Source organism: Lissotriton helveticus, chromosome 6 (genome assembly GCF_964261635.1).
Source record: "Lissotriton helveticus chromosome 6, aLisHel1.1, whole genome shotgun sequence".
Taxonomy (NCBI): domain Eukaryota; kingdom Metazoa; phylum Chordata; class Amphibia; order Caudata; family Salamandridae; genus Lissotriton; species Lissotriton helveticus.
In genome coordinates, this window is record NC_136067.1 from 929,351,170 (window position 1) to 929,639,527 (window position 288,358).

Below are 288,358 nucleotides of genomic sequence, written 5' to 3' on the forward strand. Positions count from 1 at the left end.
TGAGAACATGACCAACAATGGCTAGAGTCTAGGACTTTGAACGTAAAAAGGTCATGTGGGGTAAGAAAAAGTCTGTTATAAAAGAAATAAAGAGTCTGAGTGGTGCTAGCTGAACGGGAAACAGTGTGAATTTTAGACCAGATGGATTCCCAAATTGGAAAGGAAAAATCCTGTGATAGATCCTTTTCCCATGCAAGTTCAGGTTTGGATTTGGGGCGATCAGGAATAGGACGGGAGAGGATCTTATAAATGGCAGCCGCTTTGTGTGGGGAGTTAAAAGCTAAAGGAGTGGAATCAGGTGGGACAATATCTGATAGGGTAGCGTGGAATGAGGAGAGGGTAGATAGGGCTATTTTGAAATCAGGAAACTGGGTAGAATGTGTATTGGATATTTGGAACGTGGAGCAAATGGTAGGGAAATCCAATAAGGAACCATCAACAAAGAGATCATCTATATACAAAATGCCTTTGTCAATCCATACCTTCCAAAAGAGAGCCTTGTTGTTAATCTTCAGAGAATGATTGTACCATAACGGGATAAGAGAGTGTAAGTGCGCTTGAGAAAAAGAGGAGCGAAACAAAGAAAGGGAAAGTGCCCTAGAGAGCTTAAAAATGGGAGAAAGAAATCGTTTAGGAGGCTGAGATAAATGGATAGCAGCGAGAAAAGGAAAAGGCAAAAGCTGAGCTTGCTCTAAAGCCCTCCATGCAGTGGGACGGGGGGAACGAGTCAGCAAGGAAAGGCCAGATTTGCTTCAAAGTAAAGGAAGAATGAAAACGGACAGGATTGGGAAAATTTACACCACCTAGATGTTTTGGTTGTTGAAGGCGAGATATGGATATCCTGGATTTACGAATATTCCTGAGGAAACGAATAGGAATACGATTAATCTGAGTAAAAAAATAGGCAGGAAGAGAAATAGGTAACTTAGAAAGGTAAAAATTGATGATAGGGAGAAGCATAATTTTGACAGGTGCCAGTCAACCCCACCAAGAAAGGAACAAGGGGGACCAACGCTCTATTAGGGCAGAAAGCTTGGAGAGAATATCTTTGTGATTTATTTTAACAGTATCTTTAATAGATGAATAATATAGGATACCCAAGCATTTAATACTGGTAGGATTTCATGCAAAACCGGAAACATGAAACATATGGGCAAGACAAAACTTGTTAAGAGGTAAGACTTCAAATTTATCAATATTTAACTTATAACCATAGACTGAGGAATATTCAGTAAGTAAAGAAAAAAGTGCCGGTAAGGAGATAGCAGGGTTGGAAATATAAAGTAAAATATCATCAGCATATGCCGTGAATTTGATGTCCAATGATTTGTACACAAAGCCAGAATAGGAAGTGGAAAGACGGATTTTCTCAAGGAAAGGTTCTAATGCTAAGATGAAAAGGAGGGGAGATAGGGGCAACCTTGTCTGGTGCCTCTACGTAGAGGAAAATAAGATGACTGAGCACCATTAACCCAAATAGATGTAGAGGGAGACGAATAAAATAATTGAATAAGTTTGATGATATGCAGACTAAAACCATGCCAGCGAAGGGCACCAAACATGAAATCCCAGTTAACCCTATCAAAAGCTTTCTCAGCATCGAGGGTGATAACAGCGAGAGGAGTGGTCATTTTGGTAGCGAGGTGAATAATGTTAAGAAGAGCTCTGGAATTATCTGTGATAGATCTGCCCTTAACGAAGCCTGACTGATAAATATTAACGATGTCTGGAACAAAAGAAGATAAACGGGAAGCTAAAATTTTGGCATAGATTTTACAATCGGTATTGATTAAGGAAATGGGCCGATAATTTTTACAAAGGGAAGGATCTTTATCTTTTTTGGGGAGTAAACAAAGCATGGCTTGGGTAAAAGAGCCTTTAGATTCGCCAGCAGAAAGAAAAGAAGATATCAAAGAAGATAGGTGAGGTATCAGATGATTTTTGAAATGAAAATAAAAACGAACAGTAAAGCCGTCAGGACTGGGCGATTTGTCTTTGGGTAAAGGAGTAATTGCTTGTAGTATCTCTTTCTCAGAAATGGGGACATCCAGAGAAGAGAAATCGATATTAGCGGAAGAGGATTTGGGTATATTGAGAAAAAGGGAATCTAATTGAGAAGGAGTCGGGGTAGATTCATGAGTGTATAAAGAGGAGTAATACTGTATGAAACAATCAAGAATCATATCATCCGTGCAGTGGCGAGTCCCAGAGGGTCAGATATAACAGCTATTTTGGATTTCTGTTTTTTAATTTTAAGGTAATTTGCAAGAGACCGCGCCCACCATACACCTTGGAATTACATTTTAGGAGATGGTTGCAAGCAGAGTCGCAAGAGAATTTATTAAATTGGAGTTTAGCTTTAATAAGGGAAGAGAGAGCTTCAGGAGAATTGGATGTATAAAAAAGGTGTTCTAAATCTTTAATTTGTTTTAGAATAAGAGAGGATTTGGAAAGGGCTAATTTCTTTTTGCGCGAAACAAAATCAATAATAAAGCCTCTGGCCGAAGCTTTAAAAGCATCCCAAAAAAAATGGAATTGAGAAGTGGAATTAAGATTGGTACGAAAGAAATCATCCATAAAAAGAGTGAATTGATCGACAAACTGAGGGTCCAAAAGAAGAGAATTATTAAAGCGCCAATGGCGAGAACTGGGAGTAGGTGAGGGTAAATCAATATCAAGGATAACCAGGGCATGATCAGAAATGAGAATAGAGCCAATTTCAACATTTGTCATGAATTGAAAAGTGTGTTGGGTGAGAAAGATATAATCAATCCGGGAGTGAAAAGCATTAACAGGGGAAAAAAAGGAAAATTCCAAAGTATCAGGGTGAGAAAGGCACCAGGAGTCAAGTAAACCTCTAGAGGAAATTGCTCGGTAAAAGGACTTTTGCATTTTATTAGGAATATATCTGGTCTGAGATTTACGATGCAAAAAAGGGTCCATTAGCTGATTACAATCACATCCAACAATTAAATCAACATTAGTATGAGAGTAGAGGAGCGTGGAGAAGTCAGTCCAAAAAGTAGGGTCAACACCATTTGGACCGTAAACATTACGGAAGGATAAATCAGTATCATTAACTTTTACATCTAAGTACAACAGTCTACCATCACAGTCAGAAAACTCATTTTTTAACTGAATTGACAACGATTTATGAAACAAAATAAGAACACCATTTTTATTATGAACTGACGGTGAACAGAAAACATCACCCACCCATTGTTTACGCAAATAGGAAAGATCTTTTTGGGAGAGGTGGGTTTCTTGCAACAAAGCAACTTGGCATTTCAATCTGGCTAGATGGGATAAAACCCGTTGCTTTTTAATTGGGTTATGAAGACCTTTAACATTCCAAGAAATAACACGAAGATCATTCATTTAAAAATAAAAAAAAAGAAAGATGAGCAGAAAGGTAGAAAAAATTGAGGAGAGAGAAGGTAAACAAGAGCAGGAAAGAGAATGTCTAGAACGGAGAAAGAAGGAAAAGAATCTGAAAGGAGAAAGAGAAGCCAAAAGGGAGATAATAAGCCAGTACCACAGTGTATGAAGAGAGAACAGATGAAAAAAAAGTGAGAGGGAAAAGAGAAGCAGAAGTACACGAAAGATGCCATGAAAAAAGAGAAAGAAAAGGAGAGAGGGACGTTAGAGGAAAAGAGGAGTGGGAGATTACAGCTCCCCTGAGAAAGAGATAAGAGAGAAGGATTGCAAAAGAACAAAAGGGTCTCAGCCATACAGAACAGCTAACGTGAGGATCAGTAGAGTGAGAGCGGGAGCAACAGGAGAAGACGACTGCACACAAAAAAAAAATTACAACGTCAAATGCATGGTCAAAAAAACTTGAAATATAAGAATAAAAAGGAAGATACATATAAAATGAGAGACCAAACATGACGCTAATAAACAAATGAAGGAGACTTACCAAACAGTAGTGAAGGGAAGGCAGCGAACTGGGGCGACTAAAACAAACAACAGCACAGTACAGTGCTCTCCACACCACTGGAGTCAAGCTATCCTGGCTGATGACGGCTGATAGCCAGAAACAGGTCCTAGGATGCTTGATTCCGTTCCAGGGAAGACATGGCTAGACAGTTCGGGCTGGATTGTTCACATGAGGCAAAGGGTCAAGGCTGATTTGCATATGGCCATGTCTGAACTGGGGTGGTGTGGAGTGCAAAACAATGATGGATTTAGGCCCAGATCTCTGTACTGAGGTGAATGTATGACATTGTTCTGCATTCTGTCCATCAACTGTTATTTTTGCAATTGTCACCCCGAGTGGGACGGGTATGCTCAGACGTGAGTCCCGTGCTCTCCACACCACTGGAGTCAAGCTATCCTGGCTGATGACGGCTGATAGCCAGAAACCGGTCCAAGGATGCTTGATTCCAGTCCTGGGAACACATGGCTTGGCAGTTCGGACTGGACTGTTCCCATGAGGCACAGGGTCAAGGCTGATTTGCATATGGCCATGTCTAAACTGGGGTGGTGTGGAGTGCAAAAAAACGATGGATTTAGGCCCAGATCTCTGTACTGGGGTGAATGTATGACATTGTTCTGCATTCTGTCCATCAACTGTTATTTTTGCAATTGTCACCCCGAGTGGGACTGGTATGCTCAGAAGTGAGTCCTGTGCTCTCCACACCACTGGAGTCAAGCTATCCTGGCTGATGACGGATGATAGCCAGAAACCGGTCCTAGGATGCTGGATTCCGGTCCAGGGAAGACATGGCTTGGCAGTTCGGGCTAGACTGTTCCCATGAGGCATAGGGTCAAGGCTGATTTGCATATGGCCATGTCTGAACTGGGGTGGTGTGGAGTGCAAAAAAACAATGGATTTAGGCCCAGGTCTCTGTACTGGGGTGAATGTATGACATTGTTCTGCATTCTGTCCATCAACTGTTATTTTCGCAATTGTCACCCCGAGTGGGACGGGTATGCTCATACGTGAGTCCCGGGCTCGCCACACCACTGGAGTCAAGCTATCCTGGCTGATGACGGCTGATAGTTAGAAACCGGTCCTAGGATGCTTGATTCCGGGCCAGGGAAGACATGGCTTGGCAGTTCGGGCTGTACTGTTCCCATGAGGCACAAGGTCAAGGCTGATTTGCATATGGCCATGTCTGAACTGGGGTGGTGTGGAGTGCAAAAAAACGATGGATTTAGGCTCAGATCTCTGTACTGGGGTGAATGTATAACATTGTTCTGCATTCTGTCCATCAACTGTTATTTTTGCAATACATTTCACCATGACGCACATTTTGTTTACACTGAAGGTCAGAAACAAAAGACCTATCAAGTCGATATTGTTCCGGCAATATGAAAAAACTTTCATATCTGGTTATCCCTGTTTTTTTTGTTGCAAAAAAACACATCAGAAATAACAGTGTCAGCTAGACCTATAGTTGGCCCTTTGTCAACAAAAATCTCACACTGAGAAGGAACATAAGGTTCCAAATCAATATTTATCGCAAAATCCAAATTGCATTAAATCACAGAAATGTTTTCGAAGTACTGTGGTTTTGAAACAAGTGTCCTGTCTGAGGCTCTTTTTCCTATGCATCTTTGTGATCACCAATGGTGAGTATCATATTGGCAGACATCTCTTTATCTTTATTCTCAACATGTTCAATTGCATTTTTTTTAACCATTGTTACAAACAGATGCAAAATGACCAATCTTCTTGTACCCTATGAATTCCTTACACAGATACCTGAGAAAAGTTTAGAGTTAGCCAAATGAGTGTATGATCTACATCTGTAACATTTGTGTAGAGAACCAGAAGCTTTTTCAGATTTTTCATTTAGTCTATTTACACCATTTTCGATTTGTCTTTTGACTTATCTCGCTTTTTATGAAGTGAGTTCTTGTGTTTGGATACACATGCTTCTTCATTTTTATCTGTGTTTTCAGGCATCGCTTTGATATAAAGGAAGGCAACCTCAGCACTTTTCACAATATCAATGGTTTCTCTTAAGGAGGGATTACAATATCTCAAAGGTTTCTCTTGTATTTTTCTGTTGTTGCACTTACAACAATTTGATCTCTAATGTACAGTTCAAGAGTTCTATCAAATTTACATTGAGAAGCTAAAATCCACTAATCTGCAACAAAAGTATTGGTTAATTAGATAGTATCCAATGAACCATATGTATTGGTTAATTAGATAATTGATGACGTGTATAGAATGTGTGCCTTTCCGTTACAATGTGTAGCTCTTGCATGAACTGTTATGTCAGTCTATCAATTGCATCTAAATATTCATTGTAATCATCAGAAGATGACCCAGGGGGAGACTGGCACAGTGGAAAATGCTCAAATATCTTTTGAGCTTCTTTCCCAAGTACGTCTAATAATAATGCTTTTTTTCTTTCCACACCAACATTTTTACGTCCATTGCAATTAAGTAATTGTCAAACAATGTTATCCAAGAGGTCCATCTAAATGAGAGTTCACGAGGAATATCCACAAATGCAGTTGCACTGCACATCAGGTGGAAAGAGATGAAAAAGCGAATAAAAGGACAGGATTAAGCAGTTTAGTACTACAGAAGTGTTTGAACTGGCTGTAAGAATGTGTAGGTTAACCAATAAAATAAAGGAACCCACTACACAACATTGTTGTTCAGGTGGGAGAATATGCTGAGCAAAACGACAAAAGATTAAATCCTTTCTCCGTCATAATATTTGTCTAACAGGTGGCACTGCACACAAGATTAAAGTTGCTCAGAGATTAACAATTGCAGATTCTTTAATGTTTATACTATCAATCCAGTCTTTTACAGACAACTGATATTTTATAGTACTGGCTCTGTCCTAATTAGAAAACTATATATGTTATTTTATAAAGTTCCAGGATGGCAAGCTTACCAGGAATGAGGCTGTAGTAACAGTTCCTGGCGATGCAGTGCTGAATGAAACCGGTGCAAGAGCTGAAAGCCAAGAAGACTGTAAGAAGCACTAGCTGAAGTGTTGGAGAGGTAAATGAGGACAAAACATAAGGCAGCTGAATGTCCGAAGGATTATTGCCAAAATGTGGAAGCAAATTAATTCACAAGCAGTGAAACAAGAACAGGTGTTTATGGACAGTCACAGTTCCAATCCAACATCCAAGATCAAATCTAAACGATATACTGTAGAACCTATACAAAAGTAAACAAGGTCATGGGGGCATATTATCAAGTAAGGGCGTTACATTATCGCCGCTTTTATCGACAGGAAACTCATGTTAGATGTCTTCACATCTAACATGGGCTTCGATTGGAATTCATGGAGCATATTATCAAGCCCATTATTGCCGCTTTATCTGCAGTTTCCTGGCGATAAAAGCGGCGATAATGTCAAGTCAAGTCAAGTCAGAGAATTTATATAGCGCACTACATACCCAGAGGGTCTCAAGGCGCTTAGGGGGGGGAGGAGGATTACTTGTCAAATATCCACGTTTTAAGTTGCTTTCTGAATGCTAGGTGGTTCTGGGTAAGGCGAAGGTAAGTGGGGAGTGAGTTCCATGTTTTAGCAGCCAGGTAAGAGAAGGATCTGCCTCCCATGGTGGTCTTGTTGATGCGAGGTACAGTGGCGAGGGCTTGGCTGGAAGAACGTAGTTGGCGGGGGGGGTGTAGAAGGACAGTCGTGAGTTGAGGCATTCTGGTCCGATGTCGTAGAGTGATTTGTGTGCGTGGGTTAGCAGTCGGAAAGTGATCCTCTTATTGACGGGTAGCCAGTGGAGGTCTTTCAGGTGACCAGAGATGTGTTCGTTGCGCGGGATGTCTAATATGATCCTGGCTGAGGCGTTTTGGATTCGTTGGAGTTTCTTCTGGAGTTTAGCGGTAGTACCTGCGTAGAGGGTGTTTCCGTAGTCCAGTCGGCTCGTGACCAGAGCATGGGTGACTGTTTTTCTGGTTTCGGTGGGGATCCAGCGAAATGTTTTTTTGAGCATGCGAAGAATGTTGAAGCAGGATGAGGATACGGCGCTGACTTGTCTGTTCATTGAAAGTGAAGAATCCAGGATAACGCCTAGGTTCCGTGCGTGGTCTGTCGGGATGGGTGCTTTTCCAAGGGCTTCCGGCCACCAAGAGTCGTCCCATGCAGAGGGGGATGTACCTAAGATGAGGACTTCTGTTTTATCTGAGTTCAGTTTCAGACGGCTGTGTTTCATCCATTCGGCAACTTCTTTCATTCCTTCGTGTAGGTTAGTTTTGGCGGTGCTGGGGTCATTGGTGAGAGAAAGGATCAGTTGAGTGTCATCCGCGTAAGAGATGATGTTGAGGTTGTGTTGGCGGGCGATGGCCGCGAGGGGGCTCATGTATACGTTGAAGAGGGTGGGACTGAGTGAGGATCCTTGTGGTACGCCACAAATGACTTCAGTGGCCTCGGACTTGAATGGTGGAAGGCGGACTCTCTGGGTTCTTCCGGTGAGGAACGAGGTGATCCATTCAAGTGCTTTTCCTTGTATTCCGATGTTTCTGAGGCGTTGTAAAAGGGTGCTGTGGCAGACTGTGTCGAAGGCTGCAGAGAGGTCGAGGAGGATGAGGGCGACTGTGTCTCCATTGTCCAGTAGAGTTCGAATGTCGTCTGTTGCTGCGATGAGGGCGGTCTCAGTGCTGTGTTTTGCTCGGAAGCCAGATTGTGAGGAGTCGAGGGATTTGTTGGCTTCGAGGAAAGCGGCGAGCTGGTTGTTGACAGCTTTCTCGATTACTTTGGCCGGGAATGGAAGGAGCGAAATGGGGCGGTAATTTTTGAGTTCGGTGGGGTCCACTGTGGGTTTTTTCAGAAGGGCGGTGAGTTCAGCGTGTTTCCAGCTTTCCGGGAAGGTGGCAGAGTTGAAGGAGCAGTTGATGACGTCTCGGAGGTGCGGTGCTATGACGGAGTCTGCTTTGTTGAAGATGTGGTGAGGACATGGGTCTGTGGGGGATCCTGAGTGGATGGAGTTCATCAGGCGGATGGTGTCCTCAGTGGAGATTGGGTTCCAGTCGTTAAGGGTGTTCAAGGGGGGAGAATGTTCAGCATATGGTTGGGTGGGTTGGTCTCCGGGTTGGTTGTCGAAGCTGTTGTGGATGTCTGCGATTTTGTTGTGGAAGAATGAGGCTAGGGAGTCGCAGAGGGCTTGAGAGGGGGTGATGTCGTTGGAGTTGGCCGAGGGATTGGTAAATTCCTTGACGATGTTGAAAAGTTCCTTGCTGTTGTGGGCGTTGTTGTCAAGTCGATCCTTGAATGCTGTTTTCTTGGCCTTTCGGATTAGTTGGTGGTGTGTGCGGGTGGCGTTTTTGAAGGCGTCCTTGGTGCTAGTGGTTGGGTCTTTTTTCCAGGCCTTTTCAAGGGAGCGGCAGAGTTTCTTGGACTTCTTAAGATAATCGTTGAACCATGAGGCCTTCTTGCTGCCAGGTTTGCTTTGGCGTTTTTTCAGTGGTGCTAAGGTGATGGCGGTGTTGGATAACCATAGGGTGAAGTTGGCGGCGGCTTGGTCTGGGTTAGAAGAGTGGGCTGGGGTGTTTACAAGGAGCGATGAGGAGATCTGGTCGATGGTGATTTTGTTCCAGTTTCTTTGCAGAGTTGGATGGAGGTGGTTGATGGGTTTTGGCTTGTTGTAGGTGAAGTGAACGCAGCTGTGGTCAGTCCAGAGGAGATCCGTAGTGTGGCTGAAGGAGATATGATTGCTGGAGGTGAAGATGGGGTCGAGTGTATGGCCTGCGATGTGGGTGGGGGAAGTGACCAGTTGTTTAAGTCCGAGGTTGGCGAGGTTGTCCAAGAGGGTGGTGGTGTTGCGGTCGTTGGTCTTTTCAAGGTGAAAGTTGAGGTCTCCCAGAAGGATGTAGTCTTTGGAGGGGAGCGCGTGTGGAGTGATGAAGTCCGTGATGTCTTCACTGAATTTTGCGCGGGGTCCTGGTGGTCTGTAGAGGAGGGTGCCTCTGAGTGTGGTCTTGGGGTCGATGTGGATCTGGAAGTGAAGGTGTTCGGAGTTGGCGAGGTTGGCGTCGGAGCTGGTTGAGATGCGGATTGATTTTTTATGGACGATAGCGATTCCTCCTCCTGTGTGGCCGGTGCGGTCCTTGCGTGCGATCTTATAATCTTCAGGGATGGCAATGGTGATGTCTGGGGCGGAGGAGGCGTTCATCCATGTTTCTGTTAGGAAGGCGACGTCTGGAGAGATGGTGTCTAGTAGATTCCATAGGTCAATGGCGTGCCTGTGGACCGATCGGGTGTTGAGCAGGATGCATTGTAGGTGGTTGGGGTCGGGAATCAGAGGTGTGAGCGTAGCGGAGTTGGTGACGGTACCGATGAATTTGCAGGAAATGCAGGAGAAGGGTCCATGGGTGTGTCCAGGAGCGGCTTGGACGCAGTTGGGGGAGCGACCGGGGTTAAGGGCTAGGAGGGTGGCGGCATCGTAGGTAATGCGGGAGGGATGGGCAGCGCGAGGGGCAGGGGGTCTGGCGCTGGGCGCGGTACAGGCGCGGACGGGCGTAGACGGGCTTACCTTTGGCGCACCATCGGCGTGGCCGTAGCGCGTGGACGCTGCGCGTTGGTACATCTGACATAAATGGAGAGTGGAGGGGGCGGAGCATGGGAGGGGCAGCAGGGAGGCGGTAGTGTGGGTGAGGGGCGGGTCAGGGGATACCAATAACAAAATGGAGGGTCAAAGGGAAAGCCAGACAGGGACAACAAATGTAGAAATGCGTCGAGTGAGCAGTTCTCTGAAATTATTAAATAAGTACTGGATAAGCGAGCGCAGCAGCCTGAGCGAAGTCGCGCTAAAGAAATCAATCAAAGCAGCGGCGCTACGATGGAATGCTAAACAGCGCTACAATTCTGTGCACAACAGCGCTATAATTGAATGCACAACAGCGCTACAATCCTATGCACAACAGCGCTACAATTGAATGCACAACAGCGCTACAAGTCTATGCACAACAGCGCTATAATTCTATGCACAACAGCGCTATAATTGGATGCTTCACAGCGCTACAATTCTAAGCCTAACAGCGCTACAATTGAATGCTAGACAGAACACGAAATTGACGGTACCAGAAGCACGAGCGTGGAGTAATGCAGCTGTAAGTGAGGAGGAGCGAGGGTGAGCGACCGTTCTGGAGAGAGTCCAGGTGGTCACAGTTTGGCCGGGGCAATGGAAGGCTCGGTAAACGTGGGTGGGAGGGGCAGCAGGGAGGCGGTAGTGTGGGTGAGGGGCGGGTCAGGGGATACCAATAACAAAATGGAGGGTCAAAGGGAAAGCCAGACAGGGACAACAAATGTAGAAATGCGTCGAGTGAGCAGTTCTCTGAAATTATTAAATAAGTACTGGATAAGCGAGCGCAGCAGCCTGAGCGAAGTCGCGCTAAAGAAATCAATCAAAGCAGCGGCGCTACGATGGAATGCTAAACAGCGCTACAATTCTGTGCACAACAGCGCTATAATTGAATGCACAACAGCGCTACAATCCTATGCACAACAGCGCTACAATTGAATGCACAACAGCGCTACAAGTCTATGCACAACAGCGCTATAATTCTATGCACAACAGCGCTATAATTGGATGCTTCACAGCGCTACAATTCTAAGCCCAACAGCGCTACAATTGAATGCTAGACAGAACACGAAATTGACGGTACCAGAAGCACGAGCGTGGAGTAATGCAGCTGTAAGTGAGGAGGAGCGAGGGTGAGCGACCGTTCTGGAGAGAGTCCAGGTGGTCACAGTTTGGCCGGGGCAATGGAAGGCTCGGTAAACGTGGGTGGGAGGGGCAGCAGGGAGGCGGTAGTGTGGGTGAGGGGCGGGTCAGGGGATACCAATAACAAAATGGAGGGTCAAAGGGAAAGCCAGACAGGGACAACAAATGTAGAAATGCGTCGAGTGAGCAGTTCTCTGAAATTATTAAATAAGTACTGGATAAGCGAGCGCAGCAGCCTGAGCGAAGTCGCGCTAAAGAAATCAATCAAAGCAGCGGCGCTACGATGGAATGCTAAACAGCGCTACAATTCTGTGCACAACAGCGCTATAATTGAATGCACAACAGCGCTACAATCCTATGCACAACAGCGCTACAATTGAATGCACAACAGCGCTACAAGTCTATGCACAACAGCGCTATAATTCTATGCACAACAGCGCTATAATTGGATGCTTCACAGCGCTACAATTCTAAGCCCAACAGCGCTACAATTGAATGCTAGACAGAACACGAAATTGACGGTACCAGAAGCACGAGCGTGGAGTAATGCAGCTGTAAGTGAGGAGGAGCGAGGGTGAGCGACCGTTCTGGAGAGAGTCCAGGTGGTCATGTAACGCCCTTACTTGATAATATGCCCCATGGTTTCCAAGGAAAAGCAGTGAACACAGGGACCAAAGGGAGAAAAACAGTGATGAAACACACAATACAAGAAACACTAGAAACAAAATAAGGAATCACTACATGCAACACATTCCTGCTCACAAGACATTCAAGGTCTCAGAAAAAACTGCAATGCAACAAAATAAAATCACATTCCAATAAAGCAGCACCAAAATACATCAGTACAAAAAATAATAGTACATCACCAGCGCATCAAACATGGCCAAACATTCTTGTTGCACATTACCATTGCCAGAATTCTGTTTTCATAATACTGTGGTAAAAGGCGACTAGACCAAGCACTACCTTAATAATGGCAGTTAAAAATGTTTTGCAATTTGGCCTAGAATGCAATTTCAATCAACCGCCATGACTTTCTTTGCAGGTGTGACCAACTTGCCTTTACATAAACCTCATTTTTAATAAAGGGTGAAGTCAATGACTGCACCCACCTGCAGTAAGGCTTGGGTGAGCACCCTTACAGTGTGCTGCTTCCTGGGTAGAGCACAGTTTGTGGGCCTCCTAGTAACGCATTAGAGCTAAGGCAACTGTATTGCCTCCTTCAAATGAGGGAACTCTCCTTCACATTGCACAGGTTAAAATGTGTGCATTACAAAAGGGCTGTGAAAGTGTCTGGGGCTTCTTCTGTAATGTGGATGTGCAAAGTGGCCCTAAAGGGGACACCTTAGGGCACTTCCATAATTTGGTCCTTAATATTGGCAATAGCTTGCCACTTTCATTTTAATGAAATTTTACTATTCAGAAAAAAGTGTGCCACTAAAAATAGCAATCAATTTGCATGAAGTCCTGTCTTAAGCATGCTACCTAAACAGGCAACAAGATGATGTATAAACAATTCAACAAAACTATTTTTTAATAATAACTTGGGTACTCTATGAATAAAGAAATAAGTCCTCTGGGTATACCCTACAATATTTTTAATCACGGGACCCAGGCTTCTATCCAGACTGACTTTGTTAAGAACACCCACCACTACTGAGTCTATCAAGGTGGTACTCACCTACCTTGATGTGAAACACTGATGATGAAGCATGCCATGATAATAGGTGAGTGAGATGTCCTCTCTCAATATCAGCCGATACATGGTCTTAGACTTGTAAGCATTAAGGTGGTCTTCCCCCAAACCTTTTTTCTATACTCCCCCATATTTGCTGTTCTCGTTTTTATTGGCCTAATGACTAGTGCTAAAATGAATGTGCTCATTCCTTAACACATGGCAGCATTGTCTTATCCCAAATCGGCATTATTAATTTACTCATAAGTCTCTAGTAAAGTGGTACTACATGTACCCAGGGCCTGTAAATTAAATGCCGCTTATAGGCCTGCAGCACTTATTGTGCCACCCACTTACGGAGCCCCTTAAACATGTCTCAGGTCTGCCATTGCAGCCTGTGTGTACAGTTTCAAACTGCCATTTTGACCTGACAAAATAAACCTTTTGCCAGGCCCAAACCTACCGTTTTAATACCTATATGTCACCCCTAGGGTAGGTCCTAAACAGTCAACAGGGCAGGGTGCAATGAATTTAAAACGTAGGACATGTAATTTTGAGTTTTACATGTCCTTGTAGTGAAAACTCCCATAGGTTAAGATTGGAGTTACCTTATTACATTTAATAAGCTATAACTTCCAAAGGGTAACAGGTTATGAGTTCATGTTTAGTGTCTTTGGAATTGTAATGAGAAATCCTCTTAGGGCAAAATCGCATTTTATATTGCAATTTTGAAATGCCTCTTGATTGTGAAAAGCCCAAGTGGGAGAGTGATCAAAAAATATAAGCAGACCCCCACTGGCTATCAATTATTCAATACATGTACATATATCAGTACTTTAATCCTGTTTGTCAATATGTATTATTTATTTGCCATATTAAATCAGTTACATCATCTTTTTAAACAAGATCACCTTGTCTCATCAAAGAAGACAACACTTTACAATACATAAAATAAGAAAAGCGGGTACCCTACACCCAAGACTTTCTTATCACACCATAAAGCCTTTACAATCAATGACCAACACATACCCCTAAATAGATGATGTTTTTTTCACATGTAATCAAAAAAGCAACTATCCATGAGCTCAATCAATGGATTATCTTGGGAAAGTTCATCAAAGGCCCAATGGTGCATAGAGGAATATGTTATATATATATGTTGCCCCTCACTCCACTGGTTTCAATCCATTCTTTTTGGACATTTTCACTTGATCCATTCCCTTATGCAGAAGGGGCTGTTCAACACTTCCTCATGCTGTGTTCGCCAATGCGTTTCGACCCCCACACATTGGGGCCGATTAGGATGGCGGACGGACTTGCGTCCGTCCGCCACCCCTGAGTAGGAGGGACCGTCCGCATGGGCAGCGGCGGTCCCTCCATGGCAATTAGGATGTGACCGCCACCCTGGCGGTCACATCCTGTATGTTTTACATTGTGGCGGGTGCTGCTTGAAGCAGCTCCCGCCGCAATGTAAAAAACGAAAGCTGTGCATTTGCATGCACAAAGCGGCAGGCACCGCGCGGTGCCTGCCGCTTCGTGCACGCAAAGGCAGGGGGGTACCATAGGTACCCCCCATGTGCACCCCCCACGCAACCTTCACCCAGGGGGCCCGCAACGGGCCCCCAAAGTGATTGTCCGTATGCTCTTCCACGGCGGAAAAGCATGACTTTCCCTACATCCTAATATGGCTGGCGGTGTCTGATAGACACCTCCTGCCATGTTAGTGCTTTTCCGCCGTGGTTGCCTTCCGACCGCGGCGATAAGCGGCGGACAGATTGTGAGACCCACCAGCCATCCTGATTTGGCGGTGGGTCTTTCAGGCCTCCTCAGCGGATTTCTCGCATACTCTGGGCCGGCGGTGGCTTCCGCCGGCCCGGAGTAAGCGGAAAATCCGCCATCATAATGACCCTCATTATGTGCAAACTTGTTTTTATGAGGTAGGCATCAGGGCTTCAAACGGTTCACCAGGGTTTGGACTCTATAAACGAAATAAATCAAAAGGGGTAAGGATGAAGAGTTAAAACAACATGTACCCAATTGTAAACAGCTTATAAAAGTTTGCTCACCTCTGTGTCAGTTTCCTCAAGTTATAGAGCATTTGTGTTGTAAGTCATGTGTTTTTAGACACCCCTCATGCAAACACATGGCACACAATGATGCTATGAATGATCTGAAATCCCGTTTTTTGGAGTAGCATTCACCTATTGGCATGCACAACACAGAGGTTTTTTAAGATCCACAAGCATGAGAGTTGTGTCAAAAAACATGACTTGACACACAAATGCTCTATAACTTGAAGAAACTACTGTTTCCGTTTGGGTACGTGCCAAAACATTGTTACTCCCACAGCCCAACAATGTGAAATTTCATCAAACTGACTCTTCACGCTACAGCATCGACAGCTCGCGGGGACCATAGATGGGAATCTCTGGCCCAACCGACCGTGACAACAACAGGATCTTCACGCTACAGTGACAACCGTCTGCGGCACCAAGTCTGGTCTTCACACTACATCAATGACCGTTCGAGATGCATCCCTACTCCTCGCAGCACCCCCTCACTATGAACAGGAGTCGTTGCCTGGGCTGAGAAGGTAACTTTTCAGCAACACTAACTGGGCCCCTGTAACCAAACCATGCTTCATCGGAGTCAGACTGAATTTGTGACTTTCTCCCAGTCTTGTATCTCCAGACATCTGTGAGTGGCCATTTTGGGTTTTGAAACTATTTTAATGTAACTCTTTAAAATTGAATATCTCGGGTTCTACTGATTGGCACTTTTGTCATTTTGGTGTTAAATTATTTATTCATTTTAAATTTAGTTGTCGAAATTGGTGTGGGAATATTCATGTGCTGTGTTTTCACTTTCCCTTTATTACTGTTTGAGGTGCTGTATAAATACTTTACACATCGCCTCTAATTTACGCCTGGCTGCTCTGTACCACTCTTCGAGAGGGTTGAGCGCAGGTTAATTTGTGGTTTGCTTGTGCCTTCCCCCTGACAAAGATAGTAGTGGCACTTGAATAGGGTTTCACCTTCTCAATCAGTGACCCAATTTCTTATACTTGCTAATACTAGTGCGACTTTTAATTAAGCTCCCTGTAAATGACTGACATACTCGTGTGTGTGTATATCATCCAAAGGAAACTGTAATGTCATGTCATCTGATTTATTAATTAATGGCACTTTTTTGGTTGTTTAATTCAAACACAGGAATGTAGTATAAGTGTTCTCTTGTGTAGCAAACATCAGCTAAGCATTCAGATAATTGAAGCAGACTCACACTAGCGGCCAGTGTGTTTACAGAGTGGTGCGGCAGGCGAACGGACGAGTCAAAATTTCTTTTTTTTTTTAAAAAGCATGTACTTGCCACATCGCCGCCATCAGGCCCCTCTATTTAGCAGGCAGAGGCTCCCAGAGTGCACTGTGGCCAATCCTGATGCTGCTTTCATGCTGCTGAAAGCAGCTTCAGGATTGGCCTGAGCTACAATGATTTTCGCTCCCAGTTATACTGGGAGCCTGTGCCTGCACTCTTCTACCGGACAATGCAGCTGGGGTTGGAGAGAGCTTCAGTGCGCATGGCGGTTTGGCTGACCTGAGGAGGCTGGCTAGACAGTCATGCGCATTGAATAGCAGTGCCCAATACTCCCTCTCCAGCCTGTCATCACCTTGGCCGCACTCCCCAAGCCTCGATCCCAAGAGAAAAAATAAAGCAATACTAAACAAGGGTTTATTATCGTTTTAATTTTTTTGCCTGCTGGCAGGTGGGTGATGCTTCTGTGCCATAGCGGAGGAGCCGCTGCTGCAGAATTATGTGCTTAATTGAGGAGAACTTACATGCTTGTTCTGTTGTTGGATGAACACCAACTTCCTTAAGCGGAATCCATTCAAGACAGACTTAATCCTTTTGGAAACCTCTCTGAATTTCTGGAATGGCAAGTAAAAGACTCAGTAGTATGGAATCTTGTGACTGGTTCAGGCCTGTCATAAGAAATCCAAGTAGGTGACGTTTCTAAGACATGCTTTCTATGTGAAAATTGAGGCAAATATTTCCCTATCTCTAACACATAATATTATTGCACCCGATGTATTTGGCCATTTTTAAATTGACTATTGCAATGCCATTCGTTTGGGGATGGCTAAGAAAAAGTTAAATAGTCTCAAAATACATCCAAAATGTGACTGCCCGATCTATCTTATACATTTGCAAATAGTTTTCCACCTCTGCTAAATTGAATCTTTTACATTGGTTACCCGTTCCCAAAAGATCTATTAAAGTTCTTTGCATTTAATATTCAGGAGAACCACAGTGATAAAGTCATACATTTTAGAACTGTAAGCCTAGTCTAAAAGTACTCTCAGTTTCAAACGCTTTTCTTGTCGTTTCAAATTCAGGCACATATGATGTGGCGTAAAGTCACTGCCAGTCCTTCGAAAATGTTCGGGGTGCAAACTTCAGGTGACTTTGAAAAATTGAGCAACACTGACACGGTTCAGATGACAGTTAATTACCTGGTATTTTTATATCAAAATATATGTGGAAGTTGCCCCTTTTTCAGCTGATGTTCACTCTGTGAAATGTAGCTAATAGTACCATGAGACCTCATACTGGAGTTGCCTTTGCAATTCTGAAACATAATTAGAAACTTAAATGTTTGTGAATTTTTTATCTTTCATACATTCTTTTCTTACTATTTAAATACATTGTATTTTAAATGCTAGTAGTCTTTGTAATAATACACCTTTTTTTTGTTCTTGCAACTATTACCAAATTTTACATTTTATAACCCTTGAGGCCATACAAAATCATATTATTGACTAATTGATTGAATTGATACCGTAATACGGTACCTTCTAATTTTCTCGTCATTGCAAAATTGTTTGAAATATGTGTCAAATAGTAAAAGGATTTAGGGCCAAATGTTTTATTTATTGATTAGCAAAAATCATTTGTAAGTAGCGCACCAACATTTGGCAAATTGATTCTTATTTGACAAATCAACATATGTACTAATAGGTTGAATCGCAAAAGTTTAAATGGGAGTTGGTCACTGTCTAACCTAACTCGCTAATAATCATTTGGTGGGTTGCAAATCGAGGCTCTGTCTGATTGGCTGCAACTAAAGGGGTGGTGGCCTGCAAAGGTTAGCAGGCAACGAGTATCTGTGGTTGTGTATCAATAAATTATTTTTTACATCAGCCAATTTCCTTAAAAAGGACAGTATTGCTTTTAAATATTTAAATAACATATTTTAAAATTTCACCCAGAGCAGGGAATGGTCCCCTAGACCTCTACTTAGTCCCTGAGAAACGTTTTTTCTCACAAATGTTACTGGGTCCTAAAATAGGATTCGTACATTGTACATTTATTTCTATTGTTGCAAACGCCCCGGTTCGGCCATTTGCAGCCTTAGCGACCACAAAATGGCCATTAAAGCCACTCACTTACATAATGCTCAATAACACATGCCTAAACGCTTGTCTAAGGAATAAAAAGATTCATGTTATGGTTTGTTGCGAGACAGGATGTAGCACAGAAAAACACAAGGGTCGTTTTTGGATGCTTAACATTTGGAGCTAGAATCATTATTATATTGCAGAATGCACTTCTGACTTTCAGTGCCAACAATATTTGTACATATTGTGGCTATAGAATCCAAGCACGGAATGAAGAACATAACAATAAAACACAAGTCTAACAATGCATTGGCACATTCCGTCCTTGGAGAGTGTTGAGGCGAATGCATTTCGATATAAAATAGCCAAAGATTCATAAGTGAAACAAAAATACTGCCCCAGGACCATGTTACAACATTAACTCTTGGACAGCAATATATATTTATTCCCTGCACTTCATTGTTTTTCAATGGATGGTCTTTCAGTTTAACAATTTGTCAAAAGAGTACTTGAGCTGAAAATGAGATAAGAACTGAGCAGGTTATATTTTAATTTCAATACTTCTGTGGGTGTAATACAAAGTAGATTGTAACAGTGTCGAAATAAATAGGGTTGATTTCCGAGCAGCTCAGCCTTGAAGATCTAACTGATGATATTTGCCCGAATGGATTTGTTGAGATGCTTGACTGTATAAATGCAAAACAAAGCTTTAGCACAATATGTCAGACCACTGGAACTCTAGTTAAATATGTTCCTTATTTCCATTATGTCAAAGTTACCTGCTTCTGAATGAATGCCCTCACGAACACCATTGCCTCACACAATCATCAACCTTGACTGCAGACGGTATCACAGAACCACTGTCTGCCCTAAATGAATGCTTGTTTCCTCTGGAAGCTGAAGGGACTCTTGGGAGGATTATTATGTTCCACTCCGGCACACAGCAGCCACTGATGCCGCCATGATGTGCCAGGTCTGAGTGGTGACTCGATTTAAATTACAACACTCAGAAATATTTGGGAAATACTCAAATATGTATGCGCGTATGTTTCTAGAAGGATGCACAATGTCATAATACAATAGTCATTTTAAAACATTTTAAAACTATTTTTGAGGTGTTATTTACTGGCACAGCATTAGTAAATGGCATTAAGCGTCGTCAAGCAGTATTTAAAATTAGTGATATTTTCCTTGGCATATAACTTATGTTTGCCATTTTCATGATGGGCAGCGTTGCACATAATAGATTTATCGCCCCCCCCCCCCCCCCCTTAGTGGGCTATATTGCTATATTGGCTAGTAAAGGCCCATTTCAGCGTTTAAAGCCCAAGCCAAAGTCAAGTGCCGTTCACAAGGTAGCAGGACCATAATGGCGGGCATAGCCAAACAAAAGTTATGACTGCTATGAACACTGTTTTACAGGTTTAAGGAAGGATTTATGACGTGTTGCACCGTCTCATTTACACTTGTTTTACCTTTGAACACCGGTTAAGCACTTTCGTTTACTATGCATGACACAACGTTTCACATTTAGGTATCAATCAGGACGATTGTATGCCATTCAACACCATGAAACACGGGGTTTCAATCTGTATGTTATGCCATACTGTCTGATTTTCTACTATTGTGTACAGAACTTTTGTTTGGTTATCCACAGTGAGGGATATAAGGTTTAAACAGTCTAAATGATGGATTCTTGATACTTGGCTACTTATTTCTGAATTACGTTTTGGATACAGGGACTAATAGTTGTGTATATTCCTTTTTTGACAGTATACTGAGCCCCTGATGAAGGGCCAAGTGCCCGAAATGCATTGGGCAATGAAATTTGGGGCAATGACATTTTATGCTCAAAATTAAACTATTGATGTGATAACAACGTCAATGAACACTGAATAATTTTCAAGGAACTTTCAAATAAAACTTTATTGATACAAATAAACAACAAATCTACGCAATTTTTCTTTTCCTTGTGTGCATTTGGGGACGTTAGCCACGATTGGAAAAATGCTACACAGTCTAGGGGAAGGAGAAAGCCAGAGGACATTAGGACATTGAAATAATGAGAGCAGTGGGCCTATACCAGTTTATGTAGGCTGCAGCTGCTCCATTGTCCTGAATGGAGCACTTAACATTGTCATGTTCTAATATTATATAAAGACCTATTCTCGAAACACTAAGATTTGTTTCCTTTGCATCTAGTAGATACGTGAGTGATAAAGTTTCTGAGAAATGTGGTAGACCAAATGAGTTATCTATGTAAAACAATGGCGAAGACCTGGATACTCCCTGTCTCTGCAACTCAGGCAATCACCGTCACTAGCTCAATCCAGGGAGGTCCTCAAGACCTGGCTCTTCGACTGAACTGCAGAGTCCTGTACCCCCCCTCCCCCCGAGCATCTGGAAACCCTAACAGTCCTGTTTTACAAACACCCTGATTGAATGGAGGCAACCCAGAAAGGTAAATCTGCTTGCAGTTGTCTCCACAATCAATCATTTAGTCCTATGGCTGGGCATAAATCTCCACTTAGCTGCACTGTTTAAAAGGTTGTTGGGAAGATGTGCATAGTAGAAGTCGTATATGTTCCCATCCCTTACATGAGTGAATGGGGACAAATGCAACTCAAAGTATGACCTCTAAATTATAACTAGGAACTTTATAGGCTCATTTTTGGCATAGATTGCCAAGCAGTAGTTTTGTATATCATAGGGATACCCCTGCCCATCCTTGTAGAACTAAAAATTGAAAGGTATTGGGGAAACAGGTATCGTAATACGTAACTAAAAATTATCATGAATTGAAGCGCATAAATACAGTTACACCCTGGACTCTGCCCTCTTCTCCTGGTGCTATGAAACTATGTGGCGTGAGAAATCAACTACATTTGTGTTGTGGGTGGTGTTTTAGTGCTGTAGAGCAATGAGTTATGCTTTTTATTTCAATAACTATTTACATATTTGTCCAAGCTTTTATGTTTACATTTTAACGATATAATTTGTATGGGTACCTACAATGTCTTAAATTATACCGCAATTTATTAAATTATTTTATTCATTTTTTATTTTTAAATGTTTTTAATATTTAACATGTTATTTGTATAGGATTCTAATATGGGCTGGACAATCTGTATTATAGAAAGATACCTATGTCTCCCTCATGTTTTCACATTATATGGCTGACACACCTTACCACATATATTCAACACACCATTTCACCAATGGTTCGAGAAGGCAATCTAAATTGGGGTGGACATGGTGGAAGCATGAGGAGGGCTGTTATTTGTCTGCCATTCATTGAATTACCCTGTGCTAGCTGTATTAAATATGTAGTTATTTCACAAGTTATTGGCAAGAGTACTATAGTTTCTGCATTTTGTTATAAGCATGCTCACCAGGGGCAGTTATGAGGGCAAGAGAGTGAAATAAGTGATTGCACAGACCTGTGGATGTTCTTGCTAGTTTTCATCTGATAAGAGTCTTATCTATGGCAACAGGTCAGCCACACAGTGCTATGTGCTCAGATACCGCGGGAGCAACAGGTCAGCCACACAGTGCTATGTGCTCAGATGCCGCGGGATCAACAGCCAAAATTAGTTGATTAAATGTGGACTGTGGAATTATGAGGGTAGGAGCAGTTGCTTGGGGAAACCTCATAGATCAGTAAGATGTAAGGGGAAAAGGCCAGGGATGTGGCAGAAAATCCAGCAGTAGCCTCAATTATACCACTAAAGTAGAAATTTATCATATAGTAAAACCGATTCATCCACACACCGATGGAGATGGGGAGCTTAACTGCCACCATTCAGCGAAAAGCACATTCCCGCTTCTCGTGGTATTCCTAGAAGTAAAGCGTTGTTAGGCCGAAGTATTCAAGGTCTCTTTTAATGTGAGCATGAAGATTTTTACTATTAAAAAAATAAAGAGGGCTACAAACCTTGAGCTTTTTCCGTTATAGCATGTTCCATTTGTAAAAATATATGGCTTGCTAGGCCGCAAGTCATAACATTAGCAAGAAGAAAGAGCGCAATGCAGAAAAAAAGATGACGTTGCTAATAAAAAAATCACCACGTTAGATATAAGCATCATTATATATAAATATTTTGGGTTTGATAGCTATATAAAGAAATTAAAGTGCTCAGTGGCTGTCAAGTGTGGACATTTAAAATATGGCCACTTAATTTTAATGAATTTTTAATAGTTACAGAGGATGATTATCAACAAAATACCAATCAATTTGCATGAATTTCTTGTTGAGTAGGACCATAAACAGGAATCTGTATTACCTCGATACATTTAATTGTCCTGCAGGAGCAAGAAAATGCACGGTTACATCAGACTAAGCATGGGCGTAAAATCCGCTCCGCTCGCGGATTTTTCGGATTTTCGGCAAATTCGCAATCCGCGAACTCTCGCGAATTTGTCGAAAATCCGTGAATTCGCTCGCGGCGGATTTTTTGCTTGGTGATACAATATTGCGGCACGCGGCGTGGTTCACGGCGTTCACTTTCCGTCATTCAGCGTTTGCCGAGTTGTTTTTCTCGATCATATTTTGCGAGTGCTGCGCCATTTTGGATCTTGCTGCGGGATCCCGCGGGAGTTTGGCGCCCGCGAATACGTAATCGCGGCTTGCCACCTTGCACAGCACGCCTCGCGAGAGTTCGCAATTGCGAACACGTAGTTGCGGGGGAAAGGAACAATCTCGCACTTGCGAAATAGAGATTTAGCAATTCTGCACAAGAAATCCACCAGCAAACAGGATAAACCTTCAGAAAATGATGATTTTTATCAGAATCACTCCTCAGGTTGACATTTGCATGGCCTTTTTTTTTGCAAGGAGTCCATTTTTTTTGGGGGGGGGGAGGAAGTGCCCCACAGTCTCCAACTTCCTGTTCCTTTCCAGCAGGCTCCTCCCAGTGCTTTCTTCATGTGCTGGTCACTTTCATTTGGACCTTGACCTGGAAGGATTACTTTTTGTGGGTGCTGCTGGATATTTGGATTTGAGGCCTTTTTGACTTTCTTTGGATCACTTTTGGATTAGAAATCAACTTTCACAAGTAAGTTTGCTTGGGGCATTACATTTGCTGCAACTACAATTTTGGAACTTTTTCAGAACATTAAATAAAATATATTGTGGGTAGCCACAGTATCCAGTAGGACCAGTGTTGGTTATGGGTGCATGATACAACTGTTTTGTTGAATTTAAACACCATTGAGGCCATGGATGGGCTTGGATTGTGCTGATTTTTGTTGTTTTTGTCTTTTTTTGGGGATGCTGGTGGGGCCCTTTGCCCAGGGGTGGTGAGTGTTGCATGGGCCCAGTCTTTCTGTGGGGTGTCCTCTTGAATTTAAACACCATTGAGGCCATGGATGGGCTGGGATTGTGCTGTTTTTTGTCGTTTTTTTGGGGCTGCTGGCGTGGCCTTTTGCCCAGGGGTAGTGGTGCATGGACTGAGTGTGCCTGTGGGGTCTCACTCTCTTTAAGGTAAACATCCTGGATGGCATTGGATTGTGGTGATTTTTGGGTGTTTTTCTGTTTTTTGGGGGTGTACTGTTGATGTGGACTGGCCATGTGGGTGGTGGGGGTGGCCATCTTGAGTGCTGGCTGGTACAGGCAACATGTGCTTGGGGTGCAAGGGGCCATTTTGAAGAGAGGCAGTGTCTGAGGCCTGCACTTATTTAGCCTACTTTTCATCCATTATCCCCAGGGGTAGTGAGTGTTGCATGGGCCTAGACTTTCTGTGGGGTGTCTTCTTGAATTAAAACACCATTGAGGGCATGGATGGGCTAGGATTGTGCTGAATTTTGTGGTTTTTGTTGTTTTTTGGGGCTGCTGGTGGGGCCCTTTGCCCAGGGGTGGTGAGTGTTGCATGGGCCCAGTCTTTCTGTGGGGTGTCCTCTTGAATTTAAACACCATTGAGGCCATGGATGGGCTGGGATTGTGCTGTTTTTTGTGTTTTTTGTCGTATTTTTGGGGCTGCTGGTGTGGCCTTTTGCCCAGGGGTAGTGGTGCATGGACTGAGTGTGCCTGTGGGGTCTCACTCTCTTTAAGGTAAACATCCTGGATGGCATTGGATTGTGGTGAGTTTTTGGGTGTTTTTCTGTTTTTTTGGGGTGTACTGTTGATGTGGACTGGCCATGTGGGTGGTGGTGGTGGCCATCTTGAGTGCTGGCTGGTACAGGCAACATGAGCTTGGGGTGCAAGGGGCCATTTTGAAGAGAGGCAGTGTCTGAGGCCTGCACTTATTTAGCCTACTTTTCATCCATTATCCCCAGGGGTAGTGAGTGTTGCATGGGCCTAGTCTTTCTGTGGGGTGTCTTCTTGAATTAAAACACCATTGAGGGCATGGATGGGCTAGGATTGTGCTGAATTTTGTGGTTTTTGTCGTTTTTTGGGGCTGCTGGTGGGGCCCTTTGCCCAGGGATGGTGAGTGTTGCATGGGCCCAGTCTTTCTGTGGGGTGTCCTCTTGAATTTAAACACCATTGAGGCCATGGATGGGCTGGGATTGGGCTGTTTTTTGTGTTTTTTGTCGTTTTTTGGTGGCTGCTGGTGTGGCCTTTTGCCCAGGGGTAGTGGTGCATGGACTGAGTGTGCCTGTGGGGTCTCACTCTCTTTAAGGTAAACATCCTGGATGGCATTGGATTGTGGTGATTTTTGGGTGTTTTTCAGTTTTTTTGGGGTGTACTGTTGATGTGGACTGGCCATGTGGGTGGTGGTGGTGGCCATCTTGAGTGCTGGCTGGTACAGGCAACATGTGCTTGGGGTGCAAGGGGCCATTTTGAAGAGAGGCAGTGTCTGAGGCCTGCACTTATTTAGCCTACTTTTCATCCATTATCCCCAGGGGTAGTGAGTGTTGCATGGGCCTAGTCTTTCTGTGGGGTGTCTTCTTGAATTTAAACACCATTGAGGGCATGGATGGGCTAGGATTGTGCTGAATTTTGTGGTTTTTGTCGTTTTTTGGGGCTGCTGGTGGGGCCCTTTGCCCTGGGGTGGTGAGTGTTGCATGGGCCCAGTCTTTCTGTGGGGTGTCCTCTTGAATTTAAACACCATTGAGGCCATGGATGGGCTGGGATTGTGCTGTTTTTTGTGTTTTTTGTCGTTTTTTTGGGGCTGCTGGTGTGGCCTTTTGCCCAGGGGTAGTGGTGCATGGACTGAGTGTGCCTGTGGGGTCTCACTCTCTTTAAGGTAAACATCCTGGGTGGCATTGGATTGTGGTGATTTTTGGGTGTTTTTCTGGTTTTTTGGGGTGTACTGTTGATGTGGACTGGCCATGTGGGTGGTGGTGGTGGCCATCTTGAGTGCTGGCTGGTACAGGCAACATGTGCTTGGGGTGCAAGGGGCCATTTTGAAGAGAGGCAGTGTCTGAGGCCTGCACTTATTTAGCCTACTTTTCATCCATTATCCCCAGGGGTAGTGAGTGTTGCATGGGCCTAGTCTTTCTGTGGGGTGTCTTCTTGAATTAAAACACCATTGAGGGCATGGATGGGCTTGGATTGTGCTGAATTTTGTGGTTTTTGTCATTTTTTGGGGCTGCTGGTGGGGCCCTTTGCCCAGGGGTGGTGAGTGTTGCATGGGCCCAGTCTTTCTGTGGGGTGTCCTCTTGAATTTAAACACCATCGAGGCCATGGATGGGCTGGGATTGTGATGTTTTTTATGTTTTTTTAAGGTAAACATCCTGGATGGCATTGGATTGTGGTGATTTTTGGGTGTTTTTCTGTTTTTTTGGGGTGTACTGTTGATGTGGACTGGCCATGTGGGTGGTGGTGGTGGCCATCTTGAGTGCTGGCTGGTACAGGCAACATGTGCTTGGGGTGCAAGGGGCCATTTTGAAGAGAGGCAGTGTCTGAGGCCTGCACTTATTTAGCCTACTTTTCATCCATTATCCCCAGCGGTAGTGAGTGTTGCATGGGCCTAGTCTTTCTGTGTGGTGTCTTGAATGTAAACATCATGGATGGCATGGGATTGTGCTTATTTTTCTGTGTTTTTCAATTTTTTGGGGTGTATAACTGAACTGATGTTCCTCTGTCTTCCATTGCTTTTAGGTGCACAAGACTCTAGAGAACCACCAGTGCCAGGAAGAAGTCCTGCAGCGGTGTGTGTGTGCAGCATAACGTCACGCGACGTCACGTCTGGACACAGACAACTCTGCAACTCATGCAACTGCTGCCTGCTGTTCTGAAGAAGATGGCCCCAAAAAAAGTTACCCGTAGCTCCTCTAGCAAGAAAGTTGCCAGTAAGGAGCAGAAGAAGCAAGTTACCAAGGAGACTGGTGTGCCGGCCGCCCCTTTTTTTGGGAGTAAAAAAAAAAGTATGCCTGCAGCAGCAGCGGGATCTGCTGGGGACCAAGCTGGGAGCAGCACCCCCGCTCCATTGGGCTCAGTGCCACCACCACCACCATGCCAACTTAAGTCCAAGCCCTTCAGTGGTGCATAGGCACTTAGTCTAGTTGTTCAATCACCATCGACCAGTGATGTTGGCTCATCGCAAGAAAGTAGCAGCAATGTCCCTCAATCAACACAGGTTGTTGTAACTCATCTGACGAGTGTTGAACAACCACAGCCGCAACAAAAACCACATGTGCAAGTACAAGCCCAAGTACATGTGGAAGGAGAGGCAGCGCAAGGAGATGCGCAAGCAGAGGTGCAAGGAGGGTCACAAGTGCCCACAATAGTTGTTCCTCCCGAAGTAGGGGCACATCAGGAAATCGACAATCAAGGCGAGGTATCATTTGAGGAAGACACTCCTCCTGATGATCATTCATTGTCTTCCACACCCCTAGCAAGGAAGAGATCAAGGGTGGTGTCTACATCTTCTTCAAGCACACCTCCTTCTGATGATACGGATCAAAATTGGGAACCAGCACCACTGCCGTCTGAGAGTGAGGCACATGATCTGACAAAGGTAGTTAAGCGTAAAAGGAAGCTCGTCCAAAGTCTCAGAGTTATGGAGTGTGATGTTGAGGCTCAACAAGAAGTGGCGGATACTGCTGCTGATGAAGACTCTGACAACGACGACCCAGTCATCATAAAGCTCACTGCAGCCCCAGCGGGCATGCAGCAAACAGACATTTTGACCCTAGCCCGAAAAGCTGCTGAGCGTGATGATGATGATGTTGTCGACGAGGAGGCAGGGGAAACACCACAATCATTGGAGTTAAGTAGTACACCAACTCGTATCGCTTCCATATTTCTTTCTCACAAGAAGGGACCTCCATCCACCTCGACCTTAATTAGTGGCGGTGAAAGTGCACAACGTACAAAAGTTGGGCAATCCAGATCCTCCACTTCATCTGGCATTAGCAGCATGACCACCACCACCAGTATCGCCGCCTCCTCCGGCCCCCACGGACACTTCAAGTCCCCAGTTTGGGACTTCTTTACTGTTTGCCCAAAAAGGGAAAAGTTTGCCATTTGTACCATTTGTAAGGTTGCAGTTAGTCGTGGTAAGTTTGGTACCAACTATGGTACCGGAGGCCAGAGAGGTCATCTTAGGAGACAGCACACTGTCCAATGGTTTGCGCACCTAAAGGCGATCAAGGAAGCCCGAATTGGAAGTCAAGAAAACTTTGATGTTGCATCTGATGATGACGAGGAGGAAGAATATGTGTCAAACACTTCACTTACACCCAGTACCCCTGTCAGCAGCACACCCCATGTGAGGCACACTAAGAGTGTTGGAGCGAGTGAGACACCAACGCGCAAAAGTTCACCAGCGAGCATAATTGGGTCAACGAAGTCATTATCATCCCGTAAATGCTTGGTCCAGTGCAACATTAGAACCATGTTTTCTTCAGACGCGCCATATGGACGCAACCACCCACTGACGCGTCTGTATAACACTAAGCTGGCTAAAATGCTAGCTGTGGACCTTCTCCCTTTTTCTTTTGTAGAAGCGGTAGGTTTTCTAGAATTAGTGGCAACGCTCTGCCCTAAATGGAAGGTTCCTAGCCGGTTCTATTTTGCCAGAGTTGCGGTTCCAGCACTACATGAAGATGTGCTGGAGGCGATTGGGGCAGCTTTGCAGAAGAGTGCTGTTCACACAATACATCTGACAACAGACATGTGGACCAGTGGCGCAGGCGCTGATTACATGTGCATCACTGCACACTGGGTCTCTTTTTCAGGTGTTAAAGCAAAGCTAAACGCAGGTGTTGACCCGGACCAAGTTTTTAAAGCTGCTCGTAAACATGCAACACTAGCCATGTTTGGCTTGGAGAAAAGTCACACATCACAAAACATTTTGGACGAGTTTAACAAAAAGGTCTTTCACTGGCTGTCCCCAAAAAAACGCAAGATTGGTTATGTTTCCACGGATAATGGCGCCAATGTAGTTAAGGCCATGGCGCTGGGTGACTATTTCAGAGTGCCGTGTTTGGCGCACTGTATCAACCTGGTAGTTCAAAAATTCTTGAGTGATAAAGACAGTCCAGCGTGCGAGGTAATGGCCACCTGCCGCAAAATGTGCAACCATTTCAGCCATTCTTTTAAGGCCCGGAAGCATCTGAGGAGCCTGCTACTTGAACGTCGAATGCCAGTGAAAGCACTCATCCAGGAGGTGGCAACACGTTGGAACTCAACCTTCTACATGCTTGAGCGTCTGTATGAGCAGTATACGGTACTCGATCACTATTTCTTAAAAGAGGGTACAGCTCAGAAGGACCTGCGGATGGGTGCGGCGCAATGGGACATAGTTAAAAGCCTGACAGACATGCTTCGTCCTTTTGAGTTAGTCACGCGTGCAGTCAGCCAGGAGGACTGTAATTTGGGAATAGCTATCCCATTGTTGTGCATGCTGGAGCACCAACTGAAGGCGGTGTCTTCTGAGTTAGAAAAAGATGAAAAAAACAAAGACCCTTTTCTTTTGTCGGAGAAATTATTAGAGCGCCTACGTGGTGATGAACGTCTTAAAAAGATCAACTCAGAACAGCATTACATTTGTGCTACTATTCTGGATCCACGCTACAAAAAGGCGCTGGCAGGCCAAGCATTCTTTCCTTTTGCTGATGAAGATGTTAAAAAGTACAAACGTTGGCTAGCCTGGTCAGCCAAGAGGTTTGAAAAAGAACGGCAGGATATTGAAGGAGAAGGCAGTACATCAGCATCAGCATCAGCAGGCCATCCCCAGTCAAAAGAATCCACTTCTGCACCTGTGGCTGTGGCACAAGTGACCTCTCAGCCGTTAAAGACACCGGCAACCGGATCATCTGCACCACACACAAGAGTAACAGTGGCTGCTGAAGCGGATTGGCTAACTTTGCTTGGGTATGGTTCTCAAAAAAAGGTCACAGGCACAGCAAAAAGTAAGCAAAGTGGAGGAACCGTTGAGGACCTTGAGTCGATGGTGCAGGACTATCTGAATGACTCAACAGAGGTCTTTCTTAATGATGAGCCATTGCAGTATTGGCATGGGAAAAAACAATTGTGGCCACAGCTCTCCAACCTGGCTATAAACTATTTGTCTTGCCCACTCGCAAGTGTGTCTTCTGAACGTGTTTTCACAGCTGCTGGTGGCATTGTAACTCCCAAACGGAGCCGCCTCTCGCCCAAAAATGTGGAGAGGCTAACAATGATCAAGATGAATCAGCACCTCATACCACCAGATTACAAAGTACGAGAAAGCACGCCGCATGAAGACGAGGAGGACGGCAACGTAGATGAGGGGATTTGTTCTCTGTTCGGTGACGCTGACCTCATCCTGCCTGAATTCGCAGAGTATGATGACGAAATCTTCTTCTTATTCCCTGACACCGAGCCCTGAAAATGAGACAATGAATCAATAACTTTCTTTTTCGTCCTTATTCACTTTTATTCCTGTGTGTCTGTCTTTCTTTGTTTTGCACAGTTAATTTAATTCAAACTTTAATCACCTAATCCCAAAAACAAGCCCATCAGCAGAACTGTCTTCACTTGTTTGCTTATTGATTTGAAGGTGCCGCAGTCTACATTCCTCAGGTTCACAAGTTCAGAAGAACATGCTCCTCTATCCTCCTCCTCCTATTTCCCTCAAAGCAGAGGGCTGGATTACGCCCAATGAAGAAAGACTCAGCACTTGTGGGGGTGTTCTACTTCTTTGCGGGTGAGTTGACGGCTCTGGGCCCATTGCTGTGAAGCTCTAATAACGGATAAAAGTGTTTTGGGCCAAATATGAGGCGGAAATTTCTTGCCGTTTTTGCTGACTTGCTTGCCTTTGAGGTGCTCTTTGGCGGGGTTCCGGGTGTTTGTGGGTGAGTTTTGGGGTCTGGGAGCACTGCTGCGACAGTCTAATCTTGATTGCATTTGCTTTTCAGGAAATCCGTGGTGGAAAACAGGAGTTATGATGATGACCTAGCTGCACAGCGCGTTTGGACCGAAGGCCGAGAGATATTGTAAGTATGAGATTTTGCTTTTTGGCTGTTTGGGGGTGTTGTCGCGTGCTTTTTTGCGGGTGGGTTGGCGGGTCTCTTGGGGCATTCCTGGGAAGGTCTAATACCGGATAGAAGTGGTTTGGACAAAATCCATAATAAAAAGCGTTTTTTTTGCTATTTCTTCTGACATCTTGCTCAATGTAGCGTTTTCGGGGGCCTGTTTGGGGGGCTTCCTGGTGTTTGTGGGTGGGTTGCGGGGTCTCTGTAGAAGCACTGCTGCGACAGTCTAATCTTGATTGCATTTGCTTTTCAGGAAATCCGTGGTGGAAAACAGGAGTTATGATGATGACCTAGCTGCACAGCGCGTTTGGACCGAAGGCCGAGAGATATTGTAAGTATGAGATTTTGCTTTTTGGCTGTTTGGGGGTGTTGTCGCGTGCTTTTTTGCGGGTGGGTTGGCGGGTCTCTTCGGGCATTCCTGGGAAGGTCTAATACCGGATAGAAGTGGTTTGGACAAAATCCATAAGGAAAAGCCTTTTTTTTGCTATTTCTTCTGACATCTTGCTCAATGTAGCGTTTTCGGGGGCCTGTTTGGGGGGCTTCCTGGTGTTTGTGGGTGGGTTGCGGGGTCTCTGTCGAAGCACTGCTGCGACAGTCTAATCTTGATTGCATTTGCTTTTCAGGAAATCCGTGGTGGAAAACAGGAGTTATGATGATGACCTAGCTGCACAGCGCGTTTGGACCGAAGGCCGAGAGATATTGTAAGTATGAGATTTTGCTTTTTGGCTGTTTGGGGGTGTTGTTGCGTGCTTTTTTGCGGGTGGGGTGGTGGGTCTCTTGGGGCATTCCTGGGAAGGTCTAATACCGGATAGAAGTGGTTTGGACAAAATCCATAAGGAAAAGCCTTTCGGCACTTTTTGTAACTTAGGGTTTGTTAGGGTTAGCCCTAGCAGCAGGATTGCATGTGTTTCGGGGTGTTCTAGATTTTTGCAACTGAGTTCTGGGGTCTTAGAGCACTCTTGGAGCGATGCTGGCTATGGATACTTTTGCTTGCTTGCAAGTGGTTTGAATACAATCCACGGTGGGTAAGGGTGTATTTGGGCCTACTTTTACTTTCAAAGTACGTTTTGTCACCATTTTTCTGCTAGGCCTCGTTTTTTGAGATCTGATTGGGGGTCTTCTACATTTTTGCGACTGGCTTTAGTAAGGGTCTTGGTGGGAGCATTGCTGGGAAGGTCTAATTTTGTTCTAAAACACAGTTTACAGTACACCTAGCTTGAGGGGAAAGATCCGCTAAATTAATTTGGCCATACTTATTTATCCTTAAAAAGGTGACTCAGACAGATTACGCAATTTCAAAAATATTGTACTGTCTATTAGGAAAATCAAAGTGTGACTTTTTGCACCACACAGCGTACATACCTTATATTTATTTATCAGTGGTATTGTAATAGCACTTCCTGTTTTCCGTTCAATAATTACAGGCCGGGTTTCAGTCAACATCCGCCAGGCAGGCAGTGGACAGGGTGTCTTCTGTCAGTGGTCACTGGTCACCAACATTGATGGACGAAGCGTCAGCTGGAATGGAGGAGTGCCGCTAATAAGAGGAATTGTTTGCTGCATGCAACTTTCTTACCAAATTCAACAGGACAACTCCAACAACATACAGAATACAGATACAGTATCCATTGTTTTCTTCTATGAGTGTGACTGCATGTGGTTAGCTTTAGTTTGTACCCAAAGATTTCTTTATCTTCAATTATTGTTTGTCCATGCTGTGCTTTTTTTTTCTTCTCTCAACAAAACCTACCCAAAAAGAAACCCCCATTCCCATCCATTTCCCAAACCCTAACCCTCTTCCACCGGGCTGTGTGGTTTTGCTTGATGTCTGACTAAATGACATCAATAATTCCACACACTTGCTGGGCAGGATAAGGTCATAGCAACAGGCTGGTGAAGGAATACGAGGATATATTCTAGACTTACTCAGCTTCAGTACTATTTCTTGTAGTAGTAGGAGCCAATGTCAAATAAATTCAACGCAAGTACTAGTTATACTTGCAATACTTTACCATTTGTTAGGCTACATTGTAGCACTGTTCTAGTGTACTGTCACCTGCTATATTCTCTATCGTACCGTAACCGTTGTAATGCTACAGTAAGGACAAACCAGGTTTCGTTTTCTTTTTTTCCATAGGCATGCAACTGCCACTGTGTCACACCACTAGTACCACCGCAATGAGGAAATTTCATCCGCCCAGGATTGCCAACCTTAATCCCCATTTCCTGTGGAGCCAGCCCTGGGCCTAGCCCTAATTTCTAACACAAATTACAGGTAAGATAAGCGTTTGGTGGGAGGTAGTATAATGGAGTATTAGGACTAGACGAGAGATTGACGGTAGTACTACTAAAGTCCTAGGACTCTTCAGGAAAACAAACTTACTGTTAAACCCCCACCCACCAGACTGAAAAGCAGTAAAAAACAGGTATGGTCAGATAAAGTTTAAAAAAGTATATTTATGTAGCCCTAACAAAATAATCTCCCTCAAGACCCTCCCTAACCCCAACGATTGTCTTTCAAAAGTCCCAAAAAGAACCCAACTCCCAAATCCCACCCCCCAAAAGTCTCTAAAAAAAGGGCAAGGGACACTCCACTACTGGAGGGTGCTGGTGAATTTTGCGGCCAGGGCATCATACTCCTTGCGGAGGGTGGCATGGTCGAAGCGGAGGCCCTCCACCAAGTTCTTATAGTTATGGACCTCCTGCTCCAGGTACGACACTCTGAGTCCTAAGCGGCGCTGGCGTGCCTTGCAACTCCTGTGGGGGCAGCTGGTCTTTTTGCTGCTTGGCGGTGGCGGTTGGCTTTGTTAGCCCGGCTCCGTACCGCTGGAGCACTGCGCTGGCTGGCAGCCCGTGGGGGCACGGAGGAGGATGCAGCTGTCCCAGTGGAGGATGTTGTGGTTCCACCGGTTGACTGCGTGTCCTCCTCCTCCAGGGCCACCAGCCGCCGATATTCGGCGACAGTGGCATCCAGCCTCCGTTGCCGGGCCATTCGAGCCTGCTCCCTCCGTGATGTCGATTTGGAAGGAGCAACTATATGAAGAAAGAAAGACATAGTCTGTAACCAATGCTCCTTAACATTAATAACACAAAGTGATTGAGCCGAAAGTTGTGTCACAGTACAAGTAGCAAATTGAAAGCACAGTACATAACTATTGAGGACAGTATCTATCTAACCTCCCACTTCTGCATCCTTGCTCTAACATTAGTGGGAGTTTAATGAACAAATTCTACGACCACTATGGACTTCCATTACAGTCGACTATGACAGTACACCAGTCTTATTCTTCTTCTTCTCTCTTGTTTAGGAAAATTGGTACGTTATCTTATGCAAGCCGGCAGAATGCCAGCGCAGTGAACTTGCACCCGAGAAAAACAGACGCACACCATGATGAGTGAGACAGACTTGCGTTACTGTACCGGTCTAGTACATGCAGGTGGTGAAGCTATTACTTTTCTATTACGGGTGGCACTGAGAATACTCTGTTACAAGGGCTACTGCTTAATAATTTACCTTTCACCCTACAGTGCAAATGAGTACTAGAAAAGGAAAATGAAGAAGCTAAATAATTTGATTATCTATCACTTCACATGGGATGTATTTGATGACATATGGGATGACTTTAGGTGCTTTGCTTATTATTGAGTGAATAGTGATACACCCACTCATGAATGACGTACTACTACTAAACTAAAGTTATTCAGAGAGGTACGGAGTGTCCACCGTAATAACCGGATATATGCTGAGCTTGCAGTTGCAATACAAACTACTGCTACTATTCATAGTAGTATTGGACAAATGTACAATTTCTTTTCCTTGCCTTCCCTACACTGGAACGGACGTGCGGGTGCGGTGTTACATGCTCTTCAAGGTAACACTTAGTTCATCCAGTGACCATCTACTCTCTCTAGATACACAAGTGCTATCTAAGAGTCAGATAATACCATGCTCCAGGCATCCATCCATTCAAAGTATATGCACACATACAGTTTCTGTTTCACCCACCCAGGCTGTTGTCCTTCCACCCATCCTTGCTTCATCATTGACCCAGCCATGCACCATACCATATTCTTTCCTTCCCAGCCACCTCGGGGGCCAAGCAAACACATATCATTCTTCTTTGCAAGCCATCATAAAATTTCTCGTCCTTCCACACTTACTTACACCCTTCTTTCGCTTTTCGTTCATCCCATCCATCAAGTTCATCTAAGATCTTATTGGGATTCTTCTCACCAAAAACTTCACAGCTAAGTCGAAGTACATTTAGAGGAGGCTACTACATGGTTGATTTATAATACACCCATGCAGAAAGCACACTATGCAGTCTTCAATCTCAATAATTAAGGAATATATAGCTTACCTCTTCCCGCCACCACCGTGCGAACCCTCACAGGAACGTCCGGCACTTGCACCGCCTCCTCCCCAGAGTCCTCGCCCAACACCACCACCTCCGCGCTGGCCCCGCCACCAGATGTTCCACCTACAAAGTACATTTAAGAATGTTAGAATACACCACTCACTACTATATAATATTTGGTCTAGGAGGAATAAACAAATGTTAAAAAAACGAAATACAATGTAATAATTTGTAACTGTCTACTCTAAAGTAAAAATGTCCCTTTTTCCACAAGAAATGTGTCCAATTAATCGTTAGCACTAAGCACTTTTCCATTTTCAGTTAAACGTTTACTTTTATGACAAATTTGATTTTAATAAATGTGTTTACTTTTAATAAAGCTTTTAAACTTTAATAGACTCTGTGGTTTTTGGTCCTCCAGACTAGAGTGGATGAGCTAAAGGTTTTGGAATTTTTGCAAGCATGAGTGCCTCTGGCACTTCTTGACTCTGACTCCGTACTCTTGTCCTGCGTTGGATAATCTAATGATCATTGGGGATCAATCATCGGTGACTTTGGGAGCTAAATGACTCTGCCACACTATCTAGTCAGTAAGGAGATTGGGGGTTCTTCAAAGTCTGATATCACTGAGGTATGTGGAAAGAAAGTCTACCTGCGCCTATTATAATTGATAAACAATGCACTATTTAGTGTTCATAGTTCGGTTTGTGCAGATTTGTCCCTGCAACAGTAGTAGAATGGATTGTCCTCCTATCCAAACCAAAAGTAAAGTAGTATCTTATTCTTTCTTGGTGGTCATTCACCTTTTTATTGTTGGCAATTGTCAAAGCATAAACATTTAGAAGACTTGAAAAGACATTATGGACAATCCCAGAGGACTGCACTCAGTGCATAGAGCTATTGCTGACTAGAATGGGAGTCCAATGGAATTGCCAAAAGTGCAATCTTAGTTAGCTACACAGACAGACTAATAAGAATAATCTAGTAATACCACAGGGAGTCATAGTCGAGGCAGGATAAGAATTTAGATCCAGTCTACAAGAAGATCAAAGACGATTTAGAAAAAATCAAATGAGGAACGCTAGGAAAAAATAGGTACTCTATATTAAAATTAAAACTTACCGGGGCCAGCAAAGGAGCCCTCGCCTGCCCGATCCTGGCCTGCATCCTCCTGAACAGCACCCTCCTCCTCCTCCTCCTGTGTCCTCTTGCCCTTGGGGGGAGCTGATGTACAACATGAAAGAAAGAAAGACCAGAAAACATGGATGAGATTTGTCAACCAAATCAAACATTTCAAAAGAACAATAACAAAATATTTTGGAGAAATAGCAAATAGATAGACAACTATTCCACGGGATATATTGACCTATCTCATGTGGTATACTACGTTATTCGTATTGCCTGATTTGCGGACCGTTGACTTTGAAAGTTCCTATGTAACTCACTAAACAGACTACTAAAAAGGTTTGCCTAGGCCTGGCAGGCAGCAGTCCGCAGCACGCGAAGTGACAGACAAAGTCCATCCTGCTTGCAGATCAGTGTATACTTAAACTATCAATCCACCGACCACCACCACTATTTCTTCTTATAGCCATGTGTCTAAAGGAAGGACTGGACTTCAGTCTGTTGGGGCTGATTTAGAAGTCCCTTGCGGCTTATTTTCCTCCATTGTTGCGTGACTTTTGTGACGCAGCGGCAGAACAAAAGAGTCGCCATGGTGCGGCATATATATAAAAAAACGCATATGGGAGATGCATCACGTTGTAAAGCCCTGCGCCATCAGGGGGCGTTCCGGCGCAAGGGAGGGCGTTCCTGCGCAGGAACGAATCCTAAAAGTGGCTGAGGGAAATCTACAAGATGTCCATCAGTCACTTTTAGGACAATGATGCGTGACTCAAACCCTGCGCCTGCTTGAAGCCGACGTACGGCTTGATGCAGCATTGGGGAGATAGGGCACCCCAGAGCATTGCTGGAGCTGCGCCATCGTTTGCACGCAACTCCAGCAATGCGCCGCCTTTACGGCACAGATGCGTAAGGCTTCTGTGACGTTTTGGGCCAATGGGTGGTGGTGGCATGGCGCACAATTACTGCCGCATCCCTGCTACTTTGCAGGGATGCGCCGGTAATTGAAAATATGACCCTTAGTGTCTAGCATTACGCAGTTCTTTACACTACACTCATACATAATTTCTCAGGCCAATGAAATGAACACAAAATACAAACAAATAAGCATAGTAGCAAGCAAGGCTACTGAGAAGGAGAGCATTGCACCTGAAATGCATGGAAGATTTTGAAATATAATTTACCTACAATGTAATCGGCAGCATTATTGCTCTTGGTAAAGAACAAAGATTTGCAAATAACAGAGCCAGATAAAACAGATTAGTGATGAAATAGCTAGAAATAGCTACTACTACTCACCAAGCCCGGGGACCTCTACGCCAAGCGCGTCCAGCAAGTCCCGTTCCCGGTCCATGACATCCGTCCAGCGGTGGGTGGCCTGGTTATAGGTGCGCCGGACCCCAGAGAGCTTAAACATGGCCCGGGACACCTTCTCCCACCGCTTCCGGCGCTCCTGGATGCCATAGCCGGTTGCGATCTTGCCGCCTCCCAGGATGGTCTTGGGGAGGCAGCGCTGGACGTGGAAGATGAGTGCGGCCACCTCCTCCGCGCTAAAGATCTCCCGTGGCATCACTAGCTCCCCCCTCAAACGCCCGCACGGGAGCCGGGCACGGGGTGCGGGACCCTTCCCCTTCTCAGGGTGCTTCCCGGCTCCCTTTACCATGGTCTGGGCAGAAATGAGTTAAATAATAAAGAAGAAATAGAATAGGGAAGAAGAAAAGAAAAGAGTTTAAAAAAGTAGTTTAAAATTAACAAAAAGTAGCAGAAAACACAAAAATATAGAGCTAGAAAAATAGAGGGATAGATAATAAGTAAAATAGATCAAATAAACTTCAAACAAGCAAAGGATGGCAGAGATTCAGAGAGGATACAGAAAGCATGCCCAGAACCATAGCAATGAATGAGAAACAAGATGGCCGCGCCCATTCACGACCACGTGGGTAAGTTCGCGCGAGATTTTCCTCGCGATCACGCGCAAAATTGTACTAGCGAGCAGCACACTTTGCGAGATTACACATAGCGGCCGGAAACGGAATTATGTCACGCAAACAAGATGGCCGCGCCCGTGTACGACCGCTAGGGTAACTTCGCAAATGTATAGATACAAGCGCCTTGCGAACACGCAAAAAATCACGCGAACATACACGCCGCAAAAAAAAAATAGTGTATTCGCACGCATTCGCGGCTTCCGAAATCGATCTCGCACGGATTCGCGCCCCGCAAATCGCGCGAAGTTGCAGAAAAACGAATTTTGCTAAACTGAAAGCAATCAGCAGGTGCAAAAGTTCAAACTTAACATTAGTAACCATTCACTCTAGTGCTTCCTGAGGGGCCCCTCCAGAGTTCAGTTGCCTATTTGCAACTATTCCATGACCCTGCTATGACCCAAACAGCAGGCTCATAGAATAGCTACAAGTAGACCATAAAGGTCCTGTGAAAAAAAATTGCACTGCAACAGAAAGCAAATTACAGATAAGGAAGGAAGCAGGTGCCAGCCAGACTGGAAGTTTCAAAATTACTGACACATTAATCACCCCCTAATTAATTCATGGCAGTTGAAGAAGGGCAGGTGTGCTTGCTTTCACTGCAACAGCAAGCAAATTACAGATAAGGAAGGAAGCAGCTGCCAGCCAGACTGGAAGTTTAAAAATAAGTGACACATTAATCAACCCCAAATTAATTCATGGCAGTTGAAGCAGGGCAGGTGTGCTTGCTTTTTTTCACCCCCATAATCTACAGTGATAAACAAACCTAATGGGTGGCAGTGAGGATGTACCAGAGGGTGGCATGGGTGTACCAGAGGGTGGCAGTGGTGAAACAGAGGGTGCTGTGAACCTGTGATGATAAACCAGACGTAGAAACAACATAGTCGCGGCCGTTGCGAGCCGAAAAGTAAGTTCGCAATTGCGAAATGGTCCACAAATCCTCACGAACGCTCGCCAACACAAAAAACTTTAAAATCCGCTAATCCGCGAGAGTTCGCGGATTTTGCGGATTGCGAATCCGTAAATACGCAAATTCGCGTACGCGAGATCCACTAGATCCGCCCATGCTTACATCAGACATGCAGGCAGTTATTTTATTAGAGTCTACCATAGTACACCAAACTCATGTAAATCTGGAGGGGGCGATAACATCTATAGGTGAAGTGGTGACGACGCTGGCTCCATCTTGTATCTATTAAAGATAGTTAAGCATATCAAGTTTAACTCTTGAAGATATTCAGATGGTACGTAATGAGTGCCACTCTTTGGAGTTTAATATAGCAGATCTATATATATTGCAATGGAAAAAAGGTTTTATTCCCCAAAGTACTCCCATATAGGAGAGAGAGATTTGGGTTTTTAAATGGGAGTTACCCACATTGATGGTCTGAACCCCACCTTAGCATTGACCTAAATGGATACAGAAATAAATGCATGGTGAAAATGCTGATGGGTCAGCTGTCAACAAACCTGCCTGTACGGTTAATGGCACCCAACCCACGGTCTTCCATCCTTTCCATCGTGTCACCACTGATATGCTAGAGCAGTCCTTGGCTTCCCATCCTTGTCAAACGACTGGCAACCTCGAGCAGGACCTCTCTAGCTTTCAGTCCTGGCTTGCGCAACGTTTTGATGAATTGGCGCCCATATCTGCCAGATCTTTAACATCTCAACGTATCTCAGCCCCCTGGTTTACCTCCGAACTTCACGAGAGTAGGAAAAATTGCAAGAAAGCCGAACGTTTGTGGCGAAAAAATTATGATGCCCCATTGAAAATAAAATTTAAAAATTTGACTAAAACCTATCATAAAGAAATTACACTGGCGAAAAAAGCTTTCTTTGCTAAAAGAATTAGCTCAGCCTGTAACATCAGTAAGGAAATATTCAAAATCGTTAGGGAATTTACTTCCCCCCTCGCTTCAAACCCCAAATTTTCACCCTCGGAACTCTGGGTCAATCAGCTGGCTAGCTTTTTTTATAATAAAATTCTTAACATTCAGGCATCCTTTCCGTCCACCGCCTCGGCCTCTGATTTCGGCCCCCTTTCATCGATTGTGAATATTCCACAGGACATTGACACCCTGTCATTTTTTCCTCCTCTGTCATTAGAGGTTTCGCTTGATTTGCTTCAAAAACTGAAATCTGGCTCTCCCTCCGACCCTTGCCCCGCAAAAATCCTGTCTAAAATGGCTCATGTTCTCAATCCTCTGATCAATCCACTTCTCAATGCATCATTCACCTCGGGCGAGGTCCCAAAGGCCTGGAAAAAGGCTCATGTCATCCCTCTTATAAAAAAATCTAATTTGAACCCTTTAGAACACTCCAACTATAGGCCAATATCCCTGCTTCCTGCCCTTGCCAAACTCGCAGAAAAGCATGTACATTCCACCGTATCAAAATTCTTAGAAGCCCATGACATTCTGCATCAGACGCAGTCTGGTTTTCGCGCTAACCTCAGTACAGAAACAGCACTTCTGGAGGTAACTGAGACTATAAAGGAAGTGACAGATCGTGGAGGGAAGGCGATGCTGGTACTACTCGATCTCTCAGCGGCCTTTGACACCGTCCCTCATAACCGGCTCCTTTTTAGACTCCATGAGATCGGAATTAGAGGGACGGTGTTCAACTGGCTCAAGTCCTTTCTCTCTGAGCGCCAACAAATGATCTGGTCACCACCTTTTTCAGCAACTGTTCCATCTCTTGATGTGGGAGTGCCACAGGGATCAGTTTTAAGTCCCACTCTATTCAACATTTACCTCTCCCCTCTGGCTGAATTAGTGGAGTCCTTTGGCGTGCGTATTGTGTCCTATGCGGACGATACGCAGCTGCTCTTCACCTGCGATAAGAACTCTGATTTTGCAGGTGACTCCATCAAAAACTGTTTAGAGGCGGTCTTCTCCTGGTTTCAGCTGAATCAGCTTAAATGTAACTCAGACAAGTCTGAAATTTTATTTTTGGGCTGCTCTCCTGATATCCAATGGAAATCTTGGTGGCCGGCAGACATGCATCCTCCTTCCTCCCCCACTGTAATTGCTAAGAATCTGGGTGTTAAATTTAACAATGGTCTTACTTTTAAACCCCAGATTCTTGCCCTAGTAGGCCAATGTTTTGGCGTTCTACGTATTCTTAGGAAATTCCTCCCCCTACTTTCACAGGCACATAGGAGAATTACTGTACAAGCTATGATTGGATCCAGGCTTGATTACGCCAATGTGCTCTATTTAGGTCTCCCAGAGTACCTCCTATCTCGCCTAAAGACTGTTCAAAATTCTGCCGCAAGGGCCATTTACGGCCTAAGCCGCAGATCCCACACCTCGTCCCTCCTTGATGCACTGCACTGGCTCCCGGTGAGGAAACGTATCATCTTCAAGACTCTGACCTTGACTTTTAAATCCTTGCATGGTACTGGTGCAGTCTATCTCAGGAAACATGTTCAGTTCTACCATCCTGCTAGATCGTTGCGTTCAGCGACTCAAGCCCTAGCTGTCGTTCCATCTGTAAAGCATTCGCGCATTGGAGGTCGCTCTTATAGAGCCTGTGCTCCGCAGCTTTGGAATAAGCTCCCCCTCTCATTGAGGAAAGCTGATAATCTCCTGTTGTTCAGGAAAGGCCTTAAGACATGGCTATTCAGCCTTTAATGCACCTGGTTCTTCTGCTCCGTCTCTCTCTTCAGATCTGTACAGTGCCGGGACACTCTGCCCGAGTAGCCGCGCGCTGTATAAATCGCCAATTAACATAACATAACATAACATAACAAGAGAACAATAACAGCTGATTCCGAAGTTGCAAAATAGGAAGATATGTTAAACACTGAGGAACATCCAAATCCTGTGGGTGATTTTGGCTCTGTGACTGAAATGTTAAGCATAAAAGGACAGTCAATCCTAGCAAAATAACTAACTTTGAGAACTCTAATTCATCATGACTTTGAAAATGCAAGCAATTGTGTAAAAAAATCGAAAAGCATCTACGGAGAAAAGAACATTACAGGCATTACCGGCAAGTAATCGCTCTTTTTCAGAGGGCAGGTCTTCCTAGGTAAAGTTGTGCAAGATCTACATATCACAGGAGCCATTTTGACGGCCTCACTATAAGTACCACGTCCAGAGGACTGCACCCTTTTGCTAGACAATAGCAGTTGCACAAACATTACCTTGCAGTTTCAGATCTTACCTGACCTTCTAGTGGATCCGGATCTTTGGCCAAGGATCTCTATCAAGGAATCAACTGAGCATCAATCTGTAAGAGAAAAGAAAAGACAATACCAAATAAGTACAATGGACTTTTATTGATGAAACCAAAAAGATCAAACACATTGAATGAACAAACAAGTCTTGATACGTGCATTTCTTCACACTTTGATTTAAAAAATAATTTGGGCCCAAATGTGAAACAATATGGACACTAAGGGACATAGTTATTTCCCAGTTTGCGTCACTCTTGCACCGCTCAAATTGCTGCATTACTCTGCCCTGGATAGGTGTTCTATGGGCGCTGTGTGGGTATTCCCACTCAACTCTCATGGTTTTTGACCTTGTGAACCTGGGAATGCTCCAGAAAGATATGCCTCCCCAGGTGTGGTGTAACAAGGAGAAATATCTTTTTTTCTCCACATTTCTCCCTCTTTCTATGTGAGCTGAATTCATAAAGAGGAAAAAGTCTCTCAGCATTGTTTTTGTCAGTAAGGTGCCCTATCATGCACAAAAACAATCCTGCCTACAACACAAGCACCCTTGCACCATTGTGTATGGGTGCCTGCATTGGCGCTTGGCTGCCAAAATGGGGCCAGCGCAAGGGAACAGCAAAGTAGTGCGCCATATTGGATAAATTTGGCGCATTCATGCCCTTCTGCTGTGATGCAGGGCAGCGCAACAAGATGACTTGCTGCGCTGCCCTGAGCCACAAAACTCATAAATATGCTCCTTAGAGCAGTAAAATCAAAGTTATTAAAGCAGGCCAAGACAACTTTAGTAATAAAAAACATTTTTTGACAGACAGCAAATTGTAAAGTGTAAAAGACAGAAGAGAACACGGGTTTGAACTATGTGGAACACATGGTAATTTGTTAAAGGGTAATATTGTGGAACGAAACATACATGAACGAAACCCTCACATTTGTGTGAGATGTGAATCACAAGATTGTGTGTGAGACTACATCTTGTAAGGCCAAAAAATTGACCTGCACTTAATCCAAGTTCTTCAAAGAGTGATACTGCAGAAAACAGAGCAAAGAAATGACATGTAAAAGAGAAAAGGAACACTTCTGTAAAACTGTAGAATGGTTGTTAGTGTTAGTAATTGAATATGAGAACCATATTAAGTATGGCTTATTCCGCACAGTATGCTCAGAGAAGAATAAAAAAAACATTGAATTATATCAAACTTTAGGTTATCAGGAGAAGGAAAAGATTGACAGTCCTGGAAAGCAATGCATTGAACTCATAACTCTCTCTTGTCATTCCCCTAACTTCAATCCTCTTTCCCTTTCCTAAAATATGAATAGCCTATTGTTAGCCGCGGAGAATGAGGTAGGATGGTATGTTTTCATGAATTACTCCTGCTGGGCCAGCAACTACAGGTTTGTCATAGAGATGTGTTCTAAAAGTCAGTTCTTTGAGCTGTATAGTTGCTAAAATAATCCTCATTTTATAGTTCAGTGACAGGCATGACATCTCCTTGGTACCAATCAACTCTAGCTCTTCAAGCAAATGATGTGTTTGTTGCAGAAGTCTCACTGTTATTATGCTGGCCTAGTCATCCTTAACAAGGCTTGTTATCAATGCAATTATCTTGCCAAGATTTTCAACAAGAATGCAAATTCTCCATTAAAAAAAGAATACAAGGTTGTAGAAGCTGTAGCCAAGTGGTTCCTTTTTCTGTCTTTACAAATATTGGTAGGCCACCTTTTCTCAAGGAAGGTGAAAAGGAAATTAGTGTGATTAGATGTTACCATTCCTATCCAGGCCTTCCTGTGGGACTTCACACTAGACAGGTTTTCGAAAATCCAAATCTACCACCAGTGAAAGAGACAATTATGGATGTTTTAATACTTTCAGAAACGTCTTTATTGTCTCTCTTGTTTCTACTTCTTCGTCCTATTATAAGAGCTACAGAAACCTGTTTAATCAATCAATCAATCAATCAATCACAAAATTTGTATAGCACGCTACTCACCCATAAGGGTCTCAAGGTGCTGAGGGAGGGGGTCGCTACTGCTCGAACAGCCAAGTCTTGAGTTGTTTCCTGAAGGAGAGGTGATCCCGGGTCAGCCGTAGGTGAGTGGGGAGCGAGTTCCATGTCTTGGCTGCCAGGTAGGAGAAGGATCTTCCTCCGATGGTGGATTTCCGAATTCTTGGGATGGAGGCGAGGGCGAGGCTGGCGGATCGGAGCTGGCGGGAGGGTGTGTTGAAACTGAGGCGGCTGTTGAGGTACTTCGGGCCCATGTCGTGGAGAGCCTTGTGTGCGTGGGTGAGGAGTCTGAACGTGATCCGTTTGTTGACGGGGAGCAAATGCAGGTCTCTCAGTTGGGCAGAGATGTGGCTGCGGCGAGGGATGTCCAGGATAAGTCGTGCTGATGCGTTCTGAATGCGCTGGAGTCTTCTCTGGAGTTTGGCTGGGGTTCAAGCATAGAGGGTGATCCCGTAGTCCAGGCGGCTGGTGACGAGGGCCTGGGTGACCGTCTTCCTGGTCTCGGTGGGGATCCATCGGAAGATCTTTCGGAGCATGCGCAAGTTGTTGAAGCAGAATGATGAGACTGCGTTCACTTGCTTGGTCATCGTGAGGGAGGAGTCCAGGATGACGCCCAGGTTGCGTGCTTGGTCCGTTGGTTTGGGTGCGCTGCCCAGGGCAGGGGGCCACCAGGAGTCATCCCAAGCGGTAGGGGATGGTCCTAGGATGAGGACTTCCGTCTTGTCTGAGTTCAGTTTCAGACGGCTGATCTTCATCCATTCCGCGACGTCTTTCATTCCTTCCTGGAGGTTGGCTTTGGCGGTGGTGGGGTCGTTGGTGAGGGAGAGGATCAGTTGGGTGTCGTCGGCGTAGGAGATGATGTTGAGGTTGTGTTGGCGGGCGATGGGTGCGAAGGGGCTCGTGCAGACGTTGAAGAGGGTGGGGCTGAGTGAGGATCCTTGCGGGACGCCGCAGATGACTTTGGTGGCCGCGGATTGGAACGGGGGTAGGCGGACTCTCTGGGTTCTTCCGGTGAGGAACGAGATGATCCATTCCAGGGCCGCTCCTTGGATTCAGGTGTTGCTGAGGCGCTGTATCAGGGTGCGATGGCATACAGTGTCGAAGGCTGCTGAGAGGTCCAGGAGGATGAGGGCAGCCGTTTCCCCATTGTCGAGCAGGGACCTGATGTCGTCGGTGGCTGCGATGAGGGCGGTCTCGGTGCTGTGGTTTGCTCGGAAGACGGTCTGTTTGGGGTCGAGGGACCCGTTGGTCTCGAGGAAGGCGGAGAGTTGTCTGTTGACGGTCTTCTCGATGACTTTGGCTGGAAAGGGGAGGAGCGAGATGGGGCGGAAGTTATTCAGGTCCGTGGGGTCCGCGGTGGGTTTCTTGAGGAGGGCGCTCAGCTCGGCATGTTTCCAGCTCTACGGGAAGGTGGCGGATGCAAAGGAGCTGTTGATGATGTTCCGAAGTTGGGGTGCAATGGTGGAGTCGGCTTTGTTGAAGATGTGGTGTGGGCAGGGGTCGGTGGGGGAGCCAGAGTGGATGGTGTTCATCATGCGGGTGGTGTCTTCAGTGCTGACAGGGGTCCAGGTGCAGAGGGTGGTGGTTGGGGGCGGTGGTTCGGCGGTTGGGTGCGTGGTTTGTGCGCCGAAGCTGTTGTGAATGTTGGTGATCTTGCGGTGAAAGAACGAGGCGAGAGAGTCGCAGAGGTCTTGCGAGGGAGTGATGTCGGTGTTGCAGGCGCAGGGATTTGAGAGCTCTTTGACGATGTTGAAGAGGTCCTTGCTGTTGTGGGTGTTGTTGTCCAGTCTTTCTTTGAATGCTGTCTTCTTGGTGCTTCGGATCAGCTGGTGGTGTTTGCGGGTGGCGTTCTTGAGGGCAGTCATGTTTTCTGTTGTCTGGTCGTGGCGCCAGGCTTTCTCGAGGGTGCGGCAGGTTTTCTTGGAGTTTTTGAGGTCGATGGTAAACCACGAGGCTTTCCTTCTGCCGGGTCTGCTGGGGGGGTTCTTCAGTGGTGCGAGTTCATCGGCGCAGTCGGTGAGCCACTGGGTGAGGTTGCAGGCTGCTTCGTTGGGGTCCGTCGTGTTGGTGGGGGGTTCTGGCTGAGGGCGGTGGTGAGCTGGTCGGCGGTGATCTTGCTCCAGCTTCTGCGGGGAACTTGTTGCGGGTGGTGGTGGGTCATGGTTCTCCTGAATTTGAAGTGGACTCAGCTGTGGTCTGTCCAGTGTAGTCCGGTGGAGAGGTTGAAGGAGATGTGCTTGCTGGAGGAGAAGACGGGGTCAAGCGTGTGGCCGGCGTAGTGGGTGGGGGTCAGAGGTTGGCAAGGTTGTCCAGCAGGGCGGCGGTGTTGCAGTCCTTGTTGTTCTCCTGGTGGAAGTTGAGGTCCCCTAGGAGGATGTGGTCTGTGGAGGTGAGGGCGTGTGGACTCACAAAGTCTACTATGGCTTCGTTGAATTGTGTATGTGGTCCCGGGGGTCTGTAGATGAGGGTGCCTCTGAGGGTGGTCTTGGGGTCGGTGTGAATCTGGAAGTGAAGGTGCTCGGCAGAGGTGAGGGTGTCGTCGGGGTTGGTCGTGATGCGGATGGTGTTCCTTTGGACGATGGCGATGCCTCCTCCGGTTTGGTTGATGCGGTCTCTCCGAGTGATCTTGTAGCCGTCTGGGATGGCTATGGCGATGTCCGGGGCTGAGGAGGTGTTCATCCAGGTTTCCGTGAGGAAGGCGACGTCCGGTGAGTTTGTGTCGAGGAGGTTCCAGAGTTCCACGGCGTGCCTGTGGACGGAGCGGGTGTTGAGCAGGATGCACTTGTAAATGTAAATGTACAGGAATTTATATAGCGCAAATCAAATCACCGAGCGGTTTGCACTTGAGGTGGTTGTTGCTGGTGCTTGGCTTGGTGGGTGCAGTGCAGGTTCGGAGGCAGGTGAATCGGCAGGCTTGGCAGGTGAAGGGTCCGTGGGTGCGTTTCGTGGTGGCTCAGTAGCAGGCGGGGTTCCGGCCGGCATTGAGTGCGTGGAGGATGGCGGCGTCGTAGGTTCGCTGGGTGCGCTGGCGTCGTCGGGGACCAGGGGTCCTGGCGCTGGGCGCGGGCCAGGCACGGACAGGCGCAGATGGGCTTGCCTTTGGCGGGCCTTCGGCGCGCAATCTGTGAGCCCGCTGCGCGTGAACGCTGCGTGTACACGCGGACTCCACCATAAATGGCAAAGTGGGAGGGAGGAGCAGCTGGGAGGCGGGAGCGGGGCGGCGAATGAGGGTACAGGAGGCAAAAGGGGCAGGGCCACAGGGGCTCAGCGGCGAGGAACGGGGGGAGAGAAGAGCACGAAAAACAGGTGAGGGGGCAGGACACAGGACAGAGAACGGGCAGTACAGTGGGCACAGAGACAGGGTCAAATACAAACAGAATACAATACTTGGCAACAAAAAACAATGCTAGGCAACAGATACAATACTTAGCAGGCGAGGCGCAAAAACACAGGGGCGGAAAACCGGCACAGGAAAAACCAAGAGCTCAGCTGCGGGCAGCGGCGAAACTCGAGGCAGCAGCTGGGGGAGCCTGGCACACTCCTGGGGAGTCGCGCGGTGTGTGGAGCGACCGGCCCTGAGCAATCACCAATTTATCTTCTCCTAACTTTGATTGTCTACAGCATTGATTTTATTTATCTCATTAGTTATGTCGTGGCCTTGTTTCGTGAAGCTAGACGTTTGCCAGTTTTGTTCCTTTGTTCATATATTTATTGCTTATGTGACTGACTTTCTATCACTTCTTCCTCTTTCAGTTTTACCTCAAGTTCTGCTTTGGACTTATCATACTATTTTTCCAGTTGATTGTTATATTAGAGCAACAGATTTGTCTGTGCCATGTTGAAATTAAGGCATAGTCTTGCATGTATTGAGTTTTTGTAAAGATCTTTGTCATATTTGTTCAGAATATATGAACTCCTGGAAAGTGGCCTTAAATGAATCGAAGATGAAAGAAATTTAAGTGCGACCTACATTAATCTAAAAGAAGAGCTTGCCTCATGTTTAACTCTGTCCTTGATATCTAAATCTAATAGGATTGTGGAGTTGATTCTATAATGCTCTGCTGAATCAGGGGCTCTGGCAAGTAGTGATGGCAGGGTAGGCAAAGTAAGAGTATTGTTAACATAGCTGACCAAGATCATACAAAAAGTCAGATGAGAAATTGGAAGGGAAGCTCTGCACAAGGTAACAAGAAAATCAAGGCTCTGAAAGAGCAGGCCCCAAAAGGCAAATTAAAATAACTAACTCCCAGGGTGTGCACAAAATATTGTTAACAACATTAATAACAAAGGGGATGTGAAGTAAAGCACTTTAGAGCTCCACAAGATAAAATTGATGCTCTGTAAGTTCCTTTAAAAAAAAAAAAAAACATATCCTAATTAACATTTATGGTTTTTGTTTCCACAATTGGATGACAAAACGTTTACAACATCAGAGTTTCAGTATGGTTATCAATCATCGCACTAGGCAGGGTAATATACATTCTAATTGTAATCCTGGGGTAGGACGCAGCAACATGAAATCTCTGTTTGAGCCTAGTGCCAACCCATCCTTGCGCACCACTGTTGCGTCGGCCCATAAAGTGACTAACTTGCACCCTGCCCAACTCTGCTTTCCCGCTGTGCCTCGGTGGGCAACTCTGACTCCTTACCAGAATCGGGCAGTGCCCCCAGCAATTGTGCACACAACCAGTTGGGCTGATTTATATAATCCGATAACATGAAAAACAATCCAAAAGATCAAACAAATAATAAGGAACCAAGAAAACCCTGCATGCCAAGAGGGGACAAGAGCGCAATAGTATCCAGCGGTGTAGGCATGAATGCAGTGTATGCCGTACCTCACTTTTGACTCCATGGGGAGCGGAGGGGGAGGGGGAAGAGAAAGGGGAGAAGGGAAGGAGTCAGGGAAAGATCCCCACCCCGCTAACCCTGGGGCCAGACCCTCTGCCCACACTCATTCAACGCTAGCGTCGTCCAGCCACTCTCACAGGAGGTAGAGGCTATGTGCCGTCGAGACCTCTACTGCTTGGCGCAACCATGCACCCATGTATGGATCATTCACTATCACTCGCACACTAGTGCTCGAGCTTGCTCCGGATTTTCCCAAATCACCAGCACTTCTTTCAATAAATATTCAATCGGACTTCTCCAGATGCCCCTTCCCAACCCAAGGCCCTAGCCTCTGCTCCCGCCCAATTAATAACCTCATTGTTACAGCTAGCCACCTGCGGTCCCGTTGCAGATTATCACACAAGTGCAATCCGCCTCTTAGCTAAGCCCAAAGCCAGGTCTATAAACCGAATCCCCACATTCCGCTTAGGAGGACGCGGGAAGAGCCACAACAAACAGACCTCTCTGGACAGCACCAGGTTCCTCCCCAGTGCATCCTTAATATTAGACAGGACTCCCTCCCAGTATAAACGTACCACACCACAACTCCATGTCATATGTATGAAACCAGCATCCACATAAGCGCACCTCTGACATTTCCGCATCTCACCCCCGTATGTAACCTTTGGTCTATGGGGCGTCATATACACCATGTGTATATAGTTAAATTGTGTATATTTAGGTCTAGTGTTCCTCGAGATTTTCTTGTGGGATCTCAATACTTTACCTCATTCACCATCCGTAAATTCCCTTTCTATTGCTCTTTCCAACTTACCCCGAAGACCTGTCATGGGGCCTGTGGCAGTGGCAACAAATGCTTCATGGTGCCATCGCACTTGGTGCCCAGCCTTGCCCAATGTATTCAATTCGAATCACTAACAAAATATCGACGTTGAAAATATCGACCTACAGGAATATCGATGCAGAAACATCGAAGACAATAATATCGATATCCTATCTACAACATGGTAAGTACAAAAATATTGAAAAAAATATAGATGCTAAAAATATCGATGTTAAAAATATTGTTTTTTTCTGTAAAAATATAAATGTAAAATAACGTAAATAACACTAATAAATAAAATAAACAGTTAAAAATATCTAATAATGTTTAAAATTAATAAATAATACATATATAATAATAATACATTAATTAAACATATACAGAAAATATATAATATATACACACTGAACAATAAGTTGTAATACTCATTTTAATAGTTTATACATTAATAAAAAAATATTATAAATTACAAATACTTTTACAAACATAAAACATAAACATAAATAAAAAGTAAAGAATTATGTATAATAAATTAAAAAAATTAAATATACCTTTAATATTTTTAAAATTAATTATATACTACATTATCTAAATTTATACAAAAAAAATTAAATAACTAAATGAATAAAAATACTATTCAAAATCCATAAATAAAAAAAAATACATTAATAAAAATGTTGGATAGCATAGAACTTAAAATTACCATTCCCGCTCGAGAGAGCACAATAGTAGAGAAACCGTTGTATAAGCGTAGAGATAACAATTACTATTCCAACTCCAGAGAGTGCAATAGTAGGGAAAACGTTGGATAGCATAGGGGTAAAAATTACTATTCCAACTCCAGAGAGTGCAACAGTAGGGAAAGCGTTGGATAGCATAGGGGTAAAAATTACTATTCCTACTCCAAACAGTGCAACGGTAGGGAAAACGTTGGATAGCATAGGGGTAAAAATTACTATTCCAACTCCAGAGAGTGCAAAAGTAGAGAAAACATTGGATAGCGTAGGGGTAAAAATTACTATTCCAACTCCAAACAGTGCAACAGTAGGGAAAACATTGGATAGCGTAGTTGTAAAAATTACTATTCCAACTCCAGAGAGTACAACAGTAGGGAAAGTATTGGATAGCGGGTGGGTAAAAATTACTATTCCCACTCCAGTGAGTGCAACAGTAGGGAAAACATTGGATAGCGTAGGGGTAAAAATGACTATTCCAACTCCAGAGAGTGCAACAGTAGGAAAAGCGTTAATAGCGTAGGGGTAAAAATCACTATTCCCACTCCAGAGAGTGCAACATTAGAGAAAAAGTTGGATAGCGTAGGAGTAAAAATTACTCTTCCAACTCCAGAGAGTGCAACAGTAGAGAAAGCATTGGATAGCGTAGGGGTAAAACTTACTATTTCCACTCCAGAGAGTGCAACAGTAGGGAAAACGTTGGATAGCATAGAGGTAAAAATTACTATTCCAACTCCAGAGAGTGCAACAGTAGGGAAAGCGTTGGATAGCGTAGGGGTACAAATTATTATTCCCACTCCAGAGAGTGCAACAGTAGGGAAAACGTCGGATAGCATAGGGGTAAAAATTACTATTCCAACTCCAGAGAGTGCAACATTAGGGGAAGCGTTGGATAGCGTAGGGGTAAAAATTACTATTCCAACTCAAGAGAGTTAACAATAAATACCAATAAATATTATTTAAGAAATATAAATTAACAAATAATAACACTAAAATATTTTTCAAAACAAAACACATATTAATAATTAAAAATTGATTAACAATTAAAAAATGGTAAACTAATATTTTTTTGTAATGAAAAATTATTTATCAAATAATAAAATAATTTTCCAATTATTAAAAAGTAATTAACAATTACAAATATCAATTACCAATAAAAAAAATAAATTACCAATTGAAAAATGTAATTACCAATTAAAAAATGTAATTACCAATTACAAACCTTATTTACAAATTAAACAAATTAATTGGCAATTAAAAATTGTAATTACCAATAACAAATTTAGCAATTAAAATAATTAATTACCAATTAATATTTAATTATAAATAAAATAATTATCAATATCAATTAAAAATAAATAATTACTTAATTACAATTAAATTACTTCCTACCCAATTCCCCTATAAAAAAACCGATATTACTTACCTTAGGGTCGATATTCTGTCCAACGATATTCTTGACCTCGATATTCTTCGCCTTCGATATTTTTAACTCGATATTAATGTTGGTCGATAATTTGGAATCGATATTTTGACTGTGCACCATTCAATTCATGCAGCACCGGGTGAGTCGCAGGCTTGTCCTGCCCTTCACCCCATAGCTGTCCAAAGGTACGAACCAGTGCTTCATATTGCAGGAACCATTCGGGGGAGAGGCCATAGGCATCCATCAGGTCCACAAACAGGACTAGAGAGCCATCTTGATAACAGTTGCCCACTGAGTCTAAACCTGCCTCTGTCCATGCCTACAGCTGTTCCACTGTGAACATCATCAGTGGGTCCCCATTGGGTAGCCTGCCCAAGGGTAGCGTGGGGGTATACCACTGGGTCTCACCCAGCCTACGCACACAGAGTTTCCATGTGTGTATGGCTGTGAACTGCAACACTGACTTGTATGGGACACTAATTGCTGGTCTCAACAGTTTGGCCAGCAAACGAGCCAGGTCACCATCTGGCTCAATTATCCAGGACCCCTCTGCATTAATACCCTCCATCCACTGCGCTAGCCATTGCAACTAAGCAGCCAGCATACATAATTTGAAATCTGGCACAACCAAACCTCCATGCTCCATCAGGCGTTGTAACGTCTGCAAAAACTCCCGCCGTCTATCATCTCCCCAAATCAGGTCCCTCACTAGGGCATTCAGAGGACTGAACCATCCTTGGGGCATCAGGGCTGGCAAGTTAACAAAAAAGTACAGTAACCTCGGCAGCATGACCATCTTCAGCAGAGAGACTCTCGCCATGACAGGCAGCTGTACAGTGCGCCAGAAGTGCACACAAGCCCGGAAGGACCGCAGCGCCCTGTCCAAGTTCCCAACCCGCAGGATTTCCAGAGGATGAAAGACATGAATCCCAAGACATTTGAATGTGTGGGATGCCCAGTTGCTGTCAGCCAGGAGACACACTGGCCGAGGCATCCGACCCTCTAAAGGAAACAGGAAGGTCTTTTTCTTGTTAACCTTCAAGCCTTCAACACCTCAAAGTGCTCCAAGAGTAAAAGCACCACTGCCGTAACAGGCACTGCCACCTGCAGGTATACCAACAGATCATCGGCATACAATGAAATCGTATGCGTCTGACTGTCCAATGTAATTCCCAGACCTGCACCACTCTACCAAATCAGCTCTGCAAGAGGTTTGATCGCCAGTGCAAAAAACCGAGGTGAAAGAGTGCACCCCTGTTGGGTCCCCCGCTGTACATGATACTGAGAGGATACTGTTTTCCCGATCTTGATCCATGCAGTTGGTGAAGCATATAACAGTTGAACCCATTTCAACCACCTCTCTCCAAGGCCCAGCTGCAGCATAGTCTCAAAAAGGTGCTCCCAACCAACTGTGTCAAAGGCCTTTTCCAGGTCCACTGATAACACAGCTGCTGAGGGCAGGGATCTTGTCTGCTCATGAAACAGAACATAGTGGAGCCTGCGCAAGTTATAGGAGGTTTTACAGGAGGGGATAAAGCCTTTCTGGTCTATATTGATAATGGAGTGCATATGCGGCAGGCAGAATTTTGCTGAGGACCTTGAAATCGAGATTAAGCATTGAGAGTGGTCTGTACTCTGTCACCGGAGCGTTAGCCTCCATAGATTAGGGGAGAGGTATCAGCAATGTGCTCTGTGCTGACTCAGGAAGGGCACCTCGATGCATATAGGGTCACCAGTCTGGGGGACAATTGATCAATGTAGGCCACGTAAAACTCCACCGGAATTACATTCGTCCTTTGCCATGGCTGCGACAGCTGCCCTAACTTCATGTAAAGTCACTGGACCCCCCCGGTCCTCCTGCACCTGCTCGTCCAGAGCCTGCAATGGTAGTGCCTCCAGAAATTCCTGAATATCTGAACGAGAGGCTGGCCCAGGGCTAGAGTATAACTTCTCGTAGAAGGTTGTAAACTGGGTCTTAACGGCATCTGGGCCATGAAGCAACACCCCTGTGTCAGTCTGAACCTGTGTGATTGGCGCTTCCCTGCTTCCTTGCCTAAATAACCACGCTAAGAGTCGCCCAGCCCTCCCTTCCTCCTTTTACACCCTATCAAGATACTCACTGTAACTCTGGTACCTCAATCTTCCTAATGCTTCGTTGTAGCTGGCGTGGGCCTCCTGCAGGCACTCAGCAGCAGTAGCCTCCAACCCCTGAACATTGTCGAGTCGCCGGATCCGTGATTCCATATCCAGCAATTTTTCCTACATTTCCCGCTTTGCACCAATTGATTGCCTCAGGCAGTGGCCACACACCACCACCTTAAATGCCTCCCACTCCATCAAGACAGAGGACTCGGACCCGGCGTTAACCAAACAATATGTCTCAACAAGGGACTTCAGAGAGTCCCGGAAGGGTGCATCCTCAAATGCCATGCTTAGTAAGCTCCTTAATCACAATTGTTGTAAATGCCACATATAGGATACATGCAAAGGAAAGGTCTGTGGAGACGATATCTTTAGTAATGTGATGAACGGAACAATACTCCCAGTGCTCACTCTCAATCAAAGCTTTAGTCAGTTGCAGGAGCAGCCTTAAAAGTACTCAAATATCATAAAACCAAACATACATATCCACTTCTCCGTAAACATTTGTCAAAATAATCAATGTAAAAAAAGGTTCATGAGTACAATAAAATGAACATAACCGCTTCTCCTTAGCGTTTTGCTTGAAGTAATCAATATGTCATATAAAGTGCTAGCATGTAAGGAAGATGGTCAGTACAAGTATCTGAAATCTCCATGGAATCTCAACCTGACTAACAGTGATCAGTTCTGCTGATGCACAAATGCAATTATATAAAAGTGTGTATAAGAGGTCAAACGGTAAGGCAGATCTAATCAGAGTGCATTGTGCCCCTACAGTGGATGAAAAACACCACCTACCTTCTCAGGTGGGCCCAGAAATCCTGGCAATCTCATAGGAATATGCAAAGTTGTAATTGCAAGAGTGGAGAACTGAAACATTCAGCCATGATTGTCAAGGAGCTAGTGAGGAATATCGCTTAACAAGAAAAAAGAAAAAACAATTAAAACCCTATGTAGAAAATTAGTAAACAAGCAACACTAGTAAACTGGAAGCTAAGCTAAGATAGAAGGGATAATAATGCACTGGGAATTGACGCTAAGGTAAAAGTATGAAAGGCAGTGACTAAGCAAAGGGTAATTACTGAAAGACTGAAAGTTCAAGAAACAAGGATGCACTAAAATAGTGCTAACTCAGAAACCAAAGACATGAGGAAGCACTGCAGGGCAGTTCTAGTTCAAGGAACAAGGAACAACCATCATCCATCTTCACAGGAAGTGACATCACTAGATTTCTCGATTCAGAAAAGGGGGTGGTGATGAACAGAGTGTCTGAATTAAGCAGACCACTCTTACCCAGTCCAAAGATCAGGGCTTGATCCCTCACCGTTATTTAGCTCACTGCCCCATCCCAGCTCAGAACCTGGCTATATGCAAATTAGTCTGTCCCTGGCCCAGTGCATCATGGGAACAGGGCAGACCAAACTACCAAGCCAATTCTTCACCAGAAAGGAGACAAGCTTCCGGGGACCGGTTTCTGCCATTTCAGGCGTCGTCGGCCCGGCTTGCTTGAATCCTGATGGAGCAGTGAGCAAGGGACTCATGTCTGAGTATACCCTTCCACGCTTATGGTGGACAAAATGATTCAGAAAAGGGGGTGGTGATGAACAGAGTGTCTGAATTAAGCAGACCACTCTTACCCAGTCCAAAGATTAGGGCTTGATCCATCACCGTTATTTAGCTCACTGCCCCATCCCAGCTCAGAACCTGGCTATATGCAAATTAGTCTGTCCCTGGCCCAGTGCATCATGGGAACAGGGCAGACCAAACTACCAAGCCAATTCTTCACCAGAAAGGAGACAAGCTTCCGGGGACCGGTTTCTGCCATTTCAGGCATCGTCGGCCCGGCTTGCTTGAATCCTGATGGAGCAGTGAGCAAGGGACTCATGTCTGAGTATACCCTTCCACGCTTATGGTGGACAAAATGATTCAGAAAAGGGGGTGGTGACGAACAGAGTGTCTGAATTAAGCAGACCACTCTTACCCAGTCCAAAGATCAGGGCTTGATCCATCACCGTTATTTAGCTCACTGCCCCATCCCAGCTCAGAACCTGGCTATATGCAAATTAGTCTGTCCCTGGCCCAGTGCATCATGGGAACAGGGCAGACCAAACTACCAAGCCAATTCTTCACCAGAAAGGAGACAAGCTTCCGGGAAGCTTGTTTCCTTCCCAGTATAAGAATTGGCTTGGTAGTTTGGAAACAAGTCGCATGGACCCTAACCATGCTGAAAATTATTCTGAATATATTCTCCACACTTGTGCAGTGCCACCAGAACAACCAGAGAGAGTGGAGGTGCTCTAGTACCAAAAAGCCTTGAATAAAGGCACATTGGCTAATATACTTTTTGACAATTCTTCCACTTTAGCTGACAACTGTAATGAGAAAGTAAAAGAAAAATAATACAATCTACAAAAATTAACAGTACGTGAAGTAATTTCTTTAAAACAAGTTTTGAGATTCATAAGACAGCTTTATTAAAGTTGAAAATAGGTAGAACTTTTGACGACTTTGTTCCTCCGAAACCACAAAGGTATTTTACATTTGGTCTTCGGCCTTGTGCTCGAATTACTTTTTAAACTTTTATCTCACTACTAAGATTTTGGTTAAAACCCTTAAACAGACTAAAAAGCTGCATACCCCAGTATAACTATTCATTAATGGTTTATTTTGTTTACCACTGTGAGAGGAAATACTTTCTAGCTATTGATATATTGGTCATAATGGATTGGTGTGATTACTTGCTGCCCTATTGTATATGGTGATGGGATTTACGCAAAATTAATCTTTTCTTAACTATTGAAATGTTTTGTTGCAACGCTCTGTGGATGATTAATGCTATTTTGCTTTATATGCTGAAAGCCCACCTCGTGGGTGCACATATATTGGAAATGTTAAGTAACATTAAAAAAAAATTACAGTTTACTTAATCTCTGTTTAGCCTTGGTGCTATTCTTAACATTTTAAGCATGGTATTTTATACGGATTATATTGGTGATGATTGATGTTGTTTTCTTTTTATATGGTGGCCCAGTTAATCTTCGGTAGTATGTATAGAAATTAATTGGCATTAAAGAACAAACCCAAATAAATGGTTAATCGCAAATGGGTGGAATAATTTCAGTTGCGTAATTAATTATAATTTTATTGCATGTACATAGCAAAATTGGTTGTTTACGAAACTGCTAATACATATTCCATAAGCACTTATTGTGGTGTACATAATTTGATTTTTTATTTCCTGTCATAAATTAAAATGTGGTGTCTTTTTGGGGAGAAAGTGCTCCGTTGAAATCTGTCTCAACGATCGGATAGACCACAGACTTCGTTATGAACTCTGTTAGTGATTTTTGTAAGTGCGGCACTTCCTGAAATAGTGTCTGTATGTCCAGCAAAACTGAAAATTGAAACTCAGTAACACAAAAAATGACTTACACTTTATTCATCCTTCTTCTCTCACTTGAGCATAGACTAACATGAAAAAATTTCCCAATTTCAACAACTCTCAAACTCCATCAGACATGTTAACAACCCCACCCCCTTTTTGATCCTAAAATACCCTCTCCACTGTTCTGAACAGTATCAACTCCCAAACCACAAGACACTTAAACATTAGTTTCTCCAGTGTCCAGCCCCAACATAACCTGTGCAGTGGACACATTTAGACTATTTTGTGCACATGACACGCTGAAGTTTGGTGATAAAAATTGTGGGCATATTCACAAGAATGTGTGATAACTACCGCAAGAGTAGCGTAACGCAACTTTCAACATCGCAGCCTATCGCGGGAAAATAACCCTGCGTCAACGTGGAATTCACAACAAGGCGGTAGCATACAATAGACACCAGACAATGTGGCAAATGTCCGCGTGAAAATCAACGCCATGCCGCAAAAATGCCATACGCGAACGCAAAAAAACCTGCGATGAGGTCAACCGCGGTACAAAAAGTAGCGTAAACCAGCCACAGGCCTGAAAATCCCACACGTCTGGCGGGACAATGCACCATAAAAACTACTGAAAAAATACACCAGAAACAAGTCAAAGCACCTAGCAACATGGATGCAACCTGACCCAGCGCAGAGGCCAACTCGAACCCCACAACCCCCACAGATTACCAGCAAGGAACAACGGGAAAGGCCAAGGAGAAGAGGGAGAGGAAGACGGGGTGCAGACTGAAGGAAAACAAGACCAGGGTCACGGAGGTGACAGAACACTACCAGCAACTGACCCACTAGCAGACCACCTGGATTGCAGTTGGAGTGCTGAGGAGTTTAAGAAAGTTACAATGTCCCTGGAGTCAAGAGATCAAAAAACGTGGTGATAATCACCTGGGATTTGATACTCATTGCATATCGTTTGAATATTAGACACAACCACCCAATGCAGGGATAAATATGTGAGTCACATTACTTCAGAAATATAAATCCAAGACTGAAACACAGCATGCAGATGTGTCAAAATACAATTTTTGTGACAAGTCAAAGCAATAAAAAAAGTTAACCCAAGAATCTGAGCATAAATTTATTAAACTATTTATGAGATAAAAAGCAATTTTCATACATTTAATAGATCCATCATGTTATTACACAATACATAAAAATATTACACAATAGGTTAAAAATGTTCATGAGAACACAAGTCGACGCGGCGTTTCGGTTAAAAACTTTCTTCAGGACAGTTTCTCATATAGTATTGATGAAGCAAGATTTCGCACATTACGCGACTTGCTGAAATCAGGAACCTCGATTCATTTATAACTCTGTAATGCAAATTGTTTTACTAATTTCTTTTATTTTTGGTATACATGTATCTTAGTGATGCTTGCCTATGTGTTTTACTAATACGATTAATCCTTGTTTAAAAATGGCCGTCGCTTGGGAATTTACTACTGCGCATGCGTTAGTCACACTCACGTGACGTGACGTAGTCGCAGTTGTGGTGGGAAAATGTGCGCATGCGTATTTGCCGCTAATATGGCTGTCTGAAATACTCACATGGTGAAGCTTGCGCAGATGCTCTTGTGTTATTGTCTGTTGCACTAATTCATAACGGCGTAGTATATTTTTATAGTAAGAAATATAAAGTAACTACTCATGGTATATAGTACATTCATTTTATTTCTATGTTTTAATTTGTTTTCGCTTACTTTTCATGTACTGCGATATGGGGGGGTCTGAATGAGACGAGAACCATCTTGAAGGTCCCTTCTGCGCATGTCGCGCAGCCTGGGAGAAGGTAGCCTTGAGAAGTGGAACCCAGCCAGTTGGCAGCCACAAGTCAAGATGCTCCTGCGAAAGCCACCTCTGACCCAGTGAGAGGGACTCGAATGTACTGAAATTGTTACAATGAAATCTTTCCTATTGTATTCTGTGTATTCTCTCATGGGAACCCCAAATTCACTAGGCGGATCCTTAAAATGCAAAACCGAGCTTGTAGAAGTTTGTTCTGATGGGTGTGTTAACCTATCCTACTTGTGGACCAATCGAAATTGGGGATTCTGACACTTTGCAACATTGGGGGGTGGTACACTGACCCGAAAACAGTATATCTAGCCTAGGTTCAGCTAGAGAAATTGTCCGACTTGTCTGAATAGCTGACCTGTCACTGACCCAACGCACTCAATAGGTGACTGAATACAGAGCGCTGCGGAGCACTCTGTCCGAATTTGACCTTAGACTTTTAAGGTTTTACTAAACCTTAAGTGTTGGCGGAGCACTTTGCTGGGGAGTTCGCTAACCCAATCGGGGTTCTGACTGATAGCTGCAGAGAGGGTGGAGCGCAGGCGTTGCTTCCAAACTGCGGGTGCTGGTCGTGTCCTGGTGGTCCTGTCCTGATCCTAATCTGGTTTTCCTGTCCTGTCCTGGGGTGTCCAATCTGCACCTGCTGTCCCATAGATGACTGTCCTTCCTTGGGGTATTTCCTGTCCTTGAATGATCCGTGGCCAGGGTTGGTCTGCACACCTTTCTAGGTAAATATAGTGTGAAAACTCTTCACTGCACCTTCTATTTTCCTGTCTTTGCTTAAATAAAGACATTTCTTTGCATATGTTAATTTCCATGCTTTCTGCAACCTACTATAAAGTTACACAGTATATTTTCCTTAGCATGTTCCTATGTTCCCCTACCTTTTAGAACACATTCTCTCCATTCTGTTTATGAAACATAACTGTGGTATATCATTTTCTCCTGAAATCTGATTTTACGTAATGATGCTAGAACTATAGCGTGTTCCATTTTTCCCCTCCTAGAGATGTATAGGATTTTCAATCCTTACCTTGCTGTATTTTTCTAAAACAGTAAATGTCTAGTTCGTGATTCAAGTTCTAAAATCTATTTAGTAGACCGCATTGTTATAACTTTCTTATAGATGGTTGCCCTGACCCTGTTCCTCTATGGCTATGTTCTTTTCGTTATCTTGATTATTGATTGCCTACTAACTGTAAACTTGCTAATTTCCGAACCTGATTTCTAGATAAACTTTTAAAACTTCCCAGTTGTCTGTGATCATTTAATGCGAAATAGAAATAAAATTGGGTTTTGTATTTTGCCTGCCTTTCTTTTACAGCTAGCTCCCTGATCCATTGTGGATCTTAGGTACCTGTAACGGTGGATTGGTAAGTCAGGCACAATAGAAATAAATAGGAAGGAACCAGGGTTGCTGGTAGACTGAATCGTTAGGTCACCCGATTAATGTATGTGATAGATTGGAAAAATATGGGCCTGGTACGTGTATGGTGAAAAATTATTATTGGCCGGGTGACCTGCGATCTCTATCAGTAATTTGCTGGTAGCAGAGGTATGGTTAGGGACTCGTTAAAGTTAGGTAGGACTAGTTAAGCTAGATAAGTTGGATACTGTTAGAAATTATTGCTGCTAGTCGAGAACATTTTATTGCTGCTATAGGGGTAAACAATTTCTGAGGCCTGATCACTCACGTGAAATGTTTGCTTTGAAAAATTATGCAATGTTTTAAATTGTTTTTCTTATTATTATACTGATATATGTATTAACCCACTCGTTAGTAAAGTGTTTATATGTTTGTTGGGAATCCCCGGGGAATTGAATAGCGAGTGGAGAAGAGAATCCACTTGCTTTGAGGTCACTGACTCCAGGAAAGTTGGTGCAGGTTAGACAGAACTGGAAGCACTAACTAGGGTTTTTTTCTGAATGTATGTTGAATAAATGATAGCTACGAGATCACTGGCAAAACTTCTATCGTGATATAACCTAGTAGGGGTCACAGCGGAAGGAGTAGCAGGTTCGTCGGGCTTGAGTGATAGCAAAAGGGTTCGCTGGTGAAACTTTGGGCTTAGAATATATCCCGAAAAGAAGTGGATGAGTCAAAGAAGTAGCAGGTTCCCTAATGCTTGAATGAAGGATAGGCAGAAGAGATCTATCCGTAGAGTGTGAAAAGTAGACAGAAGGAGTTTACTTGCAGTGAAACAAATCTTTTCTGTCTAGACACTTGAGTACAGTGGCGAATGTGTATTCGTTGTTAAATAACCAAGCACAAGCACATTAGAGAGAAATTAAGTTTCCGTTACCTTGTGAAGGAGGGAGTCAGTCGCGAAGCAGCTCTGACGTCACTCCGTGCCGCGCTGGGATTGGTAGACGCAGCGGGTGTGTAGCGGAGCTGGAATTGTAAAGGAGGGGTGAGTGCCGAAGCGTGAGAACCTGTCTCGCGAAAGGCCGCGCACCCATTGGTCGAGATTATTTGAATTCGTGCATTTCATTCGTCGCACGAAAAATAAAAGACGCACTTGGATTGGAAGTGAATTTGTAAACAGAGTCACTAGTAGAAATCGTATGTGGCACTCGTATAGACCGCATACTAGACCTGATCCACGACATTTAGGGTTTGAGAACGATCAGTGGAAAGGGCATAAAACCGACATTATGTACGGAAATAAGAGAAAAATATCCCTTGTAAATAAGGTGAAGAATTATTTCAAAAAGGACAAACCTATTAAAACCAGAGAAGGTGTTGTCATTCCGCCACCTAATACTCCCGCATCTTTCATGATGTTTGATAAAGGGTACCACTCGTGTGTATGGTTAGAAAACTGGGCGGAGTACACCAAGGATGACGGAATTTTGGCTTTTCTGTTAGAGGGTACATTCAATGGCAGAATTCTATTTAATTTGAGAACCCGAATGAATGACTTACATCCCAGACCTAGATTAACGCAGTACGAAGCTTTAGAGGAATGGGAGATCGAAGCTTTCAAGAGAGACAAGCCCCGAATGGATAAAGGGTTGACAAAATTTTATCCAAAGTTGAAGCAGGAGACCCGAGACAAAAAGATGAAACAGTGGAGACAGAATATGATTGTAGAAGGGTTGTTTCCAATGATGTCTATGGGTGGTCCTACCGCAGGAGAGAAGAGAACAGAAAAATGCAAACATTGGGTGCCCATGGGGGAGTCGGATGATGAATTATTAGATGACATGTTTTTGAGAAGTCCGCCTCCTTATAATGAAGGACACCGACCCTCTAGTGAAGGGGATAATTCACGGAGACCTCCTCCCCAGGAAGAGGCCAGATCAGTAAGTGTAGGAGAGAGTCGTCAAATACCTCCATATAATGAGGGTTTGGGACCTCTAGGTGCTAGAGATAGCTGTCAAAGAGCACCATTTTGTGGGGAGTCAAGATATTCGAGAGAAAGAGACTTCTGCTCTAGACTTCCCTACGAGGGTGAGGCAAGGCCTTCCACGTCAGGACTTCCGTTCTCAAGACCCCCATCTGAGGAAGAACCAAGATCCCTAGGTACAGGAAGTCTGTTCCCAAAACCTAATTACGGTGAAGGACCAACTGAGACACATCCCACTGCCCCAAGTTATGCCCCAACTTTGACCCCGCAGGTATTACATGACAATTCTTTAGACAGGATACTGGAAGACAGGGAACGAGAGGCATTAGCTAAGCAGAGAGCCGAGATAATTCAAAAGATTTCCCAGTTAAACACAAGCCCTGAAGCATTGACAATTCCGGTAACTATTGGACCAGTGGTTCCGCTGTATGGGGATAGACAGGGAAGTCCGAAGACTCCAGTTATTACTCCAGTTGTAGCACAGCCAAGACAGGAGCCCTTAATAGTGGATGACCAGACCAGTGAATGCGAGTCTGAGGTCTCGCTAATGGATCTGCCCATGAGGGGTGCAGGGAAAAGATTACAGAAAAGACACAATCCTTTTAACACGAGGGAGATTCAAATGGAATCGACTTCGGGTACCAAGAGTGTCACATTGGTGACTCCTGAAGAAATTGAAAGGTGGAGTCGAAAATTGGAAAAACAAACTCCTCAGTCGAAACCTTTAGATATTTTCAAAATCAGAATAGAAATGGAAGAGCTAATGGCAGGAAATGTAGGTTTGGACAGATTAAATACATATTCTGAGGAAGAGTTGCTGTTTATTGGCAAAAGTTTTACCCGGAACACCAGAGTGCTCCATGAAAAATTAACAGACACTGCAGCTAGTATGGGAATCGATATTTCAAAATCAAAGCCACTGCAGAAACCCTATAGAGCTGATTTTTCAGACAAAGATCTGGAAAATATGAATGTGTCAGGGAAAAAGGCGCAGGTTAAAGAATTATTGACTGTGTTGCAAAAATGGGGAGACGTAGAAAAGTGGAAAGCCAGGTGGGCAAAGAAGAAAGATGAGGCCAGATCTAAACAGGCGTCTTCCGAGTTCGTTCTAAAAGAAGCTGACAAACCTGAGCAGTTATACCCTATGCATGAAGTGCCAGGTGGAAAATATGTGCACGTTCCATGGTCCCGACAGGATATTGTGTCCTTTACAAATGATTTTCGAAAAACTACGAGAAAAGCCTGTGGATTGGTACAGTCAGGTGGAAAGGTTTGTAAAGGTGCAAAAGTGCTTGTGGAAAGACCTGGATGGGTTTTTCGACATTGTGGTTCCTGTGGATTTATGGACCGAATGCAAGATTGCCATTGATTGGCCCAACAAAGAGTATGACAGGGATCCTGTAACCGGTGCTCCCTCTGATGAGGTAATGAGAAAATATGACCGGGTCATGTTACATCTGAAAAAGAAGGTGCCTGCAAAGGAAACTGATTGGACCAAAATAGATAGAACTACGCAGGAAAGGGATGAGTCTGTGCACTCCTTTTATGAGAGGCTGTTACAGGTGTTCAAAACTTACAGTGGAATAGATAACATCGAGATGAAGGATATGACCCACTTCATTTACAGGTTTGTAAACGGTTTAAGACCCGAAATTTGCCAGTGGATCAAAGACAATAAGATTTGTTGGCAGTCTAAGAAAATGGAAGAGGTCCTACGGTATGCAAAATACTGTGAGGACGAGATGGCAGATAAGAAAAAGGCACTCAAGGAGAAGGTCATGTGGGCACAAGTGAAGTTAGCAGAACAACAGGAGAAGCAGTTGAATAAGATGAATAAGAATACCCAAAATCAAGGCTCTGGGGGTGGAGGGAAGCCTAAGGTAAAAATGAGCAGAGAAGAAGCTAAAAAGAAATTTCCCTGCCACCAGTGCGGAGAAATCGGGCACTGGAGAGACGAGTGTCCATATTTACAGCATGATAATACCCAAACCCCTGATTTAAATCCACAGACGCAGAATGAAAAACCAAGAAAGACTCAGCATCAGGTAAAAGCAAGTCAATTGCCCCGAGCGCCAAAACCGAATTATAAGGGAAAATCACCACAGGGTGATGACATAGAGATCTGGGGAGGCGATGAAAATAGAAATGCAGCAACTTCGCAGTTCTTGTTGAATGATACCTTTTTCTGTGACGACCAATACTGACGAGGCCTGAGAGGGGAGGACAAGGAGTGTGTTCTTGGCGCCTCCTTGCCGGTAGACCAGTCAGGGCCATACATTGAAGGAAAGGTTGATGGAAATGATGTCACCTTTCTATTGGACACTGGTGCTACCCGTTCTACTGTGAGAACAGCGGACGTTCCAAACCTACCCCTCTCAGGAGTAGCAATCCAAGTAGTGGGTGTATCTAATCAACTGATTAGTACCCCAGTTACCGAGCCCATGGAGATCACAATAGGGAATTTTAAAGAAATGCATAGATTTGTAGTGTGTGATACCAGTCCAGTAAACTTACTGGGACGTGATTTGTTGTGCAAAATGAACTGCACCATCTTTTGCACACCAAAAGGCGTCGAAATTCAAACCCCAGACGAGGATGGCATATATAAATTAATGTTAATAAGACCTGAATCAGAGATTAAACAAATGACTATACAAGACTTACCTGAAGAACTCCAAAAGACAGTGAAATCAGAAGTATGGGACTTTACTGGGAAATATGTAGGGTTAATGGCCAATGTAGACCCAATACAAATAGCCATGAAAGAAAATGCAGTTTACCCCAATACCAAGCCATACAAAATGAGTGCCGAAGTGAGACTAGGAGTTGCGATTGAAATACAAAAGTTGCTAGAAGCCATCATCATACAAGAAATGATGAGTAGTCCGTGTAACTCACCCATAATTGGAATCAAGAAACCTAGTGGCAAGTACAGGGTAGTGCAGGACCTGAGAAAGGTAAACAAAATAGTGGTTCCTTGTTGTCCTATTGTTCCAAACCCAGCAGTGATCCTATATCAGATTCCCTGGGATGCTGAGTGCTTTACCGTGATAGACCTATGTCACGCATTCTTTTCGATCCCATTGCATCCAGACAGCAAATTTCTTTTCTCATTTGCTTTCGACAGTCACGTGTATGTTTGGAATCGGGTCCCCCAGGGGTACACAGAAAGCCCCTCTATCTTTAATCAGATCCTGAAAAAGTGCCTCGAATCCTTAGTCTTACCTGGAAAGTCTGTTTTGGTGCAATATATAGATGACCTTTTGGTGGCGTCTAAAAGTCATAGAGATTGTGTGATTGACACCATTGCCTTGCTGAATCACCTAGGTGAAAAGGGACATAAAGTGGCCCCTGAAAAATTGCAGTTCTGTTCAAAGTCAGTGAAATATCTGGGGCACCAGATAGAAAAAGGCATCAGAAAAGTCACTTCAGAGAGAGTCAGAATAATTCAAAAGATGCAGTTACCCCGTACTCAGAAAGAGATCAGAATGTTCCTTGGGGTTGTAGGTTACTGCAGGCAATGGATTGTGGGATTCGCAGTCCTGGCAAAGCCTTTGATAAAAATGACAAAGAAAGGAGCAAAAGACCCAGTTGAATGGGATGATGAAAGCTTAACAGCATTCACTAAATTACGAGACTGCCTGTGTACAGCCCCTGCTTTAGGGATGCCTGACTATTCTAAGGAGTTTGCACTGTTCTGTGACACACGTGACAACTGTGCATTGTTAGTTTTAACTCAGGAGCATGGGTTGACTAGACGCCCGGTGGCATATTTTTCTGCCACTTTGGATCCAGTGGCTGCTGGATTACCTGGATGTCTGAAAGCAGTAGCTGCAACTTGCACGAGTTTAGAGCAAAGTGAATCTATTGTGATGGGACATCCTGTAACTGTGTATGTTCCTCATGCAGTTGTAATTTTATTAACCCGAACGAAGACCCAGTATCTCACCCCTAGTCGGCTGACTAAATACGAGTGGATTCTCGTGGGTGCTGCAAATGTGGTCATTACTCGGTGTAATATCCTGAATCCAGCCACCCTACTCCCTGACTCAATGGTTGTAGAAGACGAGGGAGAGAACGAACATGACTGCATAGATTTGACGGAATTCAGTACTAAACCACGCCCAGACATTAAAGAAGTACCCTTGCCTGTTAATGATGAGGAGCTGTTTGTGGATGGCTCATGTATAAGACACGAACTTGTAGGCCTAAGCGCTGCTTATGCTGTAGTCGCTTTAGACAGCAATAAAGAGGCATCCTGTTTATATGGAGTGAAGTCTGCACAAGTAGCTGAATTGATTTCATTGGTAAGAGCCTGCAAAATTGGGAAAAACAAAAGAATAACAGTATATACTGACAGTCAGTACTGTTATGGGGTTGTGCATGACTTTGGCCAATTGTGGCTACAGAGGGAGTTTCTGACTTCTTCAGGTACTCCCATCAGAAATGGGAAGGTTGTACAGGATTTACTGGAAGCAATCCAATTACCAAAGGACTTGGCAGTGGTCAAATGTGCGGCTCATAAAAAGGGCCTTGACTCTGTATCTTTGGGAAATAATTTTGCTGATGAAGTGGCCAGACATTGTGCAATAAATCGCATGTCTGTGAATGTTAAACGGGGGGGACCTGGAAACAGCTGCCAACTTATGGTGTTTGAAGAGGTGCCTACCTGGGAAGAGGTGAGAGATTGGCAGCATGCTGTGCCATCGGAAGAGAAAGAGAAGTGGAGGAAACTTGGTTGTCGACCAAGAAGTGAGGATGGTGTCATTGTGGGCCCAAATGGTATGCCTGTGTTGCCTAGGCATCTGCTTGCTTCTATGGCCAGACTGATACATGGAGATTCACACACTGGTAGGGATGCCATGGTTCTGGTTTTCCAACAAACATGGTACAATCCGAAGTTCAGGAAGGTAGCAGAGTCACTCTGCCAGAGGTGCTTGACATGTCAGCAGTTCAACGCTGGCAAAAGAACAGTAGTTAAACTGGGGAAAATTGGGAAATCCGGGGGTCCCTTTGTGAGAATACAGATTGACTTCATCACCATGCCTCGTTGTGAGGGAAAAAGATATGTCCTTGTCGTTGTCTGCCTGTTTTCAAAATGGGTGGAAGCCTACCCTACCAAACAGAGTGACGCCATAACAGTAGCCAAATTGTTACTACAAGAATTGATACCTAGGTTCGGGGTTCCAGTCACAATTGAATCAGATAGAGGCAAACATTTTCAGAATGAGATAATCAATCAGCTCTGTAAAGCATTCCAGATCACCCAAAAGCTGCACTGTGCATATCGTCCAGAGGCTTCTGGAGTAGTAGAGCAAATAAATGGCACTATAAAATCGAGATTAGCAAAAATGTGTGATTCTACTGGCATGAACTGGATAAATGCATTGCCTCTTGTTCTGATGGGACTCAGAAGTATTCCAGACCGAAAGACAGGCCTGAGTCCTCATGAAATCCTGATGGGAAGAGTGATGAGACAAGCATGGGTACCAGGATACAAATTGTTAAACATTTCTGATGATTTGGTACTTGAGTACTGCAAGCAACTAGGTGACCAAGTGCGTTCTATCTCTCGCCAGATTGGGGAAGACGCCGTCGCCAATCCAACAACCCCAGTCCACAAATTGGTTCCTGGCGACTGGGTTAGAATCAAGAAACATACTTGTTCGAGTTGCCTTGCACCGAGGGTGGGAGAAAAACGCCAAATAATACTGGTGACCACGACAGCGGTGAAGTGTGCAGGCGTTCCCAAGTGGATCCATGCCAGCCATACTCAGAAGGTGATTCCAGACGAGAAAAAAGGCGCTGAAGGTTGTCCAGCTGAGGGGTCTGCAGACGTTGGTCCTGAAGTAGCTGATGACGAACAACCGAGCACCAGTCAAGAGGATTGGATACCCCTAATTGACCTGACCGAAGATCCAATCAGAACAAGAGAGCGAACCTAGGAAGATAGAGAGTGGAATAGAGAGGAAGAGATAGGCACAGGCGAAGAACCTCAGATTATTGAGATTCACGTCAAATCTGAGGAAGAAGAGGAAGGTCGGACAGGGACAGAACAGGTGATTGACACACCTCCACTAACTCCTGAAATTGGAAGGGGTCAGACTAGAACTAGTGAAAAGGTTCGAGCAGAAGAAAATCAAGGGATCGAAGTGCTTGAACAGGATCAGATAGAAATAGAAGAACGTGTTCAGGACACAGAAACAGAGACACTCGAAAGTAAAGCCCAGAATACACCTGAACAAGGCCAGCTTAGTACCCAGGCAGAAGAAATAGAGACAAGACCTGAAACTAGTCAGTCAGGAAGGGAAGAATCAGAAGTGCCACAAACAAACGAAATTAAAAGAGCATTAGAAGACAGCCAAATCACAGTGCCAACTAAAAGACTCAAGAAAAAGAAACATATCGAACCCAGATATATTAAGAGACTGAGACTGAGAATAAAAACAGTAGAGGAGAAACTTGCAGAAAGAAGGAAAAGTCCTCGTATTACAGAGCAAACTGGAGAAAGTTCACAAAGGAGGAGTGAACGAATAAAAAGACTGAACGAAAAATACTAAGATCCTGAATGGACATATTTAGTGTTAGAAGAATTCGAATATCTTGATATTACTGACGAAAGTGACGAAGAACAGACAGCTGATTATTCTGCCGAGGAAGACGAACCAACCTGAAGTTGTGCAGGGTAAGCTACCTGTGCAGAGTTACAAAGAGGGTTTGAGAAATCTTCTTCTGAACGAAAATGTCTGATTCAAATGTGAATGGAAGGCCTAGACGCAGTTGATGCAAAACATGCTGCAGAGTATGTATATGTAGCATAGCTATAGTGTTAGTAATTTGGATAGGACTAATAGTTTTCATTCCTTATATGGTGAGCAAGAATACTAATATTGACCCTACTAAGACTGTGACCACTGACACTGAAGAACTGACAACACGAAGTGTAGAAAGACGTGAAAAAGCACTCAGACAAACAAAACGAGACTTAGAAGCATCAGATGAGGAAGGACTACATTATCATGGAGTTAAAAACCAGACACAGTTAAATGTTTTCGCTAATCTTTTAGTCCACTATGTAGAAACTATGGAAATAGAAGACTGCTATGTCTGCATGAAGCTACCGACTTCTGTAGCTGAAGGCGTGACTTACCATCACCTACTTTTGACCTATGGAATTTCCTGTAGCATTTTAGCTAGTTTATTTTACAAAAGAGGACCGTTACAGTACTATTACTCTAACTCAGACGTGATATTTTCTGAACTGCCCATACGTGGAAATCTGAATCCTGTACATACTAAAAGTGACATTACACGTTATATGGGAGAATACTTCCTGACAATAGGTACTATAGACTTGAGTGAAGCACACAGAGATAACTTGACCTGTTCATTACATGAACAAGAAAAAATGTTTTTAAACATGGCAGAGAAAAGAAGGGAGAGTTTCCAAAGAAAGGCAAATGATAAGAGACAGAAAACTCCTAAATGGGCTGAAAAGATGGAAAGCACCTCAAATGGTGGGAGTGGTCCTGCTTTGTTGCTGGATTTCGAAAGGAAAGGGAAACTCTGTCTTCATCGCGAGAAGACTAGTTATTATAATAACATTTTCATTGGTTCCAGTCAATGTGAACACAATTACAAGGTAATTGGAGGTTGGGGTTTCAAAAATGGGTCAGAACCTGTGTTTCCCGGAATTTATTATATATGTGGAAACAAGGCTTATTTCAAATTGCCGGATCACTGGTATGGAAGCTGCTACTTTGGCATTGTCTTCCCGAAAATATACCATGTGAAGGAAATTGCTGGAAGCAATGAAAACACTAATGGCTTAATGCGTAGTAAAAGAGAAAGCGTAGGTGAAATAATGGGTAGTATTTTTTGTGCACTGATACCTGGAGTGGGAGTGGTTCTGAACACACACAGAATTTGCAAATTATCCACCATAGTGGATGTGCTGTCTACTGACACAGCTCATGGATTTCTGCTGGTCAATACCGAAATGGTTGGGATCAGATCAATGGTTTTGCAGAACAGACTTGCGCTCGACACCTTATTAGCAAAAGAGGGCGGAGTCTGCCGGATGCTGAAGGCGCAACATTGTTGCACTTACATACCGGATAAAAGTGTACAGATCAAAAGATATGTGAAAAACATTACTAATTTGGAAAAGGAACTCAAACCACTGGAGGTTGACAGTGCCTGGAAGAGACTTGTCGATGGTCTCTCCAATGTAGGTCATTGGTTTGCTAATTTAGGTAAAAGTTTATTGTTCAAGGTACTGATGCCAATTGGAGTGATAGGTTTCATAATCTTCCTCATATTTGTCTGCTGCAAATGTCGCAAATACACAAAGAAATACGCTGTGAATAAGAGAGGTGTGAAACGGAGTGTGGATGAACTAGAATTGGAAGACTTGAATAATCAAATTTACAAAAGGGTGAAAAGTTCTCACCCTAATAAAGATGTGAAAGAGAAATTGAATAGGATGTTGGAAGAAATCGAACTGCACAAAGTGTGAGAAAAGTTGGCATCTGGTTCCATTAAGTTGTGATGATAGTAAATATCATCAAAGAGGGGATTGATGAAGCAAGATTTCGCACATTACGCGACTTGCTGAAATCAGGAACCTCGATTCATTTATAACTCTGTAATCCAAATTGTATGTCTTACTAATTTCTTTTATTTTTGGTATACATGTATCTTAGTGATGCTTGCCTATGTGTTTTACTAATACGATTAATCCTTGTCTTAAAATGGCCGTCGCTTGGGAATTTACTACTGCGCATGCGTTAGTCACACTCACGTGACGTGACGTAGTCGCAGTTGTGGTGGGAAAATGTGCGCATGCGTATTTGCCGCTAATATGGCTGTCTGAAATACTCACATGGTGAAGCTTGCGCAGATGCTCTCGTGTTATTGTCTGTTGCACTAATTCATAACGGCGTAGTATATTTTTATAGTAAGAAATATAAAGTAACTACTCATGGTATATAGTACATTCATTTTATTTCTATGTTTTAATTTGTTTTCGCTTACTTTTCATGTACTGCGATATGGGGGGGTCTGAATGAGACGAGAACCATCTTGAAGGTCCCTTCTGCGCATGTCGCGCAGCCTGGGAGAAGGTAGCCTTGAGAAGTGGAACCCAGCCAGTTGGCAGCCACAAGTCAAGATGCTCCTGCGAAAGCCACCTCTGACCCAGCGAGAGGGACTCGAATGTACTGAAATTGTTACAATGAAATCTTTCCTATTGTATTCTGTGTATTCTCTCATGGGAACCCCAAATTCACTAGGCGGATCCTTAAAATGCAAAACCGAGCTTGTAGAAGTTTGTTCTGATTGGTGTGTTAACCTATCCTACTTGTGGACCAATCGAAATTGGGGATTCTGACACTTTGCAACATTGGGGGGTGGTACACTGACCCGAAAACAGTATATCTAGCCTAGGTTCAGCTAGAGAAATTGTCCGACTTGTCTGAATAGCTGACCTGTCACTGACCCAACGCACTCAATAGGTGACTGAATACAGAGCGCTGCGGAGCACTCTGTCCGAATTTGACCTTAGACTTTAAAGGTTTTACTAAACCTTAAGTGTTGGCGGAGCACTTTGCTGGGGAGTTCGCTAACCCAATCGGGGTTCTGACTGATAGCTGCAGAGAGGGTGGAGCGCAGGCGTTGCTTCCAAACTGCGGGTGCTGGTCGTGTCCTGGTGGTCCTGTCCTGATCCTAATCTGGTTTTCCTGTCCTGTCCTGGGGTGTCCAATCTGCACCTGCTGTCCCATAGATGACTGTCCTTCCTTGGGGTATTTCCTGTCCTTGACTGATCCGTGGCCAGGGTTGGTCTGCACACCTTTCTAGGTAAATATAGTGCGAAAACTCTTCACTGCACCTTCTATTTTCCTGTCTTTGCTTAAATAAAGACATTTCTTTGCATATGTTAATTTTCATGCTTTCCGCAACCTACTATAAAGTTACACAGTATATTTTCCTTAGCATGTTCCTATGTTCCCCTACCTTTTAGAACACATTCTCTCCATTCTGTTTATGAAACATAACTGTGGTATATAATTTTCTCCTGAAATCTGATTTTACGTAATGATGCTAGAACTATAGCGTGTTTAATTTTTCCCCTCCTAGAGATGTATAGGATTTTCAATCCTTACCTTGCAGTATTTTTCTAAAACAGTAAATGTCTAGTTCGTGATTCAAGTTCTAAAATCTATTTAGTAGACCGCATTGTTATAACTTTCTTATAGATGGTTGCCCTGACCCTGTTTCTCTATGGCTATGTTCTTTTCGTTATCTTGATTATTGATTGCCTACTAACTGTAAACTTGCTAATTTCCGAACCTGATTTCTAGATAAACTGGGGTGCCGCTCGTAGCTGGAGAGTGACAGAGTTACCAGGAGTTCCTTGAAGGCGGGAGAAAGCGGGAGTAAAGCGGCAACTAGCGCTTTGTGGCGATTTGGACCCCCAGGATTGTAAGGGGCTGTGTGGACTGCGAGGGCGGGACTGCGAGTCCCAGCAGGAGTAGCGCTCAGGACAGCAGCGCACCTGCGACTCTTCCCGCCCTCCCCCCTCCTCCCTCCTCCCTCCTCTTGCTGCATAAAACACTGCTCGCGGCCCCCGCTCCGCGGGAGCCGCTCGTAGCTGGAGAGTGACAGAGTTACCAGGAGTTCCTTGAAGGCGGGAGAAAGCGGGAGTAAAGCGGCAACTAGCGCTTTGTGGCGATTTGGACCCCCAGGATTGTAAGGGGCTGTGTGGACTGCGAGGGCGGGACTGCGAGTCCCAGCAGGAGTAGCGCTCAGGACAGCAGCGCACCTGCGACTCTTCCCGCCCTCCCCCCTCCTCCCTCCTCCCTCCTCCCTCCTCTTGCTGCATAAAACACTGCTCACGGCCCCCGCTCCGCGGGTGCCGCTCGTAGCTGGAGAGTGACAGAGTTACCAGGAGTTCCTTGAAGGCGGGAGAAAGCGGGAGTAAAGCGGCAACTAGCGCTTTGTGGCGATTTGGACCCCCAGGATTGTAAGGGGCTGTGTGGACTGCGAGGGCGGGACTGCGAGTCCCAGCAGGAGTAGCGCTCAGGACAGCAGCGCACCTGTGACTCTTCCCGCCCTCCCCCCTCCTCCCTCCTCCCTCCTCTTGCTGCATAAAACACTGCTCGCGGCCCCCGCTCCGCTGGGGCCGCTCGTAGCTGGAGAGTGACAGAGTTACCAGGAGTTCCTTGAAGGCGGGAGAAAGCGGGAGTAAAGCGGCAACTAGCGCTTTGTGGCGATTTGGACCCCCAGGATTGTAAGGGGCTGTGTGGACTGCGAGGGCGGGACTGCGAGTCCCAGCAGGAGTAGCGCTCAGGACAGCAGCGCACCTGCGACTCTTCCCGCCCTCCCCCCTCCTCCCTCCTCCCTCCTCCCTCCTCTTGCTGCATAAAACACTGCTCACGGCCCCCGCTCCGCGGGAGCCGCTCGTAGCTGGAGAGTGACAGAGTTACCAGGAGTTCCTTGAAGGCGGGAGAAAGCGGGAGTAAAGCGGCAACTAGCGCTTTGTGGCGATTTGGACCCCCAGGATTGTAAGGGGCTGTGTGGACTGCGAGGGCGGGACTGCGAGTCCCAGCAGGAGTAGCGCTCAGGACAGCAGCGCACCTGTGACTCTTCCCGCCCTCCCCCCTCCTCCCTCCTCCCTCCTCTTGCTGCATAAAACACTGCTCGCGGCCCCCGCTCCGCGGGGGCCGCTCGTAGCTGGAGAGTGACAGAGTTACCAGGAGTTCCTTGAAGGCGGGAGAAAGCGGGAGTAAAGCGGCAACTAGCGCTTTGTGGCGATTTGGACCCCCAGGATTGTAAGGGGCTGTGTGGACTGCGAGGGCGGGACTGCGAGTCCCAGCAGGAGTAGCGCTCAGGACAGCAGCGCACCTGCGACTCTTCCCGCCCTCCCCCCTCCTCCCTCCTCCCTCCTCCCTCCTCTTGCTGCATAAAACACTGCTCACGGCCCCCGCTCCGCGGGTGCCGCTCGTAGCTGGAGAGTGACAGAGTTACCAGGAGTTCCTTGAAGGCGGGAGAAAGCGGGAGTAAAGCGGCAACTAGCGCTTTGTGGCGATTTGGACCCCCAGGATTGTAAGGGGCTGTGTGGACTGCGAGGGCGGGACTGCGAGTCCCAGCAGGAGTAGCGCTCAGGACAGCAGCGCACCTGTGACTCTTCCCGCCCTCCCCCCTCCTCCCTCCTCCCTCCTCTTGCTGCATAAAACACTGCTCGCGGCCCCCGCTCCGCGGGGGCCGCTCGTAGCTGGAGAGTGACAGAGTTACCAGGAGTTCCTTGAAGGCGGGAGAAAGCGGGAGTAAAGCGGCAACTAGCGCTTTGTGGCGATTTGGACCCCCAGGATTGTAAGGGGCTGTGTGGACTGCGAGGGCGGGACTGCGAGTCCCAGCAGGAGTAGCGCTCAGGACAGCAGCGCACCTGCGACTCTTCCCGCCCTCCCCCCTTCCTCCCTACTTAGCCCCGCCCACTAACGCGCACGCGGGACGCGCGCGGGTCGAAGCGCGGGGCTAAGACCGGGCAAAGAGCGGGCCGTTCTAGGCCGTTAGAGGCCGGTAGAGATGGGACCGGGCCACCCCTCTGACGCTTCCCGCTCTGCAGCCCCTTCCCACTTACTCCAAAATGGCGACTAGATCTACACGGAGTAAGTCTGCCCAACAAGGTTTAAGTACTCTCGAAAAGTTTTTCCCAAAGGCGAGTACTCAAACTAGCAAATGTCACTCAGTCACAGAAACCCACCTCGAGTTGGGTCCCGAAAGTGTGTTTCTGGACCATGGGGAAACTTTTTCAACGGATGCTAGTACACCCATTCCTTTGGACGCCACCCATATGTCACTATTGGACAGTATCGATCAGACTATTGAGTCGGTCCTTCAGCAGCTAAGAACTCCTATAACGCAGAGGGATAGGAACTCTTCCCGGCCATCTGGGATCTCTGACCATTCTGCCATTCCGGATAATATGGGATTAGACTCGCATGAAGCGGGTCAGGCTGTCCTGCTTACAGAGCCTGCAGGCAGCGGAGTAGAACATCCTCCAAAAAGGAAAAGGTCCAGGGAAACTAAGAAGGCAAAAAGGGCCAAAGTGGATATAGCTGAATCAACTCATGATGATAGTACAGACATTTCGGTATCCCCTGAGCTCATTTTATCAGGGTCTAGTTCGGATTACATGGGCTCTCCAGTTCCTGCGTCCCTACCATTGCCCTCGGGCCCATTTATCTTTGGTGGGGCAATTTCTGATAATACTGACATAATAATCAATTCACTCACAGCCATTATTAAGAATCTGTTAATCCCCATCTAAGCTAAATTGGACGCCATAGAGAGTAGACTCCAGGCCTTGGAAGTCAGCCACATAAGGGAAAGCCCTGGGTCAGCTACAAATGTTCCTATAGCTCCCCGGGATCCATCTGGGAATAGACCAGTGACTTCTGCATCGTCCCAGGTCTCTAATAGGGTACCGCTGAGCACAAATGGTGCGTCTGCTTCCCAGACGCGCCCTTTGCTACCTCTAGCGTCTAGGCCCCCTGTCCCGGCCCCCAGGAGATCTAAGCCACCTCCTGCGCCACAATTGGGGGGGGTAGTGAGTTCCACCAATGGCCCCACTGGTGGTATCACTCCCCCGCCTGTTAGACGCAGGGTGGTTAATCTGCCCCCAGAAGCAGTTCCATATACGGCAATTATGGTGGGAGTACCTGAGTTAACTGGTGATATAAGGGAGCCCCAAGACTCTCTACGCAACAAGGTTATAAGCTGGCTTAGTATTAATAGGCCGTTGCCCCCAAACCTGAAAGGCGAGGTTTTGATGGTTAGGAGGATCCCATGGATTGGCCCTACTCCAAAGAATAGGGTAGGGGATTGTATCATTATAAGTTTCAAAAGCCCACACGTCGCCAACTACATCTGCAATTGGCTTGTAAGGCCTGACAAGTCTAACATTGATCTAGTACCCCTTTCACACTTCTATCCAATGGTTAGCAACACGGTGGTAGGGAGGGAGAAGGGGTGGACCAGAGTAGGCTTTGCTGTAGATGGCTCACGTTATAGACCAAGGCATTACACACCTCCTGCCCAGGCCAATTTTATACATCATAATAGATTTTCCTGTTTGGATCAGGTCGACTGACCACAAACCGGGGAGACTTCTCTTGATTCTGGGAAGATGGTGGATGGGGTGCAAAGTCAGGTGGGATTGAGTACAGCCCCTGTAACTGAACACGGTCCGCAGGAGACCGCTAAAGATCGAACGGATATCACGGATGATAGTCTGGGTCTACAGGGACCTCCACCTAACACCGGGTCTGACCATATCTTGCAACCTGGGATGGCGGAGACGGTTGGGCCACCCGCCATCGCGGTCTGCGATATTTCGCCAGACTCTTACCCATCCATAGTCATTGCGCAACCTCCTACTGGTGGTCAAGGTATTCTACCACTAGAGCCGGGGTTGAGAATTCTCTCCTGGAATGTGGCAGGACTTGCAAATAAGGAAGGTACACCGGAGTGGGATCACCTAGTAGGTGGCAGTGACATCCTCCTCTTTCAAGAAACATGGGCGAGGGACACCCAAACTAGGAGAGGGTTTGAAATATTTGAAATTCCTGCCAAATGGAGTGGGAGGGGGAGGCCATCAGGTGGCTTGGCAATCTGGATTGCGAGTCACACTGGGTGCCAGGCGGAACAGGTACATACGTTCTCGCAGGACATTCAGTGCGTTCGGCTCACATGGCCTGGCAAACCACCGTGGGCTATTGTCAATGTCTACTCGCGACCAGTTGCCACGCCAAATGAATCACCGACCCTAAACGATCTGTCCTCCTTCTTGGGTCAACTTCCGGGAGATTTCAAGGTGGTGCTTGGAGGAGACTTCAATTGCCACTTTGAACCCCTGGAAGGCCTACTGGATGGTGCCCTTACGGCCGAGGATGACTACTGGGGGGTCCCACCCTCGTCTTCCCCTCACCCCAAAGCCTGGTCCCCCCTAGCAACACAGCTCATGTCCCTTACCCTGAACTACGCACTGAGGGCCTGTAATGGTCGTACTCCTTCCGATACCCCCTCAGTGTGTACTTTCAATAGAAGGGGCTATGAGTCAAGGCTAGACTATATCATGCTGGACATTACACTCTGGCCAAAAGTCCTCGACTTTAGGGTAATAAATAGGTCAGATAGTGACCATAATGCCCTTTGTTTAAACATCCAGTGCCCTCTGCTTTCACCGGGCACATCCTCAGTAAGTCGAGGGGAAGCCACGGGGGAACTGCTCCTCACAACAAATAGGCGCCGGGTTAAGTGGGGAAAGCTAGTGAGTTCAGAGGAGGCCATTAATAAGCTATATGAGTTGGCACTCCCAAGGTTTATGGAGGTGGACGTACTTCTGAATGAACCAAGAACCCAAGAATATCATGAGAAACTGGGTAATATACATCAGGACTTAGTGAGGGATTTGGCTGAGGTATTTCACCCGGTGGTACCAATCCGAAAGAAAAAGACCCATGTTCCCACCTGGTATACCTCCTCTTGTAGGGCAGCAAAATCTGAGCTCATTGCTGCAATAAAAGAGGGGTCAAATAAGGCCAAGGTACGTGACCTTAGGAAGCATTATAAATCAGTGATGGCGATCGCCAGGACCGAGTGGGACTGGAACCACTGGCAGGACCTTCATGATGCCCTAAAAGTTAGGGACTCCCGGAAATTTTGGGCTCTTGTAAATAATGGGATAGGGGAACTTAAAAAAGCAATTCAACCCAACATTGCCCCCATGGTTTGGGAGGCCCACTTTGGGGTACTTTACCAAGATATTAATTCCTGCCCAGATTCAGCCCTGTTACCGCCCCTGGACTCCCAGGTCTTTGGCATGGAACTATCCCTGGGGGAAGTGGAGGCGGCCCTGGAGCATCTATCGTTGGGGAAGGCGCCAGGTCTGGATAGGTTACCCGGGGATCTTTTCAGGCATCACCCGGACATCTGGGGTCCATACCTTCTCATCCTTTTCAATGCCATTCTAGGAGGTATGGCGATCCCCGGGTCCTGGCTGGGGGCAGAGATTGTCCCAATCCACAAGAAGGGATCTACTCTGCTCCCCGCCAACTACAGGCCTATTAGCCTAATAGATGTACCCCAAAAGCTCTTTGCGCGCCTTATCCTTAACCATCTCCTAGACTGGGTGGAGGACAATGACATCATGAGCCCCCTCCAGGCTGGCTTCAGAAAGAACACGTCGACCATGGACCAAATCTTCCGCCTCCTTCTCCTATATTGGAAGACGGTAACGTTAGAGGGAGGACGACTGTACATGGTCTTCGTGGACCTGAGGTCAGCCTTTGACCTAGTCCCCAGAGGGAAACTATGGGAGGTTCTGCAAAAGCTAGGAGTACCCCCCCACCTTCTTAGTATCATCATCAGGTTGCATGAGAACAACTATGCACAAGTAAGGTGTGGGAGGGATGGTAAGCTCTCGGGCAAATTCCTGGTCCGTCGAGGCGTCAGACAGGGCTGTGTCCTGGCCCCGACCCTGTTCTGTCTTTACATTAACAGCGTCATTCAACATCTTGACGCTGTTAAAGACAATGATGCCCCGCTTTTGGCAGGCAGGAGGGTACCGGCAATAATGTTTGCTGACGATACCCTCCTGCTTTCCAAATCCCCCATGGGGATTCAGAGGATTGTGAATGGTTTTGGCCTTTTCTGTCGCCAACATGGGTTGGAGGTGAACACGGAAAAAACTAAGTTTATGATCTTCAACCCCCCTACCAAAACTAGACCCAATCCTAAACTGGGGGAGACTAGTCTTGAGAGGGTCTCGACCTTTATATATTTGGGGGTAACACTCCAAGAAAATTTATCATGGGACTGCCAGGTAGCGAGATCTAGGCTGAAACTTTCCCAGCTATCGGGCGCACTCTTGAAGGTGGCTAACAAATCCACCTTTAAGCCTGTAAGCCCGGCCCTGGAAACATACAGGTCCCAAGCGAAGGCTGCAGCCATGTATGGCAGTGAGTTGTGGGGACACAAAGCAGGGAAGGCTATGGCAGTTGTGGAAAATAGTTTTCTGAGACGCCTACTTGCTCTCCCGCAAGGTTCGCCACTCCTCCACTTAAGACTAGACTTGGGCCTTCCCTCTATTGCTGCGGACCTTTTGTCGAAACCCGTGAAGTTTTGGCATCGGATATGGACCACCGAGGAACTGTATCATTATAAACAGGACCTTATTCATGTTATGAGGTTGAATGCCAACTGCAAAATTCCCTGGCTGGCTTTTATCAAGTCGGAACTGTTTAGCCTGAATTTGCCAGACTTATGGGATGACCCAGCTCAGGGCTGTCAAAGGATTTCGCGTAAAACTCTTGCCCAGCTGTACAAGAACAAAAACCTCGCTGACATGGATAATGCTCATAATAGTGGCACCTTGACGGGACGTTTTATGGAATCCAAAAATTCTTATGTGTTTGAACCTTTTATGGATTTTATTTTTCCTCTCTTGGCGAGGAAATTGTTCCTGCAATGGAGGTTTGGTACACTCCCCACAAAAGTATTCACTCACAAATGGTCCACAGGGGGTGACAAACTCTGCCCATGCTGTAAAGCCCATGATGAAGATGATTTGCACATAATGTTTGGTTGCTACGCTTACCAGAGCCCGAGGAGGCGTTGGATAGCACCTTTGTGTCGGAACCTGGGCTTCAGGAAGTACCCACAGGCCTACAGGGTCATGAAAACCAACACTCAGGGCCATATTGTCTTTGCTGTTTCAAAATTTTTAATGGCAGCCTGGATAATAAGGAAGAAAATGTCCTCTTGATCTTGTATTATTTTGTATTCCTTACCCCATGCAGGTCCAGGAGAATCTTTTATATGTAAATACTGTGTTTTAAATATATGTATTGTATTTTACTGCATCTTTTATGGCCCATGTGGCCGAAATAAAGAATTTTTGGAATTGGAATTGGATAAACTTTTAAAACTTCCCAGTTGTCTGTGATCATTTATTGCGAAATAGAAATAAAATTGGGTTTTGTATTTTGCCTGCCTTTCTTTTACAGCTAGCTCCCTGATCCATTGTGGATCTTAGGTACCTGTAACTGTGGATTGGTAAGTCAGGTACAATAGAAATAAATAGGAAGGAACCAGGGTTGCTGGTAGACTGAATCGTTAGGTCTCCCGATTAATGTATGTGATAAATTGGAAAAATTTCAATCTCTGGATTTGATAAAACGGCCTCCCTGCTCCTCTGGCAACAGCGTCCTGGGGTTCTGTTTTGTTAAATGAAAGACTTTCAAGACTTAACAAAACAGAACCCCAGGACGCTGTTGTCAGAGGAGCAGGGAGGCCGTTTTATCAAATCCAGAGATTGAAAGCACTAAAACTAGCTGACGAGGCACATCAGGCACGCGGCTACAGCGATTATTCAAGCTCTTCCCTGCTTTTGTGAACACATCGATGGCCCCTCTGACACAGTGTGGAATTAACACATTGGAGAGTAAGACAATATTATTTACAAATATACCCCCATTGATCAATTGGGATATTTGTTGTCTAGAGTGCGGACCATAAACTGGATACTCCCATCTAGGTTCTTGCACAAATCGTATATCAGAATGAATATCTGAAAATCTTTTTACATATACTATATGAGAAACTGTCCTGAAGAAGGTTTTTAACCGAAACGCCGCGTCGACTTGTGTTCTCATGAACATTTTTAACCTATTGTGTAATATTTTTATGTATTGTGTAATAACATGATGGATCTATTAAATGTATGAAAATTGCTTTTTATCTCAGAAATAGTGTAATAAATTTATGCTCAGATTCTTGGGTTAACTTTTTGTATTGCTTTGACTTGTCACAAAAATTGTATTTGAAAAATTGACACATCTGCATGCTGTGTTTCAGTCTTGGATTTATATTTCTGAAGTAATGTGACTCACATATTTATCCCTGCATTGGGTGGTTGTGCCTAATATTCAAACGATATGCAATGAGTATCAAATCCCAGGTGATTATCACCACGTTTTTTGATCTCTTGACTCCAGGGACATTGTAACTTTCTTAAACTTCCTTCCCCTGGTCCCAGACCGTACAACAGGGGTCCTCCTATATTTTTCCGTGGAGTGCTGAGGAGGCCAATCCAGGAGGCCAATAGGCACCGGCATGACGTGACTACCTAAACAAGGCACCAACCCGCTGCCAACAGGAAGGCAGAAGGGGCGACAGGAGGTGGCAGTCCAGCACCACCAGAGGAGCTGGAGGAAACCCAACCCACAGTCATCAGTGTGGAAACGGTGCAAGGAGTAGGGAGTACAGACACAGTTCAACTGGACCTGACACACCATCAACAGGGAGTGCAACGAACAGAGACTGGGGTGACGGAGGAGGTGGGCACAATGGCATACATGCACAACGAGGAGCAGCACACTGCACACCCACAATCACCCAGGATCATGTCCCAGATCCCCTTGGCACACTGCAGCACATACACATAGTACGGAAAGCACACCCAGATTGATGACAACGTGGAACAATGCACATAGCCGACACTGCAGAACAGATGACACAATTGGCTCCGCAGATGCACAGAAACATACCTACTACATCTGACAGAGTCGGAAACTGTGAAATGGAAATGTACGTGTACAACCTCACATTCGTCATGTAGTCCAAATGTACACTGTCCCACAGAAACATCCAGCACCCCCAAAACTGTCACAATGTACATTGCCCTACAGTCTGCACTCAAACCAGCACAATGCGCCAAAATACATGTCAACACAAAGTCAACATGCACCTCCCCTTCGCATCGCAGAGGGGCACACAACACCTTCAGCAGAGCACAGAATACAACACATCAGTGATGACGGAGAGGACCACCACATCGTCGACACCGACGCCCTACAACAGCCCATGGATATCTCACGCAACCCCCCACCAGGACCAGGCCAGCCAAGCTACTCAGGGGGGAACACTGAGCCTGCAACAGACCACACAGCAGGAAGCACCCACAGGCACAACTGGCTCACGACACCTCACTCACCCACACATGGCACCCCAATGCCATCTGTCAGCATGCCAAAAGGAGGTGGCCCAACAGGTGTGGGTGGGGGCCGAACCCATGGAATGTGAACCAGGACACATACGTAGGTGTCTATCAGCCTTTAGGGCCCACCCACACCCCTCTAAGGAGACCCACACTGCCATAGAGACCCATGCAGATGCACATTCACAGTACAGAACCACGCCCAGGGGCGCTCAAATAGCAGTCACACACCCATGTTGGCTCTGCGTACGACGGCCCTGGCCACTCCCCTTACAAAATGAGTGGGTGACAACAAAGCTACATGTCCAAGCTCCAACCCGCTGCCTGCAGTGACATGTCTGCGTCCGATGTACACAGCACAATGTAATGTCGTAGGGCCCAGGGCCTTCATGCATAAAATACAACAAGACCACAGGGATACACGGAGATATCATGTTGAACTGGCAACGGGCACATGCACCCGGTCCCTTTATTGGCAGGGCCACATGTACAGAGACACAGGTGCTGGATGTGTGTGGGGTGAGTGTAAGCCATTCCGCACAGAATGTCTGGTGTTGTCAACCACTTGAACATTGGACCCCAGTGCAACGGAAACAGAAAACACATGCATAACAGAGTCAACTGCTGAGCAACATGGAGTGAGACGGAGTAAGTCCAGAGGACAGCCAACATGCAAACAGAAGTGTCCATGAGTTGCAGTGCACTGGCGTTGGGACACTAGAGATGAGTGCGCTCATGTGAAGAAAAAGTCTTGGATTGTGTCCCTTCAATATATTCCTGATGCAGATGCAGTGGGGTATGTTAGACCTGCATCATTTTCCCCATCAACGTCTAAGGGCCCCCACACTGTTTTGAGGTGGCATAGCTGCGCAACCGCTCCACAGCACAAAACACAATCAGCAACGGACAATGGCCTGTCGTGGGAGTGCTGAGCAGGGTATCAGGCCGATGATGGCATCCACGAAAAGTCTGACCAACTCTGTAAGTCTGTCAGGACCACCGTTTTGACGCTGCCAGATGGCGGTTGGAGGTGGTCCTTGCGGTGTTGGTGTGTGCCTTCTGCAGTGTTACGACGTCTGGGCCCATCTAGACTCGCTTTGGTGTGTGAGCCCTGGTGGGACGCATTTGGGCCCAGGGTCTGCGTACCGCACAAGGCCACAGAGAAATGGCGCTGATGACCCCAAGGCCTATGCTTCAGGGGCCATCCAATGTCTCCGGAGAAGGAGTCCCGGCCCGGACCAGCACAGAGTTAGTGGCCCAAGATGCACTGCGGCCGGCACAGGTACCCAGCCACGGGACGGTGACTTGCGGTGCAGTCAGTTGGGCCATGGGACCTGAGCGGGTCACCATCAATGTCCGAGTTATATGTTGCAGAGGGTTGCGGCGGACAGTGGGATGTGTCCTCCAGGGCATGACGGCAAAAGTTTTGATTTTATCCAGAAGCAGCAAATGCAGGAATGGAATGCGACAGCCTCATTGCAACCACCAATTCGGTATCAGCTACATGAGGATGAAAACTGCCCCTTAGTCCATAGACTCAGACGCCACCAAAGTTCAACCAGAGAATGTCCATGAATGTCGGGGAACAGACTTAGTGGCACCGGGGCTGAGGGTATGCAGTCTGCGATGATGCCGGTACACTGATATGAACTCCGCCATTGCTGAATCATGAGTCTGTGACCTACTGGTCGGCAGTGTAGGCCGGAGGCCGCGGTCGGCAGTGGCCTACAGCCATGTGTAGTTGGCTCGCAATGCACAGCGCTAGTGACACCAGGGCAGTTGTTGGTAATGTAGGAACACCTCCATAACGATGATCAGTTTCTCTCTGCCAAGATGTAAGGCATCATTCTCTTACCCCTCTCCTTGCGGGCAATGATATCTAATCTGCCTTTGCATACTCGATCTTCAGTTCCAAATCTGTGACCTACTCGAGCGCAGCCTAGGCCAAGAGCAGTGTAGACCAGAGGCAGTGGTCAGCACGGGCCATTCACCGAGTGTCCTCATCATAGGTTGGTGGCCCCACCAGCCTGCGTAGGTCAGGTTCAGTGGCACCACGTGTTCAGTCGGATGTATTACATTACAACGCATGCATTTACCACGCATGCTTTTACATCGCAGTTTTTACAATGCATACCATTACAACGCATAGCGCTTTGGGGTGCTGGATAGTGAATAGTTTAATTTACTATTCCCACTCCAGTCCCCGTGGATAGTAGGGAAGGTGTTGGATAGTAAATTAAATCTATTCCCTATCCTAAAGCGCCCCCCAGCACAATGCGTTGTAATGGTTTGCGTTGTAAAAGTTGCAATGTAAAAGCACTGCGTGTTAAAAGTTGCGTTGTAAAGGATGTTTCCCGTTCAGTCACCTCCGTGACTGTGACCCGGCTTTCGTCCGGACTGAGCCGCATCTTCCTCTTACTCCTCTCCGTGCGAACACTGGTGTGGACTCTGAAATTTGTGATTCGCGACAATGTGCTGGATGTGAGACCTACTGGTCCGCAGGGTAGTCCTGGTTCCTCATCCAGGTGTCGCCGGCTGGCGTTGAACAGGGTTTATGGCAGCACGTGTCGCCGGCTGGCATTGAACAGGGTTTGTGCAGCACGTGTCGCCGGCTGGCATTGAACAGGGTATTTGGCAGCACGTGTCGCTGGATGGTGTTGAACAGGGTTAGTGGCACCATGTGTCGCAAGATGCCCATATGGAACTATGCCTCACGGATCATGGGGGGTCTGGTGCTGTGGCAGCTGGCCGAGATTTGTGGTCACTGCCATTCATGAGCCAGGACACAGTTTCACATATGGGACCTACTGGGCCACAGAGGATGCCGGTGGAATATGTAAATGAGGAGGGAGTAGAGTGGGCCAGCGTCGGGGGACCAGCAATGGTCGGAGAGGCTGGCAGGGTTGCGAACCTCGGGCTTGGAGCTTACACAGGCATGTGCTGGGCCCTCCTTGACACACGCCGGTGTTGGCTGGTGATCAGTGTGGCCTGGCTGCGCAGGGTCTTGCCTGACGGGTTTGTGGTCCAGCGGGCCGGGGTACGGCAGGCGCACAGGATCGCAGGCAACTCCGCTGACGAGGATGGTGTCAGCCTCATGGCGGGGTGGGAAGTGCTGCCCTGGCAGAGATGTTGGGCTTTCTGGAAGAGGACCACACCCAGGGCTACGTGCTTTTTATTCACACCCCTACGCTGGCCTGGCAGATGCTGGCCCATCCCACTCAGAACACACTTATGAGGCCAACATTTATGAGAGGACCCCCACTGGCTGGGGTGACATGGTCGTATCCACTGTCCACTACACTCAATACGCCAGAGGTGTATGTCACCGTGGATATGGGTATGTTCTGCATAATGCGGTCTGTCCACCACATCGCAGCCACTCTTGGCATTGTGTACTTTCCCAATCATGGTTGTACTGCATCCTTCACACATGGCTGGTTGCGACCTCTCCCCACATTCGGCTATTGTGTGGCTGAGGTGCCATGCCATTGATTGGTCATGTTCACAGCTTGTCCAGGTTACCATTGTAAGTTGTTCTATCGTGTCTGGTGGGTGGGCATGTTGTTGGGCATGTTAGTTGGGATTTTGTATTGTATTGTATTGTAGCGAGCATTTGTATAGCGCAAAGCTGTCACCCTACGGGTATCCTGTCACGTGACCTTCACATGGTATTACAGTTGAGCCAGTCCATCATTACAGCGGGGGAGCTAGATATATCCCCTCTAGAATAGCCAGGTTTTCACCAGCTTTCTAAAACTGGTTAGCGTGTAGGACTGTCTAATGTACTGGGGAAGATCATTCCAGAGTTGAGCCGCAGCCACGCCAAAGGCTCTACCCACCCATCCTGACTCTCTTAAAGCCGATGGTCTTTGCCAGGTTTACATTGGAAGAGTGGAGCTGCCTTTCCGGATTGTACCAGGAGAATCTTTCCCGTAATGGAATAGGGCCCATGCCATGTGCCGCTTTGATACATAGGGATTTGAAACAGATCCTCTCTTTAATAGGCAACTAATGTAGATCTCTCAGGGCTGCGGTCATAGAGGTCCTACGTTGCCTATTCAGAGCCAATTTATCTGCTATAGACTGAACTTTCTGTAATCTCTGTATGATGTACTGTGGTGCTCCCAAATACAGAGCATTACAGTAGTCCAGTCTACTGAGAATTACACTCTGTACCACAAGGGAACGAGTGTCCTTGGGCAGGAGCGGGATGATTTGGTGTAGCATTCGCAACAACATGAAGCATATGTTTGTCGTTTTGTTAACCTGGGATTCCATCTGGAGACTACCCTCCAATTGTACCCCTAGGTTATGCACAGTTTTGGCCGGAATCAAGGGGTCGTCCTCTGGGGTGAGCTTGAAGTCTGGCATTAGCGATTGGTGCACACTAGAAGATGGACAGAAAAGCACCTCTGTTTTGCTCCCATTAAATTGTAGAGAATTCTGCCTGAGCCAGCCTGCTGTCTCGCGCATACACACTTGAAACTTGTCCATCGATACCGCCCCTTTCCCTTTCAGGGAAAACACCAATTGTGACATGTTCATTGCCAGAGTTGTGGATTGCATGGTTGTGGAGTTGAGGTAGGGGGGTGTTAATTTGGCTCTTGCCAAGGGGCTGTGCATTTCCCTTGGTGCCATCCTGGGAACACTGGTTGCTGATGGACTGTCGGAGGGTGAAGGGATCATGAACACTAGCTTGGAGGCGACATTGGTGAAGGTTCCACGGTGTCTGTGATTGTTTGCACATTGATGGGTGACATATGCTTCCTGGTGCTCTGATTGTGTGCTGTGTCACCAGGGGGCACAGGTGGGACATGTGTGTAGTGGATTGCCCCCAACACGTATGTGCATCCGGCAATGGCGTATGGTCCTTGCTTGGTCTCCAGTGGTTCAAGCGCATTGTGTTGGACGTATGGGGACTGGGGTGCCAGGGTGTTGGTGATGTCCAGGACAGGTGTGGGGGACTGGGATGTGCCTGGCTGTGAGACTCTGCCAACTCTGGTGGGTGTTGTTTGTGTGTGCCAGGTACCAACAGGTATAGCACAGCTAGCAGCTTGGTGTGGGGTGGGATGTTGGTTGTCCACTGTGTTGGTGCCGTAGGCCTGTTAGGCGGTGATGGCCATGATGCAGTAGGATGGTTGTCCCTTCCAGCCTGAAGTGGACAGTGACATTGTCAGATGTTGGGCCTGTGAGGCAGGTGCGTTTCTTGGGGGGCCGCTGGCTTTGTCTGCGCTGCCTCTGTGGTAGGCCGAGGGGTGAGCCGGGTGGGTGTTGCGGCCCTCTTGGGTGTCCGAGCTGCAAGATGAGTGGCTCCATGGCATCTGTTGCTCTTCCGATGACGCCCTGGGCTGTGCTCCCTTTTGTGCATGCAGACTGCCATCCGACTTTACAACAGGTCTTAGCAGGTGTTAATTTCCTGCTGCTAACGCACCTTATCGCGTGTTTTGTGTTCTTATCGCAGTTCTGGCTGGTCGTTGTGAATGTTGAGGTGTGGTGTTTTTGCAGCTATTTGCACGGGAACGACTACTCTGCATCTCATTAGCGATAGTTGCGGAGGTCCTCTGTGGCGATGTTTTTTGCAGCTGCTATCGTGGGTTAACTGGTGCTGTGAGCTGTTAACACCAGCTTGTGAATGGGGAGGTACATTTATCACAGCTTTGGTTGCGATAAAGTGCCGTTAGTTCGGCGATAGCTCCTTGTGAATATGCCCCTCAGTGTTTCTACGAAATATTTCAAATAGATTTGTCAGAGACTATGGTACTTTGTGCTGGGAGAGCTTACCTGGCTAATTCCTAGCCGTAAAATATTGGAATATTTCATGATTGGCCATTTAGAGAGTTCTATAAACCCTATGCTTTATTGGCCATTTTCCTGGGAAAAAACCCATTTTCATATACATTTCCTGATGAATAGACCAGCAATCTTGAGCCATCTTGAGGGGAAATGGGCTTGCTATCTTCTGTGGATACCTGTTGCAGAGCTGAGCGGCTATTGGTGTCTCACGAGCTTGAAAACTGTCAGGTAATCCTCCCGGAAAAGAAAAGAGTAAATGTACTTTGAGGAAAGTGATAGAGTATATTAGGAAAGCATCTTCGCATAAAACAATACCAGCATCATAGTTATCAATTAAAACCATCCCACCACAACAACATATCTCAAATGATTGCCAGAGTAAAAGGTTTGCAAAAGGACTGGCCACTGTGACCTTGTGATTATTGCTCAGAAGTTATGTGAGAATATTAAAAAACGATGTATTGAATGACTAAATTAAATAATGAATTTCTAGCAGATAATAGATTTTACACCAACCAGCCAGGGTAAAAAGGTGTATGAGCTTTCAAATAAAAGGGGAATGTATTATCATTTGGAAATAGGCAAAACACCGAAATATGTATTGAGATTACGTCCTTGTCCATCTTCCTCATACAGTCCTTACTCCAAGAGACATCTTCTGTCCTCACAGATATTTTTTACCAAGCCCAGCCATAATTATACACTCAGTATTGCACCCATTATTGGAGAATTACATATTACAGGAATCCACCATAACCACTTGCTGTTTTTTAATTTCTGATTTGCAGAATTGAATACCTTCCCAGCCGAGGTGGAGATGTGATATTCATGTTTATCTTTTTATCTGACTGTTTGGTTTTAATTGAAAGGTTTTATTTTATTTTATGTGGAGCCTGCTCTAGCAGCTTCATTTTACAGGTTTCGGTCTTGCTGACTGTTGGACAGTAAGGGCCAATACTTCATTTAATAAAAGACTTCCTGGGCAATTTTTATTGAGTCACTTTTTGTTAGACCCTTCTTGCTTCTTGGCTGGCGTTGGAGGCATTGTTTTTCCCCTTCGTTGCCTGTCCCTAAAATAGCCACCTCACGTTTTCCCGTGAGGAATGAGATTTGGTTTTCTAGGTAACCAGGGCAAAACAGGTAGTGCTTGTAGTTCCATCAAACTGCGCATGGAGTGAGTAGGTTGCTCCAGTGACCACACTACGGCTATGCCTAAGGAGGGTGCAATTCTTTCTTCATTGTTATCGGCTATGTATCCCAGGCAAGGTAGGAATCACCACTATAGTCAGGGTAAGCTAGATACACACTAAAATACCACCTGTGTTCACCCGCTGGTAGCTTGGCACAGAGCAGTCAGACTTATCTAAAGAGGCAATGTGCAAAGTATTTGAGCAACATACACACTCAGTAACACAAGGACTATACTCCAAAAATACTCCACACAAGTTTATGAAAACACATTATTATATTATGAACAAAGCAAGACAAAAATCCAATGTATAGAATTTTAGACATTGAATTTTAAAGGAATAAATGCAGGAAAGCTTTAGAAGCAAGTAGCGCTAAAAAGGTTACTTGAGGTCACACTGGACCGGGGGCAAAGTCAAAGTTCAGGCTGACCACAATGGAGCACCAGAGCTGGAGACAAGACCTACGCAGGCCCTGGTAAACAAGGTACCTTTCCTTGCTGCAAGCAATGAGATGCGTTGATCTTCTCCACACAGTTAAGATGATGCATCAGTTCCACAGATGAGTGCCAGAGTTGAGAGGCAGCAAGCAATGCATCTGATTCTGCCATGCAGTTAAGGGGATGCGTTGATCTCACCAAGCTACTGCGATGGCAGTACACTGTCCAAAGCGTCAATCTCTGGAGGCAAAGTGCTGGTTCTGATGTGATATTCCAATTTTACTGCAGTAAACAGGTCGATGCACCAGTTATACTACAAGCAGACAGGAGATGCGTTGAAATCCATGTTGCAAGTATCTGGGCTTCTTCCTGTGAGCCAGGCGCAGGGATAGAGACTTTGATATCCCGGAGTCTCAAGCAACAGAAGGCAAGCCAACAAGCTCTTGGAAATCACTTGGAGTGAAGGCAGAGTCCAGTTCTCCTTCAGCAGAGCCTGAGAGCAACAGGCAAAAGTGTAACAGAAAAACAGGCCCTCCAGATCAGCCATTCCAGTTGAGTCCCATAAGCAGCACAGTAGTTCTTCTGGCAGAGCTTCAGTTACAAGTCCAGTAGTGTCGGATTTTAGGGGACTGAGACCTAGTACTTATACCCAAAAGTGCCTTTAATGTAGGGGTGATGTCAAAGCAGATCTCTGAATGGCACCAGGATGCCTTTCAATCGAGTCCTGTCTGCCCAGCTATCTGTGCGGGGTGATCAGTCCTTTATGTGTGGACATGACACTACCTATTGAAGTGTGTCAGCCCCTCCCACTCCTGCCATCACCCATCAGAATGCAGATTAGCCTCACCTTCCTGTGTTTGTGGCTGTGTTGAGGGAATGCACAAAGTGTAGCTATCACTCAGCCCAGACATGTATTGGAGACAGGCTACAAAGTACACAGAGCTATAAGCACGGAGTAATGTGCACTCTCCAAAAGTGGTATTTCTAAAACAGTAATGAGAAATCCAACTTCACCAGTAAGGAGGATTAATCATTACCATTCTAAACATATTAAACATGAAAAAGTCACTCCTCTCTGATGAGCAATTACAGCTTAAATATGTATGAAGGAATTACCAATACTAAACTATGGGAGGAGTAGGTCTGCAAGTAGTGAAAAAAGAATTAGGCTGTTTGTCATTACCAGAACATGCAAAACTTAAAAGTAGATGTCCTACTTTTTACTTACACAGTATACTGTCCTTAGGGCTACCTCCTACAATTATATCAAATGAGGAAGACTTTTTTGCTCACTACCAATGGGTAGATCATGAGTCTTGTTTCTATCATTGCATAGCGGTGTGAGGAGAATGCTCTAAAATAAATGGAAGTATTTTGAGAGACATTCTTTCCTGAGATTCCTAGCAAAATTATATCCCCTTGAAAATTTTGCAGACGTTTCCAGTAAATGTGAAATATGAAGGTTAATAATTTGATGGCAGGTGTTTTGACTCAGGGCAGAATTTTCTAGGATGATCCCCTTCCAGCTAATGCTGTGGACAAAAAGATCAAAGCTCTGGTCAAAAGGGTTATTCAGAATCAAACTTTATGGTACAAGCCAATGTCTTTACCACTGATACTGCCCAATCCGCTCACAGAGATTATTAATTATTAGCTGACCAACTGGATGAAGAGGTTGATTGTTCAAATATCTTGTTGTCTATGGAACAACAGGTCAATTTCCTTTCCGACATTTCATTTGATAACCTGTGTCACCCGGCAGCCGTTTTTGGTGCAGAAGTAGCAGCCTGAAGGCAGATCTGGATGCACTTATGGAAAATAAATGCATCTCAAAAAGTTGTACTGATGAAGCTTTCTTTCACTGGTTCAAATATCTTTGTCAAGAACTTGAGGCCCCTGTAAAAAAAAATCAGTGGAGGATGGAAAATTATTGGCTCTAACAAGATCCATTTCCAAGGGTAAAGGGGTTAAATATAAAAGGGCTTTGGTCCAAGATCTGCCAGGGAAGGCAACCTGCGCTCTCATGACAGGAGTCGCGTCCATGGTACCCCTTTTGGTGACATGACCCAGATCCAGCAGCCTTTAATTTCTTCTTCAACCCTTCCCCTTAAACTCTCCCATGGCATGACTAAGCTTTAGTGTTTCCGTATGGGGGAGGACTTCTTTTGTTCAAGGACGTATCTCAATCCACAGTGAAAAATGTCTGGGTGCAGTAGATCGCATTGAAGGGGTACCTTATACCCTTTGTGATCCATCCTCCTCCTCACTTTTGACACACTCTGCCTCCTTGGTTACTGACATGACTAAGCCTAATTCAGGGAGTCCGTTTGCTCTTTGACAAAACTGCCATCATCGAAGCACCTCAGGAAGAAAGAGGTCAGAACTACTATTTAATCCTGTTTTTTATTAAAACTAATTCTGTACTCTTCCATTGAGTCTTCAATTTGAAGAGTGTAAACAGATATATCCTATATTAAACCTTTAAGATGATCTCACTTTAAACGAACATCCCACTCATCAAGCAAGGGGATTTCCTGTGTTTCCAGTGTTCCATTGACACACACTGAGCACCTATCTGCATATTCCGATCCACCTAAATTTCCAAAGATATCTCCAATTTGCAGTGGTCGGTGTCCATTATCAGTTCTTGGTTCCATCATTTGGCCTCTTCTCAGTCCCATGAGTGTTCACCAAGTGTCTGATGCCCATGGTTATTATTTGCATGCCTCTGGTATTCAGGTGTATCCTTCTCTAGATGATCGGATACTTGCTTCTTCCTCTATTTCTATGGTGGAGGAAGATGTTCATCAGGTCTGCAATGCGCTTCAACAACATGGTTTTCTGTTAAACCTCAAGAAATTCAACCTATCTCCGGCACAAAGACTCAGATTAAATAGGACTCTTTTTTCAGAATCATGTCACTCAGGTTGTTCTGACTCAAGAGAGGAAAGTGAAACTGTCCGCTCACTCAAGATATCTGCTGGCCATCCTATCTCAGTGAGGATGGACTTCCTAGACCTAGTTCTCCTTTTCCAAAAGATCTGCCTTTGAGCAGAATAGAGCCTAATCTCTCTTTCGGCAGTGTATGTTTTGGGCAAAGAGAATTAACCTGTGGACTTGCCGAGTGATCAGTTACCATCCTCAGTGTCTCTTTGCCTGTGTCCACATCTGTTTTTCATATTTCTAGAAGATTCTGCAACCTATAGATGGATCATGGAAGAGACTTCTCTTCCATCATGCTTTTGCTAATCTGGTTCATCTCATACTACATGGGAAACAAATAGATTTCCAATTCCCTGGCCATCGGGTTTTCTTTATTGCTTTTCCCCTTCCAGTTAATTTTGAGGGCAGTAAAGAAGATCTGCAAAGATCACGCAAACATGCTTCTGGTAGCTCCAGGTTGGTCATGGAGAACCTCGTTCCCGATCCTCATTAAGATGTTGATACCTCCTCTTTGGTAGTTTCCCTTTTATCCATCTCCTCTGAGACCCCCTTTCCTATCCCTAGCTGCTATGAAGCATCAGAATCTGGGGGTCTTGTTTTTGAGAGTGTGAGAAAGTGTCATCTTTCTTGCCTTGGTATGCCCCCACTTTTTTCTGATCTGCTAAGGTGCTTTGCCTGAGTGTGCCCTGGGTCCCTGCCAATCAGGTACCCAGGGCCTGTGTTCCTTCCCTAAAAAGAAAAGCTATGCTGAAACAAAATACCCAATTGGCATCTCTGGCCACCTGTCAGCCCCTAGTAAATGGTACCCTAGATACCCAGGGCATGGTTACCAGAGAAGACCCCTGAGGGCTGCAGCACTTATTGTGCCACCCTCAGGGGCCATGTACCCTGGCACCCACACTTTGACTTTGAGTGCCTAAGTACAGAACTAAAACAAGAGTCGACATGGCACACATCCCTGTGTGCCATGCCCACAGACCCCACTGCCCTGGCATAGTTCAGTCAGCCCTCTAGCTGGGTGCCCTATGCCAGAGGTGAGGGCACAGGTGCATGAGCCCTATGCCCGTACAGTACCCAGGGCCATTCCTGGGCACTGTAAGTGCAGTGATGCCATTTAAGAGTATATGGTGCTGGGAGGTTGTCATTACGAACTCCACAGCACTATAATGGCTACACTGAAGACTGACAAGTTTGCTACCAAACTTCTCAGCACAATAAACCCACACCGATGCCAGTGTGGGCTTTAATGTAAGATGCACGAGAGGGCATCTTAGAGATGCCCTCCAAAACCCGAACCTACAATCCACGTCTGGGCTGAGTGGCTGCAGTGGCTGTCACACAGCAGACATGTTGCTGGACCAATGGGTGGAGAGCCCCCCCGCTCTCCTGGGCCTGCAACAATGCACATCCTGGGCAAGGTGCTATGTCTCCTCCCCCAGGATGGACAGGGGGAAGCTTCAAAGGCATACCGCATCTGAGAGCTTCTCCAGACCATTTGCTGTACCCAGCAACTGGCCCCCCACCCATTCTACCCCAACTCTGGCGGGAAGACTGGTGGGAAAAACTACATCAGGAAGGAGGGTGTGCCAACCTTTGCCAACTCCACCCCTCAGGTGGAGGAGGGGAGGTGAAGCACGACCCCGGGCTCTGGCCATCTTGTAGATGGGGAGCCCTGCCCAATCCCAGCTAGGCTCCTGCCCCCTCCCACGGGAGAGAAGCAGGCTAGGGGGTGTCCTCACCCCAGGACAGGGACCCATTGGTCCCTGCCCTTGCCCTACCTGTAACACCCCTAAATTTAGTATGTAGGGGCTCCCTGAACCTTCCTTCCTCAAATACCGATATCAAAAGAAGAAAGAAGATCAAGAAGAAGATCTGCTGCGCAGATGCTAACAACAGGACAACAACAACTGACTTGACCCCAGCCCTACCGGCCTGTTGATCCTGGAACCTGCTCCTGCCTAATCCCGGCGACCTCCGTGGACAGCAACCTTGGGACACCCAGAGGACCTGCCTGCCTTGACCCTCTCGAAGATTGGGACTCCCAGTAGCAGAGGCTCTGCTGCAACACCCCACCTGGTGCTCACCAGGAAGCTCCGGACCAGCCCACTCTGTACCAGCGGAGCCCGGGCTGGGCCACCGCGCACCAAGACCTCGAGGACGTCCCCCCGGAGACTTGGACCCGAAGTCCAGTGCCCAAAGACCCTCCTCGACGAACCAGCCGACGCCTGCAGACTCAGAACCAGGGGCCACCCCAACGGCGACCAGCCGAGGGTAAGCTTTTCCGACCCCCAAAGACACCCCTGCACCCGGTGCCCGGTGCCCCCCTGTGCCTCCCTTTGGGGTACCTACCTGTGCTCCATCATCCCAACTTACCTCTCGAAGTGCTGGTCGCCCCTGGAGAGTCACCGTCCCCGAGCCTGCAGCCTTTGTTCCTTTTTCAAGATCCTCATTGGATAACATTGAGCGCCCGAAGGCTCAAAAGCACCCTGCACCAAGCACCCTGCACCCAGCCGCCCGACTGCCGCTGGCTGTGACCTCTTTGCCATATCCTATTTTCCCATTTGCCCAGAGCAAGTGACAAGGAGCCCAGCTCCTAGAGCTGCGGGGCCTGCTAGACAGCAGCCACCAACCGAAGGCCCCTTTTCCTTATTGGATAACATTGGGCCTACCTACCTCTGCACCCGGCCGCCTCTGTGCCGCTGGGACTGAACTAACTGTACTCACCTGACCCTGGGGGACCCCTTAGTCTACGCCCAGAACCCTAACTTCACCAACCAAGTACTCACCTGGAGACCGGTAATTCACTTACCTGCCAATGGATAACATTGACCCATTTTGACTCGAACATTTTCTGTGTGCAGTTTTGAAAACTGAAAATATTCCTATGAAATCAGCCAAAGCCTGAATTCGAAAATACTCACCTGTGATCGGTCGAGAAGCCAGTACTGTACCTTTCAGCCCAGTACTGAACCACAAAGGTAATCCCTTGCGGGTTTACTAGTAACCTGTATTTTCTCCATAGGAACCCATTGTCTGCTTTTCTATAAAATTTCTTCGAAGTGTCTACTTTTGAAAACTGAAAATATTTTTTTAAATCGTACGAAAATCTGAAACACAATTACCTACCTGTTTTGAGTTAAGCCCCTAGTGCTGGCCCTAGGAGACTAGTGCTGGGTTACAAAAGTAACGCCAATGTACTTTACCAGTAATCTGAATTTCCTCCCATTAAATAACATTGTCAGAATCACCATGAAAAGTTTCTAAGTGTGAACTTTTAAAACAGCTTTATATTCAAGAAAATCCAGCTCAGTAACTAAAACGTTTTTGCTAATCTGGTTTCAGCTTAGACCCCAGGACTGAATCTAAGATCTAGTCCTGGAACTACTAAAGTAATCCATAAAGTAATTAACTGTACTTTCCTATGAAAAACCCATTGAGCTCAATGCTAGAGTGTGTTTCAGAACTGTATTACTTATTAGCTATCCTGTGATTATTGTGTGTACGTACAAACTTATTGCTCCTCTGCAAAGCATTTGCATGAGAGTACTCGTACCTTGAAAAGTATATTTTTATAACTGTTGCTTCTAAAAATAAAACAACTATATCTGAGGATATAACAACAATTGGCCCGGAGTTCAGTTCATGAGTGTGTGAAACCTTTTGCTGACTGTGTACAACAAATGCTTTACACTGTCTCTGGTACTGCCTTACTGCTCGACCAAGCTACCACTTTGGAGAGTAAGGTCAGTTCTGACTTTAACCTCTGTTATACCTTTGGGGTCTGTGGACTCTATACACACTGTACTACCCTATTGTCCAGTATATATAGAGTAAGCATGGGCGTAAAATCCGTTCCACTCGCGGATTTTGCGGATTTTCGGTAAATTCGCAATCCGCGAACTCTCGCGAACTTACCGAAAATTCGTAAATCCGTGCAAAGCGGATTTTTTTGCTTGGTCGCACTTGCCATCTAGAATACTATACAATTTCGCGGGAGTAAACACTTGCGAAAACGTAGATGTGGCGGGCAGCGACAATCTCGCAATTGCGAGATTGCAAAATTTGCAATTTCGCACAAGAAATCCACCAGCAGGTAGCATAAACCTTGAAAATTATGATTTTTATCAGAATAACTCCTCAGGTTGACATTTGCCTGCACTTTTTTTTTGCAAGGAGTCCATTTTGGGGGGGGGAGGAATGAAGTGCCCCACAGTCTCCAACTTCCTGTTCCTGTCCAGCAGGCTCCTCTCAGTGCTTTCTTCATGTGCAGGTCACTTTGATTTGGATCTTGACCTGGAAGCACTCAGCAGGTGCAAAAGTTCAATCTTATCATTAGTAACCATTCCCTGTAGTGCCTGGAAGGATTACTTTTTGTGGATGCTGCTGGATATTTAGATTTTTGCAAAACTGAAAGCACTCAGCAGGTGCAAAAGTTCAATCTTATCATTAGTAACCATTCCCTGTAGTGCTTCCTGAGGGACCCCTTCAGAGTTGAGTTGCCTACTTGCAACTATTCTATGACCCTGCTCTGACCCCCACAGCAGGCTCAGAAAAAGCAATTACAGATAAGGAAGCAGGTTCCAGCCAGGAAGTTCAAATTCAGAAACACATTAATCAGCCCCTAATTCATTTATGTCAGTTGAGGCAGGGCAGGTGTGCTTTTCCACCCATAATCTACAGTGATGAACTAGAGGGTGGCATGGGTGAGCCAGAGGGTGGCATGGGTGAGCCAGAGGGTGGCAGTGGTGAAACAGAGGGTGGCAGTGGTGAAACAGAGGGTGCTGTGATGAACCAGATGTAGAAACAACATGTTCGCGACCGTTGCTACCCGAAAAGTAAGTCCGCGTTTGCGAACTGGCACAAAATCCTCGCGAACTGGCAGAAATCCTTGCGAACACAAAAAAAAATTAAAAATCCGCAAATTCGCGAGAGTTCGTGGATTTTGCGGATTGCGAATCCGTAAATACGCAATTTCGCGGATTGCCAATTCGCAAAATCCGCCCATGCTTAATATAGAGCCACTTTCTCACATTGGTGGCAGCAGTGGGATACAAACTTGCATTTGTTGGATTACTTGGTTACCATCTGATCACACGACAGAACTCAAAAAATTACCTTTAGAATTCTGAAATAGGTCTTTCCAAAAATACTAAACCTCTGGTAGGGCTTTGCTTAAGTCCTATTAGAATTTCTGAAAAATAAGTCACTACAAGCTAGGGTAGAGGGTTAGAACTATCAGGTTATAATGACTCAAAAGAACCCAGCAGTAAGTGAAGATAACACAGACCTGGTGGAGGAGCTTGACCTCACACCTTACTTGCACTTGGACTTCAAGGAATTGAGGGCCCTATGCAAAATTAAACAAATAACTGTAGGTCTACATCCAATCAAACAAGGGCTCCAGGAGCTCCTGGCTGAGTATGCAAAAGACCACCCCTCTGAGCAGGGTGACACCCACACAGAGGAAGAAGAGAGGGAAGAGGGGGAGGATAATGGCCCCCATCCTTAGGGAAGAAGGTGCCTCTGTACCCTTAATTCCAAGAGTCAGCCTCCAGGAGCCTGGGATCAATGCAGGTGGACTGGGGCCAAGGGAATCCATTGGGGGGAACCCCAATGCAGAGGACAACTTTCTAGTAAAGTTGGCCAAGAGATCAGACCTAGAGACCAGGCTCCTGGCTCTAGAAAAAGAAAGAAAAGAGATGGGCCTAGCCCCCATCTCTGGTGGCAGCAATACCAATAACAAGGATAGCGAGCAATCTTATGATCCTAAAATCCCCAAAGGGATTTTCCCTAAATTTGAGGAAGGTGATGACATCACCAAGTGGTTCACAACCTTTGAGAGGGCTATCAGGCAGCTAAAGAAACCAGCTAGAAGGCAGAAGGAAGCTATCAGGGGCTATCAGGCAGCTAAAGAAACCTCTCTGGGGGTGCTCCTTTGGGAACTGTTCTCTGGTAACTGCAGAGACAGACTTCTGATCCTCTCTGGGCCAGATGCAGGGTCCTATGATCTCATGAAGAAGACTCTGATTGAGGAATTTGGACTCACCACTGAGGAGTACAGAATTAGGTTCAGGGGGGCTCACAAAACCCAGACCCAATCCTGGATAGATTTTGTAGACTACTCAGTAAAGACACTGGATGGTTGGTTAACTGGACACAATGTGCATGAATTTACTGGACTGTATAATTTGTTTATGAAGGAACACATTTTGAGTAATTGCACAAATGAAAAGTTACACCAGCATTTGGTAGACCTAGGTCTAATTTCTCCCCAAGAATTGGGAAAGAAGGCAGACCACTGGGTCAAGACTAGGGTGACAAAGACAGCCACTGGGGCTGACCAAAAGAAGGTGGTCACAAACTCCCCCCATGGGAGAGGTGGTGAGAATCCCCAAGATAAAAAGCCTGAGTCTTCCAAAGGGCCCCAAAAACCTGTTCAGGTGGGTGGGTCCTAATCTACTCCCTATGCGCCTCAACCCTATAGGGGAAGAAACTTTGATCCTAACAAGGCCTATTGTAACAACTGTAAGAGGTTGGGACATTTAACTGTAGACAACAACTGCCCCTACAACAAAGCCCCTAAGGCACCCATTCCAGCTACTCCAGGGACAGTAAATCTACAGATGGGATCAGAAAACACATGCAACGGAAACAGAAAACACATGCATAACAGAGTCAACTGCTGAGCAACATGGAGTGAGACGGAGTAAGTCCAGAGGACAGCCAACATGCAAACAGAAGTGTCCATGAGTTGCAGTGCACTGGGGTTGGGACACTAGAGATGAGTGCGCTCATGTGAAGAAAAAGTCTTGGATTGTGTCCCTTCAATATATTCCTGATGCAGATGCAGTGGGGTATGTTAGACCTGCATCATTTTCCCCATCAACGTCTAAGGGCCCCCACACTGTTTTGAGGTGGCATAGCTGCGCAACCGCTCCACAGCACAAAACACAATCAGCAACGGACAATGGCCTGTCGTGGGAGTGCTGAGCAGGGTATCAGGCCGATGATGGCATCCACGAAAAGTCTGACCAACTCTGTAAGTCTGTCAGGACCACCGTTTTGACGCTGCCAGATGGCGGTTGGAGGTGGTCCTTGCGGTGTTGGTGTGTGCCTTCTGCAGTGTTACGACGTCTGGGCCGGTCTAGACTCGCTTTGGTGTGTGAGCCCTGGTGGGACGCATTTGGGCCCAGGGTTTGCGTACCACACAAGGCCACAGAGAAATGGCGCTGATGACCTCAAGGCCTATGCTTCAGGGGCCATCCAATGTCTCCGGAGAAGGAGTCCCGGCCCGGACCAGCACAGAGTTAGTGGCCCAAGATGCACTGCGGCCGGCACAGGTACCCAGCCACGGGACGGTGACTTGCGGTGCAGTCAGTTGGGCCATGGGACCTGAGCGGGTCACCATCAATGTCCGAGTTATATGTTGCAGAGGGTTGCGGCAGACAGTGGGATGTGTCCTCCAGGGCATGACGGCAAAAGGTTTGATTTTATCCAGAAGCAGCAAATGCAGGAGTGGAATGCGACAGCCTCATTGCAACCACCAATTCGGTATCAGCTACATGAGGATGAAAACTGCCCCTTAGTCCATAGACTCAGACGCCACCAAAGTTCAACCAGAGAATGTCCATGAATGTCGGGGAACAGACTTAGTGGCACCGGGGCTGAGGGTATGCAGTCTGCGATGATGCCGGTACACTGATATGAACTCCGCCATTGCTGAATCATGAGTCTGTGACCTACTGGTCGGCAGTGTAGGCCGGAGGCCGCGGTCGGCAGTGGCCTACAGCCATGTGTAGTTGGCTCGCGATGCACAGCGCTAGTGACACCAGGGCAGTTGTTGGTAATGTAGGAACACCTCCATAACGATGATCCGTTTCTCTCTGCCAAGATGTAAGGCGTCATTCTCTTACCCCTCTCCTTGCGGGCAATGATATCTAATCTGCCTTTGCATACTCGATCTTCAGTTCCAAATCTGTGACCTACTCGAGCGCAGCCTAGGCCAAGAGCAGTGTAGGCCGGAGGCAGTGGTCAGCACGGGCCATTCACCGAGTGTCCTCATCATAGGTTGGTGGCCCCACCAGCCTGCGTAGGTCAGGTGCAGTGGCACCACGTGTTCAGTCGGATGTATTACATTACAACGCATACATTTACCACGCATGCTTTTACATCGCAGTTTTTACAATGCATACCATTACAACGCATAGCGCTTTGGGGTGCTGGATAGTGAATAGTTTAATTTACTATTCCCACTCCAGTCCCCGTGGATAGTAGGGAAGGTGTTGGATAGTAAATTAAATCTATTCCCTATCCTAGAGCGCCCCCCAGCGCAATGCGTTGTGATGGTTTGCGTTGTAAAAGTTGCAATGTAAAAGCACTGCGTGTTAAAAGTTGTGTTGTAAAGGATGTTTCCCGTTCAGTCACCTCCGTGACTGTGACCCGGCTTTCGTCCGGACTGAGCCGCATCTTCCTCTTACTCCTCTCCGTGCGAACACTGGTGTGGACTCTGAAATTTGTGATTCGCGACAATGTGCTGGATGTGAGACCTACTGGTCCGCAGGGTAGTCCTGGTTCCTCATCCAGGTGTCGCCGGCTGGCGTTGAACAGGGTTTATGGCAGCACGTGTCGCCGGCTGGCATTGAACAGGGTTTGTGCAGCACGTGTCGCCGGCTGGCATTGAACAGGGTATTTGGCAGCACGTGTCGCTGGATGGTGTTGAACAGGGTTAGTGGCACCATGTGTCGCAAGATGCCCATATGGAACTATGCCTCACGGATCATGGGGGGTCTGGTGCTGTGGCAGCTGGCCGAGATTTGTGGTCACTGCCATTCATGAGCCAGGACACAGTTTCACATATGGGACCTACTGGGCCACAGAGGATGCCGGTGGAATATGTAAATGAGGAGGGAGTAGAGTGGGCCAGCGTCGGGGGACCAGCAATGGTCGGAGAGGCTGGCAGGGTTGCGAACCTCGGGCTTGGAGCTTACACAGGCATGTGCTGGGCCCTCCTTGACACACGCCGGTGTTGGCTGGTGATCAGTGTGGCCTGGCTGCTCAGGGTCTTGCCTGACGGGTTTGTGGTCCAGCGGGCCGGGGTACGGCAGGCGCACAGGATCGCAGGCAACTCCGCTGACGAGGATGGTGTCAGCCTCATGGCGGGGTGGGAAGCGCTGCCCTGGCAGAGATGTTGGGCTTTCTGGAAGAGGACCACACCCAGGGCTACGTGCTTTTTATTCACACCCCTACGCTGGCCTGGCAGTTGGTGGCCCATCCCACTCAGAACACACTTATGAGGGCAACATTTATGAGAGGACCCCCACTGGCTGGGGTGACATGGTCGTATCCACTGTCCACTACACTCAATACGCCAGAGGTGTATGTCACCGTGGATATGGGGATGTTCTGCATAATGCGGTCTGTCCACCACATCGCAGCCACTCTTGGCATTGTGTACTTTCCCAATCATGGTTGTACTGCATCCTTCACACATGGCTGGTTGCGACCTCTCCCCACATTCGGCTATTGTGTGGCTGAGGTGCCATGCCATTGATTGGTCATGTTCACAGCTTGTCCAGGTTACCATTGTAAGTTGTTCTATCGTGTCTGGTGGGTGGGCATGTTGTTGGGCATGTTAGTTGGGATTTTGTATTGTATTGTATTGTATCGAGCATTTGTATAGCGCAAAGCTGTCACCCTACGGGTATCCTGTTACGTGACCTTCACATGGTATTACAGTTGAGCCAGTCCATCATTACAGCGGGGTAGCTAGATATACCCCCTCTAGAATAGCCAGGTTTTCACCAGCTTTCTAAAACTGGTTAGCGTGTAGGACTGTCTAATGTACTGGGGAAGATCATTCCAGAGTTGAGCCGCAGCCATGCCAAAGGCTCTACCACCCATCCTGACTCTCTTAAAGCCGAGGGTCTTTACCAAATTTACATTGGAAGAGTGGAGCTGGCTTTCCGGATTGTACCAGGAGAATCTTTCCCGTAATGGAATAGGGCCCATGCCATGTGCCGCTTTGATACATAGGGATTTGAAACAGATCCTCTCTTTAATAGGCAACTAATGTAGATCTCTCAGGGCTGCGGTCGTAGAGGTCCTACGTTGCCTATTCAGAGCCAATTTATCTTCTATAGACTGAACTTTCTGTAATCTCTGTAGGATGTACTGTGGTGCTCCCAAATACAGAGCATTACAGTAGTCCAGTCTACTGAGAATTACACTCTGTACCACAAGGGAACGAGTGTCCTTGGGCAGGAGCGGGATGATTTGGTGTAGCATTCGCAACAACATGAAGCATATGTTTGTCATTTTGTTAACCTGGGATTCCATCTGGAGACTACCCTCCAATTGTACCCCTAGGTTATGCACAGTTTTGGCCAGAATCAAGGGGTCGTCCTCTGGGGTGAGCTTGAAGTCTGGCATTAGCGATTGGTGCACACTAGAAGATGGACAGAAAAGCACCTCTGTTTTGCTCCCATTAAATTGTAGAGAATTCTGCCTGAGCCAGCCTGCTGTCTGGCGCATACACTCTTGAAACTTGTCCATCGATACCGCCCCTTTCCCTTTCAGGGAAAACACCAATTGTGACATGTTCATTGCCAGAGTTGTGGATTGCATGGTTGTGGAGTTGAGGTAGGGGGGTGTTAATTTGGCTCTTGCCAAGGGGCTGTGCATTTCCCTTGGTGCCATCCTGGGAACACTGGTTGCTGATGGACTGTCGGAGGGTGAAGGGATCATGAACACTAGCTTGGAGGCGACATTGGTGAAGGTTCCACGGTGTCTGTGATTGTTTGCACATTGATGGGTGACATATGCTTCCTGGTGCTCTGATTGTGTGCTGTGTCACCAGGGTGTGTAGGATGAACAGGAGGGAACCCATAGACCAAGTTGGGATGGGTGTAGACTGTAAGCATAGACAATTCCCAACAGGTATCAATAGGAAGACAATTCAATGGGTGTATGCAATATGCATTACAAAAGAAAGAACAAAGGAGTCACTGTAAATTTGAGAACAAACGGGTATTATTCACCATTTAGAAAGCAAGGCAGGTCTTATGCAAAATCATACAGTTAAACAGCACTGTATACAGTAAATGGGGTGACAACCCGGTGGCACTTGGTGCAAGTGATATATACATAAATATATACAGTGAATAGTGATGGAGGTGCAAGTGCAGGGGTGAAGACAGCGTGGTCGGCGCGAAGTGACAATGGAAATAACAGAGTAATGGCTCCAGAGATTTAAGTAATAATCACTTAAAACAAGATTCAATTTCAGGAGTACAAAACACGTAGGGCGCCATAAAATTAGGCTGTGTGGTCGACGGCGTTTCGATCCTCATCAAATCGGGATCATCATCAGGACGGGGGTTGTCGGGGAAAACAGTGCTGTGGGGTAAGGAAAGGACGAGTCAAGGAAGGACCTAAGATCTGACGGACGCGCAACTAGCTAGCAATGGGTGAGCTGCTGACTGAGAGAGGGATCGGCTGGGTTTAAAGGTAGTAAGTTAGACCCACTGTGGGAGATGCTAGGGTTCTAACTAGGCCCATGTAGAGAGGCAAGCGGCTGGGGTTGGCGCTGCAGAGAGCGCTGTGGGTAAAGGTTTCGGAGCAAGCTGGCTGGGGTCTCTGGTGGGCGGCAGAGGGCTAGCATTAACGCCCAGGGCTGGCGCTGCGTAGAAGGACTGAATGAAAAGCGCGGGAGCTGGGCGCAAGCAATCGCCAAGTGCATCGCTCTGAGGTGGATGGAAAATAAACTTACATATCCGCAACTGTCAAAGTCGTGCGGTCGGAAGGGCTGGATACGTGGGTCCAGAGCTGCACAAAAGGGGGCTTGGTATTAGAGCAGGTAGTACAACGAAGAAGAAGTTGCGTTGTAACCAGAATGCTTTGAAATTACCTGAATCTTGCGGGCGGGATGTATAAGTCTGCGGGGGTAATCTACGTCTGTGGAAAGGGAAAAAGGGTCATTAGCCTCCAAAAGACTCGGGGAGTGAAATAATGAATGATGTAGATGGGCGGGAGCTCGGCGCGGCTTACCTGAATAAATCAGCGGTATTTGTCGGGGATTAGTCCGTGATGAAGCTGCAAGCAGTAAATGCGGGAGCTCAGCGCGGTGGGACAACAGCGCTGTTCAAAGTAGCCGTGGAAGGGGGCGGGGCAGGAGGCGAGACACTGCGCGCGCCCTGTAGGGGGGCCTGGTAAAGGGAGTGGCTGTAGGTTACCGCGGCAACTCTAGTAACCAGGAAGAGAAAGAGCACGCACTCTCGAGGCAGAGGCGTGTCGGTTGATATGACAACCAAAGGAAGCCGTGTAAGGGCGAGTTGCCAGGATAGAAGATGGAGCGGGGCAGAGGTTAATTGGATGCCCTGCGATGCAGACAGGTTACTGGGTCATAGTGAGCACATGATCCAACATCAGCGAAACATAATTGCTGGGAGGCATTTACAAATACATTTATGAACAGCCGGAGAAAAACATTAATTATGGGCAATGAACCATAATTGGGAGACATTTACAGTTACATATAAAGACAGCCGGAGAGAAGCATTAGTTGTAAGCAAGTAAGATACAGTGGTTACATGCATAGAATCTCCTAGAGTAAGGTATTTCTACATGTGAACCTCAATCAAACTACTTAAATTCAATGCGTAGAGCAACAATATAAATTAAACCTTGTGTAAGCGATGGGTGGCTGTTCACTAGAGGGGCCATATATTTCACACCAGCTATTGAACAAGAGGGCAGAGTCAGCAGACATGTTAGGTCCAGACATACAACATTGTCATATGTAAATGTTCGAATACATGCCAGATTTGGTTAATTGAACATATGAACGTTTGAAACAAGAGAACAGGCGACATTTAGGAGTGCCACGGAGCCCTAATGCACTTCAGATGAGAATAGTATTGTTCCACTCATCAAAGGTGTTAAGCCCATGGTTCACCGAGTCTACTCTTGAGATCCATTTACATTCAGCTCTGTTGAGAAGGGCGGTCATGTTGCCACCTCTAACCGGTAATGTAGGTTTCTCGATGACAGTCCATCTGAGATCTGTATCTGCATGCGATTTCTCCAGGAAATGTGCAACTAATGGAGCAGTTAGTACCTTGCAATTTATCCGACTTTTGTGTTGGATTATGCGTTGTTTCACCATTTGAGTTGTTTGGCCGATGTAGAGCAGATCACATGGACAACGGATGGCATAAATGACATTCGAGGTTTTGCAGTTAGAGTGGTGCGTCAGCTGATGGCTTTGGCCGTTAAACCGGAATTCTTTTGTGTTGGCAGTCAGGTCACATACACTGCAAGATTGGCATTTGAAATGTCCAATAACTGGCTCCAATCCCCACGCAGCGGTGATGGTGTGTTTTTCAGTTGAGGTGGTAGCCCATGTGATTGCGCGTACCAGGTGGTTGGCGATATTGTTGCCCCTCTGGTAGGAGAAGAGGGGGGGCTCACGAAATTGTTCCTCACAGCGTAAAATCGGCCAGTTCTTCTTAATTATTTTGGACACTTTGTTGCTGTCCGGGCTGTATACAGACACGAATGGAATCCGGGTCATGGTTTTTTTATTGCTGTTGGGAACTAGTAGATCCTCGCGATGATTATACCAGGCACGCTTTTTGGCTTTGGTCACAAGGCGTCTGGGGTAGCCTCTGTTGGTTAATTTTGTGACCAGGATATCTGCTTCCCGAAAGTAGTCCTTACGCCATTTACAATTGCGGCGGATTCTTAAGAACTGTCCGTAGGGTAGGCCGTCTCGTAAGCCTCTGGGGTGGTAGCTTGAGTAGTGCAAAAGGGTATTGCGTTCCGTGGGTTTACGGAAAAGCAGCGTACCAAGGGCGCCGTCTTCGGCGTGAATGGTGACATCAAGAAATGGTAGATCATTCTTGGTCCATTCGCTGGTGAATTTTAAATGTTCTTGGGCAGTATTCAACCAATTCACAAAGAGTACAAGGGTGTCAGATGTTCCGTTCCAAATTAGTAGAATGTCATCAATGTACCGGCGCCATAGATGGATTTGCGGCCGGTATAGATTAATGGAATTGAGGATCAAGGATTTTTCCATCTCGTGAACGAATAGAATGGCAAAATTTGGAGCGAAGCAAGCGCCCATGGATACTCCTTTCACTTGTAGGTAAAAGATGTTCTTATACATGAAATAGTTGTTCTGTAGGGCAACTCTTAGGAGATCCATGATGAAATCAGATGGGATTCGGCTGGGCTGGGGTCTGGCATTTAGTAGTTTTTTAATGACCTCGAGTCCTTCTTGGTGGGGGATATTCGTGTACAGGGACTCGATATCCATACTGACTAGTAACTGGGATTCCTGATCAAATGGTTGGTCCTCTATGGTGGTAATAAGATCCATAGTATCACGTATGTACGTGTCTGTGATGGGCACAAATTCTTTAATGATCGCATCCAGGTATTTACCCAGTGGTTCAAGTACTGATCCGCACCCAGACACAATGGGGCGCCCAGGAGGATTCCTGGCATCCTTATGTATTTTGGGGAGGACGTACAAAACCGGGGTTCTGGGGTGTGGACTGTTGAGATATTCAAATTCTTTCTTTGTAATAATGTTCCGATCCTTGGCTGTGGTCGTGATGGATAAGATCTTATGTTTAATATCTGCCAGTGGGTCTTTTGATAGGGCACGGTAATGTTCAGTGTTGGTGAGTTGACGTACAATCTCATGGTCATATTGGGTGTTATTTAACACAACGATGCCTCCACCTTTGTCTGCGGGTTTAATGACAATTTCGCTGTTGTTTTTAAGGGACATGAGGGCTTCCTTCTCTGTAAGGGGTAGATTGTACGGAATGAAACGAGGTGTTGCCTTGAGGTCCATGACTTCCTTCATTACTAGTCTTTCGAATGCCAGTATTTCTGGTGGCATCTGGTTGGAAGGGGGGTTGAAGGTGGAAGGCAGTCGGAATGGTGAGATGGTTCCCATGTCGGAGTCTGCTTCGTTGGCAAAGAATTGTTTGAGTCGAATTCTCCTGAAGAATTTAAGAAGATTCGCTTGCAGCTCTAGGAAGTTGGTTCTAACCGTGGGTACAAAGGATAGTCCACGGGATAGTAGAGTGGTTTCTTCATGTGTCAGGATGTGATTCGACAGATTGAAGATGGGGATTGCCATATCGCTTGAATTAGGTGTGGTATTCATTGGGGGGGCCCCCATTGGTAATAGCGATTGCGTGTCTGTCGGTTGCCTGGTACCTGAGGCTGGTATTGTCTTCCTCTGGGTCCGGGGTTTTGCGGTGGTGGTTGTCCTCTGCCTCGGCCTCGGGCTAAAAAACCGGGTGGTAAGAGTGGTTGAGGTCCTGAGGTTGAGGCGGATGTAGAGGCGTCTGTGTCGTCTCCAGAGCTGTTAGATGAGACGGAGAAGGTGACCCGTTGGTTATTCCTGTAGCGTCCCCAATTGCGTGTCCTTGGAGGGTTCTGTTGGATGTTATAGAATTCCTCGTCTAGGTAGGGGTACGTATTCTCTACTTTGTAGTTTTTTATGTCCCTTTCTATTTTGGTCACTTTTTTGTTCACTTCAAAAGTGTTGAAGGTGGAGATGGTGTTATTGATCTTTTCCAATAGACTTTTGGCGTCGGTGATGGTGGTGTCTGCTTGAATCTGTTTTTCTAGTTGATCGATTTCCTCTAGTTCAAGACGGCTGTGTTCAATGGCTGTGTCTATTCCCAGGACCATCCAATGTCTGGAGCAGGTGGTGGCTAGATAGCTAAAGTTGGTTCTGAATTTTGGGTCCTGGGTGAAGATGGCTGGGGTGTTGCGTATTTGTAAATGGGGTGACAACTAGAAAAGCTTAAAAAGAAGCAGATCAGAACTGATCTCCATGCCCGAATGCTGACGGACTACTTGCGCTCAGGAGTTATTCCCCTTGGATTACAAATACGCAACACCCCAGCCATCTTCACCCAGGACCCAAAATTCAGAACCAACTTTAGCTATCTAGCCACCACCTGCTCCAGACATTGGATGGTCCTGGGAATAGACACAGCCATTGAACACAGCCGTCTTGAACTAGAGGAAATCGATCAACTAGAAAAACAGATTCAAGCAGACACCACCATCACCGACGCCAAAAGTCTATTGGAAAAGATCAATAACACCATCTCCACCTTCAACACTTTTGAAGTGAACAAAAAAGTGACCAAAATAGAAAGGGACATAAAAAACTACAAAGTAGAGAATACGTACCCCTACCTAGACGAGGAATTCTATAACATCCAACAGAACCCTCCAAGGACACGCAATTGGGGACGCTACAGGAATAACCAACGGGTCACCTTCTCCGTCTCATCTAACAGCTCTGGAGACGACACAGACGCCTCTACATCCGCCTCAACCTCAGGACCTCAACCACTCTTACCACCCGGTTTTTTAGCCCGAGGCCGAGGCAGAGGACAACCACCACCGCAAAACCCCGGACCCAGAGGAAGACAATACCAGCCTCAGGTACCAGGCAACCGACAGACACGCAATCGCTATTACCAATGGGGGCCCCCCCAATGAATACCACACCTAATTCAAGCGATATGGCAATCCCCATCTTCAATCTGTCGAATCACATCCTGACACATGAAGAAACCACTCTACTATCCCGTGGACTATCCTTTGTACCCACGGTTAGAACCAACTTCCTAGAGCTGCAAGCGAATCTTCTTAAATTCTTCAGGAGAATTCGACTCAAACAATTCTTTGCCAACGAAGCAGACTCCGACATGGGAACCATCTCACCATTCCGACTGCCTTCCACCTTCAACCCCCCTTCCAACCAGATGCCACCAGAAATACTGGCATTCGAAAGACTAGTAATGAAGGAAGTCATGGACCTCAAGGCAACACCTCGTTTCATTCCGTACAATCTACCCCTTACAGAGAAGGAAGCCCTCATGTCCCTTAAAAACAACAGCGAAATTGTCATTAAACCCGCAGACAAAGGTGGAGGCATCGTTGTGTTAAATAACACCCAATATGACCATGAGATTGTACGTCAACTCACCAACACTGAACATTACCGTGCCCTATCAAAAGACCCACTGGCAGATATTAAACATAAGATCTTATCCATCACGACCACAGCCAAGGATCGGAACATTATTACAAAGAAAGAATTTGAATATCTCAACAGTCCACACCCCAGAACCCCGGTTTTGTACGTCCTCCCCAAAATACATAAGGATGCCAGGAATCCTCCTGGGCGCCCCATTGTGTCTGGGTGCGGATCAGTACTGGAACCACTGGGTAAATACCTGGATGCGATCATTAAAGAATTTGTGCCCATCACAGACACGTACATACGTGATACTATGGATCTTATTACCACCATAGAGGACCAACCATTTGATCAGGAATCCCAGTTACTAGTCAGTATGGATATCGAGTCCCTGTACACGAATATCCCCCACCAAGAAGGACTCGAGGTCATTAAAAAACTACTAAATGCCAGACCCCAGCCCAGCCGAATCCCATCTGATTTCATCATGGATCTCCTAAGAGTTGCCCTACAGAACAACTATTTCATGTATAAGAACATCTTTTACCTACAAGTGAAAGGAGTATCCATGGGCGCTTGCTTCGCTCCAAATTTTGCCATTCTATTCGTTCACGAGATGGAAAAATCCTTGATCCTCAATTCCATTAATCTATACCGGCCGCAAATCCATCTATGGCGCCGGTACATTGATGACATTCTACTAATTTGGAACGGAACATCTGACACCCTTGTACTCTTTGTGAATTGGTTGAATACTGCCCAAGAACATTTAAAATTCACCAGCGAATGGACCAAGAATGATCTACCATTTCTTGATGTCACCATTCACGCCGAAGACGGCGCCCTTGGTACGCTGCTTTTCCGTAAACCCACGGAACGCAATACCCTTTTGCACTACTCAAGCTACCACCCCAGAGGCTTACGAGACGGCCTACCCTACGGACAGTTCTTAAGAATCCGCCGCAATTGTAAATGGCGTAAGGACTACTTTCGGGAAGCAGATATCCTGGTCACAAAATTAACCAACAGAGGCTACCCCAGACGCCTTGTGACCAAAGCCAAAAAGCGTGCCTGGTATAATCATCGCGAGGATCTACTAGTTCCCAACAGCAATAAAAAAACCATGACCCGGATTCCATTCGTGTCTGTATACAGCCCGGACAGCAACAAAGTGTCCAAAATAATTAAGAAGAACTGGCCGATTTTACGCTGTGAGGAACAATTTCGTGAGCCCCCCCTCTTCTCCTACCAGAGGGGCAACAATATCGCCAACCACCTGGTACGCGCAATCACATGGGCTACCACCTCAACTGAAAAACACACCATCACCGCTGCGTGGGGATTGGAGCCAGTTATTGGACATTTCAAATGCCAATCTTGCAGTGTATGTGACCTGACTGCCAACACAAAAGAATTCCGGTTTAACGGCCAAAGCCATCAGCTGACGCACCACTCTAACTGCAAAACCTCGAATGTCATTTATGCCATCCGTTGTCCATGTGATCTGCTCTACATCGGCCAAACAACTCAAATGGTGAAACAACGCATAATCCAACACAAAAGTCGGATAAATTGCAAGGTACTAACTGCTCCATTAGTTGCACATTTCCTGGAGAAATCGCATGCAGATACAGATCTCAGATGGACTGTCATCGAGAAACCTACATTACCGGTTAGAGGTGGCAACATGACCGCCCTTCTCAACAGAGCTGAATGTAAATGGATCTCAAGAGTAGACTCGGTGAACCATGGGCTTAACACCTTTGATGAGTGGAACAATACTATTCTCATCTGAAGTGCATTAGGGCTCCGTGGCACTCCTAAATGTCGCCTGTTCTCTTGTTTCAAACGTTCATATGTTCAATTAACCAAATCTGGCATGTATTCGAACATTTACATATGACAATGTTGTATGTCTGGACCTAACATGTCTGCTGACTCTGCCCTCTTGTTCAATAGCTGGTGTGAAATATATGGCCCCTCTAGTGAACAGCCACCCATCGCTTACACAAGGTTTAATTTATATTGTTGCTCTACGCATTGAATTTAAGTAGTTTGATTGAGGTTCACATGTAGAAATACCTTACTCTAGGAGATTCTATGCATGTAACCACTGTATCTTACTTGCTTACAACTAATGCTTCTCTCCGGCTGTCTTTATATGTAACTGTAAATGTCTCCCAATTATGGTTCATTGCCCATAATTAATGTTTTTCTCCGGCTGTTCATAAATGTATTTGTAAATGCCTCCCAGCAATTATGTTTCGCTGATGTTGGATCATGTGCTCACTATGACCCAGTAACCTGTCTGCATCGCAGGGCATCCAATTAACCTCTGCCCCGCTCCATCTTCTATCCTGGCAACTCGCCCTTACACGGCTTCCTTTGGTTGTCATATCAACCGACACGCCTCTGCCTCGAGAGTGCGTGCTCTTTCTCTTCCTGGTTACTAGAGTTGCCGCGGTAACCTACAGCCACTCCCTTTACCCCGCCCCCCTACAGGGCGCGCGCAGTGTCTCGCCTCCTGCCCCGCCCCCTTCCACGGCTACTTTGAACAGCGCTGTTGTCCCACCGCGCTGAGCTCCCGCATTTACTGCTTGCAGCTTCATCACGGACTAATCCCCGACAAATACCGCTGATTTATTCAGGTAAGCCGTGCCGAGCTCCCGCCCATCTACATCATTCATTATTTCACTCCCCGAGTCTTTTGGAGGCTAATGACCCTTTTTCCCTTTCCACAGACGTAGATTACCCCCGCAGACTTATACATCCCGCCCGCAAGATTCAGGTAATTTCAAAGCATTCTGGTTACAACGCAACTTCTTCTTCGTTGTACTACCTGCTCTAATACCAAGCCCCCTTTTGTGCAGCTCTGGACCCACGTATCCAGCCCTTCCGACCGCACGACTTTGACAGTTGCGGATATGTAAGTTTATTTTCCATCCACCTCAGAGCGATGCACTTGGCGATTGCTTGCGCCCAGCTCCCGCGCTTTTCATTCAGTCCTTCTACGCAGCGCCAGCCCTGGGCGTTAATGCTAGCCCTCTGCCGCCCACCAGAGACCCCAGCCAGCTTGCTCCGAAACCTTTACCCACAGCGCTCTCTGCAGCGCCAACCCCAGCCGCTTGCCTCTCTACATGGGCCTAGTTAGAACCCTAGCATCTCCCACAGTGGGTCTAACTTACTACCTTTAAACCCAGCCGATCCCTCTCTCAGTCAGCAGCTCACCCATTGCTAGCTAGTTGCGCGTCCGTCAGATCTTAGGTCCTTCCTTGACTCGTCCTTTCCTTACCCCACAGCACTGTTTTCCCCGACAACCCCCGTCCTGATGATGATCCCGATTTGATGAGGATCGAAACGCCGTCGACCACACAGCCTAATTTTATGACGCCCTACGTGTTTTGTACTCCTGAAATTGAATCTTGTTTTAAGTGATTATTACTTAAATCTCTGGAGCCATTACTCTGTTATTTCCATTGTCACTTCGCGCCGACCACGCTGTCTTCACCCCTGCACTTGCACCTCCATCACTATTCACTGTATATATTTATGTATATATCACTTGCACCAAGTGCCACCGGGTTGTCACCCCATTTACTGTATACAGTGCTGTTTAACTGTATGATTTTGCATAAGACCTGCCTTGCTTTCTAAATGGTGAATAATACCCGTTTGTTCTCAAATTTACAGTGACTCCTTTGTTCTTTCTTTTGTAATGCATATTGCATACACCCATTGAATTGTCTTCCTATTGATACCTGTTGGGAATTGTCTATGCTTACGTGTCACCAGGGGGCACAGGTGGGACATGTGTGTAGTGGATTGCCCCCAACACGTATGTGCATCCGGCTATGGCGTATGGTCCTTGCTTGGTCTTCAGTGGTTCAAGCGCATTGTGTTGGACGTATGGGGACTGGGGTGCCAGGGTGTTGGTGATGTCCAGGACAGGTGTGGGGGACTGGGATGTGCCTGGCTGTGAGACTCTGCCAACTCTGGTGGGTGTTGTTTGTGTGTGCCAGGTACCAACAGGTGTAGCACAGCTAGCAGCTTGGTGTGGGGTGGGATGTTGGTTGTCCACTGTGTTGGTGCCGTAGGCCTGTTAGGCGGTGATGGCCAGGATGCAGTAGGATGGTTGTCCCTTCCAGCCTGAAGTGGACAGTGACATTGTCAGATGTTGGGCCTGTGAGGCAGGTGCGTTTCTTGGGGGGCCGCTGGCTTTGTCTGCGCTGCCTCTGTGGTAGGCCGAGGGGTGAGCCGGGTGGGTGTTGTGGCCCTCTTGGGTGTCCGAGCTGCAAGATGAGTGGCTCCATGGCATCTGTTGCTCTTCCGATGACGCCCTGGGCTGTGCTCCCTTTTGTGCATGCCGACTGCCATCAGACTTTACAACAGGTCTGAGCAGGTGTTAATTTCCTGCTGCTAACGCACCTTATCGCGTGTTTTGTGTTCTTATCGCAGTTCTGGCTGGTCGTTGTGAATGTTGAGGTGTGGTGTTTTTGCAGCTATTTGCACGGGAACGACTACTCTGCATCTTAGCGATAGTTGCGGAGGTCCTCTGTGGCGATGTTTTTTGCAGCTGCTATCGTGGGTTAACTGGTGCTGTGAGCTGTTAACACCAGCTTGTGAATGGGGAGGTACATTTATCACAGCTTTGGTTGCGATAAAGTGCCGTTAGTTCGGCGATAGCTCCTTGTGAATATGCCCCTCAGTGTTTCTACGAATTATTTCAAATAGATTTGTCAGAGACTATGGTACTTTGTGCTGGGAGAGCTTACCTGGCTAATTCCTAGCCGTAAAATATTGGAATATTTCATGATTGGCCATTTAGAGAGTTCTATAAACCCTATGCTTTATTGGCCATTTTCCTGGGAAAAAACCCATTTTCATATACATTTCCTGATGAATAGACCAGCAATCTTGAGCCATCTTGAGGGGAAATGGGCTTACTATCTTCTGTGGATACCTGTTGCAGAGCTGAGCGGCTATTGGTGTCTCACGAGCTTGAAAACTGTCAGGTAATCCTCCCGGAAAAGAAAAGAGTAAATGTACTTTGAGGAAAGTGATAGAGTATAATAGGAAAGCATCTTCGCATAAAACAATACCAGCATCATAGTTATCAATTAAAACCATCCCACCACAACAACATATCTCAAATGATTGCCAGAGTAAAAGGTTTGCAAAAGGACTGGCCACTGTGACCTTGTGATTATTGCTCAGAAGTTATGTGAGAATATTAAAAAACGATGTATTGAATGACTAAATTAAATAATGAATTTCTAGCAGATAATAGATTTTACACCAACCAGCCAGGGTAAAAAGGTGTATGAGCTTTCAAATAAAAGGGGAATGTATTATCATTTGGAAATAGGCAAAACACCGAAATATGTATTGAGATTACGTCCTTGTCCATCTTCCTCATACAGTCCTTACTCCAAGAGACATCTTCTGTCCTCACAGATATTTTTTACCAAGCCCAGCCATAATTATACACTCAGTATTGCACCCATTATTGGAGAATTACATATTACAGGAATCCACCATAACCACTTGCTGTTTTTTAATTTCTGATTTGCAGAATTGAATACCTTCCCAGCCGAGGTGGAGATGTGATATTCATGTTTATCTTTTTATCTGACTGTTTGGTTTTAATTGAAAGGTTTTATTTTATTTTATGTGGAGCCTGCTCTAGCAGCTTCATTTTACAGGTTTCGGTCTTGCTGACTGTTGGACAGTATGGGCCAATACTTCATTTAATAAAAGACTTCCTGGGCAATTTTTATTGAGTCACTTTTTGTTAGACCCTTCTTGCTTCTTGGCTGGCGTTGGAGGCATTGTTTTTCCCCTTCGTTGCCTGTCCCTAAAATAGCCACCTCACGTTTTCCCGTGAGGAATGAGATTTGGTTTTCTAGGTAACCAGGGCAAAACAGGTAGTGCTTGTAGTTCCATCAAACTGCGCATGGAGTGAGTAGGTTGCTCCAGTGACCACACTACGGCTATGCCTAAGGAGGGTGCAATTCTTTCTTCATTGTTATCGGCTATGTATCCCAGGCAAGGTAGGAATCACCACTATAGTCAGGGTAAGCTAGATACACACTAAAATACCACCTGTGTTCACCCGCTGGTAGCTTGGCACAGAGCAGTCAGACTTATCTAAAGAGGCAATGTGCAAAGTATTTGAGCAACATACACACTCAGTAACACAATGACTATACTCCAAAAATACTCCACACAAGTTTATGAAAACACATTATTATATTATGAACAAAACAAGACAAAAATCCAATGTATAGAATTTTAGACATTGAATTTTAAATGAATAAATGCAGGAAAGCTTTAGAAGCAAGTAGCGCTAAAAAGGTTACTTGAGGTCACACTGGACCGGGGGCAAAGTCAAAGTTCAGGCTGACCACAATGGAGCACCAGAGCTGGAGACAAGACCTACGCAGGCCCTGGTGAACAAGGTACCTTTCCTTGCTGCAAGCAATGAGATGCGTTGATCTTCTCCACACAGTTAAGATGATGCATCAGTTCCACAGATGAGTGCCAGAGTTGAGAGGCAGCAAGCAATGTATCTGATTCTGCCATGCAGTTACGGGGATGCGTTGATCTCACCAAGCTACTGCGATGGCAGTACACTGTCCAAAGCGTCAATCTCTGGAGGCAAAGTGCTGGTTCTGATGTGATATTCCAATTTTACTGCAGTAAACAGGTCGATGTACCAGTTATACTACAAGCAGACAGGAGATGCGTTGAAATCCATGTTGCAAGTATCTAGGCCACTTCCTGTGAGCCAGGCGCAGGGATAGAGACTTTGATATCCCGGAGTCTCAAGCAACAGAAGGCAAGCCAACAAGCCCTTGGAAATCACTTGGAGTGAAGGCAGAGTCCAGTTCTCCTTCAGCAGAGCCTGAGAGCAACAGGCAAAAGGGTAACAGAAAAACAGGCCCTCCAGATCAGCCATTCCAGTTGAGTCCCATAAGCAGCACAGTAGTTCTTCTGGCAGAGCTTCAATTATAAGTCCAGTAGTGTCGGATTTTAGGGGACTGAGACCTAGTACTTATACCCAAAAGTGCCTTTAATGTAGGGGTGATGTCAAAGCAGATCTCTGAATGGCACCAGGATGCCTTTCAATCGAGTCCTGTCTGCCCGGCTATCTGTGCGGGGTGATCAGTCCTTTATGTGTGGACATGACACTACCTATTGAAGTGTGTCAGCCCCTCCCACTCCTGCCAACACCCATCAGAATGCAGATTAGCCTCACCTTCCTGTGTTTGTGGCTGTGTTGAGGGAATGCACAAAGTGTAGCTATCACTCAGCCCAGACATGTATTGGAGACAGGCTACAAAGTACCCAAGAGCTATAAGCACGGAGTAATGTGCACTTTCTAAAAGTGGTATTTCTAAAACAGTATTGAGAAATCCAACTTCACCAGTAAGGAGGATTTATCATTACCGTTCTAAACATATTAAACATGAAAAAGTCACTCCTCTCTGATGAGCAATTACAGCTTAAATATGTATGAAGGAATTATCAATACTAAACTATGGGAGGAGTAGGACTGCAAGTAGTGAAAAAAGAATTAGGCTGTTTGTCATTACCAGAACATGCAAAACTTAAAAGTAGATGTCCTACTTTTTACTTACACAGTATACCCTAAGCGTGGAAGGGTATACTCAGACATGAGTCCCTTGCTCATTGCACCATCAGGATTCAAGCAAGCCGGGCCGAAGACGGCTGTAATGCCAGAAACCGGTCCCCGGAAGCTTGTTTCCTTCCCAGTGTAAGAATTGGCTTTTGTAGTTTGGTTTGCCCTGTTCCCATCATGCACTGGGACAGGAACAGACTAATTTGCATACAGCCAGGTTCTGAAACTGGGATGGTGCAGTGAGCTAAAAAACGGTGTTGGATCTAGCCCTGATCTCTTGACAGGGTGAGAGTATTCTGCTTAATTCAGAGACTCTGTCCCTCACCACCCCTTGTTGTAAATATTTTTGTCCACCCTAAGCGTGGAAGGGTATACTCAGACATGAGTCCCTTGCTCATTGCACCATCAGGATTCAAGCAAGCCGGGCCGAAGACGGCTGTAATGCCAGAAACCGGTCCCCGGAAGCTTGTTTCCTTCCCAGTGTAAGAATTGGCTTTTGTAGTTTGGTTTGCCCTGTTCCCATCATGCACTGGGACAGGAACAGACTAATTTGCATACAGCCAGGTTCTGAAACTGGGATGGTGCAGTGAGCTAAAAAACGGTGTTGGATCTAGCCCTGATCTCTTGACAGGGTGAGAGTATTCTGCTTAATTCAGAGACTCTGTCCCTCACCACCCCTTGTTGTAAATATTTTTGTCCACCCTAAGCGTGGAAGGGTATACTCAGACATGAGTCCCTTGCTCATTGCACCATCAGGATTCAAGCAAGCCGTGCCGAAGACGGCTGTAATGCCAGAAACCGGTCCCCGGAAGCTTGCTTCCTTCCCAGTGTAAGAATTGGCTTTTGTAGTTTGGTTTGCCCTGTTCCCATCATGCACTGGGACAGGAACAGACTAATTTGCATACAGCCAGGTTCTGAAACTGGGATGGTGCAGTGAGCTAAAAAACGGTGTTGGATCTAGCCCTGATCTCTTGACAGGGTGAGAGTATTCTGCTTAATTCAGAGACTCTGTCCCTCACCACCCCTTGTTGTAAATATTTTTGTCCACCCTAAGCGTGGAAGGGTATACTCAGACATGAGTCCCTTGCTCATTGCACCATCTTGATTCAAGCAAGCCGGGCCGAAGACGGCTGTAATGCCAGAAACCGGTCCCCGGAAGCTTGTTTCCTTCCCAGTGTAAGAATTGGCTTTTGTAGTTTGGTTTGCCCTGTTCCCATCATGCACTGGGACAGGAACAGACTAATTTGCATACAGCCAGGTTCTGAAACTGGGATGGTGCAGTGAGCTAAAAAACGGTGTTGGATCTAGCCCTGATCTCTTGACAGGGTGAGAGTATTCTGCTTAATTCAGAGACTCTGTCCCTCACCACCCCTTGTTGTAAATATTTTTGTCCACCCTAAGCGTGGAAGGGTATACTCAGACATGAGTCCCTTGCTCATTGCACCATCAGGATTCAAGCAAGCCGGGCCGAAGACGGCTGTAATGCCAGAAACCGGTCCCCGGAAGCTTGTTTCCTTCCCAGTGTAAGAATTGGCTTTTGTAGTTTGGTTTGCCCTGTTCCCATCATGCACTGGGACAGGAACAGACTAATTTGCATACAGCCAGGTTCTGAAACTGGGATGGTGCAGTGAGCTAAAAAACGGTGTTGGATCTAGCCCTGATCTCTTGACAGGGTGAGAGTATTCTGCTTAATTCAGAGACTCTGTCCCTCACCACCCCTTGTTGTAAATATTTTTGTCCACCCTAAGCGTGGAAGGGTATACTCAGACATGAGTCTCTTGCTCATTGCACCATCAGGATTCAAGCAAGCCGGGCCGAAGACGGCTGTAATGCCAGAAACCGGTCCCCGGAAGCTTGTTTCCTTCCCAGTGTAAGAATTGGCTTTTGTAGTTTGGTTTGCCCTGTTCCCATCATGCACTGGGACAGGAACAGACTAATTTGCATACAGCCAGGTTCTGAAACTGGGATGGTGCAGTGAGCTAAAAAACGGTGTTGGATCTAGCCCTGATCTCTTGACAGGGTGAGAGTATTCTGCTTAATTCAGAGACTCTGTCCCTCACCACCCCTTGTTGTAAATATTTTTGTCCACCCTAAGCGTGGAAGGGTATACTCAGACATGAGTCCCTTGCTCATTGCACCATCAGGATTCAAGCAAGCCGGGCCGAAGACGGCTGTAATGCCAGAAACCGGTCCCCGGAAGCTTGTTTCCTTCCCAGTGTAAGAATTGGCTTTTGTAGTTTGGTTTGCCCTGTTCCCATCATGCACTGGGACAGGAACAGACTAATTTGCATACAGCCAGGTTCTGAAACTGGGATGGTGCAGTGAGCTAAAAAACGGTGTTGGATCTAGCCCTGATCTCTTGACAGGGTGAGAGTATTCTGCTTAATTCAGAGACTCTGTCCCTCACCACCCCTTGTTGTAAATATTTTTGTCCACCCTAAGCGTGGAAGGGTATACTCAGACATGAGTCTCTTGCTCATTGCACCATCAGGATTCAAGCAAGCCGGGCCGAAGACGGCTGTAATGCCAGAAACCGGTCCCCGGAAGCTTGTTTCCTTCCCAGTGTAAGAATTGGCTTTTGTAGTTTGGTTTGCCCTGTTCCCATCATGCACTGGGACAGGAACAGACTAATTTGCATACAGCCAGGTTCTGAAACTGGGATGGTGCAGTGAGCTAAAAAACGGTGTTGGATCTAGCCCTGATCTCTTGACAGGGTGAGAGTATTCTGCTTAATTCAGAGACTCTGTCCCTCACCACCCCTTGTTGTAAATATTTTTGTCCTTAGGGCTACCTCCTACAATTATATCAAATGAGGAAGACTTTTTTGCTCACTACCAATGGGTAGATCATGAGTCTTGTTTCTATCATTGCATAGCGGTGTGAGGAGAATGCTCTAAAATAAATGGAAGTATTTTGAGAGACATCCTTTCCTGAGATTCCTAGCAAAATTATATCTCCTTGAAAATTTTGCAGACGTTTCCAGTAAATGTGAAATATGAAGGTTAATAATTTGATGGCAGGTGTTTTGACTCAGGGCAGAATTTTCTTGGATGATCCCCTTCCAGCTAATGCTGTGGACAAAAAGATCAAAGCTCTGGTCAAAAGGGTTATTCAGAATCAAACTTTATGGTACAAACCAATGTCTTTAGTCTTTACCACTGATACCGCCCAATCCGCTCACAGAGATTATTAATTATTAGCTGACCAACTGGATGAAGAGGTTGATTGTTCAAATATCTTGTTGTCTATGGAACAACAGGTCAATTTCCTTTCCGACATTTCATTTGATAGCCTGTGTCACCCGGCAGCCGTTTTTGGTGCAGAAGTAGCAGCCTGAAGGCAGATCTGGATGCACTTATGGAAAATAAATGCATCTCAAAAAGTTGTACTGATGAAGCTTTCTTTCACTGGTTCAAATATCTTTGTCAAGAGCTTGAGGCCCCTGTAAAAAAAAGTCAGTGGAGGATGGAAAATTATTGGCTCTAACAAGATCCATTTCCAAGGGTAAAGGGGTTAAATATAAAAGGGCTTTGGTCCAAGATCTGCCAGGGAAGGCAACCTGCGCTCTCAAGACAGGAGTCGCGTCCATGGTACCCCTTTTGGTGACATGACCCAGATCCAGCAGCCTTTAATTTCTTCTTCAACCCTTCCCCTTAAACTCTCCCATGGCATGACTAAGCTTTAGTGTTTCCGTATTGGGGAGGACTTCTTTTGTTCAAGGACGTATCTCAATCCACAGTGAAAAATGTCTGGGTGCAGTAGATCGCATTGAAGGGGTACCTTATACCCTTTGTGATCCATCCTCCTCCTCACTTTTGACACACTCTGCCTCCTTGGTTACTGACATGACTAAGCCTAATTCAGGGAGTCCGTTTGTTCTTTGACAAAACTGCCATCATCGAAGCACCTCAGGAAGAAAGAGGTCAGAACTACTATTTAATCCTGTTTTTTATTAAAACTAATTCTGGACTCTTCCATTGAGTCTTCAATTTGAAGAGTGTAAACAGATATATCCTATATTAAACCTTTAAGATGATCTCACTTTAAACGAACATCCCACTCATCAAGCAAGGGGATTTCCTGTGTTTCCAGTGTTCCATTGACACACACTGAGCACCTATCTGCATATTCCGATCCACCTAAATTTCCAAAGATATCTCCAATTTGCAGTGGTCGGTGTCCATTATCAGTTCTTGGTTCCATCATTTGGCCTCTTCTCAGTCCCATGAGTGTTCACCAAGTGTCTGATGCCCATGGTTATTATTTGCATGCCTCTAGTATTCAGGTGTATCCTTCTCTAGATGATCGGATACTTGCTTCTTCCTCTATTTCTATGGTGGAGGAAGATGTTCATCAGGTCTGCAATGCGCTTCAACAACATGGTTTTCTGTTAAACCTCAAGAAATTCAACCTATATCCGGCACAAAGACTCAGATTAATCAGGACTCTTTTTTCAGAATCATGTCACTCAGGTTGTTCTGACTCAAGAGAGGAAAGTGAAACTGTCCGCTCACTCGAGATATCTGCTGGCCATCCTATCTCAGTGAGGATGGACTTCCTAGACCTAATTCTCCTTTTCCAAAAGATCTGCCTTTGGGCAGAATAGAGCCTAATCTCTCTTTCGGCAGTGTATGTTTTGGGCAAAGAGAATTAACCTGTGGACTTGCCGAGTGATCAGTTACCATCCTCAGTGTCTCTTTGCCTGTGTCCACATCTGTTTTTTCATATTTCTAGAAGATTCTGCAACCTATAGATGGATCATGGAAGAGACTTCTCTTCCATCATGCTTTTGCTAATCTGGTTCATCTCATACTACATGGGAAACAAATAGGTTTCCAATTCCCTGGCCATCAGGTTTTCTTTATTGCTTTTCCCCTTCCAGTTAATTTTGAGGGCAGTAAAGAAGATCTGCAAAGATCACGCAAACATGCTTCTGGTAGCTCCAGGTTGGTCATGGAGAACCTCGTTCCCGATCCTCATTAACCCCTTCCATGCTCATGACGGAACGGTTCCGTCATGAGCTACGGTTGAGCTGTGCTCATGACGGAACCGTTCCGTCACGACCACACCCGTTTTTATTACGGCCCAGCACCGGAGGGGGAATCGCGGTCGCGCTGAAAAGGTTAAGATGTTGATACCTCCTCTTTGGTAGTTTCCCTTTTATCCATCTCCTCTGAGACCCCCTTTCCTATCCCTAGCTGCTATGAAGCATCAGAATCTGGGGGTCTTGTTTTTGAGAGTGTGAGAAAGTGCCATCTTTCTTGCCTTGGTATGCCCCCACTTTTTTCTGATCTGCTAAGGTGCTTTGACTGAGCGTGCCCTGGGTCCCTGCCAATCAGGTACCCAGGGCCTGTGTTCCTTCCCTAAAAAGAAAAACTATGCTGAAACAAAATACCCAATTGGCATCTCTGGCCACCTGTCAGCCCCTAGTAAATGGTACCCTAGGTACCCAGGGCATGGTTACCAGAGAAGACCCCTGAGGGCTGCAGCACTTATTGTGCCACCCTCAGGGGCCATGTACCCTGGCACCCACACTTTGCCTTTGAGTGCCTAAGTACAGAACTAAAACAAGAGTCGACATGGCACACATCCCTGTGTGCCATGCCCACAGACCCCACTGCCCTGGCATACTTCAGTCAGCCCTCTTGCTGGGTGCCCTATGCCAGAGGTGAGGGCACAGGTGCATGAGCCCTATGCCCGTACAGTACCCAGGGCCATTCCTGGGCACTGTAAGTGCAGTGATGCCATTTAAGAGTATATGGTGCTGGGAGGTTGTCATTACGAACTCCACAGCACTATAATGGCTACACTGAAGACTGACAAGTTTGCTACCAAACTTCTCAGCACAATAAACCCACACCGATGCCAGTGTGGGCTTTAATGTAAGATGCACGAGAGGGCATCTTAGAGATGCCCTCCAAAACCCGAACCTACAATCCACGTCTGGGCTGAGTGGCTGCAGTGGCTGTCACACAGCAGACATGTTGCTGGACCAATAGGTGGTGAGCCCCCCGCTCTCCTGGGCCTGCAACAATGCACATCCTGGGCAAGGTGCTATGTCTCCTCCCCCAGGATGGACAGGGGGAAGCTTCAAAGGCATACCGCATCTGAGAGCTTCTCCAGATCATTTGCTGTACCCAGCAACTGGCCCCCCACCCGTTCTACCCCAACTCTGGCGGGTAGACTGGTGGGAAAAACTACATCAGGAAGGAGGGTGTGCCAACCTTTGCCAACTTCACCCCTCAGGTGGAGGAGGGGAGGTGAAGCACGACCCCGGGCTCTGGCCATCTTGTAGATGGGGAGCCCTGCCCAATCCCAGCTAGGCTCCTGCCCCCTCCCACGGGAGAGAAGCAGGCTAGGGGGTGTCCTCACCCCAGGACAGGGACCCATTGGTCCCTGCCCTTGCCCTACCTGTAACACCCCTAAATTTAGTATGTAGGGGCTCCCTGAACCTTCCTTCCTCAAATCCCGATATCAAAAGAAGAAAGAAGATCAAGAAGAAGATCTTCTGCGCAGATGCTAACAACAGGACAACAACAACTGACTTGACCCCAGCCCTACCGGCCTGTTGATCCTGGAACCTGCTCCTGCCTAATCCCGGCGACCTCCGTGGACAGCAACCTTGGGACACCCAGAGGACCTGCCTGCCTTGACCCTCTCGAAGATTGGGACTCCCAGTAGCAGAGGCTCTGCTGCAACACCCCACCTGGTGCTCACCAGGAAGCTCCAGACCAGCCCACTCTGTACCAGCGGAGCCCGGGCTGGGCCACCGCACACCAAGACCTCGAGGACGTCCCCCCGGCGACTTGGACCCGATGTCCAGTGCCCAAAGACCCTCCTCGACGAACCAGCTGACACCTGTAGACTCAGAACCAGGGGCCACCCCAACGGCGACCAGCCGAGGGTAAGCTTTTCCGACCCCCAAAGACACCCCTGCACCCGGTGCCCGGTGCCCCCCTGTGCCTCCCTTTGGGGTACCTACCTGTGCTCCATCATCCCAACTTACCTCTCGAAGTGCTGGTCGCCCCTGGAGAGTCACCGTCCCCGAGCCCGCAGCCTTTTTTCCTTTTTCAAGATCCTCATTGGATAACATTGAGCGCCCGAAGGCTCAAAAGCACCCTGCACCAAGCACCCTGCACCCAGCCGCCCGAGTGCCGCTAGCTGTGACCTCTTTGCCATATCCTACTTTCCCCCTTGCCCAGAGCAGGTGACAAGGAGCCCAGCTCCTAGAGCTGCGGGGCCTGCTAGACAGCAGCCACCAACCGAAGGCCCCTTTTCCTTATTGGATAACATTGGGCCTACCTACCTCTGCACCCGGCCGCCTCTGTGCCGCTGGGACTGAACTAACTGTACTCACCTGACCCTGGGGGACCCCTAAGTCTACGCCCAGAACCCTAACTTCACCAACCAAGTACTCACCTGGAGACCGGTAATTCACTTACCTGCCAATGTATAACATTGACCCATTTTGACTCGAACATTTTCTGTGTGCAGTTTTGAAAACTGAAAATATTCCTATGAAATCAGCCAAAGCCTGAATTCGAAAATACTCACCTGTGATCGGTCGAGAAGCCAGTACTGTACCTTTCAGCCCAGTACTGAACCACAAAGGTAATCTCTTGCGGGTTTACTAGTAACCTGTATTTTCTCCATAGGAACCCATTGTCTGCTTTTCTATAAAATTTCTTCGAAGTGTCTACTTTTGAAAACTGAAAATATTCTTTAAAATCGTACGAAAATCTGAAACACAATTACCTACCTGTTTTGAGTTAAGCCCCTAGTGCTGGCCCTAGGAGACTAGTGCTGGGTTACAAAAGTAACGCCAATGTACTTTACCAGTAATCTGAATTTCCTCCCATTAAATAACATTGTCAGAATCACCATGAAAAGCTTCTAAGTGTGAACTTTTAAAATAGCTTTATATTCAAGAAAATCCAGCTCAGTAACTAAAACGTTTTTGCTAATCTGGTTTCAGCTTAGACCCCAGGACTGAATCTAAGATCTAGTCCTGGAACTACTAAAGTAATCCATAAAGTAATTAACTGTACTTTCCTATGAAAAACCCATTGAGCTCAATGCTAGAGTGTGTTTCAGAACTGTATTACTTCTTAGCTATCCTGTGATTATTGTGTGTACGTACAAACTTATTGCTCCTCTGCAAAGCATTTGCATGAGAGTACTCGTACCTTGAAAAGTATATTTTTATAACTGTTGCTTCTAAAAATAAAACAACTATATCTGAGGATATAACAACAATTGGCCTGGAGTTCAGTTCATGAGTGTGTGAAACCTTTTGCTGACTGTGTACAACAAATGCTTTACACTGTCTCTGGTACTGCCTTACTGCTCGACCAAGCTACCACTTTGGAGAGTAAGGTCAGTTCTGACTTTAACCTCTGTTATACCTTTGGGGTCTGTGGACTCTATACACACTGTACTACCTTATTGTCCAGTATATATAGAGCCACTTTCTCACATTGGTGGCAGCAGTGGGATACAAACTTGCATTTGTTGGATTACTTGGTTACCATCTGATCACACGACAGAACTCAAAAAATTACCTTTAGAATTCTGAAATAGGTCTTTCCAAAAATACTAAACCTCTGGTAGGGCTTTGCTTAAGTCCTATTAGAATTTCTGAAAAATAAGTCACTACAAGCTAGGGTAGAGGGTTAGAACTATCAGGTTATAATGACTCAAAAGAACCCAGCAGTAAGTGAAGATAACACAGACCTGGTGGAGAAGCTTGACCTCACACCTTACTTGCACTTGGACTTCAAGGAATTGAGGGCCCTATGCAAAATTAAACAAATAACTGTAGGTCTACATCCAATCAAACAAGGGCTCCAGGAGCTCCTGGCTGAGTATGCAAAAGACCACCCCTCTGAGCAGGGTGACACCCACACAGAGGAAGAAGAGAGGGAAGAGGGGGAGGATAATGCCCCCCATCCTTAGGGAAGAAGGTGCCTCTGTACCCTTAATTCCAAGAGTCAGCCTCCGGGAGCCTGGGATCAATGCAGGTGGACTGGGGCCAAGGGAATCCATTGGGGGGAACCCCAATGCAGAGGACAACTTTCTAGTAAAGTTGGCCAAGAGATCAGACCTAGAGACCAGGCTCCTGGCTCTAGAAAAAGAAAGAAAAGAGATGGGCCTAGCCCCCATCTCTGGTGGCAGCAATACCAATAACAAGGATAGCGAGCAATCTTATGATCCTAAAATCCCCAAAGGGATTTTCCCTAAATTTGAGGAAGGTGATGACATCACCAAGTGGTTCACAACCTTTGAGAGGGCTATCAGGCAGCTAAAGAAACCAGCTAGAAGGCAGAAGGCAGCTATCAGGGGCTATCAGGCAGCTAAAGAAACCTCTCTGGGGGTGCTCCTTTGGGAACTGTTCTCTGGTAACTGCAGAGACAGACTTCTGATCCTCTCTGGGCCAGATGCAGGGTCCTATGATCTCATGAAGAAGACTCTGATTGAGGAATTTGGACTCACCACTGAGGAGTACAGAATTAGGTTCAGGGGGGCTCACAAAACCCAGACCCAATCCTGGATAGATTTTGTAGACTACTCAGTAAAGACACTGGATGGTTGGTTAACTGGACACAATGTGCATGAATGTACTGGACTGTATAATTTGTTTATGAAGGAACACATTTTGAGTAATTGCACAAATGAAAAGTTACACCAGCATTTGGTAGACCTAGGTCTAATTTCTCCCCAAGAATTGGGAAAGAAGGCAGACCACTGGGTCAAGACTAGGGTGACAAAGACAGCCACTGGGGCTGACCAAAAGAAGGTGGTCACAAACTCCCCTCATGGGAGAGGTGGTGAGAATCCCCAAGATAAAAAGCCTGAGTCTTCCAAAGGGCCCCAAAAACCTGTTCAGGTGGGTGGGTCCCAATCTACTCCCTATGTGCCTCAACCCTATAGGGGAAGAAACTTTGATCCTAACAAGGCCTATTGTAACAACTGTAAGAGGTTGGGACATTTAACTGTAGACAACAACTGCCCCTACAACAAAGCCCCTAAGGCACCCATTCCAGCTACTCCAGGGACAGTAAATCTACAGATGGGATCAGAGGAGTGCCCAGAGCAAATCTGGGAATACACTCAAGCTAGTCTAGTCTGCTTGGGGAATATGGAGGTTGCCAGTGAGGCTGGGTGGCCAAACAACTGTAACAAATATATGCAATACCCCTCCATCAATGGAACTAGAGTAGAAGCCCTGAGGGATACAGGTGCCAGCATCACTATGATAAGGGAAAAGCTGGTTTCCCCAGAGCAATACCTGATTGGGAAAACTTACCCAGTGACCAATGCTGACAGCATTACCACCCAACGCCCCCTAGCTATGGTGACATTAGGATGGGGGGAGGTTACTGGCCTGAAACTGGTAGTGGTCTCACCACAATTGCCAGCTGACTGTCTGCTTGGAAATGACCTGGAGACCTCAGCCTGGGCTGAAGTTGAGCAAGTAACCCATGCAGCCATGTTGGGTATCCCTAGACTGGTGTGTGTCCAAACCAGAGCACAGAGCAAAAAGAAGGGTGAACAAGTGAAGTTGGAGCCTGAAAGTATGGCCCAACCAACCAAGAGAAAAAGCAAGGAGACTGGGGAACCAGCTCCTACACAGCCAGCCTCTCAGGACCCCTCTCCCCAAGGAGAGGACTTGGAAACCCTAGAGGGAACTGAGCTTATGGAGCTTGAGCCTTACCAGGCTGGGCTCCTGGGCCCAGGGGGACCCACTAGGGAAGAGCTGTGCCAGGGTCAGTGAGACTGCCCCACTCTTGAAAGCCTGAAGCAGCAAGCAGCTGCTGAAGCCAAGGGAGATGTCAGTGGTACCCACAGAGCTTATTGGGAAGAGGGATTACTGTATGCTGAGGCAAGAAACCCCAATCCTGGAGTTACCAGGAGAGTGGTAGTGCCACAGAAGTACAGGGAGTTCCTCCTAACTTTAGCTCATGACATCCCCCTAGCTGGACACCTGGGGCAAAACAAAACATGGTAAAAAGGTTGGTTAGCCACTTTTACTGGCCCCAGAGGAACCAAAAAGTGAAGGAGTTTGTGAGCTCCTGTGTTACCTGTCAGGCCAGTGGCAAGACAGGTGGCAAGCGAAAGGCCCCCCTGATACCACGGCCAGTGGTGGGGGTGCCCTTTGAAAGGGTAGGTGTGGACATTGTGGGTCCACTGGAACCCCCCACAGCCTCAGGGAACAAATTAATTCTAGTAGTAGTGGATCATTCTACTACGTACCCTGAAGCGATTGCCCTTAGGGTCACTACCACTCCTGCAGTAGCCGAGGCCCTCCTAGGTGTCTTCATCAGGGTAGGGTTTCCTAAGGAGGTGGTTTCAGACAGAGGTACCAACTTCATGTCTGCTTACCTGAAACACATGTGGAAGGAGTGTGGGGTGCAGTACAAGTTCATTACCCCATACCACCCACAAACCAATGGTCTTGTAGAAAGGTTCAACAAGACATTGAAAGGTATGATCATGGAGCTCCCTGAAAAACTCAAAAGGAGATGGGATGTCCTGTTGCCATGCCTGCTTTTCGCTTATAGGGAAGTCCCACAGAAGGGAGTGGGGTTTTCACCCTTTGAACTTCTGTTTGGTCATCCTGTAAGGGGACCACTTTGCCAAGTGAAAAAGGGCTGGGAGAGGCCTCTCCAAGGACCCAAACAGGACATTGTGGATGATGTGCTTGGCCTAAGGTCCAGAATGGCTGAGTACATGGATAAGGCATCAAAAACCTTGAGGCCAGCCAGGAGCTGCAGAAGCACTGGTATGACCAAAAAGCTACCATGGTTGAATTTCAACCTGGGCATAAGGTGTGGGTTTTGGAGCCAGTGGCCCCAAGGGCTCTCCAAGACAGATGGAGTGGCCCTTACCCTATCCTGGAGAAAAAGAGTGAGGTCACTTACTTAGTGGACCTGGGCACCAGCAGGACACCCAAATGGGTTATCCATGTGAGCCGCCTCAAACTCTACATTGACAGGGCTGACCTCACCATGCTGATGGTGACTGATGAGGAACAGGAAGCAGAGAGTGAACCTCTCCCTGATCTCCTCTCTACCAGCCCAAAAGATGGGTCAGTGGATTGAGTAGTCTTTTCAGACACCCTCACTCCCAAACAGCAGGCTGACTGCAAGCAAGTCTTACAGCAGTTTGCTAGCATCTTTTCCTTGACCCCTGGTCTGACCAGCTGGTGTACCCATGATATGGACACTGGTGACAGTAATCCTGTCAAAAACAACATCTATCGACAATCAGACCAAGTCAAGAAAAGCATCAAAGCTGAAGTCAGCAAGATGCTGGAGCTAAGGGTGATTGAGCCCTCTGAGAGCCCTTGGGCCAGCCCAGTGGTTTTAGTCCCCAAACCTCATCAACAGGGTAGAAAGAGAGAGATGAGGTTCTGTGTGGACTATAGAGGGCTCAACTCTGTCACCAAGACAGATGCTCACCCCATTCCAAGAGCAGATGAGGTGATAGACAAACTAGGGGCAGCCAAATTTCTAAGCACCTTTGACCTGACTGCAGGGTACTGGCAGATTGGCATGGCCCCAGGAGCCAAGGAGAAAACAGCATTCTCCACCCCTGATGGGCACTATCAGTTTACTGTGATGCCTTTTGGGTTAAAGAATGCCCTGCCACCTTCCAGAGGTTGGTGAATCAAGTCCTGACTGGGTTGGAATCCTTCAGTGCAGCCTATCCTGATGATATTGCTGTCTTTAACTCCACCTTGGGAAGGGTCTGCAAGCCCTGCAATCTGCAGGACTGACTATCAAGGCATCCAAATGCCAGATAGAGCAGGGCAGTGTGATGTACTTGGGCCACCTTGTTGGTGGAGGCCATGTTCAACCCTTACAAGCCAAGATCCAGAGCATCCTGGAGTGGGCAGCTCCAACCACCCAGACTCAAGTCAGGGCATTCCTTGGTTTGACTGGATATTACAGAATGTTTGTGAAAGGATATGGGTCTATTGTGACTCCCCTCACAGAACTCACCTCCAATAAAGTGCCCAGGAAAGTGAACTGGACTGTTAGCTGCCAAAAGGTTTTTGGCACCCTGAAAGAAGCAATGTGCTCAGCACCCATTCTAAAAGCACCAGACTACTCCAAGCAGTTCCTAGTGCAGACTGATGCCTCAGAGCTGAGGATAGGAGCAGTCCTCTCCCAGATCAATGAGGAAGGCCAAGACCAACCTGTTGCTTTCATAAGCAAGAGGCTAGTCCCCAGAGAACAGTGTTGGAGTGCCATTGAGAGGGAGGCCTTTGCTGTAGTGTGGTCCCTGAAGAAGTTGAGGCCCTAACTGTTTGGAACTCACTTCCTGGTTCAAACTGACAACAGACCTCTCAGATGGCTAATGCAGAGGGAGAAAATCCCAAACTACTGAGATGGTCCATCTCCCTACAGGGAATGGACTTTGAAGTGGAACACCGACCAGGAACTGCCCATGCCAATGCAGATGGACTTTCCAGGTTCTTCCACTTAGACAATTAAGACTCCCCAAGGCAAGGTTAGTCTCATCACCTTTCGTTTGGGGGGGAGGTTGTGTGAGAAAGTGCCATCTTTCTTGCCTTGGTATGCCCCCACTTTTTTCTGAACTGCTGATGTGCTTTGACTGAGTGTGCCCTGGGTCCCTGCCAATCAGGTACCCAGGGCCTGTGTTCCTTCCCTAAAAAGAAAAGTTATGTTGAAACAAAATACCCAATTGGCATCTCTGGCCACCTGTCAGCCCCTAGTAAATGGTACCCTAGGTACCCAGGGCATGGTGACCTGACAAGACCCCTGAGGGCTGCAGCACTTATTGAGCCACCCTCAGGGGCCCTGTTCCCTGGCACCACATACTGCCTTTGCAGGCTGAGTGCCTAAGTACAGAACTAAAATGAGAGTCGACATGGCACACATCCCTGCTCTCCTGGGCCTGCAACAATGCAAATCCTGGGCAAGGTGCTCTATCTCCTCCCCCAGGATGGACAGGGGGAAGCTTCAAAGGCATACTGCCTCTGAGAGCTTTTCCAGACCATTTGCTGTACCCAGCAACTGGCCCACCCCCCATTCTACCCCCACTCCCCACTCTGGCAGGAAGACTGGCGGGAAAATCTACGTCAGGAAGGAGGGTGTGCCAACCTATGCCAACTCCACCCCTCAGGTGGAGGAGGCAAGTTGAAGCACGACCCTGGGCTCCGGCCATCTTGTAGATGGGGAGCCCTGCCCAATCCCAGCTAGGCTCCTGCCCCCCTCCCACGGGAGAGGAGCAGGCTAGGGGGTATCCTCACCCCAGGACAGGGACCCATTGGTCTCTGCCCTTGCCCTACCTGTAACTCCCCTAAATTTAGTATTTAGGGGCTCCGTGAACCTTCTTTCCTCAGATCCCGATATCAAAAGAAGATCGAAGATCTAGAAGAAGAAGATTCGCCACGCAGCTGCTAACCACAGGATAACAACAACTGACTTGTCCCCAGCCCTACCGGCCTGTTGATCCTGGAACCTGCTCCTTCCTAATCACGGCGACCTCCGCGGACAGAAACCATGGGACACCCAGAGGACCTGCCTGCCTTGACCCTCTTGAAGATTGGGACTCCCATCAGCAGAGGCTCTGCTGCAACACCCCACCTGGTGCTCACCAGGAAGCTCCTGACCAGCCCACTCTGCACCAGCCGAGCCCGGGCCGGGCCAACCCGAACCAAGACCACGAGGACGTCTCCCCGGCGACGGGGACCCCAAGTCCAGTGCCCAAAGACCCTCCTCGACGAACCAGCCAACCCCTGTAGACCCAGAACCAGGGGCCACCCCAACCGCGACCAGCCGAGGGTAAGCTTTTCCGACCCCCAAAGACAACCCTGCACCCGGCGCCCCGCGCCCCCCTGTGCCTTCCTTTGGGGTACCTACCTGTGCTCAATCATCCCAACTTAACTCTCGAAGTGCCGGTCGCCCCTGGAGAGTCACCGTCCCCGAGCCTGCAGCCTTTGTTCCTTTTTCAAGATCCTCATTGGATAACATTGAGCGCCCGAAGGCTCAAAATCACCCTGAACCCAGCCGCCCGAGTGCCGCTGGCTGTGACCTCTTTGCCCTATCCTACTTCCCCCCTTGCCCAGTCCCAGAGCAGGGGGGCCTGATAGCCACCAGCCACCAAGCGAAGGCCCCCTTTCCCTCATTGGATAACATTGGGCCTGCCTACCTCTGCACCCGGCTGCCCCTGTGCCACTGGGACTGAACTAACAGAACCCTAAGTTCACCAACCAAGTACTCACCTGGAAACCGATAATTCACTTACCTGCCATTGGATAACATTGACCCATTTTGACTTGAAAATTTTCTAAGTGTGAAGTTTTGAAAACTGAAAATATTCCTATAAATTCAGTCAAAGTCCGAATTCAAAAATACTCACCTGTGATCAGGAGAGAAGCCAGTACTGTACCTTTCAGCCCAGTACTGAACCACAAATGTAATCCCTAGCGGGTTTACTAGTAACCTGTATTTTCTCCATAGGAACCCATTGTCTGCTTTTCTATGAAATTTCTTCTGTCTACTTTTGAAAACTGCAAATATTCTTTGAAAATCGTACGAAAATCTGAAACGCAATTACCTACCTGTTTTGAGTTAAGCCCCCAGTGCTGGCCCTAGGAGACTAGTGCTGGGTTACAAAAGTAAAGCAATCGTACTTTACCTGTAACCTGAATTTCCTCCCATTGAATAACATTGTCAGAATCCCCTTGACAAGTTTCTAAGTGTGAACTTTTAAAACAGCTTTATATTCAAGAATATCCAGCAAAGTAACTAAAACGTTTTTGCTAATCTGGTTTCAGCTTAGACCCCAGGACTGAATCTAAGATCTAGTCCTGGAACTACTAAAGTAATCCATAAAGTAATTAACTGTACTTTCCTATGAAAAACCCATTGAGCTCAATGCTAGAGTGTGTTTCAGAACTGTATTGCTTATTAGCTATCCTGTGATTATTGTGTGTACAAACTTATTGCCCCTCTGCAAAGTATTTACATGAGAGTACTCGTACCTTGAAAAGTATATTTTTATAACTGTTGCTTCTAAAAATAAAACAACTATATCTGAGGATATAACAACAATTGACCTGGAGTTCAGTTCTTGAGTGTGTGAAACCTTTTGCTGACTGAGTGTGTACAACAAATGCTTTACACTGTCCTCTGGTACTGCCTTACTGCTCGACCAAGCTACCACTTTGGAGAGTAAGGTCAGTTCTGACTTTAACCTCTGTTATACCTTTGGGGTTTGTGGACTCTATACACACTGTACTACCTTATTGCCCAGTATATATAGAGCCACTTTCTCACAGAGAGACTATGACCTATTTTCCAAGGCTGTTCAACTGAGGTTGTTGAAAATCCAACAGTCAAGACGCCCTTCAACTTTAAAGTTCTATACGAGACACTGGAAAAGCACTGAGGCCTGGTCTTCTTCTAAGTGTTCTTCTCCTTATTCGTGTGATGCAAGCAGAATTCTTAAATTTTTAGCGATATTTTTGTTGGGATTGACTGTTTCAATCATGAGGAGTCAATAGGTTGCTATTCGAGCTTTCTGTGACTCTAGTACTTTATCGGTGTCTCCCTACGCCTCTCGCTTTACTGATCAGGTTATTTATTAGACGAGCAGTTATATATTCCCTGTTCCTACATGAAACCCTCCCCTGAACCTCAAAAGCTTTCATAACCCTCCTTTTGAGCCGCTCCTTACAGCAGATCTAAACTTCTTGTCAGCTGTCATATTCCTGTTAGCTATCTCCTCTGGTAAGGTACTTGGAGCAATGAGGCTTTATTATCGTTTCCCTCTTTTCTCAATTTGTTTCCACAGAGAGTTGTCCTGAGTCAGTCAGTCAAAAGTACTTTATTCGGTTCATAATAAAACCATAAAAGCATACTAAACATTTCATATCAAAAAAGAAAGTTTTTTTTTAAAGAAAGCCTTAAAAATACAATAAGACTATACATGCTTAAAATGCGTACAGTACCAGTTATCATTTCATTAAAAATACATCCTAAAAAACCATATTACCATTTAAAATCATTCTTAGATTCAGTTAACTCGGACTAATTCATAACGTTTGCTATTCCCATCTAATTTTCTTTTTTAATCTAAATGCCGCATTAAGAAAATTAGCAATATTAAAAATCTCCCACAATTTGAGAGCAGCTGCAGATAGTGGAGGGCTGGTTTAACTTGCATAAAGCCTTTGTCTTTTAAAATAGGGATAATAAAACGTTTACGAATATGAAGAAAGCGCTCCCAGAAGAAGATAAAGTGCATTGTATCTTTTGTAGAAAAGCCATCACAAGAACAGATCCCCAAATCCTCCTCCCTTTTCCACCCCGGAGATCCAGCAAGGAGAAGATAAAATTGATTCTACCTGAATCTGAGTAATAAAAAGCGGTGGTTTAAATTGGTAACAACGTTCAGGTATGGCTCGATAGCACATGATGTTTTTAACAATTGGTGCGCTCTTACAGTCGGCTTAACCAGCTCTCTCTCTTCTCTAACCATATCAGCCATTGACTTATAGGATTCCTTGACCCACTTAAAATCCCCATTTTACCAAATTCTCAGGCGAGTTAAACAATTCTGGTTGTCCCAATATGACTGATAACTTATGAACGTAACTCAGCCAGGGGATACAGGGCCCAAAATCGAGCGCTATACAGTCTCTGAGGATTTCCTGGTTCAATTCTAAGTCAGGGTTTAGCCAGGTAGAGATCCATTTTAAAAGTGGGCAATAGCTATTTGATCCTCTACAAAGCCAACTCCACACTCCTGATGGACAATGTAGCTGGATGTGGCTTGAGGGGCAGATCAAATATTTTTCAAAAACTTGAATTGCTTTCACATTCTTGAGACCCCAAAAATCTGCCCCATATATTGCAAGGGAAATACGTTTTGCACCATATATCTTTAGAAGCACTTGCATTGGTTTGGTTCACAATTTACGGGCAAAACCAAAGATGGCTGAGGTGGATCTGGCAAAAACATTTCTTTTTGCTGATATTTGGGGTAACCATGTGCCTTTATCATCAAATATGACGCCTAGGTATGGGAAAGTGGAGACCCTAGACAAAACATTCCCTTCACAATGCATGGTTTTTATCCCTTTTACTTTAGTGCCAACCATCATGACATGTGATTTAGAGAAATTAACACTAAGATCTATAGATTTCATAAAAACAGCAAATGAATTTAAAAGGCTTTGCAACCCTACCGCTGTGTGTGCTAAAAGGGTGGCATCATCCGCGTACAGCAGTGCTGGAATTGGTCATTTTCCTGCCCTTGGTATATCCTTGCACACCTCCGATAAAACTGAACCCAAGTTATTAATGTAAAGGATGAAAAGCAGGGGGGCCAGAATGTACCCCTGCCTAACACCATTGGTAATACGAATCTTCCCTGTGCAGTTACCCATACGGTCGTATCTCACAGTGGCTGACAGATCCCTATGCAGGTCAGCAAGGAAGTACACAATATTTTTATCCACGTCAAGATGGAGAAGCATCACCCATAATTTGGGCCTGTTCACTCGATCGAAGGCCGAGGAAAGGTCCATAAAAGCTAAATATTGTGTGCCCTTTTTGGCGACTGTGTACTTTCCGATTAAAAGTTGTAGGCTGAGGCATTGATCGATTGTGCGCCTTCCTTTCCTAAAGCCAAATTGTAGACCTGAGAGGGTATTAGTTTCATCCAGCCACCCCGTGAGCTTACTTAATACCACCCGTCCAAGTACCTTAACAGCAGAATCGATAAGGGAAATGGGTCGATAACAACTAGGGTCCCCTCTATTTACCTTTTTAAAAATAGGTACTATTACTGATTCAAACCAGGTACCCAGCAATCCTGATTTGCAAGCCTTATTAAAAACATTGTGCAAAACTCTAGACCAAGACTTAACATCTGATTTAAAAAGGTCAGCTGGGACGCCATCCGGTGCCAGGGCCTTATTACATGTCATCTGGTTATTGGCGTCAGCCACTTCTAACTCTGTGACAGATAAAGTATAAGCCTCGTTGACAAATAAAGTGTTGCCAGACCCTTCCGGGTCCGCACCTTCATATACTGACTTAAAGTGGGTGCACCAAGCCTGCTCCTGAATACCACAGTCAAGTTGACTATTGAAGGAATCTTGGAAGAAGGGGTTATTGACCACTGCCCAAAATTTAGAGATGTTTTTAAGAACATCAATGGATTGTAGCTCATTCCAAGCCTCACTTCTGATTTCCCTTTTTCTTGTTTCTAGTGCCACTTTATAGGCTTTCCTCAGAGCTGCTACAGTGGGCTTGTCCGCCGGGTTTTGTTTCAAAGCCGCAAACAGCTTCCGATGTGCTAACGAGCAAGTATGGTCAGACCATGCCTCCGCATATTTATTCTGCACCCTACAAGGCCGTTTAAGATCAGCAGCGATCTGAATACAGATTTTAGTATAAGCCTCTAGGACGTCCTTATCCCCTGTGTTTTCATTCATACAAATGCGCATGTCACCTCGAACCTTAGTTAATAGGTTGGTTTGAAAATCCTGTGGCACCACCCAACATCATTTAATTCTGCGGGCCTGGTCTATGGGCCGAATATCCAATTTATCCAGTTTACCCTCCTTCCTATTGCAAGTTTTGGGTTTCCTGATCACATCCACCAAGGTCAGGGCCACTGGGTTGGGGTCACTAAACGTAGACCAGATTGCCGTGTAGCCACAGACCTGGTACCTAACATAGAACTGATAAAAATATAGTCAATAGTTGAATGTGTGCCATTCCCTTTAAAGGTGGGTACAATACTAGCCCCTTTAGATATAACAAGGATGTATTAGGCCGTTTTCTGCTATCAGCACCTCCTAAAATTCACCCTGCATAGAATGCTCGAAATGGGTATCCCCTTGATCTGCTGGGCCTAAACTATCCCAGACATGGCAGTTCTCATAACAGCTATGTACATTAAAATCACCAACAACAATAACAGAATAAAAGTCTGTATTATCCTCTTTGTATGAGTCAAGAAAATGATGCAGACTGACAAGGTGTTCATTAGGAAAAACTCTACCGAAAGAGTTATAAAAAATTACAATAAAAATAGTGCCAACTTGGGTAGATGCAATTTGCACTGCTAAACAATAAGGTGAGCCTGTATCCAGGTTAGTATGGATACCTGCAATATTTACAGAAATCAGGGTCAATAGCCCGCCCTTCACCCTCCCCATAGTTGAGGCTATTGCTTGGAGAAAATAAGTGGTATAACCATCTAGGCATAACGAGTTCTCAGTATCCCATGTTTCCTGCAGCCCGATGATGTCTGCTTCACATAAAAAATTTCTCCATATAACTTCTTCTAATTTATTTTTTATGCTCGCAATATTCCAGGTAAGAATTTTGTACCCTTGTTAATTTCAATAGGGCCTTCCCTTTCGTCAGTGGAGGCACCTGGCGCTGGAATTTCCTTTATATGAACCATATCCCTAGGCATGACAATATTCGATGATCCTGGGGTGGCTAGTCAATCAATCTCATCCAGGCTTGTGAATACCTCAAATCTATTTTGGATGGGTGTAGAGAAATCATAAGGACCCTGAGCCTGTGTTAAATATATACGTTCAGGCCTTTCACTTGACATTGGTAGCATATTTCAATAGAAAAACCCTAAGGGTACAACCCTAATGCCATCCTCTCTGAGGTGCCTAGTTCCAGCCCTATCCAAAATCAATTTGACAATTCAATATCACTCAGTCCCCTCTACTGGTTTTGACAGAGTTCCCTACCCAAGTGATCCTACGAGTCATTTTACATTCTTTAAATAGACGACTACCTAGTACTGTCAGGTTATTTAAGTGGTGGAGAGCCTTGTTTCTGAGAGAAACCCAATGTTCCTCCACACCACTCTGCAGGGGGGGAACATTTGTCAAAATAACGGTGTATGGGGTCGCCTCAGGGGGTAGGTTTAATCTATCTGCTCTGTGGTCGGTGTGTGTCGTCACCCCGACCCAGGACATTATTTGTGTCACTACTAAGATCATCCCTTAACCTTTCGTTAGAATGCAGAATATACTTGCTACCTGTATTGACTGAGGGGGCTTGGTTGGTAACAGTGCTGCCCACATCAGCCACAATAGGAGTTTGGTTTGACACGACCCCCGAAGTCCCAGTCGAGGTGATAGACACACTAGGCCCTCCGTTCAGTGGATTACATGCAGGGGAAAAAAGCTGATTCTCAATTCTGCTCAACCTGGAATCAATATCAGAAAGTTTAGAGGAGATAGGTTTCAATAATTCCAATTACTTCTCCTCAAGTTTAACTATAATTCGGTTTTCCAGATCGCAGAACACCGGCTCGAACCAAGCTGGTGAGCTGGTACCCACCAAACTGGGTGTACTCGAGGTAGCGGCCTCGAGCGCACACCCTTTCTTTCCCTGAGTGCCTCCCCTCGTTTTCAAAACTTTGCTGGCATGTTGTGAGGTGGCCGGGATACTGCCCGATTTCCTTTTTTCTGGTAGAGTGATGTCCGAACACTCCCCATTGCTGGCTTTGTTTAATCGTTGTTGGCGAGTCAAAATTTTAGGGGGGGGGGAGGCAAGTAAAGGATAGTGCCCCGACTTTATGAGAGGCATCCTCTGACGACTCTGATGATAATAAAGTTCCCTGAAGCTGCGGTGTTTCCACCTAGCCATCTGAAATATCAACTGTTCCTGTTGACTCCAACAGCAACAATGGGCCAGTTAAAGGAACACGGATAGAGGAACGGCGATGGCCCATTGAGAGATGCCTTTGGGTTAGTTCAATCTCACGGCAGAGTACCGATTGAGCTCTCACTAAAAATGCATCAAGGGTTCTCACTACCACTGAGCCCCCTGCCCCCATGCCACTGCCCCTACTCATGACCGTGGATGACTAAAGATTTAAACAGCTGAATATTACACCAATATCAATATAACAGAGTGCAACTCCAAGAAATATAGAGTCACTAACCAGAGTCATAAAAGGAACGAGAGTGTCAATATAAGGGGGTGGCCCAGCCCAGCCTCCTCCTGGCTACGACGGGCTTAGAGGGGCCCGCCCTTGGCCCGGGGGTTCGCTCGGAGCGCGCCCGCGGGCGTTCCGTGAAGCGGGGGCCGCGATCTCCTTTATGGCGGCAGTTAATCACAGGTGCGGGCGCTTGTACTCAGGGTCTCTGGGACTTGCAGTCCTGTGCAGGCTAGCGCTTCTCACTACTCAGCGCTCCTCGGCTCCCAATGCGGCTCCCCTTGTCCTGAGTCTATGTCATCATTCTTTGTTCTTCCTGTGTTTTTCCCGTATCCCTCTTCAGAGGAGCAGGTGAACCTCCAGTCCTTGGATGTTCATAGGGCACTGCTTATTTATTGTATTAGGATGTCGTCTTTTCAGAAGGTTGACTCACTCTTTGTTACTTTTGGCCTTTCGAGTAGAGGACCTTCCCCATCAACTCTTTCCAGGTAGGTCAAGTTGTTCATATCCAAATCTTATGAATTGGCAGGTAATCCATGGAAGATCCACAAGAGGTATATAAGCTTTTCAGTGTAATTTAAGAGAACAACTCCCAAGGATATATGCTGTGCTGCCACATGGTCTACACAACACACTCCTTCTATGTCACATTATCGCTTGACGGTGGGCGGTTACTCATTAGCGGACCTTGATTCTTATGATTTGTCTGCTGAGCATGATGGACAAAATGCTATTATTCTTTTGTTTTCATTAAAATACCTGGTTGCAGCATTATATTTTGATGTGGTTTCTATTGCTTATGTGTGAATCAAGCTTAAGATTGTCTGCATTTGTATTTACTCAAAGAGAATGGACAGCACGTGGAAGCAATGTCCTGGTTACTCACTGGTAATCTTCATTACTATGAGTCGATGTCTTCCTCGTCACAGTCCTGAATCTCCACCCTCCCAGTCTCTCTAGCTGTATTTATATTTTGATTCTGGGGTTAATTTAGACTTGGTTATTTCTAGAATTGGTCATGGTGGGTTCCTGTTTAATTGCATTCTGGGATGTAGGGCAGCATGTTAAATGTATAATGTTGGTTGTGCTAGGTAACAATATCTGTGAGGACAAAAGACAACTCATGGATTAAGAAATGTGGCAAGGAAGACATGGACTCGGAGTAATGAAGATTTCCAGTAAGTAACCGGGACAATAACATAATATCTAGAAAAAATAGAGACTTCCACTGCGGTGTATGTTCAGTTGATTCCAGAGACCAGGACATGCAAGCAGTTTGTGAATGAGTCTTCAGTATTTGAATTCATCGGCACCACTGCCCAAAATGTCCAGACAGATTTCTGTTTTCCGTACCTGAATTTGTTAGCAATAAAAGTTGCCAGACATATTTCAATTGGTTATGGTACATTACTTAATGATTGAGGTAAGCATTGCATTGCATCATGCAGTGTATTTTGTCCCCCAGAAGTATCTAAATAGACAACTTTTCTCATTAGGGGATGTAATACTGGACACATATTTTAGCATGAGCAAATTGAAATACCATTGGGATAAAACTATTGATATGATCTGATCAGAGAACTGAGGGAGTATCTGAAATCTGCCTTGTAAGTTCAGCAAGAAAGCGTCAGTGACTTAAGGTCAGGTTACAGAAGATTGGCCTGCCTTCATCAAAGCTACTCCTTATCAAATCATGCTCATTTAATAGTTACATTAGTTGATTTGCAGACAAGCATATCTGTACTGGTAGTGTTTCATTTCCTTTAATTTTCCATGCTCTCGTTTTAGCAAATCAAAAATCAAATCATCGCAGTTTGTTAAAAAAGAAATAGATAAAAAAGTACGGGGCATATTATCAAGAAACGGCTTTAAAATTATTGCTGCTTTAGCGGCAGCAAACTGCCGCTAAAGCGGCGATAATGGGCTTGATAATATGCCCCTGTGAATTCCCATAGAAGCCAATGTTCTGGTGTGAACATGGGCTTCTATTGGAATTCTCTACAGCCTATTATCAAGCCCATTATCGCCGCTTTAGCGGCAGTTTCCTGCCGCTAAAGCGGCGATAATCTTAACTCCGTTCTTGATAATATGCCCCTCAATAAATAAATGCAGCACCCCGAAATGCTTCTTAGGGACATTCCAGTGTGCTGTCAAATGCCAAGACTGCATTGTCGAATACTGTGGCTGCCAGGTCTGATTCCACCTCATTCTTCTTTCTTGCCTCACCCTATATACCTTTCTTTTTAAATCTCTCTCTCAGGAATTTTTCATCGCTGCTTTCTCCCATTGCACTGCTTTCCTATATTGTTCTTCCTCCTTCTTTCTCCGTTTTCTGTCTTCCTCTTTCTTCGTTCTGAGTTCTAGTCTGATCAGAAAACGTTAAGTCTGGGTTTCAAACAGTGAACGCTGGTTCTCATCACCTGCAACCCCTGCACAAATTAAGCACACGTAACAGGAGGAACAATCCCGGCAAAAACAATTTGTACGCGTACGCCCCATGCATTTTCCTTTTCCTTTGCACTTTGGCGAACAATGCTTAAGAAAGAGTCTGAAAGTAGACTTCAGCTTTAAACTCACCAGGACGTGTTACTTGCCAACGTCTTGCATTTCTGTCTCTTTAATTTTTAGAAAGGAATTAAATGTCAGCACTTGTCCGCCTGTAGGTTCCATCATGTCTGTCTCCTCCCTCCCCTCCGTCCAGTTCCAAGGACATTCATGCTAGATTTATGAGAATCAGAGATTTGATGCTGCCATCCTTCTGCCACTTCATCTTCCAGCTCCTTGATGATTTGAAAACAGTCTGCAAATTAGTTTCTCGCAAGAATGATGAGTCTCCCGGAGACACGACTGCTGCATAATTAAAAATAATTAGATGGAAAACAACACAATTGAAAGTTGCTCTACGGAAGAACCCCGGGGTGTGATTTAGACTGCCTCCCGGTCTTTTAGAAATTGCTCTGTTTCACCTCCAGTTTCCTACAACAACACAAATAAATGTGTGCATTGACCAATACAAGCAAATTAAAATAAAGGCAAAAAACAAGAACCTCGTCCAAAATGCCATCAAGACCATTACAAAATATAATTTACATGGTGAGAAGGTCTTACAGGTCATTATTTTGGAACTACTGCCTTCTGAATTTCCAACTAAAACAAGCATTTGCCCAGCCAACAGTTCTGGCGTTGGCCGCCAGTCTTTTGGCTTTGGCAATTCTGGTTTTATTCTCTCAGGGTTTTTGCTAAGCTTTAATGTTGGGGAAGCTGCCAAGCACTCATTAATCTAAAAAAAAAAAAAAAAAAAAAAGCATTGGCTACAGACAAAATATTTTTTGGGTCTAAAAAACGAACAGGTTTGCATGGTAGTGCCTAACACTGAAGGTAACTACTTTGGGTGTGGATGTGCTCTTTTTGAATGGGCAGAATACTCTAACTAACGGTGAAGTTAGCCAATGGCTGAAGTGGGTTGATAATGCATGCTGGAGTGGATGGAAGAGGAATGTGCATCACACAATAACAAACTAATGGATAAAGTCTGGCGTAAGGACACCCTGTAATTAACAATGTGAAAATTTCTGTAAAACTAAAAGGTTTTTGCTAATAACAAATCTAAAAAAGCAAATCGGTCTAGCATTGTCAGCTAGCCTCTTGCGTTTTCTAAAGCTTTTTTGCGATGTTTTGATACATTTTTATTACAAATCGAAATGAAAGAGATAGGTGCATACAGCGTTTGTAAAGCCATATAGATAGAAAGGATTACAAAGTCACAAAGCGGTATGTGGTGAGCTGAAGGAGGCACTCTCAAACAGCTGGTGCAGGCAAGGAAGGCCAACCGAACCTTCCAGTTTAATCCAACACAACAAAATACATTTGCTGCCCCCCAGGAAGTCAAATGACCTGTACTTTATTGGCTTGATACAGCTTCACCAACGTGTTTCTACCTACCGGTCTTTGTTACGGTTGAGAGGATTGTAGAAATCGATATATAGTGTTGGATAGAGGAATGGATGGATGCATGGATGGATGAATGGATTGATTTGCCCACATAGATTGATAGAGTTGCATGATAGATAGATAGATAGATAGATAGATAGATAGATAGATAGATAGCTAGATAGATAGATAGATAGATAGACAGACAGACAGACAGACAGACAGACAGACAGACAGACAGACAGACAGACAGACAGACAGACAGACAGATAGATAGATAGATAGATAGATAGATAGATAGATAGATAGATAGATAGATAGATAGATAGATAGATAGATAGATAGATAGATAGATAGATAGATAGATAGATAGATAGATAGATAGATAGATAGATAGATAGATTTGCACAACAGATAGACAGACAGACAGACAGACAGACAGACAGACAGACAGACAGACAGACAGACAGACAGACAGACAGATAGATAGATAGATAGATAGATAGATAGATAGATAGATAGATAGATAGATAGATAGATAGATAGATAGATAGATAGATAGATAGATAGATAGATAGATAGATAGATAGATATAAACAGCACAACGTCATTTAGTAATATAATAGTTTAATGTTTATATAAGCCTGACAAGCGCTCTGAAACCAAACTAGAAAGCCACACACACAGGACATACAGACTAGATTATTTACAATTATAACTGTGCTCCTCAATTAGATACATGCCAGCGTGACATACAGGAGTGCAGGTATAAATGCAGTTCATTGTGTGGATACCAAAATGAGGATAACTTTATAAAGAACAGGTTCAAATGGCACAATAGTGTATGCTGTGAAATACAATCAGTCAGATAAACAATGCCACTCCCAGAAGAGTATTCAGAGTAGACAGGAACTGAGAAACCTGGAATGTGCCCTATGCTCTCATGAAAAGCAACAAAGGCATTCTGCTATAATATTACCAGGCTCTAAACACAAAGGCAACACTGAAGTAATAATAAAGTAAAAACAAAGACATTCGTACTGAAGTGAACTACCTTGTGTGCAGATGTGTTCCTTGTGAAAGAGCAAAATGCAGGCACTTAAGGTAAATTTATCAAGTTGCTGAAGTAAGATAACCCATTGCCCCAAGCTGTATGCTGTAGTAGGTGTAAGCAAATGTGAATGCTACAACAATACCAACAGACTGGATGAAGAGAGTTGGTTGAAAGCCCCCTTTAGTACATAAGGCCGGTCACACTCTGGACCTGATCTGTACCAATCTGGATGATATTTCCATAAACGAACCTCTTCCGGTGATCTGGTCTGATCACTTTTTTATCCCGTTTTCCTTCTCCCTGCACCATCAAGACCGACCTAGACTCCCAGCTAAAACACTAGGTAGAAATTGGAGTAAGATCTCTCCTGACAGCTTAGCGGCCCACCTCACCCCTATCAACCCCCCAGAAATAGTTTCTGATTTGGATACTAGACTGACCAACTTCAATGGCTGGATCTCCTCCGCCATTGACCATCTTGCTCCAATCAGACCTATCAAAACCTTCTGTGCTACCCCCTCTGCCCCCTGGTATTCCGAAGCGCTCCGTAAATGCAAGTCGGCATGCAAGCTTCTAGAGAGACGTTGGAGACAATCATACTCCCCCGACAGTAAGATCAAGTATAAATCTGCCCTTAAAGATTATAGGAAAAGGATAACTGAGCACAAAAGAAACTACCTGGAAGAGAAAATAAACCGAGCACCGGGATCGTCCAGGCAAATATTTAACACAGTCAGAACCTTCACAGATCCACTTGCTCTCAAACATCCCCCTCTGGTGTCTCAGGCACTTTGCAATCACCTCTCTGATTTCTTTGAGGACAAAATTGCCACTATATACGACTCCTTCCCCTGCACTACCAGCCCAGATAGCCATGTAACTAGCGCAGCCTCTACGGACTCTGACTGTATCTTCTCTAATTTCACAGAGATTACCACTGATCAATCTTTAATAGAACTTTCAAAATGCAGATCTGGTTCACCCTTGGATCTCTGGCCAGCTAAACAATATAAATCTCTTGCCCCTCTCCTCAATCCCATCTTAAATGGGATATGGAATGACTCCGTGCGTACAGGTACCTACCCAGACTCTTGGAAGCATGCCCGACTAGTCCCCATACTGAAGAAACCTAATGCCGACCCTAGTGAACCTGCCAACTACAGGCCTATCTCCTTACTACCAGCTCCTGCTAAAGTGCTCGAAAAACTTGCACAGCAGCAATTAGCAGGCTTCTTAGAAACACATGGTGCTTTTCCTGACTCACAACACGGTTTTAGACCGGGATACAGTACTGAGTCAGCACTGATTGAGATTGCCGACGCCATACGTTGGAAGCTGGACGAGGGATCAAGAGCGGTGTTGGTGCTGCTCGACTTGTCGGCAGCATTCGACAACGTCTCCCACCCCCTCCTCCTTGACCGCCTCCGATCAAAAGGCATTCAAGGCATGGCCCTTAAATGGATTACAACCTTCCTGTCCAATCGGACTCAAGCAGTGTTCACTCCTCCTTATACCTCGGACAGTCGACCGCTGCGGTGGGGGGTCCCCCAGGGCTCCTCACTAAGCCCCCTCCTGTTCAATGTTTACTTTTCGCCCCTATCTGAAATCATTGCTCAAACAGGAATAAAGGTAACATGTTATGCAGATGACATTCAACTCCTGTTCACCTTTGACAGCCCCACTCAATTAACTTTCGACCCTCTAAAAAACTGCCTCCGCCCCATAGCCAAATGGATGGATAACAACTCTCTCCGGCTTAATGCCGGGAAAATGGAGGTATTATTCTTTCATCAACCATCCCCATTGCACCCAACATCGGGTGGCCCCTTGAATTGCGCGCCCCCCCCAGCCAAAAGAATCAGTAAAAAATCTAGGGGTCAGATGGGATTCTAACCTCTCATTCCACCAACAAGTCCACATGGTATCTGCTGCCTGTTTTTCCAAAATAAGGATGGTGAAAAAATTCATCAACTTTTTACCTAGCAACACCAGGAAGACCATAGTTCAGGCACTGATTACCTCCCATCTTGACTACGCCAACGGCCAGTACATCGGACTGACTTCTGGTCTTTGCCACCGACTCCAGACAGTCCAGAATGCTGCAGTACGGTTGGTGGGTGGCATTCCTCTGCGTGAGCACATCTCGTCACACCGCCGTAGACTACACTGGCTGCCTATACAAAAAAGGGCTGAATTTAAAGCACTTATACTGGCCCACCGCGCAGTGAGGGGAAAGGGCTCTGCCTACCTTTCCACCTGCCTCTCCCCCTACAGTAATGCCAGGCTCCTTCGTTCCTCCTCAAAAATCCTTCTCACTACCCCTAGATTCAAAAAAGCACGCTCAGGCGGAAAAACCTTTCAAGTTTGCGCCTCTGCCCTCTGGAACAAGCTACCCATTTCTATCCGGATGATCCAGGAAGAGCTCCCCTTTCGGAAAGCCTTAAAAACCTTTCTCTTTTGTTAAAATTCTCTCTAAAAAATAGCACAGCACACAAACACACAGGAGCGCCGGGACACCCCGTTGGGGTAGCTGTGCGCTATATAAAACACACTAAATAAAAAAATGTATAAATAAATGCAGCGCCCCTATAGAAAAACTGTCTCAACAACGCTACCCAACACCATAATACTCGCCATTGATCATAAATCACTCGTAAGGCCCATAACTAACGAGACAATTTTTGGGCAACTGAATCATGTGACCTAATTAACTATTTACACATTTATATACATCTGCAGTTTATCATCACTTACCATGGTTTTTATGCAAAAAGAAACATTTTAATTAAGTCACTTAGGTAAATGGATCAACTGATGGTAACTAGACCATGAATAAACAAGACCAGCTTGTCGTTTCAAAATCTAATTTATTAATTTTATTCTTCAAAGAAAAAGCATCATTATTAATAAGTCATTATTTTATTAGCAATCAAGCAGCATTTAATGAGATAAAGGCATATTAGACTGACATTTTAAGGAAATCATCAATTAGCATGAGTTAAAGAAAATAATCAGTTTTCCAAACCCTAAGTTCTATTTTCCCTGTCTAAAACTCACTTCATCTAAAGAAATAGTCATTAAGGCCTATTATCCTTACGTGCGCCAAATGTCCGTCAGCATGTCACGCCCTTCAGGATTCGGAAAGCGAGAAGACACCCTCCTGTCCATGGGGGCAATTTTTATACCTTTCTAACTAATCCAATCGCAAGAAAATCGAAACTTGCGATTGCCTGAGCCCTGTCAGTCCACCATTAGGTCATTCATTCCTGACCAAGTCCGGGCCTCATCATAAGCCCCTATTGTTCTTAGATTCTCCATCCTTTCAGCTTCCTCGAAAATGTTACATACGCCCAAGCACAAAACTTTTACTTCCTAATTTTGGCAGACAATTCGAACTTCCTATCATTGGTTTTTTCTTCAAGAACACATTCAACTCGACCAAAACCACGTCTGCAATAAACGTTGATTGTTCAGCAAAAAGCTCTTTTTTTCTGCACATGAGTGAAGGCTTCACTCTGGTCAAGTTTTCTTATTCTTTCCAGCACTGCCAACCATTTCTTAGGCCCAATCGATAACTAATATTTAAACAAACACAAGACAATAATTAATTAAAGAATTAAAACTTATTCTGTTACCCACCCCCTTTGTTAAATATTAACCCATTAATTTATGTAACCTAGCTTAAGCTCAAGCCACAGAATTCTCCACAAACTTAGGCCACATAAAAGACGAAAGACATAACATAAGCATACAATTATGCACATGCTTTTAATAAAACAGCCGCATTTAATACTGACAAAGACAATAGACAAGGTTAATTTATTATTTTCTACGAATCTTGCAGTTTGCAACATAAAGCACATATTTTAATCCCTCATGTCGTGTAATGCATTTTAAATCTAGGTTGATTAGTACATTTCACTCACAAACTCTGATTAATACGGTTATATTATGGAAGTTTAACTTCGCGAGTCAGAACAAAATATCATTCTGAACCTCGCTCCGTCAGTATATTACACGCATTGGGCCTCATTACGATGTTGATGGGAACAACACCGATGGCATGTTGGTTTCTGTCCCACCGACATAAGAAGCAGCGGACAGACTGCCACATTACGATGCAGCAGGTCCGACTGCATGGTTTGAGGGGCTGACCGCTGCAGTTCCGACGGGCTCAAGGAGCCCGTTGGTCAAGTGGTTGGAATGTAATCCCCACAATAAGCGCAGTGCCCACTCAGGCACTGATGTAGGAATTAAGATGTGCCTTTCCCTCTGCCTTTCTATGGCGGTCTGACCGCCATAGAAAGGCAGATGGAAAGGGACTTTGGGAGGCCCTAGTAGGACCTCCATCCCCCGTGGTCTCCGCAAGGAGGCCTGGGGGGCATCTGTGGTGCCCCCGCACCCATCCATGCAACATGTGGCAGACACTGTGAGGTGCCTGGCACACAGTGCAGGGATGTTGAAGACCATTGGCATTGGCATTGGGGCTTGTGCTAAGGCCCTTTTCCGGACCGCAGCACAAGTCTCAATGCAAAGAGGCATGTTTACGACTGCCTCCATTGCGGTCGGATCCTAATTTAGGGGTCGGAACCTCTGACTACCTGTTGGTCTGTCCCTTTACTGCAACAATCCGACCGGCATCGTGATCAGGCTCTTATTTTTAATAAAATGAAAAAGTCTTGGCTAACACCAGACCAGAAAGTATGAAACATCCATTTTTAGGTTTAGTTTGAAGGTCTTGTTAGAATATTTTATGCCAAATGTTTTGTTAGTGAAAAAGAAAACATGCAAAGCAAACCGAGTGCCACTTTCTTTCAGTTGCATGTTGGCTTTCTCCCTGATGAGTTTGGATGTAACACCATTAAGGCACCTATCTCACAGAAAAATTCTAAACTTCTGAGTCATGCTGCAGTATTAGCCAGACATTAAGATGCATTGCATTTGTTTCTACTAAGAATTGTCAAATCATCCTTACATAGTCAAAAATCATGCTGCTAAAAGGCAGGTATAGATGTAAAATGTGCTCGGATTTGTTTCATCACTAGGTTTCTTCTTTCTATTCAATGGAAATTGCAGTCTCCAGTTCATTTCACATCCTGGGGGTCTGAGGAGCTTTGATGCCATTTGTTTTTAAAGGCAGAAACATTATCCTGTCTTTCTGCTTAATACCACTTGTAATGAAGCACATTTTGCTCTCCTCACTGTCCACATCACATCCTGTAGTTGTTTATTTAAATATGATTAAGGATGTAATCAAGAGTGGCACAGTTAGATTCACTTCAATTCAACTTTAATCAGTTACACTCACAATATAAGCAAACAGATAACACAACGGATAAAAACAGAGTCCATCTCAATTACACATATTAAGACTTTTTAAAATCCCAATAACATCAGACAGATCATTACTAACAACAAAGCATATTAATGGTGATGTAAGCGTATGTAAATAAGGAAGAAAAAGTCCTTAACGTGCAAAATGTGCATTATTAACAATAGTTGAAAGAAACGTCTGAAATGGAAATCAATAAAATGTACAAATCAATGTGACGTGCATGATGCATTGCACAGATACATTATGAAAAGGACAGGGACATAAACACTCGTGTGGCCTTCTGCCCAAAGGAAATGATAAATAATATTGCACAACTCCCAACCTAAAACGTGCCAACCTGTGACAATCCCAGGAATCATAGATGCTAAAGAGTAATGGTTCCATTTTAAGGATCATCTTAAGTGAAATGTTAGACTTAATAGATTGTCTAGACAGCTCAGAAATTCTCTGTCAAGTTCAATGCTGATAGAAGGTAGTCTTGGCCCTCAATATATCTGACCCGATTCACAGAACTAACGTAAGACAAAATCCTAAACGTACTACCATTTTGGTATTCACAGAAGGCACTTGCTCAATTTGGTATTCACAGAAGGCACTTACTCATTTTGGTGTTCACAGAAGGCACTTACTCATTGATGAGTAAGTGCCTTCTGTGAATACTAAAATGAGTAAGTGCACTTACTCATTTTGGTATTTACAGAAGGCACTTACTCATAAAAGAATAAGTGCCTTTTTGTATACCAAAATGAGTAAGTGCCTTCTGTGAATACCAAAATGGTAGTAAGTTTAGGATTTTTAACTTAAGATAGTTCTGTGAATCAGGCCCATCCTTTTCATAGCCTCTGGAAAATCAAAAATGTCTGCTTTGCTTAATCGTGTGCAGAGACATTTAATAGAAGCAAGTCATCTCGACTTGCCAAGGCCCTCCCTACGTAATAAGTATTTAACAAGCAGCCTGTTTGAAGTTGTGCACCTGATAGATATTGATAACACAAGCGGGGATTCTATGTGGTAAGTAAGGGACTTTAAGCTCCTCATGACAGGAATAATGTGAGCAAGACTATGGGACAGACAGGAGTCATTTGTGAAAGTCTGTAGGGGGCCTGGATGGATGCATACCAGCACCATAGCAGGCAACAGAAATGCATTTAGATTGATATCACGTTGACATACACAGAATATGCTTCTTACCTAATTTAAGTGCAAAATTAAAAATAAGCATATGAGACATTTGGTTTCGTCTTAACTATTATGTCCAAGAAAATGTGCTGTCAAAGTCAAACCTAAATAAGAAATGGCCTTATCCTTCTCTAAGTGGTGGCCTTTTATCATAAAGTCTCTTGATTTAGAGGATTAATGCCAGAATTCATTACAAAAGTCTTACTAACATTTCTACGTAGATATGAATGCATTATATGGTCAATAAAACACTGTTATCTGCGTATAATGAAATTGGCATTAAATGATCTCCAATATGCCTGACGTCCTTGTACCAAGAAGCTAAAAGGGATTCCAAATCATTAAAGAAATAAAACAAATAAAATTGGAGCCAGCACACAGCATTGTCTAACACCCCTGGCCAATTTGAAAGAAGTGGTGCTATCACCCTTGGTATATAGTACACCATAGCATTTGAATTCCTATGCAGATCTTGCAGGAAAGAACATAGGGGGTCATTAGGACAAAGTCCGCCCGCCATCCTGTCGGAGAATGGGACCGCCAACCATTGGTGCGGGGGTTCCGTTCGTGAAATTAGGATGTGCCCGCCACACTGACGGGCGCATTCTGCATTCTTGACATTGCGGCAGGTGGTAAGAAAATTCAAAAATTGAAAATCTTCTTTATTCGATTTTCGTAGAAAACCATAAAAGTACAGTAAAAACATGTTTTCATTATTATAAAATTAATAAAAAAAGAAAGAGGATTCATCAATTTAACACAGGGTTCAATAGATCAGAGAGAAAGAATAAAAATCAATCACAGTTAAGATTGGGGCGGTGGTTAACACAGAATTTTAAAAAATAGACAATGGATTTGGCATACAATTCATTTTCCAGCATTTGTAAGGCTAGATAGGCTGGGCGGCAGTTTCGAAGCCCCATTATTCTCAATATTGGAATTATCCCGCGTCTGCATGGCAATACATAGAACTTACAGAACAATACTATATGTATTGTGGATTGGTTAGCGGTGAAATCACAGGGGCAAAGTGGGAGGGTCCTTCTGTATTGGGAACGAGATTAGACTATAAAAGTAATCTAATCTGAATCTTGTAAGTAGAAATTTTTCATACTGGTTCAGATTATATTTTAAATATGGCTGTATCGAGAAAGAAGTTTGGATCGCCAAAAGATGTTGTACTGAGCTTTTTCCTGCTTCTTGAACCATGCGGAGGTCTCCCAAATGGAGGAGACACATCTCTTTTAGCTCCCTTTTTGTAATGTTAGCGATTGTGGCTGGATGGGTGTAGAAGCTCAGAAGAACCAAGTCAGTAAAAAAAGATTTTAGATACTCGAGCCATCTTATTTTATGGGTGTTATCTAATGCCATACAGTCCTCAATGAGCGCGCGAGTAAGTGAGCACTGCTCATTGGTCCAAATGCGTCTTCACATCATTATCGGTTGGGTCTTTAAAATATCCGAAATGTGGTCCAGGCCTAGTTCTAGGTGACACCCATATGTCGTGGTGGATTTAGGTACAGAGAGGAGATAGCGAAGAAAGGAATTCTCAACTTTCTGTAAATCATCTGTGTTGGAATACCCCCATACAGCCGAGCCATAGCTAGCAACACTGACGCGTTTAGCTTGGAAGATCTTAAGCATTTCCTCAGGAGGTTTCTTTCCTAGTTTTTGTGCAAACGCCGTCAGTGCTGAGGTGGCCCTAAGGAAAGACATTTTTCTAGAGTAAATTGCTTTTAACCAATTTAGTTTACTATCTACTATAAAACCTAAATAAGGATAATAATTTGTAGTCTCTAGGATGGAGTTATTAACCAGTATGTCCTTGTTTTTCCTTTTTTGTTTTGGGCCAACATGCATAGTAAAAGTCTTTTTTATGTTTACTTTTAAATTCAGGGAGGACATATAATTGCAATGCTGTTTACTGAACGCTGGAGTTGGACCGGAGTTCTAGCCAGAATGACAGCGTCATCAGCGTACAGTAGTGCCGGTATTGGTCGGTGACGGATCATTGGCAGGTCTTGACTATCTTTTATCATTTCTACTTCGAGCCCATTCGTGTATAGAGTGAATAAGAAGGGGGCCAGAAAACACCCCTGTCTGACCCCCCTATCTATCTTAATAGGTTTAGTGAGGTCCCCGTTGACTCCATATCTCACCCTCGCTGAGGCATTAGAGTAGAGTTCTCGGAAAAAGTTTTCCCCTGGAGGTTCGACTCCCATATCTAAGATTTTTGCCCAAAGTTTAGAATGACTGACGCAGTCTGATGCTGCAGTCAAGTCAACGTACACCATATACAATGACCCTCCCTTCGCTGAAACATATTTCTCCGTTACCAGGGAGAGATTTAAAACTTGGTCGACTGTACCCAGCCCGTCGCGAAAGCCGTATTCTAAATCTGATACAATGCTGTTCTCTGTGGCCCAGCCTTGGAGGCGATCTAAAAGAATGCGGCCAGCAACCTTACCAAGAGCATCCAAAAGAGAAATAGGCCGATAGCAAGTCGGACTGTTTTGGTCACCTTTTTTGAAAATTGGGACCAGGATTGACGTAGACCAAGACTCGACAAGGCCGGCCCTAGTAGTCGCTTCCAGAACTCTCGTCAGGAAGGGGGACCATAGGTCTAGATTGTATTTGAACAGGTCCACCTGAACCCCATCTGGGCCGGGGGCTTTGCCAAGTTTTGACTTTTTGAGGGCTGCGATAACTTCATTATGGGTAAAGTTTATCTGTATGGGGTAACTTGATTGCTTTGGAGTCTCAACCGTGCCTAAAGTTAGCTCTTTTTCTTGTCTAAAAATGGTTGAGAAGTGGTCAACCCACGCATCAGTGTCTACAGCTCATCATGTTTGCCACACTTAATAAGAATATTGTTTTTACACAAATTTAAGTTAAAATCGCAACCCCATATTAAATTTACAAACTTATTAGTGTGCCTAGCACGAAGATTTTGAAAAAGTTCAAGGATATTATTTAAAACACCAATTAAGTCAGCTATGGCCAAATTGTTATATAGGTTAATCACTATATATATATATATAAATCTTATTACAGGTTATCATAAGCGCCTGATAATTATGTTCTAATCTCAGAATACCAATATTATTAAGTTGAAGAGTATTAGATATAGATATTATAAGGCCTCCTTTTGGTCTACCTGAAGGTGAGGGAACTGCTTTCGAAAAAAAGGTTTTATACCCCAAAAGATGAAGTGGGGTGTAAAGCCAAGTTTCCTGTAGGGCTATGATGCTATGAGATGTTACTAATGCTCTCCAATTTTTGTCTTTAATTTTGTTTTGTAGTTCTGCCAAGTTCCAAAAAATGATTTCTAACATTATTGAGTTGCTACTTATATTGGGTGTAAAGTTGGTATTCTGTGGGGAATGGTCCGTCTGACGTTCTGATCCTAAATTGAGCTGTTCTACTTCTCTATTCTTATAAGTCAGTCCTAAATCTAGTGCAGGTGTTAGACTAGTCTTATCTGTTACTATGGGAAGGGGCTGAATAGGTAGAGCTTGAGTATCTTCCTTCACCTCTGCTATCGTTTCCATAGGTACATTTGTTTGGATATCTGGTGGTGGAAGGACTAGAGCTGTAGTTAGTCATTCATTTTCATCCAGAGTTGACAGTGCACTGAATCTGTTAAAGGTGGGGATTGGTTGCAATAGGCGAAATGAGTTGTAGGGCTTTTGCGGGAGCATGGGACTATATTTCGTATTTGTCGAAGGGTAGAAATAGCCAAGTGGGAGAGCAATTATCCCGTTCGTAGTTGGAATGCAAGTTTGCTCTATGTTTAAAATCTCCCTTACTAAACGTGGTGATCTAAATGTAATGACTATACATTCCCCGTTCAGGTCCTTCTCCCTTGCCCCTACCCATTGGACTCTTCTGATCATCCTAAAATTATCGAATAGATGACTATGGAGCCCTGTCCTGTTGCTAAGCCAGTGTAGTGACTTGTTTTTAAGAGCTGGCCAGAGTTCTTCTTGGAGAGAATGGTTAGGTGGAACATTTCCAAGTATTACCACATAAGGGGTTGCCTCTGGCGGAAGATGTAAGTGTCGGTCTGCAAGTCTTTGTTCCACGCGAGTCAAGACGTTCCATGATTTTGACTGTGCTTCAGCGGGAACAATGGTTTTTGTAAGGGAAATCCCTGTGTAAGTGGATTCGAGTAATTATTAATGTGTCTTGTTGACGTGTGTGTTAACGTTTTTCCAATTTGATTTAATTGAGTAGTGACTGTATTAACTTGGGCTAGAAGCGTGGGAATTGTTGATGCTGTTTCATTTATCTCATGCCTTGCATTTTTTAGTGCATTCTGAGTTATCGGCTGGGTGTTGGTAACCGTGTTTGAACACGTATCGCTATTTATACCTAAATTCGATACACTGGGTTAAGTCAGTAAAAAAGTTTCTATACTGGTTACCCTGGTAGTTAATTGGTCCAGCCTAACTCTAAGGAATGAGTCAAGTCGTTCTACTAATGCTGGTAACTTCTGAATGTCTGAACATGGCTGACTGATTATGTTATCTTGCCTACTTGGTTTTTGTTTAATATGTTGTTTAGTAGATGCTACATGTTTCCTTTTGAGTGGGGTGTTTAGTTGAGTTCTTGGCTCGTCTGGGACCGGGTGGACTGTAATTAGGTCGGAAACTTTTTGAGAATTACGAGAATTAGGGATTCTTAATCTAGGTTTGCATTGCTTTTTCTGTGGGGGTTGGGTTGGCGAGTCACTACCTACTGACTGAATCTCATCAATAGATGTTTGAATGCAACCATTTACTGGGATGATATTCTCTTCCCCTGGATTTGTTTAACAGATTCATCGCTCAGGAGTGGTGGCTGACTTATCCCAGAGGAGGAACCGGCAATCAATTCCTCCACTGAGTGAATTTGTTTGTCCAGAACGTCCACCGCCCCAGTTAAATAGCTTAGTAGGGTTTGCTGTTTTTTTATCCATGGTCTGATTCCCTTGGGGCTAGGTAGTTAGTCGACTTGCCAAGGCCCTCCCTACGTAATAGGTATTTATTAAGCAGCCTGTTTGAAGTTGTGCACCTGATAGATATTGATAACACAAGCGGGGATTCTATGTGGTAAGTAAGGGACTTTAAGCTCCTCATGACAGGAATAATGTGAGCAAGATTATGGGACAGACAGGAGTCATTTGTGAAAGTCTGTAGGGGGCCTGGATGGATGCATACCAGCACCATAGCAGGCAACAGAAATGCATTTAGATTGATATCACGTTGACATACACAGAATATGCTTCTTACCTAATTTATGTGAAAAATTAAAAATAAGCATATGAGACATTTGGTTTCGTCTTAACTATTATGTCCAAGAGAATGTGCTGTCAAAGTCAAACCTAAATAAGAAATGGCCTTATCCTTCTCTAAGTGGTGGCCTTTTATCATAAAGTCTCTTGATTTAGAGGATTAATGCCAGAATTCATTACAAAAGTCTTACTAACATTTCTACATTGATATGAATGCATTATATGGTCAATAAAACACTGTTATCTGCGTATAATGAAATTGGCATTAAATGATCTCCAATATGCCTGACGTCCTTGTACCAAGTAGCTAAAAGGGATTCCATATCATTAAAGAAATAAAACAAATATAATTGGAGCCAGCACACAGCATTGTCTAACACCCCTGGCCAATTTGAAAGAAGTGGTGCTATCACCCTTGGTATATAGTAGACCATAGCATTTAAATTCCTATGCAGATCTTGCAGGAAAGAACATAGGGGGTCATTAGGACAAAGTCCGCCCGCCATCCTGTCGGAGAATGGGACCGCCCACCATTGGTGCGGGGGTTCCGTTCGTGAAATTAGGATGTGCCCGCCACACTGACGGGCGCATTCTGCATTCTTGACATTGCGGCGGGTGGTAAGAAAATTCTAAAATTCAAAATCTTCTTTATTCGATTTTCGTAGAAAACCATAAAAGTACAGTAAAAACATGTTTTCATTATTATAAAATTAACAAAAAAAAGAAAGAGGATTCATCAATTTAACACAGGGTTCAATAGATCAGAGAGAAAGAATAAAAATCAATCACAGTTAAGATTGGGGCGGTGGTTAACACAGAATTTTAAAAAACAGACAATGGATTTGGCATACAATTCATTTTCCAGCATTTGTAAGGCTAGATAGGCTGGGCAGCAGTTTCGAAGCCCCATTATTCTCAATATTGGAATTATCCAGCGTCTGCGTGGCAATACATAGAACTTGCAGAACAATACTATATGTATTGTGGATTGGTTAGCGGTGGAATCACAGGGGCAAAGTGGGAGGGTCCTCGACCAGTCGTTCTGTATTGGCGTTTACAGAACTCACTCCTGAGGCGGAAAGCCGGGAGATAGCACCCTTTTATTGTGTATAACGTGATTTTAAACTTTGCTACTTAAAACTCCTCTCGAGCGCGCAGACTGCCGCCCAGCCGATTGGAGGCTGACGCGGTCGACTGTTGCCAGGGCAACGCCGCCTTTCCTCTGCTGAGGGCTCGCCCAGCTACGCTGACCACGCCCCCTTACCGCACTACATAAACGCTCGCTGACAGCAAGCGAGGCGTTTACAGAACTCACTCCTGAGGCGGAAAGCCGGGAGATAGCACCCTTTTATTGTGTATAACGTGATTTTAAACTTTGCTACTTAAAACTCCTCTCGAGCGCGCAGACTGCCGCCCAGCCGATTGGAGGCTGACGCGGTCGACTGTTGCCAGGGCAACGCCGCCTTTCCTCTGCTGAGGGCTCGCCCAGCTACGCTGACCACGCCCCCTTACCACGTCACTTGAACTGATGATAAAGTATGCACGGCAACCAGAAGCGCAGCGGACGAGCGCAGCGGGCGCGTCGAATGCGCGCCGAAGGCGCGCATAAGGCAAGCTCGTCTGCGCTCGTCCGCGCCGAGGACGGGCTAAGGGCCACCTCCCCTGCCGCTTCAACTCCACCACGGGCGGCAAACCCGGTAAGATACACCTATACCGCTGCTGAACTTCATAACCTCAGACACGTAGTGGAACGGCCCCATGTACCTCCTTGTTTCAGGCATACCAACCCTCTCATGGGCCCTCACCACTGCCCTACGTGCACTCTGGACACTCCCAAACTGACCAATACTGCCTCACGTCCAATATTAGCAGCGCTTATAAATGCAAGATCGCTTCCCAAACACAAGCTCGAAATTGCTGAATTAATAGACACTTACAAACTGGATCTTCTGTTTATCACTGAAACCTGGGGGGATGAAGCCTCCGGTCCAGACTTCAAAGCTGCTACCCCTATCAACTTCAACGTGTGCAGATTAGACAGACCCAAGAAAAAAGGTGGAGGTATAGCCATAATGTACAGAGACCACTTTAAACTCTCCACGGTACAAACCACATGTCCCGAATACGAGGCCCTCCTTTTTACTTTAGGCCTCTCTGCTAAATCATCATTTAAGGGCATGCTAATTTATCGACCTCCGGGATCGAGATCTAAGTTCTTAGCCAACTTAGGAAACATAATCGAAGGGACTGCAGGCTCCCCTTATTTTACCTTACTAGGCGATCTTAATTTTCATTTAGAAAACTCCAATGACCCGGATACTACACAGCTAATCACGGATCTAGCTGCCGCCGGCCTGATGCAAATAGTAGAATCCCCCACTCATCAAGCAGGTCACACCCTGGACGGTCTATTCACCAACAACCCCCAAATAGCCGTTACCCAAGTAATCCCTCTGATATGGTCAGACCATTCAGCAATCTGCTTCTCCATCGAAGTAAGCCCCACTAAACCCCCGCCTACATCTGTCTCCGAATCCACGTATAGAGACTGGAAACATATCAACCTATCTCAGCTAACAGAGATAATGCAACAAACCCACATCCCCATCGAGCAGGACCCTACGCTGTCTTCCTCTAACTATTTAAACAACTTAACCACGGCTTGCAACAAACTAGCCCCTATTAAAAACTCACGCCGAAACAGGAAATTACCATCAGCACAATGGTTTACAGAGCCCCTCCGAACTCAGAGACAGCATTGTAGGAACCTCGAAAGGAAGTGGCGCCGGCAATACAACCCCATAGATAAAACAAATTATAAAAACGCTCTTTCCATTTACAAAAAACTCATAAACTCAGAAAAAGGTCGCTACTACACCGCTCAAATCAACCAGGCAAAAAACTCAGCAGGAGAACTGTTTCAGGTGGTTACTCTTCTGTCCAATCCACCTGCCCCGCGATTAGAAGGCTCACAACCCCTAGCAGACGATTTGGCTAGCTTCTTTGAGGACAAGGTTAGCTCCATTTTTCTGACTTTCTCCCAATCATCTTCTATCCCCTCCCTGACATCACCTCCTATAAACAATAATGTCAGTTTTACTTCTTTCAACCCGACTAATCAAGAACAAATCCGGCATCTGGTAACTAGCACTAAATCGGGATCCCCCTTAGACCCATGCCCTCCAGCTATTCTGAATCTTATCCCAGAAGCCATTTCCCCCGCGTTATCTACCATCTGTAACGCCATGTTCTCTACAGGCATTTATCCATCGGTCTGGAAAGAGGCAATTATTAAACCTCTCCTCAAGAAACCAACGTTGGACCCTCTTCTCCCTGCTAGCTACAGACCCATCGCCTGCCTTCCCTTCCCAGCTAAGATCTTCGAGAAGGTAATGAATACCCAACTCTCCAAATACATCAATGACAACGACCTTCTAGACGACACTCAGTTCGGCTTCAGACAGGGCCATGGAACGGAAACTGCACTGCTCAAGGCAGCAGATGAGATCAGAACAGCTATGGACAAAGGAGGCGCGGCGGTCCTAATACTATTGGACCTTTCCGCTGCATTTGACACGGTCGATCATGTCACTCTGATCGACCGTGTCTCAGCCTTAGGCATAAGAGACAAGGCCAAAGACATTATCGCCTCATTTTTAGCCAACCGCCCACAAACAGTCAAGATGGGTAATTTCACCTCCCAGACCTTCTCCCTCCCCTGCGGAGTTCCACAGGGTTCCTCGCTGAGTCCGACACTTTTCAATATCTATGTGTCGGACTTAGTGAGAGTAATAAAATCCCATGGAATTGCCCTCACAACGTATGCTGACGACACCCAATTAGTGCTATCAGTGCACAATGACGGAATATCTGTCGCAGCAAACTTTCAAGAAGGGATGAAGGCGATAGGCTCCTGGATGTCATCTAACTGCCTCAAGTTGAACTCCAACAAAACGGAGGTGATGACATTCGGGAGCTTGCAGCCGGCCTGGTCCCCCCAGTGGTGGCCATCACAGATGGGCACGCCCCCCCCAGCCAGTGGTCAAGGTACGAAATTTGGGAGTCACTTTTGATAACAAGTTGACGTTCCTCCACCACGCCAATTCTGTGGTATCCTCGGCTTTCTTCATCCTAAAAAGAATAAAGAAACTTCTCCCCTACCTGCCACAATCCGCCGGTAAAACATTGATCAGTACCCTAGTGTTCTCTAGAACAGATTATTGCAACTCCCTATTGCTGAATGCTCAGGAAAAGGTACTTAATAAGCTCCAGACAGTGCAGAATGCCGCGGCTAGAATTCTTCTATCCATTCCCAAATTTACTCCTACCTCCCCTTACATCAGAAAATTGCACTGGCTCCCCATCAGGAGCCGAATAAAGTTTAAGGCACTCTGCATAGCCTATAAAACCTTGAACAACCCCGGACCGTGGTTCCTGAAAAAAGCTCTCTGCCCAGTGGAACATCAGAGAACACTACGATTGGCATCAGCCCACCTGTTAAAAGTCCCTCGAACAAAAAAAACCAACTGGGGAGACAGATGCTTTACCATCGCAACTGCCAAACTATGGAACACTCTGCCACTCCACATTAAAACTGCCCCCACGCTGCTAAAATTCAGAAAAAGTCTCAAAACCTGGCTGTTTACCTCCTAAATCTTTTCCCTACTGAAGTGACGATCTGTAACATTAGCGCCGAGACACCCGTAGGGGTATTTGATGCGCTTTAAAAATTGCGATAAATAAATAAATAAATAAATAAATAACGAGATTAGACTATAAAAGTAATCTAATCTGAATCTTGTAAATAGAAATTTTTCATACTGGTTCAGATTATATTTTAAATATGGCTGTATCGAGAAAGAAGTTTGGATCGCCAAAAGATGTTGTACTGAGCTTTTTCCTGCTTCTTGAACCATGGGAGGTCTCCCAAATGGAGGAAACACATCTTTTTTAGCTCCCTTTTTGTAATGTTAGCGATTGTGGCTGGATGGGTGTAGAAGCTCAGAAGACCCAAGTCAGTAAAAAAAGATTTTACATACTCGAGCCATCTTATTTTATGGGTGTTATCTAATGCCATACAGTCCTCAATGAGCGCGCGAGTAAGTGAGCACTGCTCATTGGTCCAAATGCGTCTTCACATCATTATCGTTTGGGTCTTTAAAATGTCCGAAATGTGGTCCAGGCCTAGTTCTAGGTGACACCCATATGTCGTGGTGGATTTAGGTACAGAGAGGAGATAGCGAAGAAAGGAATTCTCAACTTTCTGTAAATCATCTGTGTTGGAATACCCCCATACAGCCGAGCCATAGCTAGCAACACTGACGTGTTTAGCTTGGAAGATCTTAAGCATTTCCTCAGGAGGTTTCTTTCCTAGTTTTTGTGCAAACGCCGTCAGTGCTGAGGTGGCCCTAAGGAAAGACATTTTTCTAGAGTAAATTGCTTTTAACCAATTTAGTTTACTATCTACCATAAAACCTAAATAAGGATAAGAATTTGTTGTCTCTAGGATGGAGTTATTAACGATTATGTCCTTGTTGTCCTTTTTTGTTTTGGGCCAGCATGCATAGTAAAAGTCTTTTTTATGTTTACTTTTAAATTCAGGGAGGACATATAATTGCAATAGCTGTTTACTGAACGCTGGAGTTGGACAGGAGTTCCAGCCAGAATGACAGCGTCATCAGCGTACAGTAGTGCCGTTATTGGTCGGTGACGGATCATTGGCAGGTCTTGACTATCTTTTATCATTTCTACTTCGAGCCCATTGGTGTATAGAGTGAATAAGAAGGGGGCCAGAACATACCCCTGTCTGACCCCCCTCTCTATCTTAATAGGTTTAGTGAGGTCCCCGTTGACTCCATATCTCACCCTCGCTGAGGCATTAGAGTAGAGTTCTCGGAAAAAGTTTACCCCTGGAGGTTCGACTCCCATATCTAAAATTTTTGCCCAAAGTTTAGAATGACTGACGCAGTCGAATGCTGCAGTCAAGTCAACGTACACCATATACAATGACCCTCCCTTCGCTGAAACATATTTCTCCGTTAACAGGGAGAGATTTAAAACTTGGTCGACTGTACCCAGCCCGTCGCGAAAGCTGTATTCTAAATCTGATACAATGCTGTTCTCTGTGGCCCAGCCTTGGAGGCGATCTAAAAGAATGCGGCCAGCAACCTTACCAAGAGCATCCAAAAGAGAAATAGGCCGATAGCAAGTCGGACTGTTTCGGTCACCTTTTTTGAAAATTGGGACCAGGATTGACGTAGACCAAGACTCGACAAGGCCGGCCCTAGTAGTCGCTTCCAGAACTCTCGTCAGGAAGGGGGACCATAGGTCTAGATTGTATTTGAACAGGTCCACCTGAACCCCATCTGGGCCGGGGGCTTTGCCAAGTTTTGACTTTTTGAGGGCTGCGATAACTTCATTATGGGTAAAGTTTATCTGTATGGGTTAACTTGATTGCTTTGGAGTCTCAACTGTGCCTAAAGTTAGCTCTTTTTCTTGTCTAAAAATGGTTGAGAAGTGGTCAACCCACGCATCAGCGTCTACAGCTACTTCTAGTTTTGGGAGATCGGATTCTACACTGAGAAAAGGGGCTTTGATTATTCTCCAGAAAGTAGAATGGTCTTTCATGGAGCAGCTTTGGTGTAATTGCTTCCATAGGGACTCTTTAATCTGGGTTTTACGTTTCTTTTGCGCTGAGTGGTATGCCTTCCTTAGTTCTATAACCTCATGTCTGTCCCTTATATCCTTAGTTAATGCTACCTTTAGTCTGGTATGCACTTTGGTGCATTCAGTATCATACCATCCCCGCGTGTTAAACCTTTTCAGTTTTGTAGTGCAGAATAATTCTTCTCTTATTATTTTAGTAATGGCATCATAGCTGGGGAGAACTTGCTCAGGACTGGCATTCAGATCTAAGCAAGTGTACATAGGGGACAATGTCTTTTTTAGTACGTTGGCAGTTACTAGTTCTTGGTCTACCTTGCCCCATTTTAGGGTGAAGCCATTGAGCCTTTCTAGTGTAAGGGATTGCTGGTCTAGAAGGCTCCAATAGGATTTTTCTGTCCTTGAAGCAAGAATGCTTAATTGAACACTGTTAGGGAAGTGGTCACTATGTGCAGTTACAGTTGTTTCAAATTTGTGTATGCTAGGTGTGGTGCAGTCGGAAAGTAATATATAATCGATTACGCTATTTGCACCACGCCCATTGAACGTGCTTGAAAAAGGGACTGGGGGACTGACCAGTTCATTCGCAAATCCCAGATCTGCCATAGTCATTATTTCATTCATGCGGTTTCCCACTGCAGTGTGTGTAAAATGTGTTTGATTATTTCCCTGCTAATCATGTATGCCACACTTATTAAGAATATTGTTTTTACACAAATATAAGTTACAATCGCTGCCCCATATTAAATTTACAAACTTATTAGTGTGCCTAGCACGAAGATTTTGAAAAAGTTCGAGGATATTATTTAAAACACCAATTAAGTCAGCTATGGCCAAATTGTTATATAGGTTAATCACTATATATATATAAATCTTATTACAGGTTATCATAAGCGCCTGATAATTAGGTTCTAATCTCAGAATACCAATATTATTAAGTTGAAGAGTATTAGATATAGATATTATAAGGTCTCCTTTTGGTCTACCTGAAGGTGAGGGAACTGCTTTCGAAAAAAAGGTTTTATACCCCAAAAGATGAAGTGGGGTGCAAAGCCAAGTTTCCTGTAGGGCTATGATGCTATGAGATGTTACTAATGCTCTCCAATTGTTGTCTTTAATTTTGTTTTGTAGTCCTGCCAAGTTCCAAAAAATTATTTCTAACATTATTGAGTTGCTACTTATATTGTGAGTAAAGTTGGTATTCTGTGGGGAATGGTCCGTCTGACGTTCTGATCCTAAATTGAGCTGTTCTACTTCTCTATTCTTATAAGTCAGTCCTAAATCTAGTGCAGATGTTAGACTAGTCTTATCAGTTACTATGGGAAGAGGCTGAATAGGTAGAGCTTGAGTATCATCCTTCACCTCTGCTATCGTTTCCATAGGTACATTTGTTTGGATATCTGGTGGTGGAAGGACTAGAGCTGTAGTTAGTCATTCATTTTCATCCAGAGTTGACAGTGCACTGAATCTGTTAAAGGTGGGGATTGGTTGCAATAGGCGAAATGAGTTGTAGGGCTTTTGCGGGAGCATGGGACTATATTTCGTATTTGTTGAAGGGTAGAAATAGCCAAGTGGGAGAGCAATAGCCAAGTGGGAGAGCAATTATCCCGTTCGTAGTTGGAATGCGATTTCGCTCTATGTTTGAAATCGCCCTTACTAAACGTGGTGATCTAAATGTAATGACTATACATTCCCTGTTTAGGTCCTGCTCCCTTGCCCCTACCCATTGGACTCTTCTGATCATCCTAAAATTATCGACTAGATGACTATGGAGCCCTGTCCTGTTGCTAAGCCAGTGTAGTGACTTGTTTTTAAGAGCTTGCCAGGGTTCTTCTTGGAGAGAATGGTTAGGTGGAACATTTTCAAGTATTACCACATAAGGGGTTGCCTCTGGCGGAAGATGTAAGTGTGGGTCTGCAAGTTTTTGTTCCACACGAGTCAAGACGTTCCATGATTTTGACTGTGCTTCAGCGGGAACAATGGTTTTTGTAAGGGAAATCCCTGTGTAAGTGGATTCGAGTAATTATTAATGTGTCTTGTTGACGTGTGTGTTAACGTTTTTCCAATTTGATTTAATTGAGTAGTGACTGTATTAACTTGGGGTAGAAGCGTGGGAATTGTTGATGCTGTTTTATTAATCTCATGCCTTGCATTTTTTAGTGCGTTCTGAGTTATCGGCTGGGTGTTGGTAACCGTGTTGGAACACGTATCGCTATTTATACCTAAATTCGATACACTGGGTTAAGTCAGTAAAAAAGTTTCTATACTGGTTACCCTGGTAGTTAATTGGTCCAGCCTAACTCTAAGGAATGAGTCAAGTTGTTCCACTAATGCTGTTAACTTCTGAATGTCTGAACATGGCTGACTGATTATGTTATCTTGCCTACTTGGTTTTTGTTTAATATGTTGTTTAGTAGATGCTACATGTTTCCTTTTGAGTGGGGTGTTTAGTTGAGTTCTTGGCTCGTCTGGGACCAGGTGGACTGTAATTAGGTCGGAAACTTTTTGAGAATTACGAGAATTAGGGATTCTTAATCTAGGTTTGCATTGCTTTTTCTGTGGGGGTTGGGTTGGCGAGTCACTACCTACTGACTGAATCTCATCAATAGATGTTTGAATGCAACCATTTACTGGGATGATATTCTCTTCCCCTGGATTTGTTTTAGCAGATTCATCGCTCAGGAGTGGTGGCTGACTTATCCCAGAGGAGGAACCGGCAATCAATTCCTCCACTGAGTGAATTTGTTTGTCCAGAACGTCCACCGCCCCAGTTAAATAGCTTAGTAGGGTTTGCTGTTTTTCTATCCATGGTCTGATTCCCTTGGGGCTAGGTAGTTAGTCGACTTGCCAAGGCCCTCCCTACGTAATAGGCATTTAATAAGCAGCCTGTTTGAAGTTGTGCACCTGATAGATATTGATAACACAAGCGGGGATTCTATGTGGTAAGTAAGGGACTTTAAGCTCCTCATGACAGGAATAATGTGAGCAAGATTATGGGACAGACAGGAGTCATTTGTGAAAGTCTGTAGGGGGCCTGGATGGATGCATACCAGCACCATAGCAGGCAACAGAAATGCATTTAGATTGATATCACGTTGACATACACAGAATATGCTTCTTACCTAATTTATGTGCAAAATTAAAAATAAGCATATGAGACATTTGGTTTCGTCTTAACTATTATGTCCAAGAGAATGTGCTGTCAAAGTCAAACCTAAATAAGAAATGGCCTTATCCTTCTCTAAGTGGTGGCCTTTTATCATAAAGTCTCTTGATTTAGAGGATTAATGCCAGAATTCATTGCAAAAGTCTTACTAACATTTCTACGTTGATATGAATGAATTATATGGTCAATAAAACACTGTTATCTGCGTATAATGAAATTGGCATTAAATGAACTCCAATATGCCTGACATCCTTGTACCAAGTAGCTAAAAGGGATTCCAAATCATTAAAGAAATAAAACAAATAAAATTGGAGCCAGCACACAGCATTGTCTAACACCCCTGGCCAATTTGAAATAAGTGGTGCTATCACCCTTGGTATATAGTAGACCATAGCATTTAAATTCCTATGCAGATCTTGCAGGAAAGAACATAGGGGGTCATTAGGACAAAGTCCACCCGCCATCCTGTCGGAGAATGGGACCACCCACCATTGGTGCGGGGGTTCCGTTCGTGAAATTAGGATGTGCCCGCCACACTGACGGGCGCATTCTGCATTCTTGACATTGCGGCGGGTGGTAAGAAAATTCGAAAATTCAAAATCTTCTTTATTCGATTTTCATAGAAAACCATAAAAGTACAGTAAAAACATGTTTTCATTATTATAACATTAATAAAAAAAAGAAAGAGGATTCATCAATTTAACACAGGGTTCAATAGATCAGAGAGAAAGAATAAAAATCAATCACAGTTAAGATTGGGGCGGTGGTTAACACAGAATTTTAAAAAACAGACATTGGATTTGGCATACAATTCATTTTCCAGCATTTGTAAGGCTAGATAGGCTGGGCGGCAGTTTCGAAGCCCCATTATTCTCAATATTGGAATTATCCAGCGTCTGCGTGGCAATACATAGAACTTGCAGAACAATACTATATGTATTGTGGATTGGTTAGCGGTGGAATCACAGGGGCAAAGTGGGAAGGTCCTCGACCAGTCGTTCTGTATTGGGAACGAGATTAGACTATAAAAGTAATCTAATCTGAATCTTGTAAGTAGAAATTTTTCATACTGGTTCAGATAATATTTTAAATATGGCTGTATCGAGAAAGAAGTTTGGATCGCCAAAAGATGTTGTACTGAGCTTTTTCCTGCTTCTTGAACCATGCGGAGGTCTCCCAAATGGAGGAGACACATCTTTTTTAGCTCCCTTTTTGTAATGTTAGCGATTGTGGCTGGATGGGTGTAGAAGCTCAGAAGACCCAAGTCAGTAAAAAAAGATTTTACATACTCAAGCCATCTTATTTTATGGGTGTTATCTAATGCCATACAGTACTCAATGAGCGCGCGAGTAAGTGAGCACTGCACATTGGTCCAAATGCGTCTTCACATCATTGTGGAGTAGTGTGGCTCACTGGTTAGAGGCGGCAGGCCTGAGAGCAGAAGTCAGCCTGGGACCAGGGTTCAATTCCTGGCGCGGCAGGGTTGTGGACCTTGGTCAGCAGACTCGATAATTCTTGCTTCGGTGCTTACTTTAATCAGGGGTTCCACTCGGCAACTCTGGGCATTAGCTTGCCTAATCTCCACAACGGCCTCACCAATTCCGGGGATGCCTGGCTCAACCTTGGGGACTCCCAGCAAGGGACCATTTCACAGGGAAAGCCAGGACAGGTTCCCCAGAGTTATACAGCGCTGGGACACCTCATTGCTGGGGCAGCTGTGCGCTTTACAAGTATACTACATTTACATTATCGGTTGGGTCTTTAAAATGTCCGAAATGTGGTCCAGGCCTAGTTCTAGGTGACACCCATATGTCGTGGTGGATTTAGGTACAGAGAGGAGATAGCGAAGAAAGGAATTCTCAACTTTCTGTAAATCATCTGTGTTGGAATACCCCCATACAGCCGAGCCATAGCTAGCAACACTGACGCGTTTAGCTTGGAAGATCTTAAGCATTTCCTCAGGAGGTTTCTTTCCTAGTTTTTGTGCAAACGCCGTCAGTGCTGAGGTGGCCCTAAGGAAAGACATTTTTCTAGAGTAAATTGCTTTTAACCAATTTAGTTTACTATCTACCATAAAACCTAAATAAGGATAAGAATTTGTAGTCTCTAGGATGGAGTTATTAACGATTATGTCCTTGTTTTTCCTTTTTTGTTTTGGGCCAACATGCATAGTAAAAGTCTTTTTTATGTTTACTTTTAAATTCAGGGAGGACATATAATTGCAATAGCTGTTTACTGAACGCTGGAGTTGGTCGACTGTTCCCAGCCCGTCGCGAAAGCCGTATTCTAAATCTGATACAATGCTGTTCTCTGTGGCCCAGCCTTGGAGGCGATCTAAAAGAATGCGGCCAGCAACCTTACCAAGAGCATCCAAAAGAGAAATAGGCCGATAGCAAGTCTGACTGTTTCGGTCACCTTTTTTGAAAATTGGGACCAGGATTGACGTAGACCAAGACTCGACAAGGCCGAACCTAGTAGTCGCTTCCAGAACTCTCGTCAGGAAGGGGGACCATAGGCCTAGATTGTATTTGAACAGGTCCACCTGAACCCCATCTGGGCCGGGGGCTTTGCCAGGTTTTGACTTTTTGAGGGCTGCGATAACTTCATTATGGGTAAAGTTTATCTGTATGGGTTAACTTGATTGCTTTGGAGTCTCAACCGTGCCTAAAGTTTGCTCTTTTTCTTATCTAAAAATGGTTGAGAAGTGGTCAACCCACGCATCAGCGTCTACAGCTACTTGTAGTTTTGGGAGATCGGATTCTACACTGAGAAAAGGGGCTTTGATTATTCTCCAGAAAGTAGAATGGTCTTTCATGGAGCAGCTTTGGTGTAATTGCTTCCATAGGGACTCTTTAATCTGGGTTTTACGTTTCTTTTGCGCTGAGTGGTATGCCTTCCTTAGTTCTATAACCTCATGTCTGTCCCTTATATCCTTAGTTAATGCTACCTTTAGTCTGGTATGCACTTTGGTGCATTCAGTATCATACCATCCCCGCGTGTTAAACCTTTTCAGTTTTGTAGTGCAGAATAATTCTTCTCTTATTATTTTAGTAATGGCATCATAGCTGGGGAGAACTTGCTCAGGACTGGCATTCAGATCTAAGCAAGTGTACATAGGGGACAATGTCTTTTTTAGTACGTTGGCAGTTACTAGTTCTTGGTCTACCTTGCCCCATTTTAGGGTGAAGCCATTGAGCCTTTCTAGTGTAAGGGATTGCTGGTCTAGAAGGCTCCAATAGGATTTTTCTGTCCTTGAAGCAAGAATGCTTAATTGAACACTGTTAGGGAAGTGGTCACTATGTGCAGTTACAGTTGTTTCAAATTTGTGTATGCTAGGTGTGGTGCAGTCGGAAAGTAATATATAATCGATTACGCTATTTGCACCACGCCCATTGAACGTGCTTGAAAAAGGGACTGGGGGACTGACCAGTTCATTCGCAAATCCCAGATCTGCCATAGTCATTATTTCATTCATGCGGTTTCCCACTGCAGTGTGTGTAAAATGTGTTTGATTATTTCCCTGCTAATCATGTATGCCACACTTATTAAGAATATTGTTTTTACACAAATATAAGTTACAATCGCTGCCCCATATTAAATTTACAAACTTATTAGTGTGCCTAGCACGAAGATTTTGAAAAAGTTCGAGGATATTATTTAAAACACCAATTAAGTCAGCTATGGCCAAATTGTTATATAGGTTAATCACTATATATATATAAATCTTATTACAGGTTATCATAAGCGCCTGATAATTAGGTTCTAATCTCAGAATACCAATATTATTAAGTTGAAGAGTATTAGATATAGATATTATAAGGTCTCCTTTTGGTCTACCTGAAGGTGAGGGAACTGCTTTCGAAAAAAAGGTTTTATACCCCAAAAGATGAAGTGGGGTGCAAAGCCAAGTTTCCTGTAGGGCTATGATGCTATGAGATGTTACTAATGCTCTCCAATTGTTGTCTTTAATTTTGTTTTGTAGTCCTGCCAAGTTCCCAAAAATTATTTCTAACATTATTGAGTTGCTACTTATATTGTGAGTAAAGTTGGTATTCTGTGGGGAATGGTCCGTCTGACGTTCTGATCCTAAATTGAGCTGTTCTACTTCTCTATTCTTATAAGTCAGTCCTAAATCTAGTGCAGATGTTAGACTAGTCTTATCAGTTACTATGGGAAGAGGCTGAATAGGTAGAGCTTGAGTATCATCCTTCACCTCTGCTATCGTTTCCATAGGTACATTTGTTTGGATATCTGGTGGTGGAAGGACTAGAGCTGTAGTTAGTCATTCATTTTCATCCAGAGTTGACAGTGCACTGAATCTGTTAAAGGTGGGGATTGGTTGCAATAGGCGAAATGAGTTGTAGGGCTTTTGCGGGAGCATGGGACTATATTTCGTATTTGTTGAAGGGTAGAAATAGCCAAGTGGGAGAGCAATAGCCAAGTGGGAGAGCAATTATCCCGTTCGTAGTTGGAATGCGATTTCGCTCTATGTTTGAAATCGCCCTTACTAAACGTGGTGATCTAAATGTAATGACTATACATTCCCTGTTTAGGTCCTGCTCCCTTGCCCCTACCCATTGGACTCTTCTGATCATCCTAAAATTATCGACTAGATGACTATGGAGCCCTGTCCTGTTGCTAAGCCAGTGTAGTGACTTGTTTTTAAGAGCTTGCCAGGGTTCTTCTTGGAGAGAATGGTTAGGTGGAACATTTTCAAGTATTACCACATAAGGGGTTGCCTCTGGCGGAAGATGTAAGTGTGGGTCTGCAAGTCTTTGTTCCACACGAGTCAAGACGTTCCATGATTTTGACTGTGCTTCAGCGGGAACAATGGTTTTTGTAAGGGAAATCCCTGTGTAAGTGGATTCGAGTAATTATTAATGTGTCTTGTTGACGTGTGTGTTAACGTTTTTCCAATTTGATTTAATTGAGTAGTGACTGTCTTAACTTGGGGTAGAAGCGTGGGAATTGTTGATGCTGTTTTATTAATCTCATGCCTTGCATTTTTTAGTGCGTTCTGAGTTATCGGCTGGGTGTTGGTAACCGTGTTGGAACACGTATCGCTATTTATACCTAAATTCGATACACTGGGTTAAGTCAGTAAAAAAGTTTCTATACTGGTTACCCTGGTAGTTAATTGGTCCAGCCTAACTCTAAGGAATGAGTCAAGTTGTTCCACTAATGCTGTTAACTTCTGAATGTCTGAACATGGCTGACTGATTATGTTATCTTGCCTACTTGGTTTTTGTTTAATATGTTGTTTAGTAGATGCTACATGTTTCCTTTTGAGTGGGGTGTTTAGTTGAGTTCTTGGCTCGTCTGGGACCAGGTGGACTGTAATTAGGTCGGAAACTTTTTGAGAATTACGAGAATTAGGGATTCTTAATCTAGGTTTGCATTGCTTTTTCTGTGGGGGTTGGGTTGGCGAGTCACTACCTACTGACTGAATCTCATCAATAGATGTTTGAATGCAACCATTTACTGGGATGATATTCTCTTCCCCTGGATTTGTTTTAGCAGATTCATCGCTCAGGAGTGGTGGCTGACTTATCCCAGAGGAGGAACCGGCAATCAATTCCTCCACTGAGTGAATTTGTTTGTCCAGAACGTCCACCGCCCCAGTTAAATAGCTTAGTAGGGTTTGCTGTTTTTCTATCCATGGTCTGATTCCCTTGGGGCTAGGTAGTTAGTCGACTTGCCAAGGCCCTCCCTACGTAATAGGCATTTAATAAGCAGCCTGTTTGAAGTTGTGCACCTGATAGATATTGATAACACAAGCGGGGATTCTATGTGGTAAGTAAGGGACTTTAAGCTCCTCATGACAGGAATAATGTGAGCAAGATTATGGGACAGACAGGAGTCATTTGTGAAAGTCTGTAGGGGGCCTGGATGGATGCATACCAGCACCATAGCAGGCAACAGAAATGCATTTAGATTGATATCACGTTGACATACACAGAATATGCTTCTTACCTAATTTATGTGCAAAATTAAAAATAAGCATATGAGACATTTGGTTTCGTCTTAACTATTATGTCCAAGAGAATGTGCTGTCAAAGTCAAACCTAAATAAGAAATGGCCTTATCCTTCTCTAAGTGGTGGCCTTTTATCATAAAGTCTCTTGATTTAGAGGATTAATGCCAGAATTCATTGCAAAAGTCTTACTAACATTTCTACGTTGATATGAATGAATTATATGGTCAATAAAACACTGTTATCTGCGTATAATGAAATTGGCATTAAATGAACTCCAATATGCCTGACATCCTTGTACCAAGTAGCTAAAAGGGATTCCAAATCATTAAAGAAATAAAACAAATAAAATTGGAGCCAGCACACAGCATTGTCTAACACCCCTGGCCAATTTGAAATAAGTGGTGCTATCACCCTTGGTATATAGTAGACCATAGCATTTAAATTCCTATGCAGATCTTGCAGGAAAGAACATAGGGGGTCATTAGGACAAAGTCCGCCCGCCATCCTGTCGGAGAATGGGACCACCCACCATTGGTGCGGGGGTTCCGTTCGTGAAATTAGGATGTGCCCGCCACACTGACGGGCGCATTCTGCATTCTTGACATTGCGGCGGGTGGTAAGAAAATTAGAAAATTCAAAATCTTCTTTATTCGATTTTCATAGAAAACCATAAAAGTACAGTAAAAACATGTTTTCATTATTATAACATTAATTAAAAAAAGAAAGAGGATTCATCAATTTAACACAGGGTTCAATAGATCAGAGAGAAAGAATAAAAATCAATCACAGTTAAGATTGGGGCGGTGGTTAACACAGAATTTTAAAAAACAGACAATGGATTTGGCATACAATTCATTTTCCAGCATTTGTAAGGCTAGATAGGCTGGGCGGCAGTTTCGAAGCCCCATTATTCTCAATATTGGAATTATCCAGCGTCTGCGTGGCAATACATAGAACTTGCAGAACAATACTATATGTATTGTGGATTGGTTAGCGGTGGAATCACAGGGGCAAAGTGGGAAGGTCCTCGACCAGTCGTTCTGTATTGGGAACGAGATTAGACTATAAAAGTAATCTAATCTGAATCTTGTAAGTAGAAATTTTTCATACTGGTTCAGATAATATTTTAAATATGGCTGTATCGAGAAAGAAGTTTGGATCGCCAAAAGATGTTGTACTGAGCTTTTTCCTGCTTCTTGAACCATGCGGAGGTCTCCCAAATGGAGGAGACACATCTTTTTTAGCTCCCTTTTTGTAATGTTAGCGATTGTGGCTGGATGGGTGTAGAAGCTCAGAAGACCCAAGTCAGTAAAAAAAGATTTTACATACTCAAGCCATCTTATTTTATGGGTGTTATCTAATGCCATACAGTACTCAATGAGCGCGCGAGTAAGTGAGCACTGCACATTGGTCCAAATGCGTCTTCACATCATTGTGGAGTAGTGTGGCTCACTGGTTAGAGGCGGCAGGCCTGAGAGCAGAAGTCAGCCTGGGACCAGGGTTCAATTCCCGGCGCGGCAGGGTTGTGGACCTTGGTCAGCAGACTCGATAATTCTTGCTTCGGTGCTTACTTTAATCAGGGGTTCCACTCGGCAACTCTGGGCATTAGCTTGCCTAATCTCCACAACGGCCCCACCAATTCCGGGGATGCCTGGCTCAACCTTGGGGACTCCCAGCAAGGGACCATTTCACAGGGAAAGCCAGGACAGGTTCCCCAGAGTTATACAGCGCTGGGACACCTCATTGCTGGGGCAGCTGTGCGCTTTACAAGTATACTACATTTACATTTACATTATCGGTTGGGTCTTTAAAATGTCCGAAATGTGGTCCAGGCCTAGTTCTAGGTGACACCCATATGTCGTGGTGGATTTAGGTACAGAGAGGAGATAGCGAAGAAAGGAATTCTCAACTTTCTGTAAATCATCTGTGTTGGAATACCCCCATACAGCCGAGCCATAGCTAGCAACACTGACGCGTTTAGCTTGGAAGATCTTAAGCATTTCCTCAGGAGGTTTCTTTCCTAGTTTTTGTGCAAACGCCGTCAGTGCTGAGGTGGCCCTAAGGAAAGACATTTTTCTAGAGTAAATTGCTTTTAACCAATTTAGTTTACTATCTACCATAAAACCTAAATAAGGATAAGAATTTGTAGTCTCTAGGATGGAGTTATTAACGATTATGTCCTTGTTTTTCCTTTTTTGTTTTGGGCCAACATGCATAGTAAAAGTCTTTTTTATGTTTACTTTTAAATTCAGGGAGGACATATAATTGCAATAGCTGTTTACTGAACGCTGGAGTTGGTCGACTGTACCCAGCCCGTCGCGAAAGCCGTATTCTAAATCTGATACAATGCTGTTCTCTGTGGCCCAGCCTTGGAGGCGATCTAAAAGAATGCGGCCAGCAACCTTACCAAGAGCATCCAAAAGAGAAATAGGCCGATAGCAAGTCTGACTGTTTCGGTCACCTTTTTTGAAAATTGGGACCAGGATTGACGTAGACCAAGACTCGACAAGGCCGAACCTAGTAGTCGCTTCCAGAACTCTCGTCAGGAAGGGGGACCATAGGCCTAGATTGTATTTGAACAGGTCCACCTGAACCCCATCTGGGCCGGGGGCTTTGCCAGGTTTTGACTTTTTGAGGGCTGCGATAACTTCATTATGGGTAAAGTTTATCTGTATGGGTTAACTTGATTGCTTTGGAGTCTCAACCGTGCCTAAAGTTTGCTCTTTTTCTTATCTAAAAATGGTTGAGAAGTGGTCAACCCACGCATCAGCGTCTACAGCTACTTGTAGTTTTGGGAGATCGGATTCTACACTGAGAAAAGGGGCTTTGATTATTCTCCAGAAAGTACAATGGTCTTTCATGGAGCAGCTTTGGTGTAATTGCTTCCGTAGGGACTCTTTAATCTGCGTTTTACGTTTCTTTTGCGCTGAGTGGTATGCCTTCCTTAGTTCTATAACCTCATGTCTGTCCCTTACATCCTTAGTTAATGCTAACTTTAGTCTGGTATGCGCTTTGGTGCATTCAGTATTATACCATCCCCGCATGTTAAACCTTTTCAGTTTTGTAGTGCAGAATAATTCCTCTCTTATTATTTTAGTAATGGCATCATAGCTGGAGAGAACTTGCTCAGGACTGGCATTCAGATCTAAGCAAGTGTACATAGGGGACAATGTCTTTTTTAGTACGTTGGCAGTTACTAGTTCTTGGTCTACCTTGCCCCATTTTAGGGTGAAGCCATTGAGCCTTTCTAGTGTAAGGGATTGCTGGTCTAGAAGGCTCCAATAGGCTTTTTCTGTCCCTGAAGCAAGAATGCTTAATTGAACACTGTTCTAGGTGTGGTGCAGTCGGAAAGTAATATATAATCGATTACGCTATTTGCACCACGCCCATTGAAAGGGCTTGAAAAAGAGACTGGGGGACTGACCAGTTCATTTGCAAATCCCAGATCTGCCATAGTCATTATTTCATTCATGCGGTTTCCCACTGCAGTGTGTATAAAATGTGTTTGATTATTTCCCTGCTCATCATGTATGCCACACTTATTAAGAATATTGTTTTTACACAAATATAAGTTAAAATCGCTGCCCCATATTAAATTTACAAACTTATTAGTGTGCCTAGCATGAAGATTTTGAAAAAGTTTGAGGATATTATTTAAAACACCAATTAAGTCAGCTATGGCCAAATTGTTATATAGGTTAATCACTATATATATATAAATCTTATTACAGGTTATTATAAGCGCCTGATAATTAGGTTCTAATCTCAGAATACCAATATTATTAAGTTGAAGAGTATTGGATATAGATATTATATGGCCTCCTTTTGGTCTACCTGAAGGTGAGGGAACTGCTTTCGAAAAAAAGGTTTTATACCCCAAAAGATGAAGTTGGGTGCAAAGCCAAGTTTCCTGTAGGGCTATGATACTATGAGATGTTACTAATGCTCTCCAATTGTTGTCTTTAATTTTGTTTTGTAGTCCTACCAAGTTCCAAAAAATGATTTCTAACATTATTGAGTTGCTACTTATATTGGGTGTAAAGTTGGTATTCTGTGGGGAATGGTCCGTCTGACGTTCTGATCCTAAATTGAGCTGTTCTACTTCTCTATTCTTATAAGTCAGTCCTAAATCTAGTGCAGATGTTAGACTAGTCTTATCTGTTACTATGGGAAGAGGCTGAATAGGTAGAGCTGAGTATCATCCTTCACCTCTGCAATCGTTTCCATAGGTACATTTGTTTGGATATCTGGTGGTGGAAGGACTAGAGCTGTAGTTAGTCATTCATTTTCTTCCAGAGTTGACAGTGCACTGAATCTGTTAAAGGTGGGGATTGGTTGCAATTGGCGAAATGAGTTGTAGGGCTTTTGCGGGAGCATGGGACTATATTTCGTATTTGTCGAAGGGTAGAAATAGCCAAGTGGGAGAGCAATTATCCCGTTCGTAGTTGGAATGCGAGTTCGCTCTATGTTTAAAATCGCCCTTACTAAACGTGGTGATCTAAATGTAATGACTATACATTCCCCGTTCAGGTCCTGCTCCCTTGCCCCTACCCGTTGGACTCTTCTGATCATCCTAAAATTATCGAATAGATGACTATGGAGCCCTGTCCTGTTGCTAAGCCAGTGTAGTGACTTGTTTTTAAGAGCTGGCCAGGGTTCTTCTTGGAGAGAATGGTTAGGTGGAACATTTCCAAGTATTACCACATAAGGGGTTGCCTCTGGCGGAAGATGTAAGTGTGGGTCTGCAAGTCTTTGTTCCACGCGAGTCAAGACGTTCCATGATTTTGACTGTGCTTCAGCGGGAACAATGGTTTTTGTAGGGGAAATCCGGTGTAAGTGGATTCGAGTAATTATTGATGTGTCTTGTTGACGTGTGTGTTAACGTTTTTCCAATTTGATTTAATTGAGTAGTGACTGTATTAACTTGGGGTAGAAGCGTGGGAATTGTTGATGCTGTTTTATTAATCTCATGCCTTGCATTTTTTAGTGCGTTCTGAGTTATCGGCTGGGTGTTGGTAACCGTGTTTGAACACGTATCGCTATTTATACCTAAATTCGATACACTGGGTTAAGTCAGTAAAAAAGTTTCTATACTGGTTACCCTGGTAGTTAATTGGTCCAGCCTAACTCTAAGGAATGAGTCAAGTCGTTCCACTAATGCTGTTAACTTCTGAATATCTGAACATGGCTGACTGATTATGTTATCTTGCCTACTTGGTTTTTGTTTAATATGTTGTTTAGTAGATGCTACATGTTTCCTTTTGAGTGGGGTGTTTAGTTGAGTTCTTGGCTCGTCTGGGACCGGGTGGACTGTAATTAGGTCGGAAACCTTTTGAGAATTACGAGAATTAGGGATTCTTAATCTAGGTTTGCATTGCTTTTTCTGTGGGGGTTGGGTTGGCGAGTCACTACCTACTGACTGAATCTCATCAATAGATGTTTGGATGCAACCATTTACTGAGATGATATTCTCTTCCCCTGCATTTGTTTTAACAGATTAATCGCTCAGGAGTGGTGGCTGACTTATCCCAGAGGAGGAACCGGCAATCAATGTTGAAAATGGCAATGTATATGTACATAAGCGGCGTTCATTTGTGTTCACTGTACCCCCTGTTGTAAGCAGAACGGATATCTCGAAACACTGACTGTGTTATCCCGCCAGCATAGACCCATGCACACACGTACACGACAGCCATTTTAGGCACCATGACCTCTCTGCCCATTTGTTAAACCCCCGGCACCCCTCCCGGCGCGCACTGCTCATGCATCGGCCATAAGACCCTCTCCCTCTGCGTGACCCTGCTCTAGAAGTAACACTCCTGCTTGACCCACACCCCCCCCATTTCCTCCCAAGAACACCCTTCCCCTCAGCTGACGAGCCCCCCCCCAGCTGCACTTGGCCTTTCGACCCAGTCCCAAGTCTGAAGAGCAAGCCCCGTGGATGTACACCCCCCCCTTTTCCTGCCCAGCATAACAAACCCGTGATACACCAACCGAAGTGCCCGATCTTATCGCCTGCCCAACCTTTGATCTGATCATCCCCTCCTGCCCTCGTGTCCTGTAGGAATGTCCGGCTGAGAGATCACAATCTCTTGTTACATTCAGGAGATGAGGATGACATCTGAGCGACTGGTATGGGAATAGGCCTGAAGCTGGGATTCCAAGCATGCTTTTTCCTACTTCAAAGCGTCTTTATTGCAATAAGGAATGTTTGTGCATCATAAACATGTGTATAAAAGACGAAGCCTTAGAGAAACTAGGGAGGAGAGAGGGGTAAAGAGAGCACCTCCTGAAGACACTACGCGAGTGTCCGAAATGACAGGCTCTCCTCATGAGAAATAAAACTCTGTTCTTGTTTTCCTGCTTCCAGCTTCTTTATTTGGTAATTGTTCAAGATGGGAACTAAGAGGCGTCCTGCGCCAGCAGCCTGGGCATCAGGTGCGTTATGGGCTGACTTTTCCACAATTGGCGTCCCAACGCGGGGTCCATCAGCGACATAAGGTCCGGTGAGAGAGGTCCAGACAATGGGGTGAACATCTAAACGATTGGAGTATACCTGCCTTGAGAGGGCCCTCGTCCGGCTGCCGATTGAATGAACTTCACCGATTCCGAACGGACCTCTCTCAAGTGACCTACTGTCCTGACTGGAATCCCACAGGAATGCTGCGGTAAAAACATGGAGAAAGAGAACGATTGGGCGCTGGAAAAGGGAAGGCGAAGAATTGCCCACACGGTCCGGTCCGGGTAAGGTTAAGTAGGACGTCTTTACGTCCGATTGGTAGGATGGCTTTATCCATCTGATTGATTGATTGATTGTACTTGAAGTATTGGTTCTCTTTGAGACATTTTCTATTTGCAAACAGCGATGAATAGGAACGTTCCTCTCTCTTTGCAAATAGTTAAGGATAGGTAATGCAGACGTTTGTCCCCCATTGTAATCGTCATGCCTATTTTTTTCTCCCCACTGATTGTTTGTTATCGATTTTTATCGATTATTGCTCTTTGAGATATTCCCTGTCTACAAACAGGGAAGAATAGAAATATTCTGCCCCCCCTTTGCAGATAGTGAAGGATAGGTAATGCAGATTTTTGTCCCCTATTGTAATCCGTCATACCTGTTTTTCTCCCCACTGATTGATTGATTGTCTGGACATTTATTGTTCAAGGAATAGTTCTTTTGAGGCATTCCCTGTTTGCAAATAACGTAGAAAAGAAATATTCTGTCTAATCTTTGCAAGTAGTGAAGGGTAGGTAATGTGGACCTTTGTCCTCCGTTGTAAATCTCTCGTGCCTATCTACTCCCCACTGATTGGTAAATTAGTTCCACCCGGACCATTTATTAGAGGTAGGTCATCTGGCTTGACCGGAGGGCACCCCTAATAAAAAGGACATATGCAACAATAACGAAGTAATCACCGTATCCTGTTAACAGAAACTTTAGCATGAAACACGCTAGAAAGAGAAGAAAAAAAAGAAGAGAAAAAAAGAGAGAAAGAAATAAGAAAGCAAAATCAGTAGGCCACTGATGAGTTTTTTTGATTTCGCCACAAATAGGAAAACGTTAGAAATAAGCTCACGATAAAACACATGATTTCGCTAGAAATAAGAAACGTTAGAAATAAGCCCGTAATAAGAAACATGAAAATGGTGAGAGAAGCCAAGCTTGACATCGCGACGGCCACGAGGCAACTAGGCTTCGCCACCTCTCACTGCTCCCAACATGTCTGTCCCGCCTGCCACGCCCCAATAACGGTAACATGAGATAGATACAAGTCAGCAGATACCTACCCCCATTCTGGAAACTCCCGAAGTGCAACAGGTCCGCGGCTACGCCCATCCGGAAGACGAGATCTTCGGCACGTGTAGGGCGGGTCCTGCTGCCAGCCGTCGGTCGGGGAGGTCGTCGCGTAAGATGGGCCAGAAGAGGAGCCGAGGCCGACGGGATCCGGGCGTCCCCTCTTCTTTCTTCAATAATGGCTGCGACAACATGGGGGGGGATGTCTTGCTCATGCCACCGACCCCCTCGCATCTCCTGGTCCAGCCACGGCTTGGTAGAAGCTCCCCGTTCGGCCCTGAAGCGGCGCCTTGCAGGCCACTGGGGGGGGGATGTCTTGCCTATGCCTCCGACCCCCCCCCCTCTCATCGCCTGGTCCGGCCATCATAAATGTTAACGCCGAGAAAAACGGCGTGGGGTGCGCTGGGAGGGAGAGGCGGCGCGAACCAGCCTCTCCCACCTCCCCAGGTGGAGGCCCCCAGTGGCACCCCCAACGCTCCACTCACCCGACAAGGGTTCGTCCACTCGTAAAATGGCGGTCGACCCTGCAGGAGCGGGCCCGGCGTGAAGGGATGGCCCGGTTGCTTGTTGATTAAGAAATGAGTCCCACAATCAGAAGTGTTCTCCTCGACTTTGAAGATTCTATAAGAGCCACGGGGGCCCCCGACCCCCGCAGACACCCCCGATGGGGAATGACTGCCATGATTGCCCACGGAACGATGAAAATGTAGCCGCGAGACGTCGGCGCTCCCATGCTGGCGCCAGCCTAAGTTTGAATGACTAAAATCCTACAGACTACAGTTCGGATCAGTTCCGGTGAAAACCCAGTATGACCCGGTAGAAAAAATTGTTGCCTCCCTCCCCCTTTGACTGATGGTTCATACTGCCGATCCTTTCTGTTGCCCTTTAACGGAACTTTTGGACTGCCGAAGGAGGCTCTGGGCCAACCACGAGTTGGTGGAGATTTTGACTATGCCTGGATCTGCCTGGCTGCCCCCAAAATGGCGCTGGTACAAATGAAACTTTCAACTCCTTGTTGTACCCCGATTGCTCAGCCTTGGTGTCATGAAATATGTATGCAGTTTTTAAACACAATGAATTGATATGGGATGGGTACTGATTATGTGTTCGGACAATGAATTGACATGAGATGGGTACTGATTGAACATTCGGACAATGAATTGTTGTTAAGTTTTGGCGCATCATGATTATTTGAAGTTTGAATTTCAACACTTATGATACTCGCTCACACTGAAGTTTCGATATGATTTTATTGCACTTGTCGCACTTTTATTATGAAATCAACGACCACCGACTCCATTAGGTTTTCCACTAATAAGTATCCCCACATGTACAGTTCCAGCCTGCTCCGTGGCCGGCCCACGGGGTTGTAGGCCCGTATTTGTGCACCGACATTCTTATTAAAGATTTTTGGAAAAAGCAAACGTAGTTGTCACGCGTAGATTGGTAAGTTTCGAATAAATGACCACTATTTCCGATATAACTAAAATACAGGTGAAATGGCTCAGCTCGATTAGTTAAGGGTTAAAAAGTATAGTACTCAGGAATATTGCAAATATGAATGCTCCAGGTTTTTGTTGTATATGTTTTTCATTTTTGTACAGCCTAAAGCAACCGCTAAGGATCCTGATATTTAGCCTATATTTTATATGCTACCTGTATCAGGAAAGTTGTTTTAAAATGCCCCTAAGTCGCCCCGAAGGAGTGCCACCTGACCCCCCTGCACACGATCCGTAATACCACACTTGGGCGACCTATGCTATCCACAGGCTTCCGATAATCATCTCTCCCACACTAAATGGTCCACCTGGGCTTAAACGCCAAATTGGCAGGGACTGCGCCCCGTGGAGATAGACCGAGTATGTAGTAAGTAAAAGCCTTTTCGGGTTTATGCGCGCTAATGTGTTTTTAAATGCTGCCCCCGCCCCCCTTCTTTTTCCCTCTTTCTGAAGGTCACATCGGAACGTCGATTAAAGTACGAAAAAAAGAAAATGGTGATCTAGCGGACGAAGAGATGGGAAAAAGGGATTCAATTATGGTGCCTACACACGACGAGCGAACAATGACTATTTCTCTCCCTGAACTTAGCGCTTGGGAGGACAGCCTGAAGCGGAAACTACAAAATATGACTTCGCTTGGCACCCCGAATAATACAACCAGGAATGACGTGCACTAATGAATAAATTCCTACGTTTAACTAAATAGGGAAAGTTTAGGGAATATTCCGAGATGAGGTTTACCCAAGTACCCTCCGCTTGGAGGACTAGGAATGCTGCCAGTGTTTAAAATCTACTACCTCCTTTTGCACCCTCATAGACATGAAACTCAAAGCTGCCCCATTGTTCTCCCAACTGACACTCACTGTTGCCTCAGCCTGGAAACACATTAGCCCGACCAGGTTAGTTCTTGACCAATTGCCAAAGGCGTAAGTGTGTACAACCAAAGCCACCAGTGAAGGCAGCCAACGATAAAAGAGAAGAAAAAGGTAAAAAGAGCTTAGGATGCTAAGGATGCGCAGCATACAGGAAGAGATCATTTTGGCCAATAACTGTTCTATGTTTTGTTTTGAATTTTTGGATATAATACCAATAACTGTTCTATGTTTTGTCTTGGATTTTTGTAAATAATACATGTACTGTCTCTCCCACCTGAGTTTGTGTGTACGTAATGTATGAATCTACGTCGTCCCTCTGCCTGTGTTTCCGTATTACTTGCCCCTGTTGTTCTGTGTTGTGTGCGCACTGAATGGCCCATTATTGTACACGTTTCTCTCTCTCTCTCTCTCTTTCTCTCTCTCTCTCTCTCTCTCTCTCTCTCTCTCTCTCTCCATGTCATACGTGTACCGAGTGGTTCGTTTAGAGTGCGGACTCTCCCTCCCTCTGAGGGTACCCCTGTTCCCTCCTCCCTTGTGAGGTAACGTTGTGCCCCACCGGCACAAGCCTAATTGGGTCTCTTCGAACACAAAGGTGTTCGGCAAAATTGACAGGAACTAAAACGATTGTAACTTGCCATATTACTACCTCTCCTTTCTGCAAAACGATAGAACCCGAGTTGGTAATGAAAGAAAGGACAGGTAAGACGACTGATGTCCCCTAATCTGGCCTTTTTTATAGGGGGACTATAACGTCAATGGTCTTCTGTTTTTCAGTTCGTTAGAAATGCAATCCCCAATGCCCAGATTGCCTCACCCCTCTGCACTTAAGTGCGGATGTCCAAAGCGTCCTCGCTTCTCCCGATTGACCCCAACTCCCTGTCCAAAGCGTCCTCGCTTCTCCCGATTGACCTCAGCTCCCTGTCCAAAGCGTCCTCGCTTCTCCCGATTGACCCCGGCTCCATATCAGCTATCCCCGAAGCGTAATTGATGACCTTGATTAGCCGTCGCTCCCCAAGAAAAGCATGTTTAACCTCTGCCCCCCTCTCATGATGATAACCCCCCTGCTTGCAAGAGTTAGCCGACCCCGAAGGGAAATGTAAGATTGTCAGTACTTGGGTTAGAGAAAAGGGCGAGTCTCTACCTAAGGACTCGATTTCGAGTTTGATAGAATACACTGTCGATGGGAGTCCGATTTCTCTCCACGTACGCCACGAATGAACGCCAAATAGGCTTACGAATACAGTGGAAATGCCCTCCTACATACTCCATAAGTGATGACTTCTGACTATGACCGATGAACCTATCCCCCACCTACTTAGGATTGGGGACGGAATTGAGATGTAGAAATGTCTTCTCCTGCCAGTTTTTCTAAAACTTGTTTTGTACCCATTCAAAGATACAATCACCGGAGGAGAGGAGCTGGACGTGACGCACAGCCTGGCCACAGATCATGAAGCACGTGTGACCTCAACCAAAGGTGGAGTCGCAGAGCAACGAGACGCGGGACGAGGCACCACTCTCAAGCTCGGCAGATGAAGGAATGAAGGGCTGCCTTGAAGCCCTTGATTTGCTGACCCACTCATGCCTGAAGTCCCCGTCCCTTTTGAGCCCGACTGATGGGCCTGCCTGCTTGTCATCCTTTGCTCCTTTGGTCCCTTGGTGTGTTCAAAGATCTGATCCCACTCCGCCCTCTCTTCCCTCAATTATTCAACAACATCACCCTTTTCGCATAACTTTTGACTCAGAAAAGAAGAGCAGCATTTAGATAGAATAAGGTTTTGCCACGGAAGAAGAAAGACACGTAGGTGCCCAGCATGAGGCACCCCTAAGAAGATCAGTTAGGAAACAGGACTGTGATCTAACAGCAGAGGACTGATCGCACCCTGCAACGCGTAAGGATGAATCCGAGCTGGACCTATAGCTCCACCGCCGGTGCTCAACAGCGCCAACGAAAGAAGACGGACTACCAGAGCCTACCAGTGATGGCTCGCTGTTAAAAAGACACTGTGACGAAGACCCCCCCTTCCTGAACTTTCTACCCACCCCTTGACTAATTGCTTGTATCAAACTGAATTCCTCCCTCAACCATTTTTGTATTGCTTTCAAAAATGTTTCATCGGTCACTCATGTATTTAGTTTTCCAAAAGTCTCTTATAGCACTGACAAGACCCGAAGGTATCAGAGCACTTTTTACTGTATGTTGATGTCACCGGAGAAAAAGTCAGAACGCGATTCTATAATGTGTCGGAACCTTTTTCTTGATTGACCCTGACTAAGTATTATGCCGATCTCTAGACTTGTATGAATAACCCAACAAATGTAAATTCATATGTACCGCATTCCGCCAATCGTATCGACTGTATATGGTTACACGCAATCTGCTAGTATTGACAAACGCTATTTCATTGGCCACACATGGCTATATGTACACTCCGTCAGTTGAGGTGACCACCGAAATGAACTTACTTATGTGAAAAAGCGGCGACTGTTGAAAATGGCAATGTATATGTACATAAGCGGCGTTCATTTGTGTTCACTGTACCCCCTGTTGTAAGCAGAACGGATATCGCGAAACACTGACTGTGTTATCCCGCCAGCATAGACCCATGCACACACGTACACGACAGCCATTTTAGGCACCATGACCTCTCTGCCCGTTTGTTAAACCCCCGGCACCCCTCCCCGCGCGCACTGCTCATGCATAGGCCATAAGACCCTCTCCCTCTGCGTGACCCTGCTCTAGAAGTAACACTCCTGCTTGACCCACACCCCCCCATTTCCTCCCAAGAACACCCTTCCCCTCAGCTGACGAGCCCCCCCCCCCCCCCAGCTGCACTTGGCCTTTCGACCGGGTACCAAGTCCTAAGACCAAGCCCCGTGGATGTACACCCCCCCCTTTTCCTGCCCAGCATAACAAACCCGTGATACACCAACCGAAGTGCCCGATCTTATCGCCTGCCCAACCTTTGATCTGATCATCCCCTCCTGCCCTCGTGTCCTGTAGGAATGTCCGGCTGAGAGATCACAATCTCTTGTTACATTCAGGAGGGGAGGATGACATCTGAGTGACTGGTATGGGAATAGGCCTGAAGCTGGGATTCCAAGCATGCTTTTTCCCACTTCAAAGCGTCTTTATTGCAATAAGGAATGTTTGTGCATCATAAACATGCGTATAAAAGACGAAGCCTCAGAGAAACTAGGGAGGAGAGAGGGGTAAAGAGAGCACCTCCTGAAGACACTACGCGAGTGTCCGAAATGACAGGCTCTCCTCATGAGAAATAAAACTCTGTTCTTGTTTTCCTGCTTCCAGCGCCCGTCTCTTTATTTGGTAATTGTTCAAGATGGGAACTAAGAGGCGTCCTGCGCCAGCAGCCTGGGCATCAGGTGTGTTATGGGCTGACTTTTCCACATCAATTCCTCCACTGAGTGAATTTGTTTGTCCAGAACGTCCACCGCCCCAGTTAAATAGCTTAGTAGGGTTTGCTGTTTTTCTATCCATGGTCTGATTCCCTTGGGGCTAGGTAGTTAGTCGACTTGCCAAGGCCCTCCCTACGTAATAGGTATTTAATAAGCAGCCTGTTTGAAGTTGTGCACCTGATAGATATTGATAACACAAGCGGGGATTCTATGTGGTAAGTAAGGGACTTTAAGCTCCTCATGACAGGAATAATGTGAGCAAGATTATGAGACAGACAGGAGTCATTTGTGAAAGTCTCTAGGGGGCCTGGATGGATGCATACCAGTACCATAGCAGGCAACAGAAATACATTTAGATTGATATCACGTTGACATACACAGAATATGCTTCTTACCTAATTTATGTGCAAAATTAAAAATAAGCACATGAGACATTTGGTTTCGTCTTAACTATTATGTCCAAGAGAATGTGCTGTCAAAGTCAAACCTAAATAAAAAATGGCCTTATCCTTCTCTAAGTGGTGGCCTTTTATCATAAAGTCTCTTGATTTAGAGGATTAATGCCAGAATTCATTACAAAAGTCTTACTAACATTTCTACGTTGATATGAATGCATTATATGGTCAATAAAACACTGTTATCTGCGTATAATGAAATTGGCATTAAATGATCTCCAATATGCCTTACGTCCTAGTACCAAGTAGCTAAAAGGGATTCCAAATCATTAAAGAAATAAAACAAATAAAGTTGGAGCCAGCACACGGCATTGTCTAACACCCCTGGCCAATTTGAAAGAAGTGGTGCTATCACCCTTGGTATATAGTAGACCAAAGCATTTAAATTCCTATGCAGATCTTGCAGGAAAGAACATAGGGGGTCATTAGGACAAAGTCCACCCGCCATCCTGTCGGAGAATGGGACCGCCCACCATTGGTGCGGGGGTTCCGTTCCTGAAATTAGGATGTGCCCGCCACACTGACGGGCGCATTCTGCATTCTTGACATTGCAGCGGGTGGTAAGAAAATTCAAAAATTCAAAATCTTCTTTATTCGATTTTCGTAGAAAACCATAAAAGTACAGTAAAAACATGTTTTCATTATTATAAAATTAATTAAAAAAAGAAAGAGGATTCATCAATTTAACACAGGGTTCAATAGATCAGAGAGAAAGAATAAAAATCAATCACAGTTAAGATTGGGGCAGTGGTTAACACAGAATTTTAAAAAACAGACAATGGATTTGGCATACAATTCATTTTCCAGCATTTGTAAGGCTAGATAGGCTGGGCGGCAGTTTCGAAGCCCCATTATTCTCAATATTGGAATTATCCAGCGTCTGCGTGGAAATACATAGAACTTGCAGAACAATACTATATGTATTGTGGATTGGTTAGAGGTGGAATCACAGGGGCAAAGTGGGAGGGTCCTCGACCAGTCGATCTGTATTGGGAACGAGATTAGACTATAAAAGTAATCTAATCTGAATCTTGTAAGTAGAAATTTTTCATACTGGTTCAGATTATATTTTAAATATGGCTGTATCGAGAAAGAAGTTTGGATCGCCAAAAGATGTTGTACTGAGCTTTTTCCTGCTTCTTGAACCATGCGGAGGTCTCCCAAATGGAGGAGACACATCTTTTTAGCTCCCTTTTTGTAATGTTAGCGATTGTGGCTGGATGGGTGTAGAAGCTCAGAAGACCCAAGTCAGTAAAAAAAGATTTTACATACTCGAGCCATCTTATTTTATGGGTGTTATCTAATGCCATACAGTCCTCAATGAGCGCGCGAGTAAGTGAGCACTGCTCATTGGTCCAAATGCGTCTTCACATCATTATCGGTTGGGTCTTTAAAATGTCCGAAATGTGGTCCAGGCCTAGTTCTAGGTGACACCCATATGTCGTGGTGGATTTAGGTACAGAGAGGAGATAGCGAAGAAAGGAATTCTCAACTTTCTGTAAATCATCTGTGTTGGAATACCCCCATACAGCCGAGCCATAGCTAGCAACACTGACGCGTTTAGCTTGGAAGATCTTAAGCATTTCCTCAGGAGGTTTATTTCCTAGTTTTTGTGCAAACGCCGTCAGTGCTGAGGTGGCCCTAAGGAAAGACATTTTTCTAGAGTAAATTGCTTTTAACCAATTTAGTTTACTATCTACCATAAAACCTAAATAAGGATAAGAATTTGTAGTCTCTAGGATGGAGTTATTAACGATTATGTCCTTGTTTTTCCTTTTTTGTTTTGGGCCAACATGCATAGTAAAAGTCTTTTTTATGTTTACTTTTAAATTCAGGGAGGACATATAATTGCAATAGCTGTTTACTGAACGCTGGAGTTGGACCGGAGTTCTAGCCAGAATGACAGCGTCATCAGCGTACAGTAGTGCCGGTATTGGTCGGTGACGGATCATTGGCAGGTCTTGACTATCTTTTATCATTTCTACTTTGAGCCCATTGGTGTATAGAGTGAATAAGAAGGGGGCCAGAACACACCCCTGTCTTACCATAGGTTTAGTGAGGTCCCCGTTGACTCCATATCTCACCCTCGCTGAGGCATTAGAGTAGAGTTCTCGGAAAAAGTTTACCCCTGGAGGTTCGACTCCCATATCTAAAATTTTTGCCCAAAGTTTAGAATGACTGACGCAATCGAATGCTGCAGTCAAGTCAACGTACACCATATACAATGACCCTCCCTTCGCTGAAACATATTTCTCCGTTAACAGGGAGAGATTTAAAACTTGGTCGACTGTACCCAGCCCATCGCGAAAGCCGTATTCTAAATCTGATACAATGCTGTTCTCTGTGGCCCAGCCTTGGAGGCGATCTAAAAGAATGCGGCCAGCAACCTTACCAAGAGCATCCAAAACAGAAATAGGCCGATAGCAAGTCGGACTGTTTCGGTCACCTTTTTTGAAAATTGGGACCAGGATTGCCGTAGACCAAGACTCGACAAGGCCGGCCCTAGTAGTCGCTTCCAGAACTCTCGTCAGGAAGGGGGACCATAGGTCTAGATTGTATTTGAACAGGTCCACCTGAACCCCATCTGGGCCGGGGGCTTTGCCAAGTTTTGACTTTTTGAGGGCTGCGATAACTTCATTATGGGTAAAGTTAATCTGTATGGGTTAACTTGATTGCTTTGGAGTCTCAACCGTGCCTAAAGCTAGCTCTTTTTCTTGTCTAAAAATGGTTGAGAAGTGGTCAACCCACGCATCAGCGTCTACAGCTACTTCTAGTTTTGGGAGATCGGATTCTACACTGAGAAAAGGGGCTTTGATTATTCTCCAGAAAGTAGAATGGTCTTTCATGGAGCAGCTTTGCTGTAATTGCTTCCATAGGGACTGTTTAATCTGGGTTTTACGTTTCTTTTGCGCTGAGTGGTATGCCTTCCTTAGTTCTATAACCTCATGTCTGTCCCTTATATCCTTAATTAATGCTACCTTTAGTCTGGTATGCGTTTTGGTGCATTCAGTATTATACCATCCCCGCGTGTTAAACCTTTTCAGTTTTGTAGTGCAGAATAATTCCTCTCCTATTATTTTAGTAATGGCATCATAGCTGGAGAGAACTTGCTCAGGACTGGCATTCAGATCTAAGCAAGTGTACATAGGGGACAATGTCTTATTTAGTACGTTGGCAGTTACTAGTTCTTGGTCTACCTTGCCCCATTTTAGGGTGAAGCCATTGAGCCTTTCTAGTGTGGAGTGGTGTGGCTCACTGGTTAGAGGTGGCAGACCCGAGAGCAGAGAACGGCCTGGGACCAGGGTTTGATTCCCGACGCAGCAGGGTCTTGGACCAGGGTCAGCAGACTCGATAATTCTCACCTCGGTGCCTACTCTAACCAGGGATCACACTCGGCAACTCTGGGCATTAAGCTTGCCTCATCTCCACAACGGCCGCTCACAAACGCCGGGGATACCTGGTTTCACCTTGGAGACTCCCAGGAGGGACTATCTCACAGGGAAAGCCAGGATGCGTTCCCCAGCGGTCTATAGCGCTACGAGGCGTGCGGGTAGCAGTGCGCTTTACAAGACACACAATTTATTTAGTGTAAGGGATTGCTGGTCTAGAAGGCTCCAATAGTCTTTTTCTGTCCCTGAAGCAAGAATGCTTAATTGAACACTGTTAGGGAAGTGGTCACTATGTGCATTTACAGTTGTTTCAAATTTGCGTATGCTAGGTGTGGTGCAGTCGGAAAGTAATATATAATCGATTACGCTATTTGCACCACGCCCATTGAAAGTGCTTGAAAAAGAGACTGGGGGACTGACCAGTTCATTCGCAAATCCCAGATCTGCCATAGTCATTATTTCATTCATGCGGTTTCCCACTGCAGTGTGTGTAAAATGTGTTTGATTATTTCCCTGCTCATCATGTATGCCACACTTATTAAGAATATTGTTTTTACACAAATATAAGTTACAATCGCTGCCCCATATTAAATTTACAAACTTATTAGTGTGCCTAGCACGAAGATTTTGAAAAAGTTCGAGGATATTATTTAAAACACCAATTAAGTCAGCTATGGCCAAATTGTTTTATAGGTTAATCACTATATATATATAAATCTTATTACAGGTTATCATAAGCGCCTGATAATTAGGTTCTAATCTCAGAATATCAATATTAATATTAAGTTGAAGAGTATTAGATATATATATATTATAAGGCCTCCTTTTGGTCTACCTGAAGGTGAGGGAACTGCTTTCGAAAAAAAGGTTTTATACCCCAAAAGATGAAGTGGGGTGCAAAGCCAAGTTTCCTGTAGGGCTATGATGCTATGAGATGTTACTAATGCTCTCCAATTGTTGTCTTTAATTTTGTTTTGTAGTCCTGCCAAGTTCCAAAAAATGATTTCTAACATTATTGAGTTGCTACTTATATTGGGTGTAAAGTTGGTATTCTGTGGGGAATGGTCCGTCTGACGTTCTGATCCTAAATTGAGCTGTTCTACTTCTCTATTATTATAAGTCAGTCCTAAATCTAGTGCTGATGTTAGACTAGTCTTATCTGTTACTATGGGAAGGGGCTGAATAGGTAGAGCTTGAGTATCATCCTTCACCTCTGCTATCGTTTCCATAGGTACATTTGTTTGGATATCTGGTGGTGGAAGGACTAGAGATGTAGTTAGTCATTCATTTTCATCCAGAGTTGACAGTGCACTGAATCTGTTAAAGGTGGGGATTGGTTGCAATAGGCAAAATGAGTTGTAGGGCTTTTGCGGGAGCATGGGACTATATTTCGTATTTATCGAAGGGTAGAAATAGCCAAGTGGGAGAGCAATTATCCAGTTCGTAGTTGGAATGCGAGTTCGCTCTATGTTTAAAATCTCCCTTACTAAACGTGGTGATCTAAATGTAATGACTATACATTCCCCGTTCAGGTCCTTCTCCCTTGCCCCTACCCATTGGACTCTTCTGATCATCCTAAAATTATCGAATAGATGACTATGGAGCCCTGTCCTGTTGCTAAGCCAGTGTAGTGACTTGTTTTTAAGTGCTGGCCAGGGTTCTTCTTGGAGAGAATGGTTAGGTGGAAGATTTCCAAGTATTACCACATAAGGGGTTGCCTCTGGCGGAAGATGTAAGTGTGGGTCTGCAAGTCTTTGTTCCACGCGAGTCAAGACGTTCCATGATTTTGACCGTGCTTCTGCGGGAACAATGGTTTTTGTAAGGGAAATCCCTGTGTAAGTGGATTCGAGTAATTATTAATGTGTCTTGTTGACGTGTGTGTTAACGTTTTTCCAATTTGATTTAATTGAGTAGTGACTGTATTAACTTGGGGTAGAAGCGTGGGAATTGTTGATGCTGTTTTATTTATCTCATGCCTTGCATTTTTTAGTGCGTTCTGAGTTATCGGCTGGGTGTTGGTAACCGTGTTTGAACACGTATCGCTATTTATACCTAAATTTGATACACTGGGTTAAGTCAGTAAAAAAGTTTCTATACTGGTTACCCTGGTAGTTAATAGGTCCACCCTAACTCTAAGGAATGAGTCAAGTCATTTCACTAATGCTGTTAACTTCTGAATGTCTGAACATGGCTGACTGATTATGTTATCTTGCCTACTTGTTTTTTGTTTAATATGTTGTTTAGTAGATGCTACATGTTTCCTTTTGAGTGGGGTGTTTAGTTGAGTTCTTGGCTCGTCTGGGACCGGGTGGACTGTAATTAGGTCGGAAACTTTTTGAGAATTACGAGAATTAGGGATTCTTAATCTAAGTTTGCATTGCTTTTTCTGTGGGGGTTGGCTTGGCGAGTCACTACCTACTGACTGAATCTCATCAATAGATGTTTGAATGCAACCATTTACTGGGATGATATTCTCTTCCCCTGGATTTGTTTTAACAGATTCATCGTTCAGGCGTGGTGGCTGACTTATCCCAGAGGAGGAACCGGCAATCAATTCCTCCACTGAGTGAATTTGTTTGTCCAGAACGTCCACCGCCCCAGTTAAATAGCTTAGTAGGGTTTGCTGTTTTTCTATCCATGGTCTGATTCCCTTGGGGCTAGGTAGTTTCCTTTTTCCCATTCTTCACAATGGGGGGTGGGTGGATGATGGTAACGGCAGAGGACTTACCCTCTCCAGTAGTCCCAGTGGATTTCAGACCAAACTAACTTTATGTTAGTAATGATAACAATAGAAGGAGACGGGACCAAGAGACTGGGCCCAGCCCAGCCTCCTCCGGCCACTGACGGGCAAGGACGGGTCCGCCCTTGGCCTGCGCGCATCCCGCGACGCGTTGGCCCGGTCTGGGATTAAAGGTCCCTGGGGGGCGGGGCTGCTGCCTAGCACCTCTCGTGAGACCGCACTGCCTGCTGGATGTTGTGGTCAGGCAGCGTGCGGTCCGCGGGTGATTTGAGGCGCGTTTGGCAGCTGGGCACCCTAGGCAGGCAAACAGTTCCCCAGCAACGAGAAGAACAACGGGCAGCAGTTCAGTCCAGGGCGCGGCAGGTTTCTTGGCTCCACAACCTTACAGGTATTCACAGCGGCATGTGGTATTTCTTTGTTGTGCGTAAGGACCACTGAGCTGTGGTTATAGTGCTACAGACACAGTGCATAGCAGTGAGATGGATGAAAAAATGTGAGAGACAGGCATGCACTTTACGTTTTTCAGTAAGCTGGTAGCTTCATAAATGTTACTCCCAGCCTTGCTTCTTGTAAGCAAGGACTATAAGTACAAAGTGCGTTTTTAGGCACCGCTTGCAGCTTTTAAAAAAACATATATAAAAGGCATTGTCATTTACAATGCCAATAAGTCAAACTCTCACAAATGGAGAACTATTGTATTGCAAATGCTTGTTATATATTGGGACCATGATTGATTGAGACCAGGTGTCCGAAGTCCTTAGCCCACTGACCGATTTAAAAACCCTAGTAATGATTGGGGCCCAGATTTAAATGTTGCTTTTGAATCAGTCCGTAGGGACCCCACCGGGACTTGGAGCTTTCATTGCAGGACTAGTGATAATTTCATCTCTAACTTCTAGGGGTCAGAAGGCCATTTTCATACTAAGTTGAGGGGGGAGCTGTGGTCCCATGCTGTAAGTTATCGTAGTTGGGACCTCATCCTACATACTGGACAAATGTTTTGATCGAATTCAGTATTCCTATTAGGATTAAAAAAGAAGGAGGCGATACGTTTCCAACATAAACTCATATTTTTTGTCTGGTTGGATAAAAGAAGATAATTCCAGGGGGCTTTAGTCTTAAATTTATGCTTCCTAGTTCTGACGGCTTGTTTAAATTGGGATCTACAAACCGCCACCTCCCCTCTGTCTCTTGGCATCTTAAAAAGGACTTGTCAAAGATTCCAAATGGCCTTTGAGCATGCGTAATTAAAGCATCTTTTACCAATATGCTTAATAAAATAGCCTTGTTCCATGCATAATAAAGTATTGATGGAATTAGAAATGTGTTTAATTGAATCAAGAACTAATGCATGCACATTTTCAGAGAAAGTCAGACGTTTATAAAAAATCATTAAGATTAAGAGTCTGCATCAAATCCTGTAGTTGTTTTCTTAATGTAAGTAAGGATCCTATCAAGAGAGGCACAGTAATTTCTGGGTGGTAATTCCACACCCAAACTGATGGTTGTGTGTTATCGCGATACCAATGAAAAAATGACCCAGTTGTGGGGAATAACATGCAGACAGAGACTTATCGTGTCTGTTTCTGTATTTCTTCTCTCATAGCAGGTGTGACTCTCACCAGTTTCAATGAGGAACTTGGATTCCAATAGAGAGGTACCTTCCATGGAGAGCCACTGTGCCTGACACGCGCTTCGGTCCTTAGTGGAAAAACTTCCGCCAATCAGTGGAGTGGTGTGGCTCACTGGTTAGAGGCGGCAGACCCAGAAGCAGAAGTCGGCCCGGGACCTGGGTTCGATTCCCGACACGGCAGGGTTGTGGACCAGGGTCAGCGGACTTGATAATTCTCGCCTCGGTGCCTACTCTAATCAGGGGTCGCAGTCGGCAACTCTGGGCATTAGCTTGCCTAATCAACGCCGGGGATGCCTGGCTCCACCTTGGGGATTCCCAGCAGGGACCATCCCACAGGGAAAGTCAGGACGGGTTCACCAGCGGTATACAGCGCCAGGACGCTGGCTGGCAACAGTGCACTTTACAAGTATTTACATTACATCAAATGAACTATTTTATGAATGGTGCACTATTTGAGATTGCAATTAGTAACAAGGCTACGGGTCAAGTTAATATTTATTTAACTGTGTTACAATGAGATTGATTTCAGAAGATAAAAAAGTAGCCAAAAACCCAAATAACTGAATGACATATCCACTACTCAAATTACTTCATATTTTACTATACAAATCTTCAACACTAATCATTTACGGGTTCCGGAGAGGCGTGCTACTCGCCAGAAAAGCGCTTCAACACCCATAGGGGTAACAAGTGCTATATGAATACAAATATTTCTTCCCCTTTTATCCCTCAGCTATCCTTCTCACGCTAAATGACTGACTAATATCCACCACTGAAATTACTTTCATATTTCACCATATTAATTCACCACTAATCCTTCATAGGCTTCCGGACTAGCATGCTTCAACACCCCATCAGGGGTAACAAGCGCCATATAAATACAAACATTTTTTCCTTCTCTATCCTTCTGCTATCATTCCAAATCCAAACAACAGACTAACCTATCCACCACTTAAAATGTACTTGCATGTTTCACCATACTAATTCAACACTAATCCTCTATGGGTCCCGGAGTAGCGTGCTACTCGCACTATATAAATGCAATTACAATACAATACAATGTGTGCAGCTCACTTATTAGCTCAGTGAAAAAAAAGCCTGTTCAGAGGCACCTTAAAACCTGCCTCTCTCCATCATAGTTCTCCTTCTATTTGCTACTAGGCTAACATGTAAAGTGTATTTTATTATCTTCAGACAGGATTATAATACAGCGGTCAGGGTCACTTCCTTTACCCAAATTTGGGGGCCTAAAATCCAGATATGAGATCTGAAAGGACATATCTGTGATCCTTCACATATTTGATCATTTCAAATATATTTCCACGAGCCAGCATATATGAGACTCATTCTTTGGTCTATCCAGCTGGGAGTTAATTGTTCTACTGCTGCAGGTGCCAGGTACAAAAAAACAGAACTCAATGAATTCATAAAGTATGATAAGGTTTCTCTCTCTTGGTAGAGAAAAGGGTGGGTTGGAGTTTCCATTGATCTTGGCAGCACCTCCTTGGAAACTGACTTGTGGGATAATCCCACACAGAACAAAGAGACGTAAGGTAAGCCTCTGGTTCCAGTCAGTTGAGGAGTTACTTTAAAGTTTAGGTAGGGACAAACTAGGCCTGCGGAAAGATGTGCCAGGATTTTTGACTAAGTTGCCATCCTGAATCATTCCAAGAGTGAAACATAAGGATGGTAGAGGCAGTTGCTTAGGTCTTGAGATAGAGAGTGAGAGAGAGAGAGACTAAGGGGCAGAGAAATGTTATGACAACACCATGAAACTTCATCTCTATTTTTTAATCTTTGAGCTCAAAAACACGCTGTGAAAAGGGAAAGGGAAGAGGCTCTTGCTCAACAGAGGCCCTCTACAGGTGTCTGGGGAGTACAGGCAGTTGAGTAGTCTGCTGTGGATCAGAGGTCTTATCTCACCTTATCTACCTACTAAATGTCTAAGATCAGCACATGAATGACTCCTAAGAACCTCAAGAATCAAGAGATAGAGATGGGAAGGCAAATAATTTTCACATTTAGTCCCAAAGCTTTGGAATTCCATGTTCTTTGGGTTGAGACTACTGCAAGAGCACTTAGCTTTAGGAAATAGCTTAAGGCATAGCTATTCCCCATTTCAGGTCTTTCATAATTTCTGCCAGAAACTCTCCATCAGCGCTGAGAGGCCTTACTGCAGCTATGAGCTTAACAAAAACCTAAACATAATGCTTTTAGGTAAATCCTTCTCCCTTCTCTCAATGACTAAGCTGTTTTCAGAGGTGTAAAAGTAACAATTTGTGAATTCTGTGATGTCAGAATAAACCCTGTCACAGGTGCTCTTCCAACAGTTCCTTGAGCTACAGTATCTGAAACATTATTAGTCAGAGAAGTCGGTGTGCGAATCTCTACTGGCTGTGCTGTCATGACCCTACTTATGGGTGCTGGTACAGTTACGATTGAAGTAGTGACACCTGAAGGCATTACTGTAGTAGCAGCCTCAATTAGTACAGGCACAATACTTGATATAAATGGTCATACAATAGGTTGGGTCATCTGTGATGGTCTTTCAATTTGAACGGCATTTGGGTCAACAGGGGCTGTATCCACTGTTGAAGAACCCTCAGCATGCATTACAGGGGCCACATAAGGAGGTGGACGTGCAGCTAACAACGCATCCAAAATTTCACCCCCTGAATCACTCTTGTTATCTTATTTCTTGACAGTTCCCTCATCATCTTTTCTCTGTGTCTTATTCTTTTTCTCTTTCTCAGATTGTCAGTAGTAATAGATGGATACAGCCTAGTCCCTTCAACTGTAGCTTTCCTCCATTTTTGTTGCTACTCATTCCATCGAGCATCTGCATAATTATGCACTCCTATTTTAGTTTTATTCTGACATTTCTCTCTCTCCTTAGAATGTGTTGTTTTCTTCAAAATGTTAAATGCCTCATATTGTGTGGGTCTAGGTGGTGGATTCATCTTGTATAGCTTGTCCTTCAATCTTTCATAACTCTCAGTTCAAATGTACCATATTTTTGAAAACTCAAAGGACTCTCATTTTAGTGATCTTGCACCACTGACGAAGCCACAAAGATTATTGCAATCCCAGATCCATTGCCATATAATGTGCTGGTGTACCCTCAGTGGGTGCCTAATCACCTTTCCATATTGGAATAGTTACATCACCTCTCACAAACCATTTAAGTCCTTTAAAACGTTTCATGATTTCGAATCGATCAGCAAATAGCAAACAATTTCATTTAGGTTCTCAAATGATTAATTCTAATCTGTAATTGTCAGATTTCTTTCTTCCAATCCTGGTAAAGCTTTAATACGTAAAGACTTGATAACCAATCTTGATGCAGCATTTACAAAACAATTGACCTATACCAGCGCAGCACTCTGTTTAGTGATCAACCAATAGTAGCACAACACTACACCAACGATCCGATAGCAGCCCGGCACACTATGACATATGATCTCACTCCTCACTGTGATTCACCCTCTTTTATACTTTCTCTTGTAAACACAATTCCACAACTCTAAGCGAATGCAAAATAAACAGATCTTTATCTGCTCCTCTAAAGAAATGAATGCAATTCAGCAATCGGAATATTAGGATTTTAACACCCTCTCACTTTTGCACACAGAATTAGGATCAACACACGTGAATTAAATCTCGACAAGCGGGAAATCACTCTAATAGACGCAGTTGCTGTGGGCCAGGCAGAAGCTCTGTTAAACTTCAGCCATCTTCGTTGGCACTCACTACTAACCCCCATCTGAGGGTGCACTTTTATATTGCTTTTAGAGCATTGAACCCTGTGTGTTGTTGATGCTTTGTGGTTATTGGGTAATCTGGTATGAAATAAGCAATGTGATTTCAGGCTGGAATGTTATTTTGATGATATTGGTATAGCAGAAAGCATCTCAATGCCAATAGATTTTGTTGTTTTACTACCCTTGCTATATAATTGTTGTTTCAAGGCCAGTAGGATTGCTGTTCAACATATAACATTGATTTTCAAAGGCATGCTTTTGACATTGTGGACACCCTTGGAAGCCTGACCGTTGATAATTGTACATCTGTTCATCGGTTGCTAAAGGCAGAGATAGGGTATATTGAGATTTCAGGGGATAGGAACTGCTACTTCATGAGACTTTCAAGGTGACTCTGGACTTTCAAGATGACTCAGAAGTATAGAGTCTAGAATTGGTTTAAGGGTTTGGTTGCCCATTGTGACATTTTGACAGGATACATATGGGGCGGGAGCTTTAGAGTTGGTTCCAATTGGTTATTCCACCTCCTTTTGTCCAAATATTTGTAATTTTACATGTAGCATTTAGTCGTGAGTGCAGTAAAGTGCCTCTCCTTTATAAAATGAAACAACAGCAACTTAACAATGATTTATTTCATGAGTTACGGATTTCTGAATTCATAGTCCTGAATTCCTAGCAGCTCCCTGAATCAGCCTTGAACAGATCTTTTGTAACCTGAGTGTCAAGTGCTTTAAGGGATGCCATAAATAAATAATGCAGCTTCTATCAAAGTACTGTCACTTTAACATTACATTGTACTGTGTGCAAGAACACCTTTTGGGAATAATGGACCTTTTTACCAGGTCTTTTAATGAATACCTGATAATTAATTTTCTTATCAAATAGTTTTTTTTTACAGATTTCTTATCTTTGGGGACAGTAGCACCTCAGGAATTATGGGTCAAGTATCTGGCTGAAACTTTATACAATTTACACCCATTGTGGTTGCACATATACAGAGAAATATTTTGTTTGGTCCTAAAGAAAACCTGCTTGCACTTCTTCCTAAAGGCTCATCAAAGGGCTAAAACATATTGACATATTTTATGATTCAATTATCACCTTTTTTATTTTTAACCATACTCACACAAGGACAATAATAAAGATAGGGCATATCCACCATCAGATATCTCTGTATATATCACATTATGACAAACACATTCTTTTGTTAGATAGCTCCCTGTAAGATCCTCCATCTTATGCCTAAGAAAAATTATCCAAGAGTTCTCCTATTTATGTAGGGTTGTAGCCCAAATCTTCAGGCATGAGCAGGAGCCCTATGATGAAGCATGCCATCATGCTGGTGGGTCAGGGCTACAATCCTTATGAAAAAGTTTTTTTCATTTAATAATCAATCAATCAATCAATCAATCAAGCAAATTTGTATAGCGCGCTACTCACCCGTTAGGGTCTCAAGGCGCTGGGAGGGGGGGTCGCTACTGCTCGAACAGCCAGGTCTTGAGTTGTTTCCTGAAGGAGAGATGGTCCTGGGTCAGCTGTAGGTGGGTGGGGAGGGAGTTCCATGTCTTGGCCGCCAGGTAGGAGAAGGACCTTCCTCCGGCGGTGGCTTTGCGGATTCGTGGGACGGTGGCGAGGGCGAGGCTGGTGGATCAGAGCTGGCGAGTGGGTGTGTAGAGTGTGAGGTGGCTGTTGAGGTATTTGGGGCCCAGGTGGTGGAGAGCCTTGTGTGCGTGAGTGAGGAGTCTGAACGTGATCCTCTTGCTGACGGGGAGCCAGTGCAGGTCTCTCAGATGGGCAGAGATGTGGCTGTGATGAGGAATGTCCAGGATGAGTCGTGCCGAGGCGTTCTGTATGCGCTGGAGTCTTTTCTGGAGTTTGGCTGTGGTTCTAGCGTAGAGGGTGTTCTCATAGTCCAGTCGGCTGGTGACGAGGGCCTGGGTGACCGTCTTCCTGGTTTCGGTGGGGATCCATCGGAAGATCTTTCGGAGCATGCGCAGGGTGTTGAAACAGGTTGACGAGACGGCGTTGACTTGCTTGGTCATCGAGAGAGAGGAATCCAGGATGAAGCCTAGGTTGCGTGCATGGTCCGTTGGCTTGGGGCGGTGCCCAGGGCTAGGGGCTACCAGGAGTCATCCCAGGCAGAGGGGGATGGTCCCAGGATGAGGATTTCCATCTTGTCTGAGTTCAGTTTCAGACGGGTGAGCTTCATCCATTCCGCGACGTCTTTCATTCCTTCCTGGAGGCTGGCTCTGGCGGTGGTGGGGTCGTTGGTGAGGGAGAGGATCAGCTGGGTGTCGTCAGCATAGGAGATGATGTTTAGATTGTGTTGGCGTGCGATGGCTGCGAGGGGGCTCATGTAGACGTTAAAGAGGGTGGGGCTGAGCGAGGATCCTTGCGGGACGCCGCAGATGACTTCGGTGGCTGTGGATCGGAACGGGGGAGGCGGACTCTCTGGGTTCTTCCGGCGAGGAACGAGATGATCCACTCCAAGGCTGTTCCTTGTATTCCAGTGTTGTTGAGGCGCTGTATCAGGGTGCGGTGGCATACGGTGTCGAAGGCTGCTGAGAGGTCCAGGAGGATGATTGCAGCTGTTTCCCCGTTGTCGAGCAGGGACCTGATGTCGTCGGTAGCTGCGATGAGGGCGGTCTCGGTGCTGTGGTTTGCTCGGAAACCGGACTGCGAGGGGTCGAGGGATCCGTTTGTCTCGAGGAAGGCGGAGAGTTTTTGTTGACGGTCTTCTCGATGACTTTGGCAGGAAAAGGGAGGAGCGAGATGGGGCGGAAGTTCTTGAGGTCCGTGGGGTCTGCCGTGGGTTTCTTTAGGAGGGCGCTGAGCTCGGCATGTTTCCAGCTCTCCGGGAAGGTGGCGGATGCGAAGGAGCTGTTAATGATGTCTCGGAGTTGGGGTGCGATGATGGAGTCGGCTTTGTTAAAGATGTGGTGTGGACAGGGGTTGGTTGGGGAGCCGGAGTGGATGGTGTTCATCATGCGGGTGGTGTCTTCGGTGCTGACCGAGGTCCAGGTGCAGAGGGTGGTGGTGGGGGGCGCTGGTTCGGTGGTTGGGTATGCGGTCTGTGAGCCGAAGCTGTTGTGTATGTCGGCGATCTTGCGGTGAAAGAACGAGGCGAGTGAGTCGCAGAGGTCTTGCGAGGGTGTGATGTCGTTGTTGCAGGCGCTGGGGTTGGAGAGTTCTTTAACGATGCTGAAGAGTTCCTTGCTGTTGTGGGTGTTAATGTCCAGTCATTCTTTGAATGTTGTCTTTTTGGTGGTGCGGATCAGCTGGTGGTGATTGCGGGTGGTGACCCATTCGATATTGTTGGTTTATAAGATACCTGTGTCTTGTTGTTATTGTTTTACATTTCATAAATGTTGGTTTTGGTAGGCTTCTTTAGGTGACAGCTGTGTCCAGCCCCAAAATCCATAACTACCCTTACTGAATAAAAAGATTCAGTTTTCATCTGAAAATTTGATGTGTCCATGTTGCGTTTGGGCCAATTCTTACCATGAACACTAGGCTCACCCACACATGTGGGGTACTATTTTTATTGGGTGACATGTGGGATCGTTAGATGATAGGAAATATCTGGATCCCTACCGATTCTGGATGTTTCCTTCAAAGAAATATGAGGAAAGGTTGTGGACTCCCCGAAATGTCTAGTTTCAGAAAGGTGTTGTTTTGGAAGGTTTCCTTAGGTGCTAGCAGAGCTGCGTCCCAAAATCTATAGTTACACAAATTTCAAAAAAAGAGTTGGGTTTCATTGGAAAAATGTGATGTGTCCATGTTGCATGTTTGGCATTTCCTTTGTGAAAGCTAGGCCCACCCACACAAGTTGGGTATGGTTATTATTGGGATATGGGTGGAAATGCTGGGTGGCAGGAAATGTGTTGATCCCGGCACTTTCGAAACTTTCCCATGCAAAATGTGAGGAAAATGTTTTCTTTAGCCAAAGTTGAAAGTTTGCAAGGGGTTTTGGGCATTAAAACCATGTGAAATCTATTTACGCCATGCTCTTGAACTCCTCTACTTGTCTACATATCAGACATTTCTAGGTTTGATAGGTTTCTTTGGGTGGCAGCCAAGTCCACCCCAAAAATCCACAGCTACTCACATTGTGAAAAATGGATTTGTTTCTATAGAGAAATTGGTTATACCCATATTGTGTTTTGTCTCCTTTTGTATCACGACTACTAGGCCCACCCACACAAGTGTGGTACTATTTTTGTCAGGATGTATGCGGGAACATTGAGAGGTGAGACATTTTTGTATCCCAGCAGAACTATGAGGAGCATGTGCTTATAGCTAAAGTTTGACATTTGCAAGGGGTTCTGAGTTAGAAAACCTTGTGAGGGCTAAGCAAGAAACACAACCCTGAACTCCCCAGGGTGCCTAGTTTTGGGAAATGCACAGGTTTAGTAGGTTTCTCTAGATGCCAGCTGAGCCAGGGCCTAAATGTCACAGCCACCCTCATTGCAAAGTATGAATCAGTTTTCATTAGAAAAATTGAAGTGTGCATGTTACGTTTTGGGGCCTTTTCCTATTGCGGATGCTAGGCCCACATATGCCAGAGGGGTACCGTTTTTATATGAAAATGTGTGGGAATGATTTGTGGTAGCAAATTTGTAGATCCCTGCAGATTCAGGAAATGTGATGAAAATGTGTTTTTGGACAACATTTGAGATTTGCAAGAGCTTCTGGGTAAGAAAACCTTGAGAGGGCCCATGTATGTCACACTACTCTGGACTACTTTGGGAGTTTATTTTTCAGAAAGGTGCTGATTTGGTAGGTGTAACTGGGTGGTAGCTGAGAAAGGGCCCAACATTCCTAGCTACCCACATCATAATAAATGTATTGTTTTTGCAGGGTCTAATGTGCTGTCTTCAGGTAGAATTTTGGGGCAATTTCTGTCACAGGTACTATGCCAAGGCACACACGGGAAGAACCCAAAAAGTAGACTGCTATGCTTCACATCGGAGACCAGGTGCCGGATCTGTGGAGTCCCCCAGTGATTGTCTCTCATCCCTACCCTGTTAAACATCTGGATGACTCTGCTCGGCAACATCATTAAATTCCAAGGTATCACCCTCATCTCCTATTCTGATGACACACAACTCATCGTCTCCCTGATAGACATGCCAACCACTCCCAGAGCCAACTTCACCAATCACATTACCCTGGTAACAGATTAGTGAGAACCAACTGCTTGAAGCTCAACTCTAACTAGAAAGAAGTACTGGTTTTTGAAACATGGCTTCCCTGTGGGCACCTCCTGATGGCCAACAGAGCTAGGACCAACACCCACCAACGACGCCAGAAATGTGGATATCATACTAGATAACAAACTCAACATGACGGCACAAGTCGGTGCAGTGACTGCTGCTTGGTTCCATATCTTACATATGCTACAAAAGATCTTCAAGTGGATGCCACAGAACACCAGACACACCATCACACAAGCACTCATGACAAACAGACTTGACTACAGAAATGCACTTTATGACAGAATCTCCAAGCAGCTCCTACACAGACTTCAGACCATCCAGAATGCCACCGCAAGACTGAAACATAATCTCCCACACCACACCCAACTCTCAACCCACATCAGAGAGCTCCACTGGCTCTCCATTCACAAATGCAGCCTATTCAAACCCTTCACACACACACACATACAAAGCATTGCACAACACTGGGCCAGCATACCTGAACAGCTGCATACACTTTCACGTGCCTGTCAAACACCTATGCTCAGCCTCACTCTCACTCGCACACACCCACCGCATTCACAAAAGCAGAGCAGGAGGTCGCTCATTCTCCTACATCACACCCAAAACCTTTAATAACCTCTGTTAGAAATGGGGGTCCCTAGTTGGCTATGGTTTGCACCTTTGTCCAAATAGGGACCCTAGCTTCTAGTCAGGGAAAGGGGGATACATTCCTAGAATAACCCTGCTCAATCCCTTGGTAGCTTGGCATGAGCAGACAGGCTTATCTCAGAGGCAGTGTGTAAAGCATTTGTGAATACAGACAGTAATACAGTGAAAACACTACAAATGGACACCACACCAATTTACAAAAATAAGTAATCTTTATCTAGACTTAACACAAGACCAAACGACAAAAATCCACAATACAGTATCAAGAATATGACTTTCAAATGGTAGAAATAGCTTAGTTCACTGTAGATGGTAAATGCGACACTTTACTCTCAAAGCACCTTGGATGCATCGCACAAAGCAAACAAAAAGGTCGCAGGGAACGTGATGCATCGGTTCCTTGCTTCGGGGGAGGTGATGCGTTGGTTCCTTACTGCAACGCAGTGGAGGTGATGTGTCGGTTCCGTACCAGAGAGGAGGTGATGCATCAACAAGCTGGCGCCGCGATGCGACGATCCAGTGCAATGCGACAAAATGGCATCTTAAAATGCGATGCAACAACTTGGATGCGATGCATGCACACCGGACGGGCGTACGTCGATCCAGTGGTCCCTTGAGCCGTGACAGGCGCTGCAACACGCTTCTCCGGTGACCTCTGGGGCGGCTATACGCTTCTCCGGCAATGCAACACATTTCTTTGGCGATGCGTCGGGAAACAGTTGTGTCAGCGGCACGCTTCTTTAGCGATGCGATGGCATCAGCTGCGGCGATGGCACACTTCTTCGGCGATGCGACAGCAACAGCTGCGGCGGCGACACGCTACTTCCTTGTTGCGTCACGCTTCCAGCTCACAGCATGAGGGCAGTCTCTTCCTTCAGCTTCCTTGGTTTCTCTACTTGGCAAAGGTTTGTCTTAATTTCCAAAAGTGATCTGAATTTCTGGGTTCTGGGCCCCAATATTTATACTACTAAATCCTTTGTTCTCTGAAGGCAGAGAGTTTCTGTACCTAGTCAAAACCAGTTCTGTCCTCCCCGGTGCAGCTTCTTGGCAGGAGGTGGAAACAGCATTGTTGAAAGCAGACCTGGCCCAGGTAGCTGAGGAAATCTCCTCCCCCTACTCTCTATTCAATGACGGTCCCATTCAGCCCAGCCCTGACCCATCAGACTGCTGGAGCCAAGGCCATCTCCAGCCCCCTGTCACTCACAAACCAGACATAGAATACACAAATCTAGCAGAAGCATACTGGATGGTTAGGCAAAAAAATACCTACTCTCTAAAAGTGGTATTTTCAAACAAAGAATGTAAAAATCCCCCTCGGTAAAAGACGTATTTTAAAATTTTGAGTTAAGGAATACTAAACTCGTTTTTCCACCTAGTTACCTGGGTCAGTTAGGATTATAAGATGTTATAATCAAACTGCCTACTCTGGCCTATGGGAACAGATAGCCTTACAATAGTGAAAAACAAAATTGGCTGTAATTCCCTCTCAGGACAGGCCACACACACCAGGGCATGTCCTACCTTTTACATACAATGCACCCTGTCCATAAGGGTGACTAACATGCAGAAAAGAGAAGGTTTAGGTCGGGACTGGCAAGTGAGTGCACTTGCCAAGTCGACATGGCAGTCCCAGATGCACACAGGCTCTGCAATGGCAGGCCTGATCCACACTTTAAAAGCTGCTTCTGTTAGTGGCACAATCAGTGCTGCAAGTCCACCAGCAGCATCTGATTTACAGGCCCTGGACACACATGGCACATTGTACTAGGGTCTGACAAGTAAATCAAATAATCAAATTATGGAGTCACTATTCCATTACAGCAATTTACAACAGGGAGCACTTCCACTTTGGCACTGAGCAGCAGTGGCAAAGTGCCCAAAGCATCTAGACCAGGAAAAATATAGCAAAAACATAAGAGGCAACAGGGAAAATGGAAGGGAGACCCATGCCAATGGTGTCAGGTCTAACAACCTCCCACAACATATCAGAGCCTCACTCCTGGAGTTCCACAAGTAGCTGAAGGATCGAAAAATCACTCTCCAGGGACCACACCTCTTCTCAAGCACCTGGATTCCCTCATGGGTGATTAGCGCACTAAACAAATTAAAATAACTTGACAAATGGGGTACCATTGAGACATGTGGGATCACACAAAAGGAGAACATTTATTATTACCACTTGATTTGCTCTGCATTTCTGGCTTACAAATGTAAACCAGTGTGCAAGAATGTAGGACATTTACTAAATTTGAATTTGGTATGCCTACTCACAAATTTCAGAAGTTTAAAAATTCCCACTGCTTCTAAACTCAGTATCTCTTATACATTTCAATGGAACCCTAGCAGTTAAGTGGTTAACTCTCTCAGTAGTTCTTTGTATTTGTATTGACAGAACACCTCTCTGAGTGTGTGTCATTATTATTCATTCTAAGGGGCTTATTTATGGGAGTCCTACATCACTTTTGCACCTAGTAAAGTGATACATGTGTGATGGCGGGGTCTCATAAAGATTTATGAAGCCACACAAAGACAACCTGTATGACTTTGAGTGGCCCCAGAAATCATGAGTAAGGAGACGCAGCGCAAATCACTGCATCGTCTTCCTCTGCACCCCGGAGGTGTTTCATGGGTGTTGCTGTGAGTTTTCCCATGCAACACCCTTGGAATTTGACGCTGCCCTAGATGTGCAAATTGATGTAAACCTGGGGAAGCTTCAAATCCATACACCTCTTGAGGTGAAGCGTAATGAGGAGAAATATGTTTACTTCTCCTAGTTGTTTCCCATTTCCATCTGTGCTGGATTCTGCAGCACACATAGAAAGAGGACAACCTCTCTTAGGATTGTGTTTGTGGAGGAAGGTGTCCCTTCCTCACAAAACACAATCCTGCCTGCATCAGAGGCAACCTTGCACTGTAGTGCAAGGGTGCCAACATTCGTACTAGGCTGCCAAAACAGTGCAGGCCTAAGAACAGGACAGGCATTCACTGTATTGCTTGCATATGGTGCATTCCTGCCCTTTCACTTTGGTGTAGGGCAGCAAAACAAGGTGCCTTGCTGTGCTGCCCTATGCCAAAATGCCATAGTTAAGGCCCTAAATGTATGCTTTGGGCAGCATACTGTAAGAAGTCCAGTTCCAGCTGATTCAGTCATCAACAACAGAACTTTGATCAAGTCTATGTTTCATCATGAGTAGAGGCATTAGTAGGAGAGGATTTCTGAATGAGTCGGTGCATTACTAAAAACAGAACCTTAAATGAGTATGAGTATTATAATGAGTTAAATTCTGAGTTGGAGATGATGTTACAGGGGGCAAATCTCTGGGTGACTATGTATCATAAAGTGCAAGGCTCTGGAGGGGTCCGCATATAAATGAAGAGTGGTTAATTTTATGGTTGTGCTGAACTGCTTTGAGTCACCCTGGATATAAAGAATATATCTTTGAAGTGTTCAAGGTATTACCATTGTTTAATTTGTAAAGAATTAGGTGCCAGAGCCCTTGTCAGGAGGCCACTGCAGCTTGCACCACACATTGTCACTGTCAGCATGACAGTACATACACAATTAGTAATCATCACATTGCTACAAGTGTGACAGTTAAGACTGTTCAAGACCCCCAAAGCTATAAGAACGGCTTGGATGGCAGATATTAATTATTTTTATATTATATTGGATTAATAAACAACTGTTGTTCTGCTCATCTTTATATTTCACAACCAGCGCCACCATGTGGCAGATGTCATAAGTTATATATCACACAAAGTACAGCTGTACATCAGGGTAACAGGAGAGGAAGGTGTAGTGTCAGTAGCAGAATAAGAGAAAAAGAAGGGTGAAAGGGAGAAAATCCTTTCAGGACAAGAACTGTCACTCACTGTTAGGTGACATGCTTCATCACATGGGTTTCCTCCTCACACCAAGGTGTGGGCTACAACTCCCCGAGGGGAGGAGCTGTGGTGTTTTTTCTCTCAAGATGAGCATTAGATGAGAGGTGCATGAGGGACAGGGTGCAGAGGAGGTGGTAATTTAAAAATGTCTCTTGGGGTCCACTAAATCTTTATTGGGTGGCCTCAAGGACAATTTGAAAACAGAGAGAAAACTAGAATTCAACAAATATACCCCTAGATGTTGGTCAACATGTTTCTGCCATGTGTTGGTCCCCTAAAGAGATCCAGTGGCATTCATCAGGACCATATTTAATATTCACTCTGCTAGTGTGAACAATTATAAATATACTGGCCACCACAAGAGCAGGGTAGTCAAGTGTTTAACGACCCAGGTGAATCCAACTCGGTTTGTTGTTTCTAAACAGTGAAAGATCAAACTAAACTCTCCGGGCTTAAGGTACGCCTCGAGTGTGTCCAATGTATTAGTTAGATCCACAGTCCTCGGTGGCCAAGCGAGGTCATAAGTGCCAGTGCTGGCAATTAAGTGATGGTGTTGAGCACTAGAAACCACTGGCTCAAATTAAGCACTGTTAAATAGAGAGCTTTAAATATGTCTTTGTTATAAAGAGTCTCAGTATTACAATCATGATCAGAGCTTGCTAGTATCACTAATCTGCGTACCCGTCGAAGCCAGAGTTCTGTCTTCTCTGAAATAGTCCTTATTATAATTCACAGATTCAGGTCATTTGGTGGTGTTAAACAGAGCAGTTTTCTGAGGGAGCCCACTATAACTGCAAGCATAGCTTTGTGTAACATTGAGTATTAGAAAATCCAGTCTTCTTTGTCATATCAGCCTAGAATGCATCATCAACACAACTTGGGAGACTGCAGCTATTAATATTAGCAGATATATGGGGTACGGTTTCGGCGCCGCTAGAGATGGCCACCTGAGCGGGTTGCTCCACCGCACCGGGACCTGATCTTGTCCTGCATGTGCTCTCCCAGCTTCAGGCGACGGCCGAAACTGCAGTAATCTTCACCGGAATATGTCCGGACTTCATTGAAGCACTTTTCTCACTGAAGCGAGCAGTGCTTCAACTTCTTTTCGCTGCAGACGTGTTTGATTCAGCGAATCCGCCATTTTGGATAAACGCTTCAGAACGCGTTTCACCTCACACAAGCAACGCTTCTTCTCTGTCCCAAAATGCTCTGAGCTCTACAAAATACTTATGGGGCAGTATTCTGGAACTTTCAAGTGCATTTAACAAGGTATGCTGGACACCTTTTTTCCTACGTTTTTCTCCTCAGAATGCCCACCATTGTCTTGTGCTTGGAACTTTCTCTCATATTTCTTCAACTCTCTCACTTATGGACACTAATTCTTTCCTGAAACTCGGCTTTTGCGCCTTTTCTAGGGTCCACATAGCTTTGTGAAGCAGAGCTCCTTGCTGCTTATATTGTTTACTGCCAAGATATTATGCTTTATTTCTGCCGCAGTCTCCACAGCTCTTTTACCATCATTCCCAGAGGTATCTTATTATCCCAGCCTGATCAACCCTTCAACTGTTTACTTTAAAATCAACTGGCTTCATGAGACAGGATGGATGTTCTTTGCCATTTTCTTCACATGCTAAGGCTACATCTCAGATTTTTCAATACGTGGTCAGTATTTTTTCCACTCCTGTTCCTCTATTATGTGCTGATGGTACACGCACAATTCATCGTTAGTCAAATCCTTTGTTGACTCTTTTTGTGAAATTTGAACACGTCCCCTACTAAATCTGTGCAACGTTTACTCTGCTTTCTGAAACACAATTATTTATGGGAAAACTGCACAAACCGAACTTTGTTTTTATTCAGCACATCAGTCCATTGGTAATTCCTCGTTGTTTATCTACATCAGACTCCTCTTCTACTGCATTGCAGATGGCTGGAGTAAAGTCCAATCGCAGCTCCTCTTCACAATCTACTTCAAGTAAATCCTCTCCGTATACCTCCACTTTGGTGCGTTTGAAACATGACCCTCCATCTCAGGACAAATCTTCATTATCTTCCATCTCTATGGAATTACTCTTGGATGAGATTCGCATGCTGCGCCTATTTGTGGAAAAATCCAATAAGAAAATGCAATTTCTTGAAGAAAAATGTTCTACAATGGAAAGTAGAGTGTCTTCATTGGAACAGCAAGCCTGAGAGATACATGACAACTCTCAGCGAATCTCATCTTTAGAAAAAACAGTCCGCAGCCTTCAGCACCATACTGAGTATTTAGAAAATAGAAACAGGAGGAACAATATTCGTATTTATGGATTACCTGAATCTCTGGAAGGTGACGACCCTTTATCTTTCTTCTCCACTTTCCTTCTGAAACTCCTGGATATGCCTTCTACTACTTCGCTAGGCATTCAAAGAGCTCATAGGCTCTGTCCTAGTCCACCTCTTTCAGCAACTCCAGTTAAACCACGTGATGTGATCATTTTTTTCTGAAGTTCCATGATCTACTCTCAGTTCTCTCTGCAGCTAGATCTAAAAAGCAAATTACCTGGCTTGGTCAGAAGGGATTTTTTTCTCAAGATGTCTCTAAGGCCATAGCCTCCAGAAGGAAAGAATTCCTGAATCTTCGTTCTCCTCTCTGTTCTATTGACACTAGATATGGTTTGTTTAACCCATGTATCTTCAAAACCAAACGTGAACTTTTCAGGAACCTGCAGAACTTAACAACTTTATTCTTATTCATACTACTAATGTTATGGACACTTCTAACTCTTCAAATGGTTGAAAGTTAAATTATTTTTCTTTGTAAAAGTTCCTGTCAATGTCTTTTCACTGGCTCTGTTTCTTAAATAATAGTTTTGTTCTTTGACATTTTTTAGATGTCTCTTATGCAAAGTGCATTCCTCATGCTTATCATATTTCTTGTTACACTCTAGTTTGTTAAATATCTCTTTATATATTATTTTAATGTTAATTGTCTCTATTTTTTTGTTCATTCATACAGATTTGTTCCTATCTTTTCAACTCATATGGTCCCTCTCCTATTTCCCTCGTCCCGGTGCGGTTGGACTCCCCAGGTTCTGGTGGTTCATCTTGTTGTGCGTTGTCCTTGCCCCGTTCTCTTTTTTTGTTCCCTTCAGGTATGTTATTTTCAGTCGTCCGTTTTGGATATGTACTGTCTCTTCTCATATTTTATCTCTCTCTCTCCTTTTCCCTTTTTTCCTTCCTTCTACCTTTCCTCCAATGATCATACTCCTCTCTTTTCTTTCCATGTTCACTTCCTATCATTCTCCGTATGAATCTCTCATCTTCTCCTCCTCTTGTTCTTTCTCTTCCCTCCCTTTTTCCTCTTCGTCCACTATCCTTTTTCTGTTATTCATTGTTACCCTTGTTGATGTTTCTATTATTGCAAATTCTGTTTTTTCTAGATTTTAATGTATTTACATTCAGAGTTATCTCCTGGAATGTAAAGGGTTTTATCAGTCCTATTAAAAGACAGAGAATCCTTTCTCACCTAGCTTCTTATAATCCTGATATAGTCCTCTTACAGGAGACCCACCTTACAGTTGCTGAGTCACTTAAGCTAAAAAGAGGCTGGGTGGGTATGGTTTTATTCTCTCCAACTACTAATAAAATAAATGGTGTTGTCATTCTATGTCATAAGAAATGGAAGTGTAAAATTTTATCGCAAGAAAATGACACAGAAGGTAGATGGGTATTAGCTAAACTGTTAGTTAATTCTGTTCCTTTAACTGTTTTTAATATTTATGGTCCTACACAGCCTGATTGTTCTTTTTGGCCTTTGATTATGCTAAAATGTATTCAATTTCGAGATGATTTGTTTATTCTAGGTGATGATTGCAACCAAATTGTAGACCTTTTTCTGGACCGCAAATCGACAGTCCATTTTATTCCTGATAAGTCTCATAAACACTTTCTTGACACAATTTCTCAAATACATCTCATTGACTCTTGGCGACTTTCTCATCCTGATACTCTTGACTGTTCTTTTTTCTCTCCTCATGCATCCCTTTCCTGTCTAGACTACATCTTCCTTTCTCAATCTTTGTCTCAAAACTTACTATCTTCCTCTATTGAACCTATAGTTATCTCTGACCACGCCAAAATTGTAACAGACCTTGATCTACTCCCTGCACATCCAAAAGTCTTCCTATTGGTGCTTCAATAATTCCGTTCCAACTTATCCTCTATTCTCCTCCTCGTTTCGTTCCTTTGTGAATGAATTCTTCCTCCTTAATTGTGATCCTAACTCCTCCCCACATATTATCTGGGATTCTTGTAAAGCTACTGCTCATTATAGACTTTGTCTCTAAGAAAAAGAAACGCTTTCTTCAAAAAAGGAAAACTGTATTAGCTCAAATTAAGCTTTTGGAATATGAATTTTATACCTCCTCACACAGATCTATCCCACCAGAATTGATACGAGCCAAACTTAAGTTTAACAAATTTCTACTGACAATGCATCTTCAATACTCCTTCGTAGCAGTGCTCGTTATATGGTGGTCGTAATAAAGCAGGGAAACTTTTAGCAAATTACCTTAAAACGCATAAAGAACATACTCTTATTGATTCAATTTACTCCTCCGATAATTCCCTTCTTCATAAAGATCAGGACATTCTTGATGAATTAAACTCTTTTATCAAAATCTCTAAACACCAGAATCTCCTCCCGCCCCCTCTCTTATGCAGACCTGTAACCAGGCGAGGTCGCCCCCACACACCCCTGCTACTGTCTCCGTCTGCTGTGCCCTTTTGCTGCCCTCGTTTTTGGCTGTGACCTTGCTGACCTCGGTCTGCTGTGCCCTTGTTACCTTCTTTTGCTTTTTGCTTTTTGCTCCCTCGTTTTTCCTCGTTTTTTTTTTCCCCTGCTGTGCCCCTTTGCTGCCCCCGTTTTTTGTACTGTGCCCTTGCTACCTTCTCTTTGCTCCCTTGTTTTTCCTCGTTTTTTCCCTCCTAGCACTTCTCCACAGGGCGACCCAGCCGCCGCTGAGCCGCCCGCTGCCCTCCTTCCCGCCACTGCCACCCGGCGGACACGCCCCCCTCCTTCCCATTCGCCGCCCCGCTCCCGCCACCCAGCTGCTCCTCCCTCCCGGCTCCTTCTTAAGGAGACAGCACAGAGGTGCAGGGAGCGACCGCTGAGCCTGTAACCAGGCGAGGTCGCCCCCACACACCCCTGCTACTGCCTCCGTCTGCTGTGCCATTTTGCTGCCCTCGTTTTTGGCTGTGACCTTGCTGACCTCGGTCTGCTGTGCCCTTGTTACCTTCTTTTGCTTTTTGTTTTTTGCTCCCTCGTTTTTCATCGTTTTTTTCCCCTGCTGTGCCCCTTTGCTGCCCCCGTTTTTTGTACTGTGCCCTTGCTACCTTCTCTTTGCTCCCTTGTTTTTCCTTGTTTTTTCCCTCCTAGCGCTTCTCCACAGGGCGACCCAGCCGCCGCTGAGCCGCCCGCTGGACTCCTTCCCGCCACTGCCACCCGGCGGACACGCCCCCCTCCTTCCCATTCGCCGCCCCGCTCCCGCCACCCAGCTGCTCCTCCCTCCCGGCTCCTTCTTATGTCGCCCCCTCGTACGCGCAGCGTTGACACGCAGCGGGCGCGCCGATTGTGCGCCGAAGGTGCGCCAAAGGCAAGCCTGTCTGCCCCCGTCCGCGCCTGGACTGCGCCCAGCGCCAGGACCCCTGGTCCTCACCGATTCAAGACGACCCGACGGACCTACGATGCTGCCGCCCTCAACGCACTCAATACCGGCCGGAACCCCGCCTGCTGCCGAGCCACCCCGAGACGCATCCACGGACCCTTCACCTGCAAAGCCTGTAAATTCACCTGCCTCCGAACCTGCACCGCACCCTCCAAGCCAAGCACCAGCAGCAACCACCTCAAGTGCATCCTTCTCAACACCCGCTCCGTCCACAGACACGCCGTGGAACTCTGGAACCTCCTCGACGCAACATCACCAGACGTCGCCTTCTTCACGGAAACCTGGATAAACGCCTCCTCAGCCCCCGACATCGCCATCGCCATCCCGGACGGGTACAAGATCATCAGGAGGGACCGCGCCAACCAGACCGGAGGAGGCATCGCCATCGTCCAGAGGAACACCATCCGCATCACGACCGACTCCAACGACACCTTCGCTGCAGCCGAGCATCTCCACTTCCAGATTCACACCGATCCAAAGACAACCCTCAGAGGCACCCTCGTCTACAGACCCCCAGGACCACGCACACAATTCAGCGAAGACATCACGGACTTCATCAGCCCGCACGCCCTCCCCTCCGCTGACTACATCCTCCTTGGAGACCTCAACTTCCACCTGGAGAACAACAAGGACTGCAACACCGCCGCCCTACTGGACAACCTCGCCAACCTCGGACTCAAGCAACTGGTCAACACCCCCACCCACTACGCCGGCCACACGCTGGACCCCGTCTTCTCATCCAGCAAGCACATCACCTTCAGCCACTCCACTGGACTCCACTGGACTGACCACAGCTGCGTCCACTTCAGCTTCAGAAGAACCACAACCCACCACCACCCGCTCCAGGTTCCCCACAGAAGCTGGAGCAAGATCACCGCCGACCAGCTCACCACCTCCCTCAGCCAGAGCCCACCTGCCAGCACACCGGACCCCAACGAAGCAGCCCGAAACCTCACGCAGTGGATGACCGCCTGCGCCGACGACCTCGCACCACTGAAAAACCCTCCCAGCAGACCCAGAAGCAAGAAGGCATCCTGGTTCACCGACGAACTCAAGAACTCCAAGAAGACCTGCCGCACCCTCGAGAAAGCCTGGCTCCTCGACCAGACCACCGACACATGACCGCCCTCAAACACGCCAACCGCAAGCACCACCAGCTTATCCGCACCACCAAGAAGAAATCCCTGAAGGAACGATTGGACATCAATGCCCACGCCAGCAAGGAACTCTTCAGCATCGTCAAGGAGTTCTCCAACCCCAGCACCGGCAACAACGACATCACAAGACCTCTGCGACTCCCTCGCCTCGTTCTTCCAGCGCAAGATCGCCGACATCCACAACAGCTTCAGCGCACCATCCACGCACCCCACCGTCGAACCAACGCCCCCCACCACCACCCTCCGCACCTGGACCACGGTGACCACCGAGGACACAGCCCGCACAATGAAAACCATCCACTCCGGATCACCGACCGACCCCTGCCCACACCACGTCTTCAACAAGGCCGACTCCACCATCGCACCACAACTCCGGAACATCATCAACACCGCCACCTTCCCGGAGAGCTGGAAGCACGCCGAGCTCAGCGCCCTACTGAAGAAACCAACAGCGGACCCCACCGACCTCAAAAACTTCCGCCCCATCTCGCTCCTCCCTTTTCCTGCAAAAGTCATCGAGAAGATCGTCAACAGACAGCTGGCCGCCTTCCTCGAGACGAACGGATCCCTCGACCCCTCGCAGTCCGGTTTCAGAGCCAACCACAGCACCGAGACCGCCCTCATCGCAGCCACCGACGACATCCGAGCCCTGCACGACAACGGGGAAACTGCTGCCCTCATCCTCCTGGACCTCTCTGCAGCGTTCGACACTGTCTGCCACCGCACCCTAGTTCAACACCTCAGCAACATCGGCATCCAAGAGAAGGCACTGGAGTGGATCACCTCGCCGGAAGAACACAGAGAGTCCGCCTCCCCCCGTTTCGATCCGAGGCCACCGAAGTCATCTGCGGCGTTCCGCAAGGATCTTCACTCAGCCCCACCCTCTTCAACATCTACATGAGACCTCTTGCAGCCATCGCACGCCAACACAACCTCAACATCATCTCCTACGCCAACGACACCCAGCTGATCCTCTCCCTCACCAGAGACCCCGACACCGCCAGAACCTGCCTACACGAAGGGATGAAAGACATCGCCGAGTGGATGAAGAACAGCCGCCTGAAACTGAACTCAGACAAGACGGAAGTCCTCATCCTGGGACCATCGCCCTCCGCCTGGGACGACTCCTGGTGGCCCCCTGCCCTGGGCACCGCACCCAAGCCAACCGACCATGCACGCAACCTGGGCTTCATCCTGGACTCTTCCCTCTCGATGACCAGACAAGTCAACGCCGTCTCCTCATCGTGCTTCAACACCCTGCGTATGCTCCGAAAGATCTTCCGATGGATCCCGACCGAAACCAGGAAGACGGTCACCCAGGCCCTCGTCACCAGCCGACTGGACTACGGAAACACCCTCTACGCCGGAACCACAGCCAAGCTACAGAAGAAACTCCAACGCATCCAGAACGCCTCCGCCCGACTCATCCTGGACATCCCCCGACGCAGCCACATCTCCGGCCACCTGAAAGACCTGCACTGGCTCCCCGTCAACAAGAGGATCACGTTCCGGCTCCTCACCCACGCACACAAGTCTCTCCATGACCTGGGCCCCAAGTACTTCAACTTGGCCGCCTGACCTTCTACACGCCCACCCACCAACTACGGTCCACCAGCCTCGCCCTCGCCGCCGTACCACGCATCCGAAGAGCCACCACCGGAGGAAGATCCTTCTCCTACCTGGCTGCCAAGACATGGAACTCCCTCCCCATCCACCTTCGGCTGACCCAGGACCACCTCGCTTTCAGGAGACAACTCAAGACCTGGCTGTTCGAGCAGTAGCAACCCCCTCCCCCCAAGCGCCTTGAGACCCTCCCGGGTGAGTAGTGCGCTATACAAGTGTTATGATTGATTGATTGATTGATTGACCTATCTGGACAAACTCCCTACTCCCTCTACTTCTCTTCTTGACCTTGAAAATGATCTTTCCCTTAATGAACTCTCCAAAGCTTTAAATACTCTCACTAAAGGGAAAACGCCAGGCCCAGATGATTTTTCTGTTGAATTCTACCTACATTTCTCTGACTTGTTGCTCCCCAAACTTTTAATACTCTTCAACTCATTTTATTTAGCTGGTAAGGCAGGAGGCACCTTTCAAGAGGCAACTATCTGCCTCATTCCTAAAGATGGTAATGATCCTCAAGTTTATAAAAATTATCGTCCGATCTCTTTAGTTAATGTTGACTATAAATTATTTGCTAAATTGCTTGCTTTACGTTTAGATCCTATCATGCCCCATCTTATTGGTAAAGAGCAATGTGGTTTTATTAAGGGTAGACTCACTTCCGATAATTCTCGACTCTTTCTCAACGTTTTATATAAAGTCTCCTTTCTCTCTATTCCTCTGGCTGCTATCTCTGTTGATGCAGAGAAAGCTTTTGATAGAGTAGACTGGTCCTTTTTGTTTCCATCGTTACACTAGTACGGTTTCGGTACTAAATTCATATCACTTATTTCCCAGTTGTATTCTGCTCCTAAAGCCTCTGTCTTAGTTAATGGTCATGTTTCATCTTCCTTTCCTCTCCAACGTGGTGTTCGTCAAGGATGTCCCTTATCTCCTCTTCTCTTTGTTCTAGCCCTTGAACCCTTTTTGACTTCTATCCGTAATAATGATTCCATCTCTGGTTTCCCTTATGGTGATCACCAATTGAAACTTTCTGCATATGCAGATGATACTTTTTTATTCATCTCTGCTCCTGAAACATCTATTCCTCCTTTACTACATGAATTTAACTCTTTTTCGCAGGTTTCCGGCTACAAGATCAACTCAGACAAGACTGAAATTCTCCCTCTGACAAAATTCTGTCTTCCCCATTTCTTTTCTTCCACCGTATTTGCTTGGAATAATTAAAAAATTAAGTATCTAGGCATATGTTCTCCAACTCCATAACCTCTTCCATTAAATTGAATATGTCCGCTGCCCTATCTCGGATTGAGAAATCATTCTCCTCTTGGAACCCTCTTTTTCTGTCTTGGTGGGGCCGGTTGGACTCGATTAAGAGGATGCTCCCCGTTCACATCCCCTCTATCTATTTTAAATGTACTGACTCTTGCCTTCTAGATTTCTTTGGAAGAATAAAAAATCTAGACTCGCCTTATCTTCTCTTCGGAAGCCGAAATCTAATGGTGGTGTAAACTTCCCGGATATTCGCCTTTATCATAAGTCCTTCTATCTGTGCCATGCCTCAAGATGGCTTATATCTGACGCTTCCCCCTTTACTCCTCTGTGGCTCGACATTGAACAATTCTTATTATCACCCTTTTCCTTCAAGGAAGTTATGCGTTTGTCTGCTAAAACTTCTTTTACCTCCTTCCCCTTATTTAGACATACTTGTTTCCTCTTGAAACCTTTGGTCCACCCCACTACCATTTCACGTACATCCTTCCTAGACTCTCACATTTGGCCCAACTCGCTTTTCCTCCTCAACAATAGACTAATTTTCTAGAAGGCCTGGAGATTAAGGGGTATGTTCTTTATTGTACTCCACAAAATTGTGAGGCAACATTATGTGGCTCAGTATCTGTGTGCTTGAACTTGGGCCACTATTCAGAGATCTATTGTTCCTGGTACAATCCCAGGGGTCTCCATCCCATTGTGGAGTCCTACGGACAACGTTTCTACTGAGCCTATAATATTTCATAACGATAAACATTGGAATGTTAAAGCAGAAGGTTTTTACCAACCATTATAAACTCTGAACATTTCTATTGTCTTTAATGGAGCTCTCAATATTCCAATGTTTTACTACTAGATTCACATTACTTTCATAACATTAGAACATTGGACTGCTGAGAGCTAATGGAATAGTTCCAGGCTTCTGATTGCTGGTATAGGTCTGGAGCTTCAACATTCGAATGTTTGTCTTAATTTTTCTTCCTTTTTAATTTAGAACATTTTACCCTTAGTTGATGGAATGTTCCAATAGCCTTTTACCTCAGCTGCCTTTGGCTATATTTGTTGTTAAAGGCATTCTCCCTTGTTATATGACTTAGGTTCTGAACCTTTAACAACAAGCATAGCCCTCAGCTATTAAGCTATATTTCAACTGTCTTTAATATTATTAGAGACCAAATTTAAAGTACTGCTCATCAGTATCAATCAATCAATCAGGGAATTTGTAAAGTGCACTGCTTACCCGCTAGGGTCTCAGGGCGCTGGGGTGGGGAGCTGCAGCTCGTGGTCGAAGAGCCAGGTCTTGAGCAGTCTTCTGAATGCCGGGAGGTCTGCGGTCTGTCGTAGGAGGTGGGGGAGGGCGTACCAGGATTTGGCGGCGCGGTGGGAGAAGGATCTGCCCCCGGAAGTGGTTCTGTGGATGCGAGGGATGGCGGCCAGGGATAGGTCATCGGAGCGGAGTTTCCTGTTGGGTACATAGAAGGAGAGTCTGTCGTTGAGGTAGGCTGGGACGGTGTTGTGGAGTGCCTTGTGTGCGTGGATCATGAGTTTGAATGTGATTCTTTTGTCGAAGGGGAGCCAGTGCAGGTCTCTCAGGTGTGGGGTGATGTGGTCTCGGCGTGGGACATTGAGGATCATGCGTGCGGAGGTGTTCTGGATTCTTTGGAGTCTGTTGATGAGTTTGGACGGGGCTCCGGCATAGAGGGCGTTTCCGTAGTCGAGTCGGCTGCTGACAAGGGCGTGGGTGACGGTTTTCCGTGTGTCCATCGGGATCCATCTGTAGATCTTGCGGAGCATGCGGAGAGTGTGGAAGCAGGAGGAGAAGACTGCGTTGACTTGGTTTGTCATGCTGAGCTTGGAGTCGAGGATGATCCCTAGGTTGCGTGCGTGTTTAGTTGGTGCTGGGGGGTTCCCAGTGATGCTGGCCACCAGGAGTCGTCCCACGCTGAGGGATTGGGCCAGAGGATGAGGACCTCCGTCTTGTCTGTGTTCAGTTTGAGTCGGCTTGCCTCCATCCATTCGGCGACGGCCTTTATGCCCTGGTGTAGGTTGGATTTGGGGGTGTGGGGGGTCTTTGGTGAGGGAGAGGATCAGCTGGGTGTCATCGGCGTAGGAGATTATTTTGAGGTCGTGTAGTCTGGCGATGCGAGTGAGGGGGGCCATGTAGACGTTGAACAGAGTCGGGCTGAGTGAGTAATTCCTGGGGGACGCCGCAGATGGTACTGGTGGATCCAGAGTGGAACGGGGGAGGCGGACTCTCTGGGTTCTGTTGGTGAGGAAGGAGGTGGTCCAGTCCAGGGCCTTGTCTCGAACCCCTGCATCGTAGAGATGTGTGCGCAGTGTGTGGTGGCAGACGATGTCGAAGGCGGCAGAGAGGTCCAGGAGGATGAGGGCCGCTGTCGAGTAAGATTCTGAGGTCATCTGTGGTGGCGATGAGGGCGGTCTCGGTGCTGTAGTTGCTGCAGAAGCCTGACTGGGAGGGGTCCAGGATGCTGTTGTCTTCTAGGTAGCGGGTGAGCTGGGTGTTGACGATCTTTTCCATGACTTTTGCAGGGAACGGAAGCAGGGAGATGGGCCGGAAGTTCTTGAGGTCGCTCGGGTTAGCCTTGGGTTTCTTCAGGAGGGCATCGATCTCGGTGTGTTTCCAGCTCTTCGGGAAGGTAGCGGTCTTGAAGGAGAGGTTGATGATGTTACGCAGGTGGGGTGAGATGGTGCTGACGGCTTTGTTGGCGATGTGGTGGGGGAGCGGGTCAGACGGGGAGCCTGAGTGGATGGTGCTCATGGTCCTGGTTATGTCTTCGGTGCTCACGTTGGTCCAAGTGGTCAGGGGGTCATGGTCGGTGGGGCTCGGGGTCTTCGTCATGGTGGGGTCCGTGGGGTGCACCCTGGGGGTGAAGCTGTTGTGGATGTCGGTGATATTGCGGTGGAAAAAGGCAGCGAGGGTGTCGCACAGGGCTTGTGATTTCAGAATGTCGTTGGTGCAGGAGCTGGGAGTGGAGAGCTCTTTCACGATGTTGAATAGCTCTTTGCTGTTGTGTGCGTTGTTGTTGAGGCGGTCTTTGAATGAGGCTTTTTTGGTGGTCCTGATGAGGTGGTGATGGTTGCGGATGGCGTCTTTATGGGCTGTGAGGTTGGCGGGTGTTCTGTCGTTGAGCCAAATGTTCTCCAGTTTCCGGCAGGTGCGCTTGGAGGCTAGGAGCACCGGGGTGAACCAGCTGGCTCTCTGGCTGGTGTCTCTGTCAGTGGGTTGTTTCATGGGTGCTACGGTGTTGGCGCAGTCCTCCATCCAGAGTCTGAGGCTGCGGGCCCCCTCCTCGGGGTCGGTGGGGCTGGTCGGTGGGTTGAGTGCGAGGTGCGTTTCTAATCGTTCCTTGCTGACTTTTCCCCAGCGTCAGGAGGGGATCTGTAGAGTGCGGTGGTGGGAGACGGGTTTCTGGAAGGTGATGTGGACGCAGTGGTGGTCGGTCCAGGTGAGCTCGGAAGTGTGGCTGAAGGCAACGTGGGGGCTGGCGGTGAAGATGGCGTCGAGCGTGTGACCGGCCATGTGGGTCGGGGTAGTGACGATCTGTCTGTGTCGTGACGATGTGGCGAGGTTGTCGATCAGGGTGGAGGAGTTGCTGTTGTTATTGTTTTCAATGTGGTAGTTCAGGTCGCCGAGCAGGATGTAGTTGGTGGAGGTCAGGGCGTGCGTGCTTATGAAGTCGGCGATGGAGTCGCAGAATTGGGGACGTGGGCCTGGTGGTCTGTAGATGAGGGTGCCTCTGAGGGTGGTCTTGGGGTCGGTGTGGATCTTGAAGTGCATGTATTCGGTGGTGGCGAGGGTGTCGTCGGTGTTTGTGGAGACCTTGATGGTGTTCTTGTGGATTATGGCGATGCCTCCCCCGGCTCCATTGGTGTGGTCTCTGCGCGAGATCTTGTATCCGTTGGGGATGGCCACTGCGATGTCTGGGATGGAGGCATCGTTCGTCCAGGTCTCGGTCAAGAAGGCGACGTCTGGTGGAGTGGTGGTGAGCAGGTCCTAGAGCTCGACAGCGTGCTTGCGTGCGGAAAGGGTGTTGAGCAGGATGCATTGTAGTTGGTTGGGTTCCGTTGCTGTGGTGGTCTCGGCTTTGTTGTTGCAGGAGAAGTTGCAGTTCTGGCAGGTGAAAGGGCCGTGGGTGCGCTTGGTGGTGGCCTTGTAGCAGTTGGTGGTGCATCCGTGGTTGAGTGCGATGAGGGTGCTGGCATCGTAGCGGTGGCGTGCGTTGCGGGTGGTGTGAGGGCCAGGGGTTCTGGCGCTAGGCACGGTCCAGGCGCGGACGAGCGCAGACGGGCTTGCCTTAGGTGTGCCTTCGGCCGCCATTTAAAGGGAGGTGGGGAGGGAGGACCAGCTAGGAGGCGGGAGGTGGGAAAGAGGGCAGCGAATGGGCAGGGGGGGCGGGGCCGCAGGGGAGGCAGCGGAGGGAAAAGAAAACGGGTAAAACGGGAAAAAGAAAACGGCAGAAACGGCAGAGGAAGAGCGAGGCGAGGAAAATTAGGCAGGTCCGCTCAAAGGAGGCAGCAGGGGGACCAGCAGGGCAGGCAAGGCTGCCAGGGACACGGGGAACATGGGAGAAGAATGGGCACAGGCAGACGGGGTACAAGGCAGAGAGGATTAAGGCATATGCACTCTGGATAAGGAGGCGTCGGTGGAGGCGGCGATCAGGAGCAGCAGGCAGCAGAGGCGAGGAGAGGAAGCAAGGCTGGCAAGGCTGGCACTGGCGTTGGTGGTGCTGCAGCGGAGTGGGGAGCGACCTACCAGAAGGTCAAGGGTCGCACTACCAAGAACTTGGAGACATTCAAACATACACCACCACGCACCTATAGCTTCAAAAGAATGAGCATTTGGCAGCATTACACAATTTCACTCAAAATACCTCAGAAGTGCTAGAACAGTCCACTCTAACACTAATCACAATTTACTAGCCATTTATTTGCCAATTATATTATTGTTCCCTGTAGAAGGATAGCATTTTATTTCCTTAATTGTCTCTAGCTCACTTCTTGCAGCCACACAACATAAACCACAACTGCCCATACCGATATCATGCTACCTGAAGTTGTCCCTCCTCACTGTGCATGCCTAGGTGTCTCAGTCTTGAATACTGCTGTGTAGCTCTCCTCTTTTTTTGCTTGAGTTATATGCTTAAGAGAGTCACCTTTCACTGCAGGCACTTCACATACACCATATACTGTAATCAATCAGAATACGGTTGATGAAGCGAGGATTCGCACGTAATGCGACCTGCTTGTATTCAGTCCTCTTGACATAACGTTAATATACTAATCAACATGTTTTGTCCTATTAATATTGCATTATATGACATTGAAGTGAAGCTTGCATATGTGCTTTTACTAATGATAATCCGCTTGCATTAAATCGGCCGCTGCTACGCAGGATTTCTTACTGCGCATGCGTCTGTCACACTCACATGACATGACATACTCTATGCTTTTGGAGGGAATCTTTAGCTTCTGCTCACTAGAACTAAGATGGCTGCTCTATGTCCTCACATGCAAGAAGCTTGCACTGCTGCACCCATTCTCTCACTTTCCTCATGCAATAGATTACTGGATCAATGCTGAGCCATGGCTCCTCCGCTATGGAGAAGGAGCGTTGCACCCCTGCCAGCTGCCTCAAACCGTCAGGAAAGGAAAAATAAAACAATAATGAACGTGTTTTATTATCGTTTCATTTTTCCTTTCATGCAGAGTCTTTGGAGGTGGGTCATGGTTGATGACAGGCGCAGTAGGTGTGGTAGGGCACTGTGATCAGTGCTTATGACAGTTTGGCCAGCCATCTCTGACTGACCAAACCGCCATGCGCACTGAATCTGTCTCCAACCCAGCTGGGTTGCTGGATTGGAGAGAGCAGGCACATTTTCCTAGTCTCCCTGGGAGTTCAAATCCTCGGCGCTCATGCCAATCCTGATTGGCAGCAGTGGAGTCCGGGAGTCAGTGCCTGTGAGAAGAAGTGCAAAAGAGCACAATACAGCGGGCTGCAGGTAAGTTTATTTAATTATTGTGTCCTCCATCTCTTACCACCCCCGCCTCGCCGCTCTTCCACAGCACCAGCCGATACTGGTAATGCTGCCTGGACATAATTCTCATATGTCCTTTTCTGCACTTTTTAAGGTCTGACCTTTAGACAGCTTTAGTAGTCCTGCCAGTCTCACGTAATTAAAAACCCATAACAAATGCATATATAGATAAATAGGGAACCATTGTGTCAGCCCTCTTCTTCCATTAATCGGTTCAATTGACATTCACATGTTGCTACCCCGACCACAGCATTCAGTTTAAAGCAGTGGGCCAGCCCACTTCTGCTACTGGCCCTTATTTACAGTGAGGGACGTCATTTTCTCTTGCACATCTTCACATCTGCATAAATGGATGTTTGCTTCCATATCTAGGCCGGTGAGCCAATACTTTACTATATCAATGTTTTTTTCTTTCCATTCTTTATTTTTATTTTTTAGTCATCATTGTGTGTCTAAATGATGTCTTCTGGTTAGAGTAATCCAGAACAAATAGCATATTTCTTTCCCCCAATATTAATCATATTTCCTGCGATCTACATTAAAACAAAATAGGATGTATAATTTTATAACTGTTGGAAGAACATCTGCCGGTTAGGAAATATAGCACCCTATTAACAATATTTTCAGTTGTCATTTTATGATATATAAAAGTTTTATAGCAAACATGTGGCCACCACTTTTAGGAAACAAAATATACATTAAAAAAAGTAACCCTTGCACCAGTTTGCCAACTCCAGCTCTATTTATTTATTTAATGCGATTTTATATAGCGCGAACATTACCCGAAGGTGTCAGAGCGCTTTACATAAGAACCAGTTGCGATACATAAGGACTCAGGATTACGTGCGCTGCATAAAAGATATAAACAGAAAAAATTTGCAAATGTACACGTTATAGTCACACAAGGAGGAGCAATCAAGGAAGGGATACGAATGGATATACTCTAAGAGTCACATAGGAATAGTAGATAGTACAAAGGTCTACTGCATATACTAGTGATTAGAGTTATCTCTATATACATAGGGAAGGGATATGAATGGATATACTCTAAGGGTCACATAGGAATGGTAGAGAGTACAAAGGTCTACTGCATATACTAGTGATTAGAGTTATCTCTATATACATAGGGAAGGGATACGAATGGATATACTCTAAGAGTCACATAGGAATGGCAGATAGTACACAGGTCTACTGCATATACTAGTGATTAGAGTTATCTCTATATACATAGGGAAGGGATACAAATGGATATACTCTAAGAGTCACATAGGAATGGTAGATAGTACACAGGTCTACTGCATATACTAGTGATTAGAGTTATCTCTAGATACATAGGGAGGGGATACGAATGGATATACTTTAAGAGTCACATAGGAATGGTAGATAGTACACAGGTCTACTGCATATACTAGTGATTAGAGTTGTCTCTATATACATAGGGAAGGGATACGAATTAATATACTCTAAGACTCACATAGGAATGGTAGAGAGTACAAATGTCTACTGCATATACTAGTGATTAGAGTTATCTCTATATACAAAGATATACAAATAGTAGATTTTCTCAGGTCAAGACCGAAAAAACCAGGAGAGCAGAGTTCCATTAAGTGGGATCGTAGGGGGGACGCAGTCACAACACCAAGGGAGGGTGGGAGTGATACAAGGGTATGGAGAAAAGCTATTGGCTTTGCCCATGCTTGTTATATTTATGCTGTACTGCTCTGAAAACACAGAAGCGATATCAGTTACAATCCGCCATCTAAATTTCATGTGGCCTGACTCTGAAAGAGATGTCACCTTCATCTCAGCCTTGGGTGGATATGGCTATTCATCGCAAGCCCTTACTGCAGAATCATACTCTTTTTTTTAAGTTTGATAAATGGCATTCATTGTGGTGAGTTATAAACATCCGTCTTCTGCAGACCTTGATTTATCACAAGGAATGGAAGTATCGTAAAGGAAACTTACACGCTTTGACTGCTAACATGAAATTCCATCATTAAAATGGACGGCTTGTTTGGTATCTTGGTAGCAGTTATTTTAGTTTGTCTTTTCTTTTTTTAAATAAAATTGCATGTTTTGTTTGTATCTACATTTTTTTCAAAGATACTGTTGCAATTTTAAGTAGATATTTATTGGCACTGGAATTGCGTTTTTCTGGCGGTCTTTGCTAGGGAGGCAATATTTGCATTGTCATACCTTGTGCAAGTTTTTAAATGCACCGTTCATTCATGATTAAAACGTCCCAGAAATGTTTAAAAAGCCTTCTGTGAATAAAGGCAATTCATGCGTGAATAAAGGCAATTCATGCAATGCTTTCTGTAATATTATTGGCTAGCTATTTTTACATTTTAACTTTTAAAGACGGTCAGAAAAGTTATTAAAAGTGATAAAAATCACATAGGGGCACATTTACTACCATTGTACTCAGTCCTGGGCAGCAGGCAAAGTTAATGTGCTTGGTCATATGAAAGGGAGAGAGCAAAATGCTCCATATTAAAAAAAAATATGGAACATTTCTGCTCTCTCCTTGTGGTGGCGCACTGTCTGCTGCCTAGCGCTCAGGGCCGGATTTTGGGTGGTGCTAGGTGTAGCACTGCACCGGGTGCAAAGGTGAGGGGGGCGCCATTTGTGCTCAGAAATCGCTGTCAGTCACATTTCCGAAAAGCCTGCACTGTTGTCCCTCTTTCCTTACCAAAATTTTAATCTTCCTAGAAATAGAAGAGAGATAACAGTGTTATACAGATCACGCCGACGCGAGGCGTGCTAATGCCCGCCCATCCAAAGTGTTGCCACCACCTGTGGATGAAAACTAGCTTGTTTGGGTCCCAGGGCCGTCAATCTGGTAGTGTGTGAAAGTGCCATCAATGACAGCCCTGCAAACATAATTGTCCTACTCCCGAGCCCACCCCGCGGCAGTAAAAGTCACGCTGAGTCGGTGCTGTGATTCCTGCAGCCCGTTTCTGTGGCCCATAAGATCCCGGTGCTCAGCAGGTTTTGTAAGGTAAGATTAGTGGATGCCCATTAAAGGATTCTTACCGCCTAGCAATTGAAACTGGACCATGGGGGGACCACAGGCCCCATACCTGCATGTATCTGCCAAGCCGCTACTGACACTGCTCCAGCGCGACATGAGGTGCCTTCACAGTACCGATGGGGCTACCTCCAGCGCGAGAGGCGCGCGGGCAAAGCCCAGGCCAAGGGCGGGCCCATCCACGCCCGACGGAGGCTGGGCTGGGCCCCTCTCTAATGTCTGCCCATTGGGTCAAAATGAACTTCTGGGGACTGATCCAAAGAGTGGCAGTTACTTATTATTTTGGGTTTTTTCTCCTGCCTTATGTTCTGTGGGCTACCATCTAAAATTGTCTGGCCTGCTCCCGCTATTACTTGCTCCCCCTTTTTGTATATGTTAAGTTTGTCCCTGTCTCACTCTTGTTATGTTTCAGGGACAATGGAGAAACGCAAGGCAGGTGAGGCTGTAAAAAACGAAACCTTGGCGAAATTTTTTTTAAAATGCAGACCGAGGACTGGGCCAGCCGTGGTGCAACCCAATTTACGATCCTTGGCTGATATTGACAATTTGATTTACTCTTAAAAACTAGTAAGAACAAAGGCAAAGAGAAGTCCCTCCGGCCTGTAGTTCCTACTATGTTTAATATGAAAAAGACAGTTTGCGAAAAACGAGATGTGACTTCCAGAGTTGATTGTGTTTCGCCTGAGCTTGTGGGACCACCAATTGATCCAGTCGGAAATAGTTCCAATCTGAGTAGTCTAACAATAACTGAGAGTTGGAACTGCCCTCTGTCACCTCACATTACTATTCTTACAAATGTCCCTTGCTGTAATAGATTCATACCATTGCAGCTGGAAGATGGAAACATGGGACCACAAGGTGAATTTATAGTCACTAATGAAATCCAAACTTGCAATGTTGCCCATGTTACCACAAAAGATATGAATAATGGTCTTGGAAAATTGGATTGTAAATTGGACCATCTTAACCCCATAAGTGCTGCCGTCGGCCAACGGTCGTCACGGGCACTACCTCCCCAGTGCTGCGTGCGACCGCTGGACGTCCAGTTCAGCACTGGATAATGGACAGCGCAGCACTGGGGAGGTCTATTTACGAAGCTCCCAAGGTGTTAAAAACATCATTCTATCTTTGATGGACAAAATTGATAAGTTACAAAACAGAGTCTTTTTGTGTAATCAAGGCAAGACTAACCAGAGGGGGAGTGCAGACACCTTGCCTACAGCTCAGTCCAGCAATACAAGCAAATCTCATATTCCTGTGTCTCTAAGTATTGCACCTTAACAGGAGTTTACCACTATTCATAACAGATCTCAGTCTGGGAATGCTCCGGGGAAGCAGCTCTCAGTATGCATCAACTAAATTAAACCAAGACCAATCCGGACAAACAAGATCATCAAACCTACTGGGCTATTTTATTAGCAATTTGGGACCAGCTACTTATTCCAGGAGGTTGAGTAACAATCATCCTACTGACAGAAATATGATGTTTAATGTCAATCCTCGCCTGCTAACCACTAACTCCTCAAGGAGTCCTTGTAATATCAATGGTCGTCTGGCTTCTTTAGATTATCCTTACTCCATCTACATGCCCCATGTCCCAAAGCTGAAAGCTGGTACCTATGAAGATCCCGAAGCCTTGATCAATAAAACTATCCACTGGTTGAGAGTTGAAAGGAAATGCTCCTCCGTGATTAGAGAGGATATCGTGTATGCCAAGAGGTACTCATTGCGTACATAGACCTATGACTATATACAAGTTGCTCTTACATCCCACGATTTGGTTGAAAACTTGGTTAATTTTGACCTATGTACGAGCAATCTGGTTGAGAATCAATCATTGGGAATAAGCAATGATAAATAAATGCATCACCACCATCTTGTGAAACCTTATGGAACCCTGCTGTTGTCTCAACTAATCTGGACAAAATTGATTGACTAATGTTGTTCCCTATAATGAATTCAATATCAGGTTGAAGACAAATACAGCAAATACAACCAGTAGATCACACTTAGCTTTTTATGCCAATGGGTGTATTGAGGCTACTGCTCTATCCCCTGCTGTTCAAAGTAATTTTGTCGTTCATTATGCAGGAGGTTAAGCAAACCATCTTAGGGACGATCACAATCAGGTGGGAATGGCGGTTCCACGTAGTTCAATTCAGAACAAGGGTTATGCAGCTTATGATATTGGATGTATTGATGCCTTTGGTTAATCTCCTGTTGCCTCAAGTAATCTTAGTGATTTCTGCCCAAGGGGTGTAGTGTCCAATCCCATGGCTCACCATTGGGTGTGGTTTATTAAATTAACAATTCCAGTTGGGATTCAGGACCATATTGATGCAACCTCAACAATACTATCCCCTTGTGATTTGGATAAGAGTCTTATAGACACTAGGTGTAAGTATTATAACGTTAATAGTATTAACTCAACAGGGAATCATAACCAAGCAGAAATGTTAGCTGCCCCGTTTGGAAATGGTTTGACAAGACAGGACAATACTTTATCTCTTCTTATGCTATTATTCTGGAATATAGCTGGCTTGGGACCAAAATTAGTTGATCTAGATTGGATGGCTTATATAGCCAACCAAGATATTTGCGACAGAAAAAGTGTTTCTTGACAGGTTCACTAGCTATAGTGTGGAAGTTAAACCTGCAGCCCATTTTGGGATAGCCATAGGAGGGCTTATGATTTTAATTAAGAAAGGTTGTGCCAGCAGCTCTACCTTGATGGTGATTGATAATTTAGATTTGATGGGGATCACTGTGACCATTTCTTCAGGTCTCTGTCTGTCTATTTTTAACATTTACCTTTGGAGTTCCAGTTTACTGGATGAATCACCTACACTATCCCTCTTGGAGGGACATATAGATAAATTGGAACCTAATACAAACATCATAGTTGCAGGTGATTTCAATACCACCTTTGAACCTTCACCCTACCTAAACGAAATAACAAAAGAGGAGGATGAAGGTTGAGGTATACCAACCTCTGATAGCCCCCCCTGAAAATGTTTTCAAATGCTGCTTTAGAATTGGCCTTGTTTACATTAAGCAAGGGTCTTAGAGCATGTAATGGGCATACTTGCTCTGATCCTACTAGGGCAGTCACATTCAAAAGAGGGGTATGCACCAGCACTATTGACTATGTTCTGGTTGATGTAAGCTTATGGCCACTTATGCATGATGTGAAAGTGGTGGAGCTCCTGGATAGTGATCATAATCCCCTTGAAGTAACTTTGATTGGTGACTCCTTAAATCAAGACAAAAATGACCAGATAACAATTGTACCTGGCCCTATGGTATCTAACAACCACCGCTATGTCTTATGGCCGAATGTTATGTCTAATCAGAATTTGATTTTACAGATTTATAAACTCTATGTCACGTTTCTTGAAGCGTACGTAGGACTGAATGAGGATGTCATTCCTATTTTAGACATACATGTTGGCTTGTTTATTGCCCTACGGGAATTTGTTTATCGAAGTTGTACTATTAAGACTTCTAATTCCTTGAGGGTGGAGAAATTGTTTAATTTGGCTTGTAAGTTAGCTAAGTCAGCTCTGAGGCAAGCTATAGTAGTGGGGAATAGTATTAATGTCAAATAAGCAAGATCTCATTATAAATCTACTTTGATTAAAGCTAAGGGGAATAAGGAAAATAATTTATTGCAAGAAATGTTGAATGCTGGAGAAAATTACGACATTAGACTGTTCTGGCGCCTTGTGGCCCAAAATAAGTCAGGAAAACCAAATCCACATCATTATAATATCCCTCGGACACATTGGTGATTCTCAGGCCCACCATAACAGCACTATAACTTTAAAAGTACAGCCAATACTAGATTTCACTACTCCCATTGTCTTTAGCCTAGACGAAACAACTAGAGAGATTGACTCGCAGAAATCTGCCAAAGACCCTGTCCCAGATAAAATACCTGGGGATTTATATAAATCTGAGCCTTTGATATGGTGCTCCAATCTTAATATGTTATCAAATGCTATTGCAGCCGGGGGAAGGTACCAGATTCTTGGCTTGAGGCTGAAACTATAGCTGTACACAAAAAAGATGACCTAGGGGAGCCGTCTAATTATAGGCCTATCAGCCTTATCGACAATGCCCAAAAGAATTTCTCAAAGCAAATTCCGATGAGACTTCTTGATTGGGTTGATACCAAAGGGATTTTATCTCCCCTCCAGGCAGGTTTTAGATCAAGAATTAGTACAACAGATAAGATTTTTAGATTGGTTGTTTTATATTGGAAATATGTTTGACTTCAGAAACAACAACTTTACATGGCATTTATTGACCTTAGAGCTGCATTTGACCTCATACCACGGCCCACCCTCTGGCAAGCCCAGATAAATATGGGGGTCCCTGCTAACTTAGTGCATCTATTAAATAGATTACATGTGAATAACTTTGCACAAGTTCGCTGGGGCCCAAAAGGTCGAACTGACGCATCACATTCCTATAGAGAGAGGAGTTTGCCAGAGCTTTGTTTTAGCACCTACCCTATTTTCATTGTACATTATTGACGTTGTGGACACTTTAGAACATTGTAGAAATGACTCACCAATTTTTTACAACAAAAAGATACCTATTTTACTTTTTGCTTATGATACACTTCTCATATCTAAATCTCCAATGGGCCTATACATTTTAATTGACAAGTTTTAAAAATGTTGTAATTCAAGAGGCCTAGAACTAAATATAAACAAAACTAAGTTTATGGTCTTTGTAATGAGGAAAAAGGGAAGTCGCAGTATCCATGCAGGGGATGAAGCTGTTGGTAGAGTACATAGTTTTGATTATTTAGGGGTCAGACTCAAGGACAATCTATGGTGGACAAATCAATTGGAGAAATCCAAATTAATTATTGTACATAGATCCAATGCTATTTTAAGGTTTTATAATCAAATCAAGTTGTGTGCTATTTCCCCTGCTGTGCAAGTCTACTGTGCAACAGCCCAGGGAGTTGGTCTTTATGGGGCGGAGATATGGGATCATGGTAATTTACATTTGTTAACTATTGTTGAGAACAATTTTTTTAGAAGGTTACTAGGGTTACCATCCAGTTCTCCATTAATCCCCATGTATCTCGATGTTGGGATAAAATGAGTTACCGACCTGGCAATCTTATAAACCTTGGCATATTGGATCCGACTCAGGTCTACACCTGAACTTCTAGTTTTTAAACACTCAGTGGCAGAAGTACTGAATCTCCAAGGTGCCAGGGAAATCCCATGGGTCAAATCTATCTCTGAGTCTTTTTTTCTATATTTGGAATGCAGAACCTGTGGGATGAGCCAACCACTATATTAAAATCTGATAATAAATTGCCAAAAATCTGATCTTGGGCTTATATAAATGACCAATATGTTATGAATATCCACAAGGGCTTTGTAACCAGTACATTCCTGGCCCATAAGCATACTCCATTATTTGAAGAATTCCTAGATCTAATTTTTCCATCCTCAACTAGAAACCTGTACAGAAGATTTCGTTATGGAATTCTACCATTGAGGACCTTTACAAGTAAGTGTTCCACAAACCAAGAAACTAAAATCTGCCCATTTGTGACTTGGCTACTGAAGATGAGAAACAAGTATTGTTTTTTTGTAAGGAGTATTATCATATATGCGGCAAATGGCTAGTTCCTATCTGTCGTAGCATGGCCACAGGTAGTCACTTAGGGCCATATGTAGGTGGGCAAATACCGGTCGGTAAAGTCGAAATTCAGTACATTTTGGCTTTACCGACCGGTATTTAGCCCTGTGTGATGTACGTATTACCAAATACCCTCGGTAATAACGAATCGGTAAATCGTTACCGATTCCTTATTTACCGATCGTTGAACACCGAAACAAACATTACAGATTCGGTAAATAACGAATCGGTAATAATTCCGAAATGCGATGTAGCAAAAATCGGTAATACCGAATTTGACCAAAATCGGTACTAACTAATCGGTATTTACCACTGATCCTGAGCAGGTGGTAATCAGGTGCAGTGCATAAAAACAGCCCCAAAATGCAAGAGTGTGAACACAATAGCAGGCCTCTACCTCATAGCAAGGCGTCTGCGTTTGAGAGCAGCAGGAATGAGGATTTGGAGACGGGAAGAGCGGGTGTACAGACTACATGTCACATTGTTCCAATTGACTGAACCAGAAATCCATGAAAGGTACAGGCTGCACCCACACACCATCCTTGACCTCATATGGGACCTGAAACCATATCTTGAGCATCAGACACCAAGGGCACACGCAATACCCACCCATGTACAGGTGCTCTGTTGCCTGCACCTCTTGGCCTCAGGAAGTTACCAGGGTGTGATAGCCGCAGTAGGAGGTGTGTCACAGAGCTGCCTATCAAGATTTTTCAACACCTTCCTGGACGCCATGATGGACCGAATGCATCATTACAGAACCTTCCCCAGTACACAGGTGGAGTTGCAGAAGACCAAGCTGGATTTTAACCAAATGGCACAATTCCCACACGTAATAGGCTGCGTCGATGGGGCCCACATACCAATCTGTCCACCTGCTGCAACAGAATACATTTACCGCAACCGCAAATCCACTCACTCCATAAATGTGCAGGTGATATGTGATGCAAAGTTCATCATAACTGACATTGTGGCAAAATTCCCAGGGAGTACCCACGACTCGCACATATTCAGGAACAGTATCCATACACGTCTGGCTGTTGGTGAATTTGGAGAAGGATACCTACTAGGTAAATCAATGTGACACACCCTGATGTATACCTTGGATCAACCTATTGGTGACATAAATTAATGGCACTTTCTTTTGCATTTAGGAGACAGCGCATATGCCTTCCGGTCTTACCTACTCACACCATATCTCAACCCATCCACACCAAGGGAGAGGAGATACAATGTGGCACATAAGAGCACACGCAACGTGGTGGAGCGCACCTTTGGACTGTTTAAAAGCAGTTTCCGTTGCCTCCACAAAAGTGGAGGTGCACGTCAGTACCGCCCCCTCAAATGTTGCAAAATAATTGCTACATGTGCAATGCTACATAATCTAGCCACAAAAAATGGAACAGCAGTGGAACTAACTGACTCTGAGGACGAGAGCGAGGACTATCCCCAGCCAGAGCCCTGCGCAACTTGTGTTGCAGTAGAACAGGATGGGAGACACAGATGGGCTGAGATAACGTGCAACTATTTCTGAGTGAGTAACGAGACAGAGCCAGTTACTGAATTTGTGTAATGGTGTTTATTCAGCACACCACCAGGATCTAAACCAGTGTCCATACAGACATGGGTTACATCACCCATTCAATGAGTCCCAAATAACAGTATGATCTATTTTTTGCGCCCACGCGCTGAATGTCCACGTTCACTGGCCACACTGTCTGTGCTGCCGCTATGTTCCTGCGAAGCGCTGTGGCGTTCACCGCGCCTCCTGCCCTCGGTGGGAGAGGGCGCAATGCTACCATGGCTGGTAGCCTCCTCACTATCCCCCCCGCTTCCATAGTGGCCCTTTCACATTCTGCCGCACTTCCAGTGCAGAGGTCATTGACACCATGCCCCTGGCCACGTCCCTGCTACAATGTGCCAACTCCTCCTGCATGGCGACGGACCTTCTACACATTAGGGAGGTAGCAGTGGCCAGCCGGTTCACTGCCTTGGTATAGGCCAGGAGTCTCTGCCTCTCCCTGCGCCTACCAAGACGGTCCTGTTCCAACTGGCTGCAGAGCTTGTCCACAGAGTACGCAGCGTCTCTCATGCTCTCAGACATGTTGTTGCTCATTGCAGTGATGCCCTTCTCAATTCTGTACATGTGTTTGTTGATGTGAGCCACCTCTTTATGCAATGATTGCATCTCTCTCCATTGCAGGCGCTGGACCTTGAGCATGTTGCCTTTCAGTCCAGCAAAAACACTTTCATCATGTTCTGAGCCTTGACGACTGGCTGGCCTTTGCCTGTGGCGTCTTGATGATGTGTGGGCGCGCTCAGATGGAGTCCCTGCCCTCACCATGTTGCCCTCCTCATGGACTGGAGACTGTTGGCCCCCTGTACCCTCCTCCTCCGACTCCTCTATCTGCTTGAGGGTGGCCACAGCATGCCTCCTGCCTGATTGTGGTGGTGGTGGTGGTGGTGATTGTGGCACTGGGGATTGAATTTGAGGAGATGGTGGCGTTCTCTGGTGCTGTGGTGATGTTGGGGAAGGAGAAGTTGTTGTTGGTGGTGGTGGTGCGGAGGTTGTGTGCCCTGCAGGCAAACTCTTTTCCTCCTGTTGCCTCCCCTCTGGCCTGGCTGCCTTTGGTCTGCTCCCCTCTGCAGCACTGCGAGATGACTCGCCTGTAATGACAGAATGTACATTTACTCACTTCTCTGGCTGCATTTGCATTGCATTAAACATCATGCCTACAGATCACATTGACTGTCCTCAGCTTGCTAATTTCTTTCACATGCTATTTGGTGTGCTAGGCTGATTGTCCTATTTATCTGTTCCCTAGGACTACATCTCCCACAATGCATAGCAGGTAATGAGTATGACATGTAGTGGAGTGGGAGCCCCTATGCCTCTATGGGGAGTGGGGTTGGGAAGAGGGTAGCACAGCATGCTGGGCATGTATCTTACCTTGTTTCCTGGCAGCTCTGGCAGAGCTGTCTGCGTCTCCCACACCACTCACACTCTCCGGCTGGAGGGTGGACTCTACCATCATTTCCAGTGTTGTTGGTGCAGGTGCTGTGTTCTTCCCTCCACCAGTTTTGCCGGCCTGCTTCTGCCTCTCAGCCATCCTTGCCTTTGCCGTCTTCCTGAGGTCGTACCACCTTGTTTTGATGGAGGGACTGCTTTCCAAAAAGCTTGTCATGGTCCTGGCTCACATCTTGTATAAGTACCTCCAGCTCCTTCTTGCTGAACTTCAGCTTCCTTTTCCTTTCTGATCCCTCCTTCTCTCTCTCCTGGCTTGCCATTTCCAATGATTTTTTGGGGGGATGTGTGGATGTGTGGCTCTGTTGCTCCTGGATCCTCAGCTCACCTGCCTGTCTCACAGTCAGCTCCAGGTTCAGTGCAGCTGCCTGGGTGTGGCCACTTCCTGTTTGGGAGGTAATTGGGAGGCACAGGATTGGCTGATTCATCAAAAACGAATTTTTTAATTACCGATTCAGTATTTGCCGATTCGGTAATGGATTCGGTAATGCCGATTCGGTATTGGTGTTTCAGTATTTTTTTTACCGATTGCTTCCAAATCAGTATTTTTTTACCGAATCAGTATTTTTTTACCGATTCGGTATTTGTTACCGATTTTTACCGAATCGGAAGATTTTACCGATTGTTTACGTACATCGGATATACCGATTTCTTAATACCGAATTGGTAAAATTCGGTATTAAGGAATCGGTATTTCACGATTACCTACATTTATTTTTATTTTATTTTTTGACATTTGTAAAGCGCACTGTTACCGTACGGTGTCCTGGCGCTGTCTAGATAGCTCCTATAGCTAGGCCTCCAGTCAGCCATATGGCCCTTAGAAGCCTTTAGGATCCTAAAAAGCGATACATCACAAAAAATTGTATTTGCGGTAAGTACATTTTTAGAAGCAATGTGGTACAAGAGACTAAAAGTTTTAAAGACTTTTGAATGATGTGCCTCACTGGTTGACTTTTCCTATTTTGTACCGTAGTTTTATTTTATATTGCATTATGCACTATGCACCTACACTTTCTTGTACTTCTTGCACAGCCCTCACATTAAAGGTGAGGACAGAATTTGCACATGTATAGGAGGCAAATTACTGTTTGATATTTGAAGCAATATATATTTTATCTTGTTTTGTACTTACTGCGTTTTTCTGTGTATTTTAACATCCTGGAGGGAAATGAAGGAATTATGAATATTTTTGGACATGGTAAATGTTTAAATTAATTGACTGAAACATTTTATGGCAATTGTGATGATGCTGTTTTGTGTGTCTATAATATAGGTCCACTGCGTCTTCTTTTTTCCCCCTGTGAATTGATTGTTTGTGCCTGTTTTTATCTGTTGTGTGTACTTTGATGGTTATTCAACCAAATAAAGTATTGTGGAAGTAGTGGTCGATGTGACCACTTTTACTGCCGCTGTCAGCTGCCCCCTCTTTCTTCCTCTTACTTTTCCCCTCTCTTTCTTTCTCTCTCTGCTCCTCACTTGCTGAAATCCATGACTTCAATAAATGTCTCTTACCCTCTGTTTCCTCTACTTTCCTTCATTCGGTCCCCTGTGGAATGGCTTTTAAAAAGAAAGAAACACTTTTGCTGAAAATTTCTTTTTCTGACATTTTTCTGTTCCAAAGTGCAGCCATGGGACGAATATAAAAAAAGGTTTAAAGTAGGATAAATAAATAACTAAATAAAGCATGACAGAGCAGTCAAAGTTTGCCAGTGAAGCTCTTCTTTCATTTTCTCGTCTTTCTTTGAACAGTATTGTTTTTCCCGGGTAGGAAGTGCACCATTCCTTGCGGTAACTGCTTGATGGCTGGAGTGGTAAATATTTAATGTGGTCCTTATCTGCTGTTTTCCTTATTTTAGTTTTAAAACGGGTACTGGAGCTCTGTGCTCAGGGATGTGGTCTTTTTAGACCATACTTCTCACGTTTTGTAAGGATATACGCAATGGACATTGAAATGGGTCCCTTCCGGGCCCTGTGGTCATGTCCTTAACTGTTCAGGTAAAAACACTCATTGATTTCTGAATTATGAGTGTTGAAGTGTTAGAGTAACCATGTTGTTCTGCTTATGTTTCACATGCTTTACTTAATCTTGCATTCCCTATGAGGGTTTGCTTTTTCCAGAATGTTCCCCCTTTTTTTTAGGCAGCATGTTACTCTTGTCTAGTGCATAATTTGAATTGAGTCGCATCCAAGTATTTATGGTGGAGCACAATTGGGTTGTATGCTGAAGGCAGTGCAAGCTTCTCTCAGTGGGACAGTATGGTGTTCAGTTGGGGAGAGGATGTGGCACTATAACCAGAACTGCTGAAGTTGGAACTGGGTAACTAGGATCAGCCTTCATACACAGTTCACCGAACCACTCTGCTGAGGGAGCACATTCTCATACTATACCTTAGAAGGCCCTGTTAGACCTTGGAAGCTCTGGTGTCTTAGCACCTTCAAGGCTTGTCCACCACAATCTATACTGAAGTTCACCTCCAGTCTTGCAGGCAGGCCTACGAAGCAGCACACTCTAGGGCAACAGTGACTCTATCACTGAGGTCACAGGACCCTTGCGGCAAGTCTGCATCACCCATTGGTGCCTCCATTGGCCTTGTTTCAGCAGGAGTATTGAAACTCACCCGGGATCGTCAATGATGGATTTGCACGTACACCAAACTAAGGGGCATATTTACAAGTGAATGGCAAAGTTACAAAATGTTAATAATTACATAAACAAGATATGTATATTGTTTTAAGCTAAAAAATAAAGGTTATGTTTGACTGATGGTGTTGTAATATCTGTTCCCCATCTTGTCCTTATTTCATTTACATGATATTTGAGAATACATTTTATATACTCTAAAATGTATCCTGTATATATTTAATATGTGGTTGAGAAACCATACAATTCAAAACAAAAATGCTTGGTTGGGGGGGGGCGCCAACAAAGAATGTCGCACAGGGCGCCACAATCTCTAAAGCCCGCCCTGCTAGCGATGATGCAAGCACCTTTGCACCATAGTGCAAGGGTACCTGTGATATAGGCAGGATTATTTTGGTGCAGGAAGGGATACCTTCCTGTACATAAATAACCTATAGAGGTATAATTCCTCTTATAATGTGTGGTGGATACTGCGGTACAAGTGGAAAGAGGACTTAACAGTGAGAAATAAAGATATTTCTCCTTGTTAGGCCTCACTGAGGAAAGAATATAATTTTGATATATTTTTGATTTTACTAGCTTTAGGAAATCTGGGAAGGCGCCTAAATCACAGTGAAGATGCATTGGAATGTCCATGCTACACCCATGGAACGCTTACCAAGTGAAAATGCAATGTTTCACAGTGCAAGCAGCTATGTTGCATTACATTTCTTTACAATGCCTTGCAAATTGCCCCTTGAGTGGCTTTGTGAATATTACTGAAGCTATTGGGTTGGCCTTGCACTGCCTTGTGCGAGGCATGGACAATGAAAAGGCTTCTTAAATCTGGGCAATCATTTTTAAGTCAAGGATTGCCAGACAGGGAATGCTGTCTGGATACGAAAAGAATATGGTGGACTTACCAAGTATATACAGGGGTTTTCAAAAAGCAACAGCGGGCCCTCTATGCTGCACTTCACGCCAGTTCCTGAATGTATATTCACTGTGTAACCAACCCCTACGCCAGCCGTTGAGTGGCTCTGCTGTGCTCCAGATCACAAGAAAATTATAACAAATGGGGGTGCACAGCTCACAAAGTCCAGTAGACCAAAGTAGATGAGAAAAGTCGCTTATTTATTAGAAATCAATTTACTTTAAGAACATTCCATTCAAGTCATCAGCCAACGTGTTTTGCTCCTACACCGGGAGCTTCCTCAGGGTGAAACCAGTATAGATTGGCAAAATCCTAGTCACAACGTGTTTCTGTTCAATATGCCAGAGCTCATAGGAACCCGATATGCTGCTTGTACTCGGACCTTAGGAATTAACTGTTTACTGTCTGCGAAGCAATACACGTGGCTTGCTTGATTGGCGGTTGCCGTGCGGGGTTCACCGGATGAACCAGCTATAGATACTGGTTTCCCTGCTCTTCACCTAATTGGTATTATTATTATTACGGACCTCCTGGATTTTAGATTTTGGACCGATTGAGTTGCATTAACAGATACCGGCCATTCACAGCCGCAGCTATGGATGTCTCACTGATTTGAAGCACCTTCCAATATTCAATATATTGTTGTTTGCCTACCCTGTGGCGACGATAACCTGAAAGCAGCGATTTATGGTCTACGGATCCGACTACCACCAGACTTACTGTATCGACTTGATTGCCGAGTGCAGTGGATGTTTTATATCTCTCAACAGAAACGTTAGGCACATTTGCAAGCTGCCTTGCAATGGCGTCGGATACACCGCGGAATAATGAGCTCTGGCATATTGAACAGAAACACGTTGTGACTATGATTTTGCCAATCTATTCTGGTTTCGCCCTGAGTAAGCTCCCGGTGTGGGAGCGAAACACGTTGGCTGATGACTTGAATGGAATGTTCTTAAAGTAAATTGATTTCTAATAAAGAAGTGACTTTTCTCATCTACTTTGGACTACTGGACTTTGTGAGCTGCGCACCCCCATTTGTTTTAATTATATACAGGGGTTTGCAGCCTATTCATTGCTTACAATTGGTTGGATTTTCTGTCACTCTATTTTGCCTGCATCTTATTCGCTTGTCAATCTCATTTTCAGCATATCCTATTGCCATCACTTTGATTGGCTGGTTTCTATGCTTCTACTGCTTGCTTTTAGGGAACCACTTCTTTCTTTTTGTTTAAGCTGTCCATGAAAGTGTATGTGTTTTCCAGGTATCTCCCCATGTGCTTTTCTTCCTATCTCACTCTTGTCCATGTGCTCTCCCTGAACTCGTGCTACGCTCTCTTGTTCCTCGGTCCCACCGTACAGTCCATGTTTCTCTCTTTCACTTATTTTGCTTTTAGGCCCACAGTGTTGCATTTCCCAACACCCGCTGTGTTACATCTCACCCATCTCATCCCCCAATACGTACCCATTTTTTTTATCTTTACTGATAGTTCTTGTTTTGGTAAATATAAAGCAAAGAAATGCATGTTAGAGCCTACAAAATAAAGCTATGGCAGTGTCATCGTGCTTTTCCGTTTTTTTATAGATATGCTGCGTAGCAGAAGGATGTTGTACAGCATGGCTAAAAATATTAGTAAAGCCAATAGGTCTTATATGCGAAAATCATTTTCTAAGAAATAAAAGCTACGCATACTAAGCAAATCTTATTCAAAATGTTATTCAACCACAACTAACAATCTTGCCTTTAATGTTATCACAGGAACACCATCTTATTGCAACGGAATTTTTTACATCCTAAATTAAATTTGTGTAACACATATTCAATTTTACACTCAGGAGAAAACAAGGCTATATGTACTACTTTTTGCAATTAAGAGTGTGGCTCACTTAATGGGCACATCACACTTATTTTCTAAAACTTCCTTTCAGTTTCTACTTTTCTCTGTTTTCAAACTATAGCATCTCTGCGGGTGCCTCTTCTCATTAAACAAATTGTTCTACAGAACGCTTTAGTATATTGCTTATTTTATATACATTTTCCTCACTAGGGGGCACTTTTGGATTCCAAAAAATAAACTTGAAATGAGATGCAACATGTTTGGGGTTCTGCTAAAATTTGAGTGGCCTTTTGAAATTAATGTTGCTTTGCGAAAAGTGTGATGCGAACATGAATTTGTGTGAATAGTTCTTACGATCGGTTTGAAAGATATTTAGGTTTTGCTTACTGCTGCAGGCAAAAATCCCTTTCCCATAAGTCAAAAATCCCTTTCCCATAAGTCAAATGTGGATATTTACATTATCTGGCCAATACTGTCAACTCTTTAAATAGTTGAGTGCAGCGAACACAAGGTGTCTGATCACCAGGTAACTATCATAAAGTCTGTTGCACAAAGGGAGGAACAAAGCTTAAAAAAGAGGTCCAGTACCAGTGCTCCCATGGCTGTACGTCAAAATCACTGGAGAGTAACTGTTCCTGTAAGTAAATGCTACGCTATTTGGCAGCGGGGATTGTGAGAAAAAGGAAGGAAGTTGATAGCAACCTGTCTTAATAAATGAATATAAGGTTGGATGCAAGGGAATTCCTCAAATTTGAGTTGCCCTCACACACCTGTTAAGGTGTAATGCTTCATCATAGGGTGTTTTGCTCCTCGTTGGGGTGGCGCTGCAGTCCCCCAAGGGCCCCAAGAGAGGGCTCTTTAGCAGAGATCTTTTGAGAGGAATGTCATAGTGGTGAGTGCGCGTACGCTGGGAGTGTGCAAGTGAATTAAAAATAACTTAACGGTGCCCTTGGTATTATTTATTCTTGGGTCCGTTCGATATAATTAAAATCAGGAAAAAGAGCTCAGGTACTCTTATTCCAGTGAGGAGGGTTGGTTAGTTTTTTCAAAATAGGTGAGTGGTGATACAAATTAATAGTGGGGTCGACATGTTTCACGCCCTGTTGGTCCCTATGGATCCTATGGCGTTTCATCAGGACCGGAAGGAAATTAAAGTGCAAATATAAACATTGAACAGGGGTTTGAAAGAGACAAACACAACACCCTGTTATTTTGACCTGAATCTTGTGAGTGGTCGCGGTGTGTCTGAAGCCATTTCTTTTGGTACCACTCCTAGGTATAAATCCAACGTAAACAAATAAAAAGATAAATGAAAAGGAAAACTTTGTGAGATCATGCTAGTAGCGATCCTAGAACATGATTATTACTTAGATTAGCGGTATAAGTCTAAGCTGTGTGAACATTCCATACAGATGCGTGGCATGAAAGTGCATCGCAACATTGCAGTAAGGCATTATGGTAGTGCATTGTTGTAAACATTTTGTGACACCCTTTAGAGATTGAGGGTGCCGAGGTACATGTACAACACTAGTGACAAATAGCACAGCGCTTACCCCATATAATATCCAGGGATGCCTTAAGGGCATAACGAACCGTCTCAGAAGGTTACCTTTGGCAAAAAAGAACAGGAATGAAAAAGGAAGTTAGGTAATGCAAGGGGATCACTGACATAATATCGACTATAAAAATATAGGCATTTAAAATATCGACTCCAAAATATCGAAGTCCTACCTACAAACAGGTAAGTACAAAAATATCGAATCAAAAATATTGTTTAAAAATATGTACTTTGTAAAAATATCTAATTTATTAAAATTAATGTAAAGTTAAAAAAATATTACAAATAAATAACTAAAATATATTTAAAAATACTTAAATAACCTTAAAATTATTAAATAATTAATTTAAGTTATAAAAAAAATACAATTTTATTTGTTAAAACATATATATATTAACATAATATTATTAAAAAATATACAATAATATTACCGTAGCATAGCAAGATTGTTAAATTTACTATTGCCACTCCAATGAGTGCAACAGTAGGGAAAGCGTTGGATAGCGTAGGAGTAAAAATTACTATTCACACTCCAGTGAGTGCAACAGTACGGAAAGCGTTGGGTAGCGTAGGGGTAAAAATTACTATTCCCACTCCAGTGGGTGCAACAGTAGGGAAAGCGTTGGATAGCGTAGGGGTAAAAATTACTATTCCAAATCCAAAGAGTGCAACAGTAGGGAAAGCGTTGAATAGCGTAGGTGTACAAATTACTATTCCCACTCCAAAGAGTGCAACAGTAGGGAAAGCGTTGGATAGCGTAGGGGTTAAAATTACTATTCCCACTCCAGTGAGTGCAACAGTAGGGAAAGCGTTGGATAGCTTAGAGGTAAAAATTACTATTCCCACTCCAGTGGGTGCAACAGTAGGGAAAGCGTTGGATAGCATAGGGGTAAAAATTACTATTCCCACTCCAGTGAGTGCAACAGTAGGGAAAGCGTTGGATAGCGTAGGGGTAAAAATTACTATTCCCACTCCAAAGAGTGCAACAGTAGGGAAAGCGTTGGATAGCGTAGGGGTTAAAATTACTATTCCCACTATAAAGAGTGCAACAGTAGGGAAAGCGTTGGATAGCGTAGGGGTTAAAATTACTATTCCCACTCCAAAGAGTGCAACAGTAGGGAAAACGTTGGATAGCGTAGGGGTAAAAATTACTATTCCCACTCCAGTGGGTGCAACAGTAGGGAAAGAGTTGGATAGCGTAGGAGTGAAAATTACTATTCCCACTCCAGTGGGTGCAACAGTAGGGAAAACGCTGAATAGCGTAGGGGTAAAAATGACTATTCCCACTCCAGTGAGTGCAACAGTAGGGAAAGCGTTGGATAGCGTAGGGGTTAAAAATTACTATTCCCACTCCAAAGAGTGCAACAGTAGGGGAAGCGTTGGATAGCATAGGGGTTAAAATTACTATTCCCACTCCAAAGAGTGCAACAGTAGGGAAAGCATTGGATAGCGTAGGGGTTAAAATTACTATTCCCACTCCAAAGAGTGCAACAGTAGGGAAAGCGTTGGATAGCGTAGGGGTAAAAATTACTATTCCCACTCCAGAGAGTGCAACAGTAGGTAAATACTTCATATGTTATTTCAAAAAATATAAATTAATATCTATAAAAAATTAATAAAAAGTAATTACCAATTTAATATAATATAATTATTAATCAATTAAAATTACAAATTAAAATTAATTATTACAATTAGTTACCTTTTAATACAAATTAATTAAAAATTAACAATTAATTAATTAACAATTAAAAATGAATTAACAATTAATTCAAATTATATACAATTAAATAAACTGAATGATTTAATTAATTATAAATAAATTACTTCCCACCCTATTCCCCTATAAACCCACAACCCGCTACAGAAAATAAATTAGTAAAATTAACATAATTAGCAATTAATCAATTAAATAAAATTAATTGGCAATTAAAATGTAATTAATTACCCATAAAAAATTAATTCACAATTAATTTTAAATAAATACCAATAAATAATTTCACACATTTAATTAATTATAAATAAATAAATTACTTCCCACCCAATTCCCCTATAAACCCACAACCCGCTACAGAAAATAAATTTGTAATATTAACATAATTAGCAATTAATCAATTAATTAAAAGTAATTGCAAATTAAAATTTAATTAATTACCTAACATAAATTAATTAACAATTAATTAAAAATGAATAACAATAAATACATTTACATATTTAATTAATTATAATTAAATTACTTCCCACCCTATTCCCCTACAAACCCACAACCCGCTACAGAATTAAATTACACAAAAATTAAAAAAACAAAATTCAATAATTAAAATAAATTATAACATAAATACACACTTTTCACACATATAGTAACATAAAAAACACTATAAAATATTCGATATTATTAAAAATTCGATCATTTTAATAACCTATATTATATACTTCGATATTTTAACTTTCTATATTTTTAACATTCGATATTACATTACTTACCTTAAAAACGATATTTTTGATGTCTATATTCTGTCCCTTCGATATTATGTCCATTCGATATTTTTTACTCGGCTGCCAGAGGAAGTGCGGTTGATGGTGTCCAGTATAAGTACGGGAGCAGAGTTATGCAAATACTTGGTGTACCCTCCTCCAGACGGTTACTGGAAGTGGCATGGGCTGTAAGACTAGGAGGGGCCTCAGTAGACCGGCATCCCTAGAATGCACGGCCGTCTTGGAGGGGATAAAGTGTTGCCACGATATGACAAAACCTAAGCAAAATGATGCTGTCCATGCGTTCAATGCCTGTGTGGGGAAATCAGTTATTTACGAAAAAGGGAAAATGGGACGGGGGAAACGGTAGAGCTTTATGCCAAGAACTTCCAGAGGGACACTTCTGCTTCGTGATTCCTCCATAAAAGATCATAAGATTACCAAGGCTGCAGCCCATGTCTAAGAGTATTTTTACATCCCTTGATGTATATCACTGCTTAGAGCCTCCAAAGACGAGCTACAAAACACCTCAGTGAAAGATCTGTTTTACGTGTGGAGCTGAACCATATCAGGAGTTGAATCACATCACACTGTCCCTGGCAGGCTGGAGGCAGTTCAGGGACTCCATCCCATACATGCCAATGACCCTGTCGGCTTGGGAAGGGCATCAGGCTACACAAACATGAAGTAAAGCGAACAGGCAAGGAAGAAAGAGATGTGGCATTGAGGTAGGGCACACCACTCCGGCTAAAACGTTGGCTCCACTCACGATCTCTCCGTCCTAAGCTCTACCCTCGACTCCATTCAAAACTGGATGTCAACACATCAACTGATTCTGAATCCCTCCAAAACTGAATTCCTCCTCCTCTCCTCCTCACTTTCTCCTCCTCCGGTTCAATCATGGATGGACCAGATGAATCTGCTGAACAATAAACCCATCATTGTCGACAGCGCAAAATCCCTTGGTGTCATACTCGACACAAAACTCAATCTACTCTCCCACATTAATTCAATTGCAAAGTCTGCCCGATACCAACTGCGCCTTCTTTGGGGGATTCGTCGCTTCTTCCCGGAGCATGACCTTAAAACCCTGGTCCAATCGCTGGTCCTCTCCAGACTGGACTACTGCAATTCTCTTCTGACTGGCCTCCCCAAATCCCACCTGTCCCCCCTTAAGTCTGTTCTCCATCCAGCAGCTCGTTTCATTTTTGAGGCCAAAAGAAGCGACCACATCACTCCCATGTTATCCACCCTCCGCTGGCTTCCCATCGAGGCTAGAGCTATCTACAAGACTGCCTACATCACCCATAAAGCCTTGCACTCCTCTCCGCGCTACCTGGCGAATGAACTGAAACTCTCTGGAGGTTCTAGACCATCACGCAATGCGGAAAATCTACTGCTTGAACCTCCCACTTTCAAGAATGAAAGATCGATGACCCAATCCTTTTCAGGCAGCGCAGTGAGAATCTGGAACTCACTTCCGCCTCAGCTCCGGACCACCACCTCCTCCCAGGCCTTCAAAACTGACCTCAAAGTTCTCCTCCTTCAAAGACACTTCCAAATGTAGTCCATGCCCTCTCTATCATCTGACGGAAACCCTTCCATTATAGAAAAATCTACTTTACATGACTATGGAAGTGTCTTCCCAGTGTGTTCTTGTGGTTTGAGAGTCTGCCATTTATTGCAGTATTATCCCTCTACCTGTGTTTGGTACTCGTGTGTAACATGCACCAGTCACATTCTCTTGAAACACACTGTTTCTACCTCTTACATTTGTTTGTTTTCGATACCTGCACAAGTGCCACCAGTGCCTACGTTACGTTTGTGCTTGTGCTTGAGTGTCCTCTATATATTGCAGTATTATACCTCTGTTTATTTTGTACGCTTTTGTAACCGGCACACGTCACTTTTTCCTCCTGTAATGCACTGTTTGCTACCTCTTGTATTTTGTTGGCTCACGATTGTCACTTTTGTATTGCACCGTTTGCTACCTCTTGCATTTTACTGGCACACGACTGTCATTTTTGCTTCATTTAATGTAACGTTTGCTTTTGTATCTTGTTCACTTGTAATGTTCTCATGTATCAGTTGTGTTCCTATTGTGAAGCGCTCTGACACCGTCCGGTAAAGTCCGCGCTATATAAAACTGCATAAATAAATAAATAAATAAACGTATAACTAAATAGCAGACCTCAGCACAGCTGCATCTTTTTTTTATTTCCATTGCTGCTGTCAAGTAAACGAGAAGCAGGAGGGGCGCGTTTTACACCCCTGTCCAAGCCACCAGGCTGTACTCTGGTAATCAGAGCCCTAGGAAACACAAATCATTGAACGAGGTTCAGGGTCATTGGAGACGCCTACAGCTGGAGAAGAGAGACACATTTCCACAATCACCACCACAGGGGTACTGTCATTCAGCAAAACCAGGCCATATATTCCAGCTGATTTCGGGCCAACGTCATGATTGAAGCACATGGACAGTGAATACTAAGGGCCTTATTTATGAAGGCCTTGCGCTACCGGTGCGTCACTTTTTCCCGTTTTAAAAGTGACGCACCGGCGGCGCAAGGCCTTCATAAACAAGCATTAGAAATGCAATCGGGCTCGGATTTATTTGAGTTTGAGCTAATGGCATTATAAATGCCAATGTATTGTTGCTATGTGTTGTGGAGTGTGTTCATGTGGTGTGTACTGCCAGTGATCTCCTTGTGAGTGTGAGAATATTGCACCGTTACTGCCTGTGATGTCCTTCTTGTGAGTGTGAGAAGCTTGCACCTCTGCTGGCATGTCTCCTTGTGAGTGTAAGAACTTTGCACTGGTGCTGCCTGTGATGTCCTTCTTGTGAATGTAAGAAGCTTGCACTGCTGCTGCCTGTGATGTCGTTCTTGTGAGTGTGAGAAGCTTGCACCGCTGCTGCCTGTGATGTCGTTCTTGTGAGTAGGAGAAGATTGCACCTCAGCTGCCTGTGGTCTCCTTGTGAGTGTAAGAAGCTTGCACAGCTGCTGCCTGTGATGTCCTACTCACTACTCTACTCTGCACTCACTACTCTACTCACTACTCTACTCACTACTCTACTCTGCACTCACTACTCACTACTCTACTCACTACTCACTACTCTACTCACTACTCTGCACTCTCTACTCACTACTCTACTCACTACTCTACTCACTAGTCTGCACTCACTAGTCTGCACTCACTAGTCTGCACTCACTAGTCTGCACTCACTACTCTGCACTCACTACTCTACTCACTACTCACTACTCTGCACTTACTACTCACTACTCTACTCACTACTCACTACTCTACTCACTACTCACTACTCTACTCACTACTCACTACTCACTACTCACTACTCTACTCACTACTCACTACTCTACTCACTACTCTACTCTCTACTCACTACTCTACTCTCTACTCACTACTCACTACTCACTACTCTACTCACTACTCACTACTCTGCACTCACTACTCACTACTCTGCACTCACTACTCACTACTCTGCACTCACTACTCTACTCACTACTCTCCACTCACTACTCTACTCACTACTCACTACTCTACATTTTACTCACTACTCTACTCACTACTCACTACTCTACTCACTACTCACTACTCTACTCACTACTCATTACTCTATTCACTACTCACTACTCTACTCACTACTCATTTCTCTAATCACTACTCTGCACTCACTACTTTACTCACTACTCTACTCTACTCACCTCACTACTGTACTCACTACTGTACTCACTACTCTACTCACTACTCACTACTCACCACTCTACTCACTACTCTACTCACTACTCTACTCACTACTCACTACTCTGCACTCACTACTCACTGCTCAGCACTCACTACTCACTACTCTGCACTCACTACTCACTACTCACTACTCTACTCACTACTCTACTCACTACTCTACTCACTACTCTACTCACTACTCACTACTCTGCACTCACTACTCACTACTCTACTCACTACTCACTACTCACTACTCTACTCACTACTCACTACTCTACTTACTACTCACTACTCACTTCTCTACTCACTACTCTGCACTCACTACTTTACTCACTACTCTACTCTACTCACCTCACTACTCTACTCACTACTCTACTCTACCCACCTCACTACTCTACTCACTACTCACTACTCACTACTCTACTCGCTACTCACTACTCTGCACTTACTACTCACTACTCTGCACTCACTACTCACCACTCTACTCACTACTCTACTCACTACTCACTACTCTGCACTCACTACTCACTACTCTACTCCCTACTCTACTCACTACTCACTACTCTACTCACTACTCTACTCACTACTCTACTCACTACTCTACTCACTACTCTACTCACTACTCTGCACTCACTACTCACTATTCTGCTAATTACCCACTACTCTACTCACTACTCTCCACTCACTACTCTACTCACTACTTTCTACTCACTACTCTACTCACTACTCACTATACTCACTACTCACTACTCTACTCACTACTCACTACTCTACTCACTACTCACTTCTCTACTCACTACTCTGGACTCACTACTTTACTCACTACTCTACTCACCTCACTACTTTACTCACTACTCTACTCACTACTGACTACTCTACTCACTACTCTGCACTCACTACTCACTACTCACCTCACTACTCCACTCACTACTCTACGCACTACTCTACTCACTACTCTACTCACTACTCTACTCACTACTCTACGCACTACTCTACGCACTACTCTACTCACTACTCTACTCACTACTCTGCACTCACTACTCACTACTCTACTCACTACTCTACGCACTACTCTACGCACTACTCTACTCACTACTCTACTCACTACTCTGCACTCACTACTCACTACTCTACTCACTACTCTACTCACTACTCACTTCTCTACTCACTACTCTGCACTCACTACTTTACTCACTACTCTACTCACTACTCTACTCACTACTCACTACTCTACTCACTACTCACTACTCTACTCACTACTCACTACTCAGCACTCACTACTCACTACTCTACTCACTACTCTACTCACTACTCACTACTCTGCACTCACTACTCAGTACTCACTACTCAGTACTCACTACTCAGTACTTTTACCGACACAGGAAAATGGGAAGCGACAAACAATATCTTTTATTGTCGAAATGAATATTTCTTCCCAAAATGAAGGCCTCCAAGTGCCGAATGTGGCGTAAAGGCGCCGGATGATGTGTGGGGAGCGTTAAACCAGCGGTGTTTTCAGTGGTTCAGCTGTGGAGATAATTTTAAGTGTATCCTCAACCCACTTTCGTGTTCTCGGACAAACTGTGGTAATTTGTGACTTATTCACGTTGAACATGGATGAAAATTGTTTTGGGACACTGCATTTCCCACAAAATTTACATACAAAAGATCTAACTTGGTATTAAATACATGGGACAACATACCAGTCAGCCTATTTTTTACCCATTTGTATTAAAGTGTGCCATTTATTTACTCTATAGAAAAAACGTAGCTAAATTACTAACATTCTCCAGTTTTCCCTAACCTATCCTTCCACAATGGATTAATAGTGTGCCTTTAATCCAAATACGTGTTTGGGGTTTGAACGTTACAATGTGGACTATACACATGAACATGAATAGGAAAGACCGCACACCGCCCTCAGATATTTAGAATATCCACGTTCAACCCCTCATTATCAGGAGCTGAGAGAATGTGGGGTAACGTTGAAGTTTTAACAAAAAGGGTTAAAGGAAGTCTCTGCGTTCTTAAACCTCGTGAGTTAAAAGCCTTTTCAGGCGGCTATTCGTCCACGTTGCTTCGGGTTCTCTCTTGAGGCTGGCTGTCCGATGCTTCACGCAGGGCTTTGAGAGCGTGTTGAGGTCAGCACGCATTAGCAGCTTGCTTCCAAGTGATTGTACCTTTGAGGCGGCGCTGCACGCGCGTGTACACACAGCTGCGGAGTGTTTACTACTGCTTTGCATTTGCATTGTGACGTTGGCGAAAGCTGCTCGACAAGGGTGACTCATCTTCCGGCTGACCCGCCTTCAAAGCCTCGCGCGCACCACTGGTCTGGAGCTGCATTTCTGAGCCCAGGCTGTAAATATTCAACATTCCTGCGCTTCAGCCACACCGGGAGACTTAAATGTTAAACGCGCGCATGAAACATGCAATGCAATGGTGAACGCGCTCGCACCATCTGGATTGCATTACACGGGCACTCTGACAGCTCCTAATTAAGATTAATCACTCTGCCGTGCTCGTTCTCGCACAGAATATGCCACATCGGGCACGCGTAAATTACTTATAGCCTATCACGTCAACGCTACTAAATACACAGCACAGCGAAGACGAATCACTAGGCAGATGCCATTAAAAACTAAGGAATGTGCCAGCCGGACGCCTTTGGACCCCTTTCTGCATTTCTCTTTTTCAACGCATAAGAGCTCGCAAGCTCCGCCTCCACTTCGTGGTGGCTTAGGCCCGAGCCCTAAAAAGGCCCTAAATGCGCAGAAAAGAGCCTTGGTCTACTAGCTCAGTGGTCACTGCTCTTTTCTGTGGTCCCTCTCGTTTAGGGCAGACAAAAATCACGGGGAATGCTTGGCAGAAAAAGTCTGTCCTTCCACTGCACTGTGCAGAGAAGTAGAATGGGGGCAGGGGAGATGCAGTGCTGCTGTCTGCCCCACCCACAGAACCCCCACACTGTTGAGGAGTCCAGAAGCATGTTACTATACTGCCAACCAGATAAGGCAGCTAGCGTGCAAGGTGAGCAACATCAGAGTGCAGATGACGGGCGCATTTTGACTGACATGGGTAGGGAGCTGGCCAGACAGAGCGGGGAGGACCAACAAGGGATACACCTTATTCTCCAGTGACAAGTTCAATAATTAAATATTGGTTAGCAAAGCCTTATTATTAATCCTTAAGCAGTTAATTGCAATATCATGAGGCCCACAACGCGGCACGTCCTGTTGACCTGAATCCCAGCAGAGCAACTGCTCTAACAGGAATCCACAAGAACACCTGTGCCACGAATGTGGCATACAATCAAATAACACATGTATATTAGTTAACAGGACTGCTGAGCAGCCCGCTCGGCACAAACATATTGCACATGGCACTAATCACGTATCCATTACAAATAACAATTAGGATATCGATTTTACTCAGATGCGGTCTGACTAGAGACAATGATAAGGACCAGGTTTAGGAAATACGCTATCTACACAAAGTTATGTACTTTCGTTTTTTGGGCAAGCTGGGTGTGCTTGGCTTCTTCTTGTCTTTAACAGTACTGTTAGATTTGAGGGTCTCTAGTTGGCAGAGGTAGGTAGCTTTGTCCAACTAGGGACCCTTGCGTCTAGTCAGGGTAAGGGGGTACACTCCTAAAATAACCCCTGCTCACCCCCTTGGTAGCTTGGCACGAACAGACACGTTTATCTCAGAGGCAGTGTGTAAAGTATTTGTGAACACATATAGTAACCCAGTGACAACACCACAGATGGACACCACACAAGTCGTAGTATAAAAATAAGTATTTTTATATAGACTTAACACAAGACCACAAACGACAAAAATCCACAATACTGTACTTTAAAAATAGTAGAAATAGCTTACTTCTCTTATTTATTTTATATTTTATTTTGAGAGTTTAATACAGCGCAAACAAGACCCTTGTGGATATCAGAGCGCTTTACAAGGTGAGTGTCTATTTAGCAAAGTAAAGTTCTTTACACATTAGTTAAATGCAAGTCAACGCGCATATACATAGCATCTCGTAAAAGCAAAGCAGTAAGGTACATCACAAAACTATCCTGGTGAGTCAGACAAAGGGTAGATATATTTTCTAGGATGCTTGGAATGTCTATTGTCATAATAAGGGTTAATAGCGAGGGTACATTTGGTCTCAAAACTTCTTTAGACCATGCGCAGGTGAATTTAGCCATGAGAATCGATATTACTTCTTTTTTGAAAGATGCAGTAAAGGAATTAAGTCTGGTTTCTGGGGTTAAGGCATTTCAGATTCTGGGCGCCATCCCTGAAAAGGTTTTGTTATATGTTTTCTTCTTGTTGAATCTTTGCGGTTTCAGTAACAAGTTTTCCGCACTTCTTGAGGATCTGATCCCACCAGAGATCGTCCGTTTCTGTGCCAGATAACTGGGGGCCAGATGTAGGAGGCCATTTACCGACCGGTAACGGCCGATTTCGGCCGTTACCAACCGGTAAATGGGTATTTGGGATGTAGGGGCATCACTTTACAGATTCGGTAAATTTACCGAATCGGTAAATTTACCGATTCTGTAAAATACCAAATCGGTATTTTTACCGATTCGGTAAATCCCAGATGTAGGTGGGACTCTTCTGAGTCCCAAAGGCCTTACAGATTTGGTATTTTACCACCCAATCCAATTGGGTGGTAAAATACCGAATCCAGGTGTGCATGCACACCTAGCCATGTGACAGACAGACATGCCCTTAGGGCATGTCTGTGTGCCACATGGCACACATGCCCGTCTTTGGGATGCTATAGGGTGTCAAAGTGACACCCCCTGCACCCTTGCTGGAATCGGTATTTACCGATTCGGTAAATACCGATTCGGTAATGCCCATTGATTCCTATGGGCTTCAATGCCCATAGGAATCAATGGGCATTACCGAATCGGTATTTACAGAATCGGTAAATACCGAATCTTAGCGATTCGGTATTTACCGATTCAGAAATACCTACACCCCCCCACTCTATTTTACCACTTCTTAAATACCGAATTGGTAAAATTCGGTATTTAAGAAGTGGTAAAATAGAATTACCTACATCTAGCCCCTAGTGCCTTGTGATGCATGACTTTGTGAGTCATACATGCTATTTTCAAATTAATTCTGGCTTCAAAATGTAGCGAATTCGAGGACTTTAGGTCCGGAGAAATGTGGGAACTTCTTTTAGAACTAGTGATGAGTCTCGCTGCAGCATTGATTGAAGCTCTTAGAGGGGCCCTTGTAGCTTTGGGCAGGCCACAGAGAGAGACACTTCTGTACTCCACTCTAAGGATGACTAGAGCTTGTACTGCCTGCTTGAAGTCGTTGTCCGGCAGGAAAGGTTTCAGCTTCCTCAGTGTATTTATCTGGAAGTTTGTTCCTTTTGTGGCGTTGCTGATGTGCTTTTGCATATTGAGGTTACTGTCAAGTGTTATTCCCAGTGATTTCGCTGAGTCCACGAACGGTTGGTTAACCGTTGAGTGCCGTAAGATGTTTGATCAAGTCTTGCGTTATGGGAACTTGGGTGGGAGGAGCGATTAGGAGGAATTCAGTTTTTAGGACATTAAATTTGAGATGGTTTTCTGCCAGCCATGTCTGGGTTTTCCAAGCGTTGTGCTAAGCGATTTGATGTCTTCTAGGGTATAGATCTTAAGGTATAATTGTGTGTCATCAGCATACATGTGATATTGCACATTGGGCACGTGTAGAATTTCGGTGAGTGGCTCCATGAAGATTGAACAGTGTCAGGGATAGTGAGGACCCTTGCGGGACTCCCAGAGTTACTGAGACGGGTTTGGACAGGGAGTTGTTGACCTTGAATTGTTGTGTCCGGTTTTGGAGGAATGAGGTAAACCAATTTTGCACTGACCCTCATAATCCCATTCTGTGTTACAGAAGATCTATCAGGTTCTCGTGTTTGACCGTGTCAAAGGCTGAGAAGAGGTCTAGCAGGATGAGTAGGTAGGCTCCATTCTGATCTAGGATTTGTAGAGTGTCGTCAATTATATGTGTCATAGCTGATTCAGTGCTGTGACCTGCTTGGAAACCTGATTGGTATTTGTTAAGTAGGTCAAAGTGATCAATATGTCTTATCAGCTGGAAGTGTACACATTTTTCCAATAGTTTGGCCAAGGTAGGAATATTGGATGTAGGGCGATAGTTGTTCAGGTCCGGATGGTCGGCCGTGGGTTTCTTTAGAATGGGGATACCTACCCAGCTTTGAGGGTATCCGGGATGCAACCTTGTTGTAGTGAGCTGTTTGGTCCAGAGAGGTAGAAGCAGTGGAGTTAAGTCTTTAACAGCGTTTGCGGGGAGAGGATCGGTGACGTGATTGGCAGGATTCAGGGCACTAAGCATTTTGCATATAGCTTTGTCACTGTAAGTAGCAAAGGATGACCAGGCTGCGTCATTTTTTAGGTCAAACTTTGATGGGATTTGGTGCGGAGTAATTAGAAGGGATGGGGCGGTTTCCATATGTGGTCCAGAGTGTAAGATTAGATCATTGAGGAGGTCATTCTTGATGCTGTCAATCTTCTGAGTAAAGAAGGCAGCAAATTCTTCGCAGTTGGGTTGTGGGCATGCTTTATCTTGCGGACAGTGAGGTGCATCCTTAGATTGGGTTTTGATTAATTCAAAAAAAGAATTTAGGACAATTTTTTGCTTGGCCTTGTTAGTAGCTGAAGAAGTCTGCTTTAGTGCGCTTGATCTTTTCTGTAATATGCATTTCTCTTCTTCCTTAGAATCTTGAGGTGATTGGCGGATGGAGCTGATCTCCATGTGCGTTCAGATGTTCAGAGAGAGCGTCTATCCTCGTTGAGTATTCCATTGTACCAGGGCTTAGAGTCTTTTATGGAGACTCTCTTTAGTTGAAGGGGGGCTACCTCATTTAGGGCCAGATGTAGGTAGCCCAATACCGGTCGGTAACGGCCGAAATGACCAAATTTTGTCCGTTACCGACCGGTATTGGGCGGTCGGTAACGGTCGAAATGTAGGAGGCAGGTTTAAGGATTCAGTAATTTACCCTATTCGGTAATTCTCATTCATTCCTATGAGCCTCCAGGCTCATTGGAATGAATGGGAATTACCGAATCGGTAAATACAGAATCGGAGATTACCGAATTTTACCGAACAAAAGCAAACCCTATGCACACACATATGGTATCCATGTAAACGTAGGTATTTAAAACATGCAACATGAAAAAATAGCGGTGAAGCAGCAGAAAAACAGTTGTATCCAAAAACAATATATAGTAATCTGTACTTTAATTTTCGTGTACTTGTCAGCAGTCAGCCTACACGTGTTTCATCGCTCACGTGAATCTTCAGGGCTGAGAATAACAAAACAATTCTTTTGTACTTGAGTATTTCTAAAACAATGCATCGTAGTTAAACACATTACTAAGTAGGTTTCTGTTTTGCGACAAGTTCCAAAACTTCTAAAATAGCAAGTCCCCTATGACACTTTATGTGCAATTGCATGAGTATCAACGTGCACCCACTTTGTCGTGTACATCTGATCAAGTGTCAAGTTGTCATTTTCAACCAATACTCGAAACGTATCCATGCTGTGATACTACAGTGTATGTGTTGCTAGTTGTGAAACGAATGCCAACTACCATATTTTGACATGCCGTAAGAAAAGTGAGTAGAAAAAGTGGTGACTCTGTGTTCAGAAGTGAAAAGGTGGCCAGTATTACTGATCGGCTAATTGTGCAGAGGTGTCACAGTTGATAACAAAATCATATATATTGTGACACCAGAGCTATTTATAGGCCCACGCATACCTCAAAATGACTGCGTATATGCTGAAGGTCTAAGGGGACAAAAGCGAAGATGGAGAGAAAAAAACACAAGAGAAGAAGGGAAAAAGAAAAAAAGGGAGAAATCAGCTATCTTGTTAAAGAAAAGGTGACAAAACAATGAGAGAACAATATTAAGAGTGATAGCCTCGTAAAAGGCAACCGCTCAAAACAAAGTGAAAGAACGCTCACCGCTCTGCCGGTGATACTTCCGACCAGGTGGGGCCCTTGACCATTTCAAGTGAAAGTATGGGAGTAGATACGGACACTAAATGTAAGATGGAAGAGAAAAAAAATCTCTTTAAAATTGAGACTATAGGACAGGAATATTCCTATACTCTACAAAGGAGAACTGGATGCGTTTCACCTTATCAAGAAGCACTAGTATTGCTAAACAGGTATAAGTTGGTGACCAGATGTCCAATGTCCAAGGAGGTTTTTAAAGACCATCTGTAATGATCTCACCGAAAACCTGGAAAGCTTTAGACCATAATTCAGTTCAAGGTCTTTCACGCATAAAATGTTGCTCGAAATGTAATCTAACGTCGAGATTGCCCAGGAATAGAGAATATCAATATCCCTTAAAAACCAGAATCATCGTGTTAATAATAAACAAAACCTCTTCTTTACCAGTGCAAATACCAGTAAGGTAACGCAAGAACAAATTAAATCCCCTGTTTCAAGAGAGCCTCTCATGTTACAGTCATGGACTGTATGCACACAATGTCCCTCTATGTTGAAAACCTGGTCCCTTACCTGTCGTAGATGTGTAATCTGACAGGGATCCCGGGAGCTTAATCAAATTACCGGTAGTGGAGCGGATAACCCCAGTCTACCATCTATCGAAAATAAAGATAAAATGACACAAGAGGAGGTGTCTCTTAGTCACATTCATGAATACTATCTAAGTGTAATTAAACATGTATATAATTACATCCGTGTGTTAGAAAATATATAGATCTATGAGTAACTCACCCAAGATGGTAAGTTGAAACGGAACAGAGGGAAGAGAGAAAATCGCTCTCAAACCCAATGAATATTTGTGCGCTGGAAAAGAAACAAGTAGGGGGCGGTTTTAATCAAGAGGAAAGATTCCTTACATAGCAACATGTTAAGTTGCAAAATCGTGATCATAATCACATACCGGTTATCTTCTAGAAACAATTTACTACTTACATCGGAAAAGCGAAGTGCGCGCCGATGGTGTAGCTCCCGGGTCACCGTGTTCCTGGTTGTGGACACATGACCCGGAAGTGAAACTTCCTTTAAAGCACCCGTGTCAATCGCGAGTAGGCTGAAGACTAGAGCGCTGACTATGCGCGGCGTGGTTCATACTTCCGGGTGATCACGTGGATGAATATAGTCACGTGAACCGGAAAGTTTGTATTCGTTCGATGGACCTGCGTCCGACACTGATCGACTAGGAACTAAAATGCTGACATTGTGCAGCAATTAAATCAACCGAAAGATAAGAAGAAACATCTACTTAAAGTATGGAGCAATGCCATTGAAAACCCCAATAATCGTCTTAAAGTTCCAACGTGATTGAAGTGCATAAGGTGAAAACATGCACAAATTAGCGAAGTGAGCAAAGATTTTCATTATAGTGTCTCACATTATAAAGTCAAACCATATTTATAAGAGACACATGATCCACAGTACCGATTGGTTTATAGTATACATTCAGATATACATATGATGATTAATATCTTAGCAAAAAACATATTATTCACAAAACACATGTTCTTTTGGGGATCAATCATCCTCAAGCATAATTATTTTTGGTCAACATTATTAGTGATGTCTTCTTATATAATTATTTTATCCCCAAAAAAAACATTTTAGTCATTGCTAATGAAATTTCCTTAAGCAAAAATTGTATCGCAATTAACCCGCAACCTTAGCCTTCTGCATAGTCAATCATAATTGACTATGGACATAATAACTAGTGAGGTCTTTGTTGTATTGCAGATTTTAAACAAAACACAATTAATCTTTACTAATGATATTCTGTTGAGCAATTAGTGTGTCACAGATGACACACATATCCGATGATATTCTAAACATGGTGCAGTCTGAGTGAAGGTGGCTAAATCCACAGAAACCACATCTGATATGCATCTATAAATTCATAATATTGGTTTCTTAATTTACAGAATTACATTACAACATGTGTACAGATGGTCAGACACTCTGGTGGTGGTTAATCCCCTAGAACAAATTGTAATTCTGAGTCATAATTCAATCCCTGTCCCACCGCGTACAAGCGCATAATCCACATCGCCTCTGCACGCCTGAGTTTCAACTCCCTGTTGCCACCTCTAACCCACATAGCAACAGTGTCTATGCCAAAGAATCACACTGTTCTATCTGATTCTGTACTTTGAGAGCTGGCAACATGTAGATCCACAGGATATTTAGGGTCTTGTTTCAGTATGGCTCTCATATGTTCGGATATTCTATCTCTCAGTGGACGGATAGTACTCCCTACATATTGTTTCCCACAGTTGCATTCAATGATATAGACTACAAATTTTGTAGTGCAATTAATGTTAGATTTAATGGTAAATACGTCACCCTTCGGATTAGAGAAGCTCTTAGTGCCGTGCTTTGCCCATCTGCACATGGCACATAGTCCGCATTTGTAAAAGCCAATACTGCGTTGGGACAACCAAGTTGTGGAACTGGTGCCATGTGGCACTGTCGGGCTGAGTCTATTTCTTAATGTATTGCCCTTTCTGAAACAGATCTGTGGCCTTTCTGTAATACACTCCTGGATAGTTTTCTCCGTTTTGAGAATTCCCCAATGTTTGGTGAGACTCTTCCGTAGTATATGATGGAGTGAGTTGTACTCAGTGACCATCCTTATATTTGTTCTTGCGTTACCTTACAGGTATTTGCACTGGTAAAGAAGAGGTTTTGTTTATTATTAACACGATGATTCTGGTTTTTAAGGGATATTCTCTATTCCTGGGCAATCTCGAAGTGAGATTACATTTCGAGCAACATTTTATGCGTGAAAGACCTTGCACTGAATTATGGTCTAAAGCTTTCCAGGTTTACGGTGAGATCATTACAGATGGTCTTTAAAAACTTCCTTGGCCATTGGACATCTGGGGCCCGATGTAGGTAATCCCAGATTACCGATTCTTAAATAGCGAATCATACCGATTCGGTATTTAAGAACTGGCAATCAGGATTTAGGTAATTTTACCGATTTCATTACAGAATCGGTAAAATTCGGTAATTACCGAATCGGTATTTACCGATTCTGTAATTGCCATTCATTCCTATCGGCCTGTAGGCCCATAGGAATGAATGTCAATTACTGAATCAGTAAATACCGATTCGGTATTTGGGGGAAACATTGAAGGGTGGCAGGGTGTCACTTTGACACCCTGTTGCACCCCTCAATTGTGCATGGGTGCACATGTCGCAGACATACATGTCCTTAGGGCATGTATGTCTGCAACATGGCACTGTTAAATAAGCAACTTCTAGTTGGTGGTAAATAACGAATTCTGAAACCCTTGTGGCACTGAAAACAGTGCTACCTACATCTGAAATTACAGAATCGGTAATTTTACCAATTCGGTATTTTTCCGATTTGGTAAAATTACCGAATTCTGTAACTTTACATGCCCCTACATCTCAATGTCCACATACCGGTCGGAAACGGCCGAAAATCGGTATTTTCGGCCGTTTCCAACCGGTATTTGCCTACCTACATCGGGCCCCTGGTCGCCAACTTATACCTGTTTAGCAATACTAGTGCTTCTTGATAAGGTGAAACGTATCCTGTTCTCCTTTGTAGAGTATAGGAATATTCCTGTCCTATAGTCTCAATTTTAAAGAGATGTTTTTTTCTCTTCCATCTTACATTTAGTGTCCGTATCTACTCCCATACTTTCACTTGAAATGGTCAAGGGCCCCACCTGGTCAGAAGTATCACCGGCAGAGTGGTGAGCGTTCTTTCACTTTGTTTTGAGTGGTTGCCTTTTACGAGGCTATCACTCTTAATATTATTCTCTCTTCGTTTTGTCACCTTTTCTTTAACAAGATAGCTGATTTCTCCCTTTTTTTCTTTTTCCCTTCTTCTCTTGTGTTTTTTTCTCTCCATCTTCGCTTTTGTCCCCTTAGACCTTCGGCATATACGCAGTCATTTTGAGGTATGTGTGGGCCTATAAATAGCTCTGGTGTCACATACATTATATATGATTTTGTTATCAACTGTGTCACCTCTGCACAATTAGCCGATCAGTAATACTGGCCACCTTTTCACTTCTGAACACAGAGTCACCACTGTTTCTACTCACTTTTCTTACGGCATGTCAAAATATGGTAGTTGGCATTCGTTTCACAACTAGCAACACATACACGGTAGTATCACAGCATCAATACGTTTGGAGTATTGGTTGAAAATGACAACTTGACACTTGATCAGATGTACACGACAAAGTGGGTGCACGTTGATACTCACGCAATTGCACATAAAGTGGCATAGGGGACTTGCTATTTTAGAAGTTTTGGAACTTGTCGCAAAACAGAAACCTACTTAGTAATGTGCTTAACTACGATGCATTGTTTTAGAAATACTCGATGTACAAAAGAATTGTTTTGTTATTCTCAGCCCTGAAGATTCGCGTGAGCGATGAAACACGTGTAGGCTGACTGCTGACAAGTACACGAAAATTAAAGAACAGATTACTATATATTGTTTTTGGATACGACTGTTTGTCTGCTGCTTCACTGCTATTTTTTCATGTCGCATGTTTTAAATACCTACGTTTACATGGATATCATATGTGTGTGCATAGGGTTTGCTTTTGTCTGAATGCTTGTGTTTTACCAGCTTGCTGGTTTAACCTATGAGTGGTTATTATGTTTTTCCACTCTCCTAGTTGCACCACTTAATTGTTCTTTTGTGCTTTTACTATTAGCAGTGCGCCCATTGCTTTGCTGACACTAAAAACCTCTCTGCAAATAATACCGAATGTTACCGATACGGTAAAATTTACAGAATGTTTCCTACATAGCATTTACCGATTCTAAAAAAACGAATCCGTAAAATTCGGTATTTTAGAATCGGTAAATGTAGATTACCTACATATGGACCTTAGTATCATGTTCATGGAATTGAGGTAATGATTGGTGAGGTCATGGACTTCGGAAATCTCTTCAGGGGGCAGAAGTAGGTTGTAGCTGGAAGATGGAATTATGTTAGGGTTGATGTTTTTCAAATCTCTCTTCCATACTTTTGGTCTTGTGGATTGAACCAAGTTAAGTTTCACTGTTTCCCTGATAATGAAGGTGATAATATGATGGTCTGACCAGTCGGAGGGTAGGATCGACTCTAACTGAATGAAATCTCTTTTAGAGATTTTTATATCCAGGATTGAACCTTTATTGTGTGTAGGGCTGTTACAAATTTGGGTGCGGTCTAGGTCATCGAGGTCGTTTTTGAGACTATTGACCACTGCATCATTGTGGTCGTTCCAGTGGAGATTGAAGTCTCCGAGGAATATTTGGGTATTTTGATGTCCGGTGTTAGATGAAACAATATCCATGAAGTGTTCGGTGAAGGTGAGGTTGGGACCTGGTGGATGATAGAGGGTGTTTAAAGAACATACTGGTTTGCCATTACTGGTGATGTCGAGGCATATGTATTTGCAAGAAGGGAATACAGGGGATATGTATCTGTTTACTGAGATATTGTTACGGTGTATGCAGGCGATACCGCCCCCTGTCTTATCAATTCTGTCCCGTCTGATGATGTCATGAATTGGGCTTCTAGTATGTCAATGATTGGTGTGGAGGATTCCTTTAGCCAAATTTTGGTTAACATTATCAGGTCCGGTTCATGTGTGAGAATGAGGTCAGCTATGTCAGCTGCGTGTCTGGAGACCGATCTACAATTTAGGAGTATGCATTTAAGACGGGGATTGATGAGGGATGAAGTAGGTTCCTGAATGAGGGAAACTCTTCTTAGGTTGTTGTCAATGACACCTCTAGTGTTGTGTTTTGTGGTCCTGTGAGGGTTGGGGGGGATAGTTGCGATTGTTGTTATACTGGGAGCGAGAGGGTTCCTGAGAGGGGGTTCATATGATTGTAATAGAGAGAGTAAATCAAACTCTGAAAGTGGATTGGTGCTACGGATTGGGCGGGTTGATTTATTACGAGAGGGAACTGATTTCCAGCTGGGTAGCACAAGTTTTGAAGTGACTATTAGGTGGTTCAGGTGCCCGTTAGATTTAGACTGTCTAGTAGCTCTGGTGAACCACAGTTGTCTCGATATCACCTCATTTAGGGCCAGATGTAGGAAGCGTAATTCCGGTCGGTAACGGCCGAAATTACCGAATTTCGGCCGTTACCGACCGGAATTAGGCTTTTCATATGTAGGTGGCTTCATTTCAGATTCGTTAATTTACCGAATCAGTATTTAAGAATTCGGTAAATTACCAATTCTTAAAAACACCGAATCGGTAAATTACCGAATCTGAAATGTAGGGAGCACTCAAATGAGTGCTTTTCCCATCTTAGGATTCGTTATTTACCACCAACTAGAAGTTGGTGGTAAATAATGAAAACCTTAGAAAAAGCATTTTTTTTGCTTTTCCAACAGTGCCATGTTGCAGACATACATGCCCTTAGGGCATGTATGTTTGCAACATGTGCACCCATACACATTTGAGGGGTGCAACAGGGTGTCAAAGTGACACCCTGCCACCCTTCAATCTTTCTCCCATTTACCAAATCGGTATTTACCGATTCGGTAATTGACATTCATTCCTATGGGCCACCAGGCCCATAGGAATGAATGGCAATTACCAAATCGGTAAATACCGATTCGGTAATTACCGAAACTTACCGATTCTGTAATTATTTAAGAAAAATCACCTACATCCCATTTGCCTGTTCTTAAATACCTAATCGGTATGATTCGATATTTAAGAATCGGTAATCTGGGATTACCTACATCGGCCCCTAAATGCTTGAAGTTCTTCTTTGGTTTGACGTAATGAGATCATGATCTCATCAAGTCTGGGGTCTGGTGCGGGTATGAGTAAGGTTGGAGGCTGTGGTATGGATGTGGATAGCTGCGTTGTGGTCTGGTCAAGTGATGCGTCGGGTCCCTACTGCTGCCTAGGGGATCCATCGGTTCTTCTCCGTGTGGGTAGGTGATGCGTCGGTTTCTTACTTGCCTTCCGTGGCAATGCGACCAGCAGTGCCGTGATGCGCTGAAGATCCGGTGCAATTAAACAAAATGGCACCTTCTTCTTGATGCGACAACAATGCGTGCACGCCCAACGGCCATGCGGCGACTCAACGATTCTTTTGAGCCACGACAGGCCCTGCGACATGCTTCTCCGGTGATGCGTCGGCGTCTGCTACGACGGCGATACTCTTCTCCGGTGATGCGAGGCGCTTCGGGTGATGCAATGGCAGCAGTGGCATGCTTCTCCAGTGATGCGACGGCGTCTGCTGTGACGGCAACACTTTTCTCTGGTGATGCGACAGCAACGGCTGCAGGGGCGGCATGCCTCTTCATCTTAAGTCGCGCTTCCAGCTCCCAGTGACACGCAGTCTCTCAGAAGGCCTATCTCAACAGGAGGCACTTCAATTCCCAGCAAGGGAAGGCAGGGGAGCTGGTTGTTGAAGTCTGTTGTCCGTGAGACTTCAGCAGGATGCAAGCTCTATCTCAATTCCTTGGAGATCTTTACAAGTTGATTTGAAAGTAGCACAACGTCCTTTCTCCTTTCTTTGGCAGTCAGGCAACCACTGCAGGCCAGTCCCCCAAACAGCACTCAGCTTAGGGATAGTCTCCTCCTTAGTTTCTCTGGTTCCTCTCCTCAGCAAAGGTTCTTCTTGTTTCCCAAAAGTAATCTAAAGTTATTTGGTCTGGGTCCCAATATTTACACTAGCAAATCCTTTGTCCTTTAAATGCAGAGGGTCCTGTACCAAGTCCAAACCAGTTCTGTGTAGTCCTGGAGCACTTTGTTGACAAGACTCCTTCTTTCCTTTGACAGTGTGGGTCAGGGACATCAGACGCACCACAGGAGGTAGAGCCAGCATTGTGGAAGGCAGACACAGCCCTATTCAGTTCCAAGGCGCACTCCCCCACACACATCTACATGCAGATAGCTCTATTCAGCACTGTGCTGACTCCTGGAATCCCCCACGGCCTGTCACTCAAACTCCAGACAAGGAATACACAACCTAGCAGAGGCTTGGACAGTTAGGCAAGGAAATACCTACTTTCTAAAAGTGATATTTTCAAACATAGAATGTTAAAACCAACTTCACTAAAAGATGTATTTTATCATTCTGAGTTCAGGCATACTAAACACGAATTTCTACCTGGTTCCCTGAGTCAGTTAGGATTATAAGATGTAGTAATCAAACTGCCCATTCTTGCCTATGGGGAACAGGTAGCCTTGCAATAGTGAAAAACAAAAATGGCTGTCATTCACTATTAGGACATGCCACACACACCAGGGCATGTCCTACCTTTTACCTACAATGCACCTTGCCCTTGGGCCTACCATAGGGGTGACTAATATGCAGAAAAGGGAAGGTTTAGGGACTGGCAAGTGAGTGCACTTGCCCGTCAACATGGCAGTACCAGACTGCACACAGGCTCTGCAATGGCAGACCTGAGACACATTTTACAGGCTGCTTCTGTGGGTGGCACAACCAATGCTGCAAGCCCACCAGCAGCATTTGATTTACAAGCTCTGGGCACACTCAGTGCACTGTACTAGGGTCTGACAAGTAAAACAATCCAGCCAATCATGGAGTCACTAATCCATACATCAATTTACCATAGGGAGCGCTTACACTGTGGCACTGAATAGCAGTGCCCAAAGCATCTATAACCAGCAAAAACACATGAGGAATAGCAAAAAATGTAAGGGAAGCCCACACCAACAGTGCCAGGTCTAACAAGTGCCAACGTCAGCTCTTGTGCACAGTGCTTCACAATAAGAAAGACCAGGAGATATGAAGCATGATGGGCAAGTTCCTTGTTTGTACAGCTCATACTGTTCTATACTTACAGTAAATGGCAGGTCTAAACTTACCATCGAAGTGGCACCGAGTCTTTGAGTCTCATCTACTGAGCTGTGGGGTGCTGGCGGGTGGCAATCCTATATAGTCACTCAACTCCACTTCCTAGAGGTCTAAGGAACATGTATGTTGTAGACTGTGACAGAGTCATAAAACTGCTACTTTTTCAGGGTAGTCTGTGGCTTCCACAATATTTTAATATTACCAAATGTACATTGCTGGCTATCTTAAAACCGTACTAGTTTACATCATTCACCCAGCCTTCTGGAGAGTTTGTTGCAGTCAGTAGAACATATTTATCTACAACTTAGGTTTAGGCTCCCTTTTTGTGTTACTTCAGAGAGGCAATTCAAGTATATTGCATGTAGACTGCGGTGCGGAATTGTCTGACTCCAGTCAGAAACAGGGGTGGTACCTGCCTGACGTCTTGTCCTGTGTCAATATCATAGATGCCTTAATCACAGTTGCTTGATGCTCCTACCACCAACTCAATCTCCCTAATGATTGCATAATTATAATTGATATTTATGTGCACAGCACCAAAGTGGTTGCACAATTAAAGAATACATGTGTGTGTGGTGAAAACAGAGGAAGCACTAATTATTGACCTGCATACATTCACAAAATTATACAGGCTGATACAAAGTGTTAAGGACAGTGCATTGAGCTAGTGGCAGTAGAGAACTCACTTCAACAGTGAAAAGCAAGGGCTGACCTAAAGCCCCTTTTGGTTTGTATGTGTATATGCATGTGTGTTATTTGTTGTATTGTGGGGGTAAAGTGGTGACATGAAGTCAATCAATAACTTTATTTGGTCCATTTTGGCCATAAATGTGTCACGTGCATACATTACATTACAGACATAGTAAAACATTTGAATTTAAGATAAGAGTCTGTAGTGACATGTAGATTTCTTTAAGAGTCCAGACTTCCTAATACTGTGGGGGATAAAAGAGGTCGATAAAAGTGCAAGTGCGTTAAGTGTAAAAGATTTGATAACCATCATACAAAAGCAGGTACCGAGGATTGATAAATCAGCCTGATCCCCAATTATTAAATCAGGGCCTTAAAGATGCCAGTGCCTTCCCATAAGCTGGTTCAGCTCAGACCATCTAGTACAAATAATAAAGCATGGTTAAAAGAGCGATAAAATCAGCTAAGATGATATATAAGAACTGTAGCAGCAAATGTCTATGCAGTCAAATTTGACGGCATGACCCGTCATGCAGATACAGTTCTAAGATTAGTTCAGAAACTAACAAATAAATAGAGACGTGTATAAAATCATTTAAAAATATTACAATACAAAAGGGTTGCATCAGTTACGTGGTCAATGAGTACCTCCTACTGATCCACATTGTATCTAGAAATTTAGCAACAGCACAGACGATTAGCATGCTAGAAGCAGATTTTAAGATATATAGAGCATCGCAGTGACAGTGGGTGCCTAACTATCTACAAACAGGAGCTATCCACCTAGACCTCAAATGGTGGTACCTAGGACATCCAAAAAGAATATGACTGATATACTTGGCTGCAAGAGAGCAGCCAGGACAGAGCTGGGATGTGAAAGAAGGCACCAGGAGGCAACAAAGGTGTTAACAGGAAGGGAACCAAATCTAAATTGCATGTTAAGTTTCCTATCCTGAGAGTTTGTGATAACCTCCAAATATTGCTCAAATGTGCCCTGCAGTTTAAACTTCATGAAATCAAGTGTCAAACGACCCCCGTATGGATGGGAAATAAGGGACTGCTCCACCCAGTCCCAGTAATATTTCTTGACCTGAGCTTTGGTTGGAAGAGAATCTGAAGTATCTGTGACCCATGTACCTTCCATCCCTAGAGCAGTCATCACTGATTTCACCCCGGTTAGCCAGCCAATATTCTTATGGCGGTCCAATTCATAGACCTCGTCTAGAGCAGCAGCATATGGGTGTAGCTCAAGGGTGGTTTTTAAACGAAGCTAAAAGAGCAGAGGGCGAAGCTGTGCTTTTTGTACAGTCAAGAATCTACCCATGTCTAATCTCAGCAGTTGCAGGAGGGTACTCTGTGGGAGAGAACAAAGTGATCTCAAGAATTTATTTTCAGTCACTAGGAGTGCATCCTGTTTTTTGAACCCCCAGAGTTCCGCCCCATAAAGGGCTGATCCCACTGCTTTGTGGTCATAAATGCAAAGAGGGCGGCTATTGGCTTGTTCAATGATATCTTGTTTTCTTTGATCAGAGCCCCTGAGATATGCCTTAGTTCGAGATTCTGCCTCATAACATGATGTCTCCAGGAAAGGTAATCAGAAAGAGTGATACCCAGGTAATCAAAGGTACTCACTCTCTCTAGTGGTATCCCCTCCAGGAACAGCTTCCCCTTAAAGGATCAGTTAGGGTTAATCATTAGGAGCTTAGCCGTTGACGTGCTTATCTCAAGACCTCTTAGTGCACAAAAAGACTCAAAGCATTTTAGAAGAGATTGCAGGCCACTAGGGGTCTTGGAAACTATCAGAGTGTCATCTTCAAAAAGTAAGGTTGTCACCATAACCCCCCAGGGTCGGTGCATTTGCTAGACTCTCAGCGAGAAACTGGACAACGCCATTAATAAAGAGTGAGACGAGAGTGGGGGCCATTACACGCCCTAGTCGGACCCTGATCGGGTGTGGCAATTGACCTTGGTTACCCCAACGTACCCTTGCATAGGTGTTCTCATGCAGGTGAACGGTCAATGCAAAACCTTCAGGAGGGATTCCCATTTCCTTCAAGACACACCAAAATTTGTGTCTGAAAACGAGGTCAAATGCAGACTGTTAATCAATAAAAGCTATGTATAAGCTTCCCTGCAAGATTGTCATTGTCTTCCAAGTTAGTAATAGGAAGCGGAAAACCTGATAGACAGTGCTAACTTTCTGTCAAAACCCGGCTTGAAAAGGGGACAGAATGGTGTTATCATCTATCCAAGTTTAGATTTTCATAAGACGTGCGCGGGCAAAGACCTTTTGGGCACTGTTGATCAGGCTATGTAATTCAAGTGCAGTGAACAATCACCCTTCTTCAAACACTGGGATTACCTAAGCCCCTTTCCATGATGACGGAATTGCAGAGCCAGTGGCTATTCCATTGGCCACGGCCAGAATATACAATGACTAATTCTCAATGTTACTGAGAAATAGGTTGCAAGGAAAGGCTTCCGGGTGGGGGCTTTAGATCTAATAATTGCATTGATATTGGATCTTATTTCAGCTAGGGAGAAGAAATCATCAATCTGAGAGCAATCATGGACGACTGTTGGGTCTTCTTTGGCATGGACAGGCTCTCCAGTGTATAGAGATGAGAAGTGGTGATGTCATTCCTCGACGGCAACATTATTGTCATGTAACTTGGACCTATTTTCCTCTCCCCTAATTACTAAAAGTCAGGAACGTTGTGTATCTTTTGTTGCGCAGGCATCATTAATCAGTGACCAACGCTCCACTTCCCAATCCTTTTTGGCCTTGAGAATAGCTTTCTTATGGTTAGCCTGGTTTCCCTCACTTGAATCACATTATTTGATCGGATACCAATGGCCAGTTGGGTTCTAAGGTCCCTGCACTCTCGTGAGAACCAAGCAAACTGCGATTTGAGCTTTTTTTCCACCCTGTGAGCATTGCTGTATTTTACAATAAGTGGCCAACAAGTTAAAAAAGTTAATGTGACAGTCAGCAATCTTGTCGAAATCACACAAGGGTTCAAGGAGACTGAGCAGCAGTCTAGTGCTAGCCTCCAAGTTGGTGTTAATTAGATCAAACTTCTCTGGGTCCATTGCTACATATACCCATTTAAGACGCCTATTATCGTTTGTGGAATGAACCACCCTGGTGGCGAGAGTAGTATCAGTGGAATTTAAGCGTCTGGTCCAAGGAGAGATTAGAATTAGCATGAGGGGCTAATAATCGTTGTCCGTAAACGAAGTCAGTCTGGGCAGCTACAGAAATTTGCATGCAGACCTAAAAAACAGGATTGTCTTATATGAGATAGCAAATCTAGTAATGGGATGATTCCCTTAAAAGTCACCAATAATGTAAGATGGTCTTGGCGAGCACTAAGGTCACTGAGAGGTTTTTGTCTTCATTGCTCTCAGTGGAAAGAGCGTCCATCAGGATGAGTCAATTAATTGACAAGGATTTAGGGTTCTGATTACAACTTTGGTGGTGTGGGAACAGGACATCATGACACCGCCCTGCTCCCACATCTACAAAGCCGCTCACTTGTCGGATTACCAGTTGTTATCCGGGTGGGTGGTCCTGCTATGGCTGGCACCAGGGGCTGCCTTTCAAAGGCTCCTAGTAGGGCCTTAGAAAGGCAGCACGTGAGCCCACCGTAGCGAGTTCCAACATGGTATGGTGTAGTGTAGTTCCTATTATCCCAATAGGCTCTGCGCATTGGAATAATATCTTCAATAGTATAGACCCAGGGCAGAGGTTAACTGCTGACGATATTAGACTTAAAGTTTTTGGTTTTGCCAGCTAGCTCAGAGTTCACTAGAAACTTTCTCGAATAGGCAAGGAGGAGTTTAACCTCCCTGGATAGACAAGAAGGGATTTAGTTTCTGACAACCATAGAACATGACAACTTTGCTCTCCCCTAATCAAGAGTGTATCTCTAGAGTCGTGTGAAAACAAAAGACAACTTATTTTACTCAGTCAGTACGTGCATTCTTAGTTTCACCAGATTGTAGAGAAAAGGAAGAGATGGGCGTGTTCAATAAAAGATGGTATTTATTGATCAGTCTCTTTTCTCGTACAAGAGAAATGAATCGATATTATTGCGATACTTATGGTTAAGTAAAGTGCATACAATAAAAGCAGGAGTATAAAATAATACTGCAGAAGCATTGATATGGTTTCTAAGTCATATGATATTTAAAACTGATAAAATAGATACATACATATATACATTTGACTAATCGTACTCAACTGGTGCTTCTAACCACGCCTACCCCAGTGTACCTGACCTAAGCCTAATACGTGGGCGGGAGTAGATAAGGAGCAGTTTAAGTTAAGTTTGTTTTGCCAAGGGACTGACTCAAGAATTCTCTGCAAGGGGTTGTTCAGTTCTGTACCTGAGATCTAGAATGATTGAGGGCTGGTATCTCTCGTCTCTGGTCTTGATATTCCAGCTTCCTGCGAGGGCTGCTTGGAAGCGCCGGAGCTGGATTTCTCGGCAGGAGAAAAACAGCGTCTCGTTCTCAGCGCGTCAGGAAGGCGGGGCAGCGCGTGTGGGCTTCGCTCTCTGCTGGGCTCCTCAGCGCGTCTCGCTTCTCCGATCTCGTCACCACCGCGTGTGTTTGCTTAAAGCAATGTCGGTAATATTTATACCTGTAAGGTGCCGAGATTGACGTAAGGATGGACATGGATACGTCAATAAGAATGTCATATGAACGGGCTTGTTCGCACATTCTTTTGCTAAAGTTCTCGGTGAAATCAAAACAATGGCCGCAGGGATTTTCCCAGGTTGTCATAGGTTTGATTTGTTTTGAGAACTCCGTATGCCTTATCAGGGGCTGGAGGAATAGTGCTTGTCTAATTAGATGGCATGCGTTATGACCTAATCAGATAACACGTTTCTGTGCCGTGGTGTGGCTTAATCAGATAACGGTTTTTGCACCGTGGGTTGGCTGCTAGTTAATTATTAACCAGAACAGGGTCAGGAATAGGGGGATCGATACAGATCCTATAGGAATACATCACACCCACTCCACGCAGACTATGTCCATATTTACAAGATCTAGGCATAGTAAATATACTAGTAGAGCATGTGTATACCGTACCACCCCAAAATACATCCATATGCATTTTGAAAACATGAAATATACGAAAAGATATATATATGCATTATATGCACTCAAGCAGTATAACAATGCTAAATAAATCACGCATATTCATACATCATTATTAATAAAATATGAAAATTACACATGAAATGGCTCTTAAGACAGAAGAAAAAAATGCGAGACCATTTCATCACAAAATAAAATATATTTGAACATGCCAGAGGGCAGCTAATGTCTCTAAAGTTCCTAAAATAGAAATTCAGTTCCCTAAGAATAGTTTCTACTTTAAGCAGAAGATAAGTGTCCCGAAAAACTGCAAAATATTTTTGGGGCCGCTGAAAAAATTATGTTCCGCTGTCCGTAAACTGGAAAAAATTGTTCATGATACTTTATTATCAAAGTTGAAGGCCAAATTCAGGGTGTTGGGAACGTCGTGTGCTAGTCTGCTCAAAAGTTATTATTTCTGCTCTGGTGAGAACATCATATCATTTAGACTCTCGAAAAAACTGTCAACAGCTTACTGCGAAAGTTCCATTAACTCGGAAAAAGATGTTACCATGCATTCATGAGCATGATTGCCTTCATTGATGTTTGGATCAGCATAGCTGACAGAAGGTCGTACCTGATCGATGCTGCTTTCATCTTGAACCTCACTACCCCTCAATCGTAGTGGTGAAGTCTCCACGAATGCCGTCATCAGGATTGGTAGCCGCAGGGGACAGCACAATGCATGAGCCATGACCGGACCCAACAAAGTTTCTGCATCCATTGGCGCATCCGATTGTAGCGTCAGACAGGTGTCCAACACGCATTCTTCTCCGCATAGCAAGCACCTTAATACAGGTAAAACACAGCTTTGCCACATTGGTCTAAATGAAAGAAACCAAGTCATGTTTAGGTCTCTAAGCCGGGACATTCCAAGGATTTTAGATATCCGGTCCCGGTATCCAATGGCTAGGATTGTTTCTTCCCTTGTCGCAGGTGTTTTGTCTGTGACATGGTTTGCCATAGCGAAATAACAGAATCAAAAATAGGATTCCTGCCACTAGTCCCAAAAAGAGAGGAAGTCCACCAAAGATGGAATGGACAAAGTCCGGAAAAATACCCAGAATTGCTTTAAATGGTGTTAAAGCCCCCGAAAACACTGTCTTAAATACATTTGAGACTCCACTGGTATCAGAAATATTTAAGATTTCGTTCAGGATTTCTGCGAAATGTATGGGGGAATTAGTTGATAACAATGAATGAATCTCTGCCGTTGTCCTTGCAACTTGGAGATCATACGTTTCTTTTGATGACGTGAGCCTGGTCGGCGTCTGAAGGAGCACTGTTTTCATTCTGCTTAAAGTATCAACTGGAATGGAAGCAATTTTCAAATTCGGCCATAACCTTGCCTCCCTGTCTGGCATTGCGCTGGGGAACAATACTCGTTCACAGCACATAACCTTCGCAGTCGTAGTTATGAGATAAGCTATTCCGGGCACCAAGCTACAACATCTGCGGTCTACGATTATAATGTAACTCCCGTTCGATAGTCTCCTAAAGAATGGTTTGTTTTGTGTCGCAGGTGTGCCTAGCTGGTGACATGAAAGGTTATTTGAGGACCCTTCACAGGCTCCGTGTAAACTAATACCATTACACAGAAGTGTACCGCTTAGTGACATGGCACAATTATCGCCACTAAGAAACACTTTCCGGCCTTTATTACTGACACAAGCATGTAAATAGGGCAAGTTCCATGTTGACTTAATGTACCCTTTACCCAATTTTTCGTACATGCCAGCCTGTATATATTTTTGGCAATATTGAAACCTGAAAGTAGATATTGGAATATTAATTATTCCATGTATTATCCATTCACTGACAGGTCGTTCTGACATTGTCAATGGTAATCTCTCGAGTTTCTCAATGCTCAGGATTGTATAATCAGCACCCTTCTGTGCCATACTGATTTGTTTATCAGTAAGGTTAAAGATATTGAACAGTGACGTTGTGTTGATTAAACGCCAAGGCACATAGCCTGAACGCAGATTTTGTAACGTCCAGCCAAGTTGTACAATAGAACGCAATTGAGACTGACCGTGTTGTAACAACAGTAAGTCTTGCGATATTATGTCGATTGCTGAAGACACAATGCTGTCCAGAGAGTATATTCTGGAGGACAGAGTCATTAACCCATTGTCCACTACAGAAAGTGATTTTTCCAAATTAATACGGTCAATTTCCCGTATTCTCTCTGATGTTTCAATTTGAGTTATTTTCCAGGCTTCGTTATAAGCTGCATATACAGAGGCTGCTATGAAGCGTTTTTGACGCTGTTTGCGCGGTCCCATAATGAAGTCACGCAAGTCAGCACCATCAGTAAGTAAAGTCAGGTGTTGCTTAATTTCTGCCAGTGTGGATGTTTGTAGCCATTGAAGGCAGAGCTTGCCCACACTGTATGTGGTAATTATCCCTGGGTGTTGTCTTTGGGAATATCTAGGGTCTGGCCTGGTCAATGTGAACCCTTGGATTTTGTTCAGGAATCTGTCTTGACAGTTATTTGTATCTGTGGGCCAGATCAACCACTTTTTCCAATCAGGATGTGTTCTGTTTTGGCTTAATATATGGTTTACGTCTATCTCAACATCTATAGAGCTATTACTGTTCATTGATGGCTTTGGAATAGACGGTTTGTTTAAGTCTTTGATTTTGGCTAGGCCAAGACAGGTAGTTTGTTGAACAGTGTCATTCAAAAATATAATTTGTTCTGGGATCATGCAGGCTCTAAACAATGATTCTATACCTTGTACTTGCCATTCCTTTGTACCCCAAACACTTTTTACTTCAACATTTTTGTCCCAGTATTCAAAACCAAATGTACTCATTTGCTCAAAAAACGAGTCTGAATATATCAATTTAGTGTTTGTAAGCATGGTCTTTGTACCTGTCTTATTTGATAATTTGAAATAAAATGTTTCTGCATTGCTTGTGTTGAACCCTGAAAAATATGAATATTTGTCATAAAAAGTTCTTGAGCTACCTTTTGGAGGGGTTGCACAGTGTTCCCATTGATTATAATTCAAAACATTTCTAGGTTGAGCAGATTTATGCAGATAATGATTACTATAGTGATTATAGCAGAACATTTTATCATAATTAGATGAACCCTGCAAATAATCATGTTTTGTAAATTTAGCAGACATCACTAGGTCAGACATCATATTATTAATGCTTTCAACGTCCCAATCATCAGCAACTGAGCTTGGTTTTACAAAGTCACTCAATGAGATCTTGATTTGATGTGGATACTTCAGGATTTCAACCGGACCATAGATTTCATAATCAGTATTGTCCCATGCTACCCCACCGGGTATAGGATTGGCTGTGAAGTTGACTGAAGAAAGTTCTCTTTTCTCGACGTGTGAAGACGTGTGTGGTTTGAGGACCAAGTTGATTTTTCTGGTTTGCTGTGTCCATTTTAGCATATTTTCCCTCAATGAAGTGTCCCAAACATAGTACCATGATGAGCCAAAGTATGAGGATAAGTGCACCTAAGGCCACCCAGAATTCTATCCACGGAGAAATCAGATAGGTTTCTTTCAGATGTTGAAAAAGTTCCTTAGCTTTATCTTTAAAGGTTTTTGTTGATGTTTGTTCCTTTGATTCACTCAGGTCTTCAGATGAATCACTGAAGTTGATGAAGTAACCGGATGCCGTTCTGTCTATTGTTCCTATTGTTTCAGGATTGCTGTTTGCTTTATTAGTGTAGTTTGTTGCAGCAGCATAGTCATTTGTTACTTCATTGTAGATTGGTGTGTCTCTGTTAAATGTTTTTATTTGGGTTTTTAGAGGTTTAAGTTCCATAGCATTGTTGCACAGTCCTTGTTGTTGTTCTGTTGGCATTTCAAATGCGAGTAGCCTCTTAGATTGAACCTCTGTGTTTGTAGCAAACCTTGGTGTTCTGCTACTTATCGGGAGTCTACTTGGCCTACTGTTTGTTATCGGCCACATGACTGTGGTTTTATCAGGTCGATTGATACAACCCTGTTCTCCTTTTTACCAGCAAGGGGCGGTAGTACTACTGATCTTGTCCCGTTGATAGACAAGACAGAAACTGCTTTTCTGTAAGAAGGCCCAAATTCCTTCTTTACCGCAATCTTTTCTCTGAATAGATCCCCGACTTTTGGAATCCAGACAGGTCTTGCTGGGACAGGTGGTTTTTCTTCAGTGGTCGTTGGCTGTTGTTTCAACTTTATGTTGCTCATGTCTTTCCTTGTTTCGTTTAAGTCCTGTAAAATAGCCAAACGATCTTTGATATCAAAGCTTTTTTCTTTAACCACTGAAGTCTGACTGTCAAGATCTAAGATCATCATTCTAGTTCCAAACAATAATTCGTATGGACTGAATCCCCTCAGAGAATTTCTTGGCAGGTTATTTAGACTACGTTGGACACTTATTAGATGTTTGACCCACCCAGCTCCCGAACCTAATACCTTCGCTGTTATAGATTGCTTTATGCCTTTGGTTTTTTCTTTACACCATCCCGTTCCCTCAGGTAGGAAGTGAGAAGAGTCCCACTATGCTATGCTCATTTGGCCATGTTTTTTCATACGCTTTAGGGCAAGAAGAAAAAACATTCAGCCAGACGTAGCATGCCTCTAGCGTATATGCCATTATAGACTCGCAAATCTTTTTATAACAGTCCAGACGTCAGCCGAGTGCTGGGGTCTTACTTCATAAGTGGAAATTAGTCTTTTTATGTTAATATAACGCTTTTTTCGTGATAGGTATATAATTATTGTTGTTGTTTTTCTGGAGCGATGTGCCATGGTAATAGTCCTCCTCGCTCGCCACTGCGATCTCTATTGCAGTCTGGGCAGTTTTTTACAAAAATCTGATGATGCAGGCTCATGCCTGGCCACCAGTACACTGATTGTAATTCTACCAGAGAATCTTTTTGTTTAAGGTGTCTGAGACCTTCACCCATATGTGCGTCTGCTATTAACAAGCCTCTCCTGTCCGTGTTTGGAATCACTCTATCCCCCACTCCAGGGATTCGAGCAAAAGGGACTGAGTTTGCATCGATTATGTATGTATAATTGAGTGGATAGTTGATCGGTAGTGCTGAGCAGTCGCTTTTTGATGACGTTTTCACCGCCAGCATAGTTTCACTGTCAATGTGTTTTACTGCACGCTTTTCCTTGACTATGGAAGCCGATTCAGTTGCTGCCGTTGTGGCTTTCTCAGCCAATGAATTCCCTGCAACGTGAACGCCATCACGTTGATGACTCAGTGTATGTATCACGTGAGTCTTTGGTAGTTCTTTTTGCAAATGAACTACTTGTTCCCAAAGCACTTTTTGCTTTATTGTTGCACCTGTGTCATCTTTGTAACCGTTTTGAATCCATTTCTGTAAATCGTTATTGTATGATTTGACGCAGTAATATGAATCGCACACAATCAGTGTCGGGAATTCGCGATCGGCATTATCTAGCGCCATTTTTAACGCTATTATTTCAGTTTGTTGTTCTGAATTATTTTCTACAGAGTGTGTTTTTGTAAGTAGAGGTCTTAATTTACCTCCGCGCCACACTTCTTTTACAATTTCGCATGTGGCCTTGTAAGCCAGCTCTCCCCAAAATGAGGGTTGAGCATGCCCGTCTGTATGTATTACACAGGCGTACTGTCGTAAAGGCAGAATGTCGATTGGCAGAGGGTATGTCATTTCATATTCTAGATATCTTAATTCCTTTAATTCTGGATCAAAGTAGTATTTTACTCTGTCCGTTGTAATTGAATTCACCCATTGTATCCATTCTGGATTCAACGTTGTTGTTGGTAAATTACATGGGGTTGTTAATGCCTCAAAGGCTGACTCCGCTGTTCTGACTGTGATACGTCTACCGTCAGCGTTGTCTTTTTCTTTTGCTATAGCCGTTTGAACTGCATGAACAATGTTGTCTTTAATACTGAACTTCTTTTCAGCTTCTGTGTACAAGTGTGATTTGTATGCAATTGGTACCTTTTCTCCCTCATTAGAGGTCAGGTATGTGAATCCGCATCTTCCTGGGATGACTCGAATCACAAGATTGCGTGTGTTGTCACGTGTTTCTAATTTTGTTTTAATTAACATGTCTGTTTGTAAAGATCTCAAAATTCCTGTGTGTTTTTGAGTCCAATTGATTCTTTTAAAATCTGGTTTTATTAGATCATAAAGGGGTTTAACCCTTTCTGCGTAATTTGCAATGTATGTTCTTCCGAAGTTTAGGAAGCCTAGAATTGATTGTAAATTTTTTAGTGTTCTAGGAGCTTGGAGTACAGCACATTTCTCTAGGAAAATGTCAGCCAGGCTTTTGCCTTCACTTGATAATTCATATCCTAAAAACAGGACTGTTAGATGGGCAATTCTTGATTTTTTAAAGTTGAATTTGTAACCCTCTGCTGCGAACCCAAGTATTATGGTGTTCACTCTCTTCAAGTGAGTATCCAAGTCATCATCTGTTAGGTAAATGTCGTCGACATATGATAATGCCTCATCATCGTATGTTTGTAGTAATTCTGTTACTCTTTTTGAGAATAATCCTGGGCTGTTCTTGTGCCCCTGGGGTACACGGCAGAAACTTTTTTGCGAGCCATTTACCGAGAACGCAGTCAAATATCTGCTCTCTGGTGCTATATTTTGACAAAAGAACCCATTAGAGATGTCTAATGTTGTTTTGTATTTTTTGCGCACTATGTTATTCATTAGTGCAGCACTATGCGAGTTTTGCACTGCAAAGGTTTTGCAACATGAGTTAAGGTGTCTGTAATCCAAAACTAGACGATATGAGTTGTCTGGTTTGGAGACAGGAAACAAAGGATTGTTCATTTGTGAGGTGCAAGTTTCAATCACCCCCTGGTATTCAAGTTGATCTAGGATCTCTTTTACCTGTTTTTTAGCTTCTTGCTTAATTGGGTACTGCCTCTGTGCAGTAGGTTGTGATTTTAACTGGATTTTGTGAGGAGGAGAGTCCTCATCCCATCCCACATGATTTTTATATAAAGCAGGAGCTTGAGCTACTGCCCACTTTCTAGCAAGTGTATATTTTTTATGAATTGGAATATGATTTGAGAAGGCAGGCATAATTATTTCTTCGCCATGAGGACACTCCCTGACAAACTCTGGAGGCCAGTCTTTCTCAGCTAGAAGGATGTCATAGCCCTGGGAGAGATTATCCCAAAATAGTTTATTTTACGAGGTTTGCTAACTCTGGTATCTGCAGTTTCCACCTGAATGTATTCATTCGTGTCTACTGTCTCCAGATGATTCATAAGGACTTTGCGAGCTATGCTCACTTCTGCTGCGCTGTCTAGCATTGTCTGAGCCCATTCTCCGTTTTTCAGCTGTGTTCTCAGTATTCTCGGCATCTTTGATTACTTTAATACTGGCTACCTTCTTTTTTGGAAATTGTAATTTTTTATTTGGATGAGCAGGTTCCTTGTCTTTGGCATTGACGTGCTCTTCCCTGTGTTCTGATCGTCCTCTTCTTTCCAATTTCTGCGAGGAAGTCTGAAAAGATTGAGAGGGACGTGTATCATTATCTTGATATCTATCAGGTTTCTTCAGATTATCCCTATTTCTAAGGTTGTATTTTTTCCCAGAGGGCTCACTTTGGGGAGACCTGCGTCCTTGGTTCGGAGATCTTTCTCTCCGCCGAGGAGACCTTCCTCTGGACTGGAATCTTTTTTCTTTAGGATTGGATTGTTTGTTTCCATACCAGCTCTTTTTTTGAGTGTTTAAATTATTTTTAATAAATGCCTTTTCAGGACTTTCAATTAGTTGAGGTTTTACCGGTATTCCACCCAGACTATCCCTTCCTAGTTCTTCATAGGATTTCTCTATGATTCTGGCAATTTCAGTTGGTTGGTCTGCTATGTCTGTCTCTTTTAACCTTTGGCGGATCGCCACGTTTGCTGCTTCTCCCTTTATGTTGGCTAATAATATAGCCGAGACCTGCTTGAAGTCTTTCAGTAATTTCATACCAAGAGTTAAAGCGGGTTCTGGACCATATTCATCTTGAATCTGTTTTAGCACATCTGGTATTACTGACATGGATGGTACACCATGTGTTTTTGTGTATATGGAAGCAAAGACTGTACCCCAAGTGTCACAGTCCTCCACGTGTGGTGCGATTCCCATTGGAAGACAGATAGTCAGAATCCTGTGTTTTTCTACCGGGTTGGTGTCTGGAAACACCGCCTCTATTTGAGTGATTTTTTGTGCTAGCCAGAAGGGTATTTGTTCCCGTTTTGCGGGTACTTTACCCAGACAGGACTGTATGTTCTGTGGTGTAATTTTATTTGTGTTACCCTGATGAGGGTTCAGCTGTGGAATTTTACTTGCTGGTTGGACTGTTGAAGTCCGCATTACATATTGGACTAATTGTCTATGTATTTTGATTAGTTGTTTTAGCTGTATTAAAAGCTCTGCTGCAGGCATTTCTTCAATGTCTGGATGTGGTGTATATCCGGCTAGGACCGGCCACGTTGCTCCTGGTCTACCTAGTGGACCGAGCCTGGTGATGTGATTATTATGTTTTAGGGCGCCATTAAACAAGAGCAGGTGCTCTTGGAATTTGAGTGGTACTTCCACCTCCTCGAAAGGAGTGTAGGTATCCGGTGGTTCCTCTATTTTATAATAGTGGAACTCTTTTGTTACAGCGTTTGCTGCTGGAAAGTTTATCCATGAATAGAATACCTCTGTCTGCCGATATTCGTGTGCCTCAATTACGAATATGACTGTACCACCTCTCGATGTCAGTCCATTTTCTATAAGTTTTAAGGTTATAGATTTCCTTTTGTTGACCGGGATGAGTATTGCATTTGGGTCATTTACCAGCAGAGTATTGTCTGCTACTAGGAGTTCAGCTGCTATTCTAGCTGTCTCCCTTTCTTCATCACTGTCTATCATTTTACCGACAGGAAGGTTATTCTGTTTGTTTGCAGATCAGGTTTCTATGGAAACAAAGATTAGATGCACAATATTTTGGAACAGTGTATCCTTCAACGTTGACTAAACCAAGAACCATACATAGGAGTCTCCTCCTGCAATGTTTGGCGGATATGACCTTTCACCCACTCCAGACGTCTTTGGAGTATTATGGGAAAAAAGGGGTTCTGTGTGAAAAAGCACGACTGAGTTACTCTAATGTCTTGCGTTAGTTTTATCGCCTATCCAAACGTTTGGGCGCCATGTAGTGTAGTTCCTATTATCCCAATAGGCTCTACGCATTGGAATAATATCTTCAATAGTATAGACCCAGGGCAGAGGTTAACTAGGTCTTCTACTGACGATATTAGACTTAAAGTTTTTGGTTTTGCCAGCTAGCTCAGAGTTCACTAGAAACTTTCTCGAATAGGCAAGGAGGAGTTTAACCTCCCTGGATAGACAAGAAGGGATTTAGTTTCTGACAACCATAGAACATGACAACTTTGCTCTCCCCTAATCAAGAGTGTATCTCTAGAGTCGTGTGAAAACAAAAGACAACTTATTTTACTCAGTCAGTACGTGCATTCTTAGTTTCACCAGATTGTAGAGAAAAGGAAGAGACGGGCGTGTTCAATAAAAGATGGTATTTATTGATCAGTCTATTTTCTCGTACAAGAGAAATGAATCGATATTATTGCGATACTTATGGTTAAGTAAAGTGCATACAATAAAAGCAGGAGTATAAAATAATACTGCAGAAGCATTGATATGGTTTCTAAGCCATATGATATTTAAAACTGATAAAATAGATACATACATATATACATTTGACTAATCGTACTCAACTGGTGCTTCTAACCACGCCTACCCCAGTGTACCTGACCTAAGCCTAATACGTGGGCGGGAGTAGATAAGCAGCAGTTTAAGTTAAGTTTGTTTTGCCAAGGGACTGACTCAAGAATTCTCTGCAAGGGGTTGTTCAGTTCTGTACCTGAGATCTAGAATGATTGAGGGCTGGTATCTCTCGTCTCTGGTCTTGATATTCCAGCTGCCTGCGAGGGCTGCTTGGAAGCGCCGGAGCTGGATTTCTTGGCAGGAGAAGTCAAGTCAAGTCAAAACCACTTTATTCGATTTAGTTAAAAATCATAAAAGCATTCTACATTCACAAAAAAGGGGCAATACAAATTTCTGAGAAGTTGACATAATCAATAGGTCAATAAAATTTACATATTCACAATATTAAAAACAGTTAAAAACATCATAAATAATTCATGTATTCACAGTATAAAAATTTAACTTTCCATTTTAACCTTCCGTGCAGAACCATTATGTTACATTATTAAGTCTTCTCCTCCTGATCCTAACAGCAGCAACAAGAAAATTGGCCACGCTAAACATAGCCAACACAGAGTCCAATAATTGAAGATACAGGAGGGCAGGTTTTGCCTGATGGAAGGCTTTATCCTTCAGTAATGGGACCAAGTATTTCTGTCTGGGCTCATTAAAAAAATGACAAAACAGCATAAAGTGCATGTTATCTTGCTTTGAAGAGTTGTCGCAATTACAAACAGGAGCGTCCTCCTCCTTATACCAGCCTTGGCTATCACAAAGAACCGTATAAATCTGGTTAAACCGAAGTTTAACCAGAAGCCACCTATGAAAAGGGATGTTAACAATGGAAAGGTACGGTTGTATAGAAAGGCTGGTGATGGTCAGGTAGTGGGCTCTGACCGTGAGTTTAATCAATTGGCGTTCCTCCCTCTCCACATGTTTCAGTTTGGTAAAATTAAGCTTAACCCAATCTAAATCAGATTTCTTCAGACCTTGAGGGACTGAAAAAATATCAGGGCGACCCAGGTCCGAAGAACACTTGTGAATATATGTGCCCTCCTACATGAACCCCTACGCCCTGAGGTAAAAGGTGGCCATGTAGGGCACCCTAAGGTTCCTCACCACCAGCATTTACATGGCATGAGAACCACCATGAGACTGCTGGTGGTGTAGAAATTCGTAAAATGCTTAGCGGTGCCGCAGAAGCACCACCAAGCATATTGCCGCCCTCAGATCACTGTACCAATGCCAGGGATCACAGATCCCTGGCAGTTGCGCAGGAGCAACCCATGCAGGTAAAAGCGGTGCGGTGGTGGGGCCGGGTTGGGGGGGATTCGAAAGGCAACCACGGGGGAAAATTAAATAAATTATTAATTTTCCCGTCGTCATCTGTCAAAATCCACTCCCCATCTGCCCCACAGCTCTTGCCTGCACAGGCCGCTGCTCCGGTTGCGGCGGTCCCATGGAGGTCCAACCGATGTACTCGTTACATGGCTGTCCGCCGACCAGTAAGGAGATCCCCGACTGCCATCGCACTTCCACCACAAGTTTGGCAGTCTTATGGGCCACCAAACTGGTAATTGGGCCCTTATTTTCCACCTGGTACTCTGCTAGGATCTCTGTTTCTGAGGTATTAAGGTGCTCATTTTGATAACGAAGGCAAAGCAGCAGCTAGATCAATTTTAAACAGTTCCCAGCATCATCATCCTTGATCTGTAGATGCAGCTAGATGTTGTCACGTTAGAAAGTCCTGTAGGTATTTAGGATTTGAGCCAGTAAGTCTATGTACAAGCTTAATATGATCAGTGAGGCAGCCACGTTTTCAAGAACTTAGGGAGCAATTTTGAGGAATTTTAAGTGAACAATGAAAACCACTCGAATTAGTCATTAATATTTTCTAGGAACTCAGAGCATCATACTTAAAGAATGGTCCCAAATAGTTGCTATCTCCATAGCCACTTTAATAGTCTTGTAATCAATGTTGCTGTAAGCCACAGAGGAGTCAAACAACATTAGGGAGCAGGAGTTACTTTGGTCTCTAGAGATTAAAATTTCCTTCTGTTTATGTAGCATTGTGGTTTCAGTCTCGCAGAAAAGGACAAAAATGGACTGAATCCCAGTCAAATGCATATTTCAGGCAAGTGGATGGACAAATAATTTAGGACTAAATGTACCTACACCAAATGGAAAAGTAAGTGAAATAATATATTTTAAAAGAGGTTAAGGAGGTGAACTATTCTTTGACAAGTGAGCGAACTGACATAAACAGTAAGGTGTAGGAAGGAAAAGAGAAAAATCAAGAGACACTACAGAAGAAAAGATATTAAGCATAAAATACACAGATGTCCTTCCATATTTAATTAAACATACCCGCTTCAGTATATTTTGAGTTATATTGTAAGCTTGAACCTAGATAATACAAATAGATTGTCTTCAGTCCAGTCCTCAGTGAAAGGAGATTTCTTGGATTCTCAGGGCCTCATTTACAGCCCATTGCATCACTGGAGCATCACCTTTTTAGACAAACCGGCAACGCAGTGTACCTGCCCATATTTACAAGGCCAAATAAAGTCACCCTGTACCCCCTTTCACGCATTACTCTGTGTGAAAGCAGGGTTCCATGGTGTTGCTGTGGGTGTTCCCTTGCAACATACAGGGATCCTGACACAATCCAAGATTTACAAAGTGTGGTAAACGTGGGAATATGTCGGAATCCTATGCCTCCCCAGTGGAGGTGTAGGAGTGGTGCAAAGAGGAGAAATACATTTATTTGTTCTTGGTTTTTGCTCTTTCTATGTGTGCTGCATTCTGCAGCACAGATAAAAGGGGCAAAGTGCTTTTAATGATTGTTTATGTGCAGGAAGGTGTCACATCACGTTCATAAACAATCATCCCTGCAACACAGACACTCTTGCACCGCTGATGCAAGGGTGTCTGCATTGGTGCCCAGGTGCTATTTGTGTGCCGTCGCAAGGAAGGACAGGAATGCGCTGTATCGTGTATATATGGTGCATTTCTTCCCTTTTATTTTGACGCATGGCAGTGCAACAGGAAGGCTTGCTGTGCTGTTGTGTAACAAAATATAGTAAATGAGGCCCTCAATGTTTCAGGATCAGTAATATATCAGCAGGCTGAAAAACAGCCACCCCCATGCTCAGTGGGCAGCCACTACCATGGCACCTCAGTTTGCCAACAAACCATGTCCATGTCCCAGGGCTGTGCATTTGATCATTCATGTTTGGTTGCTAAAAGTACCGAAACCTTCAAAGTATCATGGTGGGTCCTTTTCCCCGATATAAAAGCGCTGGTCCTACTTAAGCTGCTAATTGTTATACATATCGCTTGAACGATGATTTGGAGGGTCGCAGCAGGGAATTATATTTTTTAATTAGGAAAAGTGTAAAATGTTGATCATACACAGCATCGAAGAGCGTATTTCCATAAAAAATTCTCTAAATCCCAGGTGTGACCCTTCACATATCAATTTTTTTTAACACAAGTGTACCTGCTTAGCAATGATGAGGCACAAATTAGGAATGAAGAGGTTGCTCTATGAAGCTATGCACTCATGTTCTCATTTATATGTCAAACTCATCAAGAAGAAGCCTGGGGAACATTAAAAAAGTTGTGACGCGATATGATGAGATTTTTGATCATGTTAAGTTTTTATTGCACTTTGCTGCTTTCAGTGTTTGAGCACCATACAAAAACAACAAATAAAATAGATGTTATCGCAATTTCAAATGCGGAAAACTCACTTTGATGCAATTTTCATCTGTTGTTGAACAAATGTATTTATTTTGCATATAAAACGATTATGGAGCTTAAAATGTCTGCAGCAAAACAAATAATAAGTTACCTTAGTGATCACATTTAAAAAGTGCACTTTGCTCGGCTACAATAAATTCATGAAGCAAGCAACTTGGCTGCCATTCTAAAGCGAAAGTTTTTTTTCACACTCGATGAGAACACAAAAGGTACTAAGAAGACAGGCAGAGAAACAAAGAGGGTAGACCGCCGAAAAAGTAAATACATGTTAGATTCAAACGCAATATATCGTTATAGTGTGGATGAAAATAATGACTCATTTTTTTTATCCCACTGGTCTTGTGTATTAGACCTAGATTTCAGTAGGTAGAGACTGTGGGCCAGATCTATCATAGTATTGCGTTGCCCTTGCGTCACATAATGTGTTGCACGGGCAATGCAATACTAAAGTGAGATTTACCGAGCAATGCAAGGTCCTGCATTGTTTGGTGATTTTGGAGTAACGCCAGGCAGCGCAAATCGCTGCCTGGCGTTCCTCTGTCCTGAGACAACGTTACATGGGTGAAGCGTGGATGTTCCCACACATCCATCCACTGATTTTGGCATATTTTCACATTTGCCAAGAGTGGTAAACCTGGACATGGGTCAAAATATTACTCCTTCCCAGGGGAGGAGCAAAGGAGAGCAATATTTTTCCTATTTTTAAGTGTGATGCATTTTGCAGCACACTTAGAAAGACAAAAATGCCTCAGAGGATTGTTTTTGTGCAGGAAGGTGTCCCTTCCTTGAAAATAATAGTTGTGCTTTCAATGCAGTCACCCTTGCATCAAGGTGGAAGGGTGCCTGCGTTGGGATTAAGCAGGGGATTGTGCACCGATGTAACCAGAGAGTAGGAATTTGCCATATATTTGTAAATATAGCACATTTCTGCCCTCTCCCTTTCTCACAGCTCAGCAAGTTGTCTTGCTGCATTGCGTGAAAGATTTATAAATCTGGCCTTCAGTCTCTATGTCAACTAAGGGCCAAGCTTAGAGTTTGGCAAATACATACAGCCCATCAAAAACAATCTGTTTACCCATCTGCACCATGAATTTCCGATCATCTGATTTAAAGTACGGTGGCAACTGTTTGAAACCTCAGCCACATTTTCCAGCAACCGTCAATGGAGTTATACTCCAAACACGACAGATGGAGCAACCAAAAAACACTGCTCAGTCTGCCATATTTAGAGAATATTTTCAGATGAGGGAAGCATTTTGTCTCGTTCTCCACACCTGTGTTGGAGGAAAAAAAAATACATGTCCTAACCTTTTTCACAATAACCAGAAAATCTACTGAAACAAAATGGTATATCTACCAATCTTTCATGCAATGCAGAGCAGCAAGCAAAGTTGCAGTGATGCATTGCATGACAGAAAGTGTCCCTAAATGCTCCATATTTACAAAGATATTGGGCATTTCTGCCTTCCGCTTATGCTGGCAACTACACCAACGGAGGCACGATTGCACTATAGGAGGGGACACCCTCCTGCACAAAAAAAATCCTTAGAGGCATGTACCTCTTTCTATGTGTGCTGCTGATTGCAGCACAAGTGGAAAGAGGAAATAGCAAGGAGAAATAAAGATATTTCTCCTCCATGCGCCTCACTGGGGTAGGTGTAGCAGTTTGACCCATTTACAAGTATACTAGCTTTATTAAATCTGGTAATCCGCCAAAATCCAATGGGAGACAAATGGGAATACCCATGCTCCACCCATGAAATGCTTCCCAGCTTGAAATGTAACATAAAACGTTGCATTCCATTTCTTTATGAAGTCAAGCAAGGTGACGCAAATCGCACCTTGCGGTGCTTTGTAAATATTACTGAAAGCTTTGTGTTGTCCTTGCATTGCTTTGCGTGATGATGCGGGTACAAGGTAAAGACATGATAAATCTGGGCCAACAACACCAGGCTTACCCAAGGCCTGGGTCTCTATCTGGCACTGTCAGAAGACAAACAACACAACACACAGCAAATTAGAAGGTAAGTACAACTATAAAAAAAAGCACAATGTTAAGTTGCTATTCCACTAAAGGTAACATTTTGAACACCAAACTATATCGAACAGAAGTTTGATACCCAGTCTCCGTGCCTGAATGCAGGTTTTGCATTACAGGATTATATTGTTAGAAACAATGTTATTGGTGGAAGGGGTGGAAACCTTACTCAGGCAATAACCACAATCCTTGTCAGGGTGAACCACAAAAGTCACTAAATTAACGTGTGCTTAACCCTCTGGTAGTAGAAACCACCGCAATGGAGCGCACACCGCTAGCCCCTCCTCCGGATCGCCCCTCAGGATTCTGGTGCTTGTAGTTCAATAGTGGATTACCCAGGTGGGTGCAAGTCGGTACTTGTTGGACTGATGAATCTCTAGACCCGATACATGTCCTGGGTTTTTGGGTATCGCCCGAGACATGGCTCGGGTTTCGGGATAACTTCCCTCATCAGTAGAGAAATGGTTAGGGGTGGAGGAGAAGGCCGCCAAACAACCGTCAATGGCCTCGATGCCCAAACCGGCACGCAGGGCAGCATCCAGGAGCCCGTCGGCTCAAAGCTCAAGGGAGCCAATTAATAGAAACCACCGCAATGGAGCGCACACCGCTAGCCCCTCCTCCGGATCGCCCCTCGGGATTCTGGTGCTTGTAGTTCAATAGTGGATCACCTAGGTGGGTGCAAGTCGGTACTTGTTGGACTGATGAATCTCTAGACCCGATACATGTCCCGGGTTTTTGGGTATCGCCCGAGACATGGCTCGGGTTTCGGGATAACTTCCCTCATCAGTAGAGAAATGGTTAGGGGTGGAGGAGAAGGCCGCCAAACAACCGTCAATGGCCTCGATGCCCGAACCGGCACGCAGGGCAGCATCCAGGAGCCCGTCGGCTCAAAGCTCAAGGGAGCCAATTAATAGAAACCACCGCAATGGAGCGCACACCGCTAGCCCCTCCTCCGGATCGCCCCTCGGGATTCTGGTGCTTGTAGTTCAATAGTGGCTAGCGGTGTGCACTCCATTGCAGTGGTTTTTGGTACTATTTTGTTTTTTTAAATAGTTTCTATTTTTATAAAATGAAGTTGGCTTTTCTATTATG